Below are 224,977 nucleotides of genomic sequence, written 5' to 3'. Positions count from 1 at the left end.
AAATGAAGGACACCGAGATGGAACTGAAGCGGCAAATGAGGTCTAGTGACAGCAGCTCCAGGCCCTTTGTAGGGCCCGGGGACTGCTGCGATATGATGAACGCGCCCCTTCCCCCCTTCTACCTGCACAGCAGACTCCTGCTCCAGCATCCCTTCAGGAGATCCTTGCTTGCAGCAAGAAGGCAAGGGGTCCACAGTGGTTGATGCATGCCCTCTCTGAAAGACACGCAAGGCAGTCACACCAGTTGTCAGAGGAACAGACCTCCTGGAGACCGCTCCCATCCCACCCTCTCCTCCTGCTCCGCTCAGGGTGACATGCCGCAGAGCGATGCTCCTGGCGGGCCGCAGGCGTCCTTCTGCTAGTGTTTTGCTAACCCCATCTTGGATCCAGACGCTAAGCCGGGGCCATCTTCACAAAGCACTGGGGGACCACAGGGGAGCCGCACAGCTCGGTTTCTGTCTCTAGCAGCCGTTCACCGGGCCCTTTTTGCCAATTACAGGTTCAAGAAGGCCAAGGCACTTCCTCCAGGCACTGGGGCCAAACCAGCGAATGCAATGCCATGAGGTGATCACACCTGGACAGGCCTGGGCAGCACTCAGATAGATACGGCTTGTGACAGTTGCAGCTCCGGAGAGAAAAAACAACAGCTCTGCCTGCTGGATCTCCCTAGGGAATTCCTGTAAAACAGCCCGGCCCACCACTGGGAAAGCTTATAGCAGCTGAGGAGCAGGAAAAGTAGATCAAGAGAACCTGTTAGGATGGAAAAATGCTTTGCATTACACAGAAATTGAGATTTTTATACTGAGCAAAGGCCACGTTGAAGCATTAGAGCAAAGCCAAGTCCTTACCTCAGTCTAAAGAAAACACCTTCCCCTTGTCCAGTGCTATTCAGCACTTCCCTGGAAGTCTGGGGTCCCTCTGGTATTTGAGCTGTAGTAGACTCCACCTCCAGTTCAGGTAGAGCTCAAGTGTTAATTGTCGAAGGGATGGGCACTGCAACTGCTGGCTGGCACACGACATTTGTTCTAAAAAGTGTTGCTGTTCTGAACCTACAGAGCAACATCATCAATGCTTTTTTTTTTCCCTGCATAACTGCATGTCGTGAATGCAAATACGAGTCCTCTGCACCCTGAAGACAGGACCTTACCAGGCAGAGCTTATGAGCCTATTCGAAGTTGCTGCCTCAGCATAACGCAAACTTTCCCCTGGTCCTGCAGCCACCAGGATAACATACATGCTTGACAGAGCCCTAGAAACAAGACCTGTGCCCTCTAACCCATTTGGGGTTACCTCCTACCACACCTCGGGGAAAAGCAGTGTAAAAGTGCCTGTGAGACTGCTCTGCCTGTGTGCTGAACGGGTGCCCCCCACTTCTATCGTGAGAGCTTTCTCAGGCAGGGACTAACTCGGATTTAGCTTTGATTTGGCACCAGTGGGCACCAGCAGCAGTGACTTTCACAAACCCATTAGAGGCAAACTCAGGGGTGAGAGAACCTCTGAGGCGGCAAACCCTTTGGCTGCAAGGGACGAGCAGTCTCAGATTGACTCAGTCCTACAGAGTTTCAGCTATCCAGTGGTGCCATGTCCCCCCTGCCAGCGTGGGGAGGTGACCCCTGTGCCATGCACGCGGGGACGTGCGGTTACTGTGGGGTCCTATGACGGCAACCGCAAGGTGCTTTGGCACATGCCTGCACACTGTGCAGTGGGCGGTAAGAAGTAACTGCCCCAGGTCCCCACCACCGAGGCACAGCCCCCCTGAGGCCTGCGTCCTGAGACGGCTCCTGGGATGGGACTCAGGCCCTGGTGCCTCAGTACCACTGTGTTCCAGGTTTACACCGGGGATAAAAACACTGAATTCCAGCAGCAACTGCAGACAGAGTTGGTTGGGCAGAGAGCAGCTCTCTGTCAGGCGTTTAGAAGGAAGAGGAGGTCTCTAAAGAAAACCACTCCTTCAGCTACAAAAAGTTTTGGTTTTTCAAGACACAAAGTTCTGCCTCTGACCTTTGGAGAAACTCTTCAACTGCGCTATGATGTAGCTGTGAAGGAACGCAAGGCTCCTTCCTCTGTGTTGTTATCTTCCATGTAACTGGAGAAGCGGTCTCCCAGCACCAGGCACTTCGCCGGCTGCTGCTAGTCTGTCCTCAGCTGTTCTTCTCCTTTCATTTAATGGAACGGGCAGCGTAGTGTGTGCAGCAGAGAATCTTAAGCACACTACCTTGGACAAGAGTAAATAACTTTCTTTAACAGTGGGCTTCAACATTTTGATGGAACTGCACGTGCTTTTGCTCAGGGACTGGAGCGCAGCCCTTCCTGCATTCAGCAGTGAGAGAAACGGTGCCAGGACAGGTCCAGGGCTGAAGCTGCCGCAGGAGAGCCACTCCTCTCTTGAGCACTCACTGTGCCCTCCTGGTACAAGGACAAGGGTACCTTACTCCAGCATGTCCCCGTTCTGCTTACAGAGGAAAACGCTCCCTGTGCTCCTGTCGCCTGCTGAGGCTTCAAGGAGCAGCCAGGCTGCCTGATCCTGGTCAACAAGCTGTTATCTTAGGAAATGTGAATACGGTTTTAAAGCTGAGTCAGCAACAGAAGCTGAATAATTTAAATCCTTAGCAATTCTGCTACTGCTGCCTAGCCATGGGTGACGGAAGGTACTCTGATTCACGCAAGGAGAGAGCTGGGATGAAAAACAGTGCTGCTGCCGGGCTGCTTCCCCCGGTTAAGAGAGAACAGCGGTGATGTGGCATAAACAAGCAGATAACAATGCTCTGCAGTGCTGAGCCAGACACGCTGCTGCTCAGAGCAGGCAGTCTGAGCACGGCAAGGCTGAGGCTTGCTTTCCTGTGGCATTTGTGCTTTCTGCACAGTGATCCGCAATTTCACAGGAAGCCCATAGGAGCTGCTGGTGCCCCACCTCTCTGATGGCTAATCCTCGGCTTCCAAAGTGCTGGAATCATCAGCCATGAGCAACAGAGAGAGCGTGTGGAAGGTACACACTAACACCTGCTCTGCAGGATTCTGGCAGAGGAGGAGCTATGCAACGTTATTTGGTGGGAGGGGGACAAAGATTTGCACCTCGTTTATTGGGGCGGGGGAGCCAATTTACAAGTCCTCCCCAAATCAGTCCGAAAAGCAGCACCCAGAAGCACAAGACAAAGGAAAACTTGCAAGAAATCCAGTGGACTGGGTTTGCAAAGCTCAGCAGCTAATAGCCATAAGAAATCTCTCCCCATCATACCCCCGATCTAAGAAACTGTTTCGTAGTCATCCATCAGTTCAGAACTGTTTGAGCTGTGAGGTTCCCAAAGGCAATCCAGAAATACAAATTGCATAGCTGTTCTTCGGGTTGTGTTTCCTGAACTGTGCACTGATGCCTGCAAAGGCATGATTTTGGAGATGAAGCAGTCTGCTCTCTTACTCCAAGAGCCAGCTGCCTTGTGCCAGCATAACCACAGTTCAGCTCCTTGAGGGGAAGCAGTCTGAGCCCAAAATCGGGACATTTAGGCAGTCCTTTGCCCCTCCCTGGACGCACACTGAGCAGACAGCTTCATAGCATGTGCCTCTCCGGCATCTGATGACATGAGTCATGAGGTGTTCTTTTTGCTCCTCATTTGGATGAGCCAAGCAATGCAACTGAAAATTTCATCACACCTGTTTATCTTATTTATACTCATTTGGGTACAAAAACTCAGGAAGTTGGATTCAGAGAGTGAAGATATGAAAGAGTTGTGGAACTCCCAAAGGAAAGGAATATTCATGGCCCATTGTTTATGCTATGGCTTAGTTCTGTGCTATCCTGGCTGCAAGGAAATTTTCTGCACAGGTAGAATGTGCTAAGCAACCTCTGCATCCTGCTCTCCTATCCACCAGGGGACCAAAGGACGTCTCACCCACAAGATTAACATCCACTGGTTTTCTCCCTCTTAGAGATCAGGCAGTTCTGAGAGCAAAAAGCATCACCTAACTCAGCCTGAATCTGAAAAATCCCAGCTTTGGGAACTCAGTTTGGCATTATGCCCACAATATGGGCCAAGGGCAAATCACTTCTTAATTACTGCTTACGGTGCAGATTTCTGCTTTCACTCAGGCAGGTACCAATCTGAAAGACGTAACAAGACCCTTATCAGGCTGCAGTTAATCCACTCCAGCTGTTGATCCTGTTGGATCCATTGGTCCTGCTGTAACTGCAAGATTACAGATCCACTGAGATGCCCAAATGTTATGCCTGTTTGGGGATCTCAAGATGGAGAGATATCCAGCACTTGGCTGCAGTGCATGCCTGGAGGCGGCGCAGACTGACCTCCTGTGAGAGCAGATGAATGCATCGTCCCCACCTGGCAGGCTGCACTCTGCTCCTCTTGGAAAGAAATCGCGTGCTCTGCTGCTGAGCATCGAGCGGGAGAGCAAGAGCTCAGATCTAACCCCGCACTTTCCATGTACCTTTATTCTCAGCAGTCTCCTGCTCTCTGTGGTTTGCACGGTACCTAGACGCCATGGTCTGCACCGAGACTGACCTGGCTCAGTCGTGTAAGTTCAGGCATTTCATCAAGAACTTAGAAACCATTTCTGTAAACCTCTTCTCTTCAGATTTGTCAAAATATTTTCTTCTGGGCGTGGATCAGCAAGGAAAGCCTTCACCCTCCAGGCACTCTGTGAGGTGTATCCCATCACCCGCTTCTCTAGTGGACCCACTGCGTTTCCACAGTTCTGCATGGAACTCACAGAGGAGAGGAGGAAATCTCTATTTTAATATTCACTGCAAGAAACAGAACTAGCTGTACACCTGTGACTCGACACAGACATTCTCTGGGGTTTGATGAAGGGCTCAGGTATCAATAACAAGGCAGGAAGGTTTGCATCAAAAATGAAATTAATTCCAGTCGATGCTCACATCACAGTTGGCTGCAACTCTTTCAACTTTTTCCTCTGGACAGACCCAGTACGCAGCTCGGCGGAATTGACAGGGGTGAAGACGGAAAAACATTGGGTTTTTACTGTTTCCCAGACTACAATTGAAGCACTGCATATGTAACTATCTGAGCTCAAGGCCGCGTTTTAAATCCCCACAGGAAGTTGGAAATGAAGGAAGCAGTCAGAGAAATGTCCATGCTCAGCCCCGTACACCCACTGATTACACACCTTGCCATCAGCAGTAGGTGTCAGCTGTGTCTCCGTGATCACAGCACACACGCAGCTCCTCGACCTGCAGCGCTTGGCTCAGAGAAAGGCAGTTTCTGCAAGGGGGGAGCAGCCGACTCTAAGCCGCTGCTTCCCTCCACCAAGAAATCCACTCAGAGCAGTAATCCAGCCCCTGGGTGACCATGCACGACATGACAGCAAGGCACACTGGCCAGCACAACAAATGCTGTAAGATTAACAGGCCCAAAAGATGCAATTGTTTGCAGAGAGCAGCTCTGCAACACATTTCCAGCCTCTCAGTCCTGCTGCCCTTGCTCCTCCTGAAGGGTCAGTCCAAGCCTTCGGAACTGAGCAGTGAATGCCCCGACATGCGGCATTCCTACTCCTTCCCAGAGCCCAATCCTGCACAGACGTCCAAGAGCCTGGGAGACTGTGCCTTTGTTCATCACCTTGCTGAGCAAGCAAAGGAGCCAAATGCTTTCTTGGATGCATATCGATCCATGTTCTGATGACTACATGCAACTTTTTGCCATGGTTAGCTCTTCCAGATACCATTGATTTATTTATTTCCTGAGCACCTTGGCATGCCGGGATGGCCCGATATGAACATTACAGCAAGAACAACAGCCCACACCGCTGCATTCTGCTCACAGTACAACATCCTGCACCTTTCTCCAGTTACTGCAATGCTCTGAAGAACAGTTCGGCAGATCTGCAGAAAATCCACTTGAAATCTTGAAACCCTTGAGTTCCATTTAAGGGTAATTAATGAATGATTCAGAAGAGATGTGCACATTTCTGTTGTATGCCCACAGCTCTGTTCTCGCTGATCAGCATTTAGGATGATTTCATCGCACAGTAGCTTTTCCTAAGGTCTAATTCAATTACATAAGATGCCTCTGGATGAGAGAAGCAGAGACCCAGAAATACTCTCTCGTACACTCCTTTGGAAAGTGAGCAATTCTGCAGAATAGGAGTGAGGATAGAGCTCCACTGACCTAGCGTGTCTAATGGGAGTCTCACTACTGGTCTAAAATTGAAGGAGATCAACTATTTTATTTCTCCCAGTGGACCTTTTCCACCGAATGTCTGCAGTATCAGCACTTTTCCCTGGACTCAGCAGTAAAAATTTGGGAACAAAGCCTCTCTGGAACCTGCCCTTCAAAGCTCTGTCAGCTTCTGTCATACAGGAGACGTAGGGGTGTTTACTGCTGGAAGTGAACTTTCCTGGCCACCTGCAAAACACCAGTGCAACAGCTCCTCTTCACAGCTGAGATGAATCTTTCTCTAGAGAATGGGATCTGAACAAATCACACTCTCTCCATCTCTGCTCCTAAAGGTGCCCACCGCACACCTGCAACTTGAAATCTCCTGGCAGGACGAAGCTTCTAGCAGTGGCTATCGCTACAGCACAGGTACAGACAAAACTGTCCTACCACTGGACACATCAACTGTGTGCTCTGCAACACAGCAGCCATGAACCAGCAGCGATATATTTGCAACAGCTTCACTATGGTTCATCTACCTCCTTCTTAGGATAACATAAGATACTACACCAGGAAGGCTGGACCTCTGTGCTGCAGCACATAGGTACCCACACCAGTGCCCATGCCACAGAGGGCTTTTCCAAAATCTGTCCCACAAACCTACCCCATGAGCCTCACATAGGCAACTCTTGTTTAGAAGTCACAGAGCTCCCACACAGTTTCTCTTACCACTGTTTTCCTAACCCAGACCCCACCATTCCTCCTCCAACCATGGACTGTAAGAATGCAGCTCCACAGTGTGGGGCACACAGGACACTGCACTGAGGCCAAAGGCAATAGGGAAGACACTTCCCATAACTCACTCAGCAAATTATTTACTGTTCTCCAAATGTCATCCAAATGCTGAAAAACAAGCTCTGGGCTGCTGAAACAGCAGCCTTTTCTCCTGCAACATCAGGCAAATGCTTTTGAACTCAGCAGCAGGATAGTGGGGCCATTTGCAGGCTCAGCCCAGACAGCAACATGAAACGGAGAAGAAATTCCGTATTTTACTTCAGAGGAAAAGATCAGGGATCACCATTGTCAGAAAAGGGCTCTCTGAACAGATGGATGCTTTGAGCCTGACATGGAGAGGACCTCGTGATACAGGGACTGCACATCTGACCTCCAAAAGAGGCCAGAGTCAAGTTCAAAGGCACAACGGTGATGAGAAAAGATGGAGGAATCCCAACGACATACGTACTTATGCACTACACACATGCTTACATACTTAACCAAGGAGACAAACAGGCTCCTCTGTGTCCTTTCCCAAGGCAGCCTGCTCGGTGTTCACACTTGCCCCGCAGCCCAATGTGCCTATAAAAGTATACACACAGAGATGGGAACATGCTTTCTGAGCACACTGCCTTTGTCCACATCCCCTCTGGCCACCCCAGGCAGGATTCAGACCTTTTACGGCTTATCGCAGAGAGACATCATGCATCAGACAGACCAGGACATGTCCTGAAGCCTCCTTGCTGTGGGCAGTTCAGGTCAGCAGGCTTGGCTCTCATCACGCTTGCTTGAAATTTCCTCTGGCTGAGACATTCAGTGAGTCTAATTCAGCATCTACACAGGCTCAACCAGCTTCCTCGAGCCTCAGCGCAGCTGTACCAAGGCCCTTCCCACTGCTCCAGCAGGCACAGTAGGCTTGCCTGCCCAGGAGGACATAGGGTAGCAGCAAGGACACTGCAGCAACAGAGGAGGTAGCCCAAAGACACCTGTTCATCGCCCTTCACTGCTCTCCCAGCTGAGAGAGGTTGTGAGCACAGCAGTGGGCAGCAGGCTGCTCTCAGGGCCGGCCAGAGCTGTCCCTGTGCTTTGCCCATCCTTCCAGAACACGCTGAAACCCACTGGCCCAGCATCAGCTTGTACCCCTCGCCAAGAGCCACCCCAGCACCAGCTGTAAATGAAGGAAGCCTCAGCGGAGGGTGGCGAGGAAGGACATCACACCCTCTCTCACATTGTAATCTGCTCCTGAGCCAGCAGGGTGGTACAGACTGAACATCTTCACTCAGTCACCCCCGTTCTGTCCAGAGAAGTTGTGGATGCCCCATCATTGGAAGTGGTCAAGGTGAGGTTGGACGGGGCTTTTGAGCAACCCAGTCCAGTGAAAGAAGTCCCTATCCACAGCAGGGGGGGTGGACTAGATGATCTTTAAGGGTTCCTTCCAGCCCAAACCATGTGATTCCATGATCCTGTGATTTTAGAAACTGGGAACTCAAGCACAGGTGGAAGTGAAAGGGAGCAAAAATGGGACCAGAGAATAGTGGTTCCTGGATCATCTCACCCTGATCTAAACTCTGGAAAACCTGTGCATGTCAGCGGTGGATAACAGTTCTTGCTCTCAGTCCAGCATCCAATTCTGCATTGCAGAGCAGGACCCGGCAGAGTTTGGGGAATAGGCACTGGCAAGTCATCACCCAGGCAGCAGTGGAGAACCCCAAAGTGTCCCTATGAATCCATGCTACGGAACAAATCAGGTTTTGTTCTCCCACAGGTCTCCCGCAGCCTGACAGCAAAATCAGCTCAGAGTTACCTCAGGGTAAATGCACAAAGAGAAAATTGAATTTATTATAATGACTTTCATGGTCTTTGCCCCACTCCTGTCAACAACATCCTTTTGCCTGCCTTCCTATGTCTCTGATGTATGCCCCAGCTCCTCTGTCTCACACCTGCAGGCGCAGGTCAGGACAGCGACAATGTAAATACAGTCTGGGAAAATCTGTGACGTGCTGCAATAAGAAGCTCCTGAGCGTGCGCTCCCGCACACACAGACCAGACATACCCCAGATCCTCAGTTAGACCTTCTGCAGGAAATTGCTATTGAAAAAGTCCAGTTATGCCCTAAACCAAACCTATTTTATAGGCCACAGCTAGTGCTACAGAAGCCCTCTGGAGACAGGAATTTTACCTGATTCTCAGAGATGGGCAACAGAAGTGCACTTTTCTTTGCACTCATCATAGAATGGTTTGGGTTGGATGGGACCTTAAAGATCATGAACCCCAACCCCCCTGCCATGGGCAGGGACACCTTCCACTTCAAGAGCATAATTTCAGAGATATTACACAGAAAATAGACAAATCTGTTGGAATGGCCCTGCCTGGAAAAGCACTACATGCCCGGCCCCATTAGGGAGTCCAGCCGAGCCTGGGCAAAGCAGAGAAGTTAATTAATACTGTGTACACGGGGGCAACGAAAACAGAAAGCAGCTTTTGTTGCAGGTGAGTTTGTAAGTAATTCGGGTGATTGCACAGAAACGTGACAGTTTGCCACACTCACCACAAACCACAGCACAGCATATTACTACCACCTCATCCTCTCCTTTAGTCTGCGGTGGCCGACAGTGCTGAGGCCACAGGGCTGACAGCACGTTGTCTGTGCTGTGGCAGCACAAGGAGCAGTCAGAGTGCTCAAAATTACCGTCTTCCCCTCACCAAATCACCCAGCTGCTCCCAAGTGCCCACCCACAACCCAAAGGGCATTTGCTATGTGTGTATTGGAGTAAGTCACACACGTGCCCGTCCCCTCAGCAGATGTCGGCTGGAGATGCCAGGATCACCCAAAAGAGAAATGCTCACAGAACAGCACTGATTTCCCCGGGGCAATTTCACAGCAATAAGGAGGACGGAGCATTGTGCCAAGGAGACACCACTTACAATCACAGAATCATAGAATTGCTGAGGTTGGAAGGGACCTTTAAGATCATCAAGTCCAACCATTAACCTACCCTGACAAAACCACTTTTAAACCATGTCCCCAAGTACCACATCTACCGTTTTTTTAAACACGTCCAGGGATGGCGAATCCACCACCCGCCTGGGCAGCCTATTCCAATGTTTAAGAACCCTTTCAGTGAAAAAAATGTTCCTAATATCCAATCTAATGCCCAGCTGGGCAGACTAATGGCACGGGCCAGCAGCAGACCCCTCAATGCTGCCGCTGCGGGCTGCTGCCCAGCCGGACCAACGCCGCCTTCTCACAGCCCCCAAAGCTCAGCTTTATGCTCACCGCTGGAAATCGACCCTGTCCAGCCTGTGCGGCGCTGCAGGGACAGCAGCGGCACCTGAGGCAGGTGTGCCGGGGAAGGCTCACCAAAGCACTGTCAGGCACCTACAGAGTCAACACTTGAAGCAGGGCTCGCCGTCACGTCTCCCTCGAGAGCCAGCACAGAGAAACAAGCGTTTCTGAGGGTATAATTGAGCTGACCTACTTCCACGTGCGGTGCAGCACGGGAAGGGCTCCCTCCTCCTCTCCCAGACCGGAGGGGACCGAGGTGAGCAGTTCGGATGCAGAGGTCTGCGTCGCGGCACCCCGAAACCGGGGCAGACCCTCCCGTTACACAGCAAGGGATCCGTGCGCCGCAGGCAGCACCAGGCGTGCTCCGGTCCACGGGGGCACTGGATGCGGATGGAGAGCAGCCCTGCTCTGCCCCAGCACACCCAGCAACACAATCCCACCCCAGAAACATCCAAATCCTCTCAGCTGCTGCTGCCATGGCAACGCCAGGGAGAGGATCCGCCAGCCTTTGATGTGCTGATCTGTTTAAAGCGTGCAAAATGCCATGCAGAAGCTGGGGAGCTGCCTGGAGGAGCACCTGACTGCCCCAAGATGGAAGGCTCTCCAAGGAGCAGGCACAAACGCACACTGGCCAGCACCACTGCCATCTCCCGTCACAGCAAGTCCGTACCAGCACGCTGTTGTTTCCGTGCTCCGGCTCACCCACTTAGTGGAGTTTAATATTTAACATCAGACAAGCTGCTCTTTCACAGGGTAATTTGGGTTATTAATAAAAAATCTCCCTGCCCCCCCCAGTGATTCAAAAATAAGATGCCGTTACTCCGGGTTATCAGCACCGGCACCACAAGAGTGCTGCCCGCGAGCAGCTGATGGGGAATCAGGAAGGGCTGTTACAGGCCACAGAAAAGCCGGCAGAGCTGAGTAGCACGCAGCGTGAAGCTGTCCCTGTCTCTCATCGCAGTGCAGGCGGGGGGGGGAGGAGGTAATTCCAAGTGACAAACAGTCTGCGCGAGCCCCAGGAAGGGGACGCTGCACGAGTCCCTCTCTGGCAGCTCACAGAGACCCCCGCGTTGCAAGGACACCACCAAGCTCAGGAGGACTGCACAACTGCTCACCTTCAAAGATGAACGGTCTTGTAGCATTTAGCACTAGGATTCCCTGTGGCACTGCAAAACCCAGTGGTGTCAGTGCCGGGAAAGGCAGACCCTGACCCAGCACACTGTGTGCCCTGACTGAGCCTCTGGGTCAGGGGGCTCAGTACAACCCAAGCAGCTCTGAAATGTGAGGGCACGGGGGAAGATTTGAAACATTTGAGAGGCTTTTACGCCAGATTTCTGACAGAATTTGCTTTACAATATGAAACACAGAAACCAAAGCGGTCTCCTACAGAGAGAACATCTACGTCCTGCACATTTCTGCCACTCTCATCTCAGACTCAACCTACTCCACAATTGCAAAGTTTCCCCCTATATTCATTCGCCCTCTCGCTATAGTGTTTCCATACCCAGTGTAAGAGCCTTCAGCAGACCACAGAAATGTTACAGAGAACTCAAGGAACTGGAGAAACAAGGGACGTGAATGAAGCAGAATGCAATTACCTGAGAAAGATTTTGTCTGAGCAGAGGAGTCAATCCACACGTGCACACGCATGCATACACATGCACACGCTTTCTCAGGAAAAGCATCACAGGATCTTTGACAGCGACTGTAGAGGATGCTGGATACCAGGCTCAAAAGGCAGTTCAACCTAAAACCTTTAGATTTTCTCCTTTTCACTTCTTGGAGTACAGGGGGAGTGCAAGTACCCGGTATACAGTGAATACTCTGGCTGTGCATGCCTGTGAATGGAATTAAACAGTAAAGAAAATCCTATTAATTATTTCCTCTTTTGGCTTTCTCAAGTTCTTGTCAAAAGAAAAGAGGACCCATCTTCACCTGCTATTAGGCAGAGGCTGAGAAACATGTTCTGGCCAGGATGCCCCTGTGGCAGAGACAGAGAGCTCACTGGTTTTGTTATAGCCGCTTTGCTGCATTACCTGCTGACCGTGTTTCAGAACGTGGGCCTGCGGGAAGCCTCCGGCATTGTAGTCTGTTCTCCTACCTCTTTGCAACCCTTCGTGGCTCTTCAGAGGCACAACACTCTCCAAACAACATGTTTGTATGCATGTTTGTTCATGCTGGTCTTTGAAAACATAGCCAAAATTAGGTCCTAATTTTCATGGTTGGGCACACAAAAAGATGCCTTGAATTCCTGTTGTTTCCTGGCAGCACCCAATCACATCACTGACATGTTGTGTGCCTCTTAATTTAAACATAAAAATGATATATGCTTATTTTCTAGGCAGGTTTCATCATTAAACAAGCCTAACACTATCTCAGTAACCTGCTGGCAGAGCTCGGCAGTGAACAACAGAGAGCTTGAGGGTGGGGAGGTAACTGCAGTGGCTGCAGCTCCAAAAAGAGGACAAAAAGCACATTACTTGCTTTGTTTGTTTGTTGTAGTTGTTTTTTCCAGAAATCTCACAAGAACAATAAAGGAAACTCTGAACCTTCCTCCTGTGATGGGATATTTTTTTTTTCCCTCGCAGTATGTTATAACAGATTCTTTCTGCCAAAAAGCAAACTGCAGGTTCACACGGGCACCCTCCATTCTGCTCCTCTATGTGCAACGCTGCATTTATTTACAACAAAATGGACAAAACTCACCACATCTGCACAGACAAAGACTGTTCAGACTAAATCTCCCAACATGAAATGCCCCTTCACAGTGAATGGACCTAATCTCACGAAGAAGCTGCTTCACTCTTGCAGCTGCCAGCAGAGCCTCTGGATCAGCTTGATCCAGGTGTCCTCACACTGCTCTTAGCTCTAAAGCATGACTTTAAAGCAAAGTGAATTAGTGAAAGACGCCAGCTCCTCTGCCCAAACACCTGCAATTTACCCACAGTGTCTGTGGCAGTATGAGAAAGGCAAAATAAACGTCCCTTGTGATCCCTCTGCTGCTGCTGATGGTGGTGTCGCGTCGTGCGTTGGGAGGTCCCATGGGGAGGTGCTGCTGATCCCTGCTGAAATATTGTCAGAAGACAGTGAGTGCTGCTGCCTCACATTTTGGATGGAGTGAGGGTGATCTTGCCTTATTCAGCTGCTGCTGGCCTTGGAGAACTCCTCTGGCAGGTCCGAGAGGCACAGCTCACCACCGGCGGGGATGAGTTCACGAGTTTTGAGAAGGAGTTTTGCTGATACAGTACTGATGGGCAGCAGATATTTTATACTTTTGTCCTGTGATGCTGCAGCTCCTCTTACTGCAATCTCAGCTCTGCGGCCATTTGACAGCAGGCTTCACAGGAAGCATTTCTCCCAGCGCTCACAGAAAGGGGGTCAGCCCGCTGACCATTGTGTTGCTCTTTAACAGGAGCACATTGCTATGCATCAGTGCGGTGGCACGTCCAAGCTGTGTGTAAAGAGGGCTGCCACGGCACGCTCCACTGAGCAATTCTTGCTTGGACCAAACCTACTGTCACTGTGAGCTGAGACGATTCTGCCAGGAAAAGAGCTGAAGAATGGAAAAGCTTAGAAAATGATAGCCTGCAGGCCAAATACAGACCCCACACAGGCACCTCCTGGAGCTGAAATACCCTCATGCCAAAGGCAGTGGCCCACAGATATAACTTCCGTTTCAGCATCAAAGATGGGAAGCAGAACCATAACACTCCTCACTGCAGTAAAGGCAAGTCCAACATCAAAAGCCAATTAGGTAATTTTTTCCATTTCTGAGAACTCTCTAGCACACCATCACCCCACACTCCACTCCCCATGCCCACTGCCAGCTTCGGTACTTTGATCCACCACAAGGCAAATAGAGGAGGGAAGGAGGAAAGAAACCCAAAACCAACACCCCAAAACAAGAGAAACTCCATGCAGAGATTTGTAAGTTGAAGACTGGATTACTAAAATTTAGCATCTTATTTAAGAACACACTATTTACTCCTATAACTAAATCCATGGAAATAATTTACACTAGAACATTATTGATTCAAATAGCAGAGTAAGAACCTGGAAAAGGAAGAGGCGTGCATATGACTACAGCACACGGTAAAAGCTCACACTTCGGTCATCAACAGAGTACAGCTGATTCCAGGCAGACCAAAGGAAGATCCCTTTTACTCTCTCCCCTCCCCATTTCGATGAATGGAAGAAAGAGCTTGGTTGGCATCTCATCTCTGCCTGAAGCTCTGGCAGATGCTGTCCAGTGGAAGCAAGGTGCAGCCCAAAGCAGCCATTTCTCTGCTCCATCACTACAGCTTGCATGACACCAGCAAAAAGAGGGACAACTGACTTGAATGAATTTGCCTTGTGTTGGAGTATATTTTCACAGTTTTGATATGTTGCACGCTAAGATTTTGCTTCTCCCAGCCAACTAATACAAGGTGTTAAAAAGGCTGGTAGTTTCTGAATCTTTCCACATGCCAAGAACACCAGCTTAACTTTGTTTTTAAAAGATTATAGAGAACAATGGAGCAAAAGGGACTGGCTTGTTTTGGACTCTCCAGTTCCAAAAGCAAAGGCAGTCATGTTCAACATCCATCCAGAGCACCAGCACAAGAATCTCCTTCTTTGCAAACTCCCAAGTCAGAGAGACCGGGCACAGAGCAGAGCAGACCGTAGCACCTCCGGCAGCATGACCAGGTCACACTCCAGGAAACACCACAACGACCTCACCACAAGAACCTCACCACTTTGCCCCAAAGGCTGCTAGGCGAGATGACCTAGCAGGTTGATGGTGTGTGCTTTATGAAGTTGCCTGGGACCCTCCGCATTTGCAGAAGAGATGCTGAGGTCTCTGAGTGCCATTCATAACAGCAAACCTGTAAATGACAACTTAAAGCTGGGCTATGGAAGAAACTGGCATCTACCGCTCGGCAGAAGGGTTTCTCCAAGCAGAGCAATGGATGCACACTTGGACACAGCTCTCAGGACTGAGAGGCAGTGCCTGCAGCTGGGGACAGAGGAAGGAGAGCAAGCTGCTAAGTATCTGAGAAGACATTGAGTTTAATAGAAGCATGTTTGGAGATGGAAGGGTCAAATGTTTGGAAAGCCCAGTACAGCATTTCCCACAAGGCTCACCCCAGGCAAGGCTCTGGAACCCTGTGTGACCACGGGCTGCTTCAGCCGACCAGAGAGCTGAGTGGACAGCTTAGTCCCAGCGGGGTGACAGCACAGACACTTCTCTCATCTCTTTCCTAGCATGTACCTTAAAACAGATGACAGACCCTCAGAGTACATCCCATCCATTGCAGTAGGACGCCAGGCATCTGCACTGCCTCAGGGTCCATGAATGCGCCAGATGACATGGGCATAGAACTGGGACGAGATCTGGATGCAGCAGACACGCTGACAGGTCAGTGTCTTCGCTGCCCGTAGCCAGCAGGCAGAAACCCACGCGATGCTCATGGGGACAGCCACAGAAAGGGGCAGTATCTTCCCATGTTGAGTGATGCTCTGTGCAGGTCGGGAAGTACACTGCTAAAGCTGAAACTGCCCTTAGCTCACCCCACACCTGTCTCACCCACCAAAAAAGCACATTCTCAGAGCATTTATCTTATTCTTTGCTTTGTGCTGTAATCAGCAAGTCCTGCGAAAGACACAAGGCTCCCCATTCCAAGCATGGCATGATGACAAAACTAAATGGACTCTGAATACACTGTGCGTTTCCTGCAGAGTATCTGGAAGCCTTAAGTTTTCTAGACAAATGACGCTGTAAAAAGGTGAAAATATTTATTATTCCTTTGCAGACACCATCAGATTAGTTAAAAAACTAACATAGTTTATACTCTATACCCCTCTGCAAAGGGGTTCAGCACTCTGTTATCTGCATTTCCCGTTTAAAAGGTCCAACATACGCACGTGAATGCACCCTACGAGTCCTGAAAAGTCCCATCACCACAGAGCAGTGAAGGACCATAGCTTTCATTTCTGCTTGTTGTCTTGCTGCAGTACCTTTTTGCTTAAACAGGAGTCTTCCCAGTGACCTGGACACACACAAACACGCGCGCGCACACTCTCTCCTTCTTTCCTCATCTCAGTATAAATATAGAAACCTCGTCTGTTTTCTAAATGCTCTCCTGCTGCTGCATTCTCTCCCTCCGCCTCCCAAGACACTTCAGTGAATACCTGCTGCTTTGTTTCTGCTGTAGATTTTTCACTGAGGCTGCAACATTTTGAAGCCATAGATTTAACGTAGTCCCCTACATTTGGAGCCCCTACACAGATATGTACAGCTCCAGCTTAACGTTTCACCCAGTCAGCAAAATTTGGTTTGCAACTAGGAAGGGAGCTTGAATTTTGCTGCTGTTTGCAGTGTTGTGGCTCAAAACATGACATAGTTCAGCTGTAAAAGGAAATGTGAATTTTCGGATGGTTCTGCCATTCTGAGCAGAACCCCTTCTGTCACCCTTCATAGAGAGAAGGTGTCAGGAACTTCCCTGCACCCCGAGGTTGCCCTCCACTCATCTAGGATTCTAACAAGGCTGGTCTGTCCAACCCAGGGCTAGCGTTTTCAGAATGTACCCTCATGGCATCTCGAGAGCTGGAGGTGAGGACTGCTAGAGCGGTGTAAGTAGGGCAGGGAACCCAGAAATCTCTGCAATCCTTGACCCATCCTTCCATCACGCCCCCGGTGATGCTGCACCTTCCCAGACCAGCACAGAGGGTACATTTCTGAAGAACCTTGACATACTTAGACAATTAAAACAAATTAGCATAATTCAGACTAAATTTCTAATTTTAGCACTCTGTAAAGCAGCTTTCCTTTGAGCTCAGATCTAGCTTGCTGTACCTCAGCTTCAGCACACTACAGGCGGCTTCCTGCCGTGAATAAACTGAGCCCCACAGGCTACGGAGCCCAGGGCTTTCACAACGGGCACCGTCCTTTGCTGCCTGTGCTCCTGCAGCGCTCGCTCTCGGCAGGGCTCTCGCCCTGCACACCGCAAGCGCCCGGCTTGGGCAGCGACCTCGGCCAAGGGACCGGTGCTGAGGACAGGGCACAGTTTGAAGCAACTTGCTCCCAAAATAGATTTCTGAACACTACAAGGTTCAAAGGTCGCTCACCTCATTCCAGTACCTTGATACCAAGTGGGCTCACTGAGCTCATACAGATGCCATTATTCCCTGAATAATTTAAGAGCCCGCAGAGCAGCAGTGCAGAATGGCACTGGCTTCCCCTCAGCGCCTCCTCCCCCACCAGCACATCCCTGCAGCAGCAGGGTCTGCTCCGACCTGACACAGATCCCACCCTGACGCCTCTGCTGGGCTGTGCCGGGCTGTGTTCGGCTGTGCCGGGCTGTGCCGGGCTGTGTTCGGCCGCTCCCCCTCCCACCACGGCGCTGCATTTCCCTCCTGCCTGGAAATGTCAGGAAAGGACACAGGCACAAGCTCCAAAGCGCCTTGCTAGCTACACACTGTGCGAGCTGTTCTTCACTCACAACTGACTTTAGTATTTGTGGACAACTATTTACCAGGGAAGGGATGGACTTCCCAAGTCAAACACGGTTCATCTTATATTAGCTCACATGATGTGAGAGACCAGGCTCTCTTGGCACCATATCCTGCAAAGGGCAAGGCAGACTGTGAAAGAAGAAAAAAGCAAACACCAGAGAGGAGCCACTACCATATAAATGTCCTGATTTTTCTAATTGGGCCATTTGAGAGAGCTCTTTCTCTGTGCCCATTGCAGCAAACCATGCTCAGCCAGAAATTCCTGCAATCTCCCCACTGCGAAGGAACGTGGAGATCAGTCTAATTTCTACATTGCCATTTTCCTTCCTGCACACGACTATGCCATGCACCGTCCTCTGCCATCCCTCTCCCACACTTAATGCAAACACTGGAAAGAAAATACAAATGCTGGGAGTGCAGATGCCCCCATTATAACCAGTGCATGCTGCATTGCAACCTAATAGAAAAATGCTAGAGGGTGATTGTGAGCAGCAGCGAGTGAAATTGGACAGAGTATAGTCAAAGGTAAGTTTGAAACAGCCTCTTCTTCCTGTTGACTCCATACCAGCGAGACACAGAGAGAGATGGAGTGGAAACCTTAGTGGGTTGTGAGAAAAATGCCCCCTCGTACGCCTCGGACAGCAGAGCAGTATGACACAGCGTAGCACTGATGCTTTCTCAAATCCTGACAGCGTTTCCATTTACAGGACTCCAGTGGCAGGTCAGATAAACAGCATCAGAGGAAGCCATCATCACACACAGCCCCTGTACTTCCCAATCCAGCCTGAAGCAAGAACTAAATATTTATTAAGCGTCTATGAATCAGAGGTCTGAATTTCCTGACAGTGCAGCCCGCTGACGTAATCCTCCCCAGATCCTGACGGGGCTTCGTTCCCCAACAACCTTGACAGAGCTTGGAGGGTCACGGTTACCTTGTAGTCACACAGAGCAGTTCCGTGCTGGCACACTGGGCAGAGGTGGGGCGCAGATCCTCCACAATTGCTCCATCCCTCAGGACCACCTGTAAAGGAGCTCATGCTTTGCCCTGATTTGCCAACAGCTGTGTGTACAAAACACCTTCCTGGCTTCACACACCAGACATTTACAACAGAAAAGATTCAGCACTGTACTCCTGCCTCAAACCCAGCACACACAACCCACAGGAAGATTTAAGATCTAAGATTTCATTTAAGATTTCACCTAGTGCTGATCTCACATGGTCCTAAAGGTGCTGTCCTCAGTGCCGTGCCACACCACAAGCCAACGAACTTCTCGGGGAAGGTGTCCGCAGAGTCATTGCTCTTGCAATGCAAGGAGAGGCAGGAGGATTTTTGGCTGATGGAACCAACAGAACTTTCAGTGGAAGATGAGAGAAGCTGCAGCTGGAGCTGCAGCTCCTGCTCTAGGTGCTCTGAGGCTCTGCAGGTGGTACAGTCCTTTCTCTTCCTGATGAGCTCCAACTTGCAGGTTAGATACCAACACAGCTCCCAGTGGCCAGTGAAGCCCTGGGTGGCTGATAGCCGTAACACATCTTTGGCGGGATCTACTGCCACTGAATGCAAGAATCCACGTAGACTAACCCAGCAACTGTACCAGGCCAGACATCCATGGGGGAGTGCACAATGGTGCTTGGAACTCCAATTATCCTGGAGATGTTCTGAGCCATCTGCAGCCCAGGTCTGATGAAATCCTTTGCCCTCCTTCTGTCCATCACCCTCTTCTCTGCAGCTCCTTGAAACCCAGCACGACCTGAAGGCTGCTGCTCAGTGACCGCTCTTGGAAAGGATGGCCGGCAAGCAGAGACAATAGCCCCAGTGGCTTCTCCTTGGCAGCGCTCCTGCAGCAATTTCTCACCCCAGTTTCTCATGTGCTATTGCATAATTCTGACAGAGGTGTCTGGATTTTCCATCTCAGGGATCCTAAGCTTGGACTGAAGTTCCACCCTGATGCAACTCATCAGTGAACTGCAGGTGAGCGAGATCTTTTTCTTGTCACACAATAAGCGCAAGCATGGTCACCCTATGTGACCGTTTGATTGTCCTACTAAGGAATCATCTGAAATTGTTCCTTTGTCTGATTAGCTTGTGGCTGTTGTTCCAAACCCTGCTTGACTTGCTCTGCTTCCCGCATTTCCCTAGTTTCTTAAGCATGCAAAATTCCTTTATGGCAAAAGCATTCTCATTAGCATCCTCCAGGTCACCTCAGTCTTCTCAGAGTTGCCCATCTGGGGTCTAGCTCCTCTCCCAAACCATCTCATGCACCTCGGCTTGGAGTTTCTTCAGACAGTTGATGTCAGCAGTTATTTCACATTTATTCCTTATCCCTGCTTGAGAATGCAAAGGGGGTCCCTCTGTGCTCCCTTTGCCCTTTCCCACCATTTCATTCTAGCTGGTGGAAGAGCCTTCTCTGCCACAGCTCCTGCCAAACAGAAACACCTCTCTCTCCCTTTCCCACCTATTTCAAACCCTCTCTCACAAATTTCTTGTCTCCCTCCTCTGAAGCACACTCCCAGCCTCTCCTGCTGGGATGTATTTCAGTGTGTAATATTGAGCACTAAAATATTTCCTGCTGCAGCGTGCAGAAGCAGCACTGCACCAAGCATGGGTGCCAGGCTGTACTGTGGGGAGTCGTGAACTCTCAGACTCATCTGTGCTGTTTACAGGAAAAGGACAACTAGAAAAAAGGCATGGAGTTTGATGCAGAGAGTTTCTTAGAGAGAATTAAAGAATCATTTTATTTTACCATTCAAGACTGCATTGTATGAGATGCTCTACAAATCCATAACAAGAAACTGCCTTACCCTTGAACACTTGCAAGACAAAGAAACTAGACAGGAGTGGAAATGGAAAAGCGGTTTGTTCCTCATTAGCACCCCCCACCTCCCCCCCAAAAAAAGTAAAAAAAAAAAAAGTGGTAAATTCAGGCAACCTTGTCCTCTATTCTTTACATGTCCAAGCAAAACTTACTTTGAATGTACTGAGAGGAGGTATCGCATCTTTCATACCAATAATTTATCATTTAAACATTGATAGCAGTCATAGAAATTTTCTTCTAAGCTTTTGGTTATTTAATCCAGCAGCCACAGTTATGCTGCACACAGACTGCACATGTTCTCGCATGTGCACTTGAGGAGTTCTTTGGACATTATTAGCATTGCTGCTGTTACTGAAGCGCTACTGGTCTTATTTGCTGCATAGCACTCGTCTTAGACGTTTTAGAGGTTGCATGAATGCCACGTGCCCACTTGCCAACTGAGGAGCACCTGCCTCTCCATACTCCTCAGGTGAAGGTCTCTGCCTCTCTTCATGCTTGACTGGATATTTGGCTGAATTTGGTACCAGAATAAGTACACTTCAATAAGATGAATGATTTTCACAAAAGTATTAACTTTTTTTTGTTATTAGTCCCAGCCAAAGCTTGTCAGGCGGCGAGGCGCTGCAGGCACTAACAACCTGTCTTGGGGGCTCTTGGTAAGGCTGCAAGTTGCTCATAGAGGCATGTTCGAAACAAGAGCGAGCCGAGGACCCTGGGCCACAGTTTGTGGGTCAGACATTTTGGGCCCTTTCTAACAACCTGTTTGGTAAGCTCTGCTAATGCCTCCAGAATTCCTGGAAAGGGATTTGTTCCATTTTCTACCTTTAATATATAACCACAACAAGCAGCCACATGCAACTCAAAAAGGACTCGATAACAGTGTGTTCACATAACAAGTTACAGACCTGCCTCGCAAATTGCATCAAAACATCACAGTCTCACAACATGTTGTGCTGCTCCTCACTAACCCTGCAGAAGGCAGGACTGTATCCCTTAAGTGCTCTGCATGACTTCCAAGTGAGGACTTTCTGCCTCTCAGGGTAGCCTGACCACAGCATACCTGCAGTGAAAGGAAGCATTCTTGACCATTGCTTCCTCCCAGAACTGCAATAAAAGACAGATAGCTGCATCCAAAGCACCAACATTGCTACTGTCCATCACCACCCGCCTGTCAGCGCAGGTGGCCACATCAGAGGCTCCACACGCAGCCCAGCAGCTGTAACTGAGGGGCTCTGGTCCCCTGTGCACCAGCCATCAAAGCAAAACGCACAGGAATGTGAAGCTAGGATAATGCAACAGGAATAGCAAGAAGCCAACCCAGACGATGCTTGGCACATTCTCTAATGGCAGTGAACGCCTGTTATTCAGTTCACAGCCTCCTGTGCTCATGGGCTGCTCTCTGCCACACCAGGACACCCTGAAGAGCCAGCTCTTCTTGAAGAGCCACGTCCAGCTTATTTGCTGGACCTCGTAATTCCTCACAATTCAGCACTTGCACTAAATGTGGGAATGGATGGGACTATGGAGAGCTTGCTCCCTGGGGTCATCCCCAGGCTGCAGCAACCTCCAGCCATGCTGCGGAGCCCACGAGGCAGGAGCACTCTTCAGGACACGTCTGGCTGTCTAAGGGACAGCTCGGCCCAGAGCACCAGTGTGGCTGGGCTGCACTGGGAGCAAGGGTGAGTGACAAGGTACAATTCCTTAAGTCCTCGATGCAGCTCCTGTCAAATGAAACCTCAACTCTTATCATCTGAGTTACAAACATTGGGGGCAGGGAATATTGGAGGAGAGACAAGGTTATAGACCTGGACTGTCCCTGTGCTGAGAGACACACAACACGAAAATGGACTGTACAAGGTCAATTGGGTTCTTGTTACATGCACTTAATACAAAAGCCAAGAAATTGCCCTGGAAACTAAAAAGCAACAAATATAATCATGGTCCAAGGAGAAGGGTTTCGGGCAACACAGCATTAAATAACAGAACTCACTGCCTCCAGGTATTGCAGGACACAAGGTTCTTGCAGGATTCAACCCTGAAGTTCATGGGACACACACAGCCATACAAAAATGTCTGGAAACACTAAAGGATACAAAGCTCTCATGCCCCAAAAGATAACACCAGCTTGCATGGGATGAGAGGAAACTTGTTCTGGGGCTGTCATCTCCTTCCTCCGGCCATCTCCACTGCTTCGTGCCACGCTAGCCTTTGCCTGGATCATAGCTTACCCCTCTAATAATAACTTGCACTGCAGCAGTGCACGGCAGGCTCAGTCATTAATTGAGGCATTGATATGCTGCACTGTACGAACACAGGGCGAGTAAACAGCCTCTGCCCAAAAGCGCCTATTTCTGTACACGAAGCAAGAGACAACAGGCATGCACTGGTGGAGGTGCACAAGGACCCAGTGACACAACAGTGGTTTCAGCCCACTCCAGAGGCCACTGCAGGAGCCTTTCAGAAGGGAGACCTTTGGCACGGACATGACGCGAGTCCCATGCGGACTCACGGGGCACACAGACACATGGGCTCACATGGACTGACCTCCTGCAACTGCTGCAGCAAAACTGAATGAGAAACTCTAATGCATCCCGGTAGCCCTCAGCTTGGCCCCAAGGAGGGTTGTGCAACAAACCACCACCACTGGAGACACTGGCTTCGGTAGCAGGGCATAAGAAGAGAGAGCTGGCCCGATAGCCAAACCTCCTGGTTTGGTGGTTCTTCGCTCCTGAACCCCTTCACAGCCCTCTGGCAACATAATAGACAACTGCTCTGTCAGCCTCCGGTAAGAGAGGCCCCACAGGTAAAAGCGTTGGGCCAGTGCGCTGTGGGCACTTATCACTGAAGAAGGCATCACTCGATATGACAGTGCGGCTGCTGAAGGACCCCACACCCAACTTTCCCAGCTGCTGTCTGCAGACTTCATATCTGTCCTGAATGTGTCCACTGATCACCCCCTAATTAGCTGCTCTGTGCAGACACAGACCACTCTGGGGCTGCCCTGGTCAGCAGCCTGGCATTAAGAAAAGCAAACATCCTCATGCCCAGCTTTGGACCCAAGAGGAGCAGGAGGGCGAAGAAGGGCTCTGCCCAGCCTGGCCATAGTGACCGGGCGGGCTGGCAGGCAGACCCCCCATTCACCACTGGGGAAGGGGTGGCTGAAGGTCATATCCTCCTCAGCTCCTGCTGGTTCCTGCAAGGAGACCTTGCTCGGTGCTCCCTGTGCTGTGACAATCCCAAATAGTATACTACAAAAGGCTTGTTTATGGCTGTGAGGTCTATCCCATCCCTTTGGGGTATTCAGCGGTGCTTCTCCAGCTCCTTCACTCTGTGTCGTGGCAGCAAGTGTGACTCGGGTCTCTCACAAGGAGCTGGCGAGAAGGTGCCCTCTCTAGTACCTTCCACCTGAGGAAGTCCAGACACTTTGCAGGTATCTTTGGATCTCCCGACCCATCACCAAGACACACACACACTGTGCTTCTGGGGGTGGGGAGCAGAAGGGAGCAGAAGTGAGGGGGATGGTTTTCTCAAGGACTCACAGAGTGAGCCTTCACAAGAAACGGGGATGAATGAAATCTAGGAATTCCAGTGTCTAGGACGAGCCCAGGCAGCCCAAGCCGGCAGTTGTCCAGCAGTGTGGCAGGAAGAATAGTAGCCTGAGGGCTGGTTAGCGGTGACTGTCCCCAGCACCTCAGCAAGACACTTCTCAGGACTCTCAGGGCGCAGACATTGAGATGCTCTGAGCTCTTCTCTGAGGCTCTTGCTCAGAGGGGGCACATGGAAGTCTCCAACTCTTTTGCTAAAGGCAGAGGAGAAGCCCACCTAAGATATCCCTGTATTGCATCCTCCTCTCACACATATCCTTGATCACCCTTGGTTTCACCTCTCTCCTCACTGCCTCTGCATTGGTGCACAGCACACACATCCTCAGGCCCTGCTGTGAGAAGAACATTCAGTTCAAGAGGTCTTCAAGGGGCAGCAAAGCTATCTTAGTGATGTGCCTGCTCCTGTGGGAAGCCGGCAGCAAGAAAAAACCTGGCAGTGACTTTCCAGAGAGGAGCTACAGCTTGGAACATCTGACAGACGCAGGGCTGCAGCAGGTTGGTGTCAGCAGAGGGGAAAGACACCTCTTCTTGCTCTGACCCCCCACTCACCCACTGCCAGTGAGTAACGTGCCTTTGCTGGGAGGGATGAGCGGTGTCCCACGCACAGGCACAGACACAGCCTGCCCTGAGCCGCAGCAGCGCTCGTGGTCCCCCGCACAAAACTGCTTTCTCTGTGAGCGGTGCGCTCCCGCTGCGCCCCAGTGTCAGTGCTCCGGCAGGGAGCGAACAGGCCGCGGAGCGGACATCAAAGCTGCTCCTGCACTGGAGAGAGGGGTGGGCATCTTTTGCACCTTTGCTCTGCAGACACAGAGCAACTCTGGGAAACTGCATGAAGCTAGAAGCCAGCAATTTTATCTCAGAGATCAAATCTGTTACTGGGCTGAGTGAGTCTCGTCAGCTGCCCTGACAAACCCCTCGCTCCTGTTCTCCCTTCGCTGGACTTTCTCACAGCCCCCCCTCCCTAAGCTGTCAGGACAAACCGCAGATTCCTGGCTCCAAAAGTTGTCCTCTGTTTGGCAGACTGTTTCTTGCGCTGACTGCGCATAGACCCGTACGGGGACCAGAGTGCCTCTCTGTCATCTCCCCCCCAAACGCAAACAGCACTCACTGCCACGCGCACCGACATCTAGACATAGGGCCGATTGCCCCAGTGCCACTGACCTTTTTCTTCCGGTCCCGAGAGCGGTTCCTGCGCTTGCGATTAGATTCTTCCTTCTCCTTCTGCTCCTGCAGAGCCTGAGCCTCAATATCTTTGATTTTCTTCAGCTGCTTGGCTGCCTGAGCCATGGCCGGTCAGACTGCAGTTCCCTCCAGAGCTCACACCAGCACTTTCCGGGCAGCACCCTCCGATTCCTGGCCAAGACAGTCCCTTGCCCTGGCTCACACGCTGTCAACCCAGATGAGGGTGAAACCAGTAACGAGAAGAAAATAGAAAGCAGTCAGCAAGCCCCAAAGGGTAGCCGATGTCTCCAGCTGATTGCTAGATGGAGTCTGGAACACCTTTATAAAGCATTAATAATCCTAAATCCAGCTGTTCCAGAGGTTCTGTGCACCATTGCAGCAGCCCCTGACTGCACTGGCACATCATGCAGAATCCTCCTTGTGGGACAGGACACCGGGCTGGTGCTGCACTCTCCCTCACCGCCTCTCCTGCAGCACAGGAGGAGATGCGGGCAGTCAGCCTCGGGAAGGAAAATAACTCTCAGCAATTAATGCATGATGACAATAGAGCAGCGGTGAAAAAGGAGGCTGATGCATTTCATCCCGACTTCTGGGTCCTCTGTAGCAATGCATAAAGAACAGTAACCTGCGTGTAGTCAGTCAGTGGCTTTACCACTGCAGTGCTGCTGAGGCAGGCACACATTCCAGTCTCTCCAATTTTCTTCCTCTCAGTCGCTCTCTGTGCAGCAGCCGCATCACTCGCTCGCTCTCTGGGTTACAATTCCAGCTCCTTTCGCGGGAAGCAATAGGGAATCTGCATCGGTTAGGAGGCAGGCAGCATCTCTGCTCGGAAAACAGCTGATACTGCAAAGGATGTGCCAAGTACTGGAGCAAAGTGCAGCTTAACAGCATCCTTCCCTCCTCACATCTCTCCGCTGAGTGAGCAGCCAGGGGAGGGGAGGGATCTTGGCTGTGAATGGGAGACAGAAAACAAGGGCTCAATCTGCTCTTTGGCTACACAGCACCAGAAAATAAAACCAGAGCCACCAGCTCCTGCCCATCCAGGCAGCACCGGAGCTGGGGTCCTCTCTGAGGACCCCCAGTCACGGCTCCTGGAGAGTCAGCTACCCCTTCTCCACACACATCTGTGCGTTTCACCTGCAGCTGCCTTCCAAAAGCACAAACAAGTCCATGTCGGAAGCCAGGAGTCAGGCCTGGGGGGGTGACTTCGGTTCCTGCACATGGCACCAGCGTGTAAGGGGACCAGGGTGAAACTGGGTTGGGCTCTGGTGGTGACCATAACATGACCTGCAGCAAAGTGTGCTTTACTGTCCAGGCACTCCTGAGCGGCTCTGCCTTTATCAGGTTAATTCTTGTCCCTCACAAAAACTGTCCCCTATGTGCAAACCCACGGGCAAAGCACTGGGAAAACTGTCTGCCCAGGTGGAAGCCCTGCACACGCTGCATTTTTCTCACACAGTTTCCCCAATTCTAGACAGAAAGGGTCCCTTTTGTGTCAAAAGCAGGGATTAATGTCCATTTCTCAGCAACTACTGACAGGTTGTCTAGACTGGCAAGAAGCCGAGATGCAGACTTAACACTACAGACACTATAGGTCACTTTTCTGAGTAAGTTTTCCTGCATTTCTTTTCCCTTTGAAGTTCCTCTAATTTGGTTGCTTCACCCACAGACCAAGGAGGGTGCTAAAAACAGGGGAAAAAAAAAAAGGTGTAGCATACAATTTTTATAGAATATGATGACTGAGAATATAGAGAAGATGCTAATAAAATATGAAGACAAGGAAATCATCACATTTTACAAAGCTTTTCCAAGGACAGCTTTAGTTCTGTGTACTGTACCCACACGGATAAATAATATCTCAAGTCTAGATACAGCTGCACATCTTTATATAGCAATGTCCTATGAACGCCCATGCAAAAAAAAAAAAAAAAAAAAATTACAAAATTAAATAGAAGCTGCACAGTGAAAGGCTGCAGACAGGAGGTGCCGGGGGGAGCACAGCTGCAGTAGTCGCCCTTGTCACACCTCTTCCACATGAGCACTTTTCAGGCTGAATGAGGCAGAGGCGAAACACACAAAAAATGACCTGTGGTCAACAACGGGCAGACAGGAGGCAAAAAAGTTGTCACAATCAACCATAATACACCGAGAGCTCCTCAGCTCCGTATGTTTGACTTTGCCTCCTAAACCAGCTAGTTTAGAATTCCTTCTGAGGAATTTCCTAATTTTTCAAAACAGGGAACTTGGGAACGAAACCAAGTTCTGCTACGTACAACAGCGTCAGTTCCCACCACGTGTTCTCAGGAGCACCAACCCCTCGGTGCTGTGGGGCGCACTGCGCCCCCCGCGCGAGGCACCGCTGTGGCTGTGGCTCATCCTAAGCTGGGTCCTGCCTTCCCGCTTCCAGCGCTTCAGCCGGGTCAGACCGCGGAAGCCCAGACCCGCTGCGCGCAGGGTCCGCACGCTTGCGCTCCGGGGACAGCCGCGCTGCGCTCCGGACTTTGGCAGGGGCATCCCTTTCACCCCGATGCCGACAGAGCGTCGGCTGTGGCACAGCTAAAAGGCCTCAGGCGTGGGCAGCACTCAGTCTTTGTCTGTGTGCCTGCAGGACATCGCCTCCTCCTACAAACAGATCCCACCTCTTAACTCCTTATAAGCCAGAACAGAGCAAGCACAGGACGAGCTGTAATCATCGAGGGAGAACCGGGATATGGGGAAAAAAGACACGGGAGTGTCTTCTGCTAGTCCAGGGGACAAAACAGAAAAGCACCTTCCCAAAACTGTCAGAAAACCTGCTTCCCCCTCGGTGTGCAGACAGGAGGAAGGAGATCCAGTCTCGCAGAAGGGATAAGAATGTTTTCATGAGCTCCCCAATTCTGCATTCAGGAATCTGCCTTGTGTCACAAGTATTACAGCTCACAGGCTTGAACTCCTCCAACACAGTCAAGCGGGTAGTTGGCAGAGCCGATCCACTGCAGGTCCCCCCACATCCTACCTACCGTTTTCCTGCAGCAGACTTTGTGGATGCCCCATGTTTGCCACTGACTACATAAAGCTGCAGTCAGGAAAGAGAGATGGGGTCAGAGAGGACAGGCAAGGCACTGAGACCTTGCTCTCTCTCCTAGGTTTACCAGAAGTTACATGTTTTTTCATATATATCTCCAAAGCCCCCGATTCTAAAATCAGAAGAATATAAGTTCTTCAAAAACAGCTTCAAACCCTTAATGATTGCAGAGAAAGCCCAAAAACCATGGTTTGGATGGAAACCACAAGGTGAAGAGCCAACTGTCTATCCCCAAACCTTCTTACCATGGAATCCTTCTTGTACCTTAAAGGGAATCCTTACCAGGACCTGGGGGAATTCTTCAAAGCTGGTGAATGAGCTGCCACACATGATCCACGTGCATGCCCACAGCTGCAGAGGACACTGCCTGGCTCTGGGGAGACACCTCTCAGCTGCTAAAAAGGAAAATTCCTAAGTTTGCTCTGGGAACAAGGAGCAGTGCAGCCACTGCTACCAGCTCTGGGCAGCACGCGAGGGAAAGGCCATCCCCACTTCCACACCCACCAGCAACACCATCCAGTCGAGGAACGGGGATGGAGGAGATTCTGGCAAGGGCATGGCCCTTCTAGTGACCAAGGGAGGATCGGGCGGCAGAAGAGCTGAGCCCTCACCTCAGCCAGTTTGTTGAGCCAAAGAGTCTTTTGGAAAGCTTTTTATTTTGTCACTGCTGCTTTTAACCTGCTAACCCATTTGCTGGTTTGTGCATAAGGCACTGTGTTCCTTCTTTTTCCACATAGTGAGAAACATGTGAAAGAGAACGTGTGAGACCTCAGTTGTCTATTTCTCTTCTCCTCTTGCAGGCAGCTTTAGGCAGTCTTGCCAGATGCTCCAAAAAAGGGCAGCACCACTAAAGAATAGGGACATTTAATGAACTTGGAGGGTAGAATTCTAAAAGCCATCTAAGAAAGTAGTTGTTATTAACAAAACAGGCCTGAGACATACTATTACAAGCTAACATCACAGCTCAGAGCATAGCAGGGTTCAGGAGAACTGAGATACACACACAAGTGCTTGGAGTGACCATAAGGGAGACACTTCAGAGAAGGTGCAAGTCCCATTAACATAGGTGTAATTAGCTGCCAAGCCAAAGGCAGCCTCATGCTGTGGGCAGGCTATTCTGCAAGTGCAGACTCTAATAACTATTTGAGTGGCCACTTTTGGGGCCTGGCTATGCTCAGGCACAACTATCCAATGCTCTTCACCTTTGCCTGCAGGCTTACCCCTGATAACGCCTCCAGATACCTTTCTTCGGATGCTCAGCTGCCATTCTGTTTAACGCAGAATAAAGCATTCATTCAAATAAAAATAGGGAAAAGGTGCTAATGATTCTACGAAGAGATATGAAATGCTTATAGTGAGGCTGGAAGGAATCCGTCAAGTAGTGGCTGGCAGAGAGCTCAGGAGGCCGCTCTGCTGAGTGCCATGGAGTTGCACGGGGACTGTGTCCACTTTGCTTTGGGTGAGGTCGGGACCAGAGAACTTCCAGAGGTGCTTTCCACCCCCACTTACTCTGCAGTTCTGTGACACATGAAGGGACAGCACATAGAGCACAGGACCTCCAGACTGGAAGAAAGGCGATAAAGGAGCACAGAACACTGTGACAGATACAGATAACACACAAAATAATATTAAAAAAATTAATTATTTCACACAAAAGCATATTTAAAATAACTAAAAAAACCCCACATATTCTTTCTACTGAACACAAAAATGAACTGCAGAATTCACTGCTATGGGATGCTGTGAACACCAAGCCACACATGAGTTAGATACATTTGGGAAGAATAAGTCCATCAGAGACTATTAAACATGATGGTTTGGGTGCAGTCTCCTCCTCTGGAGGCCCTTAAAGCACAGCTTGGTTGGAGTGCTGGGAGGGGATGCTAAAGGGAAGGTGAGGTGCAGAGAACTTTCCAAAAGACTGTTCCTGGCCATAGCATTTACCCTAAACCCCCTCCCTGTTGCCCTATGCATTACTGCATGACTGGTCATGACTGGAAAGCCACCAGACACACAAATTGCACACCACCACCAGTCCCTGCATGCCCACGGAGCAGAGAAGTATCGAGCATGACTCCAGAGAGCCCCAGGTTCAGAGTCCATCTGTAAGTCAGAGGGATTATTGATCTAATACCCTTTAAGTACACCCTGAAGGGCACCAAAAGCATCATCTGCCACCCCAGGAAAGGAGGTGCACTTGAGCAGATGAATTGCTTTTACCAGTGCAGCTGAGAGGGATACCCATGCTCTTCTAAAGAAATAAATGTTTCCCCCTTCAAACTCGTTTTCCTCACCACCTTGTCCAGAGTAACACTGTATTCTTCAGACTCCGACTGCAGCACAGCGTTCTGCAGCTGTACATACACTGCCAGAGCCTCTAGACAGCGTTACCCCGTAACACCACCGTTCTTCTGCCTTCCACCCGCACCAACGTTCGCTGCTTGGACGCACCGAGCCCTGTGCAGTGTTTGCGATGAAGGTTCTTCAGGAGAGTGGTCGTGTTTCCCAGCAGATCAAAGCGCCTGTTTCACAGCAGGATAGACATGATCAAGGGCGAGCAACGGTCTCTAAAGACACTGATTTTTCAGTATTGTCCTTTGTTCCCAGTCTTTCAACCATCACCTGCTGACTCTCCTTGTTGTATATGCCCGGGCAGTTCTGATCACTTTGAGGACCAAATTCTGCGATTTGCTTTGGTCTCAAGAGCATGCTCACTAGCACAAACCAAAGGAGGACAAGGACGATCCTAAAGCAACTGCAGTCTTCCCTACTTCACACTGCAGAAGATTTTTATCAGAAGGGAACTCAAAGCAACTTGAACCTGCTGCCCCAGAGAGTAGCTGCTCCGAGCAGAACTGACTGAAGCCCTGGTTCAGGGAATCTGCTGCCCATTAACAATTCAGTTCTCTTATGTGACACCCTTTGCCCTTTCCCGTCGAGATACCAGGGAGGATTTCATCCCCATCGAACTCCAGGTCCAGTGTTATTGTCCTGGTACAACCCTAGCTGGTGGTGTCTGGAGTTATATTTAGTTCTCTAACTGGAGGGGGGGGGGGCGGAGATTACTAAGAATCTCTGCAGTTAGTGGTGTTTGGTTTTGAAACACCTCTCTTGAATATTGACAGCATGATTTAAAAGTCTGAGTTAACTGTAATTCGGTATCTCTGTAATACGCGCAAGGTTGTCCTGTGCAGGGACCCCACAGGGACACTCGTGATGTTCTCAGCCACGAAACGTTTGGCCCACAATTGGTATCAATCTTTTGTGTGCTGTAGGTGTATGGTTGGTAGAAAGCAACCCTAGAGATCTGCTGCACATGAAGAGAAGCTCATCATCTTCACCATTTCTGCTATTTCAGCAAGGACTCAGGACAGGACAAGCGTGAAATGGACTTTGTAGTAATTTCACTTAACTCGCCACATCATTTTTTTTGTCCAACGGTGATTTTTCCCTTTGGAGAAGTTATTTGGGAAATAGCTGGAACAGTAGATGTGTTGTATCTTGTTGCTGCTTGTTTCTATTGGATAAAATGGGGAAACAGAGGATGACAGAATTTCAGTAAACAGACTTCCTCCCTTAGTTGAAAGGTGCCATGTGCATGTATAAGCCAACGTGGTAGTAGAAAAGAAACTTTTGAAGACCCTTATTTAAGGGCTCTTCCTTGACTTGTGACACAAATGACAAACATACCGACAAGAGAGTCCCCGTTCCAAAGAGTTCCCAGAGTGAAGTGTTTGGCAAGGGAGAACAAATGGATAGTGACAGGGGAACCCTTAGGAAAATAATCACACAAAATGAACAAGGTCATTATGTGCCAATTCCTCATACAGAGCTGTGCTCCAGAATAGGACCTCCTATAAGGAAGAAGCACAGGAACCAGTGCCTGCCTGTGGGGTACTGCCATGGTCCGAAGGGATTAAACATGCTACTGCAGTCCTGCCCTGCTCCTGGTGAGGACCGGTGTTTGGTGAAGCTGCTGAGATTCTCTGTGTTAGGGGCAAAAGGATTTTACATTCAAAGCTCAACTTCAGACAGCTATTTTTAGGTAAATTATTCCGGCTGACAAGCTGTGAAGATAAAAGATGCTGCCTGCCTCACCTCGGCTGCTTGTGAAAACAGTCTGCCTCCGCCGGTCTGCATTCCCCCCGCCACAGCAGAGACGGTATCTCAGCAAGGAGCCCTCTCCCCGAGTTGGGAACCTAATTAAGGTGGTTCTGTTCTTTTTAGCATCTTCTTAATTATCTCACTGTTGAGCTTTCAGAACTGCCGGACCCCTTCAAGATCATTCTCCTCCCAGTTCGCCTCTCCAAACCACAGCACCAGTCCCCCAGGCAGTAGTGGGTACGTTGCTGTGGGCTGCGTTCAGACTCCCTGTTCCCACATACTGAGAGTGGGGAACAGATGTTTTGGACCACGTATCAACTAATTTAGAGCAAACCTGACAGTGCTGAATGGAATGACCCTCACCACGTCCACGGTACGGTGTGTGGCTGTGGCAATGCAGAGCCCGCAGCAGCCGCTGTTCACACCATCCTGTACGGGACTAAAGGTTCCTGCACTTCAAGACAATCCAATTTCAACCCTGTTCCAGCTCGGCAACTCTCTCTCAATAAAAAAAAAAAAAAAAAGAAAAAAAAAAAAGAAAAACAACAAAAAAGCTCCCCTATTCATTCATTCTCTAACAGCAGGATTTAATAATTTGTATGACAAGATTCTAAAAAAAAAAAGAGGTCACCTTGTTCATGGCTCCTAAATGTGGTTATCATCAAGTTAGCCCATACAAACAGGTTGGTTTGTTTTTTCTCTAAAGCACAAGCAGAGGCTATTAACTCTGCAGCCTATTTGATCAAATAATGCTTTTTATAAATATTACTTAAGTAGCAGTTACTGTTTATCAGCTTATTAACTCTGGAATCATATTTCTGTGATCATGTTTGTACACGTCCATAAACACTTACCTTTGTTCCGTGGCTCACAAAGCTAGAAAGTTGTTATAAATTGTTATGTTCCTTCCCGTCTAGACACTTGCTTTTCCTTCTTAAAATAGTTTCAACTACCTTAAGAACTGAAAAATGCACAAGAAGTTTAATTTTAATTATTATTAGCATTGGCCCTGCTCACCCCTAGCTTGACAGCTTGTGATTAAGATTGCAAAGATCTCAAAAAATTATTTGAAAAGCACTGAGTATCAGCATGTGTAACAATAATTTGGTGACAGGGCACCAGGTAAAGACTTTGAATCGCCCCACTTGTCAGTTTACGACGCAAGCATTTCACTAGAAAATAACTGTTTGCTGTCATTTCACGGAAGTCATTTGCCATGACTATTTCAAATTCTAGAGTTATCCAAAGCAGCAGAATTACACTCCAGTCTGATCACTCAGCACATTAATTCTGGAAGTCAAAGCCATTTTGAAATGCTAGAGAATGTGCAACTGTTCTCAACTGGTATTTTACTTTTAAAACACATATTGTATCCTAAAACTGAGAGATGCTTCTGAAAATTGGTAATAAATAAAAGCCGACTACCATTGTTAGATAACAATTCAAGCTGAGCACATTTTAATGGTGAAATCGAATCTGCTAAATTCTGTGCATACAAAAAGGAACAAGCAAAACCCAAAAGACCCCAAACCACAATCAATTAAGTATGGAAAAAACAGGGCACACTGGGGTGCCCCCCCCCCCCCCCCTTAATTTTGCTACTGGACAGTGCCAAACCTTCTTTTAATGAACAACTTAAAAAATTTAAAAGCAAGCTATGAGGGACCAAACACAGCTTTCTGGCACAGAACGGTTAATTCAGTCTTAACTCAGCACTAACTGCGCAGAAGTAATGCACATACGGGGAAACTCACAGGACGCGTATCTACTGCGATCCTGACGACTCTCACCTGCAACCGTCCTGATGTACTCACTGTAACTCACAAGTGATCAAAGTAGCAAAAACCTTAATCACAGGTCACTCTGTCTCTCCTTCATGCTTGAGTGACCTAAAAACTGCTGTGAGAATAAATGAACGAACCACCCAGAAGCACCCCTGTACAAATAACTTCCATCTGTACCTTGACATGTTTGATCTGAAAATTCAGGTGCTTCCATAAAACAAGTATAAGAGTCCAAGGAAAAATTTATCAGCTTAAAGGAAGACGCAACATCATCCTCACCTTACGGAAACTTATGTCCCGTCTTGGCAAGAGCTGGGGATACAAAAAGCACATCAAACTCAATTTTACTAGTTCTTAAAATCCTTTTCACTTATTTACCATGACACACAAACACAGTTTGCTTACTTGAAGACAAACTTGCGACAGCACATCTGCAGAAAAGCATTTGGAAGATTTCTGTCCCCACTTTGCCCACTGCCCGGAACCCTCAGCATTGCCAGGCTGCAGAACGACACGCAGCCCGCCTTTGAGGTGCATGGAAGGCCAAGACGGTGGTTATTGCTGCGATGTTTATCACAGGAAACTTTGGGGCTGATGCACACTGGCTGGAACTTTGCTTCCATCTAGCGTTGTGAAATTTGTGAGTACCCAGAGACCTGCAGTGACAGAACGAACGGGACAGCACCGCAGAGCTCGAGGCTGATCCAGTTCTGCCTCGAAGCTGCAGGGAAAGCACTGCCAGGTAAGGTTTCTAGTTCTCCTACCCAAAGCGCTAATTATAACGATAAGACAGCAACTGGGGGGGGGGGAGCGCTTCAAACACACATTGCCATTTTTTAAGCACACAAGTCAAAACTCAAGCGACTGTACAAACAGAAGCTGACACAAAACTGCTGATGCACTTCGTTGTGGCTTTGGGAAGCCCTCGCAGAGAGGAATTTGAAGGTGATGATTTCTGGAGAAGCTTTCAAGTTTTTGGTTTTTCTTCTTAATCTTTCTCTGATTAGAAGCTGTAGATAAAAATTAACCTGGACAGAGATCTCGCAGGTAAATTCCAAGCACCACCTCTCCTGCAGATCACAAGGCCAACAGGGAATCCTGTTATTCCCAGGACCACTGATCAGCGACGGAGTTCACTGCTCAAACGGAAGAAAAAAATCCACATGCACAACTGACATCCAAAATGGCTCAACATAATTTATTTTTTATGTTAAAATGTACAGAGTTCTTTTGAAAGTACTTGCTAGAAAGGGGAAAAAAAAGTGATATTACATACAAGGAGAGGAAGGGAGACCATCCAGCCAGGAGCGTATGACATGGAGAATTACAAAGGCATCTGGGCACCCCTTCCCCTTAGCTTACAAGTCACCATGAACAAAGTACAAAGAGGTTACAAAACAGGAAAAGCAAATATAAACAGACAGGAATAGACTCAGCTTCATTTGTACATGCGGCTTTTAGAGGCATCTGGAGCTCCTATTCACACACTCTAGAGATCTCTTTAAAGAGAATTTTTATCTTTCTTAAAATAGTTTTTAATATTCTACAACAAAGATAAAAAATTTTAAAGATGGAATGAAATGAAAAAGCTCTTATTTTTAAAAGGCATCAAAGTCACTAACAGTGAGATTTTTTTTTTAATTTCTTTTAGAAGATTACCCAAGTTATCTTGCTAAAAATACATATTTTTTTTTTAAACAGAAGTGAAAAAATGGTAGGTACCAATATTACTGCGTTGGATAATTTCTTTTTATATATAGAAAAGAACATTTTTTTTCTACAATAGTTCTACAGTCACAAAGGCTTGTGGAAAAGGGAGCTGCCCAATTGATAAAAAAAACATACAAAACCAAACCAAATGTAACAGCAAACAAACTAAATTCACGGCCCTCGTTTCAACAGCTTCTCCTCCTGTCTCAGACCCCCACCCACCCCGACCCACCCCCCCCCCCGGCAATCAGGAAGCAGTGACACAGCTGAAGATCTAGGAAGGAGAGGGCAGCACAGTGCGCTTTCTACACGGGTATTTGGAACTGGAATAGTATATACAGAGAAATGGGGTCCTACACAGCCTTGTACATGCTCAAAACTAAACAGAAATAAAAAGTGGAAGTCCTTTGAATTCTGTCTTTTACTGTTAGCAGTTATTGGAGGAAAATCCATTTTAGTGCATCTGAAGAAACCCCAACTTTCGTTTAGACTCTTTTGGTTTAAAAAACAAAAAAGAAATTAGTCTTATTAATGTGTCTGTATTTCTACTTCATATACAATAGAAAAAGAACTTTACATTAAAGGGTGTCCCTTTTTGTATTGGGTGACATGCCAGCAGTGTAGCCAAAAAGAATGTAAATTGGATTATGTGGTAATAAACAGCAAAATCCTGCTGCCTGCATCCTACTATGGTGCCTGGACTGTTTCACTCCTGTAAAACAGGCCAATTCCCTTCTTTTCCCACCCCTGGTCAAAAGTGTGGCTATTCCTATAAAATGGGTCTCAAACATAGCGGAAGAATCGGGGAAAACATCACCAACTCCCCCAGAGCGCGGCATTCAGCAACGTCCTACCTCATACCAGGAATGGAAGAGTGACGAGGACACCACAGGGTTCTCATCAAGTCACCTACAACATATGCTTTACCTTCTAAGATTACCTAAGTGGAGAGATTAGGAGGCAGACCACTGGAAACAACTGCTTTCGGGCTCAGCCCAACTCAAAGGCTCAGAACGAAGACCCTCACCATTTCAAAGCACATACTAAAGCAGAGTTTGGGATCTCAAAGTGTGGCTGACTTGCAGTTCACCAGAAGAGCCCGCAACCATTTTCTTATCCTAACAGACCATTAACCCCCCTATCCTCCTCCTGACTGCGTAAGGGATACAAACAGTTCTCTCTTGAGATGCTTCCAGTAGTTCCGAGTGACAGAACATGTGTGCATGCATGCACAGGTGCGTGCACATGCACGTCTGAGTGGCGAATGGGATCATTTTAAAGTTACATTATATTTTCAGCATGAAACATACAATTTCAATTAACTCATCTACAAAAACACCAATGTGAATAGTTTATTGTTTACACGCAACTCCAAATTTTACTGAGGGCGAGGGAGTCAGGGAAAATTAAAGATTAAAATTTTTCCTGACTTGCAGAAATAAAGAGCTTCATTTATCCTCTGTGTCCCCTTCCAAGTCTCCCAATAAGTGCCTCCTGCTAGAAGTAGGAAATGCTAGGTGGGGTTTAGAGGGAAGGGCTGTTATTCTTTGAGATGTCAAACATTTTACATGACTGCAGCACTAGAAACTGCATACAGAGGGGCACAGGGGAGGGAGAAGGACATACATTTGAAAAAAAAAATTTAGAAAGATGATTTCACTGTTACACATATTTTGTCCACATTGTCAAAGTAAGGCTCTTTTTAAATTATGAAAAGATTTTGTGCATGTTTTCCCCTCTAAAAAACATCTGTAAATGATTTTAGCTGTAAAATGTTTCAGGATTGCGAAGAAAACAAAAACACAAAACAGAAAAAAAAAAATCCAAAAAATAAAGACCAGGCTTCCTAAAAAATAAAATAAACCAAAGAAAATCCCTCTAAATCTAGAGCAATATTTTAACTGGAAAAAGGTCCATTTTCTCTGGTTCGTCAGTATAAAAGGTTCCTTTATTTATATATATTTCAGTTTTTAGGACGCAAGTTCATCTTGCTCATCTTCTCATGTAGGGTCCATTGAGAGACTGCTTGGGCACGCCGGCAGCGTTCATGTAGCTGTGATGGGAGGGGCCCGTGTACATCATGTTCCCGTGGGGATTTGGCTGCATAGGCTGCTGGGTGTAGGCCTGGCCGCCCATCATTCCCATCTGCATCTGCATAGGATACTGTGCTGTCTGGTTCATGTAGGCAGGGTTACTATGGTAACTGCTGTTCATCATGGGCTGCGTCATTCTGTAGCTGTTCATGGCATTCAGGGTGTTCATATTCATGGAATTAACATTGTAAGGGGCGGTCGGCATTAGGTTGACCCCCATGTTCATACCCCGCTGAACAGCCAACGTACGAGGACCAGCCTGCATGGCCACCGCGGGCGGGCTGCGGCCGTAGAGCTGCTGCTGGTGTGCGGTCGCAGAGGGCAGCGGTGCCGATTTAGAGCGAATGGAAATGTGCCCCTTGACCGGCATCTGCCCCTGCAGCCTCTGTGTGTGCGGAATGCCGATATTGGTAGCAGACATGTTGCACTGCAGCAGAGGGGACGCCAGGTTTGGTGGGGGTGTCATCGTGGCTTGTGCTTGTGGCGTGCCCGCCAAGGGATGAGAGGGAGCGAGCTGCGCCAGCCCTGTGTTGGACAGAGAAACGCTGGTTGCATAGGAAGTCACAGCAGGAGAATGGCTATAAGGCATGGCATGAGGGTCCATAATGGTGTTCGTCAGCTGCTGCAGCTTGGCTAAACTGAAGGTGGCTGATGGTTGGGAATAGCTGCCGGCACCAAAATCCCCGGGAATCCTCTCATAGATACTTATGTTACCAGTGCTTCCGGACTCTGGTATTTCCATGATCATAGGTGCTGGGGTGAAGCTGTTGTTCATGCTACACTGGGACAGCGGCGGCTGCTGCTGCGGTGGCGGTGGGGGCTGCGGCTGCTGTGACTGAGGCGGCTGCTGCTGCGGCTGCGCTGTCGGTTGCTGGTTACTTGGGGGCCTTTCTACGACACAGCTCTGAGGTGACTTGATATTGCAGTTTGCTGCAGGCTGGACAGTGTTCTGCTGCATCATGCTGCAACTGCTGCCAATGTTTGCCATTTGCTGAGTGACAACACAACTGTTCTGCGTGAGGCTGCTGGAAGAGGACAGTCCTCCATATGAACAGCTGCTCTGGGAAGAGTTATTTCCGCAAATGCTGCCTCCCATAGTGGAGTCATAGCTGCTGGGGTTTTCGTAATTCTCTGTAGTGCTCTCAATGCTGCCAAGGTCACTGAAGCCACTATCCACCACCTGCTGAGAGTGGTCCGATACTGAAGGCACATCCATCATGGGGCTGGTCTCCATGTTCTGCATAGAGGGTGCGGACAGGGATCCTTGTTCAGGACTTATCTGGGTGTAACTGCTCTCCAGAGCAGGCACGTTTGGGCTGCTGACGGAACGCACAGACTGGCTGGGGTGGGACTGAACAGAGGATATTGGACTGTTGTGTTCCGAGGCCTGGCAATCTTCAACCATCGATATCTGAGGATCCTCCTCAGTCTGGGTGTAACTCTGCAAAGTCTGACAAGCTGCAAGAGTTTCTTCACAGTCCTGGTAAGCTACATCATGCTCATTGCTTTCCTCCTGTGTCAAGGACTGGACTGCTTGAACAGTTTCAAGATCTAGTTCACTATGAGGAATCTCTTCCTCTTCCTTTAATTCAATTAACCCCTCTTTATTACTTTGGTCTTCTTCGTGATCATCTTCAGATCCAGGGACATGCTCTGAACCCACCGACGTCTCATTGGAAGCCTGCTCCTCCTCAGAATCTGCCTCTGCTTCATCTTTTTCTTTTGTATCTTCTCTACTGCTTGGTATGCTTGTTTCTAAAAAACATTCTTGCACCTGAGGCTCCTCCTTTACCCCTTCTCTAACAGGCTGTTCCTCCAATTCTTTTTTCTTCACAGACTCCACATGACCATCATCTTCATCATCAGCATCATGATCTTCATTTTGATTTGTCACTACTGCAACTTCCTCTTCTTCCTCGTGGTCATGCTCAGGTTCATCTAGTTCTTGCTGTTCTTCTTCTGATTGCCTTTGCTCTTCTAAAACCCGTGGCTTCTCCTCTACCTCCTCTTCTATCTCAGGCTCTTTTACTTCTGGCACTGGACTGCTGTTGCTGTCCACAGGAGAAACTGCTCTTACTTCACTGCTGGCTGTATCTTCCTCTTCTCCCTCTCCCACCTCTTCTGCTTCCATATTCGCATCTTCCTCTTTCCTTTCCTCACTAAGAGGCAGCTCTTCTTTCTGTTCAACACTTTCTTCTTCATCTGAAATTTTGGGCTTACGCCCTGGTTTTGAATTAGCTACCACTGCATCAGCTCCTTCATCCTGAACTGACTGTGGCACCTTTTCCCGGGTCAGTTTAAAACCTGGTTTTCGACCAGGTCTTTTCTTCCAGTGGACTGGTTTTCGGCTTTTCCCTTTTGGCCATCCCTTCTTCTTTTTCATGGGTGTGGAAGTATCTGGCTCAAGCTCAGAATCCTTGGCTTCACATTTTCTCAGCATAGATAATGGTTTCAAAGTTGGGTTACCTGAAAATACAAATTGAAAGATACTGTTCAAACATTTTTGTTTAACCTGAGCATTCAAGGAAGCTTTCCCAAGCATTCCCATCATGTTTATCAACTTTATGTATCAATGCTAGCTTAGAGACTTATTGTGAAGGGTAATAAGAAGGATCGAGGTCTGCTCACTAGCAATCACACTGCACATTACATTTTCAAAGAACACCAATGCTTTAAAGATTTTGCATGGTCAAAGCTCTGAGCTTTTTATACACAATTCAAATTAAACACTAGGCTATATGATAAAGTCCTGGAAAGACTCACCAGCCTTTAGAAATTTTATTTATACAGTACATTCACAGATGAGTACGTTCCAGTGTAGAGGAACACATGAGGTTGCAATAAAAGCATGTTTCCATTTAGATCTGTATTTTAAGCATCTGCTGAAGAATGGAAATATTACTGCTTTTTTCACGGCTTATGCTTTTAAATGCCACTAGAAATACACAGATGACTGAATTTGCCTAGATTTTTTTCTTTTTAGTCTGAGAAATCATTAAGAGGAAGCTGAATTTCTCTCTCATCTGACTTATATTTGATGAAGCAAGTTTTGCATTTCAGTGACATTCCAAATGCTAGAATAGGTTCAGAGCTTATAGAGACAGAAAGGAATGTGATCATTTACTGAGAACTTAACTGAATACTGTAAGGTATTCCCTGAATTAATTTTGTTTTGAACCTGTCAATTAGGATAGTCAGTGACATTTTACACAACTGTTGGTAAACTACTGCAATAGTTAATCATTGACACTAGTTGATATTCACACTTTACCATCTGAATTTCTGTCTTCAGACACTGAATTTACTTAATCTGCTTTTGTATTAGTTTTCCTTTTATCTGTTAGGCAGAAAAAATCTCTCTTACCAAATAACAGTTCTCACCTAAGTAATCTGTAAATTTATCAAGTCACACTTTTGCCTCTGCTTTCTTTGAATCTATCATTATAGAACATTTGTTCTAGTGCCTTAATCACCCCACGACTGTTCTTTGAACTATTCTAGTTTATCAATACTCTTATCAAGCGTGAATAACTGAGTAAGGATGGTTGTAGTAGTTTCACCAAAGCCAAATAAAGAGATGACAGAATGTCTCTACTACACTTAAGACTCCCCTGTTCATATATTTAAGAACCATCTGAATCTTTCTGGCTTTGCGCTAGAAAACCATGCTAATTACTGGACATGGCCTTCAAATACTCTCTCATAGACTGCCAGTTGAATTGCCCTTCACCTCATTTACCACATCCCCTCTTTTTCTGTCAGCTGGTATGTTATTTTTTAATCTATCCATAGATTAGCGGTACAGACAAACACACGATCCAGACCAATCTCCCCTAGAACAGAACAGTTCTGTTGGAAGTGACCTACAATGATCATCCAGCCCAACTACCTTGCGCCCCACTAGTAACAAAGCTGCTTAATTTCTCTTTGTTTACAGCTTGATTTATTTAATATGTATTCGCTTGATTTTGTAACATTTCAGCTTACGCAAATGGTTTTGATTAAGTCAAATGCCTCTAAAAACACTAGGTGGGTAACGTCAGTTACGCTTATTAAACAAGCTGTAGTCTTGTAAAAATATATCATTGGCTGATAAATACATTTTTCACATACCAGTGTTTGTTTGCATTAAGCAAATAACCCTCCCCAGACTTTCTATCGAGTAATAAGCCAGTCATCCTACTATTTAAATCAGGATGAATGTCACACTGATGGGCCTGTAATTAGGTTGGTCATCCCACCATATGGATATAAGATCAATTTCCCCCCAATGTTCAGAGTACATTTATTCACATTTCTGCCCTTTCTACCATCTTAAAAAGTGTTATTGGTTCCACGCTATGAATTTCCCAAGAAGAGCTGTTTTAAGCCCACAGTTACGTAAAAAAGGTAAAAATAAATAATGTGCTCCCAGTAGTTCACAAACACTTCTTAAAACCCAATCACAGTGAGCTGTTACTCTTGCTCTTTGCTCAGACAGGCATTTACCCTGAATATCTCCAATGAGAAGCATTCTGAAAAAATTTTGGGTATTAAAAAATGAGTGTAAAACCAATATGGATTCAAAATTCAACAACTCCTTGAAGTCACCCATAAAACAAATATTTGGAATGTGAATAAAGGAAAGAAGGAATCTGCTACAGCCAGCATATCATTGGGCAGGAAGAAGGAAACACTACTTTCATAGTATTTGTTAAAGCATTAATACTGAAGCCCTTAAAGAATCCACCTCTTAAAAAAAAAAAAAAAAAAAAATTAATTGCTTTTTCTCTTCCCCTTCTCTCACATTTCCTGTCTACTACAGAGGATTAGATTTACCACCTCTTAGGCAAAGACCCTTTGCTTTTATCTGGACTGCCACAGATTTAATACTTTTAGGAATACAAAAAAAAAAAAAAAAAAAAAAAAAAAGGTCTTATGATGGCAGGCTCCCCCAATAATAACTTAACATTAAATATGTCCAGTCTGGGCTCCCCAGTACAAGACAGACATGGAGCTGCTAGAGAGAGCCCAGCAAAGGGCCGCTAAGATGCCTAAGAGACTGGAGCATCTTTCTGATGAAGTAAGGCCGAGAGAGAGCTGGGACTAGAGAATAGGAGGCTCAGACGGTGATCTTATCAACGGGTACAATTATCTTAAGGGAGGGTGTAAAGATGATGGAGCCAGGCCCTCTTCAGTGGTGCCCAGTGCCGGGACCAGAAGCAATGGGCACAAACTAAAACACAGGAGGTGCCATCTGAGCATCAGGGAACACGTCTTTGCTGTGCCAGAGCACCAGAACAGGCTGCTTGGACAGGCTGTGAAGTCTCCCTCCTTGGAGATATTCAAAAGCCACCTGGACATGGCCCTGAGTAACTGGCTCTTGGTGGCCTTGCTTAAGCAGTGGGGCTGAACAAGATGACCTCCAGCGGTCCTTTCCAAACTCAAAGGACTGATTCTGTCATTTTTTACCATATGCACTTGACACCATCTTTGCAAAAGAATATAGATTTCATGACCACTCAAGATTTCATGTGCATCATTTTTTAGGATACTGAGAAACATATGTATGTGCTCATTCAGTTGCACTTAGTTAAACACCAGCGTGCACACAAGTTTGAACAGAAGACCCTTACAGTATTCACATTAAAACTTACAGTAAGAACTAGGAAAAGCAAAATAATACAGCCCAGCCTATTACAGAACTCCATCTTCCCCCACGCAACACTAATCAAGTTGCATAGAATTAGTAGAATACAAAGACACAAGCTTTATTTGTTTTCTACACCACAGAACACACTGTCTTCCAGAATGCCTAAACCTTATTAAATACTGGTCTCAAATCACCACACCACTCTATCCACTCTCACTGTAGCCCTGACAGCCATTAGAACCAATTCAAATTCTCATCAGACACCAAATTTGAGAGACTGCAATGTTATAGTTCAGGGAAATCAGAGAACACTTTCAGTGCATTGCCTCAGTTAGAGATTAAGTTAAGTTCTCAGGGAAAAATCTAAAAAACCTAACACAAACTACCCCTACTCAGAAAGTTTAAAAAAAAAAAAAAAAAAAAGAAAAGGAATTACAAGCAGGTTTCCGTAGTGATGGGAAAACATCTGAAAAATCTAAGCTTCCTATAAACATTCCTAACTCACGGTTATGATCAAAATAGTCTAAACCTGAATCAAGTATTAATGACTGCAATACTCTATTTCTGAATTGTCAAAAGGCAGTGCTGCCCCCCTCCACCCAGCTTAATCTTTTATCAAAAACTAGTTTTATTATGTATATGCAAACGCACCTGCATTAAAGGCATAAGCAGCCAGCAGATACTGTTTGATGTCAGCAGCAGCAATAACCTAAAATAACGTGCTTACTACTTTATTACTTCAGAGGTTCTGACAAATTTTAAGAAGTTCAGAAAAAAAAGCAACAGAAGTGACACAAGGAAACAGAAAGCACTAAATTACAAGTGGAGAGCAAGAAAATAAAGTATTTATAAAGTAGGTGAGCAAGAAATTTATCATTGCAGTAAATAACAGGTATGAATTAAAACAGTGGCTTTCCAAATACCGTTTTTGATCCCTGGGCACTCTGTGGACTATTTGTAGTCTTCACAAGATGGTTAAAAATCACTGATTTATTTTATAAAGCAATATATGCGTGTGGAATCTCTAAAGGGATCTGCATATCCACCAGAAAACATTCAGAAGAGCATAAATGAAAAAGACTGAAAATCACTTATCTAACAGATCTTCTCCCAAATCAATAGTCTTATTAATGGTGCTGGAGGACCATGAAAACATATTTCATGAGTAAACTGATCACAACAGAATGAAAAAAAAAAAAAACCAACTGTATAAGCTGACTGTGCATATATTCCCACTACAGCAAACTTAATGCTGTATCAACACGTTTGCACTAAATTTACAGTTATATGCCATTACAAGGATTTAAGGGTAACTGATGCTGAATGGATAGTATATATGGCTATAATCATATTGATGCTTTCAGTAGTTAAGTACTTTTAAAGAAAAATTCTCCTCTGCTAACCACAGGATAGTTGAAAGCCATAAATTAATGAGTTCATTCCAGTAATGCCTTTTTATTTTGGGATAATGGCACCACACTTCTCTCTCACACAGTTCTTTATTTGGTTGACTGCCTTGCACTATGTAGACCATAAAGAGAATAGAACATGTTAACGGTCATAATGAAGATTACTAATGGAGCATCTGAATGACAGATGTTTCTTTTGAATTGTCAGTGCACTCTAAGTAATCAGTTCCAACCAAATAATTTATTTTTTGATTTGAAGGTTCAGAGAACTTTAAGGAGATATGAGAAGCTGAGAGGCAGGACGTGCAATGTGATGAAGAACAGGATCTCAAAAGAGACAGTTTCTTATTTCTCTTTGTTATGGAAAACTGAGGGCTTTCCAATTAATTTCTGCTTTATTTCTGTAAGTGACCCTGCCGCATAGTTTTTTCCACTATCACAGATACCAATTCCACTAGGAAAGCTGAATCAAAAGCATACCCTGTGATCAGGTCACTGCTAATAAGACATTTAAAACCATGCATCACGTTTTCATAAGACTTGGAAATGTTTGAGGCTGGTTTGACTGGTAATTTATGCCTAACCCTACATTTTGGCTAGAAGTTACGAAACAAGGTAAGCAGCTTGTTCCGTCATGCGCTAGTATCATCCAACACTCACCGACACACTATTTATATCAAACTTTCAACAGCATACCACCAAACATACCATTAGTGTCATCAGACTCCTCATCATCTTTGGACTTCCTCTTCGAAGAGGGTCTATGCCTGAGTGTGTCTGGTGGGGCTAAATGTCGAAAGTATCCACTGGGCAAAAGTTCATTCTCCTCCTCTTCATCCTCCTCCTCCTCTTCCTCCTCCTCAATCTCAAATGTAGGCTCTAATCGGGGCATTGGTCGTTCAGAGTCTGAGTCCTCAAACGGTTCATCCAGTACTTCTGTGGTCTCCGAGATTGTTTCAGTGACAACACTGCTGTTGTGGTGCTTACGCTTGCGGACTCGCCTCTTTCGATGCAGAATTGGTTTCTGAAAGTAGAAGGTGGGAAAAGACAAGACATTTTATCACGTGCAATAGAAATAAAACACTGATAAATAGAAAACAAAAGCAGCAGCAGAGTTCAACAGTCCAAGCAGGACCAGAGGGCTCCCTTGTGGAATCCAGACTTCACTGGAAATACTGACCAGCACCCGCCTTCAGTTAGACATATGTCAAATACAACACAAGATGACTGACTTCCATGAAGATCGCTAGATTGTCATCTGTGTAATAGTATAAACCATTTAAACAGCTGAAGCTAACAGCCCATCCATAGTAGCTGAAAGTTCAGAGACACTACAACATAGATGTTAATAGTTTAGAGTAAGCTGCAAAGATGATATAGAAGAGAACTTTTTAGTGCAGCATCCCACGAAGAGAGGATTTTCTTGGTCACGTTGATAAAATTCACATCTCTGTGGTAAATCATTCCAAAGACTTTATGCTGTGATTTTAGTTGTTTAGGTAGCGTTTCTGTTTTGCAAGCTTCTTTTAAAAGTAGGACTGTATCTGTTTCCATTCTGCGTAACTGAGTAGAATTTTAATAACCGAGGTGGAAACATCACAAGCACAAGGCAGAAGTTAGAATTAAAAAAAAAAAAAAAAAAAAAAGGCAAAACAAAACACTACCTCTGATTCAACAAAAACACCACTACAAAAAGGCAGCAGAAAGTACCCTCTGGACAGAGTTCTGGAACACTGCGCGGATGCTACCTGTATGCTTAACACACACCTCATGAATGGCACAATCGTTCAGAAAGCACCAACACACTGACAAAACAGACTGCACAATGAAGTCAGAGACAACAACAAATAAGGCACACACCTTTCGTTTTAACGTTGGCTTGGTGAGAACAGGTGGAGAGCTTGATCGAGGACTCACAGGCTCATCATCTTCCTCTTCACTACTCTCACTAAAACACCTCAGAAGTGCTCTATCACTATCACTGTAGCGGCGGGGTAATCTGTCACAGTCCTCTGGAAATCTACACTTCAGTGGCTCCGTGTTCTTTTTCAACTGCCCTCTCCACCTTTCCATACCTTCACTGTACCGCCGACGGGGAATTGCAGATTTTTCACCTTTGCTGTACTGTCCCTGGGAAACTGCGGATTTTTCCTCATCTTCAGCATACCGGCCTCTTGGGGCTGGGGACTTCTCCTCACATTCACCACATCTTCCTTGCAAGGCCGCCGATTTCTCCTCGCAGTCACTGCACCGGCCTCGTGAGGCTGTCGATTTCTCCTCACATTCACTGCATCGCCCACTGGGAACTACCGTTTTGTCCTCAATGGGCAATATTGGCTCCTCCTCCTCACAAAAGGGCTCCCGAAGTTTTTTGCCCTTGCGGTTCCATCGACCTCTTCGTGATGGCTGACTGTTTGCAGGAAGACTATCCAGGGGAAAAATGTGCTTGTTTGGCCGTGCAGAATTGGCTGGAGCGGCAATGTCTGGCTTTTTTTCACTCTCTGTCGGTGAGTAAGGCTCTTGCTCTTTCTTCTCCCATGAGACAGATTTTACCATCTGATTTAAATAAAAACAAATAGATTTCAAACTTCTATTTAAGCATGCATGCCTATCCTGAATTCGATTCCACAAAAGCTTTTGAGCAAGAAGTCAGAAAAGTTTAACAAGAATGACTCTTAAGGATCTGAGAATAACAAAAGAATTGACCTTTACAAGATGCTATTAGTGCTAACTGCTACTCTTTTCCTCCCAGGTGATGATGTACCTCAATTAGCTTGCCAACAAGTGACTTCAGGCAGCAGCAGCCATCCAGTGGCCTGCTGGAATGAAAACATCATCTTGCTATATTGAAACAAAGTATTTGTGTAATTTTCAAGAAAAAAGTGAGACAAACCTGAAGCTATTTTTCCATTAAAATGCACAATTAGTTTAATGTAAATACAGTAACAGCACATAATTTGCCTCTTTGTATACTAATCAGTGCTCATCACTTGATGAGAGAGTGCAAGCCTTCAAGGATAGCAGCCTAGATTTCAGAAAACTTTAGAATTACTGCCCACAGAACAGCAAAGATATTAGTGGTTTTGCAAAAGTACACAGCAAAATCCTTTGGTGAAAAATGTTAAAAGTTTTTGTTGATTCATTTCTATTTATGCTATGTGTCACTTACAGAAATATCAGGTCCTTCGAACCTAAGTCCATTTCAGCAATTCGATGAGACCAGGTTGCTTGAGAGTGGGAGGCAAGTTTTTTTGGTTTTGTTTGTTTGTTTTGTTTTTTTAAACACTGCCTCCCCAACACATACTGCAAAATCATTAAGGGTAGAAGGAACCTTTTTACTCTTATCAGAGATAGTCTTTAACCTTTCTCTAGACTATGTCTCAATGTTTTCCCTATTTTTAGTTTCTAATCTGAAACTATAAAGATACATAAACTACTGCATTACTTTTTACGATTATGCCAAATGCCCAAGCTTGGCATTTGAAATCTTCTTAGCATTGCCTGCAAAAGCACCAAGTGTAAACTATATGCCACACAGAGTAAAAGATTATCTCTTACACTGGTTTCTGGATCCTTTTCTTTCTGCTGTTGTTGCTCTTCATTTTCCCCATCCTCTGTCTCTTCTTCTTCATCTTCAGAGACAACTGAGTTGGAAACTATAACAGGGGTCCAACGCAGACATTCTGCATCCACGTCTATAGGTCGAACATTAGTTCTAAGCTTTGCCATATGTTCCTGGATGAGTTTCTCCCGACGAATGATCACAAATCTAAACAGTAATAATACTCTGATCAACAACAGGCTACATACTGTATGTCTTGTTATGTGAAACAGATATAAGATATTACAGAAAAATCTGTACTCTCAATCAACACTGCCACGAACAACTTCAGAGAGGACAGAAAGCTCATTAAAATTGTACAATCTGCAGTACCATCAGACTACCAGAGAAAGCATCTTAAAACTGAGAAAATGTTGTTAAATTCTTTCCACTTCTTGTTAATGGTGAAGCCGTTATCCTTCTGTGGGTAACATTCAGCTGCAGAGTATCACTTTTATTTTGTGTTAAATGGACAAGGGGTATGCCATTTGGGGATCAGGCAACATAAAGTGAAAGATATTGAATAGTAATAAAATGACTGCTTTGAAAAGTTACAGTCCCACTACCAGAGTGGATTTTATTCAAGGGGCTGGGAGTAATATCATTGATTAAAGTATACTGTGAAACAAGGACATAAAACTCTTTTCAAGTAACTTCAAGTTTTCCAAAGAAGTTCTAAGTTTAACACAAAACACAACAGAATAGAATTCCACTCCCAAAGCTGCTGTGGTCTGAATCAGGAATAATTCGCAGTATTTCACTTGACTTGCACTCTCAGCTGGGCAAGCAGACTATTCCATATCCACTCACCTCATTTCTCCCAGCGATCTACCCCACTGTTCAAGCGTCCCATGTTAATCCACACAGTTAATGGCATCTTTGAGGCAGAGAAGGGGGAAACAACTGTCTGCTCAGTGACTGGAAAAAGGAACAGATTTCCCTCTAGAGAAGGGAAGTTGCTGTTCTTTGCTCTATTTTGCAAGTATGTTGGACTGATTAGACTGAGGGACCCCAAAGAACATGGCCAAGAGACCTTCAAGGAGAGGAGGGAGAGAGCATCTGTTGCTGGTCTCAGTGGCCAGTCTGGTCCAAACCACAACACTGTCTCACTCACCACTGCAAATTACTCAGAAGTTCCACAGCTGCAAAGCTACACAGCTGGAAATCTGATCCAGCTTTGGCAATGAACAATTATGATGCTCATGTGTGATGCAAGAAATCTCTACAATCAGTATTTGGACACTTAAGTCTTAAATAAAATCAAGCTTATTAAATGTGACTTGTCTCCAAACACCATTAAATTTCATTCAAATACATCTGAAGCTATTTGGAAATATAACAGGACTCCTGTACTCACTGATCACTACGGAAATCCAGCATTCGGAGGTGATGTAGAGTGGAAGTGATATCTTGAGGGCAGATTCCAGTCAGCTTACTCAATTTCTTGATGCTTAATTGCTTATCACGTTGATGATAAAGGCACTCCAATATTACACTTTTCCAATAAGCCATATATGAGAGGCGCCCCAGGTCTGACAGGGGCTTCTCTGGTGATCCTGCTTGACCCTCACGTTTTGAAAGCAAATAGCCTAAAGATATACACAGAAAAGAAATTTTCAAAAAATTAGCACATATAGCTTCTGTTTCCACCCCAACTTCTACAAAGGCATTTTTCCAGAAAGTAGATGAATGCTGCCTACAAGATATAGATTATAATTTCAAAAGATACACTGAATAGTCTGTCCAATTTTTTTTTTCGTTCAAAACAAACTGTAGTTATGTAGCTTCTAAACTACGCTGCCATCAGACATTGCCTATGGGCAATGCCACGAGATGGCAGTAGTTGCCTGCCTAGAAACTGTACTAAGCCTGAAGTACATGAACAGTCTGCTCAATAACTTTCAATTGCAATAGCAATTTTAAAGATAACGGAGGGAAAACTCATTTTAACCATTCAAAACTAATATGGCAAAAAAAAATCTTGAAAATTCTCTGCTGTCAAATTTCAGGGCCATACTGGAGAGTACCAAGCTCTATCTAGAGAGGTGTAATTAATGTAAGACTGTGATACACTGCATAGGTTCAATAAAGACCGAGAGGTTATATCCTCCCCAGTATGACAAAGGGGGGAAGGAGCAATCAGCTCACAAATGTGTCTTCTTGCTCCTGCTCTAATATAGCCCACGTTTGTTGATTTCTCAAGATATAGCACTGAGTTCCTTTGTTTCACCAATATTTTCAGGAGAACAACTTATCTACACAAGGATATTTCCCAGCAAAATCATTCTAATACAAATATACCAGTAGGGTTTTTGCTCTGGACATTAACTTCAAAATTAGCATGTGCAGAGGGAGGGCTATATTAGATTGCACTCAGCATAATAAGAGAGATATAGTTACAGTGGCAAATTTCACCATGAACTTGCTGAGATCCTTGTATGAATCTGAAAATTATTTGAGTATTCAGAGCCTAAGTACGTCTGGTTTTATTGCTCTCAAAGCTAAATTAAAATGTAACTACAACTACTTTTTGCTTAAGGCACTCATTCACTTAATCAAGCTGCTAAAGGTTTCAACAGACCCTGCAGTGTTAGGGTTGGCTCTCTGTAGAAAGAGCTACATGCACAAGGTAAGCTTCTGCTAAAAACACTATACTGACACATGCCCATCATTTCCACCCTGAGTTGTTTACACAGGAAACATGAAAATTAGGGGGAAAACGATCAATTTGTCTTCAGAATTGAAGGCTTCCAACAATAAGAGTAAATTGTGAAGTTCAGATGATTTTGTGAGCTTTAGAATCCTCTGTCCTGAGATGGTTTTTAATTTAAAAAAATATCATCTTCCACAGTTAAGTCTTTCTTTAAAATACTAAAAGACAAAGACTAAAAAAAGTGAAGAAAAAGTTCCTTACTGAAGTCAATTAGGAATCTGCCATAGCCCTTACGCTGGTATTGTGGAAGAATCATTATACAGGAAACATTGTACTTCTGTTGGCAGTGTTTTTCCTGTTGGGAAAAAAAAACAAACATCCAATTTAAAACAAACAAACAAAAAACACTACTGAGAAACAGCAAAAGTTGTTCTGTACAAGTCCCTAATTACTTCTATAGCAAAAACTGAGCTAGAAAGCCACAAAGTTTCTTAGGAGCAGCAACATACATGAGCCAAGGAAAGACTTTAAAAGAGATAATAATACTAAAGCTCTATTCCATCATTTCAGTTCAGAAAAACAAAAAGAATGAAACCCTGACGTAACTACTGTGTTCTGCTTACATACAACACAGTAAAGAATTAGGGCTGCACAGCAGATAAGTTCAAGGCATAAATCTGAAGGCAGCTAAATTCACTGAAAAAGATTGCAGTATTCCAGTGTATCTTTAAATGTTATAACCGTAACATACTAAAATCCAATCTCAAATCTGCTGTTTTGAAGACAGAAAGGAAAAGCTTCAATTAAAGCTATGTAAGAATAAGTAAAATAATTATGGATAAAAATCTTAAGAAAAGGCCCATCTGAAATCTTGGCCCTGCTCTGTCAAAAAAATAAAAGATTTGAAATGAGATGCAAAAATGCCAAACTTGTTTAGAAATCAACCTATTTACAGGAGGAAAGATGAGATAGAACGACTTGGTAACAGTATTTATCTCACAAACAGTACTACCTATCACCACCAAGAGCAGGAAGTTATTTGAAGAGTTGGGTTATTTCATGTGCTAGCTGCAGTACAAGTTCCCTAGAGAATATATGCTTTGCAACATCACGACGAAACTGGGTTTTATTAGTTGGTGTAGTTGGTGGTCTCCGAACGTAACATAAATAAAATCTGTTTGCAATAGATGTCTATACCTGTATTATGCAATGTATTATATAAACTGTGAGAGCCTAAGGTAGAGCAATTTAAAGACTCTGAAGCAGCATTTCTCACCATAGCAAACACAGTTCCAAGTGTAAAGTACTCAAATACTTGCCTTGGAAAAGTAGCCAACAAGGTGACAGCCCTTGACATCATTCTGTGTCAGCACGTAGAAAAGAAATGGCTCCACATCATAATAGAGAGTCTTATGGTCCAGGAAGAGTTTGGCTAACAAGCACAAATTCTGGCAATAGATAGTGCTGACGTTGCCATCAACCTTAAAGAAAGGAGGAAAAGTTTTGTCACTCCATTTGCTGTCATGAAAGGACACGCTTCACCTGGGTATGCCTGTACGTTTGAAATGCCTAACAAGAGGAGGGCTTCTTTGTCACAGGTAGCATCTCAAACAGCGTAAAGGCTGTGGCCACATCACTGTTACATTCATTAGCTTATGAGAGAACTTAAAATTTGTTTTCCTAAAATGAAAAAGCATTTTTTACAAAGCGAGCCTTCTCATATATTTTATGGATGAAAAACCTATACACGAGGTCAGGTCCCACCGCTTGCTTGTAGTTCTTCACTCTCAGCAACTGAATGCTTAAGAATGAAGACCCTTCGGGCTATGGAAAACTTATCACACGATTTGGTGCTAAAGACCCTATTTTATAGATAAAAGTGAGTGGCTTGGTTTTCTAACTTACCTCAAAGACTGAAATATTATTTTTTCTGTAAATTTCATTGGCCGGAGGATGAAACCAGCCACATTTTTTCATATGCTGCTGGAGAATAGTTCTACTTTTCATATACTTTAGACAGAATTCACAAAGGTACAACTTGGGTAGCCTGTAAGGAAAGATAAAGAAAGATCAAAGACTGAAGATACAGACTTTTGTATAAAATTCCTCACTCCTGCAGATAGAGAACTTGATGAAAACAAGCCCAATATATACTGACCTTGTGTACGTGCTAATCAGGACAAAAGCACCTTACCATACTTAAAGTCATGGCGCTTACTCATTCTGTAATGAATCCATATTAAAAAAAAAATATGTAATGTCCTGCATAATTACTTTTATGTTACTAATTTATGTTGGAAGAAATACATGCATTGATTAAAATCCTAGAAAAAAATAGCAATAAAACGCCAGTCTTGCACTAGTGACACTAGAATGGGTTTGATAAATATTCTCTCCCTTCCCTCCTCATAATAGATAGCTCTATGTACTCCAGAGGAACAGGTCACACCACCATCTATTCGTTTGCTTTAAAACCATTTTACATACTACATTGACATAATAATTTGAATGCAAGTGACCAGATATTGTTGTGATTTAACCCTATTTACATACTCTAGCTTGGGCAGGGATGCTATTTTTGGCTACCTTCAATGCCTTTAGCAGAGTTAGAATAATTCCTCATGACAAATCACATGCTCTTATTAAATGTTACAATAGTTTTACTTAATTTTCTCTCTCTGGCTATGACCTTTAGATGTTATTCCTCTTTCTGAATAAAGTTAAAGTTTGGAGTTTAGAGTTTAGACAGTTTACAAAGCTCTTAAACAAGAGAACATCAATACAACTATACATGTATCACAGCAGAACAATCTTTCAGATGCCAAAACCTGTAACATTAAACATTTCTTCTTTCGCTGTGTTGAATACATACAGCATAAATATAATATATGAAGGTAATTCCTGTGAAGTTTCTATTTATTTTTCTCTTTCAACTCCCATAGATAGTATACAGACATTTCTAATCAAATAATTTAATACACAGTTAAAATCCCATTCCCTAAACAAATTAAGATTTTTTTATCACGAGGAGCGCTGCAGTTGATTTGCTGGAAGGAAGAAATGGCATCCAGAGGAACCTTGACAGGCTGGAGGAGTGGGCACATGTGAGCCACATGAAGTTCAACAATGGCAACTGCAAGGTCCTGCACCTGGGTCGGGACAATCTCCACTACCAGTGCAGGCTGGTGGGTGAGTGGATTGGGAGCAGCCCTGCCGAGAAGGACCTGCAGGTACTGTGGGATGAAAAATTGGACATGAGCCAGCAATGTGTGCTTGCAGCCCCAACAGCCAACCACATCCTGGGCTGCATCAAAAGCAGCCTGGCCAGCAGGGCAAGGGAGGGGATTCTCCAAGTCTGCTCTGGTGAGACCTCACCAGGAATACTGCATCCAGCTCGGGGGTCTTCAGCACAAGACATGGACCTGTTAGAGTGAGTCCAGAGGAGGGCCACAAAAATGATCCAAGGGCTGAAACATCTCTCCTATGAAGACAGGCTGAGAGAGTTGGGGTCGCTCAGCCTGGAGAAGAGAAGGCTCTGGGCAGACCTTATTGCAGCCTTTCACATATAAAGGGGGCTTATAAGAAAGACCAAGAGGGGCCTGTTGTGATGGGATGAGGAGCAATGGCTTTAAACTGAGAGAGGGTAGATTTAGATTGGACAGAAGGAAGACATGCCTTACAATAAGGGTGGTCAGACACTGGAACAGGTTGCCCAGAGAAACTGCAGATGCCCCATCATTGGAAGTGTTCAAGTTCAGGCTGGACAAGGTTATAAGCAGCCTAATCCAGTGAAATATGTACCTGCCCGCGGCAGGGGGGTTGGACTAGACAGTCTTTAAAGGCCCGTTCCAACCGAAACCATTCTGTGATACCATATGTAAAGAACCAATGTACTCAGACTCAGATACTCTAATCACTTACATGCTTAATAACAGCCCAGTACCAGGTCATTTAGCTGAGGCTGCTCCCTCCTCAGAACGTGGAATATGTCAGTTCTTTGGGAATCCATCTAATCCTATATTCCTATGGCAGTCTGAACGCTCACAGCATATGCAGGTTGTTGCAGAGAGCTTATCAACTTTTTGACTCAGCCTAAAAAGACTTTAAGACATCTATTAACTACCATGAAAAGTATCTGGATTATATGTACTTTGCTTCTGTCCTACATTCAGATAGAATCTTTTTAAGATTTCTACGCCTGCTGGGGTACAGCTTGCCCATAAACACTAAAGCAGAACAAAGAAGAATGTTCAGTCATACCTTGAGTATTCCTGTGGATATGGGGAGGAGTACCAGGTCTGGATTTCGTACTTGCCAAATTCGATGACAGAAGGGCATCGCACTTGTGGATCAGGAGGCCCGGTCACCCCTACTTTCTATGCAAGGGGAAAAAAAAAGTTTTCGTGAATTTCAAAGTGAAAGACTTCCAAGATGAAATAAATTAAAATATTCCTATCTACACAGTCCATCCTACTCAAACTCATAGAGAATTAGTGAGAAGCAGACGTTGCTTTCTCACACTAAAAACCAGTACCAGTCACATTCAAGCAAGCATGTGATTCACAAAAAGGAATTCGCAAGCATTGTCATACCACATACCTCCACTACCTTTCACATTGTTGCATGTCATAGTTTTAAATACAAATTAGTCCACAGCAAAATTCAACACAATCTTTTTTCAGTCCCGTGGCTATTTCCTTTCTTATTATTTCAATAACCAAGAACAGAAACACAAACTGCTCCTGAGGTCAAGATCTAGAATTTTGAAGTATCTAACATAACACATCAGTGTCTTCCCAGCTCCAAGACTATATGTACTACTATGAATGTAGTGTCTACCAAAACAATACTCAGAGTACAGCTACCTGATTATCATCATGAGTGCAGAAGACTTAAAGAAAATCCTCAAATTATTTATTAGAAAAAAAATAGAAAATATCATATTTTTTAATGACTTATACAACTTTATTTCCCCTCTCTCTGATAGTAACTGTATATTTTATGGGAACTAAATACTCTGCTTTCAAGGAAAACAAATGTTTTGTCAATTCATGAAGATGTTCTCTCAAAAGACGATCACTCACATAATTATAAATCCAAATATTCCCACTGGCCTTGCATTATTGTATGCACCACCTGGACAGCAAAGCTATTAATAAACGAGGCCATGTTTCATGCAGGAGGTCAGAAACTAACGTGAAGAGTACCAGTGAATCAAAGAGCTAGCAGAATCAAAGAGCTATACCCAGGACAATGGCTTAGGGTTTGATAAGCTAACATTCAAAATTAACCTTTTTCTAAGTTTCCTAAGTGGGAGTGGCATAGGCAGAAGTCACCTCAGAATCTAACCCTAGGCATATGCATTTTAAGGAACTCTGTCTAGATTAAAAAGGGCAGTAATCTCCTATGAAAATATTTAATCCAAGAGCTCCAAATAGACCTATCAGTAACTGATTCATGTTTCCTTCTATTCTTACTCAGAAGATAAACAGAGTATTTCAGTAGTCAGCCAAATAAGGTCTTAGAGCTTACTACCTGCATATGATCCACAACTACTATTTCTCCCATCGGTTTATGGATTTATTCCTTGGGCTTCTCCTTTCATCTTAGGCTACCTACTAGGACAGAAACTAGATCTAGATAAGAGAGTCAATTTGTCTTACTTCAACTAAAAAGCTAGATTTAATAAGAACAAAATCCCTAGTATTTAAGAAAAAGAATTAAGACAATACCATTAAATAAGCACAATCTTGCCTGCTAAAAGCTTTTGTTATTTGCGAGGATTCCATGAGGAAAGGAAAGCACCACCTCTGCATTTTTGGTAACTGATACAATTCTTGCAACACAAAAATTTCACTCCTTGGCAGAACAAATCACCAACAAGCAATTTATGAAGGCAGCTCTTTACAGCTATGATAATCTATAGTTAAGCACTTCCTACACTGTAGTTTCAAAGGAATCGCTACTACCACCCCCTACAATAGGTCAATAACAAACACAATTATCACAGGCATGTGACAAGTCTCAAGGAAAACAGAGTAACACGCACCTGCAACACTGAATCCTCACCCCTGCTGCCTTTTCAGCAAGGGACCCCTCCTCCAAACGAATGCCCAACACAAATGCAGAGACCCAGCTCCCACACAACTGTTCAGGCATCAGTCATTAGAAGAAAGCCCTCGATAGGAAACTAGTGCTCTATATAGACACACACAGTAATGCCCTATCCTCTTCCACAAAGAGTTAAAAGTCTCTAGAAAAAGAACGTTTCAATTAGCCAGAAGCCCTGTGTGACCCACGCTGCTAGCAGAGTCCCATATTTTATTGTTTTAACATTCTACACATTTTACCAGCTATTTAACAGCTCTATGTTCTGACAGAACTAAAACCACAGCCCTCAAGGCTTTTTAGATGTCCACCTTAACCTCTTACACTCTTATGCTCACTTCTATATTATCCTTCAGCTCTCTTGAGGTCAGTTCCACATTACTCTCCAGCAGCAGAAACCAAGCACATTAGCTTCTGAGAAAGACTGACTAAGCTGGAGTCTGTGTTTCTTGTTTTTTGTTGTTGGGGTGGGGATTTTGGGTTTGTTTAAATTTCTTGTACAGATTTGGTACTTACTGCTGGACATTGAAAATTTCACTTTACCTGCAGTGCTTGTTCCTGAATATCTCTAAACAGCTCCATGTCTTTTTCAGTTAAGACATCCTGGCTCCCAAAAAAACGCTCCTCATTTTCCTGTTTTCCATCCCAGCCATCCTGATTGTCTGTAAATGAGAGAGAAAAATTGTCTTCACCTACATTTACAAAGGAGTACTTGCTTTTTAGTGCATCTTCTGGCTGCATCCAGACACTGCGCCAAGGTTTTTTTTTTATGGGATTTTCTTTTTTCTTTTCAGATTTGGGACCACAAGGGATGAAACAGTTCTGGATTTGTGACCATGTAAGAAATATTGTCATATATTTAACCAGGTCCAAAACTCATCACTTAGACATTCATAGTATCATGAAGGCATTTGTAACAATGAGACAGTTTTGGTCAAATGGCTTCCCATTATGCCCATTTCTCACAAACAAGGATCACAGCTATTTAAATGCCGTTATCTGGTGCAACCAAAACCAGGACACTTACTGTTGACAGGTATTCGTTGTTTAGCTTAAATAAGTAAGTTTTAATTAGAATAAATTACTTAGGGTTATAATATGGTGTGATTTATGCTGTTTGCTTAGCTTCACTTAGCATGTGTAGCTAGATTTGCTGAAGCCTTTAGGTCACAAGAGAGTTAATTTTCTTCGTAGTTTTCCTAGCAGTTGGTACAGTGCTGTGTTTAGTCTTTTAGTATAAGAAAAATATTGATAACACTGATGTTTCAGTAGTGTTTTCCCTAAGTCTGGGACTTTTCAGTTCCCCATGTTCTGCCAGCAAGAGAATGTGCACAAGAAGCGTAAAGCAGAAGTTAAGGAGGCTACCACCGTCAACAGAGACTGCAAATCAACAAGATAAGAGCAGTCAACAGCCTGCCTGCTTGGACACAGGAAAAGAGTCCAATAAGGTGTTAGAAGACCCCGGACCAAAAAATCACCATTGGACTAAAAGACAAGCGAACAGCACGTGAGGGGCGGGTGTACAGATCACAAGGGTATAATTGCCATGTCATTTCTTCGTTCAATGTCCCTCCCTCTTTGGAGGCACCCAGTCAAGGCTGTCCTCGCTGCTGTACCTTTCAATTAAATTACTTATTTTTATAAAATCTGACACCTGAGACTGCTGCGGGAAACCTAGGGTCAAGCCTGAAGGAGGGAGCACGCCCGAGAGTAAGTGTGTGTAAGGAGTCAAAAGGGGCACCCAACGTCTCACTGGGGTCACCTGCTGCAAAGGGACCCTGATCCTGGCAGTTACGGACTGGTGCATGTGTGACTCCTTGAACGGGGTGTGACTGCTCGGGCAGCCACTTCTCCTTAACACTTACATCATCACCCAAGCAAACAAAACCCACAAGACACTCCACCTCACCCCCAAAGTATTAAGACACGTGATTGTTCTTCCAGCACCAGCCAGGCTAATGCACATAAGTATTCTAAAGCTGTAAACCTTGTATATTACTGTAGAATATTTTCCACTGCTTGCTTAGGAACAATTCAAGCTATGAAACCACTCAATAAGACTGTAAAGTTCTGAATATAGAGATTAATGTCACAGATTAATGTCTTAAGCTAGAAAACAAAACAAAGCAAGCAGAACTGTGTTCAAAAGAAGGGATGCTCTCCAGCAAGGTGCCAAACTGCATGAAGCAGGCTCCTCTACGGCTGCGAAAATTAAGAAACAGTTGCATGCAAGCCTATACCATAATCGGAAACTCATGGGTCTGTGAGACTGGTTTTTATTATCTGTTTCCCATTTCATACTTCTACCTTGCTGATCTTATTTTCATTGACGACTCCCTGCATTACTTCTTTCAAATGTGACATTATTTAGCACATTTCCTAGGGTAGTCCGCAAGCCCCTCATTACCAAGGGGCATTTCACCTCACGGTAATCATTTAATCCCTCATCACACCTTGCCATCATATATAAAGAGGCAAAGGTCTCTAGGATCGCTTCCTTTTTCCAACTGGCATTCTACCTGAATGCACTAAAGATAACTGTGTTGGAGTGTTAACTTTCAGCTCAAAGTTTCTAGCCCCTAACAACTCTAGTTACTTCAACATCCTAGCCTTTGAACGTTGGCTTGGTGTACAGGATACTTACATTGGCAGGGTGAAAAATCTTTACCTGTGGGCCATTCTGAAGTGCTAGATTTCCTGGTACCCTTTTTCCTGATCCTGTACTGCTGAGAATAGTCTACGACTTCCCCTCGAGCTTTTCGTCCATCAGGGGAGGGAGTGAAGAATTTAGTAAGGCCATCTATAAGCCCTTTGGTTTTCTTGTTAAACTTTAAGGTGGTGCTGCCATCTCTGCAGAAGTCCAAGACATCTGCCTGCTCCAGGTATCCTCCTTCTGATGACGTCGACTGGCTGGACAGAGCGATCTTGCGCTTCCGACCCCGACCAGGGCCAGTTCGAACTTTGCTGAAAGGGCCTTTTGATCTAAAGAATGAGAAGGGGAAAGATATGGTCAGAAAATCTGGTAAAGTGGTTTCCTTTGGGTTGCAAAGTGGACTACCATCTTACCTACTTATTTATCAATCACACAGAAGCTAAATGTAAATTGAAAAATTTAGTAATAAAGGAGTAGTCAAGAGCCTGTGTACCCCAGAGAGGACAGAATGCTAAACATCTCAGTAGAAATACTCCACTATTTTTCTCCACGCTGAACATTATGTGCCATTAATTTGAGTATAAACAATAGGTTTTCACCAAATTTAATACAACATTAAATTTTAAAATCAGTAGCCAGAATCAACACATTACACAAAAGGTTTCAATTTATGTAGTCATTAAACATTTACACTTGTTATTTGTCACAGAATCATAGAATCCTCATAGAATGGTTTAGGTTGGAAGGGACCTTAAAGACCACCTCGTTCCAGCCCTCCACCAGCCCAGGTTGCTCCCAGCCCCGTCCAACCTGGCCTTGAACACCTCCAGGGATGGGGCAACCTGTGCCAGGGGCTCACCACCATCACAGTGAAAAATTTCTTCCTCATATCTAATCTAAATCTCCCCTCCTCTAGTTTGAAGCCATTCCCCTTCATCCTATCACTACATGCCCTTGTAAAAAGTCTCTCTCCAGCGTTCTTGTAAGTGCCCTTCAGATACTGGAAAGCTGCTATATGGTCTTCCCGGAGCCTTCTCTTCTCCAGGGGCTGAGCACGCCCAACTCTCTCAGCCTGTCCTCACAGCAGAGGAGCTCCCAGCCTCTGTGTTGTTTTCGTACCGATAGGAAATTGTCATAAGAACTACACAGAAAGTTAATGTATGCAGGACACGCACATTCGCAAAGAACCTGTACTACTGCCAGTCATCTTATCAGAAAACAGTGTTGGCCTCCAGCCGGTTGCCATCTTTCAGGCTAGAAATTTTTAAACTCTATAGAGATCACTGAGTATTTAACATTTCTCAGAGCGATTGCCTTAGACCGCTGTTTCAGGAAGCTGACTGTTTTTAGCTATAATCTTTGCAGCTATAGAGGCTAGAAATAGGCTGCTTTTTCCTAAAAAGACAAACTAAGCATCTGTGCATAATTCTGCGGATGTATTTTACAAGTGAAATGATGGAACAAAGGCAAAAAAATTGTGAATATCATGAAATAAAAATTAAAAGCAACAAAAGAGCAATAGCAGACAGCTAGCTTTTCTTTTGCCCCTCTGACTCATATTGGGAGTTCCTCTAAGCAAAGGTATCACAGAAACTTAGAAAAAAAAAAATAGGATGTTTAAGGGAGACATTCCCTTAAAAGCATTAAACTTCATAAGTTTTTCTTCTAGAACATCTTTTGTTGCTATTGGATAGAATCAAGTGAAAGTTCAACTTAGTTTTCAGGTGATTTGATGCCCAAAACAGTAGTTCTTCATTGTTCTCCATTGGTTTGTCCCCTGCACAGTCAATACTGCTGCATCACAAGTAGCACTGCACAGCAATCTTAATTCAAGGAAATTGCTCTGGCTGAAGAGTTATCCAAAGAGTTCCCACCCAAATCCAATTCCCTGATGACTGGCTGCCCCACAACCACCATGACAAGGCCACAGAATCTGTCCCAGCACAAGAGTGCTCCACAAATGCAGAAACATGTGGAATGGAAGCAGAAAGGGGCCAAATATTGTTTAATCTGACACTGCTGCCAGAAAATATGTCAAACAACAACCTCACATACTTTCTTGTAGATTACTCGGAAAGAGTTCTTGAGAAACGCAAAGCAAAACAATCATGCTGGAAGAAAACGCCATCCAGCTAAATAGACTTGACACGAACAGCAAAATTAATCTATAAGGACTAGTTCAAAACTAAATAGTAAGTTATTACAAAGAGTCAAAAATCAGGGTAAAAAGCAGCAATGAGATTATTTCTAGTCTTTCACAGCACTCTTCGGAAATTCTGTATTGAAGAATAAATAAAAGCTCTTCATTGTAAAACAAATCTTCTCACAAAGTAGACCAGACACTTCAAATATACCCACTGCCCTACAGAATCTCACACCATACTCACGTTGTATTTTGATTCTTTAACCTGTTTTTAGGACGTCCTATTGGGTTAGCATAACGTCGTTTTATCTGTGCTGCCTTCTTGTGTAGAAGTTTTCTTCCTTTCTTCCGTGGTCGACATATTTGACATATCCACATACCTATAAGGCACAAGTCCCCATCACTAAATGCAAGGGACATTTATATAGGACAAAAAAGAGAATTACAGGCCCCAAGCCTTCCGACAGAAAGGGTAGGAACAGTACCAAAGGCCCCAATTATCACATATACGGGCAAGAAAAATTATGTGTACGTTCCAGAATTCTCAACTTAAGTCCAGTTAATTTCTCATACACACCCCTACAGATATACTTCCCACAACCACACTGGAAGTCTTTTTAATTCATAATACATTATCAGAAAACCATAAAGATGTAACATATTTAATTATCCCATATTCTGCTTACGACTACGCTACTTCCCACTATCTTCTATAGGAAAATTTTCTGCTAACTACCAAGAACGAATCTTCCATAGATAACCTGCTTTCTGATGGAAAAAAGAAGTTTGGTTGTACTCCAGGATTTTCTACTGTCCAAACGGGTATGACTCCAAAAACTTAGAAACTCATTTCTTTCTTTTGTACAAGGCTATTCATTCAAATAAAAGCTGATCATTTTAATCTGCAAGGATCAGTTTTACTCCCTCAAACCTCCAAGATTTTTTCAAAACCCTTCAGACAGTAATGTACAGGAAGCAGGAGACAGTGGAAAACCTGCACGTGAAGCTCTGACCCTTCTCTAGTTTCCAATACCCGAAAAGCAATGCTATAAAGAACAAGTTAAATGTAGCTACCAGAGGACCAAACATGTGGAAGCACTTTCTACCTACTAATCTCCTCCAACACCATCTCAAATAACCCTTTTCACCACAAAGTCCTCACCTTTTGGCATCCTGGTAAGAGGGGGGTCACAGCACTCCATGTGAAAGCCACGGTCACATGAGTCACAAAATAGCATGTTATCCTGTTGAAGACAGATAAAGTTAATCTCTCTCTAGATGTGCATCAGCATCAAGCCCTCCATTAATTTGTCACCATCTCGGAGAACACTCACATAGTTTTCAACTACAGACATACGGTATTTCACAGGTCTCAGAAAGACTACCAGACTCAAACAAAAGCTGCAAATATTTGCCTCTAGAATGGTTTTATTTTGTAGTTTAACAGAACATCCACAAAACTGATATCCTCTTCATTCAGTCCATATTCCACTGTACTCACAGCATTTTTGCCCTGATCTCGACAGGAACTGCATGTTTTGCACTCAATACACTGCCATCGCAAGGCTTTCACTCGAACTGTCAACTCTGGAGAGAATTTCAAACAGGACGGATGACCTACAGAAAAGGAGAAAATTATGCCAGTAAAACCGTTCCGCTGCTGTCAATGCTCACAGATAGTTCACAGGAAGATTACTTTATCAATTAAATATTCTGATGCAGAATTTTGGTTATCCAGATACTCCTCTATTTTTAGGTGCTTCTATTCTTATCTACACAAAAACAATACCCTAGATAGCAAGTGGCAGGCCCACATACAAAAGAACACCAAGATAATTTTTCATAACTGAATTGAAAAACACGATAAAACTGGTTATCATTACCACATTTTTAAAGAAACCTCCAGGAGCCCAATGAACTATTCGTGTTATGTTAACTGTCTCCCCTCTGGGAGCACGAGATTCTGGGAGGAGATAACTGCTCCCCTCTGGGAGCAGCTGAACTAACTGCATTATATGCCATAGATGCATACTCCTCATATGTATGGGTCAGGAGTAGTCACTACACTAGACTTCTGTCTCAAGTGTCAAGGTTGTTATTAGACGCATGCTCCTCACGCGTATGGGTCAGCAGCGGTCACTATACCAAGCTCTTCTGTCTCAAATGGATGGGGTATTACTAGCGGCACTGTGAATGGTCACCTACCACTGTTGCCACAGTCAGCACAAGAGATGAGCTCTTCTGGTTTCTTCTCCCGATTTTGCTCTTTTGTACCAAGGCAGAAACTGCAGATTGGAATTGGTTCAGCAACCGGCTGTGAGGAAAACAGACAATAAAAGCACTGAGTATATCAAGGGAGGAAATACTAATACACAAAATCACACAGACATTTATATCACATGTAAACAGTATGTAATACGCACCACGTCTCACAGAGTTTAGTTGGTTCTCACCACACAATACTGCATTAACTGTAACCTGAACAGAAGTCAGAAGTCCAAAGACAAGAGAGGTACAAAGGAAAAGAGAATGGAATTCCAGGACTAGGGGAAACTTGGAAAAACAAGCTGATAAAGAGAGCTATAAATTAATTCATAACTGAATGCAAAGTCAGAGAGAGCTGGTGCCCTAATTTGTCAACAAATGAATGAGCTATGAGGTGACGCAGCAGTGGAAAAAAGGCACAGATGACCCCAGAACACAGTGGCCTTAGAAATTCCCATCAGATATCCAGAAAGCAGTAATGCAATCATCGAAAGCATTTGCAATACGTTACCTAGAACAAAATGTATTATAGGACAAGTACAAAAACTGTACAACTATTAACATGATTATGAAAAATTAAAATAAAAAGAAAATTCCCTTGTAAGAAACTATGCAAGTAGGCTGTTTAGCACTGAAAAGCAGCAGACAAAAAGGTTTGCTCTCTCCAAAAAAGTTAAGGGGGAGTTAAACATTATGCAGGGAAAAAGATGTACTTAAGATGAGGCATAACACTAGCAAAATAACAAACAGATATTGACTACCCAATAATATATTTGACCTGAAATAAGCAGGAGGTTTTTAAACCAAAGGACTGACATTCTACAACAGCCTCCTCAAAAGAAGTAACAAGTGCAATAACTGATTGCTTTAAAGTGGCACTCGATCAACTGATGAGAAGGAAATGTTACTGGAAATAAAGCTACCGTTAAGTGCTGGATTTCATAACCTAGCAAATTCTTTTTCATCCAATTCCAAGACAAGACTGTGATTTATGGTTTTCAGACCAAAGATGTAAGCAAAATTTAATTTTAAAATATAATAAAAATATGCTAAAATCACACTTAAAACACTGGAAACACTAAAAATAAAAGATTATGGTAAGTTTTGAGACACATTCTTTGTATAGCTGTATCATGTTATAGTTAATGATTTCACACATACCTTTTTCAGAGTATATTATGCAGCTACATACTGATAATTATTGTATAAAAGAATATGCCAGAAGTTGTTCAAGGAATCTTTACTCTGGCTAAGCCAAAGCAAAAGCTGTATCCAGAATAGAAATAAGTTGCTTTATAATACAGCAATATAGAAACTGGAAGTTTCAAGCTGTATCTTTACTTCAGATCCAGTGTACTTACAGATGGAGGTGTGTTCCTTAAAACATCCACTAGATGGAAACCATCAGAACACCTTAGGAAATTTTCTATTTCAAAATGAAGCCACACAATATGGAATGACTACTTGGGAATGAAAGCCTAACATTCCTCGTTCTGAACCCAAGTATTTATCTTCTCCTTTGGGTAAATCCCAGACCATGCTGAAGTGTAAATTAATATTAAATCACCTGCCCATCAAACTATTTCAGTCTGGAACTAATTCATAGGTTTAGTTAATTGAAGGATTCCAGTTTCTGCTCCTTTTGAGAAAGGGAGAAAATTAGACAACCATAGACAGTTAATGCCAAGCACACAAACTGTCAATATCCAAGCAGAGGGGGAAAAGTAGCATCCTCACTTCCACAGCCACCACCATAATGTTGGCTAAAATCAGCTATGTAGGGATCCCCCATCCTCTTTTAACACAGAGCAGGGACTGACTGTACACAAACTGCTCTCCTCCTGCTCACGGCTGGGCTCTAGGTGCCAGAAGATAGCTGCTTCTAGTCAGTAGGAGGTTTACTGGGGGGGCAAACTGTGTATTAAGGGTCTGTCAGTGCTTTAATTTCTTTGGAATCAAGATTTCAGGAATTACTTTTACCTTTTATCTTCAGAGAAACATTCACTTGTCTTCTTACCTTCAACCTCTTCTTCCTGAGGAATATTTACTACCTCTTGGAACAAGTGATTAACAACTAGCCTTCACCCTTCCCATAAGAATAATAAGTCGTTCTTTTTTTGCTATTTTATTCACATTTCAATACTACACAAAGTAGAAACGTACCCTTATTCCCATTTTCGGATAAGAAAATGCTCAGAGAAAATTCCTTGAGCAGATCAGCATGACAACTGAAGAGTGCAGTGATCCCTGTGGAGGCATCTGCTGGTTTTCTCTGACAGAAAGGCAGTGATCTTGATCCACCACAAAGTTGCAGTAAAAAGGTTTACAATCCTTTTAAATCCAGTTTGGTATGTTCATTCATCCTTTATATTCGGTCATATATTAGCTCAGTTAAAATAAAAAAATATTTTAAAAGAAAAATATTTACAAAACTGTTTAGCTTCTTTTAAATAAAGCACATTGTAACTTCCACAATATTACAAGTGCTGTTTTGCCAGAAATGGACTCAGTGAAAATAATTTCACATCCCAGAATCATCCCTTTTCCTCTCATTTCAGTCTGAGGTTCTGATAAAGTTTCATAGAGAATCTCAACTACACTTTAACAGTCTTTCAGACAGAAGGTAAAAAGGAGCATTTATTCTTTCTAATAGTTTAACTTTAATGCAACTGAACATTCGACAGCATCGATTTCCCTGCATGTATGGCTAAATCTTACTTTCTGACACAGTTTACTAATTTTTAACTCATAGTTAACGTGACATTAAAGTTGCACTGTCAAATGCTGAAGTTTGCATCTGGTATTAAAACAAAAAAACACAATGAAGCAGAAGAAGGGTTAAGAATGACAACGAAGCTATGACAAAAACATTTATATTACTCTACACACTTCTGTTAGCTTTGAAGTTACCAATTCAAAGCAGAAATAATTAAATGAAGACTGCCAAAAATAGAAAAAGAAACCATGATCCAAAACTCCAGCACTTCCGTGCTCTGAATATAAAATAATCTCAGTGACACTGTAATAGAACAGAACAAGCACAAAATGTTGTTTTCCTTAATACAAAAGGGACAATATACTTTCAGAACCGAAATCTGGACCAAATTTCAAACTAAATTGCTTATGCATCTCAAGAAAACATTTATGGCTTTAGTTCAAAGGGCTGTAAAAAGATGAGTTAATTCAGAGACTTGACGTAAACCTAAAATGCCTACTCTGCAAATCCAGATATATAGAATCAAACTGCTAATCAGTACTCAGAAATGCCGTAAACATAGTTACAATTAAACAACCAGAAGAACTTCATTTTCCACTACATATGTAATCATGGTAGCACTTGGAGACACAACTTATTCATGGAGAAGGGCTATACCCCAACATCACAAGACAAAGAAACCAGGCAAATCATATTTGCAATCACAGAGTAAGAACTGATGTTTTTACTATCCCTTACAGATTACATCAAGAACACATTTGGTCTAACATCTGCAAGTGTAGTGAAATGGACCTAATTATGTGGTCACACCTTATTAACTGTATTACTGAATTGCAATACAACCACAGATAAGATATTCGAACTTTTGGTACCACTTAAAGAACAAATACACACCATTTGGTAATTATGGTTTGGTTTGGTTTGGTTTGGTGTTTTTTTGAGAAATTAAGAATAGCTTTACTACTTCTGAAGGAGTCATATGTTACAGCCTGACAAAGTGATGAACCTCTCGCAAAGCACAGATTTCAAAGGGGATTTCTTCCCTCTGGTCAGCGTCACAGCAAACACCACGGAATGCAATAAATCACATAAAAGAAGACAAGAAGATTGCAAGATTTTTGCCAGCAGTATTAGGTGTACGTGAAAGATACAGTCAGGATTAACAAATTATTATTATTGGGCAGCAAGTAAGAAAAATAAAGAGAGCAGAACAACCTGCAAGGAGGGCATGGGAGAAACAAATGGCAAAAGGCTCCTTGCAGGGAGCAGACAATAAAATTGTAAATGATGTAAATATTGCCTATCTATTTTTACTTTATGTGATTAAATATTACAGACAAATACAAGAAGAATATAAAATAAAAATTAGATCGAGACTATTGTTAGGATTATATGTCTAGCTCCAATATTCATATAACAGCAGGATATGGAAATAATTTTCAACGGACAGACAATAAAATTATTTAAGAATAGATGACCTACAGAAATTAATACACTCAGGAATGACAGAGAAATTAATTGGACACTAAATGTAAATATTTATACATGGAAGAAATATAAACATACTAACATATTAATATAGAGCACTATATTGCACACTGCAGTCCTATATACTTATTAATCAAAGAACAATAGCACAATAAAAGGAATTACAAATTGACTGCTTAAATATATTATAAAGCAATATTATGTATTTAAACCTACCGTATACTTCAAGCAACATTTAGTATACTACACCAAAAATCACCCATTGGCCCAAATTTTCAATTAAATTATGTTATATGTTAGCCTCTACCATGAGTACTGTTTGATACAGTTTTAGATGACTTACACATCCTCACACATCTGAATCTCTTACTAAGTACATGTAATGCATTCATACAAGAACGAACATTTCACAAGTGGCAGCAGACGTTTCTGGGTACCAGTGATACTGTTAATCACTGAAGGCATTGATGCCTTTGACATCAGTTGCATATTCACATCTTACTGGTCCCTATGCTGTGGTTAGTTTTAGTAGAATTCATTTTAAAATGACTATCAACTTGCTAAACTGCATGCAGAACACACTGTAATATTTTTGCAGAGCAGAGTAACACTGATGGCAATTTCACTCCTTTTGGCACAGGAAAGCCAGCAGCAACGACCAGTGATACCTACAGTGCATAGGAACATTTAAGTGACATGTCAATCAATGCAATTTCTGGAACCAATCTGATCAAAGGTCTGACAGATATCCAAGCTCAGAAAAGACTGTAGACAGCTATGCCCCTTTTCATAGTATTTAGAGCTACCACTTTTCTCCGATGGCAAAAACCACTACCACCACCACACTCCACAGACAGCACCAAGCAAACGTCAATCCAACAGTGCAAGCTACATTACCAGCACCAGTAAACGTTGTTGGGAACTCCACTCTGACTTTTTGATCTGAGAGACTACAACACTTTTTTCCAGGAAGAAACCACACACTTTGACCCATTGTTTCTTTTTTTCTGTCTCAAACCCATGACTTTTTTTTTTTTTTTTTCCCCCCAATCCCCCGTAAGAAACTGTCATGGTTCTTGGAAATCAAAACTTAGGAGTTAAACCACTTACATAACCTGACACACTTTAAATAAGTCTGGTACGTTAATGAGGCAGTCTGTCTTTGGGGAAAAAAAAAAAAAAAAAAGACGACTTCCACAACAGATTTATAAAAGTATCTTGTATAAACATAATTTAATTCAATCAATGGATTGCTGTCAGAATGAAAACTTCCTGAGCTGCAATCCTACATTTTTTTAATACATAAAACACCTGCTACTCTCCAGGCCCTTCAGCTGAAGGTTTTACCACTACATCCTAAAGAACGTGTCAACTTCCCGCTCCTTTAATTTCTCTTCCATGAGAAAGGCTAGCACAGGAAGAGACATAGCGGAAAACAACTCAGAACTTTAAGCAGACGTCATGTCCTTGGTTTTAGTTTTAAATAAGAAGTGCTCTACAAAGTTAATATGTTATAATATACTGTCAGCAACAAGGCAATCTCAGGGATGGTCCCTGAGATAAGTGCATCAGAGCATTAATTATGAAATCTACTAACTAAGGAATTGTATTTCCCTTTGGAGCAAAAGCTTACTCCTGGCAGCAGCACCCCGAAGTGTCTTCGCTCTTCTTCCTGGCGAGCAAGGACATCTCAGCCTTATCAGCAATGACAACAGTCACCTCCACTTATCTTTGCCTTGATTTACTTGGCTGTAAAAAGGAAACAACATTTCCCTTTCTCAAATTCTGGTATTAGAGTTCAATTTCAGCATGGCAGTTTCACTGAGATTGAACAACTCCAAAGCCTTCCTTGTCGCTGCAGTCACTCTCATTCCGTGGAGTGCGCGCACTACTACTGCACCTTAACTGCTATGAGCAAGGGAAGAATTATTTGTCTTTTGTCTGTTCTACCTGAAGGGAAAACTTGAAGCAATTGTGCAATCCAGGGAAGCTGATCATTTTACTGAAGTGTTTTAGAATTTGATTATAATGTAACAACACCATGGCACTAAAGAGCAGTGAGCACTGAAAACCAAGTATACCAAAGGAAGCTTGTGCCTGATGTATTCCACCAGACTGCCATCCTGCTTCAGCAAGAAAAAGCCACAAAATCACTTTCATAGTTCACGCACTTTCACTTGCATGCATTTCTTTTGTGCATGTCCACACTGCATTGGTATTTGCAAATCACTTAATATCGTTAAACTGCACTAAACTATGCTTCTATTCACCTTGCACACACTTCTATCTGACTTCACCTCCAAACCCTCCTGCAGCTGCAGCACAGCGTAGGACACCAGCCAGAACAAACCTGATTTGTAGGAAAAGATAACTTACAAATAAAGTTCACTCAAGTAATCAAGTAACTAAACTTTAATGATATTACCATGACTGCCACACAATATTGCATCAAGGAGTCTTCTACCACTGTTTCACTAGCTGTAGTGCAATATACCTTATTCTTAGATTAAAAAAAACAGCACAACTACAGCCCCTGCAGACCTGTACACAAGTTACGGGGAATTTATCGTATTAGCAGTTCACATCTGAATTGTTCAGATTCAATGATAGCTTCATGTGATTACATACGCTCTCCAGCTATGTGACTGAGGGAGTTACAGAATGCTTATATGACTATAATAGCTGCATATTCCTCATGAAACATTAGAAGACATGAACAATTATATTTGTTACAGTTCTCCCTATCTCTTAGTTTTCTATATGTTACTGACTAGCAAAGCTTCACAGTGAATTTCATTAACTGTCTTGCAATGTATTATTTTTCTTGAATATAAATACTTTTCTGCAAACGGGAGGAACAGAAAGTATATACCATTGCACTGAAAAAAATTTCCCCAAACACAGCTGGCCTCATTTAACAGTGGCTATCCTATATCATTTGTGAAAGCAACCTTGTGAAAGCAAAGCTGGAACATTCATGCAACTTTTCAGGGAAGTAAACTATTTCATGTATCTTCTGCAGGAAGTTCATGAGCAACTTAATCAAGGAGAATTTTACAGAACCTCTCTACCGTCAACAGTCTAAGATAGTCTCTCTTATCTCTTCTAGCCAGTATTTGCGCACACCCTGTTCATCCCCATAGTCCTTCAAATTTGGATGTCCACATGTAAACACTGTCTATCTTTGGAACAACCAGATCAAAGACTATCCTTTACAGCTTCAGTGCTTCCTGTATTTACCACTTCTGACAAACTGCAAACACTCAACCACACCTAAAAAACAAATCAGCTACAGTTTGGGGGAATAAAGAATAAGAATATATCAGAATTCAAAATGTTTTAGAATAATTTATTAAATTGAATAATTCTGAATGTGGAGATCAGGCTATTCCTCCAAAGCTTCTGTATGAGACTGCGTTATGCTAAGTATGGAGAGATTTCACTGCTGCTGTGTTTGTTCAGCAAAGAACATCCTGGCAAGTAAAAAACGCAAGCACACAATGAAAGATTCGTGAAAACAAGACTGGAAGCAGCCAGCTCAGTTTCATACTGCAAATTTTTTGGCAGACATTCAACTCCTTCTGCTGTTTTTCTCGCAAGCACATCTATCTGTGTGATGTCACCAGATTCAGCGAGGAAGGGAGCCAGAACAAATTGGACTGACAGTGTCTTACAGCCTGCCAGCCTCCTAGCACATGTTGTTACTATACAAAGGATGTCTGGAAACCAAACGTGCTCTACAGATTCACAGACTGTGCGCCCCCCTAAAGGCAACTATGGAGAAGTGCCTATTGAAAAAGGAGGGGGGGAGATATAATCTTAAAACCTCAGTTTTGGCCAATCCATCTGCTTTGTAGTCTTCTCAATTCAGAAAAAGTGAGGTGGGAAACTCCCCAAAACTCACAGCCAGCCCTGTAGCCCACACTGTCACAGAGGTCACCATCAATAACCTGAACGCGCAGACATTTTAACACTGTCAGAGGCTCACTAGATACCAGGACTATCTTTGCCCCACCATCATACATGCTTGCAGCAGTCATTGTGTTTGCAGTCGAGTAGGTGTAAAATTAAAGCTAGTGTAAAAGAAACACATACACTCACACCATTATTTTTTTTTTTTTTTTTGCTTTGCTTTTTAGGACCTCCTGAACATGAGTCCTCCAGAGAGAGAACCTACACAACTAGTATTTACAGAACCATCCCCACTACACAACATTTTTTAGCTAGGAAGTGATCATCCAGGAGCACTGATAGATGGCTTCTGAGAATTCATGCTAGGTAACATTTTATTCTGTGTCTGTTTTCAAACAAAGTGACAAAGCATTAGTCCTCACTTCAAACAGCCCATGCTGTTGCAAAGGTCTGCCTCAAACACTGAAGCTAGTGGAAAGAGTAGATGAACCAGAAAAGCCAGAGGGGAAGTACAACATACACCACGTGAAGAAAATGATTTAAAACATGAAGAAACATGTTTCAGTGAGCAGCGCATCACAAAGCTTGGATTCTGTGCCTTTTGGATCAGTGGCTGGGGAAGAAAATTGTTTCAGTTCTGTATTTCAATAAAATCAGAACTAATGAATTTTATATTACCAAAGTAATTTTACAAGTAATTTTTTGTTGTGTTTGTATATAGGGAAAACAGCATAATTTGGGAAACACTATTCAGTAAAATCAACTTGTGCCAGCAATGGGCTCAGCTTTTTCAAGCTGGTGAGCAACTCAGCTGCCTTCTTCTGAGTTACCAAATCACAACTCTTAACGATTTCTCCAGACAGTATTGTGAAGAAAAAAAAATATGAAGAGCAAAACCAGAAATTCCTTAAAATACTCTTTGTGCTCAAGGAAACGACGCTACATATATTTCAACAGACACATGAAAAACTACTACAATAACACATGTATGTATGTCCGCTTGTGTCAATGGATATTGTCTCCGATTCACTTATTTGAGTCTCACTTGCAAGAAAGAAGCATATTTATATGGCAGAATGATGGCTTAAAACACGAGGCTACACTAGAACAAATGTAAGGGGAAAAAAAGATAAAAAAGTATACAGAAGAAGTGAAAAGCATGAAATACATACCTCTTCCAAAGAGAAACATAAAAGGGTCATTTAAAAAGGAAAATCAAAGGACATTCAAAGTAAGTGCTGCTGTTTGAGGAAGGACTATTACAACAGTGAGAACACCTGAAATGCTGCTACAAGAGTAAAGTGAAGTGTGAAGGTTGATAGCTTAGTTATTAGTGCATTATATACAGGCTGAATTCTATGCCGTGGTTATGACATCTGGAAACCTACAAAAAAAAGCAATGTGGATTCTACTGGGGGCTGACATTCAAACTGAAGAAACCACCTTACTATTAGGCATGTACATGATAAGAACTTTACAGAATGTCAACTGGAAATATTTAGACAGTCAATCGTTAAATAACCTTCCCAGAGCTAACAAGTCCTCTAATCAGAGGATTAAAACAATTCAAGATCTGTACGTCACAATCAGAATCACATGCCAAGACTTCCTGCCTGCAAACTGGGCAGGGGGAAGGGAGGCTCAAATTTCTTTATTTGCAGTATAAAGAAACTCTCTTCATTTGACACTGATTCAGGAACCTGGCAGTTTGAGTCACTGAAGCTTTCTTTACCCAAAGCTATATCCTGTAAGCTCTCTCCTATACTTTGTCCCAACTTCCTAATTTTCAAGAAAACAAAGGACTTCGTCTTAAGAGCAACACATGATTATAACACTCAGTTTTAGATGGAAAAAATATTTCTAAGTAGTCATAGACTTCCACAGCTGCAAAAGCAGAACACACCCCTCCAATCAACAGCAAACTAAAATCTTAACTCCTCTCACTAGAAACAGTTTGCATTCCATGATACTTTGGTTTTCACAAAAAATAAGAAACTTCAGTATTGACTTTGATTTCTAGAAATAACGAATTACTTTGGAGAAGAGGTTTTTGTAAATACTTAAGTAATTTCTGTGCATATAGGTAATTATTCCATCTTTAGATACTGTACTCCACTTTACTTCAACATTAGCTGCTTCCCTAATAGAAGGGAAAATACTTAAGTTCGAAAACAAACATGAATGAACAAAAATATTTAACACAATGCAGGGGCCCACATAAACATGATAACAGAGAAGGCACAAACGGAACTGTGAATAAGAACTTAGTGCACATTAAAAATATCTGATAGAAGGCTGCTATATGTATTTTAACTCAGGATAGCCACACAAGTGCAACTATGGGACCAAATCCTACTCATTTTTTGAAGCTCTGCCACCCTGAACACGAGATTGGAGAAAAAAGAAAATAAACACTCTGCATATAATTCTTCACTATGGAAATCTGCTGCTCAATACAACACTCTTGACAGTAAGATATAAATCTCATGTTCTTGACCCACAGTCCTCACTCAGTGCTATTCTCCTTCCCCGCACCTCGAGCAGTCTGCACAAGCACAGATCACTCCCACATGAGCAGCCTTAAAGAGCACAGGCAGCAAAAACCCAAACAGCCGCAGAGAAAACCTTCTCCAAAGAGCTCTGCTGCTGAGAGACTGCCCATACAAAGGTACCGTGAATTTGCAAAGCCAGGTGAAGTCTGTGCGGAAGTAAGGCAGTCAGTTGCTGTATTTTTATGAATGTGTATTAAAAAAAAAAAAAATGGTAGCAGCATATAGCAAGTGCATCTACTTTTTCCTGAGATTGCTCCAAAGATTTGGCCTGCATCTTAATGATTAGCAGCTTCTGAGGCTTAGTCATTGTAACACTGAGCAGCAGAATTACTTTCTTTCCTTCCACACACACCTTCAAGGAATTCACTACGAGTCCAGACAAGCTCAGAGATGCAGCACTCCACTCCAAACACCTCCCTACTAAATATTCCACATTGAGTCTCAAAGCCTGAGGAGAAACCCAACGCCTGGGAGAGGCTGTACATTGTTGAAGAATTTTAAATTAAGTCAAACCTACACCCCCCCATGCCCCCAAAAGCTGTATCCATCACCAGTTTTCTGGACTTTTAAGATCAGATGGGACAGTTTAATAGAAATGCAGAGAAATCCATAGAAACAGTGATTTTCTTTATAAATCAGAATGCCTTTAGTTTTGACATAATTTTCATTTTACATATGGATAAGCAGAGACAGAATGGTGACTCAACTTGCTGATAAAGATTTAAAAGCAAAGAATCCAGAAAAGGAAGAGCTCCATCCTCATATTTTTAATAACGCTTGTGCAGGTATTTAGCTGTGGACAAAGATCCATACTTTGTTCTATTTAATTTTCAGAAATACAGTGAACTGACAGAGGTATTGATAATGAAAAGTTTTAGTAATCCATAGGTCTTCATAGAAACACGCTTGGGAGATTCAGTATTTTCAACCTAGAATTCATCACTCATGCATGGGTCCACAGACTGATTAACTGGTCTTCAAAAGTAACTTAAAACAATCAAATATGTTATCAATGGGATTCGGTTTGCGATGCGAGGCTCATGCTTTTTGGACACCCTTCTCCCTCCTTTCTTTTCAATCTCACTACAAGTCCAGATTTACCACAATAGCAGTAACAATGGAAGGACTGCCAGACCCTTGGACAACAAGCAATGAGCTACAATTTCTCACCCAACGTCTGAAGCAGTATTAGTAGCTGTTCCAAGGAGAGGTGTTCACATAGTCAGAAAACATTGCTGAGGACAGAAAAATTAAGTCAGATTTACACAACAAATAAAGAGAAAACCTAAATAGGTGGAAGGAAGACTAACATGACTTATCAAAACTCATTAGGATAAATTTAGTTTGAAAACCTTTAACAAGGCAATTAGGAATAAAATATATCCACCTACTCCACAGAGCACAAGAGGTTAAAGGACTCAGCAGTCTGTCACACATAGGATTTGTTTACCAGATCTTCTGTTGATTGCATATTTATACTTATTTTAAGAACACGGAACCTATCTTTCAACTCAAATGACATTACTTTATTTAATATTTATACCTTTTTAACTGTTTTTCCCACCACCACTATGACTTAAGATAAAATTGCTGAGCAACTAGAGGAAGGGCAGGGACAGAATTATCCGCCCTCATTCTCTCTGCTCTTTCTTCCCTTGCCACATAACACAGCTAGCACTGGAACCGGCTGTTGTTTACTTAGCAATGTTCTCCATCATCCACCCTCCTCCCTGTCTGACTATACTTTAAACCTCTGTAGTAAATAAGTTTCCTTTATTAACAAACTTTAGAGATTTGTCATTCCATATCTGTCAACAATCTGCAGGACAGAAAAGACTAACAACAGGGACCCAGCCAACATATTGGACTAGTCTCCTCCTTTTTAACCAGGTATCCTATACTCAGCTTCTGCTGACACCGGGTCAGAGAATGCCATTAAAAACACTTCCTCCACAGCACTCCCCCATTGACGCAGGTACTCATCACAACATCTGACGTCTTCCCACAGTCACAAACTTTGCCTTCAAGTTACCATCACTCCAAATACTGCCATAGATCCTCTTGGTACCATTCCGCACCATTTCACCCTAAATGCACCATCTCACAGCATCTATTCATAGCTGTCCATGGCAGTAACATCTCTGACATGCTTACATTTGCTCTATTACTAAGACCTACTTCACCAGTTCACTGAGTGAATCAAGTTCAAAGTAATTTTTTAGCATTTGAGTTTCCAGAGTTACACCGAGTGCAGATGGAGGCCATCTGTTATCAACCATGATTTTTTTTCAGACAGAACTACAGCCTTCTCTTCCACAGAACCAGCTGGAAGAGAGTGAATCCTAATCCTCCTCCAGCTGGGAGCCAAAGCTTGAGGAGCGCCCTTGGAGAACAAGGGTGAGCTCTCAAAATGTAATTACAATGCTCTGGTTGCAGATCATTTATGTACTCCACCCAAAACAAACCAATCCACAAATAACTTCCTTACCAGTAATGGGACAGTCCTTTGCTTTAAGACATGGAATTAACAGTTATTAACCTAAAACAGGCACAATATAGCAATAGCTATTGTATTCTTAAAGGCCTTCAAAACATCTACGATGCCTCCAAAGCATATGAACTTTCTAAAAAGATACAAGAAATTTGGTTCCATGTGATAAACACGAGCGCACACTGGGATCTAGAACTACTGTTTGCAAGAAGGAAGGCCTGAAGGGTGCTGCATGTACAACAACCCACAGTTAAAGTGACTGATAAGTACCAACAGATATAAATAGCAACACAAAACTAGGAAACAGACGTGATATAAGGAACACATGGGAGACATCAGCATGGGGAATTCCTCCTATTTTTCAGCCATAGAAGTTTCTCTCATTTTTTTTTCAGGAAGCACTTTCAGAATTTTGTTTTTATACTCTCAGCTGTACTGTGGACAATATTAAGATATTTACTTAAAGGTTGCTACAACCATATCCAGCTTTAACTGACATAAAAGACAGTTTCACGGAGAGTGCAAACGGAGATCAATTAATAAACATCTGTGTTTTCCTTTTAATTGTGGAAGAAACAGTTCTACTATTGTCCTAAGATCAAATTTCAAATGCTCTGGAAACATCCAACATGTACATCAATTGTTTCAATGACTCCTTCAGTTAGCTGATGTGTTAACATATTATTTTTTTTTAAAAATAACAATTTTACAAAAATTCTTACAGCCTTTTAACCTGTGTTCTGTAACAAGTGTCAACAAAACAAAAGCAGAGCCAGCTGTCTTTATCTAGTTGCCAGCCTTAAGACCTGCATCTTACTATAGCTTAGTTCCTCCCAACAATGAACCAGGAAACGGCACTAATTATTACTGTAGTGAAGGAGCCTTGTAGCAGTGCAGTAATTCTTGCATTGTAGTAATACTATATTAACTATTAAACAGTACTTGTATAATTGTAGTCATACTGCAAAAAAAATCATGCATAAACCACATAAACGGTAAATTTAATTCCTATTTGTTAAATGTGTTATTATTATTTTTGTTGACAGTGAACGGATAAACAGAACATGCAGGGTAGTGAGGCCATACACTTTAGCATTCTGGGGATAACAGCTTTAGCATTTATCAAATATTGCTGCATTAATAAGGTAACACAGTTTGCCTGAACTTACATACAAGTACTATATTCTGATCTCCCACATCTTCATTGGTTTTTGACTAAAGCTAGTATTCAAGCTGTTGGCTGGGTTCCTCCTTCTTGTTTGACCATCATACTACACAATTTTAAAATCATGCTAAATGATTCCAAAGGAAGATATACCCTGTAGTAAGTACTGCCATAATACACAATCACAGTTTTTTGTAATCTCAAAACCATGGATGCATTTGTTTTGTAATGCCTAAAAGATGATTAAAATTTTCAGCACACTGATAATATACAACGACCTTTATTTGTCACATAGATAGTATTGCCTTGTGCTCTCCATCTCATTAGTATTGTCCTATTTCACACTAAATGTCAATTTTCTGAAGTAGATGCTTTTCAGTTATGCTTTTGTACAGTGCCAACACAGTATGACTTGAACTACTAGGTGCCATAGCCCTACAAATAAAGGCTGCAGTACCAATGAGAACTGTCCAGGAAGACAAGCCAGGGCTTTCCAGACCAACATAGTTTTGGTGAGCTCTCCTGTTTCAACAAAACAAGGAGGGGGGGAGCGCAAAGTTACCTATTTCAAAATTTCTGATCAGAACAGACTCTTACAGTATTGCAATCTGCAATCCTTTCCCCCAGCATTCTAAAGATGCAGCATACAACTGCATAAAAAAAATCTCACAATTAAATATATAATATGCGTTTGATAGCCACACATAAGCATCAGATACTCGTTATTTTTCAGGCTTCAAATGCATAAATAGGCTATGTCAAACTAAGTGCCTGTAAGACAGAGAAATCAGTCTTTCTTGTCTGACAAATACAACCCGCCTTTTGTGACAAGAAGTAAGCAAAGAAATAAAGGTATTAGTGGTAAGGATAAAACAAAGGTACAGCGGGCTGCACGGCCAACTCAACAGCATGCAACCAAAGCCTCTGATGATGCGCCAGTTCACAACAGACAGGATTAAAGAGGCTACGCCCCGTGCTGCCCTCTCTGTCCCTTTATCAGGGATTCTCTCCCTCCAGCAGCAGCTGCATTTCACAACACAGAACATTAACTTAAACCAACAATTTTATTTAATAGTAATAAACAAGACTACAAACTACAGGAGTTGAGGAACACCACACCACATGCTTTATCTTTGCAATGGCTGTGGTAACCTCTGGCAGAGACGCAAGGTGTCAGTACAAATAAAATTAACTTTCTGAATCGTCTGTACAGCACCCACCCCCAATCACGAACAAAAAAAACCCACCCACTGCAAAACCTAAAACTAAAAACCCAATCAAGTGGTGGTGAAATATCCCAGAAAATATCATCAAGATACTCTCTAAGTTTTTTCTGCATACTTGTGTCAAGCCTTTCTATTCCCAAAGACAACTCAACAGCCACTAGATGTTAAAACACTAGCATTGTTTATTCTGTTTAGCTTTTATAAAGATGACAAAAAAGTTTGCCCCAGCTACCTAAAGCATACATTTAAAGATAAGTTATGGTTTCCAAAGCAGCACCAAAGAATTTTTGTTCCACCTCAGAAAAAACATTCTTTAAAATAATAATTAGTAGGAAGTTTCAAAAGAAAAAACTGTTCCTCTGAACCAATATCAGCATACAGCAATTCTTCCTCAAGAAAAAATACTTTAAAAAGTAAAAATCCTGTTTCAGTCTGCAAGTATACTCATTACACATGAAACAGAAGTGACAGTTATACTTTAAAGAAATCTTTCATGCATATTAAATCAGTGTGTTAGTGTAGAAATTGCACTTTAACAGTGGGATTACTTAGAGAGTAGCTTGCACAGTATTGCTCATTGCCTACAGATTTCACTGATGGATGGTGGACTCGGCGCCGAACGTTCTTTGCTCCACGCTTATCACCTCTTCGGCTGACCTAATGTGGGAGGCCCGACATATACACTTCCTCACTTCCAGCTACATTGAAGGGATAGTGCTTGCCTGATATTTACCCAAGAGGCAGCAACTCAACCATCCTCTCTTTCATTAGAATTTCAGTATGAATTCCCTTTACTTTTAGGTATTGCAACAATTTGCCACCACCCCCACCTTCTTTCTTTCCACAACAGGGGTAGGTATTGTGAATCTTACCAGTCTGTCACCTATCGTAGAAACAACACCAAAGTAAAGTCCAGCATTTAGTCCAAAACATGACAAGAAATGCAAAAATAACTCTTAACTGCAATCCCCATTTTAGCTTCTAAACTACAGGAAACTGGAAAGAAATAAAAGGCCACTGCCTAAAGCCTACACACGAGCGAAGGCACACATGGCGCTTAAAACTGAAATTAAAAGACAACTCTTCTTTTGTCAAGCACTGTCACTAACAGATAAGCAAATTTCAGCACTGAGCTCTGCCCATCAGCAGGTTTTTTTTCCTGTTTGCTTGTTTTCATCCAAGTAGTGTTTTTAGGCCAGGGATTTCAAAACCATAATGTCAGCAGCATGTCATTATTACCTGGTAAACCATGATAACTTGCCAGGTTTTTTGCCCTTGAACGCTAGAATATAGCATTCACAGAACACTGAGATAAAAAATGAGATCTGAAAAAAAGCAAACAATACTTACTAAACAAAGCTGCTGTAGTGCTGCTTCATGTTTGTTTTGTTTGAAAAAAAAAAAAAAAAAAAATTAAGCCTCAACTTTCACAGACCTCCTGCAAGGTACTCAGTTTTATAATATGCAGGAATATATACAGAATTGAATGTCCACTTCTAGGCATCTAAACAAAGTGACACTACTATCAAACAGACAGGTAAGCACTTGTAGCTGAGTGGAAGCTACATTTGAATAAATGAAAGGAAGAAATATTACATCTTTAAGATTCGTAACTTTGGACCACAGGATACATGGAGAGCTCTTAAATGGATGTTAAAGACCAAACAGCACAAGGACAAAAGACTAACAACAGCAAACAAGAGACAGGTCATTAGGATTTCTGAGGTTTGGGAGGCTGAGCTTTTGTTCATGTTGTTGCCAAGGCTCTTCTGTACTGAATAATTCCATCAAAGAAAAAAAGGAAAAAACTAACAAACAAATAAAACCCAAATCCTTCACCACTCTCAAGTACCCAGTAAGTTAAAAAAAAAAATACTACAGCATAGTAAGCCTTTTCCACCTGCATAACTGCTTGAGATTTAACACAAAACAGTAGAGAGAAAGATTATCACATAGTGTCTTCACTAAAAAAAAAAAAAATAAAAAAAAAAATAATAAAAAAAAAAACAACCAAAAAGCAAACTGTCTTAAAAATCTTGTAGAGTAGAAACTGATCTTTCACTTTCCACTGACTTGCCATTAATGCTGGCAGAATCATAGAATGCTTAGAGCTGCAAGGGACCTTAAATACCACCCAGTCCCCCCCCCCCGCCCTGGGCAGGGACACCTCCCACCAGCCCAGGTTGCTCCCAGCCCGGTCCAACCTGGCCTTGAACACCTCCAGGGATGGGGCAGCCACAGCTTCTCTAGGCAACTTGGGCCAGGGGCTCACTGTCCTCAGGAAAGAACTTCTTCGTAGTATCTAACCTAAATCTTTCAATTTAAGCCCCTTTAGATACCGGAATTCCACTAATCTACATGAATCTACATAAATGTTTTAATATCATACCTTCAAAACTACTTAAGAAACTAGTATGAAACTCAGCATGGGTTATGCAACAGAGACATGGTACATGAAGAGCAGAAATCTAGGATATTAGTTTAAAACATACCAAAAAAAAAAAAAAAAAACACCCCACAGAATTTCTGCTATAGCTACCACGCATTCTGATGCAACTAACAATCCTTTTAGTGTTCAAGCTGCTCAGACTTGAACAGGTGAAAAGGAAATAGGGAGCATATCTAACTGCCCAAAACACACATACATATATGTGTGCGTGTTTATATTTATGTACACACAAGAACTTGATACACATATTTTCCAGTGACAAAAAACAAACCCGAGGCCAAATTCAGTATTTATAGTAGCCCATATTATCATTTACCACTCTCATATATCTCATTTTAAGAAAATCCCACGGAACGCTTCATCTGAAAGAATATCAAGCTGGTCCTGAGTTTTGGCACATTACAAGACGACCGAATAGGCTGCAAAACATACTGTGTTAATAATAATATGCTAATTACAGCTAATATTTTCCACTGTTACTACCACTCAATCCAGCTGCCTCATGTGCCAGGCTTGTTTACATCCAGTTTTCATACCATTTTACAGCTATACTGATTTCATTACAGATAGAGTTGGAGAACTACATAGGAAACATTTGTAGACAGAACACTTGAAAAAAGGACAGAGGAAGCTACTGTAGTTTTCAGCATAGTAATACTTCCTACGTTCCACCAGCCCACAACACAACACTGACTAGTTAAGTACCGCATCCACAGTAGAGCCACAGTTAAATCAGAACTTCAGAGAAACTTTAGTGGTGATAAATCGGCACAGACTTTTTTTTTTTTTTTTTAGGAAGATGACTCCTACAGGAGTTTTAAATCTTCAAACCCTAACAGATCACAAAGCAGCCCTCTCACCAGAGTCAAGCTGACTTGAAAACACATGAACAGCACACACTCAAAGAACTCATCCCTGAAGAGCGTATTTACAACAACAAAAAATTTCCAACACTGCTGAAAAATATACCAGTCTATATGTACAGAAAAAAACAATTTCCACATTCTAGAAGTCCTGGAGACTAGTAGTGCAAAGATATGAATTACTGGCAAATTGGTCTTCAGTAAACAAAGACAGACTTCTGTTTTACTTTGCTTCCACAGTAGCACAAGGACAGGAAAGATACCAACTGGCTATGAATTTCACTCCAACAACTTCATCTTGTGGTTGGAGTGGAGGGTCAAAGACCTTAGGCATGCAGAAGGATGGAAGAAAGGAGGGGGAAAAAAAGCATAAAAATATGAGAAAAGAATAGAAAAATACTTCAGTTTGTACAATGAATTATATTTAAGAAGGGTGGGGGGTAGCACACAAAAGGGAACAGAAGTCCGTGACTGTTCATTCCAGCATTTCCATGCTCTCTACATCCTGATTTCACTCTTCTTTTCAACTGCTATATCCCATATACCTTTTCTTCTTATTCCATAACAAAGCTGTTCTGGGACAGAAAGCGATTTCTTCGCTGTGAATAAAGCAAGCTTCTACGACAGCATTAGGTGGCAATTGCTAATCAGCGTTTCACTGTTATCTGTATTCAAACAAGAAGCCGAACTGGCAGTCAAATAAACATGTGAAAATAAGAGACGATCTCAAGTTTGCTTTGCAAATCCACCTCACCTTCAAGTGAGGAGGCTTACTTGCTATGTTTTGCTAACATAACTAAAGCCTCTTAACATACATTCAATTCCAATGCACAGAAGTGTTGAGGTAAATTCCCCACAATATTTCATTTGCAGTTTTCAGGTCCAAAGTACAAATTACGATTTATTACATTTCCTCTGATCATGCTTCAGAATTTGGACACAGTAGGATCCTAAATGCATATTAGTCATTTCCAACTTACAAGATGCCAATTAAACAAATCATTGGCCTCAAAATGCAACTCTGTATTGACACACTTCATCAATCACAAGAAAAAGCTCATACAAACTGGATCTTACCTTATCCTTTTCATGGGGAAGGAGACACACTGGCGGGAGACAGGAAAGAGACTCAAAACTCTCCTTCCCATCAGCATTTGTGGTTGCTTTAGTGTTGAGTTGGTACAGAGGTCCATCTTTAAGGAGCCTACCATGGCCAACAGCACGTTTGACAGCTAATCGTAATTGCTGGTGAAAAATGGAGGCAGCGCTACCTCCAAATAATGCAGACACATCTTTCTGACCTTTCAGAAAGCGCTCGATGTTCTTCAAGGATGAGCCACTAGACTCAGCCAAGCCCTCAATTGCCCGTTTGATAAGTTTATTCCAGTCCACATTTGGTTTACCATCCAACTTGCCATGGTTCCGAGGCTTTGGAAGTGCTATTCTCCCAGGATTATCAGGATCCTTGTAGGAGTTGAGACCCTTGTTGGAGACTTTTAAAATAGTTCCATCTTTAACACTCAACTCTAACTGTTCCAGAACAGTTTTGCGGTCCAAACCGTGCGAAGATGACACTGCATTGCATATCCTCTCCTCTGAAGGACGCTGTTTTTGCTTCTTTACCTTTTTGATTGCCTCCAAAATCCACTCTGTATACAGCGGGTTGGCGAGTTTTACCATGGTGAAGAATTCTGTATATCCATAGAGTCGTTATCCTTTATCCCGATGCTGAACAAGTTTCACACGATGAGAAAACAGATTCTCGAATGACGGGAAGCAGCTAACCATAGCATACACGTTTTCTGTTCTGAATTACTCCTCCTTTCTCAAACATTATTTGTTTTCACACTGAAAAGAGGAAAGCAAAACAATTTGAAATTTCTTCATTCTTTGCAATAAATACCATAACAGCTTTAGAGAAAGTTATTCCACAAAGGTATAAAGACTTCAGCGTATCTCACCTTAACTTCTGGTCTGCGCACTCACAATCAGAAGAACTGTAACATTAAGCCTGGAAGAAAACAAGAGACACATTTCCAAAGAACAGTTAAAAAAAAAAGAAAAAAAAAAAAGAAAAAAAATAGCAGCCAACATTAATTCATTAAACACATAGCAGAGTTTTAATCCACTATTACAATTCTGAAACACTGAATTAATACTTAAGGTTTTATCTTCACTACTAATAAAGCATGCTTTAACACTGAAATAACTCCATATAACCTAGAGAAAAGAGTGTGCATTCTTTATTTCAATCCATAAGTCAGTACAAATTCTATACCAAGTTTTATATCGTTGCTGAGCACAACCTAAATACTGGGGGGGAACCCACAACAAAGATGCTAAAAAAGCAGCAACTCTCTTCATTTTTGCTCATGGAAGATACTGCCTGAAACTTCAATAGAAAGCAGTAGGAATAGCCAAGAATCTTGAGCAAACGGCAAGAAACTTTCAGAGCGCTTCCAGGAGCGTAATCATAGGTCTGTTTCCCTCCTGCCAAGAAAAGCCATGACAGTTGTTCCATCAAGAAAAAAAGTCAGAAACACAGCTGGAGATTGTAATTAAATGTTCCACTTTCAGAGACCATAGAAAAGAAGAATACAATATTATAAACTTCAGTATAGATGAGGCACACTGAAAACACTTGAGGACAAAGTAACAGGTGACCGTACACAATGAAGAAGGAATGCTTATGACACTGCTAATTAAATATGCAGATAGAAAGGTATGAGGCTCTACTTCACAGCCTTTAATTGTCTTTCACAAAGACTTTTTCTAAGCGTGATAACAGTATGTTGTGCTGAAGTTCTACTGCAGAAGTATGCTAACCGTCAAGGGTTTATAAACTGTTTATTACAAAGAATAACGATTTTCTGCAAGGGAAGTTTTAGTCACGAGCTAAACGTCAACACGGTTCTCCCATTCTGCTTTCTAGTAAGTACCGAAGACTTTATCAACACACAGAACGCATTTGCATACAGACATCAGACAGCGGTACAGCTCCGCACAGCCCGTACCGGAGAGCCAGAACCACCGTGCAGACCGAAACGGGTGCAGCGCTCGCCCGGAGCAGATCAGCCCGCCAACAACAGCCGCCAAGGCAGACGCGGGCCCCAAGACCCACCCGCCCGGCGGGGCGTAGCCGCGCTCCCGGGGATCCCGGCCGGCGGCGGACGCGGCTCCGTCCCCAGCGGAGCTCCCTGCGCACGGCGTTACGTAACCGCCCGGCCCGGCCGGGGCGGCGGTGGGACGGTCCCGCCGCCGGGTCGCTCCCTGCGTGACGAGCGGCCCCGGCCCCTGCACCTGCTACCGCTCGTCCCCATCCCTGCCCCGGGCCGACCCCGCACACGGCGCCCCGAGGGCGCACCGCCTCAGCCGAGGGACCCGCACCGGCGGGATCGGGAAAAACGGGGCGCAGGCCGCAGCCCCGACAGCCGGCCGGCCTCTACACCGCTCTTCACCTGCCCGGAGACGGGCAGCGCAGCCCGGCTCCTCGCACCGGCTCGGCCGGGCCCGCGCCCGCCTCTCACCGCCGCGCTCTCCCGCGCCAGAAACGGAGGGGAGCTCAGCCCGCGACCCCCCGGCCCGCACCGCCTGCCTCATCCGCGCCCCGCCGCAGCCGCCGCCTCCCCGGGGTGTAGGCCCGGCGGGCCCCAGGGGAGCGGGCGGCCGGGTCCGGGCCTGGCGCAAAGCGGCGGCGGGGCCGGAACAGGCCGCGAGCCTGGAGCGCCCAGCGGGCCTTCCCCTTCCCCAGGCCACCAAGCTCGCCAGCCGCCTGTCCCCGAGTCCCCCGGCACCGGGCACCCGAGCCGGGGTGATCCCGCCAGCGCTACTTACCGAGGCCTGCGAGAGACGGGAACCGAGAGGCAAAGGCCGGACGGCGGCGAAGCCCGAAACTGACACGGCGGCCATCTTGGGTCCGGAGCTCTGCGGCGGGGGGAGGGGGCGAGGGAGGGGAACAGCCCGCGGCGGGCGGGGGCGCGCGCGGGGAACAGCGCGGCGCGGCGGGGCGGGAGCGGCGGCCGCCGCCGGGAAGAGCCGCGGAGATGGGGGCCTGCGGCGGCGGGAGGCGGGGCGATTCCCAGGGCAGCCGGAGAGGGGCGGCCGCCTCCCCGGGGCCGAGTGCTGGGGGCGACCTCCGGCCCCATGCGGGCAGGGCGTGCGGGGCCGGGGCGGGCAGGCGGGCGGCGGCGCTCGGTGAGGGCTGATTGGAAACGGCGCTCGGCGGGAGCTGAGAGAGCGTCCCGCTGGGCTGCGAGGAGCCCTCCGCGCTCCGGGACTGCGAGGCTGTGGCCCGGGGCACGGCTACCGGCGGCTCCGACCGCCGCCAAGCAGGCGGGAGGGCTCGGGCCCACGATCGCGCTCTGGCGGTAGTCGGTTATAACCGGTAAGGTTGGAAATGCGCCTCTTGGGCTTAACGAACTCGCGCCTGGAACAGTGACTCGGGGTTTTCTGACTGAAAGGTACGGAAGTGATGCAGAATTCCGAAATAACGGTGCCGCTGAGCGCGGGGAGGCGGCGCACCCGGCTTGCGCCCCTCAGCTGCGCGCTGGAGGCTGCTCTGCCCTCGGGCGTCTTTGTGAGGTAATTCCTATAACTTTCTGACAACTTTGATGCATTTTAGTTTGCGGAGTAAAAATTTACTGCCAAAACATGAGCCGTTCCCCAGGGAAACAGCTTGGGAGCTGTCGGGGTACGTCGGTCTTGGCCCTGCGGAGCTGTGGCTCCATCGTGGAAGTCTGAAGGGGCTCTGCAGAAGTGCGGCCTTGGCCCGCTCGTGTGGTTCTCCGCCGCTCTGCACAGCGACAGCGCTGGGATAGTGTGCACTGGAAGTTGGCAGAAATGAGCAAAGAGCGTTCTCTCCCAGGATATATTTGATTTAAAGAATCATATTTTGGTATTTGTCCTAATGACTGTGTGCTGCATGCAGTTCTCTAATCTCTTCTAACCTCTGGCTCAGTTTGCCCGCTGTGTGCACGTTATGGAGCAGGCATTTTTCACCATCGCCTTAAAGGACTGGTATTGTGTAAAGTTTCATGTGAACTTCCCTTTTTAGAAAAGAAAAAATAAAATCTTAAGAAATGTTGTGGAGACAGTTGATAAAGCAAACTTGGGATGTTTTCTGAATGGCTTTGTTTAGTGTCTGGAGGTGAGAAATTTATGTTTTCAGCAAGAGGAACTCTTGATGTTTTAACAGAATAGGTTTTTCAGTGCAAAAGTTAAATGTTTGCAGCGAGTTATTTATTACTTGAAGCCAATGGAGTTTGAGGTGCTATTGTACGATGTACTGTACAAACAGTTCTGTTTCTGCCATGTAGACTATCAAGGTCTGGCCTTGTCTTGTCAGAGTTGGATTCTCCCTATGAATTAATCTCTTCTCCCGTCTGTTCCTGAGTCTTCAAAATTCGGGTGGCTCTATGCTGTGTGACTTCCGGTGCCTTAAATTACAAGGCCTGTGGTGCTGTATTCAGAAAAGCTAATGGAGATATAAACTTAATTTCTAGATAAGAAAGTAAAGCAAGGCTAAGAGGATTCTGTACATAACAGTAAAACCCAACTTCATTTCTTCAACACAGTATCAGTCTGTAAACTCTATTCTGTTTCAAAATTGGCAGTAGGTTATTAGCACCCTTGAAAAATGGTAAGGAATTGTTTTATCATAAAGACAGGCAACACCGTTTTGTAGCACTGCTCTTGGACTGTGCTTAGGTTTTGCCGGGCGTTCTCGTACTGTAACCGAAGTATCGTACCCTTCCGTGAGCAGTTTTCAGGCTGTCAGTAAATTAACCAGCAAAATGAAATTCTGTTGTGGCAGTATCTTCTGCCGTGTTCTCCTTCTAGGTTCCAGTTCCTGAGCCACTGTGGAAGCTGACTTTCAGAACAACATATGATCTTTGTGCAAGCACTTTGGAAGTAGCCAGGCAGCGTTTCTGCTGCAGTAAACAGTGGTGTCACTACAAATTGTTCTCTGCAGGTGCCAGCAAGATACTTTAAGAAACCTGTCTGATTTTAAAGCAGAAATATATTGCCCCTTTTCCCTCTACAATCTTTTCCCTTGGTGTGCAGAAACAATTAATTAGCGTTTGGCTGCTTTTGTATTGGCACCAACGTTCTGGCTGGCTAAAGAAATTGAAGTAACCCTAGGAAAAATACAGAAGTGACAATATCATGAACTGGGTAAAATACTAACAATTTTGATGATGGGTGCAAGCAGTCAGAAGGAAATGGCAGTTTTTAAATAATGTATAATACAGTCAAAACTGAATTGCATTTCATGAGACAAAAAAGAAATGCCTGCATTGAAAAGACATATCCCATGACTGTTGATTTTAAGGTCCAGGTTAAAAACAGAAAGGTTTGAGTTTCTTGGAGAGCCAAATGTATAAAGGCTTTATGTTGTTGGTCAATATAACTATATGCTGCTGTTTTCTGTCTGTGATACCTGTATGACTCCCATTAATACAGTCTCCAAGAGCCTCATAGATGGATAAAATAATCTTTACCTTTGTGTTAAAAGTAAAGTGATTATATTAAAATCACAAATAATTATTTTAAATTCAGAAGTGCTGTAATTAAATGATAGATACCCCTTTGTTGCTCTCAAATGTGTAATTCATTACAGTAATTTGACTTAGACATTTAAAAAACATTATTTGATGTTTAAAAAATGCATTTGATAGAAATCATGACCATAACAGAGAAATTAATATGTAGGTCACTTCTCCATTATTTTCTGCTACAGTGAAAAGTTCATCTAGTGCGTGTTGAATTATCTAATACTTTAAATAAGGGTGTATGCGTGCCAGTAGTATTAAAAGGTAATGTCACAGTAAATAAACCGACCTCCGCAGTATTTGGGGGGAAAAATAGCTACAATGTGTCAATAGAAAATAAGATCCAATATACACTCTGAAGGGTGCAGTTTTGTGCATTCCGCTTACTCGCCTTCCAGATGTGGTGATGTCACTGCTCCAAAGCTGCGCCCGCCGTCCCGGAGCGCCGTCAGCCCCGAGCAGCGGGCGGTCGCCTGCCTTCCGCGCGGTGAAGGCTGTACGCTCAGATAGCTGTTTGTTGGGATCGAAAGGGCTTCTTTTTCGTTGTTCTCGTGTGTGCGTTTGTTCCCAGCAGAGCAGCGAACGCGGACAGTTGTGTGCGACGGCGCTGCCCGGCCGAGGAGCGCAGCGTCCGCTGTACGGCCACCAACAGCTGTCCTCGCGTCGCGAGGCCTCCCTTGGCACCGGGTTTGGGTGCGTTTCGCATGACAACTGCCACCTTCGTGCCGGCCGGGCTGTGTTTCCAGCGGCGTTACTGCTCTGCGGTGAACAAACCAGCGGCCCCGTACCGCGCAAGAGACGGGCGGAGCTGCCGCGCGCCGTGGGCGCCGCGTTCCCGAGTGCGTTCCGCAGGCGGTACCAAGATGTCTGCCCCGGGAAAGGGACCCGGCGGCAGCCGCGGGTGCAGAGGCCCTGTCAGCCCCGCGGAGGACGCTCCGGCCGCCCCGCGCGGAAGGCCCGGGCAGCGGCGGGCGGGGGGAGAAGGGCGGGACGCGGAGCGGCCTCCGCGGGGGGAGCGCGGACAGCTCCAGTGCGGGGAGCGCCGCACGCGTGCCCGTGGCGCGGGGCCGCGCGGCGGTGGGCGGGGCTCTCCCGAGCGCGGGTCCAGCCCGGGCCGTCCTCGCGCTCACCCCGCGTCGCCCCCTGTCGGGCCGCGGCGGTTGACGTGTGATGTCAGCGCGCGGGGGGGGGGGGAGGTGCCTCAGGTGCTGGGGCGTTGCTGGGCGCGTTCCCGAACTTGTCCGGAGCCCGGGCAAGCTGCTGGCCCAATCGGAGCTGAGCGCAGCGGCCCGCTCTCCTGCGTCATCATCCGCACGCCTCTCCTCGGCCTATCGGGCGCGGCTGTTAGTGGGTCATCCAATCAGAGCGCTCGCTGACAAGCCCCGCCTGGGGAGGTCAGGGGGAGGCTTTCGCGCTGCTAATGTGCGCGCTGGGGGCGGAGCTTGTGGCGGGAAGGAGGCGGGCGCAAGGGGCCGGGCCGGGCTCCGGCCGGCGCTGCAGGGGGTCCTGGGGCGCGCGCCACCGCCGCAGCCATGATCCACAGCCTGTTCCTCATCAACGCCGCGGGGGACATCTTCCTGGAGAAGCACTGGAAGAGCGTCGTCAGCCGCTCCGTCTGCGACTACTTCTTCGAGGCGCAGGAGAGGGCCTCGGAGGCGGAGAACGTGCCGCCAGTGATCCCTACGCCGCACCACTACCTCCTCAGCGTCTACCGCCACAAGATCTTCTTCGTGGCCGTTATCCAGAGCGAGGTGCCGCCCCTCTTCGTCATCGAGTTCCTGCACCGCGTGGTGGACACCTTCCAGGTACGGCTCCCGCCCGGGCGAAGGGCCCTGGGTCACCGCGGGGCGCAGAAGGCGGCTCCTCACGGTAGCGCCAATTAGTTTTCTCTTTTTTTTTTTTTGCTCTGTCTCAATTCTCCTCCTGTGGCCGCGAGGATCTAGAGTGGGTCTGGAGGGCTTGTGTGGCGAGGAGGTACCGCGCGGGGTGGCGGTGGAGTCGCGATAAGTCAATGCGCGCAGGAGGGACCCTTCGCCAGTCACGAGTTCGACATGTCCTGTGGGAGCGGCGCACCAAGACCACGCTGTCCTCGCTCTCACGAGGGGGGTTGCGATCCGTAGCCATGTGCTTCGGTCAATTAGCGACAACCTGCCGCAGTGCTTACGTCTAGTAATGATCCGTGGAAGCGTATTCGCTTCCTAAAGAAGCGGGTCGCAGGAGTTGCCACAGAGCAGCCATGTTCTCCCTGTGCGATGGCGGACGCGACGGCCGGCCGGTGTGGGAGATAATGAAGATGTCTGTCTTCTGCCTGCCGACAGCGGGACTGTGTAGTCCGGGTTTGGAATGTCTCGTGACCGTCATGCTGCCAGAACATGGGAAATGCGGGTGGGTGCCTGGTCGAACAAGTACCATGTGAGCTTTTGCCTCCAGGTGCCAATCGGAACACGAGTGTGGGACAAGTCATGTTTCACTGTCTTCGGGGAGCGGATTGGCTGTTCAGGCAAAACTCGTGCTATGTCAGTTGCTTGGGTCGTGGGTTTTGTGAGGGGACGAGGCGTGAGCGTGTCTTCGCTGTTGTGACTGTATGTTAGAATCTGATATGTCTGAAAAACAAATAGCGTTTGTAGTGCAGGGTTAGGAATTCCCTAGCGTCAGGGTTTATGTACACTCGTGCTTTGTGTAGAATGCCAGACCTCTTTAATTGCTCTAAGTAACTAGAAGCTCAAGTTTGTATTTGCCTGCACGCGTTTGCTCTTTCTCCAGAAAGGTGCGTGAAGTCCCCATAGAATAAAACTAAACATAGAGTAAATTAAATATTCAATTTTTAAAATTGCTGAATTATTGGGAATGCTTCCTATAACTTATTCTGAATCCTGAAAGATCTCCACTTAGTTTCTATGCCTACATCGTGTTACAGAATGACAATTTGGCATGGTACAATTTTACTGAAAACTTTAATATTGCTAATTATTATTTTGGAGTAGGAGCTGAAGAAACAGTAGAGGAATCAAGCTGGGGAATAAAATGTTTTGTGGATCTTTTATGATTCACGTTCTAAGGTTCTGCTTTATACACCTCTTAAATTATGAAGAAGGAGAGTTTTGTTACATGGATAGAATTGTTTTTCAGACTTTTCGGGATACTGGACTTCTGCTATTAGTCTAATACATCGTAGGATGTGTAAGCAGTCTGTACATCCCAAGCGGTTTCAGAATGAAAAAAAACCACAGGTAGCATGTTAGCCAGATTTCAGAAGTGTTCTCCTGTAAAACAAACAGGGATGTAGGCAGAATATGCCAAGTGTTTGAAGCTGTGCTTCCCCTATGTTCCACATCAAAATAAATAGTAAAAAAAATATTTACAGAATTGAAGTTAATAATTGTATTATTGCCCATATGTATGCAAACATTATAACAAAAGTAAATAAAAAGCTTTGATGAGGAGAGGTTGAATTCCTTAAACAGCAGTGCTGCTCAGTTAAAATATTGAGAGTACTGTAAAAGACCAGGGCAGCTGAGGAAGGATCTGTAGTACTGGAGTCTAATGAAAGGCATCACTGCAATTCAGTAGTGGCTGCAGGAAGTAAGTTTTTCTTATTTATATTGCTGCTTAATCGGTTGCAACTGAGCCACTTTCAAGTGCTAATTAAAAAATCTCTTAGCTATCAAAGGGAATCTTGTTATGTAGAAAGGAAATGTGACGAGTTGTGACGATGCTGTGATTTGCCAGCTCGCTAGGGCAGTGGCAGAGGTATGCTCAGAGTTGTGCGTGTCTTTTGGAGTGGTCAGTCTGTCTAACGTGCTTGGACTACCTCCTCCGAGAAGAGGGTTGATTTATTTCTGTGTGGAAGAACACTGAACTGAATGATCACTAAGACTGTCTTTGAGATTGTTGAGTAATTATTTCTTTTGCATAGGACTACTTTGGTGTCTGTTCAGAGGTGATGATCAAGGACAATGTTGTGGTGGTTTATGAGGTGTTGGAGGAGATGCTGGACAATGGCTTTCCATTGGCAACGGAGTCTAATATTCTTAAGGAACTGATAAAACCTCCAACTATCCTGCGAACAGTTGTCAACACCATCACAGGTACAGGGAAACAAAAAGGAGATAACCTGGGGACACCATGTGGCAATATTACTGCATAAGTAAATTAGGACGTGGGTGAGGAAAATTTATGTTGTCCCATACCATTCTAAACCCCAGCGTAAATGTATTTAGGGGGTCCTGTGTTAGTGCTTTGCTTTGAGCTTCTTTCCAGTTCCAGCACCAGCTGCACTTTTGTTTGTTTGTTTGTTTTTTAACCCAAACAAACAGATTACATTTTCAGTTACAGCAGTGACATGACTTCCTGGATGAGTTATTTTGGTGTGAGTTTTTTGTTGGTTTTGTTTTGTTTTGTTTTTCAGTTACACTTCCCTGTGCCTTACTGTGGTATGTTTTACAGTTGGATGTAAGAGAGGTGTAAATTGTAGATTACAAACAGTGAGTCTGGAAGGGTAATTGCTCTCCTACAAAGAGATAGACGTTCTCGGGGATTAATTAAAATTAAGAAGTTATAGGAGGCCAAAGACTTGTTCTGGGGCACTGTCTAACTTCTGTGGTTGTTGTGATTGCCTTTCTTTTTCCAGGAAGCACTAATGTGGGTGACCAGCTCCCTACTGGACAGCTATCAGTGGTGCCTTGGAGACGTACTGGTGTAAAATATACCAACAATGAGGCATATTTTGATGTGATTGAGGAGATAGATGCAATCATTGACAAATCAGGTATGGAAGTTGCTTCTGGCTGAAACGAGAGTGACTTGTCCTGGTAGTACCTGAAGAGAGATTTAGGTTTCCAAAGAGGAGCTCCCTTTTCTAAGTGTGGGAAGCTCTATTCCTGTTCTTACTCTGGAATGTTGCCAACTTGTAGATGCTATTCAGTCAAAAATTCTAGAGAGGTACTGAGGTTTTCACTTGTCCTCGTTCCTGAGGTCTTGTAAGCAATTCTGTATTGATGGGTGTCAAGAGGATGGGGCCAGACTCTTTCCAGTGGTGCCCAGCGACAGGACAAGGGGCAATGGGCACAATCTGGAACACGGCAAATTCCATCTGAACATGAGGAGGGACTTCTCTGCTGTGCAGGCGGCAGAGCACTGGCACAGCTGCCCAGAGAGGTGGGGGAGCCTCTTACTCTGGAGGCATTCCAAACCCGCCTGGACGTGTCCTGTGCCACTGCTGTAGGTGCCCCTGCTCTGGCAGGGGGTGGGACTGGGTGAGCTCAAGAGGTCCCTGCCAACCCCTGCCAGTCTGTGATTCTGTGATTGGGAAAATAGAAGGTGAGTGGAAACAGTGCTATGTACAATCTCCTTAGGTTTTTTTGCATTTTAGTCTTGTTACTGTTGGGATCTATTGTCATTGGCCATTAAAATGGACATTGCTGGTGTCAGTGGTTCTTACTTGTATGCATCTTCTCCAGAAGTCATTGGGAATGAGAAAAATGTTGAGTGAGCAACATAATGAGCCATGACATTTCATAAAGATAATAGATTTCCTTCCTCCCCATTAATAGTTTTTCCACATTGGGATTTTTTTTTATCAGGTTCGCGTAACTTCCCATGTTTACTTTATTGTTGCAGGTTCCACGATTACTGCTGAAATCCAGGGGGTGATTGATGCTTGTGTCAAGCTGACTGGGATGCCAGACCTTACCCTCTCCTTTATGGTAAAGCTCAAGGATGTATCTTTACTTAAGTATTTTGAAAAGGGTTTCCCAGCCCTGCTACTAGGATCTCAGTCTCACGCTGATGGATTCCAGTAGATCAGAACCTGGATATGCCAAACAAAAAGAGAAAGAACTGACAATGGAAACTCATAGTGAATTTCAGCAACTTTGAGCCTAAAGGTTTTATTTTCAGATTCTTTGTTAAAAGTACTGTTAGTGTTCGCTGTGACTAAGTTTCTGAGATACACTGGTGCTTTAGGCAGATATCCTGAAGGGCCATCTATTTTTATGACGATGCATCAATGTAATTATTTGACATGACTAAATTTTCTAAAATAGGATAGAGATTACTGAGTACTGCTGTCGCACAGATGTAACAGCATCAAATAGCTTAACATGTCTGAATGTAGATACCTTCAGGTGGGCAGAGTATGTCGAATGGTAGGCCCTTCATGGATAGAAGACTGAGAAGAAGAGGTTAGTTTGAGTAATACTGCCTTCACTAACCTTGTGACTGTCTCTTCTTTCAGAACCCTCGGTTATTGGATGATGTCAGCTTTCATCCGTGTGTGCGTTTTAAGCGCTGGGAGTCAGAGAGAATACTCTCCTTCATTCCACCTGATGGAAATTTTCGCTTGCTGTCTTACCATGTCAGTGCTCAGAAGTAGGTGATAAGTGTAGTGCTGTGAATTATGAAATTTGGATCTTCCTGGCTAGGGGAAAAACAAACAAAAAAAAGGAATTGCTTTTAAAGATCAGGTGGCATGTCATGCTGAATGAAGTAGAGGTGCATGGTAACCCGCACTTTTCCTTTTTTTAAAACACGTTTTCTCCTTGATTAGAGCAGTGGTTCTGTCATTTCTTTTTGGTCAGTCAGCATTTTTCAAAGTCTAGTAGCAGATGAACAAACTAAAGAGGGAAAGAATTAGGCAGTATGGAGTAATCAAGCTGTTGATTTCCTACATTTATAAAAAACTTTCAGAATAAAGCAAGATAGTTTAGTAACCTTGTTGGGCTTTTGACATCTCTTAATAGAATTACAAATTCTTGTTCATTGCACTCTTTTCTAGAAGCAACTTACCAAGTACTAATTGGGGTTACAGATGCTAAAGCATTTTGTTAGACTTGGTCAGACTTTTCAAGTAGATGAAAAGGAGTGGGAAATCGAACCAGAAGCACAAGCATGAAGTTCAAGTACTGCTGTACTGCCTGGAGCTACTTGCCAGCTTGGTTGTGACATGCAAAAACATTCCTCATCCTTTGCTCAAGTCTCCTGTTACATTGGATGTAGTTACCTGTCTGGTAGAGGTAGACAACTAAGATACAGCAAGCCTGATTTAAAAAAGTGTAATTAAGGCTTGAGAACAGGATTCTGACTTTGCTCTTGGATCAAACAAATGAGTGTAGGATTTCCTTCTTTTTTTTAAGGAGATTGTTTTCCAGTGTCTTCAGTGTAGAAGGCAAGGACCGCATCAGGAAAAACAAAGATGAAGGTGAGAGCTTGACAAGGACTTTCTGTTCATGTCTTTATTCTAGTCTTGTGGCAATTCCTGTCTACGTTAAACACAACATCAGTTTCCGAGACAGCAGCTCACTGGGACGTTTTGAGATCACAGTGGGGCCGAAGCAGACTATGGGAAAGACGGTAGAGGGGGTGATGGTCACCAGCCAGATGCCAAAAGGTGTCTTAAACATGACCCTTACACCCTCTCAGGGAACACATATCTTCGATCCGGTTACAAAGGTGAGAGGAAAGAGAAATTAGATTATTTTTTTTACCTTTCAGCAAATGGAGTTGTTCATACTTGGAAAGAAGTCAATTCTGCGTTATTTTTGTCACTGTTACACATAGGAAATGGGTCTGTAGCACAAGTAGTGGAAACAGCATTCGTGGTAGGCTTTTGGGGGACCTCATGGAAAGAGAGAGGGAGAACAAAGGTCTGCGGCAGCTGCTCCTTAAGCTTGCACTATGTCTGTCCAATATGAAAGGAAATGTAGTAAGACAAAGACCTTTTCCATAAAGAAACATTAAAAGCTGTCATTGGAAGGGGACTCTTCTTCAGAGGGTGTTACAGCACATCTGTTTCATTGCTGCATTTTCTGTCCCTTGAAGCTGCTGTCATGGGATGTGGGAAAAATAAACCCCCAGAAGCTGCCAAGCCTGAAGGGGAGCGTGAGCTTGCAAGCTGGGACATCAAAACCAGATGAAAACCCCACCATTAACTTGCAGTTCAAGATTCAGCAGCTGGCTATATCTGGTAAGTGACTGTCAGGTAAAGCCACTGACTATTCTCTGCTGTGTCAGTGCTCACTCTGCATGTAGCTGAAATAGCTCTGCAGGCCTTCTGAAGTACATTCTATCTGAAACATGTTCTTCAAGTAAAAAAATCGTGTGCTTTGACTACGGATACATGGATTTGTTCTCCCTGATGCTCTGTGAAACAGCCTATCGACATTTCCTTGCATTTTGTGCTTACAGACCCATAAAGAATTGTAGGGTGTGGATGTGTTTGTAAAGAATGATTCTGACAATTAGCAGTTGTCAGCTTTTCTCCGTTCTGTTTACGGCTTGCTGAAACTTTCTCTATGCTTTATGCACCTCTAGTATGATCTTCTGCTCCTTTATTCTGAAGGCCTGTCTGCTTTGTTTGTGGCAGCAGTCAGTCTTATGCTGTGTTTGTTTGCCTTTAGGACTGAAGGTGAATCGCTTGGACATGTATGGGGAGAAGTACAAGCCTTTCAAGGGGATAAAATACATGACCAAGGCTGGCAAGTTCCAAGTCCGAACCTAGAGGATTCCAATAGTGAGGAAGAGCACTTTCCTGTTTCTCCTTTCCCTGGCTATTGGATGCAGCCTCTTACCCCATCCATCTGTTTAGGGTTGCTCCCTTGCCTGTAGTAGCATGAGCAGGAGAGTCAGTGCTTAGGGTGCTGGGAACCAGGGACAAGTAAGGTTGACCTGAAACCATCTCATCCCTAGCTGAATCTGAAGTATTTGGAAAATGGCAGATGGGAGAGGTGTTCAGGTCCCTTGGGATTAGTGAGTCAGCTAGGTAAGCTTGTATCACCTTTGTTTTGTTCTCTTAAAGGAAATTCTAGGGATTTTTGTCTTTTGTAACTCCTCTTCCTTATATTTTGGTTGGCTTTTATGCCTTTGAAGATGATACAAAATAGAATTTCCACAAACTTCAACTCCAGCGTGATGGTGCAGCATCTGCCCTTTGCCATCACTGGGCGTTAGAGTGGAAAGCTGTATTGTTCTTGGCAGCAGAGAGATCATCTACCCGTTTGCCTCAAAGGGACTGGAAGAAGTGAAAGGCAGATTGTCCCACCCAGGATGGGAAGTTAAGAAACCTGAGATTGGGGATGGTGCCACAGAGGGAGGAAGGGATGCTTTTTCTAGATATTTCATAAGCCATCTTGGTCATCAAGTATATTGAATCTCTGGAGATAGACTGGAAACACATCCAAATCTTAGTATGGTGTCCTGTGAAGGACTGACTGTAGCACACATGGTGGTGCCATCTGAATGTAATTATGCTTCTCTTATTTTGTCAGTGTTTGAAGGTAGGGATTCTCCTAGCTTCTTTGGGGAGTTGGGGGAGAGACACAGAGGCAGGAGAATTTTTGTGGAGACGTAGCACTCTGATGGAAACTGAAGCTGCCACTAAATTAAGACAGTCGCTGTCCTAGTAACTTGGAACCTCTTTTTGTCTCTGCCTGCCTATTACAAATTAAGGTGATACTGCTGTTTTCCTGCTCACTGATGTCTTTGAGATAATTGTGTCCTGGTACCTTTGTAGTGTTTCTGGCTGTCCTACCTCATTCTAGTTCCTGTACCAATCAGCTGCTGTGCAGGTGGATTCAAGCCTACACTGGATTTTTCACTGGGACCATCTCTTCTGCAGGATCTGTTGCTGCATCTGCCCATTCCAGTCTGTGCTGCATCTTTCTGTGCGGGATAAATATAAAATGAGAGGCATCTGCACTATTCTGTATTGTCTGTAATGTGCTCTTTGGCCACTAGATGCTCGTGTGTTTTCTCAGTGGTGGCAGAACTTGTCCCTAAGATGCTGTACATGTGACTGCAGCATCTGTCAGGTGGCTGTGGAGTTCATGCTTGTGAACAGAACAAGGTGACCCTAAACGAAGGATAACATACATTCTGGTTTGCATGTAATGGATACTTGCAGTGGATGAGTGGTATCTTGCATGTGGAATTGCAAGTTCCACTGTGACTGATGATGCCATAGCAGGTGGCCTCACTGCTGAGCATGTTGAGTGCAAATATAACCTTCAGCAAGGGCATCAATAAAATTCATTTTCACATGTTGTCTGTGTCATTTCAGAGTGGTTTCTGTGGGCTTTACAGGAAATACAGTTGGTATTTGAGGAGGAAGGTAAATCATGCCAATTGGATTGTGGATAGTGGGTGCTTTAGGGAGATAAATGTCTTAAGGCAATTGGGATTGTAAGCTGGGGGCTAAGTCACTGTCTGAAAAGCTAAAAGTAATTACTTGGTAATTTTTCTTACTGTTTCCAAAAGGAGTGCTGAGTTCTTCCTGAACCTCAATGCAACTGTTTTTAGGAATGCAGCTGAACCTTTTTGTTCACTAGGTAGGGTTTTCGGTAGCAAGCTAAGGGCTCTGCTTTCGTTATGAAGACAATGAAATACCTCTTCACCTTCCTGCTCCTCAAGTACTAATATTGTCCTTTGGCTTCATAGATTTGTTTTTTAAAGTATCTTTTTGTTACCTGTTGCAGTGGTTCATGTTACTCGAGATCTTGAAATGCTTCTTATATGCATAAGGGTGTCTGGCCCTTACGACAAGCTTTCCGTATCAGCCTGAGACGGCTGCAAGTTCCTATGGAATGAAAGATGAAGCAGGGCAGAGGGGGAAGCAGGGAGCAACATCAGTGAGATAACTTGGTAGATGATGATATAAGGAGTTTTGGGGGAAAGCGTGAGGTGTAGCTGTGTACTTCAATTACAATAAATGCTGATGTTGAATGAGGTTCTGAAAGAACTTGAATATGACAATACCAACTGTGAAGTGAGAAGATGAGGCAAGCAGATGGCAGTCGTTACTGTCTTAGACCTTGTCTCAAGATGGTGGTACTATGTGCTGGAACAGGACAAGTGGGGGGGGGGGGGAGGATAAGAAGGGGAAAAGCTGATGTAGAGATGGAAGTCATCTTAGGGTTTTATATCAGGGAGGGATGTAATGGGTAAACAGGCCAGAGAAATGCACTGAGCTAGATGGCAGCAACTTTTGCAAAATGAAACACGAAGTTAAGTAAGGCTGGAGAACGTGAGTTCTAATTATTGGACTGGGATTTGGTAGATCTCCCAGATTAAGGATCCTATTACAAAATGAGGGATAAAGAAGCATTTGGAAAAAATTTGGAGTTGATTCTGGGCCCTCCTTGAAGTCAGCCACAGAGAAGACATCACAGAAGACAGACCAGAGTAGAAGGAAGTAACCAGTGCAGAGACGGCAGCTAAAGCTTGTGTAGCTCTCTTGTCACCTTGGATATTTCATGTAAGGGTGTTTTCAAGGAGCTGGTAACTGCTGTGATGCAAAACTGTTCTCTGCAACTTACATTTTTGTAGGATGTATTTTTCTAAAAGATACCAGTATCAGGTGTGGTTCAGTTACATTTTATTGGGGACTTTTTAGATCACATCAAGCTCAAATAATGTATTTAATAGACTGTTTGAATTGTGGAACAAAAGCTGCGTTCCTGAGGACACTTACCTGTGTTACTCACTGGAACAGTTTTGGGTATTTTGCGGGCTGCAAATATTGGGCAGGCTTGTGAATGCCAGGATAGCAAGGCACAGCAGCACTTGGAAATGGGTTTAGGGGAGAGGAATGGAAATTTATTTGTCGTCTTCTCAAGGTTAATACTTAATAAAATACAATTAAAAACAACAACAACAAAAAGACACAAAAAAACCCTGAACTTTGACTCTTACTCATTAGACATCTTGGGGTTTTATTTCCCCTTCCACTGGCTGGAATACAGGACTCATTGCTGGAGCTAACTGGACTTACACCACCATTTCTCTGAGGACATTAAAGGTCTTTTTGAGGTCAGTTTCTAAGCTGATAGCTAGAAAGACATGGACCATTTGTAAAGTTGCCGTTTATAAAACATGTTTGCGGCAGTAATGGGTGTCCTTACCAAATCTCTTTTCCTTATTTACTGGTGATATATGCTCCTCTGTTTGGCCAGAGGCTGTGCTAGTAGATTGTCAGAGAGATCCTTAAAACAGAGTAAACATTTTGAGTTAGAATGTTTTGAATTTCCCAAATACAACAGACTAGTTCTCTAGCTACAATGCCTGGTTGGTACAAAAGCTAAACTCCTTTTGTAGCCTCAACATATTTTTTCCTGTTGGTAGAACAGTAGTCACACCTGTTTTCCCTTAATTCATAAACCAATTGCACAAGAGAGAATCTCTCAAAGAGGCTTAACCCTTAGGACATGCAGATACCACTTGCCATCATGTGGCAACTGCAACGCAAGTAAGTAATGCTCAGTTGCTGGGATTCTAGTTCACAGTGGCTTGGTTATAGCTGTCCCGTCTTTTGTTAAAGGACAAATGCAGCCTTGTGACGTTTGACTTGATCTTTATGGGTGAGTGGAAATCTAGCGGGCACTGAAAACTGCTACCATTACACTTGTCCTTTGTTCCACGCTGCTGCTGCACTAAAGAGAAAGCTTTTACTTTCATATCCAATGGTAGTGCACAGAAATTTAATAGTCAAAAAGTAACGTGTTGATTCTGTGGTAGATAAGGCTGCTGATAAGATTTTTACCCATTCCATACTTGTTTAAATATTTAGTTCCTACCAGAAGAAAAAGCGAGAGAAGAACAGAATGGCCTAACAAGCATGCCATCCTGCTAATGAATCGGTTCCAAACTGAAAAAGCAAGTAGTATATTGGTATGGAAATAAACAGCTCATGCCTACAGCTTTGCTCTTTCTGTTGGAGTCAAGCTGAAACCAGCTTAAAGAACCAAAGTAAAATGGTATAGGACAGTGCTTAAGCCTCGCTGGAGTGTCTTCCAAATTTACAGCCAAATAAGAAGGACGAAGATGAATTTTCAGGAAATACAAATGTGTTCCCTTTGGCTTCAGGTCACACCCATTCCCAGAAGAACACAGCTGCTCATGGGATGTGTGATGTTCTCTCTTGGTATATTCTCTTGGGCCAAAATTTATTTTTAATCGTACTCGTGTGATTGATGCAAGGAGAAAGCTTGGGGGTGCGGGGGAAAAGGAGTGTTAGCTTCCAATAACTTGTAATAACGAAAGGAGAGTAATTAGAGAATGTGCCCTTCCCACACATTGCGGTTTGTCTTCCTCTGGTACTGAAGTCATAAGTGTCCGGAGAAACAGGAATCCCTGTCAGCATCCTGGAAGTACCAGAAGGAAGCTGCGAGGCCACGGCCACAAGACTGTGGACAGTTCATTTTTCTTTCTCAGGGTTTCATGTTGTCCTGAATCCAGTCAAGATAACGATTCACGTTTGTATAAACGCCAGGTATGTCTTTGCGGCCACAGCCTATTCCCCAGCTGATGATTCCAATTAGATACATACGATCATCCTTCATACAGACCAGAGGCCCTCCAGAGTCACCCTACAGAGAAGCAGCAGGTTAGTAATAATCTCCTCTTTTGTTTATTTGGTTTTGTGTTGTTTTTTCCCCCCATTGGCTTTAGTGGTGCACCAGTGTCTTCGGAAATACCCTACATAGTGCGCTCACAAATTGAGAGGTCTTTGTAACAGTACTTTCACATAAGCCACTTTTGTGTTGCAGACTCCCTTAATGCTCCTCTCATGGGGAAAGACCCAAAAAATATAGGTGAGACACCGATAAGAACAAAAAGAGGAATGCTCTTACTCAAGCTGTAAAGATCCAGGATGTTTTATACTGCTGTAACAGTAAAGCAAAATTATTGGAGCTGTTTAAATGGAAAGGACGTGGACTGAACGTGTGCCCTCCTTTTTCCTTATGGTACAGCTGCTCATTCTCTACCATCTGTTAGCCTTTAGTCCTCTTTTCTCCACTTTTCAGTAGACCAGCACTCCCTTCCTCTTAACAGAACCTCCCACTGAGTGTTTTGCATGCTCACAAGAGAAAATATTAGGAAATGCTGCTGAGGTAGAGTTTCCTGCTCAGTTTTGTGGTATTTCCTATATTTGGGATTTTCAGTCTATTGTTCTGCTTTGCTTGGTTGCATGTGGCTTGCTTTCTCAGCTATGAGGGGTGGGGGAAGAAAACAGAAAGAGGAGCCAGCAGTTCTGTTCTGTTCAACAGAAGTCTACTAGAACTTCCATGTAGCCAAACGCAGAACTTTAAACTATTTTCTGAAACTTTTTGTTTGGTTAGTTCAGACTATCAAGGACAGACCTAAAAAGAAAAGAGGAACAGAACTGGGTTTACCTTGCAGGCATCATCAAGGTGCCTCGTGTCTCCTGCACATAACATGTTGTCTGTAACTGTCCGGTTGTCGAGATGCTGTGATGTGCACCGACTGGCTGGAAACAGTCTGACGTGGCCTTCCTTCAGGTGCTCTGAATAGAAAGGAGAAACTGCAAGAAAAATAACAGTATAAATATGTGTGTGTGTATGTGTGTATATATTAAACAAAAAAAAAAAAAGCAGTTCAGTTTCCATAGTTTAGGGGAGAGTAAACAGAAGTAGCTGGCAGTGGGGGGGGGCGTGGCTGAACTAATATTTCTTTGCCAAAGGGTCTTAATTCTTGGGGGTTCTGCTTTGCTCGTGAGAACAGCTTAAATATAGTAGAGAGAGAATATTGCTTCTTTAGCACACTTAAATGCTAGGGAGGGTTTTGTAGGCTCCCAGTGAAAGACCGCTGGGTTTCTTGGATGGATAAGTCATCTTTGCACAGTTGCATCCATCAAAATGAAGTCACAGGAGGTGCCTATGAAAATCACTAACTGTATCAAACAGCATCCTGACTTCTTACTATCAGACTTGCACTCACAAAAATCAGCTGCCTTGTCATACACAATACTGAGTAACTGGATAGGAATGTACACTTGTGTGATGTTGGAACGGAAGGGATGTTTTTGTTTGTTTTGGGTGTTGGTTTTATTCTGCATAGCTGCAATTGCACAAAGTTGAAAGTTGGCAGGATTGTTGTTTTTCAGTCTAGTATTACAGTTGCAGCATCCTTTCCCTCTCAAAGAGTTTATCCTGTACTCCCTGTAAGCAATGCTGAGGACTCGTTTCAAAAGCACTTTATACCACACTTATATGTTAAATCTGCAAGTCTGTTCCAAAAACCCTATGGGTTCAAATCATGATTAGGTCTTGCTATGATGGGTGCTTCACAGCCTCTGTCCCAGAGTGTACCAGTTAGAGAATAAAAAGAAATTAGTAGAAAAAAAGTAAGACCTGGGGATTTTGGTTTGTTTTAAATATAGGTCAGCCTGCGTATACTTTCTGTCAGGTTTTATTCCTCTTTGTTGTAGCTCAGTTTAAAAACCCTTTAGCCAGCCTTTTAATATGTATCTGGGATTGTTATTTCTTTAGCTGGTTTGGGGGTTTGGTTTTGGGTTTTTCTTTTGCTTATCGCTGCACAGCTAATGTATCTTTTAGAATAATGCAATTACCTGCAACTGTATAGCATCTCAAATCTTGACAGAAATGGATTTCTGTGAGAATGATGACATCTAAACGTACTCAGTACAGCAGACAGAAGTGTGGCAGCCCTGATTGCAAATTTTCTGTCTTTTCTGCCTTATTCATTGCACCATTTTTTGTGTTTCTACTGTTAGAGAGTGTCAAGCTAGTACACTAGCCCATGCAGCTCACAGAACTCAGATGAATGAAATAACTTACAGCAAAACTTGTTTTTGTGTATCTCCCACTTATGCATACATTTTGTAGTCCTGATACAAGCCCATATAATAATTTAGGGGGTCAGACATGAAGTGATGCTAAAGGCTTGAATTCTTTGCGGGCAGGGGACCCAACCTTTGGACACAGCGTCTTCTACTTACACATAGACAGCTGTCTTCTACTTACATTCTTCATTCTTGCCATAACCAGAGATCTCGCATTCAGTCCAGTCGGGCAGCTGCAGTTGTGGTGTGGGGAGGCAGGCAGTGCGCACGGTGTCTGTTTCAATAGCACATTCTTCTGCATCTGAGCTCAACTGCAACAGAGCTGAAGAGGGAAAAAGAACACCTGCTTCATTAACCACAAACTTGAGCCAACCGTGATCTTTCCAGTCGGGTCAGAAAAGTTCTTACCAATATCATTGTTGAAATTTTCTGAGTCAAATCTCTGATGCACAGTGTAGTTCTTCACTTGAAACTTTTGTTCATTTTCCTCGGGAGTTGCTCGGGAAGTCCTGCCCAGCACAATCGTCAGCTGGTTTGTACGAAAGCTGAGGAACAAGAGAGTCTTACTTTCTTCCTGTGTTAACTGGAGCAGACCCTTCCCTTGAAGATGTGCTGCTGGAGCTTCTGCTTTTCTTATTTTAGCACTGTTACTACTCATTACCACTTGACCTCAAGTGTCTTGTTTGCCTTTGTTTTGCACTAATTGCTTGCAGCCATCATGACAAAGGTCCTCTGCCAGCGCCTTGCTCTTCTCAAGTTTCAGATGGCTCTGCATCTGTATCGACGACTTTGTTCTTCAGCTATTTGATATTCTGCTGTGGTACCTTAATGCTGTGCTGCGAGCCTGCCTGTCTGTAGTGCTCAGCGCAATTACCTCTGTAATCCTTAGTGTAGAGTGACTTACTGGGATAAAGAGCTCTTCTCAAGCCATTTACCCTTCCAGTAGGGCTATACTGGATGCTTCCATTTTCCACATTTTTTTTCCCCCATACGGTACTGAACCCTCAACTTACCCTTCCTCAAAGCAGTGAGCAGCTGACAAAACCCAGCAGGAGCGGATGAGAATTCCTCCACAGAGGAAGTGTTCTCCAGGAGCTCGGCGATACTTCACAAAGATGGCAGCTTGCCACGGGTGAGCTGCAATGTCAGCATAGGAGCCACCTTTAATCCTGTACTGCCGTGCTCTGCGCTGCCGTAAGCCGCAGGTGGCTGTGGATGACAAACCCAGAAATAGGCTTTTTTTTGTTCAAGCACTCTTCCTTGGGTTAAGAGCCTGTTAGTCACCAGTGCGTGTCACGGCAGCCTGGCACGAACTGTTTAGTATCTGACTCATTCCCGTTTCCTAGGAAACTTGTATTCTGGTTTGAAAAATACAGTAAGGAAACCCTGCCTTTTCTGTCCTCCATTTCTGCAGTATTCCATTCTGGCAGAGAAAAAGGCACTTCTGTGAGAGTGGAGCCACAGAATTTCTTTCTACTCCAAAAGCTTTTTTTTCTTTTTTTTTTTTTTTCCCCCAGCTCTTACTTCACTGTAAGAGGCTTGAGTGTAATACAAATGACATGCAGAACAGTAATGCCTCAAAGAAAGAGAAGAATCAGGAGTGCTAGGATCCTTACAGCAAGTAGGCACATTGCAGTACTCCCATGTGAGCTGATTTCCTTTCAGTACATGGCACCAGGGTTTGCTGTCATTGTCAGGATTCCTGCAGCACAGGAGAGAGAAGAGCTATTTGTTTGATCAGACCTGCAGGGAGCTCGGGGAGGCCCGAGTGTACTCTTTTTGATGTTTCTAGAGATGCAGAGGGCCCTAGGGGCACATGGAATTTGCATTTCTGGAGTCTTACATTAGAGAAGCGTAGATAGGTCACATGGAATAAAATCACTATTGTCAGTGAGCTTCATTCCCAGCGGTAATGTATTTCCTATGCTTTAATAACCCACATAAAAGACTGGAGCCCTGCCTCGAGGGTACCACGAGGAAGTTCAGTGGGATTTTTTTAATTCTATAACTGATTACATACCGGCAGAAATTGTGACTACCGAGGCCCAGCTGGTAAGCATCTCTTCTCCAAGCAGTATATAACTTGTTGACAAGGATTCGAGAATTCCACCTCAAACAGGTAGCTCCAGAACTGGTAACACTGTGGCTGCCTCGGTAATCTGTGCCTCTTCCAGACTTGCAGTTGCTGTTCCCAACTTCAATAAGAAAGCTGCATGTTAACCAATGGACGTGAACCCGTTAGCTGTTCCTAACTGTGATTTCTGTCCAGGCATCTATACATTAGCTGTACTTTTCTCAGTCTCTCAGTGTCATAAATATTAAAAGCTTAAACGTGATTTAACGCAAGAGTCTCAACTTTTCAGGCTACAGAAATAGCACAACTCCACAGAGAACCCTTATATGTGCAGTGAATTGTGGAAGCTCTATAAAGTCCATTCCCTGTCCCCCGGCATGTACCTTTTGAACAGGAGGGCACACTGCAGTATTCCCAGATGTACTTTCCCCCTCTATAGATATAGCACCATGGTCTGGAATCCTCATCTGGGTTTCTGAAAGAGTTATGATATTATGCATCATTATAAAGCTGTTGCTATTAGTCCCTTGTCTGCCATCTAGTTCAGTAACTTAATCCTGCTCTGCAGTGAAGACATGCACTGATTCATCAGAAGTCGTTTGGATTCCTATTTTAATTATAAAGTTGTGGAGCACGCGGAGGTGAGGATGAGCCAGCCAGTCGCTAGCGGGAGTGGACAGATTGGTTGTGCAGTTTAGTTCATGTGCAGGAAGCACTATATTTTTAGAGTTTCGAGCAGGACCTGGAGCTGCAGGGAACTGGCTTACAAAGGACTTTTAGGCACTGAGAAGGGACAAGTGAAAGACCGCGGGGTGAGAGATGTAGGCTTTCTGTCGTCTGTCATAAGATAGAGCTGAAGTTCATACATGTCTACAGAATTTGCAATTGCTGCTCATGGGCTGTGCTGCTGTTTGCACCTGTCCAGAGCGTTCTCTGCTTGGTATTAGACTGTCACAAACAGCTGTTCCTTTGCTCTGAGCTCTTAGAACGGGCCGATTCCTGTGGCTCTGACCCGAGTGCCATCAGCCCCTCACCTGCAGTAGTTGTGATTGCCCAGTCCCAGCTCAGCAGCATCCTCTCTTCGGCTGCTGTATGGCCGGTCCATCAAGCCATTGCTGTTCCAATTTAAACACTCTGTTCCACTCTCTGTCATGCTCCACGTACCCCTGTATGTTACTCCAGCATCTTTGTAGCACTTAACTTCAGTATCTGAACAAAAGTGAACAAAATGTTACTACAGGGACAGCATCCCAAACTCCGCTTTCCCCGTCTCTGTTCTGTTTAAACTTGGCTCCGAGATGTCTTGTCTAGTAAGTCGGTGAAAATGCCTTGCCAGGCAGACTGTAAGTATACACGAAGGTCTTCAGCTCCAAAATTCAGAGTTTTATTAAGAAGCACTGAGAACACCGCAGCTGTCCTTCTGAAAAGTTTTTTGTAGTATTAGCTTCAGAATAAAAAGAGGCAACTTAACAGCAGCAGCTTCTGGGTACCCAGAAGTAATTACCCATAGTAATTCACAGTAAAACAGTAATGGACATGGTACACTCACCTATTTCACACTGCTTCCCAGAGAAACCTTGGTGGCACTGGCAGATGAAGAGCTGTGGGGAATAATATGCCTGTGAACACTGGCCCCCATTGTAGCATTTATTCCTAGTGCAGGCTGCGGAATAAGCAAAAGCCAGGAAATACTGTTAGATTTCACAGAAGTAAGAAGCTGGCAGTGTATAACCCATCTTTCCTCTCTTGTCAGTCTCCTTTAGCCTGTGCTATTTTTCCCTGCCTACCTGTTACTGTCAGGTGCTTGCAGTCTTTTCGTGTAGTGCTTATGTTCTTCCTTTGCTCCGTTCTCTCCACATACGCTATTAGGTGCCTTCCTCAAACCCTTGCCCGCTCTGGCTCAGTCCTGCCTAAGTCGGTATATATTAGTATTTTCATTTCTATCCTATTCTATTTCAAGCCAAATTTTCTGTGTGGTAACTCCTTCCCTGACAGTGGAGTTCTTATTTAGGATGATTAGATGGACAATCTCTCATCGCCCACTATTTCCCTTCTCTTTTTCTTCTTCATACTCACCTCTGATAGGCACAGTGTGGCAGCGACTCCGACCACTGTCGCACCTACAGTATTCTATTCTGCTCCCTGAGAGCCTCAGCCAGGTCCCCCTGTGCTGGTAAATTTCTCCAGATGAATTGTCTGTGCAAATGGCTGTAATTGGAGAAAGGAAATCCTACTTTAGAGATTCAGGGAAAAGACCTGGCTGAGCAAAAGAACTCCCTTCTCTTTCTGGGAGAAAAATATCTGTGGTGGGAACATCTGTCTAACGGGCCCTTTTTTTCCCTTCTCAGACCACAATTGTCCCATGTCTCTTACTGCTGTGTTGCTGGACGTACTGTTCCACTATTGACCGTCCTCTTTTTCTTTGAAGAAGAGCAGAGGGAAAGGAAAACTTTGTTCTTTGAGTTGTGGGTGGTATTAAAGGTCTGGTATTTTGCCTTCTGAATCTCTCATCCAAATAACCATGACAAACAGCGTTCAGGCTCTGTTCCCTCAACACTGTCTGCTTTCCCTTCCTGTGTTCATAAAGCTCCAGGTAACACGTTTGTAGTTTGCCTGGCTTACCTCTAGATCTGGCTCCCCGTTTGAAACGCGTGCGTAAGCCCTGCAAGCAAAGAAGGTTAATTCTGTGAGTAACTGTTCTCTTCAGAAAACTGCCTCCAAAGAGACAGTCCTCTTCTGGAGGTCTTGTAAATCAGGAGCTCTGAGCAACTGTCTGCCCTCCTCGTCAGACAGTACAATGAAAAGTGCCTTTAGTACCTCAGCATGGGTACTGAGAATTGTAAACCACTGAGTTGCCACAGAGTACCGGCTGATTGCTTGTCATCCGAGTGACGAGAACTTGGGATGTGCTGTACTCACATCGCGTGTGAAGCAATTATGTGCTCTCGGGGCATGGCGAGTGCTACCTAAAGCTTGTCAGCTTTCTGCTATTTGTAGGAGGTTGAAGCAAATAATTTCCAAAGAAGTAAATGTGAACAAGCAGTTATTTTTGCTCACTGACATGCAGTTTCCCCATATGCCTCTGTAGCCTGATTACCTTTGACAGATGTCTCCTGCAGCCAATTAAATAAAATATTTTGGATAAAGTTTTAAGGAAGAAACCAATTTAGAAAGCTTCTTTGAACAGGCCACAAGAGAAAGAATAACATAAAAAGAAAGAGGAAGGCTGGGATAGCAATTTTTTGACAAAGAGACTAAAAATTTTAGAATTGTGTAGGGTTTACTCAAGCTGCGCAATGTGAGGCTTAAAATGAGGGGACGTGGGAACCATCGATGACCAGTTGTAAGTGAGAGTATTGATGAAGGTGATACCAATAGAAAGAAAATTAAAGGGTGATCACAACGGAACTCTTACTAACAGTGAAAGGTGACAGCAAACAGATACACCACGAAGATTTAGAGAAGACTTGCTTACTGAAATGAAAACCAGCCAGGATAACACATTACTGGAAATCCCAGCTTAGAGGTAGACTAATTTGTAAGGTTTTCCTTCCTCTGATTTCTAGTGATAACCAGATTCTCCTTCAGCCTGATGCAGACAGCTGGAGTCAGTGGTAAGGAAGTGCTGCTGAAGGCGCAGGAGGATGGCAAGGGTGTTATTTGCATCAGCCTCTTACCTGGCACTGAGCAGTCATGATTGCTCCCACCAGCAGGAGGAGACATGGGAGTTTGCCTTCCATTCTGAGCATGTTCCACATCGCCTCCAAATCTCAAGTTACCTATAGAGACAAAAGAAAAACATACGATGTTGAACAAAGGCATTTTTGTAGGGTGAATGGAGTTCAAGGTTGTAAGTTTAATAAAGGTTTTAAATTATGAAAATTCTTTTTACATTAAAACACACTTTTGACTCTGCAGTTCTCGGCCGTCTGGTCTAGCTGTCCTGGTGTCCCTGGACAGGGGAAATGGCCAGGCTGGGCCCAGATGTGCTTTTACTTGATAAACTTAAAATCCCAACAAGCTAAAGCACACCCTTTTAGGTCTGGAGGAAAGTCAGAGAGTGTTTCCTGGGGAATAACACTGGTAGAAGTAAACTCCAAGTCCTTTTTCCCAAGGTTGCTGGAAGCCAACAGTATCGTGTGCATTATTAGAGAGACAGACTCATCTAATGAAGGAGTGTAATGCTGATTGGAAAGTATTAATTGAGATCTAGGTCACGGAGGCCTGCCTAAGAGATCTGTTGCAGGGGCACAAAAATACGCTGAAGGGTCAGTCTGTGATAATAGTGGTTTAAGATTTGTATTTTCTGCACAGACTGCTGCTTTGGGTGAGAGTGAGGGCTTCTCTCTTGTGTGGAGGATGCATCAGCAGGGAGATTTGGTTGATGAAAGGAGGGGACAGCACTGCTGTGTCTTTGATTTCCAGTATTTCTACAGTTTCTCCTCAGCTGAGCTTTTAGTTTCTACCATTGTCATATGCTTTTACTGAAAAGGGAGAGTATGGCTGTTGGATGGTGGGCTGGCTTTTGGTCTGGTGTTCTCATTTATTCAACGCAGCGTTTCCTTCTCTGTGTCACTTCTATGCAGTCACAACTACGCCTTATTCCCTCTAATCCTTTCAGCAGCTTTACACTCCAGACAAAGCCCTCTTCCATACCACACGAGGAGCTTATGCTTCCTCCAGACTGATTTACACAGTCTGTCTCCTCCAGCAGTAGTCCTGGGAGAGAACCTCCAATGGTCCCTTGTGGGAGATCACCGGCCGGAGTGGTGTGGCTGGGGTTAGGGAGGAATCTGGATTCCTGCCTCCATTCACCCCATTTGCTTTGAAAAATCTACTTCTTTCTTCACTCATCAGAGGTTGATTTCCTTACTGGTCAAATTGCTGCTCTGATCTGGGCACAGATAGCTATAGGTAGGACATACTGTGGTCCATTTGTATTTCTTTCTATTGTAGCAAAATTTATTTCTGTCCGGCCTTGAGCAGGCAAGTTTGTTGGCAGAAGCGTGAATTTAGGTTTCTGTAACCACTGACTGCAGCGAGATAGGCTATCATCGTGTGCCCTGGTTTTCCCTCCTCCGGTTTGTTTCCTGACAAAGGAGGAAAAATTATTTCTTCCACCGAAGCCAAGCGCCTTGTGTACGCGCTGACTGGTTTAGGACATCCGCTGGGCAGAGAGAAAATTCTGAGCAGCGGAGAGCACACTCACAACACAGCGTAGTCTTGAGCATATACAAAATTTTACCGCTGAAATTAAGCAACACAGGTTTTTTCTCTTGCTGTACTAAATGCCATTTCTAATCTCATCCTCATAGTGGGAAAAATACACGGGATGTGGCAGACAAAGGCAGCGAAGGGCTTCCTGAGGTGGTCTGTTGCCTGTGAAGGCAATGCGCTTTGCTGTGGGCTTCTGGCTCCTCTGTTAATCCCTGTAGGAAAAATCCCCAATTTTGTCCATTCTTTTATCTTGGTGACTTTGTAATAACTGGAAAAGATCAGGCAAAGAATGTCAAAGAACTCCATTAAAGCCTGACTTCAGCAGCATCAGTTTGGTAGCGAGTGAAGTTCTATTTTATATTTAGAAACACTGAACTTCAGGCCTTTAAATGAGGGTTTATTGGAACACCAACAGGACTCTGTTGGCAGCGGGGGAGGAGGCGGCTGCTGTTCATGGCAAAACTTAAATTAGAAAGGTGGATACAAATGATTGTACAGTGTCAGAAGTTTAGAAACTTAGTGCCTATGGGACTTCTTGGAAGCATGGCATTAAATAGCAAGGTCCAATATATCTATTAAAAAACGGGAAGGTATTACTGATTTTCACAGTGAGTAATGGCTTTTAAGGACTGGAGTTGTCATTATTATGTAATCTGAACTCTTACAATGAGACAAATAACTTTATCACAGGTTTCCTCACTTGAATCCATAATTTTCTTCCTAAAAGTAATCGTTACTCCTGCATGCAGTAATAGCAGCTCCTTTTTACAATTGAACGAGACATAAGTAATCACCAGTGGGAACAGATTTAGCTTGATCCTCTGTATGAACCATGAGTGCTACAGCGGTCAGTGTAGATGGTGGAGATGAAGAATCACAGGAGTGTGATGTAGATAGGAAACCCCCTGCTTTGAACAAGTCCAGCACCAGAGGTCCATTTTCTATCTTCCTTTAAAAATATAATGCCTCCTATACAAACCAAGAGATGGGAGTGAGGTAGAGTAGCAGGCAGGAAGATATAATTTCATTCCAAATCTCTAGGATTGCTCTGCAGTTCCAAATCTTTGAAATAATATTCAGGTGCTGTCTCCCACACTATCAGCATTTTATCATCTACATTACATGAGCAAATAGAAAGCTAACCGAATTATTTGAGAAAACTACTGCTTCCAGAAATTAGGAGCTCAGAGACTGTTTATATAAAGCCAGAGGAAGCAGCTGGATAATATCTGATGAACATTGGACTATGACAGATGAATGAGTCACAAATTGGGATTCAAGGCTAAAAAAGGGAGAGAGTTTGTGGTGGCGTGTCTTTTTTTTTTAGAAGATCTGTTCAAAGAAGCAAAAGACACAGATATTCCAGTCTCTGAAGCAGAACAGGGAGTGCAGCAGGATAGTTTAGGCTGTGGTTTCTCATCATTAGACTGCACAAAGAGGAGACTTAAGTTGCAAGTCAGACTGAAAAGATTCACTGGAACAGCTTCTAAGAACCTTTGTTACTCCAAGTCTGGTCTTTAAGTCACATCTTGATGATGAGATCCTTGTAATTCTGAGAATTTCTGAGGGATTTGTATTAGTATGCAGATTTTGTAGTATACTTTCCAGCCCTTTCTCACATCTTAGGAAGCATTTTGCATGGTATAGCAGGCCTTTTTAAAAGCTGCAAGAGTGATTTCCAAATAGGCATTAACTTCAATTGAATCTGAACTAAATCAGCAGTGTTGCCAAAGCTGAAATAGATTACCTGAACTGCCACCCAGAGCCGTTTGGTTGCTGCTGTCACCCCGTGTTACGTGCTGCATAACGTGCTGTCACAACACTGCAGCCCCGGCCCCTCTCTGGGGGGGGATGCCTGTGCACCCACTGGTGGCTGCAGTCCTGTTATGCATGGAAACTGCTAACAGATGTTGCCAGATGTTTATTTTCAGTTTCAGGAAAGGTACAGCTTAATCCAGTCAACTGGAATGTTCCGAATGATAAGCCCTATCAAACTGAAACCATATGGCTGTTTGAAGAATACCATGTTTACAAGACTCCAAGCAGAAACCTGCAAACAATGTGCTTTTTGGTAGGGCTCTGCAAAACAGTTTGTGCCTTCTGCTGTCACCCTTTGCTTCCTCTCTCATCAAAAATACTCTAGCAATAAGCCACAGGACTGGATGTGGTGTGCTGACATTTTGATTCTACGCTTTCAGGTACGTTAGGACATAAAGATATACAATACCCTAAATTTATCTCTCTCTGCTGAAGCATCAGCAGCAGAAATAATTTAAATCCCACATACTAATTTATTATTAATAACAGCCCTTCTAAGCAGTAAGAGTATTATCAATATGGAATAAGAGCTAAAAAAGGGATGGGTCTTATGAAGGTCAAACAAAACAGTCATTAACAGAAATTAAAAGTAGCTCTCCCCCCTCGCTGTATGCCTCCCAATAACCTAGAATGTATTCCAGAATACTTTGATTCTGAATCTATAGCCCTAAGAGCTTTCTTGTTTACCTATCTTGATCTAGTTCAAGCAAAAGACTGCAGATCCTTGCTGCCTTTTCCTGCCTCCTGGAGAAAGTGCTTCTGTATCCCTTTTCTAAACTGAGCAGATGAATATTAGACTTGCACTATTTCTCTTTAAAATATAACAGTGGACAGACCTCTGCTTTTGGGGAAAAGAATTAAAAACAAAACAAAGAAAGTAAGATTCTGTAGTCTTTGAAGGCATTGGAGGAAATAGCTATTTCAAACTCTGGCTTTGTTTTGGGAATCATTCTCAATATTTCCTGTGGTTTTGGCTGCATTTGAAAAGAAGCGTGTTTAGGGAGAACTGAAGCAGACCTGCCCTCCCCCTCTTTGTCCCTCCATGATCCTGGTTGGGAGCTGGGCTGAAAGGCATAGGCTGATCTCCTGGGAAGAAGATAAATCATCCTTTCACAGTTAGCGCTCTGGCACCCTCCTTGCCATCAGATATTTGTCTGTAACTCCTCCTTTGTTTTAAGCTCCTTTGCTAATGTTGCTTCTGCAGGAGACTCCTCCCGCAGAGCCTGAGCTCTCAGCCCTTTCCCAGGAATAGCTAAAGCTTTCTTGAAACAACACAAAGCTCGCGGCTTTACCCGGCATTGTGAGTCTCTTCAACAGCTGAAAGGCAGTAGCTCAGTCAGTCAACTACCATGGTGCTTCAGTGGGATTTATTAAATAATAATATTTAATAGTATTTAACGACAATGCCATTGATGTTGAAAACGTGGAATGCACATTCTGAAACAGGTGCAGAGCAGTACGTACCTTTTTGCTTTTTCTCTTCTGTTTTCTGCTGATGATTTCTCTTCCAGACCAGCCGGGTTTTGCGTTTTCTGCGTCTGTGCTCCACTCTCTCCGAACAGCTCCTGTCCTACTGCAACCCTGCTGGAGGGGGTGGAGACTGCGGGGCAGCGGGGCGTGCTCCCCGGGGTTCTGGGGGCACTGCGGGGCAGAGGAGACCCCACTGCCGGACGCGGGGCTTTACTGACCCATTGGTTTGGTCAGTCTCTCTCCCAGTCAGAGAGCAGATTCAGTCTTCACAACATTTTTTCTCCATGGAACATCGTAAGCCTCAGCAACAGTAGTAGTACGTATCCCTCAAGATGAACTCCCCATCGTGCTTATAGGAACGGAGGGGGGCCCTGCCCAGGCAGTCCCCCACGGGAACGCACAGGGGTGTTATCCAACATGCCCAGAGGTCTGCAATCTGTAGACTTAGTCCTAGTACGGAGAAACGCCTGTTTCAAGCAAGAGCGTAGTGTGCTGTGCTCGGAGTGGCATCCGCTGAGAATCTTTGGCAGAGAGACGCTGACCTATGTGTGGAGCAAAGCATGACAGGAGCAGTGCCACTGGGAGAAGAATGGTCAGAGCTCTCCAGTTAAGTGGGGACAATGAGCAAAACTTCCATGGATTCTTGGATAGAAATAAGGAATAGTATGTTGAGGACCAAAGAATTAAATGTTCGCTGATACTGTCCGTACTAGAAAATGCAGCGCTACTCAGCAGGAGGCAGTCGCAAGGTACAAACTTACCACAGTGCAGCAGAAAAATCGGAGTGATCAGTTTTAGACCTGAACTCAGGGCTGGGTTACAAAAACTGCCAGTGATGCAATCATTACGGTAATGGATGTGTCCTAACTTTTAGGAACTGATTCACTAGAAATCAGGTTCCTGATACAATTTATTGTAAGCACAGCCATGAGAAAAGGTGTGTGAGGAACCACTGTCTTCAGGAAGTAGCTGCATAGAGTCCTCAGTTGGGAATAATGGCAACGGTTATTTTGCATATTGGCAAAGACGAAACACTGGTTACTCTGAATGTTTAGCTTTTCTCTGTACGGAAATCTATCTCAAGATCATCACGTGTATTTCTCAGAGAGTCACAGTGCTAGTGGTAACATTACCACTATAAATCTGATTTAAGGGCAGCTGCATTTGACTGTTTCCAGAAGGGACTCATGGTTGTTAAGAAAAAGATGATTGGACACCGATGACTGAGCAGGGGTGAATTTATATTATTTTTAAAAATAACAGCTATTTGCTACTGGACTTCTAGATTAAGGATGCTAACAAAGTAATGGCTGTGGGAGAAGATTTCAGAAGTTATTATTTCCTGGCTTTTCACAGCTTAGGGACAACTATAGCTGCCCAGAGAGTGTAGTGTGGGTGCCATCTGCAGCACTTAACATATTTTAGGAAAGTCAGCAATAACAGTGTCTCCTCTCTCAAGGAGCACCTACTATGGGCTTACCACTAAGCCGATCCTGTCTCAGGATAGAGTTTCAGCATGACTGTTTAATGTTAGTGATGAACATCAAAAAAAAGCATGACCAGCAGGGCGAGGGAGGGGATTCTGCCCCTCTGCTCCACTCTGGGGAGCCCCCTCTGCAGTGCTGCCTCCAGCTCGGGGGGTCCCAACAGCAGAAGGACACGGACCTGTTGGAGTCGGTCCAGAGGAGGCCCCGGAGATGCTGGGAGGGCTGGAGCCCCTCTGCTGGGAGGACAGGCTGGGAGAGGTGGGGGGGGGTTCAGCCTGGAGAAGAAAAGGCTCCGGGGAGACCTCAGAGCCCCTTCCAGTGCCTAAAGGGACTCCAGGAGAGCTGGGGAGGGACTCTTGATTAGGGGATGGAGTGATGGGACGAGGGGGAACGGTTTTACACTGAAAGAGGGGAGATTTAGATGAGATATTGAGAAGAAATTCCTTCCTGTGAAGGTGGTGAGCCCCTGGCGCAGGTTGCCCTGAGAAGCTGTGGCTGCCCCATCCCTGGAGGTGTTCAAGGCCAGGTTGGACAGAGCTTGGAGCAACCTGGGCTGGGGGGAGGTGTCCCTGCCCAGGGCAGGGGGGGTAACGGGATGAGCTTTAAGGTCCCTTCAAACCCAAACCATTCCATGATTTCATGGAGCGCATCACCCTACAGCAGCCCTGCACTACCTGACAGGACACCTCTGTGCCTCGTGGCCTTTTCAGGTCGGGCACGTGCCACTGGCCGTGCTGCAGGCGAGACATGTGCCTCCCACCCGCGCCGACTGCATCTTTGCTGTGGCATTACAGTGAGTACTGCCGGCCCCGGAGGAGGCCGAGGCCGAACCCAAACCCGACGTAATGCGCAGAACACTGTTTTGGCCGCAGCAGAGCGCTGACAGAACAGGGCATTTCAGCACCTTCAGGAGATTTTAGAGCAGCTGCGGGAAGGTGACAGCAGCTCCGCCATTTTACTCCAGTAGCCCATGAGTTCCACTCTCCCTCTGCCCGAATCCCTGACTCCGGGGAGGACGGCGGCCGCCACCACCGCGACGACGCTGCCCGTCGGAGACAGCGCCGGCCGCGCCCGCCCCGCGCGGCTCCTTTAAGGGCGGGCGGGCGCCGCGGGCGCCGGAGCCGGAAGCGTCGGTGGAGGCGGCCGCGGCCCAGCGGAGCCGGAGTGCGGTGGCCCCGCCATGAGCCGGCCGCCGGCCCTGCAGGCGCAGACCTGCGGCCCCTGGGAGATGAAGGAGCGCCTCGGCACCGGCGGCTTCGGCAACGTCATCCGCTGGCACAACAAGGTAGGCGGCGGGCGGCCCCCTCGGCTCGGCCCGGCCGGGGCCCGCGCTCAGCCGGGCCCGTGCTGTGTCCGCAGGAGACCGGCGAGCAGGTGGCCATCAAGCAGTGCCGGCAGGAGCTGAGCCCGCGCAACCGCGACCGTTGGGCGCTGGAGATCCAGATCATGAAGCGGTGAGGCGGGCGGCGGCTGGGCCCGGCTGTGGCGCTGCCGGCCGGGCCGCGCGGAGCCTGGTGCCGCGGCGGGGCGGGGCGGCGTCAGCGGGGGCGGCGGCGGGCGCGGATCTAACGGCTGCGCTGAGGCAAATGGCGGGAGAGGCTGTGGCCGCGGCCGCTTGGCGCCCGGCCTGCCGCGGAGGGAGCGCGGCGAAGGACCCCTGGCGCTGCCTTCGGTCGGTCCCGGGCCTCGGGCTCCCTTCTTTGCCGCTTCTGCCGCTGCCTCTAGTCTCGGAACGGCTTTGCGACGCAGCTGCCCTTTTGTGTAGTCCAACGTCTGTGGTGGGTTCTCCTTCGAGGCATTGGGTTGATTTTCATGGAATCATAGAGTCGTCTGGGTTGGAGGGGACCTTTAAGATCATCAAGTCCAACCATCAACCCAACAGTGCCAAACCCACCACTAAACCATGTTCCTCAGCACCACGTGTACAGGTCTTTTACGTACCTCCAGGGATGGCGACTCTGCCAGTGCTCTGGGCAGCCTGTTCCAGTGCTTGACAACCCTTTCTGTGAAGAAATTTTTCCTAATATCCAACCTACACCTCCCCTGGTTTAGGGGAGGCCTAAAACTCAAGGCTATTTCCTCCTGTCCTGTCACCTGTTCTGTGGGAGCAGAGACCGACACCCCCCCTTGCTGGCCCCTCCTGTCAGGGAGCTGTAGAGAGCGAGAAGGTCTCCCCTCAGCCTCCTTTTCTGCAGGCTGAACACCCCCAGGTTCCTCAGCCGCTCCTCATCAGACGTGTGCTCCAGACCCCTCACCAGCTCCATTGCCCTTCTCTGGACACGCTCCAGTACCTCAGTGTCTTTCTTGTCGTGAGGGGCCCAAAACTGAACACAGAACTCGAGGTGGGGCCTCACCAGTGCTGAGTACAGGGAAATGAACAATTTTATAGGATGCGGTGGTCTGATTGCGGTTTGGGTCTTTTCTGGAGGGTGGCAACAGATTTCGTTACACTCTTTTGCAAGGCACGTTCCTGTAGTGCCTAGGCAGGTCTTGTCCACATGTGCTGAAGGAATGCACTGACTGCACGTGAAATGCAAAGAGCTAGGATGGTCCATGAGGGGTGGATGAAGTACAGACTTTTAGAATTTACTAGTTCAGTTTCTAAAAGTATTAATGTCCATGTAGGACTTTGCATGATGACCATGAGCATGTGAAACTGCATAGCTGTTGCAGAATCATCATCTTTCAGGTGTTATCCTGGTTCCACTCATCGTGTGTACTCACCTCATTTCCACTCCTCAGGCTGAACCATCCCAATGTGGTGGCTGCCCGTGACGTCCCAGAAGGGATGCAGAAGCTTGCACCAAATGATTTGCCATTGCTGGCCATGGAGTACTGCCAGGGCGGAGACCTCCGCAAGGTGAGGTCCCTGGGATGGTCACCGAGGGCTGGATCAGCTTCACAGCTGATCCTAGGGTTTCTATTGAAGTTTCCCTGTAAAACCTCTATCTTCATATTCTGATGCTTCCTAATTCTTGTCATGGCACCAACAAGTTTTGGTGGATTGGTCGTTGATAGTACATTTGACTTTTGAAGGCTTAAGTGCTTTCTGAAATTTTTCATATTTGTTTGGCTGCAAGTGACACTGTGAAGAGTTTGCACATAGAGGATGAGGGCATGTGTGAGGGATGTGCAACAGGATGTGAGTATGTCCAAGACCGTTGTAGGGCAGGGTACATCTGTGGGCTATACCCTTCCTGAAAATAATTAACTCCTATCTGTAATAGGAAAAAAGAACACATTAATTCTAATCTTACTGTTTTTCTAACCTTTGCTGTAATCTGCCCATAGATAAAACCCAGAGCTTAGAGCTGAGATTTGAGCTGATAAGGCCAGGCACAGGGGAAGTGGCTACGAAGGATGGAGCAAGTAGAAAGAGGAGAATGGGGATGACGGTAACTTCTTTCACCCACTCTTTTCTCCTCCCATGCGGTTAGACCAAGGCCCGAAGTTGTAATTGCTCCTACCGGAGTTCACAATCCCATAGAGTTTTGTGCCTCTAAAAAATTGCATTGCTGTTACTGGAACTTCTTGTATACGTGAGAGTTTGTGGGACTGTGAGCCTCACTCAGGATACAAGAGGGAAAGACTATATTCTGCATTGTTTTCTTGCAGTACCTGAATCAGCTGGAGAATTGCTGTGGTTTGCGGGAAGAAGCAATTCTCATCTTGTTATCTGATATTGGTAAGTGGTAGCAGTATCTTCAGTTGTCTGAACTATGGAAGCCTTTTCAGTGCTGAATCTGCTCTAAAGATATGGAGCAGTGACCTTAATGAGTCCATCTTAAACTGACCTTTGCAGAGTATGCTTGTTTCCTGTCTTGCACTGCCAACCCTCCCTCTGGGAGAGCCAAACTTTGATTTTTGTTCATGAAAATGTAGAGATGGAACTTTTTTCCCAGCAAAAATGCCACTGAGGGTTTCCTGGAAGATTCTGGATAGCTGAACACTTGCCAGGTGACTCTGGTTTATGTTGTACATCAGTCTCTGCCCTCATCTTAACAGCTGATCATCAGGACTTCAGAGTGTGTGTGATCAGTGGGTTTCCATTAGTATTTGGGCAACCACTGTGTGGAATTTTAGACTTCTGGGACAAAGATTGCCAAGTGCTGTCTAGAGGCTTTTTGGGTGGAGTTTTTTGGTCAAGCTGTATTGTGATCTTACTGAGTTGCATCTGAGGCAAAACTGGAAATGTGCTGAGGCTTTAGAAAGAAGATATTTAAGAAGTGTGTTTGAGGCAGATGTATACTTATAAAATGAGCTTGTGGCAAGAGAATAAATGTGCATTTGTCATTACATTTACCGCAGGTGTGGCTGTTAGGCATCGTCTCCTGTCCTTTGTGTTCCCAGAGCATTTGCATTCTGCTGCCTCATCCTTATACTCTGTAGTGACCAGCAAATAATACTGAGTGCTGATCTAAGACAATGGCAGATCATGTCTGGAGTGAAGTTTGTGTCCACACGCTTGTGTATGTATGGGAAAAGGGACAGACGCAAATTTTCAACTGTATGATTTGAACTGTAGCCGATAAAAAATATTTTTGACTATTGATATAACTTGTTCTCCTGATTGCTTACAGTGCATGCCTAGTTGGTCTTTCTAGGGTTACTGTCCTTCAGGAGGACAGTTATATTGTGGACAACTCCCGAAAGTAGCTGGATCATTTTGCACTGAACAAGAGAGCTCTGTCTGGGAATGCAATGGTGTCAGAAGGGACACTCAGGGAGCAGTAAAGTGAGTCCCTTTGACTCAGGCCCGACTCATGGCTGAAAAGCACAAATTGGAAATACTGCTAAGTTTTGATTTTCTAGCACCACGATTTTTCTTTTTATCCGCAGGAGAGGAGATATATTAAGGTATTACCTTGAGCAAGTATGAGAAAATAGAGGACATTTATTCTGCCTTTGTGTATTCTTAAGATGAGATTGTCTTTCTAGTATAGATGGAATTCGTCAATCTGCCAGTTGTGGAGTCTCAGCAGTTCTGAGCAGAGAAAGTAATGTTGCGTAGATATTTCCTATGAAGAATTTTGCAGGTGAAGTGTCCTTGTGGACAGGACAGAACAAAGTGTTTGGCAGAGCAGTTTTTGGATTCTAGGTTAAGAATGTTGGAGAAACAGATAGGTAAAGAAGAGGTGAGTATAGCCACTCAATCGCCCAGCCAGGATCTTAGCACTGATGAGTTATGCTGCAGGCAATTAGGAGAAATTTCTGGATTGGTAGCTGTTGTCCTTATGGGAGATTTTGACTTCCCAGACATCAGCTGGGAATATCATACTTCTGTGATGAGCAGGTTTTGGAAATTCTTGAAGTTTGTGGGAGATAACTTCTTGTCACAAGTACTCAGCCAACTAGGAAAGATGCCCTCTTAGACTGACTTGCTATTTGTGAATAGTGAAGGACTTGTGGGAGATGTGGTAGGTGGCTGTCTTGGCCACAGTGATCATACGATGGTTGAGTTTAAAATTTTCAGTGTAATGAGGAAAAAAGGACAGGAGAGTTGCTACCCTGGACTTCAAGAGAGCAAATTTCAAGCTATTCAGGGAGCTATTTAGCAGAGTACCCTGGGAATCTGCTTTTGAGAGCTTAGGAGTGCTGGTCAGTTTTTAAGAACTGCCTTTTAGAAGCATAGGAGCAGGCAATTCCAGTGTGTCATAAGTCAAGCGAGCAGGGCAGAAGACCAGCTTTGCTGAACAGGCAACTCCTCACAGAGCTCAAGGGGAACAAGAAATTGTATGGTCTCAGGAAACAAAGTGAGGCTTCGCAGGGAGCGAAGTGGTTGATAAATGCAGGGAGAAGACATGAAAGGCCAAAGCTCAATTAGAGTTGAAACTGGCCAGTGTCATGTCAGACAACAAGAAAGGCTTTTTGAAGTCCATTAATAGCAAGAGGTCTAAAGAAAACATTGGACCAATACTTGTTGAGGATGGTCACCTGACTAATAGGGCTGAAGAAGCAGCAGCGGAGGCATTTGATGCTTTTTTTGCCTCAGTCTAATAATACTGATAAGACCTTGGGCTGCCCAGTCCCCTGAGTCAGAGGACCATGAGTGTGGGAACCGTGACTTTCTATTTGTGGACACTGAAATTGTAAAGGACCAGCTGTATCAGCTGAGTGTTCACAAGTCCATGGGGCCTGACAGGATTCACCCCAGAGTACTGAAGGAGTGAGCGGATGTTATGGCAGGACTCCTTTCGATCATCTGCCAAAGGTCTTGGGAGTCTGGGGAGGTCCCTGCTGACTGGAAGCTAGCTAATGTTACTCCAATTTACAAGAGGGGCACGAGGGAAGACCTGGAGAGCAAACTCTGTTTGTATCTAGAAGTATTTGATGCTGACGTCTCCTCTTGCCCTTGGTGTTTTGCTGTGTGTTTGATTGTACAGGATTGGACTCAAAAGCCATGCTTATACTAGGTAGAATGAATGAAGCTCATGCTTCAGTACTGTTGGTTATGCTCTTACAAGTGGCTTTTTTCTGTGTCTCAGCTTCTGCTCTCAGGTACCTTCATGAGAACAGGATCATCCACAGAGACTTGAAACCAGAGAACATCGTGCTGCAGCAAGGAGAGCAAAGGGTAAGCAGGAACCAGGTGTCTCTGCCTGCACAGACAAGTTAAGTGTAAGAGTAACATGCATGCACTTCATGCAGTTACAGTGGTCCCTCTGCAAGAGCTCTCAACCCAGGATAACAGCTAGCTCAGATGTGTGTGTCAGATGAACAGCATTCTGTGTGCAGCTGAGCTGAAAGGTTGTGTTAGACTTCTGGTAACACCTGACATTTTGACTTTCGAGTATTAAGGAATTAATCAGACTGTACCAATTAACCAAAGATCTGAATTAGCAGTAAATGTCTTCAGCTCCGTGTATATCAAGCCAGTAACAACATTACATACTTTGTGGCTTTAGGAATCTACAGGACCCTACCGTTTCCACTTCCATCTCTTTGTTGACACCTTCCCTGCACACCTTTGAAGAGCCAAACCTTTTCTTTCTCTGCTGTATGGTGTGCTTTTAACAGGACTTCTCTCTAATGTTCTTATTCTCTGTTGTGTGTTTCAGTTAATACACAAAATCATTGACCTCGGTTATGCTAAGGAGTTGGATCAGGGGAGCCTATGCACATCATTTGTTGGGACTCTACAGTACTTGGTAAGGAAGGAATTCAGCTGGGAGAGCGGCTATCACTTTGCAGTGGGATAGAGTTTACTGTTATCAGTTTTGGGGCTGGGATGAAGTATTTGTCCTGGTATGGGGTGTGTTTGGGATGCTGCAGCTAGCAAAGGTGACTTTTGCTGATGCTGGGTTTTCACAGTGTCTGCTAGCTATGTCTGTTATAAATAAGAAGCAGGAGTGCCAATAACCTCTGCTATTCACTCAGAGGGTCTCAAAACTCATGAGAGGCAGGGCGTTCAGCACTGCCTTTAATCTGTTTTACAAACATTAATGAGCTCTTCAGGGGATAGAGAGAGCTAAGAGATGGGTGGCTTTGTCTCATGTGTGTGTAAACTGTCTCAGGCTCCAGAGCTGCTGGAACAGCAGAAGTATACGGTGACGGTGGATTACTGGAGCTTTGGCACACTGGCCTTTGAGTGCATTACAGGCTTCCGACCATTCCTCCCCAACTGGCAGCCAGTGCAATGGTGAGTGAGCTGGGGCCAGTTGATAAGAAGAGTGCATGCAATGCAGCTGTCCTGTTCACAGAAAGTAGAAGTGTGGTCCCTTGATTTTTAGGGTAATATCCCTATGTTCCTTTGCCCTTATGGAGACTGACTCCCTTCGCAGGAGTTTGACCTACCTGAGCAAGTTCAGCATCCCTGGTACTTGCTCTTTGGGATCAGGACTGACTCCTGCAGGACGGGTAGCCAAAACCAAAGCGGCACCTCTATTACATCCATCAAGAGTGGCTTTAAGAGCCTACTAACATGCAGGCTGGGAAAGGCAGGCGATTATTTCACCATTGTACTTGCTTGAATTCATTAGGCATACAAAAGTGCGACAGAAGAGTGAGCTGGATATTGTTGTTTCAGAAGACTTATCTGGAGAAGTAAAATTTTCTAGCAGTTTACCCTGCCCAAACAATCTAAACAGGTGAGGACTAGAAATCTGTTATGCCGTGCTGGGATAAGCTGTTTCTACTGCAAAAGGAACAGTTTTATATTGTATGCCTTACTATGCTAATCTGTGAATAAATTGAGTGCATGACACAAACAGTGCTTGTGTCCCTTGTCAGACTTGTAGTTGTGAGTATCTGTTTCTGCCTTCTAAACACTGCATTTGTGATCGGGGGTGAGAAATGAGGTGGGGAAGTTGTTTGTCAGTCCTCCTGCACAGACCAGGCCGTATGGTGTCTGCAAATGTACTTTTACCTTTTCTGATCACCTTCTTGTTTTGGTCCTTCAGTGTTTTGGCTGGGAGACTGGAGAAATGGCTGCAACTCATGTTAATGTGGCACCCACGGCAGAGGGGTACCCATCCTACATATGGACCCAATGGGTGTTTCAAAGCTTTGGATGACATTTTGAACTTGAAGGTGAGCAATGGGTCTGTATTACCCTGAAAAGTTTTCCAGAGAGCAGTTGCCTGTAGCCTGTGAGAGAAGAGGCTTGAATCATAGACCTAGGAGGAGCAGCACAGAATCTCATTTAGCTGTCTCCTGTCAGTTAATGACAGGTGCTTTCCTCTTTCTTATTTGAGGACAAATACTCCCTGAGTTTGTTGGGAGTAGCAAATGACTTCTGTGTGTGCTTGGTTCCATATTCTGGTAGAGGATTCCGCAGCTGAAGCTATTTGATTGCCATGTGGCCTCACTTCCAGTTGATGGAGGACCATGGCATAATGTTACGAAGTAGCTGCAAAGTGACTTCTTGAGCCGTGCAAGTCCTTTGAACGGTTTATCAGTGGCCAGCATCTTAATCCTTGTATCTCTGCTCAAAAATGACCAATGTATCTTCAGTCCTTCTCATGTCACATTACCCTTCTTGTAGTTGCTTCATGTTTTGAACATGGTTACGGGAACTGTACACACCTACCCTGTGACAGAGGAGGAGACTCTGCAGACTGTGAAAGCCAGGATCCAGTCAGATACAGGAATCCCAGAACAGGACCAGGAGCTCCTGCAGGAAGCTGGACTTGCATTGCTTTCTCAGAAGTTGGCCACTAAACATATAGCTGATAGCAAGGTGAGTCTGGATCTTCCCTTCCTTGCTGTTGAGTGAATAAGCAGGCACTCTTCTCGCTTAGTACTCCCTGCTGTTGTGGCAGGCTTTTGTCATAGTAACCACACAGACCTAACAGACTTGGCAGAATAGGCATCCTGTTGCCTTTGGCATTCAGTCTTTGGCTGAGGAGGAACATTCTGTTTATGGTGTTACTGAGGCTTGCTTTTTCTGAGAGAACCTAGTTGGGTCTTTTGTCTTCTGCAGGTGAATGATACTGCAGCTGCAGACACAGACCTCCTCTTCCTCTTTGATAACCAGAAGGTTGCCTATGAGGCTCAGGTTGCCTTGCGTCCTCATCCAGAAAGCGTCGACTGCATCCGTAAGGACTTTCTTTAGCATGAATATGAGAGGTTGTCTGTGTTGAGAGGACTGCTTGTGTTCTGTATCATGTGCAAAGAGTAGAGAGAGCTTTGGCATATTGGGGCTAACGAAGCAGTAAAATGGACTGGCACAGCATTCATTCAATTTGTCAAAATAACTGAGGAAAGGAGGTGTTTGATTCTGGTACACTGGGGAAGCTGCATAGGGGTTAGCCAGCTGTAGGCTTTGCAAGAGGTAACATGCCCCTCAAGGAGTGATGTTTTCGTATGTTTTGTCATGTGATAACACTACTTTTAGGCTTCATGCTGAAACATACGTTTCCCTCCCTTCCCCCCCCTCCCTCTCTGTTTTCAGTTCAGGATCCAAAGAAGAATCTCCACTTTTTCCAGTTGCGGAAAGTGTGGGGTCAGATCTGGCACACAATCCGGATGCTGAAAGAGGACTGTAACCGGCTTCAGCAGGGGCAGCGAGCAGCCATGTACGGTGGCAGTTTCTCTGGAGTACTTATCTCTGCCTTTGCTAAGGGAAAGGACAGGAAAGGGACCCTGTTGGAATGGGGAAGCCCATGAGTGGAGCTGTTAACGATTAATGAAAAGCTGAGTGTTCCATCCTCTGACACAACTACTTTTGTGCTCACTGCTACACTCTGAAGTAACTACTTTTGATATAAGTTGAAGTCTGTGGTTTTAGTTTGTGAGGGTAATAGGACCTTTTTCTTGTTCATGCAGGATGAATCTGTTGCGTTACAATAGCACCCTCTCGAAGATGAAGAATTCTATGGCCTCCCTTTCCCAGCAGCTGAAAGCAAAGCTGGACTTCTTTAAAACAAGCATCCAAATCGATCTGGAGAAGTATAAAGAGCAGATTGAATTTGGAATTAGTGAGTATAGCATCTGGCAAACAGAGGTCTTTTTATGCCTCTTACCCTCACAAAGTATCTACCTTTTCCTGTATGAATCTGAAAAAAGCAATCGCTCTTCTTCCATTCCTTTAGCTTCTGAGAAGCTGCTGTTTGCCTGGAAAGAGATGGAGCAAGCTGTGGAACTTTGCGGGCGGGTATGTTTGTAAATCTAACTGCTTATCCTAAAAGAAAAGAGGTTTGTTTTTCTTTCCTTTTTCTTTTCTTTTTTTTCTCCATTGTCCTCCCTTAAATAGAAATTTTCTGTGCCTAGGATGATTCCAGATGTCACATTGCCTTGGTTAGGGTGGTACCATTTTTGTCCATTGCCAGTACTTCATGAAGCACACTGTGTTTGTAAGGCGTAGGGGAAAAAGGGAGATCTTGGGGAATGTGAGAGAAGATTTTACAGTGGTTGCACTCAATGTCCTGCTAGCTCAATCCTGGAGCCAGAATAGCTGAAAAGAGGGTATGGAACATAGGTTAAACTGAATGTGAAAGCAAACAATTAGATAATTGAACACAAGAGTTTTAAGCATCAGTCTTGAATTTTGAAAAGGCAGTAATTTCCCATTCTTGATGCACATTCAAATTTTTTATCAACAAATTTTTGGTAGTTATTTTATCCCAGAGCACCAAGCTAATTTCCTTGAATTGAAATTACTCATATTCTCATTTGTCTGTGTCCAAGGCTGCTGTTTGCATCTTGCCAATGTGTGTTTAGAAATGTGAATGAGAAAGGAAGAGCCAGTGTGAGTGGTAGTGTCTCTTAGTACAAGACTCCCATTGCTTATGTTCTGCCCTGCTTTCAGGAGGATGATGTGGATCAGCTAGTGAAAAGGATGATGGCCCTGCAGACAGACATTGTGGACCTGCAGAGAAGCCCACTAGGTCGCAAACAAGGAGGAACATTGGAGGATTTGTGAGTTGAACTACCTTGAACTTCAGATGTAGGAGTATTGCTAGCTAAGCTTACTCACTTGCAGGGCAATGAAGAGTGCTGTCTCTTCAGCCCAAATTATGGGGGACTGGGAGGGCTTTGACACTGAAAAGAGTGTTTGACTCCTTACCTGTCACCAGTCTGAAACGACAGACTGGTATATAAAAGACTTGACTTCTTGAAGTATTTGTTCATAATTTAGGGTCTAGAGAAGTCCTTTATGTTCTGTGCCTTTGTCTTCTAGAGAAGAACAAGCCAGAGAGCTGTATCGGAGATTGAGAGAGAAGCCAAGAGGTAAAAGACATTTTAGCTCAAGGTCAGCTTGCTTTGTGTGGATAGTAACAATAGATGCAATAATGAGCACTGAGAAAACTCTCTGCCTTCTAGGCCTGCCCATGCTCTAGCTGCACAGGGACTCTGCTGGACTGGCCTTGTTTTTGGAGAGGGGAGTCAGGGAGTCAATTTTAACTAAGCCAGCCCTATTTTCCTGGTGCCTTCTGAGTGCTGCTTGAAACTCCTCTGGAGCTCTTCTCAGAGCAAGCTGTTTCTGCAAGTGTATGCTGCTGCTTCTGTGTAGGAAGGATGAAAGACATAGCTGGTCTTTGAGCAGCTATGCAGCCCAAAGGCATTAGACCCACCCTACCAACTCTGCTTTCCAATTCTCTTCATCTTGAAGAAGGTAACTGAAATCTAGTGCAATTCATCCCACTCAAACTTGCATGCCCCAAACATGGGATGTTTCAGGATTGAAGCAGCAGTGGAAACAAGCCACTAGGAATCTTCTCACTCTGTCCTATAATTCTGCCTTTCTGTGTAATACTCTGACTCTCATTCCAGATCAGAGGACAAGTGGTGACAGCCAAGAAATAGTACGACTGCTTCTACAGGCAATCCAGACCTTTGAAAAAAAAGTTCGAGTCATTTATGCTCAGCTCAGGTGAGCTTTGTAGAATCAGCTTTTATTGGAGGGTTGAGAGAAAGCATTTTCTCTATTAGCAAGAGGTTTTGTTCTAGGGGTTTAAAAACCAGCATGTACAGCTAATGAGATCTCGGAGTGTTAAAGGAAATAAGAAACTTCAGAAATGTTCCCCTACTGCAGTTGCCTGTGTGTGATCTGATTTTTTTTTTTTTTTTTTTTTTTTTAATAGTAAAACTGTAGTTTGCAAGCAGAAGGCACTGGAATTGTTCCCCAGAGTAGAGAAAGTGATGAATCTGATGAATGAAGATGAGGAAACAGTTGTTAGGCTTCAGGAGAAACGACAGAAGGAACTGTGGAACTTGCTGAAAATTGCTTGTGTAAGTAAAATAAAAACTACAGTTTAACCTGAAAATATGGTTTGTAGCACAGGTTACTGAAATAATTAATAGTAAATTTAGTATGTCCTATGGTTCTTTTCTCTGTTATTTTGAATTAGTATTAAAGCCAAGTTCCAGGCCGTCTCATACTCCTGGCTGCTGGAAATCAGTGGAAATAAATAACTGCAATCTGAATCTTCTGCGTTTTCTTCAGAGTAAAGTACGTGGTCCTGTTACTGGCAGTCCAGAGAGCATGAACACATCACGTCTCAGTAGCCCTGGTCAGCTGCTGCTGCAGGTCCCTTCTGGAACCTACAATTTATCAGAATCTGTCAGGAAAAGGTGAGGCAAAGTCTGGGCTTCTGTAGCTGCTAATTCTAGCACTACAAAGCTGGGGCTCCTGCTTTGTGAAATAACAACACACAAACTTTCTTGCATTTTATGCTTTCTGTTCAGCAGTCTTTTCCACCTAGTAGATGGACTTCCTGGGGCTTCTTTATGGAAAATGGGGGACAACATACAGCTTCACTTCCCCCTGCCTCAATAATAAAGGGTTTGTTTTACCCGGAATGGTTGGGCTTACTTGAAATACGCTGCCAACAGGAATTGTTGGAGCATTGTCATGTAAGGTGATAGTAGCTGAGCTGTATTATAAAGGAGAGACTGCTATAAGCAAACACATGTAGTTCTGGCTTGCTTAAATGAACTGGGTCACCTGTTGGAAAGAGACAGCTTAGTTTGTTTATTTGTATGTTGCTTAATCCTTTAGTTTATAGGCTGTTCTGCAACTTTTTCTATAGCAACAGTGACTCCACATATTAGAAACCCAACTCCAACTTGGAACGTGCTTCCTTTCCCCAGTTCCAGTAAATCTGAGGATGCCACCAACTTTCCCAGTTGCAATATGAATTACTAGCTTATGAGCTGACTCGTAAAGGTTAATACTCTTCTGTGCTCTGCAGCATACCTGCCAGAAATATTTCTTAAAGGTAGAGGCAGTATCTCTTTAAACAAAACTGCTGTGGAAAATATGTAATAATTGTCATTTTCAGTGAGGAGCTACTGCTGGAATCACAGAAAATCTGTACCCAACTAGAAAATGTGATGCATGACACAATGAAGGATCAGGAGCAGAGCTTCATGGTAACATATTAAATATTCTATAAACGGATTGGGGAAGCTCATGGCTTCAAACTTCTGTTTGTGTAACCTTGCCACCAATAAATAATATGGCTAATAGGAAACTGCATATTACTCTTGGACAAGGAGAGAGTAGGAGTTGTGGGAGACAGAAAGCACCCACTCCCCCACTTGAACTGCTGACTGACATATTCCCCGCTTGCTGAGACAGAGCGCCATGTGCTGGGGACTTAAGTTGTGCCCAACAATAAATGATGGGGGAAGGTGCTTGGCTGTTGTTCAAAAATACTGCAAAATTGCACTCTTAAAATTGGGATGGTCTTGTGGTGGCAATACAGTGGTGGGCAGGGATGCTTATTTAATGAAGCAGAATATTGAAAAGAAAGTAAAATATTACAGAAAATAAGTAGCTTAAGGGTTTCCTTTACGGCAGTTGCATGGTTCATCACAAAGCTGTATTGACCAATTTGTTCACAGTAAACTTTTTAAATCTTTTAAATTGCTTCCCCTTTATTCTGGAGAAATAACAACTGTAAGCTAGTGTTGAACTTTGTAGTTCTGTTTGTTTTTTAGGCTCTAGATTGGAGCTGGCTGCAGCTTCAGGTAGAAGAAACAAACACTCCAGAACAAACCCAGATGTAAAATCACTTCAGTTGCCTCTGAAGACATGCTGCTTCGGGAAGCCAACTGTGAAAAGCTGCTGCCTCTGAGAAGGGAAGTTCAAATGCCTCCTTCTACTGTCACCTACTGCGTATGTGATACACAAGGCCTAGCTTTTAGGATCCACCTCTCAGACACTTTTTTCACAACAATATAGTAGGAAATACCTGTTCTAACTGCTTGGAAAATGTTCTTAATTGTGCCTTAAGACAGCAGATATTCTTAATTCTCTGTCCTGATGCATCTTCCCTTAGGCATCACATGTGGTTGTTTTGCTGCCTTTTAGGCTCTCTCATGAACAATGGACAACACGTGCAATCAGCTTGCACAGTCACTGGTAGATGTCACCTTCCTAATATACTTGAACTGTGAACTTAGCTTCTTCAATTTGCTGATTTGCACTTTTTTCCTTAAGTGTAATGGTTGTACTTACCTAATATTTGTTTCCTATACGTGAATGAAATTATCTAAAATGTGTAAACTTTTGGGTTGCTCTTTCTGATACCATCAATAACATTTTAATGAAGCTGCTTTCACTGTGCAGGTCTCCTAAAGCAAGGGACGTGTAAGGATGTTATTCTAGAGACCACAGAGAAGGTCTTAACAAAGCATTTGCAGATTATCTATTAACCATACTTAAAGTTGCACCAAAAAAATACCAACCCCAAAACACTGCTGCATGGAGCATAGCTGTTCTGAACCTCACTGAGAGACAAGACACACCAACATTATGTTCCAACTGTGACCAATTTATTTCATTCTGATGTAAACCCAAGCTTCCACTACCCCACAGAGACCACCTTTTATAAAAGGCTGTGAAGTACAGGACATGCAGGATGCAATACAATAATGGGAAGAGGTGGGATTTTCATGTTTTTAGGAGCAGACTAAAATACAGGAAACTGAAGTGAAATGTGGCACAAACATCACAACTTCCATGCATGCCTTCAAGTATCTTCCTTTGATGTGCTGGCACTCTCTGGACTTCAGTGTTGGGTTAAAATGATTCTTTGGAAGAGTAGAAAGTTCACACTTCTTGAAATTTCAGAGTAATATTAAGGCCGAAACACACTGGGTATACTTTTCCTTCATTTTCCAGAGCACCACCTGTTTTACTTCAAGCTGCATTAAGCTTCCAGCTCAAATCCCAGCCCAACTTTGTGTCCTCCAGCACTGAAATTCTTGCCATCAATCAAGCTTGAGAGGGTCAGCTTTACACCTAGGAAAGCAAGTAATGAGACCCTTCATACACTGATATCCCTGGACAATATCCTCCCTCAAGTACTTCAGCCTCACTAATGTGTCTTAGTTGCTATAGGAACTTCTGTACATACATGTCCTTTACTTCTGTGAGCCTAGGTAAGATTTCTAACTAATTGGCTTATCTATTCTGTTCTAGAGATGACAGTAAAATAACCTGTGGTGTAGTACTATATGCTGCCACCAGTTGGACTTACATACCGGGTCGGAGGGCATGAGTGTAACCAATTCCAATCAGGCTGGCATTATTCACTTTAGCCTACAGGAAAAAAGAAATCACAGTATTTATACGCTTTGTATAAATATTCAACCAGAATTGTCCCAGTGCCCTGAGAAGGTGGCTTATACATTAACTCTTCCAGTTACTTATAGACTAACCTTTAGGAGAGGCATATTCCAATCTTCCTCTTCTCAAGAGCTTCCAGCTTAAGCTGTAACAGGCTTAAGTAATAGTTCCAATCTTTCCCTCAAATTGTGACCCATTATGCCTACATAACATGCCACCCTGTCCTTCACTGCCCCCAGCAATGTCTCTTTATATCCTTTAAAGGGCTAGTTACTACAGTCCCTTTGTAGCCAATGAAGTCTGTCTTGTTCACAGACCCCTGTCCACAAACTGCTTAGCAGTAATTTTTTTTAAATAAGCAATAGAGATATGAATATGCAAACTCTTTTTTGCATTACTAAGTTTTGAGCTGTTTACAATAGTGCTTCCCATCTTTAATTTTGACTGAATTGTCCTGGAACTAATTCTTGTTTTAAGGCATAACACTAAGAACTGAAGTAGCAAGCATTTGTTAAAATGTACAAATAGTTACTCTTATTCACTGTCACTTCCCTGTGGACGTTTTGTCTCCCGAACCTCTCTTTTTTTTTCTTTCTCACTATTTAAACCATTTTGGGTTTTTTGGCCCTAACATTTCTACAAGAATTTGCAAACATCAGTAACAACACATCTCTCAGGACCTCAGCTGACTTTCAAGGGTTAATCGATTGTTAGGAGAAGGCTGTAAGCTCAGCTGAACTCCATCATTTTATTATAGTACAGTTCTACAGTCTGCCTTAGATGAGAACTAAAAGGACACTGCATCCTCTCATTACCTTTTGCTTAGGCTCCAACTGCGCTACTCAGACTAGCGACTATTTCACCATGGACAAAACAGTGCTTTAGATTATTTTTTTTTTGGTATCATTTCACAAACTTGACCTGTAAGGTCCCAATTTAAATTTGAACCACAACAGAAGCCACAGTTTGCCATCCACCATACTTTCTAAGTCACTATTTAAAGCAACTACTTCATACTGCAAATCTTCGGTATTTAAAGGAGCTTGAAATACATGTTCCTAGTAATAAAATTCTTACCACAATGGAAGTCTTCTCATCCAGTTGGTACTTAGCAGCAATACCAAAACGTGTGTTGTTACTGCCAGCAGTCCATGCAAGATTGACGGATGTCTCAACCTTATTGTTAACCTTCTGATAAATAGACCCACCAAACTCGGTGCCATCATTCCTGTTTGTAACACATGCAAGTGTGTCAAGCCTTGCCATGTTTAGTAAATAGTAACTCTTTAGATTAACCCTTCCCCACAATCATTCGATCATTATCTCTTAAAACAAACCAAGAGCTGCAATACTTCCCTGGACCCACGCTCATCTACTTCCTAGCTGGGGCTGGCAGAATCCTGCTCACATTTTTTACCCAAAGTGTAAGTTTTGCTTGCAGAATGGAACAAGACTTTTCAATAGCTGAGACCTATGGTTTGAGGTTCTGACAAAAAAAAAAAACCAAAACCCGGATAACCTGCTTGCTTGTCTTAAGTTAAGAAAGCAAGCCTGCGAAAATGCATAACGGGACAAATCCAGAAGGAGACTTAGGTCAGTTATGGGAATGATGAGACTGAAAACAACGTTATTGCATTGCAGTTGTTTAAATACACCATCTCCAAAGACACTTAGAACATCTGAATGCCAAGACTAGAGCTACGCTGCAATGACAGCTGGAAACACTGAAGCACAAAGCAACACACACCTCTCTCCCACCTTGGGCTTTTCTGGGCCAGAAGCTTTGTCTGGTGGGGAGCAGGGGAAGGTACAGTAGCTTAATTGAAGGCTCTTTTATCTAGCGCCAAAATAGAAGTTAAAGTTTATAATGTTAATTTGGAATTAAAATCTGTAAAGTGCCTTTCCACCACTATCTTATGGACACAAAAACCAAAATTACCCTGAAGCAAGGTCTCAAAAGACAGACAACAGTTGGAAAGCTGCCCCTGCTTTAGTTGTACTGAAGATGAAAACACTGAATAGAAATTATTTTGAAACAAATCAGCATACCCTTCCATCCACCCACCTTTCACCTAGCTCCATTAATGGTCACTATTCATTTAGTTTGGCGCCTCTGATAATGTTTTTCTAGGCTCAGATAATACTTACACATTAGTGTGCAGCTGAAAGTCTCCTGCCTTATATCCCAAGGCAAAGTTATTTTGTGAAAGCTTGGACTTGGCTGTATCAAAAGCCATCTGGTAGCCAGCAAGCCAGCCTTCATAGCCCAACACTGCCCAGCCATAGATGGTTGGTCCAGAGAGATCGATGTCTATGTTGCAGCCTAGATTTACATATTCTCTTTTGTAGGAGGTCTTCAACTTTCCACTCTTCTTCCTGCAGAGAGAAACATGCCATTTTATCCCTGGTAGTATACAAGTATGTGTGTCCCTTAAAGCCAGTTAATTACATGACTGTAACGCCTACTCAAAACTTAACAGCTGCTAAAGAGGGCACGGGATAAGGGTAATATTGGTATTGTGTATATTTATGTGGTGCCACCTTTTCCTCCACCTTCTGAAACTCCTTAAAACCCTTGAGAAACAAAAAAGACAAAAGCATTTCTGCTTAATGCTCTAAAAACCAGCAAATTCTCCACAAGTATGCGCTGTGTTATGGCATCACCAGTTTCTTTAAGGAGGATTCATAACATCCTGCACCGATAGCTGGCCTTTCTGTCCTTCAGTGACTTTTTGTCTCCTTGGTTGTCTCCACGTTCCAACATGTGCGGTGTTTGCTTTCCTTCCTTTTTTGCTGCTGGATGCCAGTCTCTTCTATGGAAAATGAACTTCCTCACCCTCCAGACATCATCCACTCAGCCTTTTTCCATCCCTCTGGAGAAGCCTCTTCCTTTCTCCCCAATGTGTCTTTAAACTCATTTTGCTACCAGTTCGAACTTAACATAACTGAGACAAAATTTTATCACATCTTTAATCTTCTCCCTGACCTCCTTTCTCTCCCACTGAAGACACAGCAGAACACCATGCTGCCTGCCACTCATACCCAGGCCTGGCATCTTATTTTTAACTTAGCTTCTAATTCCTTATATCCAAGCAGTATTTCAAACTCTGATTTTTCCAATAGGCTCTCCCCAACAATAAAGAAATACCAGTAATTATTTACAAAGCAGTCTCAAGCTTTGTGCACTACCCAGACATAAGCACCCCTCCTTTGCTCTACTGCCTACCAAAAATAAATACATGATAATTGAGAAAGACAAAAAGGGGCTATTCCACTGCCTATCACAATACCTGTGCAGTTCTACCTCCTCATTCAGTTGTGCATACACATCTGCCCAAAAGCATTGGGAAAAAAAATAATTCTGCTTTGTGCTCTTACAGCACTGAGTCGACAGTAGTAGGACGGTCAACACCATCACAAAGATGGTTCAAGCTAAGTGGTCCGTGTAAGACCCAGCTGTTTAAGGGGAAAGTTACAAAAATATAGTACCTACAGCAAAACAAGAAATTTGCCAATGGCCAAAAAGCAGAAGAATCATTTTTAGCAGACCTCGTCCTTTTGAACCTGGTATTATCCATTGCCTTCAAAATATTTCACAGTGCCTATAGAGTATTCTACAGTAAATTTTAAGCATTTTTACAATGACCAGGATAGGCACTTATTTCTAACTAAAGTTTACGGGAAATCCCAGAACTCCATAGATAAGGGTAATGGAAAATATTTACCCTGTGTTTGGTACAAATGTAGTGTCAAGAGCCACCTTCAATCCTTCTGCCAACTGCAAAGAAAAACAGAGACATCTGCTCAGAACTCTGCTGAAACGTGATTTGTTATATTCCACTACCATAGCTCTACTTCCTGTCTAAAGAGAAGACAGAACACGACCATTGTCTCCCACGTTTTAAAATGAAATATGAAGATGCTGTATGATGAGGGATTAAAATTTGGACTTTTTTCTCTCCACAGTGAGGCCCTGTAACAGCACACGCTTGGTAGATATGTTGTTACAGGAAGATTTCAAATCTAGTGTTGACAAGAAAATTGAGAAATTAGGTTAAAGAAAGAAAACTGTTCAGTTCATGTTTGCTTATTCCGTATAGTTCCAACAATCCATACAGTAGCTCAGGAATCTCTCTCAGAATCTACAGGTATTCTTTTAACACATGGTACTGTTTCACAGGCCAAACCGTGTACCTGCCTTATCTTTCCCACCCTTGTTTTCCGCTGGACAGTATTTTCCATTTTAAAGCACAGGTAAAAGTGCAAAACCATAACTACAAAAGCTGATGGCTGTACATGGCGGAGGGTACCACAGGACTTTTACCACCTTTGGCACCATTGCCTTAGTTCAGACATTAAGTAAAAAGCATAAAGCTATTACTTTGAAAAAGAATTGGGTGTTTTGAGAGCGCTCTATGCTAGCAACCCATTGTGTAAGCAGTGTCAAGTGGCAAATACTAATCTTGCTCTTCAACCTTACAAAAAATGTTTAATTTCAGGGCAGCCAAACTTAAGTCTTTATGTATTGGAGCTTTTAAAACTGAGGCCACTCTCTTGTTCTCCCTGCATGACTGCAGCAGTGACTTCTATGTAACTAGAGTGCATCTTTAAACAAAAACTCGTACTTGGAGTGGATAATAATGATACTTATTCACCCAGCTAGCTAATTTTGCATGCCTGTAACTGCAGTAACTCCACCTTTGGATCACTACGTAGCAGCACATTGCTGGGGGAATGCTTGCACCTCCCACCCCCAAAATTCATGACGCTCTCTCTCAGTCTGTGTTCTGCAAACATACGTAACTTCTTTCTTTTTAGTACTCCAGATAGTTTTGTGCAACTTTCACTCTTCAGTGTTTTCTGGTCAACTCAATACTTTCTCGTACCAGTTGCAGAAACATTTTCAGAGTATCTACTTCCTCTTACCTGATCCTCCACAGAAACTTCTGTTCCCAATGTGTTGTCTGTGTTCCACTTCTGGGTGAATGTAAGTCCATAATCTTTGATCTTATATTTGGTCTCTAGACTGCCTGAAGCCTTGCCTGTGTCTGTATTGGAAGAACCAGTTGCAGTGAATTCCTGCCAAGAGCATAATATGAGTTTCAGCACTCTGATATTTAATTACATTCCTTTTTTCCACTTTTTTTCCTCTTCCCTATCCCCACAAAAAAAAATTATTTTTTGCATCACAAAATGCTACTCCTTTTGGCACCTCCGTTATGGATATTTCTTTTATTGATGTGTGCTGATAGAGCATTGAAACTTTCTCAGGTTGGGAAAAGCACTATTACACAAAAACCTGACATCTTAACTTACTTTTCATCTGCATTGTGATTTGATTACCTGCTCCCCCCTCTAATTTTTACCACACTTTTTTCTTAACTTATCCACAAACCTCTCCTGCACCAAAAAAACCTTTTTCCGCCACCTTTTTTCCACTCCAAAGTGGCAACTGTTATTTCAACATTCCACAACTTCCACTGTACCTTCACATGGATCCATATCCAGGTACAAAAAGATACTTGCTTGGGTAAAAAGCTTCTTGTATGCTTGGATTTTTTCTCACAATCTCCTCTAATTCCCTTTACCATCTTACCAGTACTGTCCCCATTGTGCATAAAATAGCACCTGTTATAGTCCTTCTGGAAATCCAGTCTCCCTTAAGAAAAGCAATACTACATCCAACTTACGCTGCTAGATGTATAGCAAAAAAAAAAAAAGAAAAAGGTTGTTTTTTCTTTTCATTTTTCTGAACATCTCGTGTGTTTCTCCCTTTTTAGTCTTTTTTGCTTTTTCTACCTTTCAGGAGAGAAAAATGTCTTCTGGAGAATGGTCATTGGTGCTTTTCACACCAACTACTACTGCACTCTGACACTGCTGTTCCCCCCACCCTTTATACTGTTGTCACTTGGACTATTCATACACCATGTTGATGACTTTAGTACCTTCTCCCTCAACCCAACTTCTTTGTCACTACCTCAGCCAGCAGCTACACTTCAAAAGCTAGGTCACCCCTTTGTAAGGCACTTTAAAATTGTAGACCTTTTCTCCTTCACAGTAGCAGAAAATAACTTGACCCCAGTGGCACCTTGACATCTCTCCATCAGGCTGGTCCTTCACCGACTAGCGTAACTGAAACAACAACTTTGAATTTCGTGTATGTATTTTGTAACATGCTGTCCTATGCCATTTGTCCAGTCCCCCATACATCAGAGCTTCCTGTTATTTAGGGGACCCAAAGCCTCAATAAGCATCTCAGTGTTTCATGCACAACAGAATATAAAGCAACAAGTAGGCGTATTTTCACAGTAGTAAGCTCAAGGTGTATGAGCTAGGTTTTAAGCAGCATCTGAGAACTGATCTAATTTCAGTTGTCCTCATCTCTCAAGTACTTTCCTTGAAGAAACACAGTTAATCTGCCATTACATTTCCAAGTTATGCCTCTTTTGCAGTTCAAGTATTGAAAGATACAGTGCTTAACAGATGGCAGTATCCACTGCCAACACATCCAAGCTTTGGAACCCTGACTTTCCAGATCCGTCTCATTCCAGGACAGTATTCCTGGATGCTGCGTACATTACTTTGACAATTCTGGACTTTGCATAGTGTATAAAGACTGTCTTTAAACGGTTTTGAAGTGCCAGGGAAGTTCAGCCAGGTAACATTCCTCACACACCGGGGCTTACTCGAGCTAATGCACTACCACAGCAGCACAGCAGTTCTGTAACACATCTAGCCAGCCAGCAAACACGTGATGCGAGACAGGATGCACTAGACTGTAAGACACAATTGCTACACACTGCTCTAATGTCACATCCACAAATTCAGTGTAAAGACATCTCAAACCTGCATCAGAATTCAGAAGTAACTTTCTTCTGATCTGAGGGCAGGTAACTGATTAAAAAGGCTTGATTTATTCCTCAGACTAAGCAGAGGAAAGACTGTAAAATACTGTTCTCACAGCCAAGGAGAAAACCACTATGCTGTCATATGATCAAAAGCCAAAGGATTTTGCCAGGTGTCAGAACTGGATCTGCTTCTGGAAGCAGAAGGCACTCAGTCAGCATCTGCTGCCATCAATCCTTCACTGTCTGAATGAGAGACATCTCATCAAACCATCTCATGTAAAAGCATTTCTTGAATTTTTTGTAACTGAAAAACACACTCCTGGCTCCACATCACACTCCAGTCTGAATCAGCAGTCAAGTTCAGCTTCTCACTGACCTAGTTTGTGGTGGTGGGCCATCTTCGGGAATGCCATGCACTTACTAGGACAAACCACTTGCAATCTATGAGGCAATTATAACCAATAGACACTACTATTGTTGTTTTCTAAGTCCACAGGAAAAAACATACAAAACATTCTTATCTTATAACAATTAGAGGTACTCTTGGTACCCAAGTACAAATTAGATCTCACACTTTGTTTCTAACCTCGTCTCCATCCCCAAAACCCCACTGTGTTGCAGCAAAATGATCATTAGAAACACTAACAAGCACAAAACCTACAGCAACAGACAACTGTAGCAGTACTGTACCTGTCCTGTTTTCACAGTATGCTTATTGTGGACTGTTGGACAAAGATCATAGAATCATGGAATGGTTTGGGTTGGAAGGGACCTTAAAGGCCATCCAGTTCCACCCCCCTGCCCTGGGCAGGGACACCTCCCACCAGCCCAGGTTGCTCCAAGCCCCGTCCAACCTGGCCTTGAACACCTCCAGGAATGGGGCAGCCACAGCTTCTCGGGGCAACCTGCGCCAGGGGCTCACCGCCCGCGCAGTGAAAAAATTCTTCCTGATATCTCATCTAAATCTCCCTTCTTCCAGTTTGAAGCCATTCCCCCTTGTCCTATCACTACATGCCCTTGTAAAAAGTCCCTCCCCAGCTCTCCTGTAGCCCCTTTCAGATACTGAAAAGCTGCTATAAGGTCTCCCCAGAGCCTTCTCTTCTCCTGGCTGAACAACCCCAACTCTCAGCCTGTCCTCACAGCAGAGGTGCTCCAGCCCTCTGATCATCTTCATGGCCCTCCTCTGACCCCGCTCCAACAGGTCCATGTCCTTCTTGTGCTGAGGACTCCAAAGCTGGACGCAGTACTCCAGGTGGAGCCTCACAAGAGCAGAGTAGAGGGGATTGCATACATGGATCAAACAGTGGATTAAGAGCTATGGACACAGTCAAACTTCATGACGTGGATGATAACATGACTCAAAATAATGGGACAGTTTATGAAGGACAGCATGCACCACAGAAAACATCGCTAGACAAAGGAATAAAGAGCCAACATGCCAAAACAGTCACCATTCTTACCAGCTGGATAAACATCCAACACGAGAGTTGCATGGAAAAGGAAAAGTCCATTTTAGAACTTAATACAGTTGTTAATGTTCCATCACGTTCAGAAGACTGCATAATTAACCATTAGCATATTACTGAGTATCAAAACTTCCAGCCGGGAAAACTATGCATATAATGGTATGTCGGTAACTGGTAGCAGTCATAGTGGAGAGACCGCATAGTTTCTCATGCCTACACGTTCCATGCAAGTAGTCCATCAAAAGCTCAACTGAGACCGAATACAGTAATACAAAAGAAATGACTTACACCATTTGTATGATAAGAATGCAAGAGAAGGAGGGAGCAAAGGCAAATATGGTTATGAAGTAGGCTGAAAAGGAACACAGCTTATCAACCAGAACAGCATTAAAGTGGTAGCACACACAGAACTGAGGCTCAGTGTAAGAATAAGCAATAAGCTTATCTAGTAAACAATATATACCTGTGGCTAAAGACCAAAATAATGAAATCCATTCCTGGTTCTGCCAACCCTCCTGTGAAATCACAAGGAAGCTCCACTTCTCCATCATTAAAGTGGGGATCATATTTTCTAGTTACCCGAAATGCTAAAGCTTAACTAATGTCTAGAAAATGCTCTCAAATTCTACATAAATGGTACTGCAGGACTGTTTAGTTTTAATTAAGTCTTGCATTACAAGCACAGTGGAGATGAGTGAAAATGAAGTTATGTTAAACTGTGGCTTTTATTTGCCCCTTGGCTTTTTGGATAAAAAGTCAGTCTGGACTCAAAATTCTATAAAACCCAACAACAAAGAAACTCAATTGCATTCATAAACAGAAATGAGAGCTATTTAGGGTGAACAAACTCTTATGTTTGGGATGTGCCAATGGGAACGGGGAGAAAAGGCACATGTCCACAACAATAGGTGTGAAAATCCTTGCACACTGCGGGAAAAGATGTACCACTACATCAGTTCCACACATCATTACAGAAAAACCTCAGTCAGCAACAGGTTTTAAGATGAGAACTAAAGAGAGAAGCAACAGCTGCTAGCAAGTTATTACCACCAACCACTTCAGGAATTTGTCCTTCCATTGCAACACAGGTGATATTGAAAGCCCCCAGTACTTACCACCCCGCTGGAAGACTTGGTCTTCAGCTCTAACTTGACAATTCCAAATCCTGCAAATAGAAAAGTATATAGCATCTGTTTCACTGCAGTATACAAGCAAGGCTTATTTCCAACACACTCAAAATACAGCAGGTAGGGTAAACTGACTTGAAACAGCCTATTTTCATATTTCAACAGTTGTTGATCTTCCTGAGGAATGATTGAAGGAATTTTGCCAATTGTAAGCTGGTGGCCTCATAATTTATATTCATGACAGTCACTCATCACCAAGTATCTCCCCCTTCTGCAGCTACCTGCAGCCTGGGACTAATCAATACAGTTACCATTTCTTCCAATTTACTCAATTTGCTTTTATATTTCTGATTGCAGGCCAGGAATTTTTCTTTTCCCCTTCTACAAGAAAAATATGGTTCAACTTACTTCAACCAGCGCCGTATACAGAGATACTATTGCTTTCTTCCTTTTCTTCCTAATCTGCTCTGAATCTAGGGAAATACCTGGCCCTTACACAGAGCAGAAAAGCCTGAAACAACTGACACTCATGCAGGGAACCCAAGCTGAATTTTAGCAAAGCCTGAACTCCAGGGTGGCAGAGACCAGACCAGAGTGCGTTTTAATTTTATGTAGCATATGGATTTGGGATACAAATACAATCTTTATCACACACTCACAAAACCAGATAAAAACACAACACTTTTAGTACTGCTCCCAGAAAAGGGACTACTCTCAGAATTTCTCCATTTAAATTCTTTGAAGAGGAATGCAAATACTGTGGAATTACTTCCACTACAGCTATGACAATAGGCTACTCTGATTAACATAAAGATCATTCCACCTGAGGAACCTGGTTGTTGCCATGTATGGTCTCCTATGGTAATCTATGCGAGTTTTACTGATTTAATGCCTTTAAATACAAAAATTGGAAGGTAAAAAATGCAGCATTCTTCAGAGACTGTTTTGGAGCGCATCTTAAGGTCAAACTTGTAACTTTCCCCTCTAACTCTTTGCATACTGCAGCATTTTCATGATACATGTCTTAAATTCAAAATCAAAAGGGGCTAGATGCCCCAGGCCTCTGCTGAATTCCTACCACAAGGTATTTAGAGGACCTCTGGGGTACTAATGTTTTCATTGTCATTTTCAAGATGCCTAAGAAAAAACGTGAAAGGTTATGAAACCACAGTCACGTTACTTACCGTATCCCTTGTTGAATACATCCCTGGCAGACTTTCCCAAGTCACTGTATGATGGTGGGACAGCCATTGGATCTGAAACATATTGGAAGCCATAAGAATCTTAGGTTTAAAAGCATGAAATCTAAACTATATGCAAACCATTTATAAGTGTCTATGACTAGTTCCCTCTGTGTACTTCACCGATACGGAACCGCAAGACCTTTGAAGAATGTTCATGAAAGTCATCCTTGCGTCATCATCGCTTTGTCAGAAACAAACAAACTTCAATTCAAAGAAGTTATGAAAGCTAATCCATTATTTGGAATCACTAAATCCCAGGAACAGTATTACATTCAACTACATATGTAGGCCTCACGTTCTTACACTGCAAAAAGAGCTCACGGGAGCCTTATCGCTATTCCGATAACAAGCAAACATTACTTCTATGACAGGACTCTTTCTGAAAGGGACCCCAAGTGGCGAAGCCACATCAGCACTGAACAATCCCAAAGGAAAAGATGTCCCATTTCCATGTGCACTTGTGACTTTTTAGAAAGCTTTTTCAGAGATTTGTAAAATATAAGAAGAGCTCTCAGTCTGCTGTCCAGTAACCACTAGTGAGTACTTCTGCACTGTGTATACGTAGCAGCAAAAACTACATTTTCTAATACAGGTAACTGTTACATCTACTTTGGAGGACAAAACTCGAAAGGACAGGCATCTGATATTACAGCTCGCGCGACATATTTAGTGTAAGTTACCACACTCTAGGGATTTTGCATCAGAAAATCCACATTAAAGGAAGTAGGAAAACTTTTCCCCAGTGGAAAATTAGTCTTCCCCTTCTAAAGTAAGTTTGCATAAAAGTAAAGGCACACCTGCTCCAGAAAAGAAAAGCTATCAAAGATGATGCTTTTGATTGATTTTAAGGGTAACTCTTTGCCAGTTAATCGTTCCTACAGCTAACGCATTTGTTGATATTCTTCTCTGCAACACCTGACACCAGAAACCCTGATCCCCCATTTGTTACTTATACCATACTGAAAGACTAATCTAAAAAGTAATAATGCAAGCAAAGCAGGTAAAATCCACACAGTCATCACTTCTCATCCACCATTTTAGCTGCTTACCGATTTATTTGGTCCCTGTCACAAATACAACAGTATCTATATTAAGGCCTGTTTTCGGGTAGGCATTTCCTAAAATGAAGCACTTGGGCAATTTACATCCCATAGGAGGCAAACGCTTTATGTTCAATGACTTAATAACTAACCTCCACTATGTATCTATCAATACATGGACTCAATGATCCTTACAGGTCCCTTCCAACTTGAGATATTTTATGAATCTATGAATATATACCTGAGACTTTAGAGGATCTAAAATAGCTGGACATGACTGCAGGTTCCTTATCTGAAGATTAGTACACAGAACAGGTACTTCTCAGAATTACTATGTAAAAAGGCCCTTTTACCTGTCAAACATGGAGGGAAAAATTACAATCAGTGAATCATTAAATTGACGAGAGAGATACAGAATGTGCACTTTCATAACAGCACAAATTATTACAACAGTTTTAGCAACACAGCTATGGAGCAGAGCATATCCTTCTTTTAAAATGTCATTTTTTTCACACAAATCTCTCAATTCAGAAGTTTCAACTCATACTTTAAATTTGGGCTTTTCTGGGTTTGTGGCTTTTTTGGGTTGGTTTGGGTTTGGGTTTTTTTTTTTTTTTGGTTGGTTGGGTTTGGGGTTTTGGGTTTAGGTTTGGTGTTTTAATAGGTTTGTCAGAATAGCTCAACTCACTGATTTCAAAGTTTTTGGAGCAAGGCTGATGCTTGGACATTTGAATGTGGTGATACTCTAACATGCAGTAACTGCCTAACATGCTCTTGAACCTCAAACATTTTTTTCCAGCAAAAGCCAGCATGAAAGATAACTCCCTGCATAAGAATTCATACAACACACAAGCAGATTTTGATTTTGGTCACAGCTGGCTTTTGGGAACTGTCGAGCTGTTGAAAACATGATACGAAAACTCCATAATCATATGGATTTGTAACCTGCCTCCAAACCACATAACCTATTTTCAATTAGAAGCTTGACAATGATTGGCGGTGAGCCACAACACGTTTCAAGAGTTGAGACTGACCTATTCAGCATTCAGAAGACATCAGTCTTTCAAACTTTGAGTCATCAAACTTTCAAATTACATGGAGATGTTACATCGAACAAAAGCAAGAGCTTAGACAGACTCCCTGCGGGGTTTCTGAAAACATGTCACACTTCCACCTCTCCCACACTTTGCCCACTGTCCCTCAGATCGTCCTACTTCCCCGCACGGAGGGACACGGGCTTTACAAAGACAAATGACAACGGAGTTGACCACCGAGTAGTCTTGAGGTTCTCCTCACCAGCTCCACTGAAAACGTTTCATGTAAAGGAGGACTTTACCACCCTGTTCAGCACCTTCTCAACCTAAATCTCACCTTTTTGGCTGACCCTGTTCTGTTTATGCCTCATTTTCATAAGGCTACTGAGACATCTTGAATATTGTGAATGTGCTCACTTTCCTAACATGTCTCCTCTTTACACTCCACAGCTGTATTTTCTGTATTACACGTTTTAATGTATGTGTTAAATATAATGCAAGTATTTAAATAGTATTCTTAAAAAAAAAAAATACTCTTCAGGTTATCTCATTCTTTGCTAATAACACACAGCTCTACTTGCAAGCCAGAACTGTGGAGGAACTGAGCTCACCATTCCATGGCTATTAATGATACTAAGTTTTAATTGGTTTCACCACCCAGCTGCAATGACAACAGCCTACAAAACACAACGTAAAGCAGGAAAAGAAACACTAAGCCAAAGGCCTAGAAATCATGGAATCACAGTACTCATTTTAAGCACTTTGATTTTAAACAGAGCCTCCTTAATCTTGTGCTTTGATTTCCCCCCCAGCACAGCAGCCCCTGGGGAACGTGGATCAGGAACAGGTTGGGGACAACGGATGCTCTTCAGAGACAGCCACCGTGAGCCGACGCCCGCACGGACCGCAAATAGGTAACAGCGGACGGGAAACGCCAGTGACGAAATAAACACAACACCCCGTCGCCCTAACGAAAAACCGGGGGGGGGGGGGAAGAACAAAAATCGTACACGGGAAAGAAAACCGGTAAGAACTCCGCGTTGAGCCTTCGGCTCCATTTGCCCCGATGGCCGCGCGGCGGGGTCGGCAGCGCGCGGGCTCACGACCGCGCTCACGAGCGGCGCGGCCTCCCCCCTCCCTCCCGCCCGTTACTGACGCGTGTTACGCAACGGATAACAGCGCGCGGCCCGCGCGGCCCCCGCCTCTCCCCAGCGGAACGGCCGCGCCGCGTGAGCGCTCGGGCGCTGCCGCCCCAGGCCGTTCGTGCTCCCCGGCCGAGGAACCGGAGCGCTGCCGAGACCCGCGGCCGCCCGCCCGCAGAACGACAGCCGCCCCGCGGGCCAGCGCCTCAGCAGTTCGCGGCCGCGCCGCCAGGCCCGAGGACGCGGAAAGGGCGGCCGGAGCGAGCGCCCCACGCCCCCCCTTGGGGCTCCGGCCCAGCGCCGCCGCGGCCCAATGACTCGAGGGACGCCCGCCTCGGCCCGGCGAGCGCCGCGGGCGTCGGTGGGGCCAGCCGCCCGCCCCGCCGCGGCCCGGGCCCCCGCTGCTACCTGCCGGCCGCGCTGCCTGCGGGTAGAGGTCTCGGCGCCCCAGAGTCCGCATGCGCCGCGCCGCGCCCCCGCCGCGCATGCGCATACGCACGCCTACCGCTGCCGCGCCCCTCCTCTCGGGGCCCCGGCCGCCGCGGGGGCCTGGGCCCTTCGCCGCAGCTGTGGCTCCCGGGAGCAGGCCCAGGATGCCATTCCCGCCGGCAGGAGGGCTCCTCAGCGCCGGGCCCCCCTGCTGCTGCGAGAAACGGCGGCCAAGCGGGCGGAGGCGACTGCCATCTCGGCGACCTGCGGAAGGGTGTGACACCCGCTCCAGGTGCGTGAGGGGGAGGGAGGAGGGCGGTCAGCGGGCCCGGCCTCAACGGCCGCGGGGCAGTCCCCCGTCACCGGCCCGGCTCTCCAGCGAGGGCCACAGTTCCTCGCAACCCCCTCAGCGCCTCAACAGCGCCCGTAGCGAGGGCCGCTCCAGCCCCGGGGCGGAGGAAGGAGAGGCAGAGCCACTCCCCGTGTAAGACCTTCTAACAAGGAGGAGAGCAAGCGCTGACAGGAGGGTGCAGCCACTATCGCTGACAAACCCCAAGTGCTGGTCTGTTATGTATGCACGAACACCAGTATAGTACGTGCTCAGTTACACAGATTCCCTGTGATAAGCACAAGGGTTGCAGCTGTTGCCTCTCGTGATTACCAGGTATCTTAAAGTGCAGTTCTGCAGGAGGAGGAAGGAAACCAGTGTAAGTAACCCAAAGCAGCCCAGAACAAGGGGCAGTTAACCGGGAGAGGGGGGGGGGGAAAGAGAGGGAAAAAAAAAAAAAAAGAAAAAGACCCATTGTACATTTACATAGTTCATTGTATATTTACATGCACACCCTGAACAAGCCATTTTTCTTTCACCTAGAATTCAGTGTTAGAGAAACTGCAAGGTCAGCAAATTCTGCCTCAAGTCCCAAGACAAAGTAGGCTTCTAGGCTGCCTGTTGAGGAGGATAGAGGATGCATCAGTGTAACACTGCAGTGCTGCCTAAGGAACATCTGTAAACACGGTAAGCTTGTGGTACTGCTTGTTGATGCTCTTAGAATTACAGCTAAAAAAACCCCAAACCACAAACAGAATTACACATTCATGATTGAATTCTCATTTCATTTATTCCTACTGATTATTGAAGAAAACACTAAATACATCAGCTATATATATTTTTTACTATCAAACATCATAAGACTTCACATAGTACCAGTTAACTTCTAGTCACCTTAAATACCTGTGCATGCATTAAGGCTGGGGAACATTCCCAGAAAATAATTAAACTTCCAATACGAAAACCAGAAAAAAATAAAGGGATAAGCAAGAGTAACAGTCCATAATCTCCACTACTAAGACTGAACGATACTAATTATATAAGAACAAGTAAAAATGTAGCTGTTCCATAGGCTTAAGTCTGAAAAAAAAACCCAAAACTAAACAGCATTACATTCATCCTCGCTTTGTGATTCAAGTTAGGTTAAGTACTCTGAGAATACAGATGCAAACTCCTCTCTGCCCCCATAAAGGCAGACAGAGGACCCAATCATTAACAAATCAAGAAAAATATTGTATGATTAGCAATAGTCAATTTGACTTTCACCTTCTCAAGCTTGCAATTCTGTAGTATATTTGCCTTATACTCCTACAAGGTATTCAAATACAGTAACAGCAATACATTCCATGCTGCTGCTGTACAATACATATAAGTTAGTAGTTTACTACTTAAAATTAGTTAAGTTTTAAGTTAACCAACAGAATCCCTATCCCAAATACAACTAGTAATACAATATTGACGGGACCTTCTGTCACATCCAAAATTATCATTACCTTACACAATGATTTATAATCAGAGCCGACAGGTTTGCATATAAAAAGGGGCAGATGGACTCTATAGGAGTGGTAGAAATGCATCAATTAATCAGACCAGTCTTCTGGGTAATGGCAAGTTGAACAAAATACAGTGAATTGCAACCTATAGTACAATAACATATCTAGGAACACTTGTCACGTGCAACAGGAGAATGGCAACATTAACATATGGACATATTGAAAGGTTTTAGAGTAAAGACACAGAAACAGCTTAGCATGAGCTTCATCACTGCACCTGGACACTTAACACAGAGATAAGGAGATACAGATAGTAGTTGACAACAGTGTTCTTTAGGAGTACTTCAGGACACAGACATCTTATTCTGGTTTCTACACATACATAAGATACAAAGAAATAGAAACAGATCAGAAGAAAGGTCTAGCAGACCAGTACATGGTTCTGAGTGAGCAAATGCATACATCAGTTCAAAATTTCAGTCTCTTAACCAGAAGAGGCTTCTGTCTTCGAAAGCAGGATTGTTGCAGCTAGATTAAGCAGTTGTCTGTTAAAAGCCTACGTTAAACAATTTTATATATTATTTAAATTGGGTGGTTGGGTTTTATGTATGTTTTTTTTGTTTGTTTTTAACTGCTAAAAAACAGAGACTTCACTTATTCTTCATCACTCAACATTTTTGGATCAAGGCTTGATGTCAAAAAAAAATTTAAAAGTAACATTTGCATGAAAAATAGGATCTAAGACTCATTGAAAATGGATCTTTCTGTCTTTATAAGTTTATGCAGGTATAAGTCTCTGAACGTTTAAGAATATCAGGAGAAAGAGACGGTTGATTTTTCTCTCAAGGTAGCAGGACAAATGCACAACAAGGCAAAGCATCAACACTATTCAGACTGTGCAGTCACTTATTATTTCCCTACTCTCTAGGGAAACTCAGTGCCACTTCTCTTCCTTTTACAGCATATCTGAAAGATGTGGCTATTTGCTCTCAGCTGCTGCTTCTGACACTAAATTAGCATCAGTAGTACACCCCCAGTACTGTTCTGTATTGGTGTTTCCTTTAGTTTGTAAATAAAAGCAAGGTCAGTCCTGGCAAAAGGCTATGTCTACAACCATAACCTCCACATTGTCTCACATGCAACAACAACATTCTTTTCTTTTAGGCTCAGTTATGACAAATAGGGTAACTGCACAATTCTTAGAACAGTAATCTAGTTAATGTTGATGTTCTTAGATGAAAAGAAAGAAATGGAATGCTTTCTGTTATCACTGTCTTTGGACAACACAAAGCTCTCAGGAGCTCTTGACAATTGCAAACGGTCATCTGCGTTGCTGTACCACTCAAAGCCCACTACACTAAAAGCCAAGCAAGTAAAGTAAGAACTGCAGGCACTCGTGCACCCGCTTACCCAACTGGAGAAATGGATACACACTAAAACTATTCTGGAGAACTCCTTGAGTGCACTCTAATCAAAGACACAGAGAACAGAGACACAGGCAATTGTATGAGAACACTCCCTACCCAGGCACAACATCCTTGTGGTTTTAAAAGCCACAACATCAGTTCTTGCAGCCAGTTTCAGCTGGACAAACTCTATAGGGAAGACATTAGCAGATACATTATTGAGTAAAAGAAAAGCACACCACTTTTAAAACAGCAAACTCGGCAGCAGAGCCAGTGCAGAGGAGACAGAAAATAATCCTTTTATGTACATGAAGAATTTTCACATGTTTACGAAATCTCTGCATACATCGCCAAACCTGTAATAGATGTTTAGCCAGTAAACAAGGATTAGTTTCTGGATAAGAGAAACATCCATAATGGAGATAGAAATTTGTTCAGAACTGGCAAGGAAGTGCTCTTGTCTAAAAGAAGCCATACTTCAGCAGGCATGACTGTGTAATGTTCTGTGATCCTTATGAAAACATGGAAACCTTATGATTTGCTTTGGATCTCCTAAACAATTTCAGTAGGACATTTGGGGCTGAATAAAAGGAGAAAGTCAGAATAAGGCTGGGAAAGAAGGTCACTAATCCACAGCCAGGGCATATTGAACATTGATTTGTCACAGGGAGAGCAGCTAGGAGGACTCTGTGGACAACAGGGTGGCTGAAGAAAGGACAGACATTGCTCAACATCCAGAATTTTTTCAGCGTTGTGACCATGGCTTCAGTTTGTCTTGCCAAACACTAGTCAGCAGAGCAGCACAAGGATCACACCTGAGCACCTGCCAAAAGACTAGTATATATTAGCAATGCAAAGCAGTGTAACGGGATGTACATTTTAATCCAGAGTTGTTTGTGTGCTGTCCAGTAAGCTGACCCAGTGCTAGGAGATTCCTTTCCCTCCTCCCTTGGCAAGCAAGTTAAAGAAACTAATCTTAAAAGGTCAAGAGTATTTTAAAGTCTAGATGCCACAAACATTTCAAAGTGTCAAAGTGACCTGCAATGCTGCAAAGCAAGCAACTGGCCCAGCAGATTTCAGGTTCTCCATTACTGGTGGTTTTTGACAGCAACCAACAGAGACATGAATAATGGCTTAAAATTTCACTTCAAGACCAGAAAGGGTCTTCCAAAGACATGTACCCCATTTCCTTTTGCCACCTGCTCCAGTTATTGCAGATCTCGAATACAATACGTCTTATGAATTTGAACCTGAAGTCCTGTGGGAAATTGTTAATTATGTCTGGCTTGTGTGTTACATACATTCTTCTATAGTCACATAAAGGCGTAGTATTTCAATAGCACCAGCAGTAATGACTTTGCATTCTATAATTATGTTCCAAAGTACAACTTCAGCACTGGAAGACATTTCTGCCTTTCATGTTTCCCCGCTAGTCTTAGGTGTTCCAATGATATATTTTTAAGCCAAAAATATTGCAGCAGTGAGCTGTGCAACTAAGCACGTGGGCAGTCTTTTTTTGGCCCAATTTATATGTTCTGAAAAGCCTGCCTCAACATATTTACTATCTAGTGGGGACTGATAATACATTGTTCTATGTAACCAACATTAAAAGTTTTTTATACTTTTATTTACTCAGTAGGGGTGGGAAATAGACTTTTACATGCTTTTTTCCACCCATCCCCCTTCAAGTATATATTTGAAAAGACAGACATAGACATACATCTATGCATACAAGATCCAAGTGCTGTAAGAATAATCTTATAATTATGGCACTTAAAGTGCTGTAAGAATAATGCTCTCCTAATACAATTCTTCTAGTCTCACTGATCTTATACTGAAGTTTCAGAACTATAAGTTTTCTTAATTGTGCACTGCCAGTACTAATTCACTGCCATGGTCAAATGTGATCTGTGATTATTTATAAAGTGCCTGCTGCTACAGACAGATGCTGTAGATTATCTACTCAAGCAATTTATGCCAGCAGCTTGTATTAGCAAAACGTTCATTTGAACATTCCAAGATGCTCTACAGACATAATTAGTCAAACTGCTTAAAAAAAAAAATTAAAAAGTCATATGTATTACTTAATGAGACCATTTGCAACAACTACACAAAAGCAATGGTTTACTTCCAAGTCTTTCAACCTCAACAAAGTAAATAGCAAAAAAAAAAGTTACGTTATTTTCTCCAAGAACTGCCTGTTTTTTAATATATTAAAGTTAGTGATGTTTGTGCGGAGTATGTCTGTGTATATGATATTAAAACACAGAAGCATCAGAACTCTGATCATCTTTTGCAAAACTACAAGAAATAAGCTAAGGCAGCTTGCTCAGTTTGAAGTGTCCAGACTTTTCTAACAATGACCACAAGCCTAAGGGCTACTAAATTTACTAGAAAAAAAAAAATTAATAGCTCAATCATCACAAGTATTATGAAACCACAGCACGTAGCTTTTTATAAAAGGCTAATACTGTTTTGTAGGACTTTCCAGTGACTGCAAAAGAACCAGCATTAATTTTGATTGGCAGCCACCATCTTCAAACCAAGCCACAAGAAATTAAATAAGAAACATTTTGCCTTTACGTCAGAACTTTCTGCTCCTCAAGGGTTAAATAGAAACCTGTGATTTATCATCTGATAGTTTTTTTACTAAATCCCAAAGCAAAAGACAGTATGCTTCTCTAAAGAGTCTGACTGCCGCACCACCTTCCCCACAGGTTTTTCCAGCACCACAGCCTATAGTAAGTAGTACCACATAGTAAGCGTTTGAATCAGCTTTAAGGGGGAGGGAGCGAGGATGAGAGAGATCAAAATGAGATCTTGCAGGATTTAATCTTCACTACGCATTCTGTGCTAGTGCCGTGGACTTGCTTTAAACAACAGTACTGTACACTTTTTGCAGTAACATCCAAAGAGAGAATATGTGCTTTGTATGTTCATAAGATACTATGAAAACACCTCTAGGTTACAAACCTCGACAAGCAGTTATTCACTCCGATCTTTTGGTTCTCGGTATTTCCACTGGATATAGTCAAAGATGTCTTTCTCACATTCTACTGGTAGGGCCTCCCCAGCGACTCCTGCAAGCAAGTTACAGACGCTATCTGAAAAGTGGAAAGTCTGTACAATCCTGAAATGCCAAAACGCATTGCCAGATTAAGACAAAACTGATGTAAGTAAAACAGACTTTAAAAAAAAAAAAAACAAAAACAAAAAAACAAACAACAAACAAACAAACCAAAATACCCCCCCAGCATTTTCATACATTGTTTAGGTACTGATTCTCATTAGCGTATGGTAATGAATTAACTTTGGAGCCATGTGGTTATGCAGTTAAATATCTTTACATTCATGTATGTATGTATGTATATATATAGTCAGCCCCCCTCCAAACACAAAACAACTGAAGGACATGACATATCCTGTTGAGTCATAAATGTGCTGTGCATGACACCAAAAAAAAAAAAAATCTTTAGGTCAGTAAGACTTTGAGTAGATTAGGTGGCGCAAAGACGTAACTTTGTACCACAGCACTGCTCTACATAAGTAGACTGCCTCTTCCTGCTACGTTGGTGTCCAATACCAGAAAGGACACTCCAAAATTTTACAAACTACGGTATTTATCAGAAGTATTTCCAGTACACCAAGACACCAATTTACGAAGAAAATTACACAAAGCATGTAACTAGAAAGAATACTCTGTGGAAAGGCCCAGACTGACCAGTGACACCCAGGGGACGGATTGTATACTCATTGATTGTGAAGCCCATTTCCAGAGCATGAGTTCTCATGTTTTTGTTGAATATATCACTTCCTGTGAAATACAGTACACCACAGTAATACTGATCTTTGGGGATAAGCCTAGAATAAAAGCAGAAGAAGAGTACAGATTTAGAAAAAATACATAACAAAAAGGTTACAAGCCACTTGGAATTCAGCTGTTCAGACATGGTTCTAGGTTTACTTCCTATTTACATGCACACATTCTGCAACTCTGTACATTTGATTTTCCCACAAGCCAGATGCAAGAATGAAACAAACTGCTTATCAAAGAAAAGTTCAGCACATCTACCCTGACACATACGTTACTGGTGTTCAGCCACTACACGGTTATGGTGCTTCCAGTCCTGCCGAGAATTAATGTCAAAGCGGTATGATAAAAGTAGGTCACAGTTCTGAAACTGGATACGAAGTCATGATTTAAAATACAGCATTTCTGCTAATAACCTGTTGTAGATACTGGCAGCTGTACAGTGGTTTGCATACTGCAAAGGAATTAGAAACCTTGTAACTGCCGTGTTCTGGACATGGAAGTAGAGATTTGAACGCAGAACTTGATGCAAATGCCTACTATGTAGCTGACAGCTAAAGTGTGTGCGGGCATCATTTTTTTTTTTTTTTAATATTTTTTATGTGTGTACCGGATATCAATTCTCCTATGTGGATATGCTGTTCCATCTTCTTTATTTGGCAGCTGACAGACACCCTGTGAGGAAGTAAGGAAAGGAAGAAATTCAACATGTAATTAAACAGATGTGAGATTAATCTTCACCTCCCCATCCCTAAACAACCTCTAAACAATCCTCAGTCATCCTAGAATGCAAAGTTAAGTTCCCGCTGAACCAGTGAAATACTTCATTAGAACAGCTGCACATCACAGTACCATAAATCACTTTTTTTTTTTTTTTTACACTGCTAAGAGGATGGTAGTTCAATGTAGCATATAACTGCTTCTTAAGTTTTTATTACAGCAGGAAGGATCACAGGACTTCTCATTTCCCATTCTTCTGCTCTAATTATTATCAGGCTTTTCAGTATGCACAAGCATCAGCAGGTTAAAGAAAATGCAGACAAAGCTCAAGCTAATAGAAATTAAAAAAGAAAGGAATTTTTTTCCTTAAGAAATCCTCTACCACTTTACATTTCAAACTGCTTTGTAATCTTCATGCAATTCACGTCAGCCTTTTCTGTTTTTCCCTAATCTACAATCATCTTAAATGACAATACAGTAGTGGGGAGGGACATGAACCATAAGGAATTATGAGGAGCGTTTACATAGTAAACCATTTCACCAATTGCAGCTTCATGCTGAGACTTCTAGTCTTAGCTTTGTTTTGAAAGCTCAACATTGCTTATGCTTTTAAAGTTATGTTGTCTGTCTCCTTACTGAGACTTGCTTTTCTCAGATTCTCACCTGCAGTCAGATTTCCCTTTTTTACAACATTCCTTTCTTAGCTTCCACTTTGAAGACAAGAGCTATTCCACAACTATTTAAGACTGACAGGATTATACAGAGCAAACTGTCAATCTATAGTAAGCTTGTCAAACTGGGAATGCACAGCATCTCTGCTTCTGGCTCACAGACATACATTTAGCTTTAAACCCATACAGTATTCACATTTAAACCATCTGGTAATAATGACAACAACTTTCGTTTATTCTTCCTAAAGATAAAGCCAGAAAAAAGCCATCAAGTTTCATTCCGTCTCGGAATGCAACACAAACTAAACTGAAGACAAATTCTCAGAGTTCTTTTAGCTCTTATTTTAAGCAAAACCAAACTAGCAAACAAAAAAAAATAAAATAATCAAGTGCTCCAACAGCCCCTTTCACCTTGTGAAAGCAAGTTATCTTTAACTGTAGTATTATATATTTAAGTATTTATGCCTTCCAAAAGATCAGCTGAATATAACAGTATCTCAAGTCTTGAATAGAAATTCATAAGTCATGGACCTTTGGTGAACCCTCCTGCAGGACCACTCCTCTGAGCTTCCAAGGAATTCCATAAAACCAGTGTGAGTGACCGACAGGAACTAACCAGTCCTCATTTCCACTCAGTGTTGCTTATGATTCTACACTGCTGTTAGAATTAACTCTTAACCAGCCTGTAAGACCAGGATACCTGGGGCCTGTAAAGAAAACTAAGCAAAGCAAGAAGACACCCATTCCACATGTTTAAGAAAATAAAAAGTTTTGCTGTGAGCAAGGGACCTAACAAAATGAAAGTAATGTAATTCATTACTTTCTTTAGGCATCCCACATATTCCCTATTATATCCTGAGTCTAGCAGCTTATCTATTAAATCTGCTCTGCAACAAAACTGACAAAAAAGGAGACAAAAGTATATTATGTATTAGACAAAAGCAGGTAAACAGGCCCGAGATCAAATATAGTGTTTCCAAGATCTTAAGGACAGAGCTCCAAAAGTGGTCATTAGTGCAACTGAAGAAGTGAGGTTGTGCTAAGGTTCTGGGGAAACCAAGCAAAACAGAGACATAACTGGCACTGTGCAACAAAGGTTATGTCAGTGGGATTCAGAACTACATAAATAACCATAAGTTTTCTAATACTGAAATCTTACTAAGAGAGATTCACTAAGAGTTAACCGCAGGAAGTTTTTATGGGGGGAAGGGGGAAAATGAAAAAAAAAAATTAAAAAACAAAACAAAAAAAAAACCCACACAACCAAAACCAGAAAAATCACAACTCCAGCAGTCCGAACAACACATCTCATATATATCCTAGGTTCTGTCAGGAAAGATAATCCCCTTCCCCCAACATCCCTCACCACCAAAAAGCCTTACCATGAATTTGGTGTCACCTTTAGACAGCATATCTGTGACAAAGTGGACTTTTTCCAGTTGTTCTACAACTTGACGCAGAAGTTTAGACTAGGAACAGTGACAACACAGAAGAAGAAATGATTTCACAAGTAGCAAGAATATGTTACCTATTTACCAGACTACAAACCGCATGAGTACAGGATGTCATTATAATTACATGTATTAGTGTACATGAAATTTGACCCAGAGGGGAAAAAGGTAACAATAAAAATAAGAAAAAGCAAATAGAATTATAGTTGCATGTCCTGGTTTGAGGTAAAACAGAACCAATTTTGTTTAGTAACTTCACTTCTTAGCAGGGCGTCTTCTAACTACTGAAATTAACTGCATATTGTGCAGACAGTGTTCACTCTCTCAGAGTGATAAGACCAATTGTTTATAGCTGATGCCCAGGCATGGTATGCAGAGAGGCTCTTGCTTATACTTATTGCTAAGTTATTTGCCATGTTGGAGGGTCGGAAGCGGAAAAGCATAGTGGGGTCCCACCTGCAGGGAGGAGCGGACAGGACAGGTGACCCAAAACTGACCAACGGGGTATTCCATCCCATCTGCCTCATGCTCAGTATAAAAGCTGAGGGATCAAAGGGTCACTGGCTCTTCCTTCAATGGCCGACGTCTGAGGAGGACTCTGTTTGTCTGCCTGTGATCCTGATCCGGAATCCAGATCCGGAATCCAGTTCCCGTCCGTCACTGAGTCCAGCCTGGGACTGCCCCAGTGCCAGCCGGTGATGTGATTCTCATCTCGGGAGCTTGATACGGTTCTGTATATATTTCATTATTTCTTTTTATTTTATTATTAATATTTCATTAAAGTAGTTTAGTTCCTTCTAAACTCATAAGTCTCTTTTTCCTCCTCTGCCTCTCTCTTTGAAGAGGGGTAGAGGGGAGCATCTGTCGGTCCCGACTGGGGTCCCTTGGGTCCCCAGTGGTGGATTTGGCCTAAACCACGACATTGCACAACATAAAAAATTTCACCAAAACCCCATATCAGATTGCTTTCGTTGGAAATGACAAAACTAGTTTCTTGGTTTGAGTTTTCAACTTTTAAGCAATGAATCTATAGAAACAACACAAGAAATACCAACTGTCATTAAGACTCCTCCAGAGTTAGTCCCAAAAGATTACAAGGGCAGCAGGACATTTACTTCTTGTCCAAAAGATTACAGCTACAAAAAGAGATACTTACTCTACCTACTTTATCCAGGTAGCTGTTACAGGTCTACCTTGTAAAAGCACATGAATTTGAGAAGATGGGGGGAGTGTGCGTGAAGGGAAGAGGAGGGACAGAAGGATAACAGTAAACATACTGAGTAGCTCTGCAAGAGGAACACAGCATAATACATGGACCCGAGAAGTTTTTCTAACTCCTCAAAATAAACACGGTGATCCAAGAGAAGACTTTATTATTACAATAACAAAACGATGCAAAGAGCTGCAATACGAGCCTGGGACTACTTATCTTCTGAATTTAAACATACCCTTGTGAAAGTAATGCACAGTACTGATCCACAATAGCAGAAAAACACACCTGTTTGGATGATTCAGATGTGAAACTCGGATGGGTGAGGAGTACATCCATGTCACCACTTGACTCTGCACCTAGGCAAGTACAAAGCAAAGAAAAATCCTGCTGCATATGACAAACTATACTATCATTGCTGAACATCCATCTAACCTCCTCCTACAAACATGTTTTTCTGGTAGAAAACAGTCAGTCACTATTCAAGATACTTGCAAAAAAAAAAAACCAAACAACCAAACCTAAGAGAATCTTGTTCTTCCATCAAGAAGTTAACATCCCCATATATCTCAGAAAATACCCAAGAATTTCTTGCTGTACTCTATAGCAATGAAGTACAAGAGTTGTTAATCTAAAACCAAAGCAAACGATTCACATTTAACAACAGACTACTCTTTATGGGGGTGGAGTGGAGAACCAAGGATTTACGCAGGTGTTTTGTCACTGAACTAACCAGTCAAGGCAATGCTAACAAAAAAAAAAACAGGTTCCAGCATAGACTGTCTAGAAGAACAACATATATAGTAATGAGTCTTGCTTATTAGCCCAAAATAAACGTAAGATCAGAGTACCAACCTCGTCTAAAACTGCCACAGACTGTAGCAATATAGTTTGGGTCCAGCTTCTTTACCTCTTTCAGCACAATTTCCTATGTAAAAGGAAAGATTTGTGTTTAGAGGTATCAGTCATTCATTGGCCATCAGTGCCTCACATCTTCGATAAAGACATTCTTACTTGCATTTGCAGCATTTCTTCCCTTGGGATTCTTTTCTCAAAATCTTCAAAATATCTGCATATATAAAAATAAAAGCATCTGAAAGAGTGGTAAGGGTAGCACCTTAAAATTTTAGTCAATTAGATGTGTATCAGAGGAAAGAATATAACTTGTATTAGTCACATCACAAAAAGCTTCCCATTCTCACCAAATATCATAGAGTAACATCCTGCCAAGTGACAGTAACTTGCAACTTCAAGTTTGACAATGCTTAAAAGATGGTTTCATTGCATATTATTTCCACTGTATATGAAGAGCTGCTACAAGGTGGGAGTAATATTACCGTATAACCAATTGGTTTATATTTGGATCTGTTGGAGCAGGTCCAGAGGAGTGTCACAAAAATGATCAGAGGGCTGCAGCACCTCTCCTATGAGGACAGGCTGAAAGAGTTGGGGTTGTTCAGCTTGGAGAAGAGAAGGCTCCAGCTAGACCTTATTGTGGCCTTTCAGTATTTAAAAGGGGGCTTAAAAGAAAGATGGGGACAAACTTTTTAGCAGGGCCTCTTGCAATAGGACAAGGGGTAATCACTTTAAACTAAAGGAGAGTAGATTTAGACTAGATATAACGAAGAAATTTTTTATAATGAGGGTGGTGAGGTACTGGCCTACGTTGCCCAGAGAGGTGGTAGATGCCCCATCCCTCGAAACATTCCACGCCAGGTTGGACAAGGCTCTGAGCAACCTGGTCTGGTTGGAGATGTCCCTGCTTATGGCAGGGGGATGGACTAGAGGGCCTTTAAAGGTCCCTTCCAACCCAAACCATTCTATGATATTTACATAGCCCTCTGAATATATAAGAGGTTCTTGACAAAACTCAGTCCACCAGCAAGCAGGAGGAACAGGTCCCTCACCCGTGGTCAGATGTGATTTATGTTGGGAAGAGCTAAATGGAAGCTCACAAGTCAAGTACAGCTCCCAATATCTTTGTACACAGCTGTAAAAAAAGACTCCCAGCACACTGCTTGACTACAGAGAAAAGGAGGCCAAGTGAAACAATGACATGCCTGACCAGCAGGCACATTCTTCACCTTTCCAGCACCAAACCCACTGACAGCAGGCACCGGCAGCTATACTGCAGCCTCAGAGCCGAGTGTTCTGACACTCCTTACCCAACCATCCCAAACCAGAGTTCCACAGACAGGGCTTCTGGATATGGGACTCCCCTGCCCCAACCCCCTCCAAGAGCTGCAGTGGAACTAGGGACAAAAAGACCACCATAAAGCACTGAAACCATTCTTTCAGCTCAGCACCTACCAGAGGTTCTGAAACAACATCTGAGCATAACGCTGAAAGCAGACCCAAGGGCAACATGTGCACCAGCAACATGGATAGGTCAGGTGAGTTTTCTTATATTCACTTAAGAGTGAAAAGTTTTCCCTTGAATTCTCACAGGTATAAAGGCAGGGATGCACACTAGGTATAGGGCTCAGATGAGCAGTGGGAAGGCAACAATCACTGTGTAACCCTTGTCACTCACTGACAAGCAGTTTGTCCAGATCACATATTCCGCACCTCTGCCACTGACGGGGAAACACTAGAGCTGGCCCCACACAGAACCAATTCAAACACAGGGCTTTATTTGGTTCACTTGCAGCTTCTTGCAAACACAGCTATAGTTCTGCCAGAACCAGCACATGGGAACAGCCACTCAGCAAGCAATATTCAAGCTGGTAAGTATTGAGGGACAGACACACATTCTGCATGTCATTCTCAAGTTCAGACATGCAAAGCTCTTACGTTGCTCACAAGAAACATCACTGCAGCCTTGCTAAAGTGATTCTCCATGAGCTAACTGCAAAAGTCATTTGAAATTCATTTCCTTCTGGATGCAGACTAAGCCTACTGAATTACAACCCCGATGAAACAAAAGCTCTGAATAAATGCTGAAAAGCACGTAGGGCACTCGGAGAAGACAGAACCTTACTTGGCCTCTGTAACCTTACATTACATCCTGGTGTCTGCAGGAAGCATTAGAAAAGCCAAGCACTTGCACCCAAGAAAGCTTACTTCAACCCAATTCGCTGGTGATGGGTCAGCTTGTGCTCATTTTTTCTTAGATCTAGAAAAATTACGAAAAACAAAAAAATGTTACTTGAAGACTAAAAATCTTACAATAAATTTCCACCAATGCAAACATAATGCAACCAAAGTAACCATATGTAACAAGAAAGCCGCAACCTCAAAGAAAAAAGATTTTAAACTGACTACCCAACAGCTGATAAGTACAAATGCATAGGGCGCTTCCTGATAAAGACTTCAATAGACCATTTACCTCAAAGCCAAAATCCTTGTTATTTTCCATGTAATCTGTAAGTACTTTGGATACGTATGTAATGCCTTTAGCCTGTGCACTAACTTTAGCATCTTACACACTTTCCTCAAAGCCTAGTCCGTATCTGCTATTGCAGTACCACTGTGAACAGGCAGCTTGACAGCAAAAACATTATTGGAGTGTGAATTGAGGACCCAACGTTACACTTACCTTCTAAAGTCTTAATTCCTTCCTCAACAAACTTCCTAGCAGCAGCAGGACTGCAAAGAGACAAGGTAATTTGCCATCAGGAACAGTAAGAATGTCCCAACACTGACAAGGACGTTAGAATTCGTTGTAGCTGCCTTGGTTCTTCAAGGCCAAGACTAAAGTCAATTCTGATGCTTACCCTCTTTTCAGCATACACATTTTCAGCTAGTACTTTCAATCAGCAGGAATGGCTATCGAAGGCTTGGCCAGCACATTTTTTAGCACTGATGTAACTATATAGTGATGTATAATTGTAAAAAATAAACAAAACCTCACCAAATAGGCAATATTGCTTTAGACAACAATACTGAATGCATGATAAGAACTACTTGACTACAGTCTCTGAAGCAGCTTAAGGCAACAGCAACACAAAAGCATCTTTAGACTAGCACTTCAAAAAACCACAAGGCTGCCGTTTGCAACCAACAGTACAGCAAAGCATTCCCAGCTCCAGTTTGGTTGGAGAGTTTGCCTTAAGCATAGCACTCAAGTGAACGGCCAAACCTTTTTCCCCTTTAAGGGTTCATCATTAGATTAATCTGCGCAACTCTGCGAGGAAGGAACGATGTTTCAACTGTGAAAAAGGCATTCAGGTAATGTTATACCCAGATACCTTTCCAATATCTCAAAATGCTGAGAACCACCAGCCTGGAGGCATAGTCCCTTCCTGGGGAACTACTTTCCAACTGCTCTGGAATCCCATGGTTACACTTCCACCACCCTTAAAGGCTTTGAATCCACTTCCTCAATAAAACTCTTACATTACAATAGGATTGTCAGATCTTGACCTGCCATTAACTTCCTTTCTTACCCGTCCCTGCATCTCTTACCAGGTTCCAGACTAAGGGAGGTAACTTCCACTGTCCTGAGACAGGACAACACCCAAGCTTCTCCTTCTGCATCCCATCCCAATTTTTCAAAGGCATTCTCAAATCCCAGTATATCCTCAAACTTTGCGCACATTTTCCCTCAGAACTACTTGAGTATGATTGCATTCCCTACCCTCAACCTCAAGGGTTTCAAGTGTTAAACAAGAGCCCTGATGGGTCTTTGGGGTTTGTTGCCTATTTCAGGGCTTTACTATTTCTTTTACTAACAGAGCACTATTGTCCTTGGGCCCATCTTCCCACCAGACGTCCTAAATGGACTTCTCACTTTCACTCTTCTCTGACTTTCATGGTTCTGTTCTTCACCAGCTCCTCTCTCCTTTCCCTCTCAGCTTGCACACAGGAGCTTCCCACTTCCACTCCTCTACTGCAAAGTCTGTAATTGACAATTGTATACCCTTTCCTCTCAGTCAATCGTGTCATCACAACTATGGTCTCTCACTGCAAGCACTACAGCATCAGATCAAACTCATTCTCTTCATTATTTGCAATCACCTGAATTCTCTTCATAACTCCACCAAATAAACAGGAAAAGGAAGAAGAACAAAACAAACAAAAAAACTTTACCCAATGCCAGTAACTCTTGTCAGTAGATTGATAGATGCACTTGTATCATCTTGTCGAATCTGCGAAAACAAACCACCACAAACTAAACCCTTCTTTATTCCATTTGCAATAAACAAAGAAATCTTGAGAGGATTAATCAGACTCTGCTTTGGAGGGTCACTATAAATCAATGCAAAACAGTACCAAGGGCAATACTGTGTATCACAATAATGCCATATGTACTGAGCCTGAAAACTGCCTAACTACCCATGCTAAGCATGGTTAAACCACAAGACTCCACAGCCTTCCAGACTCAGAATTCCACTTCTCACAGAAGACATTCACATACTGATTATATAACCTAAAATATTTTCATAAATAGACATTTTGGAAGCTTTGGATGAGCTTCTCATTTCCTGCTTTCCACTTACCACAGCCTCCATGTCCACTGTTCTTACGCTTGATATCCATCTCTCCAAGGACAACAGAAATTGCACAAAGCAAGCAGGCTATTTTGCAGGTTACAAAGAAAAGCAACTCTTGAGAAACAGAGCACAAGGGAAACAAACCCACCTTTTCCAATTTGCGTAGTTTTCCAGTGGCTAAGAACTCATCTATTTTCTCAGCTATTTTAGCACCTACTCCATCCTAAATATTGGAGGCAGGGGGAAAACAAGTTAACTTCAAGATCACTTAAAGTCATTATATCTAAAAAAAAAAAAGGAAAGCTCCCCAGAATTTAGATTCCCAAAAGAACTATGAGGCCACAGAGACCATGATAAAATATTGGACCATAACGGAGTACAAGAACCCATGGGTACAACACAACCAGCATAAACAAGGGCTATCTTAAAAGTTCCCCCAAAGCAATAATTTTGAACAAGGCTTTGATTACTACTGCTCGACTTCCCCTAATTTAGTGAAGCAGTGACTGAGCGAAGGGGAAGCCTGCAACAACAGAACCCTTTCACAGGCAGAGACTCAGCTGGCGCCCCCCGCTCCAGCTGTGGCAGTGATGTGTCCCCCCCGCCCTCCCGTCACATCGCGGCCCCGGCACGGACGGGGTCCGCCTTTAGCTGCCCCGAGCCCCCGGCAGCCCCCGGCGCCGCGTCCCGCTCCGGCTGCCCCGAGAACCCCCCGCCGCCACCCCGGGCAGGGGCACCTACCAGCTTCTTGGCTTCGGCCCCGCTCCGTATCTTGCTGGGGTACCGGGAGATAACCGAGGCTGCTTTCCTGCAGAACGGGGCCGGTCAGCACGCAAAGGCGCTGCCGGCCCTGCCGGCGCGGCGGCGGGCGCAGCCGCAGGGCGGGGAGAGGAGTGGGGTGGCCATACCTGTACGCGTTGTACTTGTGAACGGCGCGGTTCACGTTGCGCTCGTAATTGGCCAATTCTACGGGGAAAACCACGGTGAGAGCAGCCGCCCCGCGGTCCCCCGCCCACCCCATACACACACCTACCCGTGAGGAAGTCGGTGATGCCCTCGTTGGGGCTCTCCTGAGGGGCCTTCCGCTTGCTCATGGCCGGTACCGGCACCAGAGCCCAGGCCGGAGATCGCGAAGAGGCGCTTCCGGCTGCGACGTCATAGTGCGCGACGGACTGCAGCACGCAACCAGCGGAACACGCTCCATCAGCCGCGGCTCTAGATCACCTACCCCGCCCCCCCGCCCCCCGCCCTTCCCACAATCCCCTGGGAAGGGGCGGGGCCAACTACCGGAAAGCCCATAGGCGGTGGAAGGAGGCGGAGCTGTTTCTCCCATCTGCCTTCAGCTTACAGCGCAGAAAGTTTTCCGGTATTCGTCAGGCTTATATTTCCCCTAAATATATCTATGTCTGTGTGTAAATGGATACATAGGTGAAATGTCTATTCTCTGTAAGGGTTTTGAAATGCAAGGAAAGCCTATTTATAGAAAGCACTTAAAACCTCGACACACCGCCTTGCACCCCTCCCCATTTTTTTTTTTTTTTTTAAATGTAAAAGTGCTTTCAAAAACTGCCCCTTCCCCTTCTCCCCCTTTTCCCATCCCTATTTGGGGCCGCTTTCCACTGCCGGGCCGTGCACACAGAGCGGGAGTTGCCGCCACGGCACAACACCACCCCAAAACCCTGCTTCTGGGTCTGCATTTGGGGAAAACAAACCCCAATTTTCTGTTTCGGGGGGGGGGGGAAGAAAAAAAAAATTCCCAATTTGGGGCTCCCAGGCAAGCTCCATCCGCCTGGATTGGTGCAGCTGGAAAGCAAAAATCCACACCCCCTTTTCACGCACAGAAGCGAAAATCACCAATTTCTGCATGGTGGATAAGCGCCGAAAAGCCCCAAACCCGAGTATTATGGAAAAGTGAAGAAACTCCCACCCCGATGCGAGGAAAAGGTGTGTGCAGTGGTGGCAGTTTGGTGGCCGCGGCAGGGCCGGCTCCAGCGTGGGCGAGTTGCGCAGAGTGAGGTGCCCCCCGTGAGTCACCCGCTGTGGGTTATCCCGGCCGGGTCCCCTGGGGGAGGTCCCCCCCGCGCAAGGGGGGTTGTAGCCCTCCTCGGCCCCGCCCCCCGCCCCGCCTCCAGTTGCCATAGGCCCCCGCCCCCGCCATGCTGCCCCGCCTCCCTCCGCGAGAGCGCCGCCTCCCGGCCCGGCTCCTCCTCCATCCCCTCCGAGGCCCCGCCTCCCTGGCCCCGCCCCGCCCTGCTCGGCCCCGCTGTGCTCTCGCTGCCGCCACCGTGCGACCGAGCGCCGGTACTGCAGCCGGGGAGCCGCGCATGCGCGCTACAGCGCGACGGTCTGCGCTCGCATGTGCCGCCTGGCGGCCGCAAGCCGGCACTGCAGCCGGGCGGCCGCGCACGCGCAGTACAGCGCTCTCGTGGGGCCTGCCTCCTCCGCCTCGGCCCCGCCTCCCGCCCCGCCTCGGCCCCGCCTCCACGCTCGTCTCGGCCCCTCCTCCCTGGCCTCTCCCGCCCCGCCTCCCTCGTCTCGGCCACGCCTCCCCGCCAGCCTCGGCCCCGCCCTGCAGCGCCGGCCCCGCACGGGACGTTGCCGGGCACCGCCCCCGGCGGCGGGGCGTGGCCAGGGCCACCGGGGAACCGAGCGGACTCCTTCGGCGCGTGCGGGGGTATCTCCCTCCCGCCGGCCGCCCGGCGGTGGCGGGGCGGGGGCTTCAAACCGCCGCCTGCGGCAGGCTGCCGGTCCGCTGGAGGCGAACCGGCTCCGGGTAGCCCCCGGGCGTTACCCGAGAGCTGACGGAAGGCAAGAGGGAAAGAAGGCGCAACGGTTTCATTTTGTGCCGTCGCACACAAATCCATCCCGTTTTGAAGAGGAAAAAGCCGGGGGTTGGTAAATCCGCCCCCCCTCCCCTCTCCGCGCCGCGCAGGCGCGGCCGCACCTGCCCGTCGCCCCGGCAACGGCCCCGCGCAGCTGCCGCTGTCTCTTCACCATGGCAACCGCTCCCGGGCGGATAGGCGGGAGGGCGGGCCAACCACAGCGCGGAAGCCGCGCACCGATTGGTCGGATTGCCCCGCGGGGGTGGGGCGCGGTGGGGATTGACGGCAGCGTCGAGCCAATGGAGCGGGGGCTCCCAAGGAGGGGTGCGGACGGCGGCCAATGGGCGCGCGGCGTGGGCGGGCCGGGACGGGACGCTCCGGAAGCCGAGGGGTCGTGGGGAAAATGGCGCCCAGTTCGAAATCGGAGCGGGGCGGCCCGGGGGGAAGGCGCAGCCCGGCGGGCGGGTCCTGTGGCGAGCCGGGCCGGGCCCGCGGGCCTGTCGCGAGGCCGTCGCGAGGCAGCTGAGAGCGCGTCAAGGTGAGCGGGGGGCGGGGGGCAACGAGGTGGGAAGGCCTGAGGGGGCCCCGAGGGAACATGGCGGGTGGGCTGTAGAGGACCCTGAGGCGGGGCGGGGCGGGGCGGGGCGCTGAGCGGGTGCCTTGAGGGAGGCTGGGGGAACGGGGGCCTGAGGGGGGAGGGGCACTGTAGGCTCGGAGCGGGGGGTGGCTGGGCCCGGTTCCCCGCGGAGTGCCTTCGGCCTGGGGGGTTTGGTGGTGCCGGAGAAATAAAGGCCGAAAGGGCGATAGTGAAGCGGCGCCCGGGCCGGGTGGGGAGGGGGGTCATCGGGTGATAGAACGATTGTCTTAACGGCAGTAAATTGTTACGGGTCTCTCAAACCGTAACAGATGTTTAGACCTAACAGAGGGGTTCCGGAAGGGAAGGAGAAAGCGTTCTCAGCCCTTACAGAAAACAGGCAGACCCTCTTCTCTGTCTGTCTGTGGCTTTCCTGTGCGCGCGAGATGAAGCTGTTTTATTTTTCTCCCTTGTTGCGGGTCTAAATATCTCTGAAGCTGCTGCTGCGGGTTTGCAATTTGCGTTGCTGCGCGTTTGTGGAGTTCTCGTTATGGATGACTTCTGCTGTGGCCGAGTGTCAGGAGGCGGTGTTCGGTTTGAAGCTTCAGAAATGGCATCCCCTGAAATCAGAGTAGGTGAAGCTGATCCTGCGCGTGCGGCTGCGCTCGCAGGGATGCTCGGGGGCTCCTCGTGCAAAGAGCGAGGTGTGCGTGGGCACCGGCAGGGTTGCGCTGGGGTCTGGGCGCGTGCCGTACTCCTGCTTTTGGGAGACGGCAGAGAGCGTGTGCCCGGTAAGGCCGAGGGCAGTCGAAAGCTGGCAGGGCCCCTGAGCAGGTTTGGTGGCACAATGGCAGTTTTAAAAGCTCGTGACCGTCTGGAGAGAGAGCCTGGAAAAAATCATTGCCTTTTTGGCAGGAGGCGGTTCGGCGGGCCGGTGGGTTGCTGTACCCTGTAACAAAAATGTTCACCTCGGGCCGTCTAGGGTGAGGAAACCTTGGCTGTACGTAGGCTTGAGAAAACGTACCTGTCCGTGTCTGTCACCTGCGTGCAGCCGGGAAGGTGGCTGTAGTGCAACTGAAGCTGCCGGTGAGTCAGCGAAAGGCAGGGTTGTCTGAAAAGTGCAAGAGCTCTCGTGGCCTGCCCCAAGAAGCGTCCCAAAGGTGATGCCAAGTACTTTTTCCTCCGCTCAGCTGCCGTCTTGGCAAGCCTTCATGGAGAAGGCAAGCTTGAGATTCCTCCCCGGCTTTACGTTCACGGGTTTCTTCCTCTCTCGGCAGATTGTCAACGGCCAGCCTTTCTCCGCGGTCGCCCTTTCTTCTGCCGTGACGGTACGGGACAGACGGAAAGGATCCAGAGTGGTCTGAGAGGACCAGGTACGTCTCCCATGTGCGTCTGCGTTTTTCCTAAGGTCCTTGTCGTGTGGGCCTTGAAGGTGACGTGAAGGATGTGCTGACGCTCCTCCCGTGATTCTCCGATGAAATATTTGAACACGAATACTAAAAATAAGGTGTGTTCTGGAGCACGTTGCGCCCATGCAAAGCTTGCTTCCCTCCGCTTATTTTCTCCTCCCGAAAGCGTAATCTCTTTCTGTGTGCTTACCGTTAACTGGCACTGTGAGAATAATGTTGTACTAAAAGAGGCAAGAAAGCGTTCGCAAGGGTTCAGATGTCCCGAAGAAAGAGACTTTGTTTTTGTGGTAAAAGCTGTATGCTTTTTCAGTCCACAAGTGTTTAAAATGTCTTCCAGTAGTACTGGAAAATCTTACTGAGATACTAGCCTCTGCATGCAAAGCAGTCGAGGTCAGAGAAGAGAGAAAGGACAAAGCGGGACAAAGCGGCGTGGCTTCTGCGTGTTTTCCAGGCTTTGCCAAGAAGCACTGGCAGCCCTGTAAGTGGTGACAGCGAGTCCCGATGTGTTTTTGGTGAGCTGCTGCTTCCCTAATGTCCTTTTTCGGCACCAAGACGTTGCACTCTTTCTCTTTCTTTTTAAAAAAAAAACCAAAGTCCTCAGCCCATCTTCCGAATTTGGTGGCGTGGCCGGTCTTTGGGTTTTCAGTCGTAACAGGCGAGATATCATCAAAACACGTTTCTCTGCACGTTCAGCACAGCCGAAAGCATTAGCCCATCTGCCGGTCCTTTTCGTTAGCCTTATGGATTGCGGGAGCGGGAATTTGATTCCCCCCTCTCCCCCCCAGTTAAAACCATATGGGGGATTTTTCATCTTGCTGATTTTTCTATCCTAAATTAAACTTTAAAAAAGGTTAAAATTGTAGGATTTACAAACGGACTTGCGTTGTTTAAACTGCAGCTGCCAAATGGCTGCAGCGTACAATGTATTCGGTGTACTTTGGCAATGAGGTATTTGTTCTAAAGCTTTAAAAACAGGGCCGTTTTTTAAATTACATTTAAACGTTTAACAAAGGCAATGTTTAAAACCAAATGTTTAAACAAAGGATACGTTTAAAAAGAGGCAACCGAATGTCAGCGGGGTTTTATTGCCAATCTTGAGAGGAAGCGCTCTGAAGTTCTTGATTTCTGTCTGGCTGCCAGCGGCGCATTTCCCCGGCGGTTCAGTAGCATCTCTCCTGGGCAGGGCAGCTGGCCAGATGTCCTTGCTAATCATGCAGCACCGAACCCCACCCCCCCCCCGCCACCCCCCCTCCCCCGAGTCAAATTATACCTGTGTATTTTGGAGATGGCTAGTTTAATGGTATGGATTGACAGCTGGGCAAGCTCATTTAGTGCCAAAGGAGAGTCAAATACTCTTGTAGTATAAGTATTTTTATTGGAGAGAGAGAGAGAGAGAGAGAGAGAGAGAGATCTCTCGAAGCATACGTGCACCTCTTCAGCATAGAGTGAAGGACTGAGCTTTGTTCTTTCTTGTTCATTGCACTCTTCAGAGCTTTACCCTTCCCTTTTGGCTGTACTGACCCAGCAAGGTGTGCAGCAGCAGCGGCGGCGGCGCGAGGGCTGTAGCTATTTGAGGGGGTCCGTCACGTCGATTCTGGTCACGGCCCAGCCCTGTGCGACAGCAGCGCCGTGAGGAAGACAGGAGAGGTTTCCCAGGGCCAGCCCGAGGGTTTACTGTCGTGCTCAGAATGGCACCAGTTAGTCTTAATACTGACTGGAAGAGTTTCAGTCGCTCTGGCTTCGAAAGGCCGCGCTGTATTTGGCGCTGAGCTGTTTCCCTGGTGTCCTCCTGTAGCTCCGCTGCCGTCCCGTCCCTCGGTGTGAGGGAATTCCTCTGCTTTCTTCTGTGCTCTTTGTTAATCTGCTGAAATATAATTGGAGCTTTTTGTGTTTCAGGTGTCTCGCCGTGTGGGTCTGGCGCTGCTCAGTAGACCCCCCTGCCCAGGTTTGCCTGCCGGTTGTTGAGCGCTCCGAGGGGATGGGCCCAGCCCTGGGTGCAGTGTCTTTGTGCCTTTTTGGGGAGGGGGGGTGGGTAATAAAAAGGGGGTGTGTGCGTGATGATGTCGTTTGGGGCAGCCCAAGGTCCCTGGGGGAGCGGCGGCGGTGATGCGGCAGAGAAGCAGGTGAGTGGGGGATGGGGGGGGTCACACGGGGTTCGCCTGAAAAGAGGCGGATCACAGCCCCAAAATGCCTGCAAATTCGGGGGACGGGAGGGGAGGGGAGGATTAGCAAGCTTTTAAACACGTAAATATGGGTGTGAGGCATTGAAATAAAGAAAAATCTCACATTTTAGTCTCTATTAATAAGTGAATAGTCATTCCTTTATGTAGGCGGAGTTCAAAATAACCCCCTAGATCTACTCTGTTACATAAAGGATTTTAGACTATAAAAAGGTGTGTCCCAGAGCCCGTTTTTGGCTCTGTCGTTCTCGCTCTGCCGGGCTGCCCGCCCCTTTTCTTTACCTGCTCTGTCTCTCCCCTTCAGCTCCTGGAGGTTTTCCGGTATTCGTCAGGCTTATATTTCCCCTAAATATATCTATGTCTGTGTGTAAATGGATACATAGGTGAAATGTCTATTCTCTGTAAGGGTTTTGAAATGCAAGGAAAGCCTATTTATAGAAAGCACTTAAAACCTCGACACACCGCCTTGCACCCCTCCCCATTTTTTTTTTTTTTTTTTTAAATGTAAAAGTGCTTTCAAAAACTGCCCCTTCCCCTTCTCCCCCTTTTCCCATCCCTATTTGGGGCCGCTTTCCACTGCCGGGCCGTGCACACAGAGCGGGAGTTGCCGCCACGGCACAACACCACCCCAAAACCCTGCTTCTGGGTCTGCATTTGGGGAAAACAAACCCCAATTTTCTGTTTCGGGGGGAAGAAAAAAAAAATTCCCAATTTGGGGCTCCCAGGCAAGCTCCATCCGCCTGGATTGGTGCAGCTGGAAAGCAAAAATCCACACCCCCTTTTCACGCACAGAAGCGAAAATCACCAATTTCTGCATGGTGGATAAGCGCCGAAAAGCCCCAAACCCGAGTATTATGGAAAAGTGAAGAAACTCCCACCCCGATGCGAGGAAAAGGTGTGTGCAGTGGTGGCAGTTTGGTGGCCGCGGCAGGGCCGGCTCCAGCGTGGGCGAGTTGCGCAGAGTGAGGTGCCCCCCGTGAGTCACCCGCTGTGGGTTATCCCGGCCGGGTCCCCTGGGGGAGGTCCCCCCCGCGCAAGGGGGGTTGTAGCCCTCCTCGGCCCCGCCCCCCGCCCCGCCTCCAGTTGCCATAGGCCCCCGCCCCCGCCATGCTGCCCCGCCTCCCTCCGCGAGAGCGCCGCCTCCCGGCCCGGCTCCTCCTCCATCCCCTCCGAGGCCCCGCCTCCCTGGCCCCGCCCCGCCCTGCTCGGCCCCGCTGTGCTCTCGCTGCCGCCACCGTGCGACCGAGCGCCGGTACTGCAGCCGGGGAGCCGCGCATGCGCGCTACAGCGCGACGGTCTGCGCTCGCATGTGCCGCCTGGCGGCCGCAAGCCGGCACTGCAGCCGGGCGGCCGCGCACGCGCAGTACAGCGCTCTCGTGGGGCCTGCCTCCTCCGCCTCGGCCCCGCCTCCCGCCCCGCCTCGGCCCCGCCTCCACGCTCGTCTCGGCCCCTCCTCCCTGGCCTCTCCCGCCCCGCCTCCCTCGTCTCGGCCACGCCTCCCCGCCAGCCTCGGCCCCGCCCTGCAGCGCCGGCCCCGCACGGGACGTTGCCGGGCACCGCCCCCGGCGGCGGGGCGTGGCCAGGGCCACCGGGGAACCGAGCGGACTCCTTCGGCGCGTGCGGGGGTATCTCCCTCCCGCCGGCCGCCCGGCGGTGGCGGGGCGGGGGCTTCAAACCGCCGCCTGCGGCAGGCTGCCGGTCCGCTGGAGGCGAACCGGCTCCGGGTAGCCCCCGGGCGTTACCCGAGAGCTGACGGAAGGCAAGAGGGAAAGAAGGCGCAACGGTTTCATTTTGTGCCGTCGCACACAAATCCATCCCGTTTTGAAGAGGAAAAAGCCGGGGGTTGGTAAATCCGCCCCCCCTCCCCTCTCCGCGCCGCGCAGGCGCGGCCGCACCTGCCCGTCGCCCCGGCAACGGCCCCGCGCAGCTGCCGCTGTCTCTTCACCATGGCAACCGCTCCCGGGCGGATAGGCGGGAGGGCGGGCCAACCACAGCGCGGAAGCCGCGCACCGATTGGTCGGATTGCCCCGCGGGGGTGGGGCGCGGTGGGGATTGACGGCAGCGTCGAGCCAATGGAGCGGGGGCTCCCAAGGAGGGGTGCGGACGGCGGCCAATGGGCGCGCGGCGTGGGCGGGCCGGGACGCTCCGGAAGCCGAGGGGTCGTGGGGAAAATGGCGCCCAGTTCGAAATCGGAGCGGGGCGGCCCGGGGGGAAGGCGCAGCCCGGCGGGCGGGTCCTGTGGCGAGCCGGGCCGGGCCCGCGGGCCTGTCGCGAGGCCGTCGCGAGGCAGCTGAGAGCGCGTCAAGGTGAGCGGGGGGCGGGGGGCAACGAGGTGGGAAGGCCTGAGGGGGCCCCGAGGGAACATGGCGGGTGGGCTGTAGAGGACCCTGAGGCGGGGCGGGGCGGGGCGGGGCGCTGAGCGGGTGCCTTGAGGGAGGCTGGGGGAACGGGGGCCTGAGGGGGGAGGGGCACTGTAGGCTCGGAGCGGGGGGTGGCTGGGCCCGGTTCCCCGCGGAGTGCCTTCGGCCTGGGGGGTTTGGTGGTGCCGGAGAAATAAAGGCCGAAAGGGCGATAGTGAAGCGGCGCCCGGGCCGGGTGGGGAGGGGGGTCATCGGGTGATAGAACGATTGTCTTAACGGCAGTAAATTGTTACGGGTCTCTCAAACCGTAACAGATGTTTAGACCTAACAGAGGGGTTCCGGAAGGGAAGGAGAAAGCGTTCTCAGCCCTTACAGAAAACAGGCAGACCCTCTTCTCTGTCTGTCTGTGGCTTTCCTGTGCGCGCGAGATGAAGCTGTTTTATTTTTCTCCCTTGTTGCGGGTCTAAATATCTCTGAAGCTGCTGCTGCGGGTTTGCAATTTGCGTTGCTGCGCGTTTGTGGAGTTCTCGTTATGGATGACTTCTGCTGTGGCCGAGTGTCAGGAGGCGGTGTTCGGTTTGAAGCTTCAGAAATGGCATCCCCTGAAATCAGAGTAGGTGAAGCTGATCCTGCGCGTGCGGCTGCGCTCGCAGGGATGCTCGGGGGCTCCTCGTGCAAAGAGCGAGGTGTGCGTGGGCACCGGCAGGGTTGCGCTGGGGTCTGGGCGCGTGCCGTACTCCTGCTTTTGGGAGACGGCAGAGAGCGTGTGCCCGGTAAGGCCGAGGGCAGTCGAAAGCTGGCAGGGCCCCTGAGCAGGTTTGGTGGCACAATGGCAGTTTTAAAAGCTCGTGACCGTCTGGAGAGAGAGCCTGGAAAAAATCATTGCCTTTTTGGCAGGAGGCGGTTCGGCGGGCCGGTGGGTTGCTGTACCCTGTAACAAAAATGTTCACCTCGGGCCGTCTAGGGTGAGGAAACCTTGGCTGTACGTAGGCTTGAGAAAACGTACCTGTCCGTGTCTGTCACCTGCGTGCAGCCGGGAAGGTGGCTGTAGTGCAACTGAAGCTGCCGGTGAGTCAGCGAAAGGCAGGGTTGTCTGAAAAGTGCAAGAGCTCTCGTGGCCTGCCCCAAGAAGCGTCCCAAAGGTGATGCCAAGTACTTTTTCCTCCGCTCAGCTGCCGTCTTGGCAAGCCTTCATGGAGAAGGCAAGCTTGAGATTCCTCCCCGGCTTTACGTTCACGGGTTTCTTCCTCTCTCGGCAGATTGTCAACGGCCAGCCTTTCTCCGCGGTCGCCCTTTCTTCTGCCGTGACGGTACGGGACAGACGGAAAGGATCCAGAGTGGTCTGAGAGGACCAGGTACGTCTCCCATGTGCGTCTGCGTTTTTCCTAAGGTCCTTGTCGTGTGGGCCTTGAAGGTGACGTGAAGGATGTGCTGACGCTCCTCCCGTGATTCTCCGATGAAATATTTGAACACGAATACTAAAAATAAGGTGTGTTCTGGAGCACGTTGCGCCCATGCAAAGCTTGCTTCCCTCCGCTTATTTTCTCCTCCCGAAAGCGTAATCTCTTTCTGTGTGCTTACCGTTAACTGGCACTGTGAGAATAATGTTGTACTAAAAGAGGCAAGAAAGCGTTCGCAAGGGTTCAGATGTCCCGAAGAAAGAGACTTTGTTTTTGTGGTAAAAGCTGTATGCTTTTTCAGTCCACAAGTGTTTAAAATGTCTTCCAGTAGTACTGGAAAATCTTACTGAGATACTAGCCTCTGCATGCAAAGCAGTCGAGGTCAGAGAAGAGAGAAAGGACAAAGCGGGACAAAGCGGCGTGGCTTCTGCGTGTTTTCCAGGCTTTGCCAAGAAGCACTGGCAGCCCTGTAAGTGGTGACAGCGAGTCCCGATGTGTTTTTGGTGAGCTGCTGCTTCCCTAATGTCCTTTTTCGGCACCAAGACGTTGCACTCTTTCTCTTTCTTTTTAAAAAAAAAACCAAAGTCCTCAGCCCATCTTCCGAATTTGGTGGCGTGGCCGGTCTTTGGGTTTTCAGTCGTAACAGGCGAGATATCATCAAAACACGTTTCTCTGCACGTTCAGCACAGCCGAAAGCATTAGCCCATCTGCCGGTCCTTTTCGTTAGCCTTATGGATTGCGGGAGCGGGAATTTGATTCCCCCCTCTCCCCCCCAGTTAAAACCATATGGGGGATTTTTCATCTTGCTGATTTTTCTATCCTAAATTAAACTTTAAAAAAGGTTAAAATTGTAGGATTTACAAACGGACTTGCGTTGTTTAAACTGCAGCTGCCAAATGGCTGCAGCGTACAATGTATTCGGTGTACTTTGGCAATGAGGTATTTGTTCTAAAGCTTTAAAAACAGGGCCGTTTTTTAAATTACATTTAAACGTTTAACAAAGGCAATGTTTAAAACCAAATGTTTAAACAAAGGATACGTTTAAAAAGAGGCAACCGAATGTCAGCGGGGTTTTATTGCCAATCTTGAGAGGAAGCGCTCTGAAGTTCTTGATTTCTGTCTGGCTGCCAGCGGCGCATTTCCCCGGCGGTTCAGTAGCATCTCTCCTGGGCAGGGCAGCTGGCCAGATGTCCTTGCTAATCATGCAGCACCGAACCCCACCCCCCCCCCGCCACCCCCCCTCCCCCGAGTCAAATTATACCTGTGTATTTTGGAGATGGCTAGTTTAATGGTATGGATTGACAGCTTGGCAAGCTCATTTAGTGCCAAAGGAGAGTCAAATACTCTTGTAGTGTAAGTATTTTTATTGGAGAGAGAGAGAGAGAGAGAGAGAGAGAGAGATCTCTCGAAGCATACGTGCACCTCTTCAGCATAGAGTGAAGGACTGAGCTTTGTTCTTTCTTGTTCATTGCACTCTTCAGAGCTTTACCCTTCCCTTTTGGCTGTACTGACCCAGCAAGGTGTGCAGCAGCAGCGGCGGCGGCGCGAGGGCTGTAGCTATTTGAGGGGGTCCGTCACGTCGATTCTGGTCACGGCCCAGCCCTGTGCGACAGCAGCGCCGTGAGGAAGACAGGAGAGGTTTCCCAGGGCCAGCCCGAGGGTTTACTGTCGTGCTCAGAATGGCACCAGTTAGTCTTAATACTGACTGGAAGAGTTTCAGTCGCTCTGGCTTCGAAAGGCCGCGCTGTATTTGGCGCTGAGCTGTTTCCCTGGTGTCCTCCTGTAGCTCCGCTGCCGTCCCGTCCCTCGGTGTGAGGGAATTCCTCTGCTTTCTTCTGTGCTCTTTGTTAATCTGCTGAAATATAATTGGAGCTTTTTGTGTTTCAGGTGTCTCGCCGTGTGGGTCTGGCGCTGCTCAGTAGACCCCCCTGCCCAGGTTTGCCTGCCGGTTGTTGAGCGCTCCGAGGGGATGGGCCCAGCCCTGGGTGCAGTGTCTTTGTGCCTTTTTGGGGAGGGGGGGTGGGTAATAAAAAGGGGGTGTGTGCGTGATGATGTCGTTTGGGGCAGCCCAAGGTCCCTGGGGGAGCGGCGGCGGTGATGCGGCAGAGAAGCAGGTGAGTGGGGGATGGGGGGGGTCACACGGGGTTCGCCTGAAAAGAGGCGGATCACAGCCCCAAAATGCCTGCAAATTCGGGGGACGGGAGGGGAGGGGAGGATTAGCAAGCTTTTAAACACGTAAATATGGGTGTGAGGCATTGAAATAAAGAAAAATCTCACATTTTAGTCTCTATTAATAAGTGAATAGTCATTCCTTTATGTAGGCGGAGTTCAAAATAACCCCCTAGATCTACTCTGTTACATAAAGGATTTTAGACTATAAAAAGGTGTGTCCCAGAGCCCGTTTTTGGCTCTGTCGTTCTCGCTCTGCCGGGCTGCCCGCCCCTTTTCTTTACCTGCTCTGTCTCTCCCCTTCAGCTCCTGGAGGTTTTCCGGTATTCGTCAGGCTTATATTTCCCCTAAATATATCTATGTCTGTGTGTAAATGGATACATAGGTGAAATGTCTATTCTCTGTAAGGGTTTTGAAATGCAAGGAAAGCCTATTTATAGAAAGCACTTAAAACCTCGACACACCGCCTTGCACCCCTCCCCATTTTTTTTTTTTTTTTTTTAAATGTAAAAGTGCTTTCAAAAACTGCCCCTTCCCCTTCTCCCCCTTTTCCCATCCCTATTTGGGGCCGCTTTCCACTGCCGGGCCGTGCACACAGAGCGGGAGTTGCCGCCACGGCACAACACCACCCCAAAACCCTGCTTCTGGGTCTGCATTTGGGGAAAACAAACCCCAATTTTCTGTTTCGGGGGGAAGAAAAAAAAAATTCCCAATTTGGGGCTCCCAGGCAAGCTCCATCCGCCTGGATTGGTGCAGCTGGAAAGCAAAAATCCACACCCCCTTTTCACGCACAGAAGCGAAAATCACCAATTTCTGCATGGTGGATAAGCGCCGAAAAGCCCCAAACCCGAGTATTATGGAAAAGTGAAGAAACTCCCACCCCGATGCGAGGAAAAGGTGTGTGCAGTGGTGGCAGTTTGGTGGCCACGGCAGGGCCGGCTCCAGCGTGGGCGAGTTGCGCAGAGTGAGGTGCCCCCCGTGAGTCACCCGCTGTGGGTTATCCCGGCCGGGTCCCCTGGGGGAGGTCCCCCCCGCGCAAGGGGGGTTGTAGCCCTCCTCGGCCCCGCCCCCCGCCCCGCCTCCAGTTGCCATAGGCCCCCGCCCCCGCCATGCTGCCCCGCCTCCCTCCGCGAGAGCGCCGCCTCCCGGCCCGGCTCCTCCTCCATCCCCTCCGAGGCCCCGCCTCCCTGGCCCCGCCCCGCCCTGCTCGGCCCCGCTGTGCTCTCGCTGCCGCCACCGTGCGACCGAGCGCCGGTACTGCAGCCGGGGAGCCGCGCATGCGCGCTACAGCGCGACGGTCTGCGCTCGCATGTGCCGCCTGGCGGCCGCAAGCCGGCACTGCAGCCGGGCGGCCGCGCACGCGCAGTACAGCGCTCTCGTGGGGCCTGCCTCCTCCGCCTCGGCCCCGCCTCCCGCCCCGCCTCGGCCCCGCCTCCACGCTCGTCTCGGCCCCTCCTCCCTGGCCTCTCCCGCCCCGCCTCCCTCGTCTCGGCCACGCCTCCCCGCCAGCCTCGGCCCCGCCCTGCAGCGCCGGCCCCGCACGGGACGTTGCCGGGCACCGCCCCCGGCGGCGGGGCGTGGCCAGGGCCACCGGGGAACCGAGCGGACTCCTTCGGCGCGTGCGGGGGTATCTCCCTCCCGCCGGCCGCCCGGCGGTGGCGGGGCGGGGGCTTCAAACCGCCGCCTGCGGCAGGCTGCCGGTCCGCTGGAGGCGAACCGGCTCCGGGTAGCCCCCGGGCGTTACCCGAGAGCTGACGGAAGGCAAGAGGGAAAGAAGGCGCAACGGTTTCATTTTGTGCCGTCGCACACAAATCCATCCCGTTTTGAAGAGGAAAAAGCCGGGGGTTGGTAAATCCGCCCCCCCTCCCCTCTCCGCGCCGCGCAGGCGCGGCCGCACCTGCCCGTCGCCCCGGCAACGGCCCCGCGCAGCTGCCGCTGTCTCTTCACCATGGCAACCGCTCCCGGGCGGATAGGCGGGAGGGCGGGCCAACCACAGCGCGGAAGCCGCGCACCGATTGGTCGGATTGCCCCGCGGGGGTGGGGCGCGGTGGGGATTGACGGCAGCGTCGAGCCAATGGAGCGGGGGCTCCCAAGGAGGGGTGCGGACGGCGGCCAATGGGCGCGCGGCGTGGGCGGGCCGGGACGCTCCGGAAGCCGAGGGGTCGTGGGGAAAATGGCGCCCAGTTCGAAATCGGAGCGGGGCGGCCCGGGGGGAAGGCGCAGCCCGGCGGGCGGGTCCTGTGGCGAGCCGGGCCGGGCCCGCGGGCCTGTCGCGAGGCCGTCGCGAGGCAGCTGAGAGCGCGTCAAGGTGAGCGGGGGGCGGGGGGCAACGAGGTGGGAAGGCCTGAGGGGGCCCCGAGGGAACATGGCGGGTGGGCTGTAGAGGACCCTGAGGCGGGGCGGGGCGGGGCGGGGCGGGGCGCTGAGCGGGTGCCTTGAGGGAGGCTGGGGGAACGGGGGCCTGAGGGGGGAGGGGCACTGTAGGCTCGGAGCGGGGGGTGGCTGGGCCCGGTTCCCCGCGGAGTGCCTTCGGCCTGGGGGGTTTGGTGGTGCCGGAGAAATAAAGGCCGAAAGGGCGATAGTGAAGCGGCGCCCGGGCCGGGTGGGGAGGGGGGTCATCGGGTGATAGAACGATTGTCTTAACGGCAGTAAATTGTTACGGGTCTCTCAAACCGTAACAGATGTTTAGACCTAACAGAGGGGTTCCGGAAGGGAAGGAGAAAGCGTTCTCAGCCCTTACAGAAAACAGGCAGACCCTCTTCTCTGTCTGTCTGTGGCTTTCCTGTGCGCGCGAGATGAAGCTGTTTTATTTTTCTCCCTTGTTGCGGGTCTAAATATCTCTGAAGCTGCTGCTGCGGGTTTGCAATTTGCGTTGCTGCGCGTTTGTGGAGTTCTCGTTATGGATGACTTCTGCTGTGGCCGAGTGTCAGGAGGCGGTGTTCGGTTTGAAGCTTCAGAAATGGCATCCCCTGAAATCAGAGTAGGTGAAGCTGATCCTGCGCGTGCGGCTGCGCTCGCAGGGATGCTCGGGGGCTCCTCGTGCAAAGAGCGAGGTGCGCGTGGGCACCGGCAGGGTTGCGCTGGGGTCTGGGCGCGTGCCGTACTCCTGCTTTTGGGAGACGGCAGAGAGCGTGTGCCCGGTAAGGCCGAGGGCAGTCGAAAGCTGGCAGGGCCCCTGAGCAGGTTTGGTGGCACAATGGCAGTTTTAAAAGCTCGTGACCGTCTGGAGAGAGAGCCTGGAAAAAATCATTGCCTTTTTGGCAGGAGGCGGTTCGGCGGGCCGGTGGGTTGCTGTACCCTGTAACAAAAATGTTCACCTCGGGCCGTCTAGGGTGAGGAAACCTTGGCTGTACGTAGGCTTGAGAAAACGTACCTGTCCGTGTCTGTCACCTGCGTGCAGCCGGGAAGGTGGCTGTAGTGCAACTGAAGCTGCCGGTGAGTCAGCGAAAGGCAGGGTTGTCTGAAAAGTGCAAGAGCTCTCGTGGCCTGCCCCAAGAAGCGTCCCAAAGGTGATGCCAAGTACTTTTTCTTCCGCTCAGCTGCCGTCTTGGCAAGCCTTCATGGAGAAGGCAAGCTTGAGATTCCTCCCCGGCTTTACGTTCACGGGTTTCTTCCTCTCTCGGCAGATTGTCAACGGCCAGCCTTTCTCCGCGGTCGCCCTTTCTTCTGCCGTGACGGTACGGGACAGACGGAAAGGATCCAGAGTGGTCTGAGAGGACCAGGTACGTCTCCCATGTGCGTCTGCGTTTTTCCTAAGGTCCTTGTCGTGTGGGCCTTGAAGGTGACGTGAAGGATGTGCCGACGCTCCTCCCGTGATTCTCCGATGAAATATTTGAACACGAATACTAAAAATAAGGTGTGTTCTGGAGCACGTTGCGCCCATGCAAAGCTTGCTTCCCTCCGCTTATTTTCTCCTCCCGAAAGCGTAATCTCTTTCTGTGTGCTTACCGTTAACTGGCACTGTGAGAATAATGTTGTACTAAAAGAGGCAAGAAAGCGTTCGCAAGGGTTCAGATGTCCCGAAGAAAGAGACTTTGTTTTTGTGGTAAAAGCTGTATGCTTTTTCAGTCCACAAGTGTTTAAAATGTCTTCCAGTAGTACTGGAAAATCTTACTGAGATACTAGCCTCTGCATGCAAAGCAGTCGAGGTCAGAGAAGAGAGAAAGGACAAAGCGGGACAAAGCGGCGTGGCTTCTGCGTGTTTTCCAGGCTTTGCCAAGAAGCACTGGCAGCCCTGTAAGTGGTGACAGCGAGTCCCGATGTGTTTTTGGTGAGCTGCTGCTTCCCTAATGTCCTTTTTCGGCACCAAGACGTTGCACTCTTTCTCTTTCTTTTTAAAAAAAAAACCAAAGTCCTCAGCCCATCTTCCGAATTTGGTGGCGTGGCCGGTCTTTGGGTTTTCAGTCGTAACAGGCGAGATATCATCAAAACACGTTTCTCTGCACGTTCAGCACAGCCGAAAGCATTAGCCCATCTGCCGGTCCTTTTCGTTAGCCTTATGGATTGCGGGAGCGGGAATTTGATTCCCCCCTCTCCCCCCCAGTTAAAACCATATGGGGGATTTTTCATCTTGCTGATTTTTCTATCCTAAATTAAACTTTAAAAAAGGTTAAAATTGTAGGATTTACAAACGGACTTGCGTTGTTTAAACTGCAGCTGCCAAATGGCTGCAGCGTACAATGTATTCGGTGTACTTTGGCAATGAGGTATTTGTTCTAAAGCTTTAAAAACAGGGCCGTTTTTTAAATTACATTTAAACGTTTAACAAAGGCAATGTTTAAAACCAAATGTTTAAACAAAGGATACGTTTAAAAAGAGGCAACCGAATGTCAGCGGGGTTTTATTGCCAATCTTGAGAGGAAGCGCTCTGAAGTTCTTGATTTCTGTCTGGCTGCCAGCGGCGCATTTCCCCGGCGGTTCAGTAGCATCTCTCCTGGGCAGGGCAGCTGGCCAGATGTCCTTGCTAATCGTGCAGCACCGAACCCCCCACCCCCCCCCCGCCACCCCCCCTCCCCCGAGTCAAATTATAGCTGTGTATTTTGGAGATGGCTAGTTTAATGGTATGGATTGACAGCTGGGCAAGCTCATTTAGTGCCAAAGGAGAGTCAAATACTCTTGTAGTATAAGTATTTTTATTGGAGAGAGAGAGAGAGAGAGAGAGAGAGAGAGATCTCTCGAAGCATACGTGCACCTCTTCAGCATAGAGTGAAGGACTGAGCTTTGTTCTTTCTTGTTCATTGCACTCTTCAGAGCTTTACCCTTCCCTTTTGGCTGTACTGACCCAGCAAGGTGTGCAGCAGCAGCGGCGGCGGCGCGAAGGCTGTAGCTATTTGAGGGGGTCCGTCACGTCGATTCTGGTCACGGCCCAGCCCTGTGCGACAGCAGCGCCGTGAGGAAGACAGGAGAGGTTTCCCAGGGCCAGCCCGAGGGCTTACTGTCGTGCTCAGAATGGCACCAGTTAGTCTTAATACTGACTGGAAGAGTTTCAGTCGCTCTGGCTTCGAAAGGCCGCGCTGTATTTGGCGCTGAGCTGTTTCCCTGGTGTCCTCCTGTAGCTCCGCTGCCGTCCCGTCCCTCGGTGTGAGGGAATTCCTCTGCTTTCTTCTGTGCTCTTTGTTAATCTGCTGAAATATAATTGGAGCTTTTTGTGTTTCAGGTGTCTCGCCGTGTGGGTCTGGCGCTGCTCAGTAGACCCCCCTGCCCAGGTTTGCCTGCCGGTTGTTGAGCGCTCCGAGGGGATGGGCCCAGCCCTGGGTGCAGTGTCTTTGTGCCTTTTTGGGGAGGGGGGGTGGGTAATAAAAAGGGGGTGTGTGCGTGATGATGTCGTTTGGGGCAGCCCAAGGTCCCTGGGGGAGCGGCGGCGGTGATGCGGCAGAGAAGCAGGTGAGTGGGGGATGGGGGGGGTCACACGGGGTTCGCCTGAAAAGAGGCGGATCACAGCCCCAAAATGCCTGCAAATTCGGGGGACGGGAGGGGAGGGGAGGATTAGCAAGCTTTTAAACACGTAAATATGGGTGTGAGGCATTGAAATAAAGAAAAATCTCACATTTTAGTCTCTATTAATAAGTGAATAGTCATTCCTTTATGTAGGCGGAGTTCAAAATAACCCCCTAGATCTACTCTGTTACATAAAGGATTTTAGACTATAAAAAGGTGTGTCCCAGAGCCCGTTTTTGGCTCTGTCGTTCTCGCTCTGCCGGGCTGCCCGCCCCTTTTCTTTACCTGCTCTGTCTCTCCCCTTCAGCTCCTGGAGGTTTTCCGGTATTCGTCAGGCTTATATTTCCCCTAAATATATCTATGTCTGTGTGTAAATGGATACATAGGTGAAATGTCTATTCTCTGTAAGGGTTTTGAAATGCAAGGAAAGCCTATTTATAGAAAGCACTTAAAACCTCGACACACCGCCTTGCACCCCTCCCCATTTTTTTTTTTTTTTTTTTAAATGTAAAAGTGCTTTCAAAAACTGCCCCTTCCCCTTCTCCCCCTTTTCCCATCCCTATTTGGGGCCGCTTTCCACTGCCGGGCCGTGCACACAGAGCGGGAGTTGCCGCCACGGCACAACACCACCCCAAAACCCTGCTTCTGGGTCTGCATTTGGGGAAAACAAACCCCAATTTTCTGTTTCGGGGGGAAGAAAAAAAAAATTCCCAATTTGGGGCTCCCAGGCAAGCTCCATCCGCCTGGATTGGTGCAGCTGGAAAGCAAAAATCCACACCCCCTTTTCACGCACAGAAGCGAAAATCACCAATTTCTGCATGGTGGATAAGCGCCGAAAAGCCCCAAACCCGAGTATTATGGAAAAGTGAAGAAACTCCCACCCCGATGCGAGGAAAAGGTGTGTGCAGTGGTGGCAGTTTGGTGGCCGCGGCAGGGCCGGCTCCAGCGTGGGCGAGTTGCGCAGAGTGAGGTGCCCCCCGTGAGTCACCCGCTGTGGGTTATCCCGGCCGGGTCCCCTGGGGGAGGTCCCCCCCGCGCAAGGGGGGTTGTAGCCCTCCTCGGCCCCGCCCCCCGCCCCGCCTCCAGTTGCCATAGGCCCCCGCCCCCGCCATGCTGCCCCGCCTCCCTCCGCGAGAGCGCCGCCTCCCGGCCCGGCTCCTCCTCCATCCCCTCCGAGGCCCCGCCTCCCTGGCCCCGCCCCGCCCTGCTCGGCCCCGCTGTGCTCTCGCTGCCGCCACCGTGCGACCGAGCGCCGGTACTGCAGCCGGGGAGCCGCGCATGCGCGCTACAGCGCGACGGTCTGCGCTCGCATGTGCCGCCTGGCGGCCGCAAGCCGGCACTGCAGCCGGGCGGCCGCGCACGCGCAGTACAGCGCTCTCGTGGGGCCTGCCTCCTCCGCCTCGGCCCCGCCTCCCGCCCCGCCTCGGCCCCGCCTCCACGCTCGTCTCGGCCCCTCCTCCCTGGCCTCTCCCGCCCCGCCTCCCTCGTCTCGGCCACGCCTCCCCGCCAGCCTCGGCCCCGCCCTGCAGCGCCGGCCCCGCACGGGACGTTGCCGGGCACCGCCCCCGGCGGCGGGGCGTGGCCAGGGCCACCGGGGAACCGAGCGGACTCCTTCGGCGCGTGCGGGGGTATCTCCCTCCCGCCGGCCGCCCGGCGGTGGCGGGGCGGGGGCTTCAAACCGCCGCCTGCGGCAGGCTGCCGGTCCGCTGGAGGCGAACCGGCTCCGGGTAGCCCCCGGGCGTTACCCGAGAGCTGACGGAAGGCAAGAGGGAAAGAAGGCGCAACGGTTTCATTTTGTGCCGTCGCACACAAATCCATCCCGTTTTGAAGAGGAAAAAGCCGGGGGTTGGTAAATCCGCCCCCCCTCCCCTCTCCGCGCCGCGCAGGCGCGGCCGCACCTGCCCGTCGCCCCGGCAACGGCCCCGCGCAGCTGCCGCTGTCTCTTCACCATGGCAACCGCTCCCGGGCGGATAGGCGGGAGGGCGGGCCAACCACAGCGCGGAAGCCGCGCACCGATTGGTCGGATTGCCCCGCGGGGGTGGGGCGCGGTGGGGATTGACGGCAGCGTCGAGCCAATGGAGCGGGGGCTCCCAAGGAGGGGTGCGGACGGCGGCCAATGGGCGCGCGGCGTGGGCGGGCCGGGACGCTCCGGAAGCCGAGGGGTCGTGGGGAAAATGGCGCCCAGTTCGAAATCGGAGCGGGGCGGCCCGGGGGGAAGGCGCAGCCCGGCGGGCGGGTCCTGTGGCGAGCCGGGCCGGGCCCGCGGGCCTGTCGCGAGGCCGTCGCGAGGCAGCTGAGAGCGCGTCAAGGTGAGCGGGGGGCGGGGGGCAACGAGGTGGGAAGGCCTGAGGGGGCCCCGAGGGAACATGGCGGGTGGGCTGTAGAGGACCCTGAGGCGGGGCGGGGCGGGGCGGGGCGCTGAGCGGGTGCCTTGAGGGAGGCTGGGGGAACGGGGGCCTGAGGGGGGAGGGGCACTGTAGGCTCGGAGCGGGGGGTGGCTGGGCCCGGTTCCCCGCGGAGTGCCTTCGGCCTGGGGGGTTTGGTGGTGCCGGAGAAATAAAGGCCGAAAGGGCGATAGTGAAGCGGCGCCCGGGCCGGGTGGGGAGGGGGGTCATCGGGTGATAGAACGATTGTCTTAACGGCAGTAAATTGTTACGGGTCTCTCAAACCGTAACAGATGTTTAGACCTAACAGAGGGGTTCCGGAAGGGAAGGAGAAAGCGTTCTCAGCCCTTACAGAAAACAGGCAGACCCTCTTCTCTGTCTGTCTGTGGTTTTCCTGTGCGCGCGAGATGAAGCTGTTTTATTTTTCTCCCTTGTTGCGGGTCTAAATATCTCTGAAGCTGCTGCTGCGGGTTTGCAATTTGCGTTGCTGCGCGTTTGTGGAGTTCTCGTTATGGATGACTTCTGCTGTGGCCGAGTGTCAGGAGGCGGTGTTCGGTTTGAAGCTTCAGAAATGGCATCCCCTGAAATCAGAGTAGGTGAAGCTGATCCTGCGCGTGCGGCTGCGCTCGCAGGGATGCTCGGGGGCTCCTCGTGCAAAGAGCGAGGTGCGCGTGGGCACCGGCAGGGTTGCGCTGGGGTCTGGGCGCGTGCCGTACTCCTGCTTTTGGGAGACGGCAGAGAGCGTGTGCCCGGTAAGGCCGAGGGCAGTCGAAAGCTGGCAGGGCCCCTGAGCAGGTTTGGTGGCACAATGGCAGTTTTAAAAGCTCGTGACCGTCTGGAGAGAGAGCCTGGAAAAAATCATTGCCTTTTTGGCAGGAGGCGGTTCGGCGGGCCGGTGGGTTGCTGTACCCTGTAACAAAAATGTTCACCTCGGGCCGTCTAGGGTGAGGAAACCTTGGCTGTACGTAGGCTTGAGAAAACGTACCTGTCCGTGTCTGTCACCTGCGTGCAGCCGGGAAGGTGGCTGTAGTGCAACTGAAGCTGCCGGTGAGTCAGCGAAAGGCAGGGTTGTCTGAAAAGTGCAAGAGCTCTCGTGGCCTGCCCCAAGAAGCGTCCCAAAGGTGATGCCAAGTACTTTTTCTTCCGCTCAGCTGCCGTCTTGGCAAGCCTTCATGGAGAAGGCAAGCTTGAGATTCCTCCCCGGCTTTACGTTCACGGGTTTCTTCCTCTCTCGGCAGATTGTCAACGGCCAGCCTTTCTCCGCGGTCGCCCTTTCTTCTGCCGTGACGGTACGGGACAGACGGAAAGGATCCAGAGTGGTCTGAGAGGACCAGGTACGTCTCCCATGTGCGTCTGCGTTTTTCCTAAGGTCCTTGTCGTGTGGGCCTTGAAGGTGACGTGAAGGATGTGCCGACGCTCCTCCCGTGATTCTCCGATGAAATATTTGAACACGAATACTAAAAATAAGGTGTGTTCTGGAGCACGTTGCGCCCATGCAAAGCTTGCTTCCCTCCGCTTATTTTCTCCTCCCGAAAGCGTAATCTCTTTCTGTGTGCTTACCGTTAACTGGCACTGTGAGAATAATGTTGTACTAAAAGAGGCAAGAAAGCGTTCGCAAGGGTTCAGATGTCCCGAAGAAAGAGACTTTGTTTTTGTGGTAAAAGCTGTATGCTTTTTCAGTCCACAAGTGTTTAAAATGTCTTCCAGTAGTACTGGAAAATCTTACTGAGATACTAGCCTCTGCATGCAAAGCAGTCGAGGTCAGAGAAGAGAGAAAGGACAAAGCGGGACAAAGCGGCGTGGCTTCTGCGTGTTTTCCAGGCTTTGCCAAGAAGCACTGGCAGCCCTGTAAGTGGTGACAGCGAGTCCCGATGTGTTTTTGGTGAGCTGCTGCTTCCCTAATGTCCTTTTTCGGCACCAAGACGTTGCACTCTTTCTCTTTCTTTTTAAAAAAAAAACCAAAGTCCTCAGCCCATCTTCCGAATTTGGTGGCGTGGCCGGTCTTTGGGTTTTCAGTCGTAACAGGCGAGATATCATCAAAACACGTTTCTCTGCACGTTCAGCACAGCCGAAAGCATTAGCCCATCTGCCGGTCCTTTTCGTTAGCCTTATGGATTGCGGGAGCGGGAATTTGATTCCCCCCTCTCCCCCCCAGTTAAAACCATATGGGGGATTTTTCATCTTGCTGATTTTTCTATCCTAAATTAAACTTTAAAAAAGGTTAAAATTGTAGGATTTACAAACGGACTTGCGTTGTTTAAACTGCAGCTGCCAAATGGCTGCAGCGTACAATGTATTCGGTGTACTTTGGCAATGAGGTATTTGTTCTAAAGCTTTAAAAACAGGGCCGTTTTTTAAATTACATTTAAACGTTTAACAAAGGCAATGTTTAAAACCAAATGTTTAAACAAAGGATACGTTTAAAAAGAGGCAACCGAATGTCAGCGGGGTTTTATTGCCAATCTTGAGAGGAAGCGCTCTGAAGTTCTTGATTTCTGTCTGGCTGCCAGCGGCGCATTTCCCCGGCGGTTCAGTAGCATCTCTCCTGGGCAGGGCAGCTGGCCAGATGTCCTTGCTAATCGTGCAGCACCGAACCCCCCACCCCCCCCCCGCCACCCCCCCTCCCCCGAGTCAAATTATAGCTGTGTATTTTGGAGATGGCTAGTTTAATGGTATGGATTGACAGCTGGGCAAGTTCATTTAGTGCCAAAGGAGAGTCAAATACTCTTGTAGTATAAGTATTTTTATTGGAGAGAGAGAGAGAGAGAGAGAGAGAGAGAGATCTCTCGAAGCATACGTGCACCTCTTCAGCATAGAGTGAAGGACTGAGCTTTGTTCTTTCTTGTTCATTGCACTCTTCAGAGCTTTACCCTTCCCTTTTGGCTGTACTGACCCAGCAAGGTGTGCAGCAGCAGCGGCGGCGGCGCGAAGGCTGTAGCTATTTGAGGGGGTCCGTCACGTCGATTCTGGTCACGGCCCAGCCCTGTGCGACAGCAGCGCCGTGAGGAAGACAGGAGAGGTTTCCCAGGGCCAGCCCGAGGGCTTACTGTCGTGCTCAGAATGGCACCAGTTAGTCTTAATACTGACTGGAAGAGTTTCAGTCGCTCTGGCTTCGAAAGGCCGCGCTGTATTTGGCGCTGAGCTGTTTCCCTGGTGTCCTCCTGTAGCTCCGCTGCTGTCCCGTCCCTCGGTGTGAGGGAATTCCTCTGCTTTCTTCTGTGCTCTTTGTTAATCTGCTGAAATATAATTGGAGCTTTTTGTGTTTCAGGTGTCTCGCCGTGTGGGTCTGGCGCTGCTCAGTAGACCCCCCTGCCCAGGTTTGCCTGCCGGTTGTTGAGCGCTCCGAGGGGATGGGCCCAGCCCTGGGTGCAGTGTCTTTGTGCCTTTTTGGGGAGGGGGGGTGGGTAATAAAAAGGGGGTGTGTGCGTGATGATGTCGTTTGGGGCAGCCCAAGGTCCCTGGGGGAGCGGCGGCGGTGATGCGGCAGAGAAGCAGGTGAGTGGGGGATGGGGGGGGTCACACGGGGTTCGCCTGAAAAGAGGCGGATCACAGCCCCAAAATGCCTGCAAATTCGGGGGACGGGAGGGGAGGGGAGGATTAGCAAGCTTTTAAACACGTAAATATGGGTGTGAGGCATTGAAATAAAGAAAAATCTCACATTTTAGTCTCTATTAATAAGTGAATAGTCATTCCTTTATGTAGGCGGAGTTCAAAATAACCCCCTAGATCTACTCTGTTACATAAAGGATTTTAGACTATAAAAAGGTGTGTCCCAGAGCCCGTTTTTGGCTCTGTCGTTCTCGCTCTGCCGGGCTGCCCGCCCCTTTTCTTTACCTGCTCTGTCTCTCCCCTTCAGCTCCTGGAGGTTTTCCGGTATTCGTCAGGCTTATATTTCCCCTAAATATATCTATGTCTGTGTGTAAATGGATACATAGGTGAAATGTCTATTCTCTGTAAGGGTTTTGAAATGCAAGGAAAGCCTATTTATAGAAAGCACTTAAAACCTCGACACACCGCCTTGCACCCCTCCCCATTTTTTTTTTTTTTTTTTTTAAATGTAAAAGTGCTTTCAAAAACTGCCCCTTCCCCTTCTCCCCCTTTTCCCATCCCTATTTGGGGCCGCTTTCCACTGCCGGGCCGTGCACACAGAGCGGGAGTTGCCGCCACGGCACAACACCACCCCAAAACCCTGCTTCTGGGTCTGCATTTGGGGAAAACAAACCCCAATTTTCTGTTTCGGGGGGAAGAAAAAAAAAATTCCCAATTTGGGGCTCCCAGGCAAGCTCCATCCGCCTGGATTGGTGCAGCTGGAAAGCAAAAATCCACACCCCCTTTTCACGCACAGAAGCGAAAATCACCAATTTCTGCATGGTGGATAAGCGCCGAAAAGCCCCAAACCCGAGTATTATGGAAAAGTGAAGAAACTCCCACCCCGATGCGAGGAAAAGGTGTGTGCAGTGGTGGCAGTTTGGTGGCCGCGGCAGGGCCGGCTCCAGCGTGGGCGAGTTGCGCAGAGTGAGGTGCCCCCCGTGAGTCACCCGCTGTGGGTTATCCCGGCCGGGTCCCCTGGGGGAGGTCCCCCCCGCGCAAGGGGGGTTGTAGCCCTCCTCGGCCCCGCCCCCCGCCCCGCCTCCAGTTGCCATAGGCCCCCGCCCCCGCCATGCTGCCCCGCCTCCCTCCGCGAGAGCGCCGCCTCCCGGCCCGGCTCCTCCTCCATCCCCTCCGAGGCCCCGCCTCCCTGGCCCCGCCCCGCCCTGCTCGGCCCCGCTGTGCTCTCGCTGCCGCCACCGTGCGACCGAGCGCCGGTACTGCAGCCGGGGAGCCGCGCATGCGCGCTACAGCGCGACGGTCTGCGCTCGCATGTGCCGCCTGGCGGCCGCAAGCCGGCACTGCAGCCGGGCGGCCGCGCACGCGCAGTACAGCGCTCTCGTGGGGCTTGCCTCCTCCGCCTCGGCCCCGCCTCCCGCCCCGCCTCGGCCCCGCCTCCACGCTCGTCTCGGCCCCTCCTCCCTGGCCTCTCCCGCCCCGCCTCCCTCGTCTCGGCCACGCCTCCCCGCCAGCCTCGGCCCCGCCCTGCAGCGCCGGCCCCGCACGGGACGTTGCCGGGCACCGCCCCCGGCGGCGGGGCGTGGCCAGGGCCACCGGGGAACCGAGCGGACTCCTTCGGCGCGTGCGGGGGTATCTCCCTCCCGCCGGCCGCCCGGCGGTGGCGGGGCGGGGGCTTCAAACCGCCGCCTGCGGCAGGCTGCCGGTCCGCTGGAGGCGAACCGGCTCCGGGTAGCCCCCGGGCGTTACCCGAGAGCTGACGGAAGGCAAGAGGGAAAGAAGGCGCAACGGTTTCATTTTGTGCCGTCGCACACAAATCCATCCCGTTTTGAAGAGGAAAAAGCCGGGGGTTGGTAAATCCGCCCCCCCTCCCCTCTCCGCGCCGCGCAGGCGCGGCCGCACCTGCCCGTCGCCCCGGCAACGGCCCCGCGCAGCTGCCGCTGTCTCTTCACCATGGCAACCGCTCCCGGGCGGATAGGCGGGAGGGCGGGCCAACCACAGCGCGGAAGCCGCGCACCGATTGGTCGGATTGCCCCGCGGGGGTGGGGCGCGGTGGGGATTGACGGCAGCGTCGAGCCAATGGAGCGGGGGCTCCCAAGGAGGGGTGCGGACGGCGGCCAATGGGCGCGCGGCGTGGGCGGGCCGGGACGCTCCGGAAGCCGAGGGGTCGTGGGGAAAATGGCGCCCAGTTCGAAATCGGAGCGGGGCGGCCCGGGGGGAAGGCGCAGCCCGGCGGGCGGGTCCTGTGGCGAGCCGGGCCGGGCCCGCGGGCCTGTCGCGAGGCCGTCGCGAGGCAGCTGAGAGCGCGTCAAGGTGAGCGGGGGGCGGGGGGCAACGAGGTGGGAAGGCCTGAGGGGGCCCCGAGGGAACATGGCGGGTGGGCTGTAGAGGACCCTGAGGCGGGGCGGGGCGGGGCGCTGAGCGGGTGCCTTGAGGGAGGCTGGGGGAACGGGGGCCTGAGGGGGGAGGGGCACTGTAGGCTCGGAGCGGGGGGTGGCTGGGCCCGGTTCCCCGCGGGGTGCCTTCGGCCTGGGGGGTTTGGTGGTGCCGGAGAAATAAAGGCCGAAAGGGCGATAGTGAAGCGGCGCCCGGGCCGGGTGGGGAGGGGGGTCATCGGGTGATAGAACGATTGTCTTAACGGCAGTAAATTGTTACGGGTCTCTCAAACCGTAACAGATGTTTAGACCTAACAGAGGGGTTCCGGAAGGGAAGGAGAAAGCGTTCTCAGCCCTTACAGAAAACAGGCAGACCCTCTTCTCTGTCTGTCTGTGGCTTTCCTGTGCGCGCGAGATGAAGCTGTTTTATTTTTCTCCCTTGTTGCGGGTCTAAATATCTCTGAAGCTGCTGCTGCGGGTTTGCAATTTGCGTTGCTGCGCGTTTGTGGAGTTCTCGTTATGGATGACTTCTGCTGTGGCCGAGTGTCAGGAGGCGGTGTTCGGTTTGAAGCTTCAGAAATGGCATCCCCTGAAATCAGAGTAGGTGAAGCTGATCCTGCGCGTGCGGCTGCGCTCGCAGGGATGCTCGGGGGCTCCTCGTGCAAAGAGCGAGGTGCGCATGGGCACCGGCAGGGTTGCGCTGGGGTCTGGGCGCGTGCCGTACTCCTGCTTTTGGGAGACGGCAGAGAGCGTGTGCCCGGTAAGGCCGAGGGCAGTCGAAAGCTGGCAGGGCCCCTGAGCAGGTTTGGTGGCACAATGGCAGTTTTAAAAGCTCGTGACCGTCTGGAGAGAGAGCCTGGAAAAAATCATTGCCTTTTTGGCAGGAGGCGGTTCGGCGGGCCGGTGGGTTGCTGTACCCTGTAACAAAAATGTTCACCTCGGGCCGTCTAGGGTGAGGAAACCTTGGCTGTACGTAGGCTTGAGAAAACGTACCTGTCCGTGTCTGTCACCTGCGTGCAGCCGGGAAGGTGGCTGTAGTGCAACTGAAGCTGCCGGTGAGTCAGCGAAAGGCAGGGTTGTCTGAAAAGTGCAAGAGCTCTCGTGGCCTGCCCCAAGAAGCGTCCCAAAGGTGATGCCAAGTACTTTTTCTTCCGCTCAGCTGCCGTCTTGGCAAGCCTTCATGGAGAAGGCAAGCTTGAGATTCCTCCCCGGCTTTACGTTCACGGGTTTCTTCCTCTCTCGGCAGATTGTCAACGGCCAGCCTTTCTCCGCGGTCGCCCTTTCTTCTGCCGTGACGGTACGGGACAGACGGAAAGGATCCAGAGTGGTCTGAGAGGACCAGGTACGTCTCCCATGTGCGTCTGCGTTTTTCCTAAGGTCCTTGTCGTGTGGGCCTTGAAGGTGACGTGAAGGATGTGCCGACGCTCCTCCCGTGATTCTCCGATGAAATATTTGAACACGAATACTAAAAATAAGGTGTGTTCTGGAGCACGTTGCGCCCATGCAAAGCTTGCTTCCCTCCGCTTATTTTCTCCTCCCGAAAGCGTAATCTCTTTCTGTGTGCTTACCGTTAACTGGCACTGTGAGAATAATGTTGTACTAAAAGAGGCAAGAAAGCGTTCGCAAGGGTTCAGATGTCCCGAAGAAAGAGACTTTGTTTTTGTGGTAAAAGCTGTATGCTTTTTCAGTCCACAAGTGTTTAAAATGTCTTCCAGTAGTACTGGAAAATCTTACTGAGATACTAGCCTCTGCATGCAAAGCAGTCGAGGTCAGAGAAGAGAGAAAGGACAAAGCGGGACAAAGCGGCGTGGCTTCTGCGTGTTTTCCAGGCTTTGCCAAGAAGCACTGGCAGCCCTGTAAGTGGTGACAGCGAGTCCCGATGTGTTTTTGGTGAGCTGCTGCTTCCCTAATGTCCTTTTTCGGCACCAAGACGTTGCACTCTTTCTCTTTCTTTTTAAAAAAAAAACCAAAGTCCTCAGCCCATCTTCCGAATTTGGTGGCGTGGCCGGTCTTTGGGTTTTCAGTCGTAACAGGCGAGATATCATCAAAACACGTTTCTCTGCACGTTCAGCACAGCCGAAAGCATTAGCCCATCTGCCGGTCCTTTTCGTTAGCCTTATGGATTGCGGGAGCGGGAATTTGATTCCCCCCTCTCCCCCCCAGTTAAAACCATATGGGGGATTTTTCATCTTGCTGATTTTTCTATCCTAAATTAAACTTTAAAAAAGGTTAAAATTGTAGGATTTACAAACGGACTTGCGTTGTTTAAACTGCAGCTGCCAAATGGCTGCAGCGTACAATGTATTCGGTGTACTTTGGCAATGAGGTATTTGTTCTAAAGCTTTAAAAACAGGGCCGTTTTTTAAATTACATTTAAACGTTTAACAAAGGCAATGTTTAAAACCAAATGTTTAAACAAAGGATACGTTTAAAAAGAGGCAACCGAATGTCAGCGGGGTTTTATTGCCAATCTTGAGAGGAAGCGCTCTGAAGTTCTTGATTTCTGTCTGGCTGCCAGCGGCGCATTTCCCCGGCGGTTCAGTAGCATCTCTCCTGGGCAGGGCAGCTGGCCAGATGTCCTTGCTAATCGTGCAGCACCGAACCCCCCACCCCCCCCCCGCCACCCCCCCTCCCCCGAGTCAAATTATAGCTGTGTATTTTGGAGATGGCTAGTTTAATGGTATGGATTGACAGCTGGGCAAGCTCATTTAGTGCCAAAGGAGAGTCAAATACTCTTGTAGTATAAGTATTTTTATTGGAGAGAGAGAGAGAGAGAGAGAGAGAGAGAGATCTCTCGAAGCATACGTGCACCTCTTCAGCATAGAGTGAAGGACTGAGCTTTGTTCTTTCTTGTTCATTGCACTCTTCAGAGCTTTACCCTTCCCTTTTGGCTGTACTGACCCAGCAAGGTGTGCAGCAGCAGCGGCGGCGGCGCGAGGGCTGTAGCTATTTGAGGGGGTCCGTCACGTCGATTCTGGTCACGGCCCAGCCCTGTGCGACAGCAGCGCCGTGAGGAAGACAGGAGAGGTTTCCCAGGGCCAGCCCGAGGGCTTACTGTCGTGCTCAGAATGGCACCAGTTAGTCTTAATACTGACTGGAAGAGTTTCAGTCGCTCTGGCTTCGAAAGGCCGCGCTGTATTTGGCGCTGAGCTGTTTCCCTGGTGTCCTCCTGTAGCTCCGCTGCCGTCCCGTCCCTCGGTGTGAGGGAATTCCTCTGCTTTCTTCTGTGCTCTTTGTTAATCTGCTGAAATATAATTGGAGCTTTTTGTGTTTCAGGTGTCTCGCCGTGTGGGTCTGGCGCTGCTCAGTAGACCCCCCTGCCCAGGTTTGCCTGCCGGTTGTTGAGCGCTCCGAGGGGATGGGCCCAGCCCTGGGTGCAGTGTCTTTGTGCCTTTTTGGGGAGGGGGGGTGGGTAATAAAAAGGGGGTGTGTGCGTGATGATGTCGTTTGGGGCAGCCCAAGGTCCCTGGGGGAGCGGCGGCGGTGATGCGGCAGAGAAGCAGGTGAGTGGGGGATGGGGGGGGTCACACGGGGTTCGCCTGAAAAGAGGCGGATCACAGCCCCAAAATGCCTGCAAATTCGGGGGACGGGAGGGGAGGGGAGGATTAGCAAGCTTTTAAACACGTAAATATGGGTGTGAGGCATTGAAATAAAGAAAAATCTCACATTTTAGTCTCTATTAATAAGTGAATAGTCATTCCTTTATGTAGGCGGAGTTCAAAATAACCCCCTAGATCTACTCTGTTACATAAAGGATTTTAGACTATAAAAAGGTGTGTCCCAGAGCCCGTTTTTGGCTCTGTCGTTCTCGCTCTGCCGGGCTGCCCGCCCCTTTTCTTTACCTGCTCTGTCTCTCCCCTTCAGCTCCTGGAGGTTTTCCGGTATTCGTCAGGCTTATATTTCCCCTAAATATATCTATGTCTGTGTGTAAATGGATACATAGGTGAAATGTCTATTCTCTGTAAGGGTTTTGAAATGCAAGGAAAGCCTATTTATAGAAAGCACTTAAAACCTCGACACACCGCCTTGCACCCCTCCCCATTTTTTTTTTTTTTTTTTTAAATGTAAAAGTGCTTTCAAAAACTGCCCCTTCCCCTTCTCCCCCTTTTCCCATCCCTATTTGGGGCCGCTTTCCACTGCCGGGCCGTGCACACAGAGCGGGAGTTGCCGCCACGGCACAACACCACCCCAAAACCCTGCTTCTGGGTCTGCATTTGGGGAAAACAAACCCCAATTTTCTGTTTCGGGGGGAAGAAAAAAAAAATTCCCAATTTGGGGCTCCCAGGCAAGCTCCATCCGCCTGGATTGGTGCAGCTGGAAAGCAAAAATCCACACCCCCTTTTCACGCACAGAAGCGAAAATCACCAATTTCTGCATGGTGGATAAGCGCCGAAAAGCCCCAAACCCGAGTATTATGGAAAAGTGAAGAAACTCCCACCCCGATGCGAGGAAAAGGTGTGTGCAGTGGTGGCAGTTTGGTGGCCGCGGCAGGGCCGGCTCCAGCGTGGGCGAGTTGCGCAGAGTGAGGTGCCCCCCGTGAGTCACCCGCTGTGGGTTATCCCGGCCGGGTCCCCTGGGGGAGGTCCCCCCCGCGCAAGGGGGGTTGTAGCCCTCCTCGGCCCCGCCCCCCGCCCCGCCTCCAGTTGCCATAGGCCCCCGCCCCCGCCATGCTGCCCCGCCTCCCTCCGCGAGAGCGCCGCCTCCCGGCCCGGCTCCTCCTCCATCCCCTCCGAGGCCCCGCCTCCCTGGCCCCGCCCCGCCCTGCTCGGCCCCGCTGTGCTCTCGCTGCCGCCACCGTGCGACCGAGCGCCGGTACTGCAGCCGGGGAGCCGCGCATGCGCGCTACAGCGCGACGGTCTGCGCTCGCATGTGCCGCCTGGCGGCCGCAAGCCGGCACTGCAGCCGGGCGGCCGCGCACGCGCAGTACAGCGCTCTCGTGGGGCCTGCCTCCTCCGCCTCGGCCCCGCCTCCCGCCCCGCCTCGGCCCCGCCTCCACGCTCGTCTCGGCCCCTCCTCCCTGGCCTCTCCCGCCCCGCCTCCCTCGTCTCGGCCACGCCTCCCCGCCAGCCTCGGCCCCGCCCTGCAGCGCCGGCCCCGCACGGGACGTTGCCGGGCACCGCCCCCGGCGGCGGGGCGTGGCCAGGGCCACCGGGGAACCGAGCGGACTCCTTCGGCGCGTGCGGGGGTATCTCCCTCCCGCCGGCCGCCCGGCGGTGGCGGGGCGGGGGCTTCAAACCGCCGCCTGCGGCAGGCTGCCGGTCCGCTGGAGGCGAACCGGCTCCGGGTAGCCCCCGGGCGTTACCCGAGAGCTGACGGAAGGCAAGAGGGAAAGAAGGCGCAACGGTTTCATTTTGTGCCGTCGCACACAAATCCATCCCGTTTTGAAGAGGAAAAAGCCGGGGGTTGGTAAATCCGCCCCCCCTCCCCTCTCCGCGCCGCGCAGGCGCGGCCGCACCTGCCCGTCGCCCCGGCAACGGCCCCGCGCAGCTGCCGCTGTCTCTTCACCATGGCAACCGCTCCCGGGCGGATAGGCGGGAGGGCGGGCCAACCACAGCGCGGAAGCCGCGCACCGATTGGTCGGATTGCCCCGCGGGGGTGGGGCGCGGTGGGGATTGACGGCAGCGTCGAGCCAATGGAGCGGGGGCTCCCAAGGAGGGGTGCGGACGGCGGCCAATGGGCGCGCGGCGTGGGCGGGCCGGGACGCTCCGGAAGCCGAGGGGTCGTGGGGAAAATGGCGCCCAGTTCGAAATCGGAGCGGGGCGGCCCGGGGGGAAGGCGCAGCCCGGCGGGCGGGTCCTGTGGCGAGCCGGGCCGGGCCCGCGGGCCTGTCGCGAGGCCGTCGCGAGGCAGCTGAGAGCGCGTCAAGGTGAGCGGGGGGCGGGGGGCGGGGGGCAACGAGGTGGGAAGGCCTGAGGGGGCCCCGAGGGAACATGGCGGGTGGGCTGTAGAGGACCCTGAGGCGGGGCGGGGCGGGGCGCTGAGCGGGTGCCTTGAGGGAGGCTGGGGGAACGGGGGCCTGAGGGGGGAGGGGCACTGTAGGCTCGGAGCGGGGGGTGGCTGGGCCCGGTTCCCCGCGGGGTGCCTTCGGCCTGGGGGGTTTGGTGGTGCCGGAGAAATAAAGGCCGAAAGGGCGATAGTGAAGCGGCGCCCGGGCCGGGTGGGGAGGGGGGTCATCGGGTGATAGAACGATTGTCTTAACGGCAGTAAATTGTTACGGGTCTCTCAAACCGTAACAGATGTTTAGACCTAACAGAGGGGTTCCGGAAGGGAAGGAGAAAGCGTTCTCAGCCCTTACAGAAAACAGGCAGACCCTCTTCTCTGTCTGTCTGTGGCTTTCCTGTGCGCGCGAGATGAAGCTGTTTTATTTTTCTCCCTTGTTGCGGGTCTAAATATCTCTGAAGCTGCTGCTGCGGGTTTGCAATTTGCGTTGCTGCGCGTTTGTGGAGTTCTCGTTATGGATGACTTCTGCTGTGGCCGAGTGTCAGGAGGCGGTGTTCGGTTTGAAGCTTCAGAAATGGCATCCCCTGAAATCAGAGTAGGTGAAGCTGATCCTGCGCGTGCGGCTGCGCTCGCAGGGATGCTCGGGGGCTCCTCGTGCAAAGAGCGAGGTGCGCATGGGCACCGGCAGGGTTGCGCTGGGGTCTGGGCGCGTGCCGTACTCCTGCTTTTGGGAGACGGCAGAGAGCGTGTGCCCGGTAAGGCCGAGGGCAGTCGAAAGCTGGCAGGGCCCCTGAGCAGGTTTGGTGGCACAATGGCAGTTTTAAAAGCTCGTGACCGTCTGGAGAGAGAGCCTGGAAAAAATCATTGCCTTTTTGGCAGGAGGCGGTTCGGCGGGCCGGTGGGTTGCTGTACCCTGTAACAAAAATGTTCACCTCGGGCCGTCTAGGGTGAGGAAACCTTGGCTGTACGTAGGCTTGAGAAAACGTACCTGTCCGTGTCTGTCACCTGCGTGCAGCCGGGAAGGTGGCTGTAGTGCAACTGAAGCTGCCGGTGAGTCAGCGAAAGGCAGGGTTGTCTGAAAAGTGCAAGAGCTCTCGTGGCCTGCCCCAAGAAGCGTCCCAAAGGTGATGCCAAGTACTTTTTCCTCCGCTCAGCTGCCGTCTTGGCAAGCCTTCATGGAGAAGGCAAGCTTGAGATTCCTCCCCGGCTTTACGTTCACGGGTTTCTTCCTCTCTCGGCAGATTGTCAACGGCCAGCCTTTCTCCGCGGTCGCCCTTTCTTCTGCCGTGACGGTACGGGACAGACGGAAAGGATCCAGAGTGGTCTGAGAGGACCAGGTACGTCTCCCATGTGCGTCTGCGTTTTTCCTAAGGTCCTTGTCGTGTGGGCCTTGAAGGTGACGTGAAGGATGTGCCGACGCTCCTCCCGTGATTCTCCGATGAAATATTTGAACACGAATACTAAAAATAAGGTGTGTTCTGGAGCACGTTGCGCCCATGCAAAGCTTGCTTCCCTCCGCTTATTTTCTCCTCCCGAAAGCGTAATCTCTTTCTGTGTGCTTACCGTTAACTGGCACTGTGAGAATAATGTTGTACTAAAAGAGGCAAGAAAGCGTTCGCAAGGGTTCAGATGTCCCGAAGAAAGAGACTTTGTTTTTGTGGTAAAAGCTGTATGCTTTTTCAGTCCACAAGTGTTTAAAATGTCTTCCAGTAGTACTGGAAAATCTTACTGAGATACTAGCCTCTGCATGCAAAGCAGTCGAGGTCAGAGAAGAGAGAAAGGACAAAGCGGGACAAAGCGGCGTGGCTTCTGCGTGTTTTCCAGGCTTTGCCAAGAAGCACTGGCAGCCCTGTAAGTGGTGACAGCGAGTCCCGATGTGTTTTTGGTGAGCTGCTGCTTCCCTAATGTCCTTTTTCGGCACCAAGACGTTGCACTCTTTCTCTTTCTTTTTAAAAAAAAACCAAAGTCCTCAGCCCATCTTCCGAATTTGGTGGCGTGGCCGGTCTTTGGGTTTTCAGTCGTAACAGGCGAGATATCATCAAAACACGTTTCTCTGCACGTTCAGCACAGCCGAAAGCATTAGCCCATCTGCCGGTCCTTTTCGTTAGCCTTATGGATTGCGGGAGCGGGAATTTGATTCCCCCCTCTCCCCCCCAGTTAAAACCATATGGGGGATTTTTCATCTTGCTGATTTTTCTATCCTAAATTAAACTTTAAAAAAGGTTAAAATTGTAGGATTTACAAACGGACTTGCGTTGTTTAAACTGCAGCTGCCAAATGGCTGCAGCGTACAATGTATTCGGTGTACTTTGGCAATGAGGTATTTGTTCTAAAGCTTTAAAAACAGGGCCGTTTTTTAAATTACATTTAAACGTTTAACAAAGGCAATGTTTAAAACCAAATGTTTAAACAAAGGATACGTTTAAAAAGAGGCAACCGAATGTCAGCGGGGTTTTATTGCCAATCTTGAGAGGAAGCGCTCTGAAGTTCTTGATTTCTGTCTGGCTGCCAGCGGCGCATTTCCCCGGCGGTTCAGTAGCATCTCTCCTGGGCAGGGCAGCTGGCCAGATGTCCTTGCTAATCGTGCAGCACCGAACCCCCCACCCCCCCCCCGCCACCCCCCCTCCCCCGAGTCAAATTATAGCTGTGTATTTTGGAGATGGCTAGTTTAATGGTATGGATTGACAGCTGGGCAAGCTCATTTAGTGCCAAAGGAGAGTCAAATACTCTTGTAGTATAAGTATTTTTATTGGAGAGAGAGAGAGAGAGAGAGAGAGAGAGAGAGAGATCTCTCGAAGCATACGTGCACCTCTTCAGCATAGAGTGAAGGACTGAGCTTTGTTCTTTCTTGTTCATTGCACTCTTCAGAGCTTTACCCTTCCCTTTTGGCTGTACTGACCCAGCAAGGTGTGCAGCAGCAGCGGCGGCGGCGCGAGGGCTGTAGCTATTTGAGGGGGTCCGTCACGTCGATTCTGGTCACGGCCCAGCCCTGTGCGACAGCAGCGCCGTGAGGAAGACAGGAGAGGTTTCCCAGGGCCAGCCCGAGGGCTTACTGTCGTGCTCAGAATGGCACCAGTTAGTCTTAATACTGACTGGAAGAGTTTCAGTCGCTCTGGCTTCGAAAGGCCGCGCTGTATTTGGCGCTGAGCTGTTTCCCTGGTGTCCTCCTGTAGCTCCGCTGCCGTCCCGTCCCTCGGTGTGAGGGAATTCCTCTGCTTTCTTCTGTGCTCTTTGTTAATCTGCTGAAATATAATTGGAGCTTTTTGTGTTTCAGGTGTCTCGCCGTGTGGGTCTGGCGCTGCTCAGTAGACCCCCCTGCCCAGGTTTGCCTGCCGGTTGTTGAGCGCTCCGAGGGGATGGGCCCAGCCCTGGGTGCAGTGTCTTTGTGCCTTTTTGGGGAGGGGGGGTGGGTAATAAAAAGGGGGTGTGTGCATGATGATGTCGTTTGGGGCAGCCCAAGGTCCCTGGGGGAGCGGCGGCGGTGATGCGGCAGAGAAGCAGGTGAGTGGGGGATGGGGGGGGTCACACGGGGTTCGCCTGAAAAGAGGCGGATCACAGCCCCAAAATGCCTGCAAATTCGGGGGACGGGAGGGGAGGGGAGGATTAGCAAGCTTTTAAACACGTAAATATGGGTGTGAGGCATTGAAATAAAGAAAAATCTCACATTTTAGTCTCTATTAATAAGTGAATAGTCATTCCTTTATGTAGGCGGAGTTCAAAATAACCCCCTAGATCTACTCTGTTACATAAAGGATTTTAGACTATAAAAAGGTGTGTCCCAGAGCCCGTTTTTGGCTCTGTCGTTCTCGCTCTGCCGGGCTGCCCGCCCCTTTTCTTTACCTGCTCTGTCTCTCCCCTTCAGCTCCTGGAGGTTTTCCGGTATTCGTCAGGCTTATATTTCCCCTAAATATATCTATGTCTGTGTGTAAATGGATACATAGGTGAAATGTCTATTCTCTGTAAGGGTTTTGAAATGCAAGGAAAGCCTATTTATAGAAAGCACTTAAAACCTCGACACACCGCCTTGCACCCCTCCCCATTTTTTTTTTTTTTTTTTTTAAATGTAAAAGTGCTTTCAAAAACTGCCCCTTCCCCTTCTCCCCCTTTTCCCATCCCTATTTGGGGCCGCTTTCCACTGCCGGGCCGTGCACACAGAGCGGGAGTTGCCGCCACGGCACAACACCACCCCAAAACCCTGCTTCTGGGTCTGCATTTGGGGAAAACAAACCCCAATTTTCTGTTTCGGGGGGAAGAAAAAAAAAATTCCCAATTTGGGGCTCCCAGGCAAGCTCCATCCGCCTGGATTGGTGCAGCTGGAAAGCAAAAATCCACACCCCCTTTTCACGCACAGAAGCGAAAATCACCAATTTCTGCATGGTGGATAAGCGCCGAAAAGCCCCAAACCCGAGTATTATGGAAAAGTGAAGAAACTCCCACCCCGATGCGAGGAAAAGGTGTGTGCAGTGGTGGCAGTTTGGTGGCCGCGGCAGGGCCGGCTCCAGCGTGGGCGAGTTGCGCAGAGTGAGGTGCCCCCCGTGAGTCACCCGCTGTGGGTTATCCCGGCCGGGTCCCCTGGGGGAGGTCCCCCCCGCGCAAGGGGGGTTGTAGCCCTCCTCGGCCCCGCCCCCCGCCCCGCCTCCAGTTGCCATAGGCCCCCGCCCCCGCCATGCTGCCCCGCCTCCCTCCGCGAGAGCGCCGCCTCCCGGCCCGGCTCCTCCTCCATCCCCTCCGAGGCCCCGCCTCCCTGGCCCCGCCCCGCCCTGCTCGGCCCCGCTGTGCTCTCGCTGCCGCCACCGTGCGACCGAGCGCCGGTACTGCAGCCGGGGAGCCGCGCATGCGCGCTACAGCGCGACGGTCTGCGCTCGCATGTGCCGCCTGGCGGCCGCAAGCCGGCACTGCAGCCGGGCGGCCGCGCACGCGCAGTACAGCGCTCTCGTGGGGCCTGCCTCCTCCGCCTCGGCCCCGCCTCCCGCCCCGCCTCGGCCCCGCCTCCACGCTCGTCTCGGCCCCTCCTCCCTGGCCTCTCCCGCCCCGCCTCCCTCGTCTCGGCCACGCCTCCCCGCCAGCCTCGGCCCCGCCCTGCAGCGCCGGCCCCGCACGGGACGTTGCCGGGCACCGCCCCCGGCGGCGGGGCGTGGCCAGGGCCACCGGGGAACCGAGCGGACTCCTTCGGCGCGTGCGGGGGTATCTCCCTCCCGCCGGCCGCCCGGCGGTGGCGGGGCGGGGGCTTCAAACCGCCGCCTGCGGCAGGCTGCCGGTCCGCTGGAGGCGAACCGGCTCCGGGTAGCCCCCGGGCGTTACCCGAGAGCTGACGGAAGGCAAGAGGGAAAGAAGGCGCAACGGTTTCATTTTGTGCCGTCGCACACAAATCCATCCCGTTTTGAAGAGGAAAAAGCCGGGGGTTGGTAAATCCGCCCCCCCTCCCCTCTCCGCGCCGCGCAGGCGCGGCCGCACCTGCCCGTCGCCCCGGCAACGGCCCCGCGCAGCTGCCGCTGTCTCTTCACCATGGCAACCGCTCCCGGGCGGATAGGCGGGAGGGCGGGCCAACCACAGCGCGGAAGCCGCGCACCGATTGGTCGGATTGCCCCGCGGGGGTGGGGCGCGGTGGGGATTGACGGCAGCGTCGAGCCAATGGAGCGGGGGCTCCCAAGGAGGGGTGCGGACGGCGGCCAATGGGCGCGCGGCGTGGGCGGGCCGGGACGCTCCGGAAGCCGAGGGGTCGTGGGGAAAATGGCGCCCAGTTCGAAATCGGAGCGGGGCGGCCCGGGGGGAAGGCGCAGCCCGGCGGGCGGGTCCTGTGGCGAGCCGGGCCGGGCCCGCGGGCCTGTCGCGAGGCCGTCGCGAGGCAGCTGAGAGCGCGTCAAGGTGAGCGGGGGGCGGGGGGCAACGAGGTGGGAAGGCCTGAGGGGGCCCCGAGGGAACATGGCGGGTGGGCTGTAGAGGACCCTGAGGCGGGGCGGGGCGGGGCGCTGAGCGGGTGCCTTGAGGGAGGCTGGGGGAACGGGGGCCTGAGGGGGGAGGGGCACTGTAGGCTCGGAGCGGGGGGTGGCTGGGCCCGGTTCCCCGCGGGGTGCCTTCGGCCTGGGGGGTTTGGTGGTGCCGGAGAAATAAAGGCCGAAAGGGCGATAGTGAAGCGGCGCCCGGGCCGGGTGGGGAGGGGGGTCATCGGGTGATAGAACGATTGTCTTAACGGCAGTAAATTGTTACGGGTCTCTCAAACCGTAACAGATGTTTAGACCTAACAGAGGGGTTCCGGAAGGGAAGGAGAAAGCGTTCTCAGCCCTTACAGAAAACAGGCAGACCCTCTTCTCTGTCTGTCTGTGGCTTTCCTGTGCGCGCGAGATGAAGCTGTTTTATTTTTCTCCCTTGTTGCGGGTCTAAATATCTCTGAAGCTGCTGCTGCGGGTTTGCAATTTGCGTTGCTGCGCGTTTGTGGAGTTCTCGTTATGGATGACTTCTGCTGTGGCCGAGTGTCAGGAGGCGGTGTTCGGTTTGAAGCTTCAGAAATGGCATCCCCTGAAATCAGAGTAGGTGAAGCTGATCCTGCGCGTGCGGCTGCGCTCGCAGGGATGCTCGGGGGCTCCTCGTGCAAAGAGCGAGGTGCGCATGGGCACCGGCAGGGTTGCGCTGGGGTCTGGGCGCGTGCCGTACTCCTGCTTTTGGGAGACGGCAGAGAGCGTGTGCCCGGTAAGGCCGAGGGCAGTCGAAAGCTGGCAGGGCCCCTGAGCAGGTTTGGTGGCACAATGGCAGTTTTAAAAGCTCGTGACCGTCTGGAGAGAGAGCCTGGAAAAAATCATTGCCTTTTTGGCAGGAGGCGGTTCGGCGGGCCGGTGGGTTGCTGTACCCTGTAACAAAAATGTTCACCTCGGGCCGTCTAGGGTGAGGAAACCTTGGCTGTACGTAGGCTTGAGAAAACGTACCTGTCCGTGTCTGTCACCTGCGTGCAGCCGGGAAGGTGGCTGTAGTGCAACTGAAGCTGCCGGTGAGTCAGCGAAAGGCAGGGTTGTCTGAAAAGTGCAAGAGCTCTCGTGGCCTGCCCCAAGAAGCGTCCCAAAGGTGATGCCAAGTACTTTTTCTTCCGCTCAGCTGCCGTCTTGGCAAGCCTTCATGGAGAAGGCAAGCTTGAGATTCCTCCCCGGCTTTACGTTCACGGGTTTCTTCCTCTCTCGGCAGATTGTCAACGGCCAGCCTTTCTCCGCGGTCGCCCTTTCTTCTGCCGTGACGGTACGGGACAGACGGAAAGGATCCAGAGTGGTCTGAGAGGACCAGGTACGTCTCCCATGTGCGTCTGCGTTTTTCCTAAGGTCCTTGTCGTGTGGGCCTTGAAGGTGACGTGAAGGATGTGCCGACGCTCCTCCCGTGATTCTCCGATGAAATATTTGAACACGAATACTAAAAATAAGGTGTGTTCTGGAGCACGTTGCGCCCATGCAAAGCTTGCTTCCCTCCGCTTATTTTCTCCTCCCGAAAGCGTAATCTCTTTCTGTGTGCTTACCGTTAACTGGCACTGTGAGAATAATGTTGTACTAAAAGAGGCAAGAAAGCGTTCGCAAGGGTTCAGATGTCCCGAAGAAAGAGACTTTGTTTTTGTGGTAAAAGCTGTATGCTTTTTCAGTCCACAAGTGTTTAAAATGTCTTCCAGTAGTACTGGAAAATCTTACTGAGATACTAGCCTCTGCATGCAAAGCAGTCGAGGTCAGAGAAGAGAGAAAGGACAAAGCGGGACAAAGCGGCGTGGCTTCTGCGTGTTTTCCAGGCTTTGCCAAGAAGCACTGGCAGCCCTGTAAGTGGTGACAGCGAGTCCCGATGTGTTTTTGGTGAGCTGCTGCTTCCCTAATGTCCTTTTTCGGCACCAAGACGTTGCACTCTTTCTCTTTCTTTTTAAAAAAAAAACCAAAGTCCTCAGCCCATCTTCCGAATTTGGTGGCGTGGCCGGTCTTTGGGTTTTCAGTCGTAACAGGCGAGATATCATCAAAACACGTTTCTCTGCACGTTCAGCACAGCCGAAAGCATTAGCCCATCTGCCGGTCCTTTTCGTTAGCCTTATGGATTGCGGGAGCGGGAATTTGATTCCCCCCTCTCCCCCCCAGTTAAAACCATATGGGGGATTTTTCATCTTGCTGATTTTTCTATCCTAAATTAAACTTTAAAAAAGGTTAAAATTGTAGGATTTACAAACGGACTTGCGTTGTTTAAACTGCAGCTGCCAAATGGCTGCAGCGTACAATGTATTCGGTGTACTTTGGCAATGAGGTATTTGTTCTAAAGCTTTAAAAACAGGGCCGTTTTTTAAATTACATTTAAACGTTTAACAAAGGCAATGTTTAAAACCAAATGTTTAAACAAAGGATACGTTTAAAAAGAGGCAACCGAATGTCAGCGGGGTTTTATTGCCAATCTTGAGAGGAAGCGCTCTGAAGTTCTTGATTTCTGTCTGGCTGCCAGCGGCGCATTTCCCCGGCGGTTCAGTAGCATCTCTCCTGGGCAGGGCAGCTGGCCAGATGTCCTTGCTAATCGTGCAGCACCGAACCCCCCACCCCCCCCCCGCCACCCCCCCTCCCCCGAGTCAAATTATAGCTGTGTATTTTGGAGATGGCTAGTTTAATGGTATGGATTGACAGCTGGGCAAGCTCATTTAGTGCCAAAGGAGAGTCAAATACTCTTGTAGTATAAGTATTTTTATTGGAGAGAGAGAGAGAGAGAGAGAGAGAGATCTCTCGAAGCATACGTGCACCTCTTCAGCATAGAGTGAAGGACTGAGCTTTGTTCTTTCTTGTTCATTGCACTCTTCAGAGCTTTACCCTTCCCTTTTGGCTGTACTGACCCAGCAAGGTGTGCAGCAGCAGCGGCGGCGGCGCGAAGGCTGTAGCTATTTGAGGGGGTCCGTCACGTCGATTCTGGTCACGGCCCAGCCCTGTGCGACAGCAGCGCCGTGAGGAAGACAGGAGAGGTTTCCCAGGGCCAGCCCGAGGGCTTACTGTCGTGCTCAGAATGGCACCAGTTAGTCTTAATACTGACTGGAAGAGTTTCAGTCGCTCTGGCTTCGAAAGGCCGCGCTGTATTTGGCGCTGAGCTGTTTCCCTGGTGTCCTCCTGTAGCTCCGCTGCCGTCCCGTCCCTCGGTGTGAGGGAATTCCTCTGCTTTCTTCTGTGCTCTTTGTTAATCTGCTGAAATATAATTGGAGCTTTTTGTGTTTCAGGTGTCTCGCCGTGTGGGTCTGGCGCTGCTCAGTAGACCCCCCTGCCCAGGTTTGCCTGCCGGTTGTTGAGCGCTCCGAGGGGATGGGCCCAGCCCTGGGTGCAGTGTCTTTGTGCCTTTTTGGGGAGGGGGGGTGGGTAATAAAAAGGGGGTGTGTGCGTGATGATGTCGTTTGGGGCAGCCCAAGGTCCCTGGGGGAGCGGCGGCGGTGATGCGGCAGAGAAGCAGGTGAGTGGGGGATGGGGGGGGGTCACACGGGGTTCGCCTGAAAAGAGGCGGATCACAGCCCCAAAATGCCTGCAAATTCGGGGGAGGGGAGGGGAGGATTAGCAAGCTTTTAAACACGTAAATATGGGTGTGAGGCATTGAAATAAAGAAAAATCTCACATTTTAGTCTCTATTAATAAGTGAATAGTCATTCCTTTATGTAGGCGGAGTTCAAAATAACCCCCTAGATCTACTCTGTTACATAAAGGATTTTAGACTATAAAAAGGTGTGTCCCAGAGCCCGTTTTTGGCTCTGTCGTTCTCGCTCTGCCGGGCTGCCCGCCCCTTTTCTTTACCTGCTCTGTCTCTCCCCTTCAGCTCCTGGAGGTTTTCCGGTATTCGTCAGGCTTATATTTCCCCTAAATATATCTATGTCTGTGTGTAAATGGATACATAGGTGAAATGTCTATTCTCTGTAAGGGTTTTGAAATGCAAGGAAAGCCTATTTATAGAAAGCACTTAAAACCTCGACACACCGCCTTGCACCCCTCCCCATTTTTTTTTTTTTTTTTTTTAAATGTAAAAGTGCTTTCAAAAACTGCCCCTTCCCCTTCTCCCCCTTTTCCCATCCCTATTTGGGGCCGCTTTCCACTGCCGGGCCGTGCACACAGAGCGGGAGTTGCCGCCACGGCACAACACCACCCCAAAACCCTGCTTCTGGGTCTGCATTTGGGGAAAACAAACCCCAATTTTCTGTTTCGGGGGGAAGAAAAAAAAAATTCCCAATTTGGGGCTCCCAGGCAAGCTCCATCCGCCTGGATTGGTGCAGCTGGAAAGCAAAAATCCACACCCCCTTTTCACGCACAGAAGCGAAAATCACCAATTTCTGCATGGTGGATAAGCGCCGAAAAGCCCCAAACCCGAGTATTATGGAAAAGTGAAGAAACTCCCACCCCGATGCGAGGAAAAGGTGTGTGCAGTGGTGGCAGTTTGGTGGCCGCGGCAGGGCCGGCTCCAGCGTGGGCGAGTTGCGCAGAGTGAGGTGCCCCCCGTGAGTCACCCGCTGTGGGTTATCCCGGCCGGGTCCCCTGGGGGAGGTCCCCCCCGCGCAAGGGGGGTTGTAGCCCTCCTCGGCCCCGCCCCCCGCCCCGCCTCCAGTTGCCATAGGCCCCCGCCCCCGCCATGCTGCCCCGCCTCCCTCCGCGAGAGCGCCGCCTCCCGGCCCGGCTCCTCCTCCATCCCCTCCGAGGCCCCGCCTCCCTGGCCCCGCCCCGCCCTGCTCGGCCCCGCTGTGCTCTCGCTGCCGCCACCGTGCGACCGAGCGCCGGTACTGCAGCCGGGGAGCCGCGCATGCGCGCTACAGCGCGACGGTCTGCGCTCGCATGTGCCGCCTGGCGGCCGCAAGCCGGCACTGCAGCCGGGCGGCCGCGCACGCGCAGTACAGCGCTCTCGTGGGGCCTGCCTCCTCCGCCTCGGCCCCGCCTCCCGCCCCGCCTCGGCCCCGCCTCCACGCTCGTCTCGGCCCCTCCTCCCTGGCCTCTCCCGCCCCGCCTCCCTCGTCTCGGCCACGCCTCCCCGCCAGCCTCGGCCCCGCCCTGCAGCGCCGGCCCCGCACGGGACGTTGCCGGGCACCGCCCCCGGCGGCGGGGCGTGGCCAGGGCCACCGGGGAACCGAGCGGACTCCTTCGGCGCGTGCGGGGGTATCTCCCTCCCGCCGGCCGCCCGGCGGTGGCGGGGCGGGGGCTTCAAACCGCCGCCTGCGGCAGGCTGCCGGTCCGCTGGAGGCGAACCGGCTCCGGGTAGCCCCCGGGCGTTACCCGAGAGCTGACGGAAGGCAAGAGGGAAAGAAGGCGCAACGGTTTCATTTTGTGCCGTCGCACACAAATCCATCCCGTTTTGAAGAGGAAAAAGCCGGGGGTTGGTAAATCCGCCCCCCCTCCCCTCTCCGCGCCGCGCAGGCGCGGCCGCACCTGCCCGTCGCCCCGGCAACGGCCCCGCGCAGCTGCCGCTGTCTCTTCACCATGGCAACCGCTCCCGGGCGGATAGGCGGGAGGGCGGGCCAACCACAGCGCGGAAGCCGCGCACCGATTGGTCGGATTGCCCCGCGGGGGTGGGGCGCGGTGGGGATTGACGGCAGCGTCGAGCCAATGGAGCGGGGGCTCCCAAGGAGGGGTGCGGACGGCGGCCAATGGGCGCGCGGCGTGGGCGGGCCGGGACGCTCCGGAAGCCGAGGGGTCGTGGGGAAAATGGCGCCCAGTTCGAAATCGGAGCGGGGCGGCCCGGGGGGAAGGCGCAGCCCGGCGGGCGGGTCCTGTGGCGAGCCGGGCCGGGCCCGCGGGCCTGTCGCGAGGCCGTCGCGAGGCAGCTGAGAGCGCGTCAAGGTGAGCGGGGGGCGGGGGGCAACGAGGTGGGAAGGCCTGAGGGGGCCCCGAGGGAACATGGCGGGTGGGCTGTAGAGGACCCTGAGGCGGGGCGGGGCGGGGCGGGGCGGGGCGGGGCGCTGAGCGGGTGCCTTGAGGGAGGCTGGGGGAACGGGGGCCTGAGGGGGGAGGGGCACTGTAGGCTCGGAGCGGGGGGTGGCTGGGCCCGGTTCCCCGCGGGGTGCCTTCGGCCTGGGGGGTTTGGTGGTGCCGGAGAAATAAAGGCCGAAAGGGCGATAGTGAAGCGGCGCCCGGGCCGGGTGGGGAGGGGGGTCATCGGGTGATAGAACGATTGTCTTAACGGCAGTAAATTGTTACGGGTCTCTCAAACCGTAACAGATGTTTAGACCTAACAGAGGGGTTCCGGAAGGGAAGGAGAAAGCGTTCTCAGCCCTTACAGAAAACAGGCAGACCCTCTTCTCTGTCTGTCTGTGGCTTTCCTGTGCGCGCGAGATGAAGCTGTTTTATTTTTCTCCCTTGTTGCGGGTCTAAATATCTCTGAAGCTGCTGCTGCGGGTTTGCAATTTGCGTTGCTGCGCGTTTGTGGAGTTCTCGTTATGGATGACTTCTGCTGTGGCCGAGTGTCAGGAGGCGGTGTTCGGTTTGAAGCTTCAGAAATGGCATCCCCTGAAATCAGAGTAGGTGAAGCTGATCCTGCGCGTGCGGCTGCGCTCGCAGGGATGCTCGGGGGCTCCTCGTGCAAAGAGCGAGGTGCGCGTGGGCACCGGCAGGGTTGCGCTGGGGTCTGGGCGCGTGCCGTACTCCTGCTTTTGGGAGACGGCAGAGAGCGTGTGCCCGGTAAGGCCGAGGGCAGTCGAAAGCTGGCAGGGCCCCTGAGCAGGTTTGGTGGCACAATGGCAGTTTTAAAAGCTCGTGACCGTCTGGAGAGAGAGCCTGGAAAAAATCATTGCCTTTTTGGCAGGAGGCGGTTCGGCGGGCCGGTGGGTTGCTGTACCCTGTAACAAAAATGTTCACCTCGGGCCGTCTAGGGTGAGGAAACCTTGGCTGTACGTAGGCTTGAGAAAACGTACCTGTCCGTGTCTGTCACCTGCGTGCAGCCGGGAAGGTGGCTGTAGTGCAACTGAAGCTGCCGGTGAGTCAGCGAAAGGCAGGGTTGTCTGAAAAGTGCAAGAGCTCTCGTGGCCTGCCCCAAGAAGCGTCCCAAAGGTGATGCCAAGTACTTTTTCCTCCGCTCAGCTGCCGTCTTGGCAAGCCTTCATGGAGAAGGCAAGCTTGAGATTCCTCCCCGGCTTTACGTTCACGGGTTTCTTCCTCTCTCGGCAGATTGTCAACGGCCAGCCTTTCTCCGCGGTCGCCCTTTCTTCTGCCGTGACGGTACGGGACAGACGGAAAGGATCCAGAGTGGTCTGAGAGGACCAGGTACGTCTCCCATGTGCGTCTGCGTTTTTCCTAAGGTCCTTGTCGTGTGGGCCTTGAAGGTGACGTGAAGGATGTGCCGACGCTCCTCCCGTGATTCTCCGATGAAATATTTGAACACGAATACTAAAAATAAGGTGTGTTCTGGAGCACGTTGCGCCCATGCAAAGCTTGCTTCCCTCCGCTTATTTTCTCCTCCCGAAAGCGTAATCTCTTTCTGTGTGCTTACCGTTAACTGGCACTGTGAGAATAATGTTGTACTAAAAGAGGCAAGAAAGCGTTCGCAAGGGTTCAGATGTCCCGAAGAAAGAGACTTTGTTTTTGTGGTAAAAGCTGTATGCTTTTTCAGTCCACAAGTGTTTAAAATGTCTTCCAGTAGTACTGGAAAATCTTACTGAGATACTAGCCTCTGCATGCAAAGCAGTCGAGGTCAGAGAAGAGAGAAAGGACAAAGCGGGACAAAGCGGCGTGGCTTCTGCGTGTTTTCCAGGCTTTGCCAAGAAGCACTGGCAGCCCTGTAAGTGGTGACAGCGAGTCCCGATGTGTTTTTGGTGAGCTGCTGCTTCCCTAATGTCCTTTTTCGGCACCAAGACGTTGCACTCTTTCTCTTTCTTTTTAAAAAAAAAACCAAAGTCCTCAGCCCATCTTCCGAATTTGGTGGCGTGGCCGGTCTTTGGGTTTTCAGTCGTAACAGGCGAGATATCATCAAAACACGTTTCTCTGCACGTTCAGCACAGCCGAAAGCATTAGCCCATCTGCCGGTCCTTTTCGTTAGCCTTATGGATTGCGGGAGTGGGAATTTGATTCCCCCCTCTCCCCCCCAGTTAAAACCATATGGGGGATTTTTCATCTTGCTGATTTTTCTATCCTAAATTAAACTTTAAAAAAGGTTAAAATTGTAGGATTTACAAACGGACTTGCGTTGTTTAAACTGCAGCTGCCAAATGGCTGCAGCGTACAATGTATTCGGTGTACTTTGGCAATGAGGTATTTGTTCTAAAGCTTTAAAAACAGGGCCGTTTTTTAAATTACATTTAAACGTTTAACAAAGGCAATGTTTAAAACCAAATGTTTAAACAAAGGATACGTTTAAAAAGAGGCAACCGAATGTCAGCGGGGTTTTATTGCCAATCTTGAGAGGAAGCGCTCTGAAGTTCTTGATTTCTGTCTGGCTGCCAGCGGCGCATTTCCCCGGCGGTTCAGTAGCATCTCTCCTGGGCAGGGCAGCTGGCCAGATGTCCTTGCTAATCGTGCAGCACCGAACCCCCCACCCCCCCCCCGCCACCCCCCCTCCCCCGAGTCAAATTATAGCTGTGTATTTTGGAGATGGCTAGTTTAATGGTATGGATTGACAGCTGGGCAAGCTCATTTAGTGCCAAAGGAGAGTCAAATACTCTTGTAGTATAAGTATTTTTATTGGAGAGAGAGAGAGAGAGAGAGAGAGAGAGAGAGATATCTCTCGAAGCATACGTGCACCTCTTCAGCATAGAGTGAAGGACTGAGCTTTGTTCTTTCTTGTTCATTGCACTCTTCAGAGCTTTACCCTTCCCTTTTGGCTGTACTGACCCAGCAAGGTGTGCAGCAGCAGCGGCGGCGGCGCGAAGGCTGTAGCTATTTGAGGGGGTCCGTCACGTCGATTCTGGTCACGGCCCAGCCCTGTGCGACAGCAGCGCCGTGAGGAAGACAGGAGAGGTTTCCCAGGGCCAGCCCGAGGGCTTACTGTCGTGCTCAGAATGGCACCAGTTAGTCTTAATACTGACTGGAAGAGTTTCAGTCGCTCTGGCTTCGAAAGGCCGCGCTGTATTTGGCGCTGAGCTGTTTCCCTGGTGTCCTCCTGTAGCTCCGCTGCCGTCCCGTCCCTCGGTGTGAGGGAATTCCTCTGCTTTCTTCTGTGCTCTTTGTTAATCTGCTGAAATATAATTGGAGCTTTTTGTGTTTCAGGTGTCTCGCCGTGTGGGTCTGGCGCTGCTCAGTAGACCCCCCTGCCCAGGTTTGCCTGCCGGTTGTTGAGCGCTCCGAGGGGATGGGCCCAGCCCTGGGTGCAGTGTCTTTGTGCCTTTTTGGGGAGGGGGGGTGGGTAATAAAAAGGGGGTGTGTGCGTGATGATGTCGTTTGGGGCAGCCCAAGGTCCCTGGGGGAGCGGCGGCGGTGATGCGGCAGAGAAGCAGGTGAGTGGGGGATGGGGGGGTCACACGGGGGTTCGCCTGAAAAGAGGCGGATCACAGCCCCAAAATGCCTGCAAATTCGGGGGACGGGAGGGGAGGGGAGGATTAGCAAGCTTTTAAACACGTAAATATGGGTGTGAGGCATTGAAATAAAGAAAAATCTCACATTTTAGTCTCTATTAATAAGTGAATAGTCATTCCTTTATGTAGGCGGAGTTCAAAATAACCCCCTAGATCTACTCTGTTACATAAAGGATTTTAGACTATAAAAAGGTGTGTCCCAGAGCCCGTTTTTGGCTCTGTCGTTCTCGCTCTGCCGGGCTGCCCGCCCCTTTTCTTTACCTGCTCTGTCTCTCCCCTTCAGCTCCTGGAGGTTTTCCGGTATTCGTCAGGCTTATATTTCCCCTAAATATATCTATGTCTGTGTGTAAATGGATACATAGGTGAAATGTCTATTCTCTGTAAGGGTTTTGAAATGCAAGGAAAGCCTATTTATAGAAAGCACTTAAAACCTCGACACACCGCCTTGCACCCCTCCCCATTTTTTTTTTTTTTTTTAAATGTAAAAGTGCTTTCAAAAACTGCCCCTTCCCCTTTCTCCCCCTTTTCCCATCCCTATTTGGGGCCGCTTTCCACTGCCGGGCCGTGCACACAGAGCGGGAGTTGCCGCCACGGCACAACACCACCCCAAAACCCTGCTTCTGGGTCTGCATTTGGGGAAAACAAACCCCAATTTTCTGTTTCGGGGGGAAGAAAAAAAAAATTCCCAATTTGGGGCTCCCAGGCAAGCTCCATCCGCCTGGATTGGTGCAGCTGGAAAGCAAAAATCCACACCCCCTTTTCACGCACAGAAGCGAAAATCACCAATTTCTGCATGGTGGATAAGCGCCGAAAAGCCCCAAACCCGAGTATTATGGAAAAGTGAAGAAACTCCCACCCCGATGCGAGGAAAAGGTGTGTGCAGTGGTGGCAGTTTGGTGGCCGCGGCAGGGCCGGCTCCAGCGTGGGCGAGTTGCGCAGAGTGAGGTGCCCCCCGTGAGTCACCCGCTGTGGGTTATCCCGGCCGGGTCCCCTGGGGGAGGTCCCCCCCGCGCAAGGGGGGTTGTAGCCCTCCTCGGCCCCGCCCCCCGCCCCGCCTCCAGTTGCCATAGGCCCCCGCCCCCGCCATGCTGCCCCGCCTCCCTCCGCGAGAGCGCCGCCTCCCGGCCCGGCCCCTCCTCCATCCCCTCCGAGGCCCCGCCTCCCTGGCCCCGCCCCGCCCTGCTCGGCCCCGCTGTGCTCTCGCTGCCGCCACCGTGCGACCGAGCGCCGGTACTGCAGCCGGGGAGCCGCGCATGCGCGCTACAGCGCGACGGTCTGCGCTCGCATGTGCCGCCTGGCGGCCGCAAGCCGGCACTGCAGCCGGGCGGCCGCGCACGCGCAGTACAGCGCTCTCGTGGGGCCTGCCTCCTCCGCCTCGGCCCCGCCTCCCGCCCCGCCTCGGCCCCGCCTCCACGCTCGTCTCGGCCCCTCCTCCCTGGCCTCTCCCGCCCCGCCTCCCTCGTCTCGGCCACGCCTCCCCGCCAGCCTCGGCCCCGCCCTGCAGCGCCGGCCCCGCACGGGACGTTGCCGGGCACCGCCCCCGGCGGCGGGGCGTGGCCAGGGCCACCGGGGAACCGAGCGGACTCCTTCGGCGCGTGCGGGGGTATCTCCCTCCCGCCGGCCGCCCGGCGGTGGCGGGGCGGGGGCTTCAAACCGCCGCCTGCGGCAGGCTGCCGGTCCGCTGGAGGCGAACCGGCTCCGGGTAGCCCCCGGGCGTTACCCGAGAGCTGACGGAAGGCAAGAGGGAAAGAAGGCGCAACGGTTTCATTTTGTGCCGTCGCACACAAATCCATCCCGTTTTGAAGAGGAAAAAGCCGGGGGTTGGTAAATCCGCCCCCCCTCCCCTCTCCGCGCCGCGCAGGCGCGGCCGCACCTGCCCGTCGCCCCGGCAACGGCCCCGCGCAGCTGCCGCTGTCTCTTCACCATGGCAACCGCTCCCGGGCGGATAGGCGGGAGGGCGGGCCAACCACAGCGCGGAAGCCGCGCACCGATTGGTCGGATTGCCCCGCGGGGGTGGGGCGCGGTGGGGATTGACGGCAGCGCCGAGCCAATGGAGCGGGGGCTCCCAAGGAGGGGTGCGGACGGCGGCCAATGGGCGCGCGGCGTGGGCGGGCCGGGACGCTCCGGAAGCCGAGGGGTCGTGGGGAAAATGGCGCCCAGTTCGAAATCGGAGCGGGGCGGCCCTGGGGGAAGGCGCAGCCCGGCGGGCGGGTCCTGTGGCGAGCCGGGCCGGGCCCGCGGGCCTGTCGCGAGGCCGTCGCGAGGCAGCTGAGAGCGCGTCAAGGTGAGCGGGGGGCGGGGGGCAACGAGGTGGGAAGGCCTGAGGGGGCCCCGAGGGAACATGGCGGGTGGGCTGTAGAGGACCCTGAGGCGGGGCGGGGCGGGGCGGGGCGGGGCGGGGCGCTGAGCGGGTGCCTTGAGGGAGGCTGGGGGAACGGGGGCCTGAGGGGGGAGGGGCACTGTAGGCTCGGAGCGGGGGGTGGCTGGGCCCGGTTCCCCGCGGAGTGCCTTCGGCCTGGGGGGTTTGGTGGTGCCGGAGAAATAAAGGCCGAAAGGGCGATAGTGAAGCGGCGCCCGGGCCGGGTGGGGAGGGGGGTCATCGGGTGATAGAACGATTGTCTTAACGGCAGTAAATTGTTACGGGTCTCTCAAACCGTAACAGATGTTTAGACCTAACAGAGGGGTTCCGGAAGGGAAGGAGAAAGCGTTCTCAGCCCTTACAGAAAACAGGCAGACCCTCTTCTCTGTCTGTCTGTGGCTTTCCTGTGCGCGCGAGATGAAGCTGTTTTATTTTTCTCCCTTGTTGCGGGTCTAAATATCTCTGAAGCTGCTGCTGCGGGTTTGCAATTTGCGTTGCTGCGCGTTTGTGGAGTTCTCGTTATGGATGACTTCTGCTGTGGCCGAGTGTCAGGAGGCGGTGTTCGGTTTGAAGCTTCAGAAATGGCATCCCCTGAAATCAGAGTAGGTGAAGCTGATCCTGCGCGTGCGGCTGCGCTCGCAGGGATGCTCGGGGGCTCCTCGTGCAAAGAGCGAGGTGCGCGTGGGCACCGGCAGGGTTGCGCTGGGGTCTGGGCGCGTGCCGTACTCCTGCTTTTGGGAGACGGCAGAGAGCGTGTGCCCGGTAAGGCCGAGGGCAGTCGAAAGCTGGCAGGGCCCCTGAGCAGGTTTGGTGGCACAATGGCAGTTTTAAAAGCTCGTGACCGTCTGGAGAGAGAGCCTGGAAAAAATCATTGCCTTTTTGGCAGGAGGCGGTTCGGCGGGCCGGTGGGTTGCTGTACCCTGTAACAAAAATGTTCACCTCGGGCCGTCTAGGGTGGGGAAACCTTGGCTGTACGTAGGCTTGAGAAAACGTACCTGTCCGTGTCTGTCACCTGCGTGCAGCCGGGAAGGTGGCTGTAGTGCAACTGAAGCTGCCGGTGAGTCAGCGAAAGGCAGGGTTGTCTGAAAAGTGCAAGAGCTCTCGTGGCCTGCCCCAAGAAGCGTCCCAAAGGTGATGCCAAGTACTTTTTCTTCCGCTCAGCTGCCGTCTTGGCAAGCCTTCATGGAGAAGGCAAGCTTGAGATTCCTCCCCGGCTTTACGTTCACGGGTTTCTTCCTCTCTCGGCAGATTGTCAACGGCCAGCCTTTCTCCGCGGTCGCCCTTTCTTCTGCCGTGACGGTACGGGACAGACGGAAAGGATCCAGAGTGGTCTGAGAGGACCAGGTACGTCTCCCATGTGCGTCTGCGTTTTTCCTAAGGTCCTTGTCGTGTGGGCCTTGAAGGTGACGTGAAGGATGTGCCGACGCTCCTCCCGTGATTCTCCGATGAAATATTTGAACACGAATACTAAAAATAAGGTGTGTTCTGGAGCACGTTGCGCCCATGCAAAGCTTGCTTCCCTCCGCTTATTTTCTCCTCCCGAAAGCGTAATCTCTTTCTGTGTGCTTACCGTTAACTGGCACTGTGAGAATAATGTTGTACTAAAAGAGGCAAGAAAGCGTTCGCAAGGGTTCAGATGTCCCGAAGAAAGAGACTTTGTTTTTGTGGTAAAAGCTGTATGCTTTTTCAGTCCACAAGTGTTTAAAATGTCTTCCAGTAGTACTGGAAAATCTTACTGAGATACTAGCCTCTGCATGCAAAGCAGTCGAGGTCAGAGAAGAGAGAAAGGACAAAGCGGGACAAAGCGGCGTGGCTTCTGCGTGTTTTCCAGGCTTTGCCAAGAAGCACTGGCAGCCCTGTAAGTGGTGACAGTGAGTCCCGATGTGTTTTTGGTGAGCTGCTGCTTCCCTAATGTCCTTTTTCGGCACCAAGACGTTGCACTCTTTCTCTTTCTTTTTAAAAAAAAAACCAAAGTCCTCAGCCCATCTTCCGAATTTGGTGGCGTGGCCGGTCTTTGGGTTTTCAGTCGTAACAGGCGAGATATCATCAAAACACGTTTCTCTGCACGTTCAGCACAGCCGAAAGCATTAGCCCATCTGCCGGTCCTTTTCGTTAGCCTTATGGATTGCGGGAGCGGGAATTTGATTCCCCCCTCTCCCCCCCAGTTAAAACCATATGGGGGATTTTTCATCTTGCTGATTTTTCTATCCTAAATTAAACTTTAAAAAAGGTTAAAATTGTAGGATTTACAAACGGACTTGCGTTGTTTAAACTGCAGCTGCCAAATGGCTGCAGCGTACAATGTATTCGGTGTACTTTGGCAATGAGGTATTTGTTCTAAAGCTTTAAAAACAGGGCCGTTTTTTAAATTACATTTAAACGTTTAACAAAGGCAATGTTTAAAACCAAATGTTTAAACAAAGGATACGTTTAAAAAGAGGCAACCGAATGTCAGCGGGGTTTTATTGCCAATCTTGAGAGGAAGCGCTCTGAAGTTCTTGATTTCTGTCTGGCTGCCAGCGGCGCATTTCCCCGGCGGTTCAGTAGCATCTCTCCTGGGCAGGGCAGCTGGCCAGATGTCCTTGCTAATCGTGCAGCACCGAACCCCCCACCCCCCCCCCGCCACCCCCCCTCCCCCGAGTCAAATTATACCTGTGTATTTTGGAGATGGCTAGTTTAATGGTATGGATTGACAGCTGGGCAAGCTCATTTAGTGCCAAAGGAGAGTCAAATACTCTTGTAGTATAAGTATTTTTATTGGAGAGAGAGAGAGAGAGAGAGAGAGAGAGAGAGATCTCTCGAAGCATACGTGCACCTCTTCAGCATAGAGTGAAGGACTGAGCTTTGTTCTTTCTTGTTCATTGCACTCTTCAGAGCTTTACCCTTCCCTTTTGGCTGTACTGACCCAGCAAGGTGTGCAGCAGCAGCGGCGGCGGCGCGAAGGCTGTAGCTATTTGAGGGGGTCCGTCACGTCGATTCTGGTCACGGCCCAGCCCTGTGCGACAGCAGCGCCGTGAGGAAGACAGGAGAGGTTTCCCAGGGCCAGCCCGAGGGCTTACTGTCGTGCTCAGAATGGCACCAGTTAGTCTTAATACTGACTGGAAGAGTTTCAGTCGCTCTGGCTTCGAAAGGCCGCGCTGTATTTGGCGCTGAGCTGTTTCCCTGGTGTCCTCCTGTAGCTCCGCTGCCGTCCCGTCCCTCGGTGTGAGGGAATTCCTCTGCTTTCTTCTGTGCTCTTTGTTAATCTGCTGAAATATAATTGGAGCTTTTTGTGTTTCAGGTGTCTCGCCGTGTGGGTCTGGCGCTGCTCAGTAGACCCCCCTGCCCAGGTTTGCCTGCCGGTTGTTGAGCGCTCCGAGGGGATGGGCCCAGCCCTGGGTGCAGTGTCTTTGTGCCTTTTTGGGGAGGGGGGGTGGGTAATAAAAAGGGGGTGTGTGCGTGATGATGTCGTTTGGGGCAGCCCAAGGTCCCTGGGGGAGCGGCGGCGGTGATGCGGCAGAGAAGCAGGTGAGTGGGGGATGGGGGGGGTCACACGGGGTTCGCCTGAAAAGAGGCGGATCACAGCCCCAAAATGCCTGCAAATTCGGGGGACGGGAGGGGAGGGGAGGATTAGCAAGCTTTTAAACACGTAAATATGGGTGTGAGGCATTGAAATAAAGAAAAATCTCACATTTTAGTCTCTATTAATAAGTGAATAGTCATTCCTTTATGTAGGCGGAGTTCAAAATAACCCCCTAGATCTACTCTGTTACATAAAGGATTTTAGACTATAAAAAGGTGTGTCCCAGAGCCCGTTTTTGGCTCTGTCGTTCTCGCTCTGCCGGGCTGCCCGCCCCTTTTCTTTACCTGCTCTGTCTCTCCCCTTCAGCTCCTGGAGGTTTTCCGGTATTCGTCAGGCTTATATTTCCCCTAAATATATCTATGTCTGTGTGTAAATGGATACATAGGTGAAATGTCTATTCTCTGTAAGGGTTTTGAAATGCAAGGAAAGCCTATTTATAGAAAGCACTTAAAACCTCGACACACCGCCTTGCACCCCTCCCCATTTTTTTTTTTTTTTTTTTAAATGTAAAAGTGCTTTCAAAAACTGCCCCTTCCCCTTCTCCCCCTTTTCCCATCCCTATTTGGGGCCGCTTTCCACTGCCGGGCCGTGCACACAGAGCGGGAGTTGCCGCCACGGCACAACACCACCCCAAAACCCTGCTTCTGGGTCTGCATTTGGGGAAAACAAACCCCAATTTTCTGTTTCGGGGGGAAGAAAAAAAAAATTCCCAATTTGGGGCTCCCAGGCAAGCTCCATCCGCCTGGATTGGTGCAGCTGGAAAGCAAAAATCCACACCCCCTTTTCACGCACAGAAGCGAAAATCACCAATTTCTGCATGGTGGATAAGCGCCGAAAAGCCCCAAACCCGAGTATTATGGAAAAGTGAAGAAACTCCCACCCCGATGCGAGGAAAAGGTGTGTGCAGTGGTGGCAGTTTGGTGGCCGCGGCAGGGCCGGCTCCAGCGTGGGCGAGTTGCGCAGAGTGAGGTGCCCCCCGTGAGTCACCCGCTGTGGGTTATCCCGGCCGGGTCCCCTGGGGGAGGTCCCCCCCGCGCAAGGGGGGTTGTAGCCCTCCTCGGCCCCGCCCCCCGCCCCGCCTCCAGTTGCCATAGGCCCCCGCCCCCGCCATGCTGCCCCGCCTCCCTCCGCGAGAGCGCCGCCTCCCGGCCCGGCCCCTCCTCCATCCCCTCCGAGGCCCCGCCTCCCTGGCCCCGCCCCGCCCTGCTCGGCCCCGCTGTGCTCTCGCTGCCGCCACCGTGCGACCGAGCGCCGGTACTGCAGCCGGGGAGCCGCGCATGCGCGCTACAGCGCGACGGTCTGCGCTCGCATGTGCCGCCTGGCGGCCGCAAGCCGGCACTGCAGCCGGGCGGCCGCGCACGCGCAGTACAGCGCTCTCGTGGGGCCTGCCTCCTCCGCCTCGGCCCCGCCTCCCGCCCCGCCTCGGCCCCGCCTCCACGCTCGTCTCGGCCCCTCCTCCCTGGCCTCTCCCGCCCCGCCTCCCTCGTCTCGGCCACGCCTCCCCGCCAGCCTCGGCCCCGCCCTGCAGCGCCGGCCCCGCACGGGACGTTGCCGGGCACCGCCCCCGGCGGCGGGGCGTGGCCAGGGCCACCGGGGAACCGAGCGGACTCCTTCGGCGCGTGCGGGGGTATCTCCCTCCCGCCGGCCGCCCGGCGGTGGCGGGGCGGGGGCTTCAAACCGCCGCCTGCGGCAGGCTGCCGGTCCGCTGGAGGCGAACCGGCTCCGGGTAGCCCCCGGGCGTTACCCGAGAGCTGACGGAAGGCAAGAGGGAAAGAAGGCGCAACGGTTTCATTTTGTGCCGTCGCACACAAATCCATCCCGTTTTGAAGAGGAAAAAGCCGGGGGTTGGTAAATCCGCCCCCCCTCCCCTCTCCGCGCCGCGCAGGCGCGGCCGCACCTGCCCGTCGCCCCGGCAACGGCCCCGCGCAGCTGCCGCTGTCTCTTCACCATGGCAACCGCTCCCGGGCGGATAGGCGGGAGGGCGGGCCAACCACAGCGCGGAAGCCGCGCACCGATTGGTCGGATTGCCCCGCGGGGGTGGGGCGCGGTGGGGATTGACGGCAGCGCCGAGCCAATGGAGCGGGGGCTCCCAAGGAGGGGTGCGGACGGCGGCCAATGGGCGCGCGGCGTGGGCGGGCCGGGACGCTCCGGAAGCCGAGGGGTCGTGGGGAAAATGGCGCCCAGTTCGAAATCGGAGCGGGGCGGCCCTGGGGGAAGGCGCAGCCCGGCGGGCGGGTCCTGTGGCGAGCCGGGCCGGGCCCGCGGGCCTGTCGCGAGGCCGTCGCGAGGCAGCTGAGAGCGCGTCAAGGTGAGCGGGGGGCGGGGGGCAACGAGGTGGGAAGGCCTGAGGGGGCCCCGAGGGAACATGGCGGGTGGGCTGTAGAGGACCCTGAGGCGGGGCGGGGCGGGGCGGGGCGGGGCGGGGCGCTGAGCGGGTGCCTTGAGGGAGGCTGGGGGAACGGGGGCCTGAGGGGGGAGGGGCACTGTAGGCTCGGAGCGGGGGGTGGCTGGGCCCGGTTCCCCGCGGAGTGCCTTCGGCCTGGGGGGTTTGGTGGTGCCGGAGAAATAAAGGCCGAAAGGGCGATAGTGAAGCGGCGCCCGGGCCGGGTGGGGAGGGGGGTCATCGGGTGATAGAACGATTGTCTTAACGGCAGTAAATTGTTACGGGTCTCTCAAACCGTAACAGATGTTTAGACCTAACAGAGGGGTTCCGGAAGGGAAGGAGAAAGCGTTCTCAGCCCTTACAGAAAACAGGCAGACCCTCTTCTCTGTCTGTCTGTGGCTTTCCTGTGCGCGCGAGATGAAGCTGTTTTATTTTTCTCCCTTGTTGCGGGTCTAAATATCTCTGAAGCTGCTGCTGCGGGTTTGCAATTTGCGTTGCTGCGCGTTTGTGGAGTTCTCGTTATGGATGACTTCTGCTGTGGCCGAGTGTCAGGAGGCGGTGTTCGGTTTGAAGCTTCAGAAATGGCATCCCCTGAAATCAGAGTAGGTGAAGCTGATCCTGCGCGTGCGGCTGCGCTCGCAGGGATGCTCGGGGGCTCCTCGTGCAAAGAGCGAGGTGCGCGTGGGCACCGGCAGGGTTGCGCTGGGGTCTGGGCGCGTGCCGTACTCCTGCTTTTGGGAGACGGCAGAGAGCGTGTGCCCGGTAAGGCCGAGGGCAGTCGAAAGCTGGCAGGGCCCCTGAGCAGGTTTGGTGGCACAATGGCAGTTTTAAAAGCTCGTGACCGTCTGGAGAGAGAGCCTGGAAAAAATCATTGCCTTTTTGGCAGGAGGCGGTTCGGCGGGCCGGTGGGTTGCTGTACCCTGTAACAAAAATGTTCACCTCGGGCCGTCTAGGGTGGGGAAACCTTGGCTGTACGTAGGCTTGAGAAAACGTACCTGTCCGTGTCTGTCACCTGCGTGCAGCCGGGAAGGTGGCTGTAGTGCAACTGAAGCTGCCGGTGAGTCAGCGAAAGGCAGGGTTGTCTGAAAAGTGCAAGAGCTCTCGTGGCCTGCCCCAAGAAGCGTCCCAAAGGTGATGCCAAGTACTTTTTCTTCCGCTCAGCTGCCGTCTTGGCAAGCCTTCATGGAGAAGGCAAGCTTGAGATTCCTCCCCGGCTTTACGTTCACGGGTTTCTTCCTCTCTCGGCAGATTGTCAACGGCCAGCCTTTCTCCGCGGTCGCCCTTTCTTCTGCCGTGACGGTACGGGACAGACGGAAAGGATCCAGAGTGGTCTGAGAGGACCAGGTACGTCTCCCATGTGCGTCTGCGTTTTTCCTAAGGTCCTTGTCGTGTGGGCCTTGAAGGTGACGTGAAGGATGTGCCGACGCTCCTCCCGTGATTCTCCGATGAAATATTTGAACACGAATACTAAAAATAAGGTGTGTTCTGGAGCACGTTGCGCCCATGCAAAGCTTGCTTCCCTCCGCTTATTTTCTCCTCCCGAAAGCGTAATCTCTTTCTGTGTGCTTACCGTTAACTGGCACTGTGAGAATAATGTTGTACTAAAAGAGGCAAGAAAGCGTTCGCAAGGGTTCAGATGTCCCGAAGAAAGAGACTTTGTTTTTGTGGTAAAAGCTGTATGCTTTTTCAGTCCACAAGTGTTTAAAATGTCTTCCAGTAGTACTGGAAAATCTTACTGAGATACTAGCCTCTGCATGCAAAGCAGTCGAGGTCAGAGAAGAGAGAAAGGACAAAGCGGGACAAAGCGGCGTGGCTTCTGCGTGTTTTCCAGGCTTTGCCAAGAAGCACTGGCAGCCCTGTAAGTGGTGACAGTGAGTCCCGATGTGTTTTTGGTGAGCTGCTGCTTCCCTAATGTCCTTTTTCGGCACCAAGACGTTGCACTCTTTCTCTTTCTTTTTAAAAAAAAAACCAAAGTCCTCAGCCCATCTTCCGAATTTGGTGGCGTGGCCGGTCTTTGGGTTTTCAGTCGTAACAGGCGAGATATCATCAAAACACGTTTCTCTGCACGTTCAGCACAGCCGAAAGCATTAGCCCATCTGCCGGTCCTTTTCGTTAGCCTTATGGATTGCGGGAGCGGGAATTTGATTCCCCCCTCTCCCCCCCAGTTAAAACCATATGGGGGATTTTTCATCTTGCTGATTTTTCTATCCTAAATTAAACTTTAAAAAAGGTTAAAATTGTAGGATTTACAAACGGACTTGCGTTGTTTAAACTGCAGCTGCCAAATGGCTGCAGCGTACAATGTATTCGGTGTACTTTGGCAATGAGGTATTTGTTCTAAAGCTTTAAAAACAGGGCCGTTTTTTAAATTACATTTAAACGTTTAACAAAGGCAATGTTTAAAACCAAATGTTTAAACAAAGGATACGTTTAAAAAGAGGCAACCGAATGTCAGCGGGGTTTTATTGCCAATCTTGAGAGGAAGCGCTCTGAAGTTCTTGATTTCTGTCTGGCTGCCAGCGGCGCATTTCCCCGGCGGTTCAGTAGCATCTCTCCTGGGCAGGGCAGCTGGCCAGATGTCCTTGCTAATCGTGCAGCACCGAACCCCCCACCCCCCCCCCGCCACCCCCCCTCCCCCGAGTCAAATTATACCTGTGTATTTTGGAGATGGCTAGTTTAATGGTATGGATTGACAGCTGGGCAAGCTCATTTAGTGCCAAAGGAGAGTCAAATACTCTTGTAGTATAAGTATTTTTATTGGAGAGAGAGAGAGAGAGAGAGAGAGAGAGAGATCTCTCGAAGCATACGTGCACCTCTTCAGCATAGAGTGAAGGACTGAGCTTTGTTCTTTCTTGTTCATTGCACTCTTCAGAGCTTTACCCTTCCCTTTTGGCTGTACTGACCCAGCAAGGTGTGCAGCAGCAGCGGCGGCGGCGCGAAGGCTGTAGCTATTTGAGGGGGTCCGTCACGTCGATTCTGGTCACGGCCCAGCCCTGTGCGACAGCAGCGCCGTGAGGAAGACAGGAGAGGTTTCCCAGGGCCAGCCCGAGGGCTTACTGTCGTGCTCAGAATGGCACCAGTTAGTCTTAATACTGACTGGAAGAGTTTCAGTCGCTCTGGCTTCGAAAGGCCGCGCTGTATTTGGCGCTGAGCTGTTTCCCTGGTGTCCTCCTGTAGCTCCGCTGCCGTCCCGTCCCTCGGTGTGAGGGAATTCCTCTGCTTTCTTCTGTGCTCTTTGTTAATCTGCTGAAATATAATTGGAGCTTTTTGTGTTTCAGGTGTCTCGCCGTGTGGGTCTGGCGCTGCTCAGTAGACCCCCCTGCCCAGGTTTGCCTGCCGGTTGTTGAGCGCTCCGAGGGGATGGGCCCAGCCCTGGGTGCAGTGTCTTTGTGCCTTTTTGGGGAGGGGGGGTGGGTAATAAAAAGGGGGTGTGTGCGTGATGATGTCGTTTGGGGCAGCCCAAGGTCCCTGGGGGAGCGGCGGCGGTGATGCGGCAGAGAAGCAGGTGAGTGGGGGATGGGGGGGGTCACACGGGGTTCGCCTGAAAAGAGGCGGATCACAGCCCCAAAATGCCTGCAAATTCGGGGGACGGGAGGGGAGGGGAGGATTAGCAAGCTTTTAAACACGTAAATATGGGTGTGAGGCATTGAAATAAAGAAAAATCTCACATTTTAGTCTCTATTAAT

The 224,977-nt window shown here is 47.7% G+C and overlaps 6 protein-coding genes and 9 long non-coding RNA genes across 23 annotated transcripts; 11 read left to right on the top strand and 4 right to left on the bottom strand.

The window, feature by feature from the left end:
* Positions 1–36,185: 36,185 nt before the first annotated feature.
* KAT6A (lysine acetyltransferase 6A) lies at positions 36,186–87,231 on the bottom strand. The gene is made up of 18 exons (XM_082495667.1): positions 87,193–87,231; positions 85,320–85,369; positions 84,436–85,206; positions 64,437–64,545; positions 63,733–63,848; positions 63,394–63,475; positions 62,476–62,611; positions 60,104–60,417; positions 57,979–58,097; positions 55,588–55,703; positions 53,233–53,374; positions 52,647–52,808; positions 51,589–51,682; positions 50,032–50,263; positions 48,632–48,842; positions 46,934–47,629; positions 45,782–46,097; positions 36,186–40,498 (listed from the first exon to the last, which is right to left on the bottom strand). The coding sequence occupies exons 3-18, from the start codon at positions 85,036–85,038 to the stop codon at positions 37,932–37,934; spliced, it is 6,015 nt and encodes a 2,004-aa protein (XP_082351793.1). The 5' UTR covers positions 85,039–85,206; positions 85,320–85,369; positions 87,193–87,231; the 3' UTR covers positions 36,186–37,931.
* A 3,797-nt stretch (positions 87,232–91,028) lies between these two features.
* AP3M2 (adaptor related protein complex 3 subunit mu 2) lies at positions 91,029–99,946 on the top strand. Of its 3 annotated transcripts, XM_082495824.1 has the most exons (9): positions 91,029–91,714; positions 93,826–93,997; positions 94,540–94,677; positions 95,529–95,614; positions 96,145–96,278; positions 97,151–97,358; positions 97,728–97,872; positions 98,306–98,418; positions 98,595–99,946. In XM_082495824.1, exons 1-8 carry the CDS (start codon positions 91,442–91,444, stop codon positions 98,404–98,406), a joined length of 1,257 nt encoding a protein of 418 aa, XP_082351950.1. In that variant the 5' UTR covers positions 91,029–91,441; the 3' UTR covers positions 98,407–98,418; positions 98,595–99,946. The 3 variants fall into 3 exon arrangements, with proteins under 3 accessions (XP_082351950.1, XP_082351949.1, XP_082351951.1); XM_082495823.1 differs by having other exon boundaries at positions 98,306–99,946; XM_082495825.1 differs by lacking the exon at positions 91,029–91,714 and adding an exon at positions 91,750–92,294 and having other exon boundaries at positions 98,306–99,946.
* A 1,314-nt stretch (positions 99,947–101,260) lies between these two features.
* Positions 101,261–116,180, bottom strand: PLAT (plasminogen activator, tissue type). Of its 3 annotated transcripts, none has more exons than XM_082495651.1 (14): positions 116,078–116,180; positions 111,256–111,357; positions 110,201–110,240; positions 109,655–109,786; positions 109,128–109,241; positions 108,613–108,787; positions 107,962–108,053; positions 107,525–107,699; positions 107,121–107,206; positions 106,518–106,713; positions 105,913–106,049; positions 105,686–105,826; positions 104,075–104,223; positions 101,261–103,267 (listed from the first exon to the last, which is right to left on the bottom strand). In XM_082495651.1, the coding sequence occupies exons 2-14, from the start codon at positions 111,334–111,336 to the stop codon at positions 103,109–103,111; spliced, it is 1,677 nt and encodes a 558-aa protein (XP_082351777.1). In that variant the 5' UTR covers positions 111,337–111,357; positions 116,078–116,180; the 3' UTR covers positions 101,261–103,108. The 3 variants fall into 3 exon arrangements, with proteins under 3 accessions (XP_082351777.1, XP_082351778.1, XP_082351779.1); XM_082495652.1 differs by lacking the exon at positions 116,078–116,180 and adding an exon at positions 114,543–114,566; XM_082495653.1 differs by lacking the exon at positions 101,261–103,267 and having other exon boundaries at positions 104,188–104,223; positions 105,661–105,826.
* A 2,555-nt stretch (positions 116,181–118,735) lies between these two features.
* Positions 118,736–132,545, top strand: IKBKB (inhibitor of nuclear factor kappa B kinase subunit beta). The gene is made up of 21 exons (XM_082495712.1): positions 118,736–118,855; positions 118,930–119,024; positions 120,313–120,430; positions 121,186–121,255; positions 124,056–124,144; positions 124,629–124,718; positions 125,085–125,209; positions 125,550–125,657; positions 125,970–126,099; positions 126,554–126,748; positions 126,992–127,106; positions 127,463–127,586; positions 127,837–127,988; positions 128,103–128,164; positions 128,819–128,928; positions 129,191–129,240; positions 129,784–129,883; positions 130,095–130,242; positions 130,457–130,584; positions 131,295–131,385; positions 131,956–132,545. The coding sequence occupies exons 1-21, from the start codon at positions 118,751–118,753 to the stop codon at positions 132,022–132,024; spliced, it is 2,274 nt and encodes a 757-aa protein (XP_082351838.1). The 5' UTR covers positions 118,736–118,750; the 3' UTR covers positions 132,025–132,545.
* Positions 132,546–132,770: 225 nt separating this feature from the next.
* On the bottom strand, positions 132,771–147,949 carry VDAC3 (voltage dependent anion channel 3; the record flags this gene model as incomplete). 4 transcript variants are annotated; one of them, XM_082495649.1, is made up of 10 exons in its annotated part: positions 132,771–133,261; positions 133,504–133,561; positions 134,666–134,816; positions 135,737–135,964; positions 137,314–137,366; positions 138,515–138,667; positions 143,018–143,067; positions 144,214–144,285; positions 145,555–145,666; positions 147,898–147,928. In XM_082495649.1, the coding sequence occupies 9 exons, from the start codon at positions 145,586–145,588 to the stop codon at positions 133,170–133,172; spliced, it is 891 nt and encodes a 296-aa protein (XP_082351775.1). In that variant the 3' UTR covers positions 132,771–133,169. The 4 variants fall into 4 exon arrangements, with proteins under 4 accessions (XP_082351775.1, XP_082351774.1, XP_082351773.1 ...); XM_082495648.1 differs by lacking the exon at positions 147,898–147,928 and adding an exon at positions 146,348–146,851; XM_082495647.1 differs by lacking the exon at positions 145,555–145,666 and having other exon boundaries at positions 147,898–147,949.
* Positions 147,950–148,027: 78 nt separating this feature from the next.
* On the top strand, positions 148,028–158,656 carry LOC309681714. Of its 2 annotated transcripts, XR_014270059.1 has the most exons (4): positions 148,193–148,210; positions 148,583–148,625; positions 148,790–148,933; positions 155,620–158,656. It is a non-coding gene; the product is annotated as an uncharacterized lncRNA (long non-coding RNA). The 2 variants fall into 2 exon arrangements; XR_014270058.1 differs by lacking the exon at positions 148,583–148,625 and having other exon boundaries at positions 148,028–148,210.
* On the bottom strand, positions 149,018–165,640 carry POLB (DNA polymerase beta). Its single transcript, XM_082495641.1, has 15 exons — positions 165,477–165,640; positions 165,352–165,409; positions 165,185–165,251; positions 164,592–164,666; positions 164,040–164,098; positions 162,547–162,596; positions 162,072–162,123; positions 160,023–160,077; positions 159,864–159,936; positions 159,297–159,367; positions 157,730–157,816; positions 155,567–155,631; positions 154,867–155,006; positions 154,119–154,225; positions 149,018–151,968 (listed from the first exon to the last, which is right to left on the bottom strand). Exons 1-14 carry the CDS (start codon positions 165,535–165,537, stop codon positions 154,131–154,133), a joined length of 1,008 nt encoding a protein of 335 aa, XP_082351767.1. The 5' UTR covers positions 165,538–165,640; the 3' UTR covers positions 149,018–151,968; positions 154,119–154,130.
* Positions 165,641–167,686: 2,046 nt separating this feature from the next.
* Positions 167,687–171,206, top strand: LOC309681899. Its single transcript, XR_014270079.1, has 3 exons — positions 167,687–167,803; positions 169,117–169,212; positions 171,145–171,206. It is a non-coding gene; the product is annotated as an uncharacterized lncRNA (long non-coding RNA).
* Positions 171,207–173,617: 2,411 nt separating this feature from the next.
* On the top strand, positions 173,618–177,137 carry LOC309681777. The gene is made up of 3 exons (XR_014270065.1): positions 173,618–173,734; positions 175,048–175,143; positions 177,076–177,137. It is a non-coding gene; the product is annotated as an uncharacterized lncRNA (long non-coding RNA).
* Positions 177,138–179,548: 2,411 nt separating this feature from the next.
* On the top strand, positions 179,549–183,075 carry LOC309681719. Its single transcript, XR_014270060.1, has 3 exons — positions 179,549–179,665; positions 180,984–181,079; positions 183,014–183,075. It is a non-coding gene; the product is annotated as an uncharacterized lncRNA (long non-coding RNA).
* A 2,411-nt stretch (positions 183,076–185,486) lies between these two features.
* On the top strand, positions 185,487–189,008 carry LOC309681898. The gene is made up of 3 exons (XR_014270078.1): positions 185,487–185,603; positions 186,917–187,012; positions 188,947–189,008. It is a non-coding gene; the product is annotated as an uncharacterized lncRNA (long non-coding RNA).
* A 2,412-nt stretch (positions 189,009–191,420) lies between these two features.
* Positions 191,421–194,937, top strand: LOC309681821. The gene is made up of 3 exons (XR_014270071.1): positions 191,421–191,537; positions 192,846–192,941; positions 194,876–194,937. It is a non-coding gene; the product is annotated as an uncharacterized lncRNA (long non-coding RNA).
* A 2,411-nt stretch (positions 194,938–197,348) lies between these two features.
* On the top strand, positions 197,349–200,875 carry LOC309681753. The gene is made up of 3 exons (XR_014270063.1): positions 197,349–197,465; positions 198,781–198,876; positions 200,814–200,875. It is a non-coding gene; the product is annotated as an uncharacterized lncRNA (long non-coding RNA).
* Positions 200,876–203,287: 2,412 nt separating this feature from the next.
* LOC309681736 lies at positions 203,288–206,800 on the top strand. The gene is made up of 3 exons (XR_014270062.1): positions 203,288–203,404; positions 204,713–204,808; positions 206,739–206,800. It is a non-coding gene; the product is annotated as an uncharacterized lncRNA (long non-coding RNA).
* Positions 206,801–209,208: 2,408 nt separating this feature from the next.
* Positions 209,209–212,744, top strand: LOC309681842. The gene is made up of 3 exons (XR_014270075.1): positions 209,209–209,325; positions 210,649–210,744; positions 212,683–212,744. It is a non-coding gene; the product is annotated as an uncharacterized lncRNA (long non-coding RNA).
* The last annotated feature ends 12,233 nt before the right edge of the window (positions 212,745–224,977 follow it).

This window comes from Vanellus vanellus, assembly GCF_965231255.1.
Source record: "Vanellus vanellus genome assembly, chromosome: 26".
Lineage (NCBI taxonomy): Eukaryota > Metazoa > Chordata > Aves > Charadriiformes > Charadriidae > Vanellus > Vanellus vanellus.
This window is presented reverse-complemented; position numbering and strand designations above follow the sequence as displayed.

Coding starts and splice junctions, on each gene's coding strand:
- KAT6A (XM_082495667.1), bottom strand. CDS start 85,038: ATGGTAAAACTCGCCAACCCGCTGTATACAGAGTGGATTTTGGAGGCA. Junction 51,683..52,646: donor TTGTTGGCTACTTTTCCAAG/GCAAGTATTTGA, acceptor TTTTCCCAACAG/GAAAAACACTGCCAACAGAA. Junction 40,499..45,781: donor GGAGTCTGATGACACTAATG/GTATGTTTGGTG, acceptor TTGTATTTTCAG/GTAACCCAACTTTGAAACCA.
- AP3M2 (XM_082495824.1), top strand. CDS start 91,442: ATGATCCACAGCCTGTTCCTCATCAACGCCGCGGGGGACATCTTCCTG. Junction 91,715..93,825: donor GCGTGGTGGACACCTTCCAG/GTACGGCTCCCG, acceptor TCTTTTGCATAG/GACTACTTTGGTGTCTGTTC. Junction 97,359..97,727: donor TCTTCGATCCGGTTACAAAG/GTGAGAGGAAAG, acceptor TGTCCCTTGAAG/CTGCTGTCATGGGATGTGGG.
- PLAT (XM_082495651.1), bottom strand. CDS start 111,336: ATGTGGAACATGCTCAGAATGGAAGGCAAACTCCCATGTCTCCTCCTG. Junction 109,787..110,200: donor ACGGGGAGCCAGATCTAGAG/GTAAGCCAGGCA, acceptor CTCCAATTACAG/CCATTTGCACAGACAATTCA. Junction 108,788..109,127: donor TGGGAAGCAGTGTGAAATAG/GTGAGTGTACCA, acceptor ACTTTTGTTCAG/ATACTGAAGTTAAGTGCTAC.
- IKBKB (XM_082495712.1), top strand. CDS start 118,751: ATGAGCCGGCCGCCGGCCCTGCAGGCGCAGACCTGCGGCCCCTGGGAG. Junction 127,587..127,836: donor CAGGGGCAGCGAGCAGCCAT/GTACGGTGGCAG, acceptor TTGTTCATGCAG/GATGAATCTGTTGCGTTACA. Junction 127,989..128,102: donor GCAGATTGAATTTGGAATTA/GTGAGTATAGCA, acceptor CCATTCCTTTAG/CTTCTGAGAAGCTGCTGTTT.
- POLB (XM_082495641.1), bottom strand. CDS start 165,537: ATGAGCAAGCGGAAGGCCCCTCAGGAGAGCCCCAACGAGGGCATCACC. Junction 164,099..164,591: donor AACTACGCAAATTGGAAAAG/GTGGGTTTGTTT, acceptor TTGTTTTCGCAG/ATTCGACAAGATGATACAAG. Junction 162,597..164,039: donor ACAAGAGTTACTGGCATTGG/GTAAAGTTTTTT, acceptor GTCTCTTTGCAG/TCCTGCTGCTGCTAGGAAGT.